Source organism: Rhinolophus ferrumequinum, chromosome 19 (genome assembly GCF_004115265.2).
Source record: "Rhinolophus ferrumequinum isolate MPI-CBG mRhiFer1 chromosome 19, mRhiFer1_v1.p, whole genome shotgun sequence".
Classification (NCBI taxonomy): domain Eukaryota; kingdom Metazoa; phylum Chordata; class Mammalia; order Chiroptera; family Rhinolophidae; genus Rhinolophus; species Rhinolophus ferrumequinum.
In genome coordinates this window covers 47496585-47772060 of record NC_046302.1, presented here as the reverse complement: position 1 = coordinate 47772060, position 275476 = coordinate 47496585, and the positions used below count along the sequence as shown (strand labels likewise).

General features: G+C 44.7%; 6 protein-coding genes and 1 non-coding gene across 24 annotated transcripts; 2 read left to right on the top strand and 5 right to left on the bottom strand.

The window, feature by feature from the left end:
* The first annotated feature begins 9378 nt into the window (after window positions 1-9378).
* RAX (retina and anterior neural fold homeobox) lies at window positions 9379-13535 on the top strand. Its single transcript, XM_033135650.1, has 3 exons — window positions 9379-9655; window positions 9964-10208; window positions 13047-13535. Exons 1-3 carry the CDS (start codon window positions 9379-9381, stop codon window positions 13533-13535), a joined length of 1011 nt encoding a protein of 336 aa, XP_032991541.1.
* A 3067-nt stretch (window positions 13536-16602) lies between these two features.
* On the bottom strand, window positions 16603-16982 carry LOC117011836 (NADH dehydrogenase [ubiquinone] 1 beta subcomplex subunit 3-like). Its single transcript, XM_033087555.1, has one exon. It carries the CDS (start codon window positions 16957-16959, stop codon window positions 16669-16671), a length of 291 nt encoding a protein of 96 aa, XP_032943446.1. The 5' UTR covers window positions 16960-16982; the 3' UTR covers window positions 16603-16668.
* A 4222-nt stretch (window positions 16983-21204) lies between these two features.
* TRNAI-GAU (transfer RNA isoleucine (anticodon GAU)) lies at window positions 21205-21278 on the top strand. Its single transcript has one exon. It is a non-coding gene; the product is annotated as a tRNA-Ile (tRNA).
* A 6899-nt stretch (window positions 21279-28177) lies between these two features.
* Window positions 28178-46331, bottom strand: GRP (gastrin releasing peptide). The gene is given in 4 exon segments (XM_033087185.1): window positions 28178-28183; window positions 40402-40464; window positions 40466-40623; window positions 45783-46331. Coding segments are annotated over 4 exon segments (624 nt in total). The 5' UTR covers window positions 46180-46331.
* A 35420-nt stretch (window positions 46332-81751) lies between these two features.
* Window positions 81752-95133, bottom strand: SEC11C (SEC11 homolog C, signal peptidase complex subunit). The gene is made up of 6 exons (XM_033087871.1): window positions 94949-95133; window positions 89767-89876; window positions 86846-86995; window positions 84648-84767; window positions 82567-82624; window positions 81752-81952 (listed from the first exon to the last, which is right to left on the bottom strand). Exons 1-6 carry the CDS (start codon window positions 95033-95035, stop codon window positions 81899-81901), a joined length of 579 nt encoding a protein of 192 aa, XP_032943762.1. The 5' UTR covers window positions 95036-95133; the 3' UTR covers window positions 81752-81898.
* Window positions 95134-118411: 23278 nt separating this feature from the next.
* LOC117011989 (O-acyltransferase like protein) lies at window positions 118412-173176 on the bottom strand. Its single transcript, XM_033087912.1, has 16 exons — window positions 173017-173176; window positions 171435-171549; window positions 160052-160191; window positions 158558-158636; window positions 150101-150242; window positions 148872-149098; window positions 144718-144897; window positions 144162-144264; window positions 139165-139266; window positions 133945-134110; window positions 132050-132129; window positions 126007-126120; window positions 124366-124498; window positions 122116-122302; window positions 119623-119765; window positions 118412-119329 (listed from the first exon to the last, which is right to left on the bottom strand). Exons 1-16 carry the CDS (start codon window positions 173059-173061, stop codon window positions 119195-119197), a joined length of 2091 nt encoding a protein of 696 aa, XP_032943803.1. The 5' UTR covers window positions 173062-173176; the 3' UTR covers window positions 118412-119194.
* Window positions 173177-178743: 5567 nt separating this feature from the next.
* On the bottom strand, window positions 178744-275164 carry ZNF532 (zinc finger protein 532). Of its 18 annotated transcripts, none has more exons than XM_033087896.1 (13): window positions 273878-274081; window positions 273110-273255; window positions 272663-272873; window positions 272255-272336; window positions 272060-272170; window positions 229316-231678; window positions 216686-216867; window positions 212212-212388; window positions 206231-206393; window positions 202313-202594; window positions 184339-184451; window positions 182146-182293; window positions 178744-180531 (listed from the first exon to the last, which is right to left on the bottom strand). In XM_033087896.1, exons 6-13 carry the CDS (start codon window positions 231659-231661, stop codon window positions 180037-180039), a joined length of 3906 nt encoding a protein of 1301 aa, XP_032943787.1. In that variant the 5' UTR covers window positions 231662-231678; window positions 272060-272170; window positions 272255-272336; window positions 272663-272873; window positions 273110-273255; window positions 273878-274081; the 3' UTR covers window positions 178744-180036. The 18 variants fall into 18 exon arrangements, with proteins under 18 accessions (XP_032943787.1, XP_032943801.1, XP_032943789.1 ...); XM_033087910.1 differs by having other exon boundaries at window positions 272060-272128; XM_033087898.1 differs by having other exon boundaries at window positions 272663-272858.
* Window positions 275165-275476: the final 312 nt, after the last annotated feature.

Below are 275476 nucleotides of genomic sequence, written 5' to 3'. Positions count from 1 at the left end.
CAGTAGCAGGGATGTGGTAAAAGAGGAGAACAGACTTTATCAGCCGTTTGCCTTGTTGAACACCATTCCAGAGGTCACGTGAAGAATGGACTTGAGGGGGGTGACACCAGAAGCAGGGGCAACTGACAAAGTCATCGCTGTTTTTGCATTCAGCGTATTTCCTCATGTCTGAACGTGGTGATAGCAGTGAGAACAAAAGGAGTGGACGAATAGAGCACTGAGAAGTTAAACCAGTCTCTGTGTTGTGTCTCCCTCCCACCTCCTCTCCCCGGTTTCTGGCTCATCCTCTTCCGCCCTTCTTGCCCCCTCTCCCTAGCTCTCTCCTCCTTTTTCCTCTCTGGTCCCACCCCATCCCCATCCTCCAGACTAACTTCCAATAAATCATGCTGTCATTCCGTGCCCCAGACTTCCAGGCTGTACACAGATTTCTTTCTCCTAACATTTGCTCTCTTTCAAAGGGAATTACCCCAAAGACTTAGAACATTTACTTCTGAAACACTTTGTTTAACCAAAGCCAAGCAAACCAAAACAAGATTCTGGTTTTTCGATGAATGTTCATAGGCTAAATAATTCTCAAAGACAAATTTTTATCAAGAAGAACTGCTCTATTGGAAGAAAGGGAACTAAAACCAAAAAATCAGGGGTTAACCTAGTCCATACCCAGAGCTCCTGAATGTGCTGTATAAGGAGTTTCATATTATGAAAATATGTAAATAAAACAAATTATTAGGGGTCCAAAACCATCCATCTCCAGAACTTTTGCATCTTCCCCAACTAAAACTCTGTGATCCATTGAATGCTAACTCCCATTTCCTCTTTTCCCCGGCCTGGTCACCACCATTCTACTTTCAGTCGCCATGAATGTGAGTATTCTAAGAACTTCATAAGAGTGGATCATAGAATACTTGTCCTTTCATGACTGGCTTATGTCCCTTACCATGATATCCTCCAGGTTCATATCTGTTGTAGCATATATGTGTCATAATTTCCGTCCTTTTTATGGCTGAATAATATTTCACTGGCTGTAGATACTACGTTTTATTATCCATTCATCTGTGCATGGACACTTGGGTTGCTTCCACCTTTTAACTATTGTGAATGATGCCACTATGAGCTACTATTCTAGTCCCTGCTTCCAATTTTTTCCAGTGAAATTAGGTAGAATTCCACCCAGAAGTGGAATTGCTGGATCATCCTTACGTTTTTATCTACGTTAGAAATATCCGTTTGGGGAGCTACAAAAATGATGTTTGGGGAATGTTATACAATTTCATATCATACAAATTAAACTCCGATTCAGAAATCTTGGAAGTTTTTTTGCCTTTTACAAAACCTTTTATTATGGACAAATTTCAAAACCTTACCAAAAGTAGAAATACAAGTATAACAAATCCACATGTACCCAAGTTTAGCTTCTTTGCCCTAAAGTGCTGCTATCCTTAGAAAACTATACTACATTGTTACAACTTCATCTATAAACTGATGGAATCATTCTTAGGTGGCATCTAATTCCTGGAGCTATAGGAAGATAGCAAAAATGTACTAAGCAGTGCTTGCTGGTTTTCTTAAGTAATTTCAGAAGCCATTCAAAGATTTCCTAGTTGTATTTCCTTAAAGCTCATTCCTTTAACTTACAATGCACAGACCCTGAAGTAAAGTGCAGTAAGCTGCTGGCATTTGAGTGAAGGTACTTCTGGGGAGCATCTTGAAAAACACTACTGAAAGCATCTGGTGGTTAAAAGAGGCCAATTAGATTGGTCAAGACATAGAAGATAGGCATTTTTAGGGCTTGAGGAGTCAAAGGAGAAAGTACAATAAAAATTGACAAACAAATGTCCATAAAACTGCCATCAACTGTAAAAGGAAACTACAGCTATTAGTCTGCAGTAGAGTGGCAGGATCCACTTTGGAAAAAGAGTGGCATTTTCCAAAATGATGCACCCCGCTCAGGGAGAAGCCAGGGCAGGGAGGGCTCTGAGCACTCCAGCAGGGGCATTGCCTGGGGCCCCAACTTCTCATTTGATGAACACTCACAGCAAAGGCCGTGGGGGAAACCCCAGCCAGCGCTGATGCTAACAAAGCTGGAGTGGATGGAACTGGCTTTTGAAAGTGATCGAATGAAATGACAGAAAGGATCATGTGAACATTTGGGGGAGGGTATTTCAGACAACGGGAATAGTCCGTGCAAAGTCGTGAGGCAGGAAGGGGCTTGGGGGATTTTGAGAAGAGAGACAAAGGCCAATGTGGCCGTAGCTTAGTGAGCAAGTTGGGGCAGACAGGAGATTGGCCAGAAGTGTTCAATGAGGATATCTGAGAAATGGGGAAGGGGAAGTCTTATAGAGCAGCGCACAGAGTTCGGATCTTATCTTAAGTGTGTGGACAGAGTGCCAGAGAGCTGTTTCCAGGCTCTCGGCCTCACGTGGAAAGGTGATGGCTCGGTTATTACATGTCCACCAGCCATAATCAGATGGCCATTAGTTGTAACTAGTTGGCCATCAGCTGTAACTTGTTAGCCATTAGCCACTAATATAACTGCCATGGCTACACTGGCAAGCGGGGTTGGTTTGTTGGTTGGCAGAAAAGTGGATGGCAGATTGCGGCTCCTGTGGCTCCTGCTTCCTGTGTCTCCAACCCAGCCACCAGCGAGAATATAATAGTATGACTCCCCTATCTATAGCTCCATGGGTGTTCCTTTTTGGCCTCACCATATCCTGCGTTCTGGTGTGGCAGGACCAGAGGCCCTGCATGCCATTAATTAACAGTAAGCGTTTGCGGGGCTTTGGCATGATCTGATTTATATTTTCGAAAGAGTATCTGGCTGCTGAGTGGAAAGTGGGGAGTAGGGAGCTTAGATAGCAGGAAGGAGACCAGTTAGGAGGCTAATTCAGTAATCTGCCCAAGCAAAATAAACGGTGGCCTACCATGTGGTACAGAAATAGTCCAGAAATAGAGCCAAAAAGGCTTATTGAATGTGGGTGGTGTGGGAAAAAAAGTGTTTTAGTAACATTGACCTCATAGCATACTGTGACAATGAAATGAGAATTGACTCCCTGATAACTGTCCTTTCCAAAAAAAAGAAAAAGAAAAAGAAAAAAAAGAGGGGAGAAGCATCCTGAAGATGGCCAAACTCTGGGTGGGGGATGGGCCGAGGTTGTTGCAAAATGGGCCTCCTCGCATTTGCCTTCTTAGCCTCTAAGAGGATTCATGGGTTGCAGGACCTTCATCCCCCAAGATAACTGTCTCTTGTGCTTCCCCTAGACACTCTGAATTCAATTAGTGTAATTAGAAAACAAGTAAAGAGGAATTACCGTAATGTAGCTTTGCTCCTAGCAACTCAAAAAAAGCCCATTTCTTTGGCAGGCATCCAAGCGTCCCTCTTTCATTTACGTATTCTAAGATAATGATGTCAATGTTCCATTTTTTTGGCAAAAACGTAAACATCACTAATCTAACAGATCATATGTTAGTTTTAATAATACTTTCTGATTTCTTCATTCTTTAAAGAAGTAGGAGCCCTGGTATGCTAATAAGTATTTTAAAACCATTAATGGGGAGAGGTGGGAGAATGCCCTAATTTTTCATGTTTGTTCATTTCTGTGCTGGAAATACTCCCACTATGGCTGATTTCAAGCTACGAAAGTCACTGAACTCAGAGCTGGAAAGAGGTCCTAACCATCGGCTCTCACAGCCAGTAAGAGCTGATCGCAGCACATCAGTTGGTAGGAATATCAGTTGTTTGCCAAAATGCCCTGCAAATATATTGCCAAGAGATTTGTTTTCTTTTACGTAGAGGCTACTTGGATTGAACGCAACTGCAAAAGCAAGCTCAGGACTACGGTAATGGAGTTGGTAAATGATTGGGCGGGTCTTGCAAGAGTAACTCCATTGTGTTTGGATGACAAACACATTTCTCTGGTTTCTTACACAGACTTACTCTAAGTACAAGCATGAGACATCCAAGTGTAGGATCCAGAGAGCTCAGCACAGCAGTGCCAAAGCCACAGCCGCCTGACAGAGAGTCAGGGAGTCCAAGCCCTGTCACAGACGTTCTGTCTCGTCTAGGGCAAATCCCTTAACTTCTCTGGGTCTTCATTTCCACATCTACAAAGGAAAGGAGGAGGCTAGAAGTGAGAGAGCAGGCAAGATAATCACCAAGATGCCCGCTTCTACATCTTAAACATATGATCCTCTGAAATAACGGAAAACTAAATCGGAGACCAGTTTTATGTTGTTCCCAAAAATATGATAATTGGGAAACAGTGAGAATGCCAAAGGAGAAGAGACCTCTTGCTAATTACTGGATGGTCTGCAGAGAGCTGTGGCCCCTGTTCTCACACAAAGGGAAGTCTTTCAAACAGGGTATTACTGGGAAACACAACAGCTCCCAACTGCCCTCGGTTTCATCTTGTGATCAGATGAAATGTCTGTTCCCACATGCCATCCGTGAGAGCTCTCAGTTCAGCCAGAAATGCCTCTATAGTCCCATCTCTTCACTGATTTATGTATTTTAGCCACATTATGAGATGGGGTTATTATTTGCTGCAATATCCTTATATCAACACTTACTTCTATTTAGTATGAAAATACTAGAGAATATTCAGATTGTCATATGGACTCACAAACTGGTGTATAGGAAGTGTGTTTATCATTTGTGCCAGTTTTATAAATGTGGTCAAGGATATTCATTATTAGTTGTCTATTTGTAAAAATGGTGTCTTTGATAAGTATCTCAAGAACATTTTCCTGATATACCTTCTGTGATGCTTTAAGTAGGAAAATATTTAATCAATGAGGAAGATTTGGTAGTGAGAGATGAACAAGCAAAATGGGCTCAATGTCAGTATTTAAGAGGGAGTTTAGCTATTGGGTTTTTTTCTTTTGCAGCCATTGCCAGTAACTTGCATATCTTGCCCATGGCGTACAATATACAGTATAGTATAGGGGAGAATTCATAACATCAAAGGCAGATACAATAGAGGCTTTAAAACATATTATTTACAAACCACTGCGAGTGAATTGGAACCCTGGGCACAGAGAGAGAATTCCCTAAACTTTATAAGACAGGCTTGGGAAATTGAATGGTTTACTTAATTTATTTTTTAAGCATATCTGTCATCATTATAATTGACCAAATAAATTATAGACTGCTCATCATACTTTTTCACTCCCACATCACTCAACATCTAAACCATATTATTCCTGTATCCTTTGACTCCCAAATGTTCTTTCTTTATATCCTAGTTCTCTGAAAGCCACAGGAGAACTAACAGTGCAGATCACACCACATTGGGAGGTAGAAACACAGTGTTTAGATGGATGCATTCCTGAAAAAACACCTAGGTTCAAGTCTTGGCTCCACCTGAAAACAGCTGTGCAACTTGTGACAAATGACTTGACCTCTCTGTGTCTCAGATTCCTTATTTGAGTGCAGATAATAACTGTCTACATCATAAAGTTATTGTGAGGACCACTTAGGTAATTTATGTAAAGCACTGGAAAGAGTGCTCGCTGGTATAGAGTTAGTATTGTATAAATAACAACGACTATTGTTTTTAACTCTAGACAATGGAATTTCTTGAACTTGTGTGTGTGTGTGTGTGTGTTTGTGTGTGTGATATGATTATATGAGTTGTGTTTTATTTCGGCTAAAACTAAAGTGAAGTTGCCTTTTTCTGAAAAATATGGATCAGCTAGTGGGGGGGTGGTGGGATGTGCTCTGAGACAGGTGGAGTTATTCTAGGATTAAACTGCATCTACTGAGAGGATGGTCTACATGCAGCCAAGTTGCTTTCCACGTAGGCGCTTACGCAGACATTTTTCGCCCAAGCCTAAAACATCGCTTCAAGGGGAAATTCCGAGAGGCTGCGGTCGAATGGCATGGGCTCACTCTGTGAACATGCCCCCTGCCCACCCAGTGCACAGGGAACTCGTTCTATAGACGCGCGTCTCTCTCAGGAGCGCGGAGGGTGAAGCAGAGCACCTACAATAGTCCAGAAATGGGACCTCCTGCGTACATCCAAGAGAAAAAGGGCCACTGTATGCTACAACTTCACATAAGTGCTGCTTACGTTTAGATGTTGGTTTGATAGGATTAAGCAGTCCCTACCCTCTTTCTCCTCCAAATCTCCCTCCCAACTTCAGTTGGCGTTCTGAACTGCCCTTCCCACAGCACACAGAGCCTCCCTAAGAGACCCCTCAGGTCCCAATCGCCCCACTCTCCTCACTTCTGAAAAAGTTTCTCCGTGTCATGCCAGGTTTAAAGGGGCTTTAGCTGTGTCTCAGTTCAGCCTGCTTGGTGGGGGGGGGGGCACTGAGAGGGAGGAGTTTACTTTGATCCACCTAATGAATTAATGAATTAAACAGAGGTGGAGTTCAGAAGCCAGGCTCCTTACTTTTGCTGAAGCTGGGCTGATTAGGAGCTGGCGTAACTGCTGGAAAATTGCTGCTTCTTGCTGAAAGAATTAGGGACATGGCCGAGTCCATTCATCTGCCCTAATCGAGTTCTTGGGAAATACACATGTAGATTAGCCACTAACAATGACCCCCGCTGATTGCTTGGAGTACCCTCCACGGTGTCCACAATAGTATTGACTAGCTCTTTATGTCGCGCACAAAGGAAGCCCCAACCTCCCCTTGTCTTGCTTTGCCCTGTTTCCCCCATCGTCCCTCGCCAGTGGCTGTTGAAGTCTTTTCTGCTTTTCTCCAGAGACTCTGAAATAAACAGTAAATAAAAGCTAACCTCACCTGGACCGATTAGGGTGAGCTGGGCAGTTCCAGAGGGAATTAACTTTGGAAAACAAGGCCATACGCCCCTTAGCGTGTGGGCAGGAGCTTAAGAATACGCTGCCCATCTTTGTTTAGCGGTGATTATAGAAATCAACTTAATATTGGGGAAGTTTACATAAAAAGCATTCTCAGTCAGAGGGAAACAACAAACACCCATTAACTATCCCGAAAGCTGCCCTCTAGTCAGCAAGTCATGGGCACCCCAGCCACCTGGTCTACGTAACTGTTACGTGGGACCTTGTGGGTTGCCCCCAGGCTGATTTCCAGGCAATACTTTTGACAGCCTCAAAAACCTGAGCAAAGCCTGGGGGCAAGCTTCTTCAGCTGGACTGGGGGCAACCTCCCCAGTGTTTGTTTGTTCAGTCCTCCCGGGCAGACTCAAAGGCCTCTCTCTACAGACTCTGACTTCATTTCTTTCTACCTCAGCCTCTTAGGTGCAGGGTTCAGTCTCTGGGAAGAATGCAGGCTAAGGTGTGCTTTCTTTTCAAAACATCGCCCTCAACAATAATGACAGATGAGCTGAAGCCGGAAACACCTGGACAAGGAGTTCTAGTCCAGGCCCTTCCACTTAATAGCTGTATCACTTTGAGCCTCAGTGTCCTCTTCTGTAAGATGGGGACAAATATATTTGTGCTGCTCACCTCACAGGGTTGTGGGGATCAGATGATAGGAAGAATGTGAAAGGATTCTGAAAATTATAACGTGTCTGTGAACACTGTAAATCACATACTGATTTTCATTAATTTAGCTTTTTCTTAAAATTAAAAATAATTTAACTTGAACCAGTAGCTCAGTTTCCATCTGCTGCAAACTCACACACTTGCTATTTTAATTTATCTTTTTATGGTTGTATTAAAATTAGAGTAATTTGTCTAATGGCCTCCCACCTACGTGCCCATCACAGAGAATTAACCATTTAAAAATCCTTAGCATAGTCACATGTCCTTTTTAATGTCCTTCTAACATCAATTTAAAGGTGGAGGATCCAAAGCTACGTGTTTTTCTCTTGTTTTCTTCCTTTGTCTTGTCTCCCAGGCTGGATCTTAAGCCCTTCAAGGCCAGTGGCCCTGGCCTTCCCTTTCTTTTGTGAGGCTGACACGGCCCACATCAGAGCTGGGTCCTCAGAAAGGACGCAATAAACGCTTGTCTGAATTCAAGGAGAAATAAACAAACGGAATGGAAATCAAGGAGCCTGCTGCAAAGATTTTGAGAAACTCTAGGTCCTTTCCTAAAGATGCTAGGTTTTTCAGGAAGCATTTCAGTTCAGCAAAGGCCGGCGCCTGGCATCAGATCTGAGAAGTGGCAGGGGTCACAGAACTGTTCACAGCACTGGGGGATGTGGAAAAAACACTTGCCGGTAGAAATCATCTTTCCACTTGGCCTGTGAGTCACTCTGGGCCACGGAAGCCTCGAGGGGCCCCCAAAGGGGAAAGAAATGCAAGCTCATTACACCTGTAACCCCCGGAGAAGTTCCAGGCCCTCCGTCCCTCCCCAGTCTGACTGAGGTTGGGTCATCTCAGCCTGCAGGATTGTTTGGTTGGGTGGGGGTGGGACGGGGGAGGATCCCTCAGGACACAGTGGGTCTCCCACCGGGCCTCAGCCGGGTAGCGTGTCCGATTCGGGGCGTCCCAGCCTCCTGCTGGGCAGTCGGGCACTTGAGGTCACCGGACCTGCGGTTACAGATGGCCCCCTACCTCCTGGGGGCGGACGCTGGAGTGAGGGAGCCTGCCCGCGCTCCAGTTGGAGGGAACAGCGAAGAATAATTAAAACAGACATAGACAAACCAAATAAAGCCAAAGTCCGGGGGCTTCGGACTACGGAGCCCAAAGAAGAGGTTAAAAAAAAAAAAAGGACAGAGGGGAAAATTCAAACTGGGAAGAAGCGTAGACTGACTGCCAACGCCGAAGAGCCAAGAAGCCGTCCCAAGGGTCTCCCGGGGCGCTTAGCCCTGCGGAGGAAGCAATCCGAAGAGTGAGTCTGGGGTGGGGGCACATGGAGGGGAAGATGAACCCAAGGAGGGGGGCAAGTCCGAGGGGCGTTGGTGAGACAAAAGGCGGCAGCCCAGTTGAGGCAGGACTAGGGGGCGGGGACCACGGACACGGATCCCCAGGCCTGTCAAACGCCCCACCGCCGGTCCCCGGTGTGTTTGGAGTGTTTGGAGCGGATCTAAAGTGGGAGGTGGAATGTTCGGAGTTCTGCCCCTGCCCGGGGTAGCGGGGAGAGGACCCTGAGGCTGGACCAGGGAAAGACCCGCCCAACTGCGGGGGGAGGGATCGAGGGGATGAGGCTGGGTCCGGGGCCAGAGGGGAGGAGCCGGGCTGAGCCGGCTCTCAGGCTTTAGCACCCGGAGCCCGTATTCCGGGGAGTCGGAACGTCCGACTCCTACAGGGACCCAGGCAGCCGCGGGCGGAGAGCTCGCCCAAATCCAGCGCTCGCAGCCGGAGCCAGCGTCACCCTTCGAGCGTGACCTTGGGTCGGAACCCCTCGGGTTGGACGTCCGCACCGGAAAGCGACTTCGAACCTCTTTTCTTTCTCCAAAGCAGGCGGCGCTACAGAGAGCGCGGGCCGCGCCTCCAGCCTCCCCCGCCCCCCATGCACCTGCCGGGCTGCGCCCCCGCCATGGCCGACGCCAGCTTCTCGCTCGCTGGCCACCTGCTCCGAAGTCCCGGTGGGAGCACCTCGCGGCTGCACAGCATCGAAGCCATCCTGGGATTTAACAAGGACGACGGGATCCTTGGCTCCTTCCAGGCGGAGCCGGGCGCTCGGGGCGCGAAGGAGCGGGATAGGAGGCCCGGCGCGCGGGCCACCTGCTCCAAGGCGCCCGGGGGAGGCGCCGAGCCCGCCCCGGCACCCGCTCCAGAGTACCAAGGTGAGTGCGCACCCCCGGCTGCTGCGAGGCCCGACAGAGCCCAAACTTAGGCGCTCTGCAAGAGGATAGAGCCCCTTCCGTAACTTTTATCAAGGCACCTGGGCGCGGAGTTGGGCTCTGTGTGTATAGCAGAAGGTTCCAACTTGGATTCAGAGAAAGCTTAGGTGGCCCTCGCAGCCCTCACCCCGACCTCCCGACCCATCTCCGAGCCCACATCCGGCTGCCAGTGTCCTGGGGTGGGCGGGATGTTTCCAGCTATAGTTCGGGGCGTATCTCTGACCTGACCATCCGGGACCCCGTTGTCCCAGCCCCTCGTCCCTACTGCCCCAAGGAGCCGGGGGAGACGCGGCCGAGCCCTGGGCCCGCCGCCGGCGGCGATGCGAAGCTATCCGAGGAGGATCAGCCCAAGAAGAAACACCGACGGAACCGGACGACCTTCACCACGTACCAGCTGCACGAGCTGGAGCGCGCGTTCGAGAAGTCCCACTACCCCGATGTGTACAGCCGCGAGGAATTGGCTGGCAAGGTCAACCTACCCGAGGTCCGGGTCCAGGTAAAGCGCCCAGATCGGTCCTGGGAGAGTCCTAGGCCCAAGCTGCAGCCAAAGCTCTCTTGAATCCTCGGGCGTCCACGCATTTACGATGGCACTTTACCCGTTGGCCTTCCTCGACTTGGCTGGCCCAGAGTCCCAAGGAAGTGGCACAGATCTCCCATGTGCCGCCCCCCTCTGCACCCCGCACCGCGCTTCGGAAATTCTGTTCCATTTGTAGTATCATCTCCCCTTTGGGATCCCCCTCTGCTGAGCGAAAGGGAGAAGTGGGAATGGCTGGCAAGGTGAAGAGGCGACAGACAGCTCCTTACACACGGTCAGGATGGGGGTGGGTAGAGAGGGAATGTAGGCAGCAGTTGAGGGTACACGGATTGGGGCTCCAAATGCCACCCTAGTCACTAACTGCGTGCGCTGGGTTTAAAAAGAAAACCCTGTCTTTTTGCGAGGGGCCTGGCACCTGGCAGTTGAAACTGGGTGGATTTGTTTAAGACGCTGACTTTTGTTTCTCCGGTGTACATCCAAGCCAACTTCGGGCTGCTGCAGAGGCCTTTTCTTTTTGTTGTAAAGGGTTTTTCGCTTTAATTAAAGCTGAATTATCTTTAATCCCTGATCATTAAAATATTTGAAAGCCTTAAATATTTGCTAGTCATCTGTGAAAAATCTGGGAGGATTTCCAAATTGGGAGAGTTTACAGAGTCCCGAATGGGAGTCGTTGGGAACAAATTTCACTGCATCTGAAAGGCAGTGGAACTAAGATGGGATTTTTGTGTCTGATTTCCAGGAAGTGAGATACTCAAATGTTTGGGGGCCTTTAGCCTTGCCTTAAAAGTCAAAGGGGACAAGCTCTTGCCTTTGTGTCTTCTGCTTAGTTTGAGGGTTTTAAGTAAAGAGTAAATATCACCGTTTTAAAATATAGTTCACTAATGTGACCCAAGATTAACTGGCAAAGACACTTCAATTTCTCCAAATTCAGGACAGTAAAGCTGCAATGATTTCATTGAAGGGGTGGACATACTAGCACTTGCTTTCCAGGGAGGGAGGCTGGGGTAGGAAGAGAAAAAGCATCCAAGTGAAAGGTGATGAAGAAAGAGGACAGTCCAAGGCTTCCAGGGCCCCTGCAGAATACAGACACAGCCTACTCAGGGGCTGGCTTCGTACCTGATGACACCTCTGTCCCGCCTTCCTTCCTTCCTCTTTACTTGTTCAGGGATTCGGGCTTCTCCTCTAAGTTGTGAGCTTCTTGAGAACAGTGTTGTGAATTCTCTGTGACCACAGGGCCAGCACAGTGCCCAGCACATGGCCGGTTCCTAACACGTGGCTGTGACGTAATCAGATGACGGAGAGCTGGGTAAGGTCTCCGACTGTGTTGAGGGCAGCAGCCTCAGAGCCGACTAGCCCAGTCTTTAGCCCCCCACACCCCCTACACACACACATTCTGGATACTAGATCCAAAGACTAGAGCTGATATTTTGGAGGATGGAGTGAGACTTGCAGAGAAATGGAGGAGGTAGGGGTGAGAGCGCTCACAAAGGCCAGTGTTTCTCTTTCTCTGTTATCAGCAAATACCTAATGTTTCTGAGGAAATCGGGGCCTCACATAGGTAGACGGGAAGAGGGCAGGGGAACTTACATTTTTGTTCTTTCTCTACCTCCCCCCACCCCAAATCCCAATCTTACACACACTTGCCCTGCTGGGCTCAGCTGCTGGATGGCTCTTTTCTCAGCAATCCTAGGAGGTCACCCCACCCTTATTTACTCAAAACTACTTTCTCCCTTCTGAAGTCACAACTATTCTCCTATTTCCCTTCATAAATGTAACACTGAAGCCACCAATTGGGCCAAAGTTCTTTCCGGATTCTCTACTAAACTAGACCAATTCTTTCTGTTCTGTTCCCAAGGGTGGTAGCCGGGTGGTGGAAACCTAATTAGACCCTTTCTTGTACTTTTACCAAATCAATCATGGAAGTTTCATCGTTAGAGACCAGACTTCCCTCTGGCATGGACTTTCTATATGTAAAGAAAGAAAAACTTGAACTCATTGAGTTCATCTTAGGATAATGTCAGAACTAACTCCATAAAGTAAAGGTAAGTATAACAAACTCGAACGACTGTAACCATTGAGCACTAATTATAAGAAACATCAGAAATCCTAAACGGATATCAGTTAAATAAACACGAAAATCTTATTAAAGCTGCAATTCAAGTATGCTTGGGATAAAACAAACCCAGTTTTTTTCTATTAGTTATCATAACCAGAAGTTGGTGGGAATAGCTGTATTTTAACATCCAATGTTGCCAGTTACAGTATTTAAGAGGATTTGTTTGTATATGTGCATAATCAAGACAAAAGGTATGTAAAACACAGAAAGTTTGAGACAAAAGCATGGCCCCTGAGAGCTGTACCACCCGAGGAGGAAGCAGTCTAAACTCATGTGTCAGGATGGGCAGCTAGCCAGCCGGTCACAGAAATTCGGTGAGATCTAGTTTTGGAAGTCCTACGGTCTGATTCCAGGGTTAACTTCGCTTTTTTTCTAAGCACCTGCTCCGTGCCAAGAGCTGGAAACAGACAGAACCACAGCTATGGGTGAAATAAACGGGGACATGGGTGGGAACGCCATAGAACAAGATGGGACAAAGAGCCCTAGAGGAAACAAGAGAGGAGGACGGGAGACAAAAAAAAAAAAAAAAAAAAAAAAAACGGGACGGGAAAGAAAGGATAATGCGAGTGGGAAGCGGGAGTGGAAGAAGCAGGTGAGAAATAGTTGAACCCAGTTTTACTTAGGGATGGGGGAGTCGAGCTGGGTGGACCGCAGCCCGACGGCCACTGCGCTGCCTTCCGCAGGTGTGGTTCCAGAACCGTCGGGCCAAGTGGCGGCGGCAGGAGAAGCTAGAGGTGTCGTCCATGAAGCTGCAGGACTCGCCCCTGCTCTCCTTCAGCCGCTCCCCGCCCTCCGCGGCTCTGGCGCCCCTCGGGGCGGGCCCCGGCAGTGGTGGCGGGCCAGTCGGGGGCGCCCTGCCGCTGGAGTCGTGGCTCGGGCCGCCGTTGCCCGGCGGAGGCGCCACTGCGCTGCAGAGCTTGCCCGGCTTCGGGCCGCCAGCGCAGAACCTGCCCGCCAGCTACACACCGCCGCCGCCCTTCCTGAACTCGCCCCCGCTGGGCGCCGGCCTGCAGCCTCTCGTGCAGCCGCCGCCAGCCTACCCGTGCGGGCCGGGCTTCGGGGACAAATTCGCGCTGGACGAGGCGGACCCGCGGAACAGCAGCATCGCGGCGCTGCGCCTGAAGGCCAAGGAGCACATCCAGGCCATCGGGAAGCCGTGGCAGGCCCTCTAGGGCCACCGGAGACCAAATCGAGCCAGACAGCGGTCCTGGGAAACAACCTCGAGCCGCACACACGCATCCCTTCTCTCTGGGTCCCCCCTCCCCCACCCCACTTGGCCACTCCTTCCAATGCCGCCTGAAGCTGCAGCCAGGCTTGGGTCTTGGACACACGTCTGTTCCTGACTTACTCGGGAGGACTGACCCTCAGGCCTGCTGAGACCTTCTGGCCACCCCCACACCCTCACAGACCCTCAGCCCTGCTGCTGGAGGGGGAGAGGCGGCCCGGCCTCACCCGCGACGCAGCTACCTACCCCGGAGAGTGCCAGAGCTTCCAGGTTCAAGCGACCCAAAGCCCCCGGCCTTGGCCGCTCCTAGACGGGGTGGCAACCCCAGATAAAGACAGCTGGGAGTGAGGGGCGGCAGAGAAATAGTTTGAAGCACTGTTTGAATTAGTTTCAAAGTATTTGGGAGGAGAATTAAAGATTTACTTGTTTTGGTTTGACTCTGGTTAAGCGCGCTCGGAACTGCGGTGGCCGGGAGGAAGGTGTGTGTGTGTTTGAATGGGGGGCGGGAGCGGCTGCGCTGTGGGGCCAGGTGGGTCTGGGAAAGCACAGAACTGCGCAGAGCTGGGGATCCCTCCTTCGAATCCTCCTAGGGGCGCTCTGCTGCAGCGGACGCAGTGACCCCATTGCCCACGCGCGGAGCCCTCCACCAGAAGAGCCCCTTCCTTGGCGCGTGCGGGCCGTGTAAGTGTGTGGGGTTCGGGGTGTTTGAGCCCTAAGGCTCAGATGCCTGTGCGTTCTCAGTCCCTCAATATCCCAAATATCCCAAAGTAGCAGCTGCGGCTGCTACTTTGAAGGATTGACCCCAATAGGAAGCGTATATACCACCTTCCCCAGAGGAAACGTACTGAAGCCCCTGGCCACCTCGCCTGCCTCTGTCCAGTCTGCCACAGCCCAAGAAGGCCCCTCTCAGATCACTGTCCAGGTCACCAACTCGGTGCTCGACCCTGCTACCCAAGGTCGATGACATTAGTCCTCCGAAGACTGGCGCAGAGCGACTTTTCCTTTTCTGAGCCCCGCGCCTCTCTCTCGCCTCCCCAACTCGCTCCTCACCCCCCACACCCAGCGGTTCAGGTTAACTCACGATGGGTTAACTGCGATTCTCAGGGAAAGAGTCCTGGCGCGCTCTGCGCCACGACCCGGAGGGCACATCCTCGAGGATGCCTCGTGAACAGTATCTGCAGTTCTCTGGCGCCGGCTCGGGGGCCGGGAAGAAATCCAGAGGTCTCCTCCGGCTTCAGAATCTCCCAAGGTTCTCATGGAGTCCGCGGTGAAGGAGATCCTGGGACTCCCTGGAGGCTGGGCGGCGACGGGCATAACCAGGATTCCCGCCGCGCGGGTCCTCGCTAAGCGTGCTCCCGGGAAGACGCCGCCAGAGCCTGAGCATCAACTGGCTATGTTGTGGGTGGTCAGCACGTTGGTGAACCCCCAACCCCCTTTCCTCGTCTTAATACACCCTACTTCCCTGGGCGGTGGGAAAGGTGGAATCATCCATCACCTGTAAGGGTTTTGTGTAAACTGTCAATGACCAGCAGACAGGTGAGGCCATATGCGTTGTGATCCACTTCTCTGATGCCGCAGAACCCCAAGCGCTGGGGTAAGAGGGAGAGTAATCATAGGATCCAGGCCTTGCCATGAGGACCCTCAGAAGCGACTGGCAATTAACCAGGGCTGTGTGCCCTAGACCCACATCTGGTGCTTGGCGCATAGTAGGCTGGTCAGTAAGCATTTATTTAATCGGTTATTTTCCCCAAGGGGTAGGGAGTAATACCTGCGCTTTCCCTCACAAGGATGTTCCTTGGGAAAATGGATGGAGTGCCCCAAATGAGGTCAGCGTAGGTAAACTCAGGCTGAATATGTAAGTTTCTTTCAGTTTGGCCTGTCTTCTCTTTCATCCTTTAACATCCTTTATAGTATAAAGGTTATACTAGGAATGACTTATTCAGAGAACTCCCAACTCGCTAGTGGGCTGTGCGGGAGTACCACACTTGTTCTGCGCCCCTCCTTACACAGGCCTGGGCACCTCTCACTCCGCCCACCCCATCTTCAGCATCTTCTTCGCTTCCCTTAGATCATGTCCACCAGTACTCATTTCCGTCTCCTCTCTCTGCCTTTTTTTCCTTTCTATTCTTTTTATTTTTCCCATCTGCAGCTTTCCATCACGTCTCTCTCCTCTTTTATTATTTAGTTTAGTCTGAGAATGAGTGGTCTAAACCAACTCTTTAGGCACCGACAGGGTTAGCCATATCTGGATTTCAGGGACAAGTCCCTGGGGGGAAAATGATCAAAATACTAAGAGCAAATGACCACTGAAATTTTACTGTGTGCCAGCACGCTTCTAAGCAGCTTACATCTATTGACTCATTTAAGCCTCACAACGACCATACCAGGAAGATACAATTAGCCCCATTTTGTAAAGGCGGAAAGTGAGGCGCAGAGAGGTTGCCCCACTTAACACCCTTGTAAGTGTTGGAGCTGGAATAAATCAGAAGTTCCGGCCAGTTCACCATCATAGTACCTGCCCAGTAAACATTTGCTGAATTCGTGCTTCTTGTTTCACTTCCCAAGAATAGCTCCTTAGGCCCACAGGGGAATTGAGATCCTGTACGGTGGGTGGTAGCTGGGAGTGCTTTCCTGAGCTTCCTGAAGAAGGCTGGACGACACATGAGCCCCCGCTATCCCTCCCCCCAGCTCTAAGGGCCGGCGATTTGTGCTGCCTAAAAGGGTGCAGGTGAGGCGGGAAGCCCGTTCTTACCTCAGAATGGAAGTGAGAATGGCTTGTGTTAAAGAGCTTTAGAACCCCAGACGAACCTGAAACACGTGGGGCCCCTACTCCAGCTCACCGGACTACAGAAAGCACTTTGCAGAGGCGGTGGCCAAGGTGGGGCACCGGCTTCCAAAATTAGACTCTGCTGGCTCTAATTTAGGGGCAGACACACGCCTTTCTGGGACTCCCAGGGAAAGGCCTCCCCCAGGACGCCCGCCTCACTTGGGAAATGGTTCTTTTTTTTTTTTTTACAGTGAAGAAATCTTATCTTTATAAGAGAATGAAGAAGCCACTAAGATACTTCCAGGTATTATATTCAGTGATGCTTCTTGTCTTCATTCTTGGACTCCAGGTAATATTCAGCCCCTACAGCTATCACAAATGCAGCAAATCCCCATTTGAATCCTTTTAGTATTGCACCAACAAAGGAAACATTGTTTGCAAAGCCACCCATGTATCTCCAAGCTTCATTGCGGCCCCATGGATCCCTTAGCCCTCGTGCAGCCAACTTCTCTTGGACAATTTCTAATGGTGTCCCTTCTATCTTCCATTGTTTATAATCTGGAAGTTCCATTTGACTGTGACCATGTCCATGTTCATGGGCCATGTCTGACAGCAATCTGACCTCTGAGGACATTCAATATTGAATCCCGGGAAATGGTTCTTGAGTCTTCTATAATGAGTCAGTCAACGAAAAAAAATCCAGCCTAAGAGAAAGCCTATAAGAATTTATTTGAGCCAAACTGCCAACAGTTGCCTGGAAGCAAAGTCTCAACGGATTGAGAAAATGTTCCGGAAAATGGCCGTCTTGCAACAGACAGGCTCACTTAAGGTGAAGCTTGACCTTTGTCAAGGAAGCTACAGGCCAAGGATGTGACTTCCCGCCATGGCCCACGTTAGTTAGGAATTTTTATGTTCACGCCATCCTATGTGGTTATTTTCAGTCTCCGGAACTTGTCAGGTTTAAAATGTGGCCCCTTTTCTGTCCTCAAGTCTGAGGGTCCACTGGAGCCCAACAAGAACCAGCTGGAAGTGATCTTATGGGGTTCTAGAAGGAAAGACACTGCTGTTTCCAGCACAGCGACCTAGACGGAGGCAGGCCTCGATTCAAGCCGGCTTGGATCCAGTACATCAAAGACAGAAGCTTGGGGACCTCTTCCCCAGAAGACCAGGTCCGCTCTGGCCAGCCGAGGGAGGGAAGCACAACCGCCCCTTTTCGGCTCCAGGGAACGGGTTTGGGAGCTGCCTGTCGCCGGGCGCTAGGATACGTCGGACCTGACAGCTCTGAGAGGGGGCGGAGTCTGGCGGGACCCGGGGTCTGGCCTGCGGACTGTCGCTTGCGCCACCTAGACCCTCCGCCGACCCAGTGATCCCCAGCCTGCGCGGAGCGGGCCACCCCCTGCTCCCCCGCCGCGGTGGGGACGCTTCAGTTTTCGCGTTTTTCCCTTAATGGAGGAGTCTCTTTCTGCCCACGAGAGTGACGAGTCCTCGATGTGCGCCACAGCTCCCGGCCTCTGGTAGCGATTTTTCTCTCCCGCAGGGACGCCGGGGACGGAGGGCTCCGCTTCTCCCGATCGCCTGTCTTTTGAGCCTTGGGACCCGCGGGGCCCTCCTCACTCGGTGTCCTAGGGCCCCGCGCTGCGGCCCCAGGGCGGTCCAGGTTGTTCCTCCCTCGTGGGTTTCCTGCTCGTGGAACCCGGTTCTGTCCCGCTGAGGGTCGGAGCTCTCACGTCCGCTACACCGGAGGGTAAGGCGCAGTGGGAGGCATGGGAGAGCCCTCTTGGGAGCGGCAGGCTTCCGCCAGAGGCCGGCGACGGAACTGGGGCGGCCTCGCTGCGTTTACTGGTTTTAAACGTGTAGTTTATATTTTGGGGAGATGGGACATGTGGAACCGGGGAAGCCGATCCCTGCCCGTCCCCCACCCCCGCCCCAGTTAATCTAGAATCCCGCGAAGGGAGGAGGGGAATCGCGGTCCTTCCTCCTTCCGCCAAATTCCTCGATTAACCGAGAGTCTTTGCAGAGACCTCCGAGAGCCCGCGTGAGAGAAGCGGGGGCAGCGGGGACTCCGCTTCCCCAGAGCCGTGTCCCTCCCGCGGGCGGTGTAGGTAGGGTGTCGGGGTGCTGGCCCAGGCACCCCTGCGACTTTAGCATTTGATGTGCAGTCTTTGCCACGCCCCCCCACCCCCACCCCCAACACACCTCCAGCCCCAGTCCTGGCCCCGGCCCCAGGAAGCCTCCGGGAAAAGACCTTCAGGGAAAATATAATAATGTGAATGAGAAGTTGGCACTTCCTTTCCGCTCAGGAAGCGCGAGCGCGGCTCCGGCCCGAGGGCTCCGCCTGCCTGCTCTGTGCCAACGTCGTCCACTTAATTGGGAACTAGCTCTAATAGCCTGGTCTCAGCTTGTTAACTGTACAATAGCGGCAGTTAATGACTCATTAGTGCTTAATTCCTTAACTGTGCCTTAATTGCTCACTGTAAAAGCCCTTTCGTAAAACTGGATTAAATCATCTAGATCCTTGGACGCGTCTCACAGCCGTGGAAGACGCCGGGACGGCCAGGTCCCGCCTCTCCTCCCTCCCCCCCACCCCAGTCTCCCATCTTCCGCGAGTTGGCTTCTTACCCGGAGGGGCCGCGGCGGCCCTCAGCCTGGACATCGGACACTCTGTGGTCCGGTGGTGGCGGTGGCAGTGCCTGGTCCCGTGGCCTTTAACAGGGCTAGATTTCCAAGATCCCTCCTCCCTCGTCACTTCATCATAGATGCCTGAAATCTAACACTTCATTTTAGAAGCTGCTTTCCTCTGCTCTGTGCTTGGCATAAGCATGTGTGTTCAGATTAGTGGGTTCTGACTGAGTTGTATAGAAACACAAGGCTGCCTTCCTGTCGAAAGTTGTCTAATGAAGGTTCTTTCCAGTCCTAACAGTGGCTGGGTTCTACAGTCTCCCCATTTGTACTTTAAAAAAAAAAAAGTAGCCCTTAGTTTTTTTTACCTTCTTAATTTTCTTGGGCTCTTTATCCTTGCAAGGCGTAGTGGATGTGTAATGCTGGGTAGATGTGAGTCTGCATGGTGAAGGAGCGTGGCCTAAGCAGAGGAAATAACGATATAACTGTACATGTTTTCAAATGCCTACTGCTTTTCTCCACCTCGTCCCCTAGGCCACCCCAAATATGTGTGTTCAAAACAAAATGTATTAGCCTTTACTGTATGTCCTAAAACCGCCTGAAACCTCTCCTCCCTCTCTGCATTCATATCCACCCAGTGGATATGATGGGAATCATTCTTGACCCCTTGAGGCCAGTTATTTTCTAATTTCCTTTCTACCTTGTTCTTCAGCCACATATCTTCCCAGTTGTAGCGGATCACTTGGCTGCCCAGAACAAAGACATCTCCCAGCCTCCCTTTCAGTCAGATATGATTAAATAATGACCAATGTCATGGAAGGGGGGTACTTTTAGGAAGTAAGTTCTTAAAAGACACCAGCATGCCCTGCTCTTATTCCCTTTCCTGCAGCCCATCGGCTATAAGGCAAGTAGGATGCTGGCGCTGGGTTACCCACCTTGGACCATGTCATGAAACCATGTGTTGAGTATGTTGAGTAACAGGATAGAAGGGCCATATATGTACGTGGCAAGTCCCTGACACTGGATCACCGTATGAGCTCTGGACTGCAGCCTGGGCTCTGCATTTTAAGTCTAATTTTTTATTATTATTATTGGGGAAGGGGAACAGGACTTTATTGGGGAACACTGTGTACTTCCAGGACTTTTTTTTCCAAGTCAAGTTGTTGTCCTTTCAGTCTTTGCTGTGGAGGGTGCTGTTCAGCTTCAAGTTGTTGTCCTTTCAGTCTTAGTTGTGGGGGACTTAGCTCGGCTCCAGGTCCAGTTGCCGTTGCTAGTTGCAGGGGGCGCAGCCCACCATCCCTTGCGGGACTCGAGGAATCGAACTGGCAACCTTGTGGTTGAGAGCCCACTGGCCCATGTGGGAATCCAACCGGCAGCCTTCGGAGTTAGGAGCACGGAGCTCTAACCGCCTGAGCCACCGGGCCGGCCCCTAAGTCTAATTTTTTGGTCACTGTCAGCCAATCCTAAACCTGATTCAATCCTAATCCTGTCCTTTCCTTCAGCTTCTATATGTAGTTAATTTCTTAGCCCCATCAAGTCTATTTTAGAATGTCTTTTAACGTCACCTATCCCTGTTCTGCTGGTTCTCTAGTTCAAGGCTCAATCATCTCTCACCCATGCTGCACGGGACCTCCATGGCATACAGGGCTTCCCATATGCCACTTACCACACTAGGTCCCATTTTATGGTTATTTCTTCATTTACTGAGTTCTCTCGATTGGTCTCTCTCTCTCTCTCTCTCTCTCTCTCTCTCTCTCTCTCTCTCTCTCTCCTTCTCCCCCTCCCCCAAGCATTGAAGCTATAGATACAGCTTCCATATTGGTCTCCTTGTCCCTTAATCCTTTCCATCTATCCTTCTCACTGCAGCCACAATTAGGTGCCTCAAACAATTTCTCTGCTGAAAACAATTCCTTATGGCCTATGGGACAAAAGCCAAACTCCTGATGTGTACAGCATCTGAGGCTCTTCTGAATCTGACCCCAGCCCATCTTTGCAGGCTTGTCTCTGGCACTCCCCATCACCCTTCTTTCCCTTCTCACCCTCTGTTCCAGTGACACCAGAGTACTCTGCATTTCGCTGGTCCACCATATGCCTTTTCACTCTGTGGCTTTGAGTATGAATGTTCCTTCTGCCTGGGAGGACTTTCTACCCTCCCTCTTCAGGACCTGGCCCAGGTACCACTGCCCTCTGGCCTGCATTCCTGCAGTAATAAGTTCCTTGTTCTAGGTGTGGCCGGTTAGCTCAGTTGGTTAGAGCGTGGTGCTGATAACACCAAGGTTGCCGGTTCGATCCCCGCATGGGCCACTGTGAGCTGCGCCCTCCTTAAAAAAAAGAGGTAAGTTCTTTGTTCTTCTCCCCCCACCCCCCCATTGCTCCCAAACTCTTTGTTGGTGTCAATTTACAGTTATTCCAGCATTTAACCCCTAGTGTTGTCTCTGGCCCCCTGTGAGACTGTGGCATCCTTGAAGTTGTCTGATTCTTCTCTGTGTATTCAACCTCTGAGCCAATGAAAGCATCCAGTAACTGATACTCAATAACTAAGACAAGGGCTGATTCCCAGAGAAAGCAGTGCCTTCTATCAAAGCTCATATCAAAGAAACCTGCCCTAGCCTACAAGTCACAGAAGACTTCCCTGAGGAAGTGGCACTCAAAATAAGTCCGGAAGGGAACACAGAAGTTAGCCAGGCCAGAATTGAGAGGTGGGGGGAAGTCTCTGAATATGCAAATGAGGAGGCAGCAGGGCCTGTTTGAGGCTCTGAAACAAGGCTGGTCTGGCAGAGGTCAAAGGCACCTTGGAGAGTAAGGGTCTGTACGTGGCTACAAACAATTATAGGAGGCAGGTTCTGCATCCAACCAAGACTCATAGGAAGGGATTCCCCAATATAGAAAGGGTGTCCGGCCAAAAACTAATTAGTGACAGGTAGTGACATGATCATCTCAAATAAATCATCCTGTCGGCCGTATGGAGAAGAGTTTGGAAGGAGGTAATAAAGAAGAAGGCTATTGCAGTAATTGAAGAGAAAGATCATGGAAGCTCGACTTCATGAGGTGGCAAGGAGGCCAGGTTTCAGGTTGAACAAGGAGATTTTGAGTTCAGTCTCAATCAAATGAATTTGTGTGGAGATAGTGGGTCAACAATTCCAAGTACTGGTTTGGAGCTCCGAAAAAAAGATCTAGCTGATATATGAGTTCTGGGACCAGTGTACAGATAATAAAGCCATGGGCATAGATGAGATTGCCCAGAAAGAGAGAGTGTAGAATGAGAAGCGAAGACCTATGTCAGAGCCTTGAGAAACTCCAGCATTTAGTTGAAATGTTGGAGAAGACGGAGGAGTGATAGAAGGAAAACCAAAGAAGTGTGGGGGTGAGGGAGCTGAGGAAAGAGAGTTTCAAAAAGGAGGAATGTGCAACAAAAACGTTATTTGAAAAACGTAAAAATTAGGCAGTGATGACACAGTAAGGTATAATTCTTGCTTCCTACAGGGGGATGGGATGCAGCCATTTTAGGAACACGGCCAGTGTGTCCTGCTGCCTGGAAGGTAATCACAGTGGTGGCCAACCCCCCACTGGACACTTCTCCAACACTGGGGGGTCGGGGCAGGTGTTGCCCAGACTTTGCCAGTTGTTATATTTGTAATGACCTTATTCCTGTTCTTCCCCCTAAACTTTCCCCCGTCTGTCGTCTGCACTCATTCAACACATAGGAAGAAAGTGAACTAACACAACAGTCCTAGAAGTGGTAACCGATGATCTGAAATCCATTCAGCATAAACTTTTTAGTTCTTTACACATGTGCTCCAACTTACCTTTCTCCATCACTCAAACTCTCTGCACACGCCCTCTGCTGTTGCCAAACTCAACTTTCCATCGAACTTGCCCTAAGCGTTCCTATCTCTATGTCTTTACCCAAGCTCTTCCTTCTACCTGGAAGGAAGAGTATTCTACCTGTATTCTACCTCACAGAGAATACTTTAAGATGAATGGAAATGAAGGTGCAACTTCCCAGAACTTATGGGATGCAGTTAAAGCAGTGTTTAGAGGGAATTTTATAGCTATAAATGCCTATGTTTAAAAAAAAGAAAGCTTTCAAGTCAAAAACCTAAATTTCCACCTTAAGACATTAGAAAAAGAGCAAACTAAACCAGAAGTGAGCCAAGGAAATAGTATAGAGTGGAAATTAATGAAATAGAGAATAGAAAAATAGAGAAAAATCACATGAAAAAATATTTGATATAATTAGTCATCAAAAAAATGAAAAACAAGACCACAACAAGGTACTGCTTCACACACATTAGAATGGCTAGAATCAAAAAGTCAGTAGCAAGAAGTGTTGGGGAGAGTGTGGAGAAATCAGAACCTTAACACACTGCTGGTGAAAATGTAAAATGGTGCAGCCGTTTCAGAAAGCAAACCTGGCCGTTCTTCAAATGATTAACTACATAGTTAATATATGACTTATCAATTGTGGCCAAGAGAAACGAAAACATGTCCATCCAGAAACTTGGACATGAATGTTTATAGCAGCTTTCTCCATAAGAGCCCAAAGGTGGGAATAACCCAAATGTCCATCAACAGATGAATTAACCAACAAAGTGTGGTTCAGACACATGATGGACTGTTACCCATAAAAAGGGATGAAGTGCTGATACACGCTACAACTGTGAGTGGCCCTTGAAAACATGTGAAGTGAAAGAAAGCCACATACCACATAAATAGAAATTCATACGCAAGTTCAGAATAAGGAAATCCATGAAGACAGGAAATAGATTCATGTTTGCTTCGTGCTGAGGGACAGGGGCTTGGAGACATAGAGGGTAATAGATACAGTCCATGGGATTTCCTCCTGAGGTGATGGAAGTGCTCCCAAATTGACAGTGATGATGGATGGATGGCTGCACACAGCTCTAACTATACCAAAAGCTATTGAATCATGTACTTTACAAGTGGGGGAATTGCATAGTATGTGAATTATGTCTCAATAAAGCTGTTAAAAAATGGATCTTCCCACAAGCTCTTGCTGCTTCCATCCATTTCAGGTACTCACATTGGAATACTTTTCCCAGTTACCATTTTCATTATGCCGGGTGAGCCTTTTCAGAGTAATAATAATGCAGAGATTCAGCTAACATACACTGTGTGCCTACTGTCCTAGGCACAGGGGTAAATCCATCCACACACTTTTTCTGCACTTTCAAATCTCAACTCCTTTTACTGCCTTCAAGGCTCACCTGCATGACTGTCTCACCTATTTCCTTTCCCTTTGGCCACCTCAGTGATAGAGACCCTGTGCTCTAAACAACTGACCTTGACAGCATCTTGCTCTCCCTAATTCCCCCTCTATACTCTTGCTCAAGGTGGACACCACCTTTTTATCCAAAACGAGAGACCAACCTAAAATGCCAGCTCTCCTGGAAAAGAGAACCAATCAAATCGCTTAAGTTCACGCTGTGATGTCAAAGCCTGGCTGGAGAACATTTTCTGCCAGTGACAGTTCAGTGAAGTTCAGGGGATGGGGTGGGAGGTTCCTGTGAGGAGCAAGTATGGAAAGAGGCCTCAGGCAGAGGGAAGCTGGGCTGACCTGCTGTTTGCCCAGGACCAGGCCCCCTGCAATGCTGGGCTTGCTCCTGCCATTTCACTTACTTGGGTACATGTTAATGTCACCTGTCTAGGTTGCATTTCTCTTCTCCTTGAAGCTTTCTATCCCTCCTTCAAAGCTCATCTCCTCTCAGAATCTCTCACGGTTTTACCTGCCAGCTGTTTTCTTACTTTCCCCAGATCAGTCTGTGAATCCTGCCTTAGTCCCTCCTCCCATCTCCTGCTTTTTTATAGAGCAAACAAGCCGTCAGTAACTGTGACTGCCTGATAGTTGACCCGAACTCTGCTCAAGGCTCAAGGTTTAGCCTGCAAGATTCTGTATTCAAGCTCAAACAGCAGCTCCTTCTGTCTTTTCTATGCTTTATGTTGTTTCATTTTGGGTAAGGGACACTCCTTTCAGATTACTATCATGGAGAGATGATTGAATTCCTTGTCAGGAGATCACAGGAACCTCGGTTCTGCCGCTGACTTGATATGTGGCCTGAGGCAAGGCAGCCTCATTCTGGCTGAAGTTTTTCGCCTGTAAAATCAAGGAGCTGGACCAGAGGACCTCTACCGTCCTCCCAGCTGCAAAATTCTGTTCCAGCCAATGAACATATTCAATAACTTGGGTGAGGCTGCCACCTAATGGCTAACTCGGGAACTTCACCTGCCGATTGTGCCCTGGAAGTTTCCTAATAGAACGCCTGCTCCCCAGAAACGCTAGCAGTGGGTGAATGAGAAGCGCCTTTCCTCAGTCGAGTAATGCCCTCCTTTCTGAGTCCTCCCAAGTCCAGGGGCTTTACGCTGCCCCTTGGGTGAATCCTTTTCCACTCAGATTCACCCCCAGGCCAGGTCAACCCAACCACAGGGATTCTTAAATCATTAAAGCCACCCTAAGAGAAACCAGGGGGCCAAGAAAGCTTGTGTGTTCATGTTCTCATGCGCCTCCATAATTCAGGTTAGGAAGGAATTGGTTCTAAACTCTGTACAAGAATCAACGTGTGATTGACTTAACCTCTTAAACCTTTCATAAAGAAACATTTGTATTTTAGTAAAATGAGCCCTAACGTAGGGCAATTCTTAATTCAAATTTAATTAATTAAAAATTATACTAAGGGTAGAATTCTAGATGCCTGGGCAGTAAAAATATTTGACACATGGTGTCCTCTTCCTGGTATCCTTCAAATCACAGGACACAAGTAATAAGTTTATGCCTACCATTTAGACATTATATACTATCGGATTGCTACTCAGGTTAGTCTCTAATACCTGGTATTTATACCAAGGTATTAATGACTTAAATATCTTAATATAACACCCATCTAGAAGTATTTACATTTGAAAAGTAAATTTCTGAGGCTATAATGACCAACCCAAAGGATAACCCTTGAACGTTAGAATGTAGGTGTGTAAGAAATCTGGTAGGGAGGTACTTTGAGGCAGGGTAACCTTTGTAGCCACCCTTCAATTCACACATGAGAGAGTGAGATGCTGGCGCTATTTAAGGCTCGTGGGCAGGAAATGATATTGAGAACTGATCTATTCATTCACTTGCTCCCTAGACCAGACATTAACTGTCCAGGAAGGGAATTATCTTTTAGATGCTGGGGTATTTGTAGGAGACTTTACTACACTACAGTATTGTAAACTAGAAGTTGCCTTGGGATTAAAACAATGGGTTTTTCCCGTGTATAAACCACGTACCCCTGATCTTGTTCTTAAGTTATCTAACTCAAGCTACTAATCTGTACAATTTGCATAATGTCTGTCTTAAGGGTTGCTCTGAAATGCTAAGCAAGATCATCTATTTGGAATTTCCAGGCATGACTTCTGTTCCAGCTACAGTGGTATGCGCTCCCCATGTTGTTGGAGAAGTCAAAGGCACATCTTCCTATTCTCTTTTTTGAAGCATCCCATAGGATAGGTCAAGTACAAACATAATTTTATGAGACTGCACCTTCTCATTTCCTCTCTTCTCTTCCTGTACATTATGCAAAAAAAACAAAACCCTCAAATGCCAATGCCCGTGAAACTAGAAGAATACTATGTCTTGAAATGAACAAAAAATATGTAAGTGCTGCCCAAAATACCTGAGATTGTCATGGAAGCTGTGTAGAGCAACTGAATATCTCTAGGAGACTCAAGAAAAGATTTTGACTCCAGATGGACTTTCCTTATGAATAGAGGGTATGGACAAGTACTTTTGAACAAGCAGGAATTCAGAGAATATTGTTCCTTCTTCAAAGCCCTTCTTACAATAACTATTAAGTATGGATTTGGGCTAATGAAGAGATAACTAAGGACACCACAGCAAAAGAACTGTGGATGAACATGAATATTACACGCAATTTACAGAACAGAGATGAAGCAAATGTGATACTTAGTGTCACAAAACAGAAAGCAAACGGGATCTGTACTGACAATATTGAAATGATGCAGCCAACAGCAAGAAAATGAGAGAATGAAGGGAAAAGATCGGAACTAGAGTAAATTTTCTAATTGATTTACATAGCTCGAAGTCAACTAATGTCACTTAAAACATAAATAAAAGAAGTATAAGTATACTTAATGGTACAAAGCTAAATATAAAAAAGCTGGTATTGAATATACAGCTGATAGTCAATATTATTGACTGATATTGAATAACAAGGTAAAGAGAAGAAAAAAGAGGAAACATTATTATTCAGAGTAGGAAATGACTAGAGACAGCCTACAGAAATACCTATAGAAATAGATATCTGAAGATTCTATCATATAGGTATAATTTTTGAAGGTAGCCATTAAAACAAAAATACAAACGGTCCTAAATCTCTGAAAACTATGTACACACAGGGGAAACAAACAAATAAAAGATCCCACAGTGAGAGACTTTCAGAAACAAATCTGGAAAGTTTTAAAAAAAACCTAGGGCTTGAGCGCAGACAACTTGTTTCAAATGTTTTTCCCCAGCAGCTATTGTTAAAGCGTTAGGCATTAAATACCCTTGTTTGTCTTAATTTATAAGTGAAATAAAAATAATTGGTTAGAGATAAAAGAGGGAGAAAAAGGTCAAAATGAGTGAGAGAGAACCCTACACAGGTTGAGATAATACCTAAGACTGTGACCTCACCAGACTATGCAGGTATTCTTTGTATTTTGTAATGTTCACTCGGGTAAATGCTTTTTCACTGTTAACAAATGTATATCTTGCATATGAAAAAAAAAGGGGGGGATTTATAATGCTAAAGAGAGAAATTCACACACACACACAAAAAGAAGATTTTTAAACATCCTGGTTGAGGTCTCCTAGAAACTATTAGGTTGGTGCAAAAGTAATTGCAGTTTAAAATGAAAAATAATTTCAAAAACTGCAATTACTTTGGCACCAACCTAATAAATCCATAAGTCACCTCAGCAACCATGTCTCTGCCACGAATTTCCTTTCCTTGATTAACCTCTGGAAACCCCGGGCTTACCTAGCAGTGCCAGAAATGAGGAGTTACTCTGGTGATGCACCCAGGCCACCGCGGGAATCTTAGTGTCGCATGAATTGCCAGTTTGCCTGTAACACATTTCTTTATGTTTAAAGTAATAAATTGCTTCTTGTTGGAATGGCAGGTGGCTGGGATGGCCTGTTTTGCTTTTGGTCAAGCCTAAGCGGAGAAAGTCAGCCCACAGGGTTTAGAGGAGAGGGAATACATCAGTCATGAATCCCAGCCCTTCAGCAAGCAGGCAAGAGTTAGGAGGGATGCCCTCCACCACCCTACCAGGGTCGAGATTGGACACAGATATTTATTGGTGTCTTTAAAATACGACAAAGAGGTTCTCCCGTCACATGACTCTCTCTGTCTTCCTCCTCCTAACGTTTCACCTATCTAAATCATATGGACTCTCTTGGAATCTTCATGTAAGTTCAGTCTCTCCATGTCATTATCCAGAGAACAGCGGAAACTTCTACTCGTGACATTGAAATCTCTAAGTCCTGATCGGTTGGTTCTATGAGAACTGTGCCTTCGGACATCTCACACACACATCAAGTGCCACAAAACCAGATGAAGCAGAGCAGAGGGAGATCTAACTGGGGTTTGGCCACGCAGACCACCGGCGCTCAGCAAGGTTCTCCTTAGGACAGGCTCTTTGGTTGGTGTCAAGAGACAGTGAGAGCTTTCGCAAATGGGTCTCTGGGAACAGGTGGTCTGATGTGTGCTAGATTCTATTCTAGCCCTGTTCACTTATTAAGAATGGCTCCCCAGGAGCTTTTCAGAGTGAATGGCACTGCCTAGCAATTTCGCCTCTTCTTTAACAGGCTTCCTTCCTTAGTCCAGTGACCAGCCGGGGAAGGAGTGAATCTTTAAAATCAGCCAGAAGAGCAAATATGATGTGGCCAACACCCTTCTAAAAAACATTGCACACACAGCAAGAGAATCACAAGCATGAGCAGGAATTTAAATAATATTGTCCAACAAACCGTGGAGTAATCCCCGTCCCCCGGACATATATAAGAAACTGGCATCATCAGCTCAATGCTTAGAGGGAGGAGGCAGGTGATGTGAACAAATAAAGCAGGCAGGGACAGTTCTCTAGGGAGTGGTGGGGGCTGTGGCAAAGTGGACGATTTGAACCAGGCACTGGTTGTCTTCACGGAAAAGCAGACCCAGGTGCAGGTCTTCTAATTTTGCAAAAGCTTGCAACCTACATTTGTATGTGAAATCCCTTGATTACATCTCTGGCTAATTCTAATTTTCTAAGATACTGCCCAGGCAAACAACACATTTACAGGTGACATCTGACCAGCAGATTGCCTGTTCCTGATTACTAAGATAAATGGCTTTTCACGTTATTCACTTTTCTCCCTCCACTCCTAGGAGTTAAGTGGGAAGAAAGAACTACAAACTGGTCTGGGCTTTTTTTTTTTTTAATCCGAGTTCATCCCCCAGCCTGTCCATTTAGGCTGTCTCTAGCTGAGGCATCTTGGGAAATGGCCAGGCAGAGGACAGCACAATTTGAAGCTCTCCATTTCCTTTTCATTTCTGTTTATTTCAGCAGTGGAGTCAGAGGAGCAATTATGTTGTTACAGTAACGGCCACTAGTTTTGCAAGGTAGAGAAAGGAGTCAAGGAGGAGAGATGCCCAAACAAGACAGGAGCGGCCTGCCGACCAAATCACAGCATCAGTGCTCGAGCAAGAGAAACAGACAAGTTAAGCACTCATGGTCTTAAAGCTATCGAAAGGACTTGCTGAGTATCTGAGAATGCAATAAAACCCAGTGTGTTTATACTTAACAGCAGTGACTAATTTTTGAAATTGCTATGTTGATACATCCAGAGTTGTGTGAAGTCACAAGAAATGACTTTCATGTGTGTCGCAGATGCTGTTGGATGTCCGTTCCAAATGAATTCCACACTCCTGCCTAACTGAGAGAGCTTTGATTTTGTTTAGATTTCTGCCCCTCTTCCCACATGACTCATTGGTAAATCCTAACTGGGTGAGGTCACAGTGGTCTGACTCCCTTTCGTTAGTGATAGGGCTAGGGAAAGCCTGGTCATTGAAGGGTGAGGGATTCAGAGGCTTCTGGAAAAGAAGTTATCACTAGTAATAAAGTGAAGCCTCATAAGAAATGACCTCTCTTCTTCCTTTGAATGTTATCGTGTCTGGATGTGACATCTGGAACTCCAGGAGCCATCTTGAGGTCATGAGAGAAATCGGCGTAAGGACAAATCTGAACCAATGGTGGCAGAATGGGAAGACGGAAAGGCCCTCATACTTGAAGATATATATTTGAGTCACTGATTTAAATTGAACTAAACAACCCTGAATCCCACTGCCCTCTGGATTGCTTATATATGAGACAGTACAATTTTTAAATCTTCTATGCCGATTTGAGTTGAAGGTTTTTCTGTTACGAACAGCTAAAGGTAGCCTAACTGATACAATGTTCATCCCTGAAGGTCTACAAAATAGTCTCTTTTCTATCCGAATAATGACATTTCAGTCAACTATGGACCACCTATACGACAGTGGTCACATGAGATTACAATGGAGCTGAAAAATTCCTATCACCTAGTGACGTTCTAGCTGTCATAAGGTCAAAGCACAATGCATTACTCATGTGTTGGTGGTGATACTGGTGTTCACAAACCTACTGCACCATCAGTTGTAGCAAAGCACAGCACATGTAATTATGTAGAGTACATAATACTTGATAGTGATAAACGACTGCATTACTGGTTTAAGTATTTACTGTATTATACCTTTTATCGTTATTTTACAGGGTACTCTTTCTGCTTATAAAAACAGTTTGCTGTAAAACAGTATGCTGGGTTACACTGGCAGCTACCTCATACATCTCGTGCTTACCTCGTGTCTTGATTGCATCATTTTCTCTTCTGCTTGATTTAATCGTGTGTTTTTTTTTACAGGCATGTACTGCATAGGTTTGTAGCCTGGGATCAGTAGGCTATACCCTGGAGCCTAGGAGAGGGTGGTAGGCTATCCTCTCTAGGCTTGTGTAAATATACTCTATGGTATTTCTACACTGATGAAATTGTTTAATGACGAGTTTCTCAGAATGTATCCCCGTCATCATTAAGCAGCACAAGACTATTTAGAAAGTATCATATCTTGTGTTTACTTTTAGAAATTAAAAGTAAACATCCGATCCACAAAACATGATCTCTATTGCAGTCCCTTGTTTTCAAATATGAAGAGTAAGCGAGGTCATGAAGAAAGCATACTGTCTGTAAACCGTGGTTTTCTGGCTCTCAACAGTCAAAAGAGATATGGGGCAGAGAAACTCGTATTAAACATGAGACCTGTTGTCTAGGAGTCTTCCAGTCATGTCAGGCTTAAGACCCACTAGTTCCAGCTTCGTTCTTTCCCAGATTCAATCTTGTAATAGCTGGCATGGCAAACATTGCCTACTCAACATCCATCTGCTCCTTTTCCTTATTAAGAAAAGCATGTTTTATTTTGGGGGGGGAGGGGGAGATGTTGAGGAAGGGGGATGTTGACCAATGTCCCCAGCCGAAAAGCTCCATTTCTCAGCCTCCTTCGCTGCTAGAACTGGTCATGTGACACAGTTCTGACTCAAGAAAAAGGCTAAGGATTTCTGAGAAAGTTTTGCTTTCATGATATAGGTAGGCCCCATCCTTTTCTGTTTGCTTTTCTTTTTCCTCGATGAAGTTGGGGTGGGCTGGCTGTGGCAGCCATCCTATTTAAGAAAATCATAAAGATCTTGGCTCTGAATCCTTAGATCACCACACTGGCTCTGGACTGCTAGCTCCTAGACTTCTTATGATATGAGGGAAAACTAAATCTCTACCTTCTCTAAGGCTCAGACATTTTGTTTTGTTTTATTTTGCTTTGTTACATGTATCTGAGTGCAATCCCTAATCAATACAGATACAATTTAGAAGTGGCCCATTTCCCCAAAGGAGCGGGTCTGGGTTATCTACCATCAATATAACTCAATAGAGGAAATCCCATATTTGGAAATATTTTATATTTAAAAATACACATTAAAAAACTCTTAGGACCAAGTAAGTTAGGAGGCAAATGAGGATTTGTTTTAAAACATGAATGATATAATAATCATGCTCAAAGTGCAATTTTACAAGATGAGCTAAAAAAATCTGGACAGCACTCTTTGGAAAAACATAAAAGAGGTAGAAAGATCATGGCTTTTAGCTGGATTATATTGAAGAAGCAATAAATATCCTTGTTCCCATTTTAGAAATGAAGAAACTAAGGAACCAAGAGAGATGAATCAACACTTATACAACACATGCTCTGAAAGAATCAAAATCCAGCTAATTGATAAAAAAGAGCAAAGCCTTTAAGATGAAGAAGAAAAGACCCAAGAAAAAATCACCTGTCGTTGCTCATCTGGCATATACACATTTCTTCTCATGTGGATGTAGGCTCTGTTTTAACAGTTTGACAATAAAATAAAATCAGGACTAGGACCTTCTCCCTTCAGGTGATTCACAAATCCTGGCAGCAAGTTAATCTTTGTGACTCCATGGAGAATACTGGTCTTTTCAAGGAAAGAGCAAAGATGGAGGAGGCTGGTATGGAGAGATGGGCTCTTTTAAGCAATTCTGTATTGTTACGCCTGAAGTGAACCCATGAAGCCTCAGTTTCCTTGCCTGTGCTCACTCCACCCCCACCCATGATAGTAATTTTTATTCCTTGTCTGATTTCACCAAGTATTTGCTAAAAGTTTAATGATGGCAAGAACAAAACAACAAGTTCAAATATCAGGGAATGTGTGTTTTGTGCTCTAACACCACAACCCTTGCAGAAGTGTAAAAGAGTGGTATCTGCTCCTCCAAGGAACAAGAGCACAGCCTGACCCAGAGAGGAGAGGACACCCCTGGGGGCCTCTGGAGGCAGAGCTGGGAGAGAGCTACCGGCGGGGGAAACCAGGGCAGGCAGGGCTTGATTACAGTGTCCAAGTGGAAGGACTAAAACCCCTCATTGTCTTCCTGGAGACTCCCTCAATCCACCCATGGTGAGATCTACCTCTTTTATCAATCAGCCTACATGTTATACAAAGTATGTGGGTCAAATAGAGTGGAAGGAAAACAAGGGGGGGAAATAGAGAGGTGTTTCTGTGGGTCTAATGAAGGAGGTGACTGATTGAAAGACATAAAGCAAAAAAAAAATGTATCAATAAAAATAATAGCATAATAGCATAATAAAAATAAAGCAAAAAAAAAAAACAAAAACAAAAACAAAAACGACATAAAGCCCCAAGAGGGGAAACTAGGGGCATTTTCAGTACTCTCGGTGACCATGGTCCTTCTGCTCTGGGCATAGAAATAGCTCATCCTTGTGGGTCCCTTGAAATGCTATTTCACAGAGTCTGATTAAAGGAGCCTGTGGCTGAGAAAATGAATAATGAGAATCCCACATTTTACTTCGATTACTCCCTACGCATTTGAGCTGGGTAAAAAAATACTCTGTGGTGATCAACTATCCCCAGTAGGAGCAGAAAGGGGGGATTGTGGGGCGGGAAATTGTACTGCACCTGCTTGAAATGCCTGCTTGGGGTGTTACCGAACCTCTCTGATCATACGCAAAGACTGCCAAATTACCCAGAGCCATCCGCCCTGCAGCACTTAAAAAAATAAAAAATAAAAAAGACTGTGGTTTTAAAAGAACAAATTGAAGGCAATTATTGCTTTCTTCCTTTTAGATTCTTCCTCCTGATTATCCTAGCCCATGTGCTATAAGAACACACCTGGCTCCTGCTTTCCCAGAATCCCAAGCTGGAGGTTGATTGTTCTCTAGAATAGGACCATTCCTATTCTAGAGAGAAATCAACAAGGAAATCAACAAAGAAATTCTTTTGAGGGCAAAACGGGGAGGGGACAGATGTTATTTGTGGTTGACCACATCTTTAGAACACCCTCTCTTCTTTTCAATAGGGTTCCACAATTTTAGTCCCATGTTACCAAAGTAGGATCTTAAAAACTACGTTTCCCAGCTTTCCTCACAGCTAGATACGGGCATGTGATTTAGATCCCACCAATCAGACACAGACATTCAAATGGATTTAAAAGTAAGCCAACGACAGAAGAGGCTTTTGGAGGACATGCTGTGGGCATAAGTAGTGGTGAGGCCTTGGAAAACAGTGCCAACTCAGGCAGTTGTGTGGAATGCTTTAGGGGTAGCAGTGCATGCATTTGCCATCTCGTCAACCTGATCAGAGGCCTGGCTTTGAGCATTGAACCTGCAACTTTAGCCTTGAGACCATTTCTCTGGTCTTTCCTCTCATAAAGTCTTCCTTTCCTACTCAATCCAAGGTGGATCTTGTTTTCTACAGCTGAAAATGACCTGACCCAATGGGCATACACAGATATGCAATGGGACTCCACTTGCAAACAAGGGTTCAAGAAAGCTATTAAATAAAGGGATTCTGATCTTGACATGGCTTGGTACTGAGGAGACTTGCAAAGTTCAGGAGGTTTCAGTGAGCTGTTCTGGTCTCTCAAGCAAAACTCATGGAGCAAAAAATGATTGCAGCTAAAACACAGGATCACATCTACTCTCATGAGACAACTCAACAAGTGACAGTCTAGATGGGGTTATTCTAGGAGCATTGCTTTTCTGTCCCTGCTAGAAATGCCACCATCATGAGTGTCCTATTGGAGGGCAAATCCTTCAGAAAAGGCTTACTTTGTCATTGTTAGCTGCGTGGCAGACTTTAGCAGACACAGTTCAGGATTGAGTTCTTGGGAAAGAGGCTCAGGAGGGTCCCAAGAAGCGGAAGGTGGTAAAACACTGAAACATTTCATATATTTCTCCAGGTCTGGCTCTGTGTCAGTTGTGAATCCACATGGTTTTGAAAGAAATTAGAAAGAACACATCACATCTTATGTGATTCTTTGGCAATGAAAACAAGAGCAAGGTGAATCTCTTTTTCAAATGTGATTTCCCTAAATGAAGGAAATCGAAGCATATGGCAAGAAGCTTTAAAATCTGTTAAGGTGTGAATGTCATGATAAAAATGGAACTAGTGAGTGCTACGAACTACCAGGCCAGGTTCTCTGAAAATGGAAGGGAATCTTGAATTCATTGTCTCCTTTTGCCATGGACCTGACTAAATCTGGCTGTGGAAATGACTTTTCCTCCAAGACCGGAAATGAAATTTTGAAGAAACGGTGCTATTTAAATATACTGAAAGGGAGACTTAAAATTAGGTAATGTAGAAACTGTTAAATTCTGCAGAAAAATCTGGTGACTTTGGATCCATCTACTAGGTGACCTTGGGCAAGTCAATTGACCTCTCTAACCCTCTGTTTCCTCATTTAAGTGAGAATGTTTATTCTCAGCTCATCAAACTGTTCTGAGGAGAATACCAATTACATAGGCAAAATATCTGCTCATGGTTAGGGCTGAAGAAATGGGAACTATTAAATGATAAATAAGGCCTCCACTTTCAACATAGTGCATCTAATGATAATGATAGAGAGTGTATGAGCTTCTAGTATTAACCTCTAGAAAGGCTATAAGTCACTACAAGGGTTCAGTAAGTGGCCTGCCTTCAGAGGGGAGAACTAAAAATTCAGCCTGCCTTCCTCAATGAGCACACAAGTTCATTATCAAGCTATTTGTTAATCTCTGCCACACTGTCCTCCCATTTGGAATTGAAATAAGAGAACTATCTGCCCTGGACAATGTGTTTAAGCTTTTATTGTGAACGATAGCAGGTTGGGGACTGGAATGTAATTGACAAATAGCCTAGATGTGAAGAGCATCATTTGGAAGACTCTTAACGGACAATTATCCACAGCAAACAAGTTCAAAGCAGATGATGCTGCTTGAAAATCATGAATTTAGTCAAGGTTGAAAGGTACAAGAATAGTGAAGTATTTTGCACAAACGAAATCTTGTTGATGATCCCGTTGAATTGATGCCCTTGGAATGCAGTCTCTTAAGGGTTTTGTTTTGCTTCTTTGAGAAAGGCTGTCATTGTCATTGTCCGTTCAGCTGGGGGTTCCTTCCTTCACTTGAGAAGCTGGAACAGAGAGATCAGCAACTTAGTAGGAATTAAACAAATGCAGTAAAGTCCAGTATTTGAAGTAAATCCATTCCCCAGAAATCATCAGCATCACAAAATAAGGCAAATTGTTAGAAAGGCAAATTCCTAGGTCACCTAGACCTACTGAGTTGGAAACTCTGGGGTTGGGGTCCACGATCTGTGCTTTCACAATTCCTCCAGGTAAATCTGACTCGGCATGTTAATGCTTGAGAACCATAGATGTCCCAGAGAGAGAGAAATGAACTTCCTCTTTTTGGGGAGCCACTACATTTTGGGGTCTTTTTGTTATATTAGCTTAATTTGTATCCTGATATGGCTCAGTGGTATTTTGACTGTTAGAAATTAAATGCATTTTTCTTCAGACTTGTCACTAAAGTAGCAGCTGGGTAGAGGGACTCTTAGGGGACGTGAAATCTTAATTCTTACTTGGCTTGTTTTGTCAATGCCTCGTTACATAAGTCAAAGCTAGCTTGCGAATTACACAATTACACATCATCAACCCATGACTGTAAATGGCAGTAGTGTGGACAATTTGGAAGAGAAGCTAAGTTGGGTTTGTGCCAGTCCTAAATTTATTGTGCCTTGCTTTGTTGTACCTTCTGTTCAAGTTAAGATGGAAGAAAGGAGAAGTAGCTATGATTTAAAAATACTTCTTTGTTCCCATAGAGCACCTTTTACCTGCTGAGGTAAGAAAACACTTTTGATCCAGACTAGAGCTTATGACTCTTCCCAAGATTCTCTGGCTTTTCAGGTCCCCCAACATCCAGACCAGCCATGTGTTCCTAATAAAGGAATTACTGATCTTCTCAGGCCAGTTTTTACCTGCTCTGTGGCACAATTGTTTGGACCAGGTGCTAATGAAGCCATGGCCTGGAATTCAATTCACTTCCCACACAGGCCAATTAGCTTCGCTTTTCTCCATGAGCCCAGGCTGCACGATGAAGGGTCACCGGTCTTCCTGAAGAGGCCACCATGCACCTTTGTTTAGAGCTGGAGGTCATAAAAGGGGCCAGCTGAGGATGTGGGGAAGGATCCATAGAAGTCCCCATTGGCTCCAAATATTGAATCCAAGCATTTTGGCTCAAGGGAGTGGAAGTAAAGCTACAAGGAAGGGAAGAATTGTAATCCTAGGAAGATCAAGGACCTGGAGGTAAAGTGGGGGAGAAGGTGTATGGGGTGGGTGGCGACTTTCCTCTGCTCCTTCACAGAAACTGTCAGGGTAGTCAGAGGAGTTTTATTCTCGACTGTGTGTTGCTTTTCCTGCATTTGGAGCTTCCTTCAGAGCATTCAGGATATTAGGAAGTAAAACATTTCTATTCCCCGTACTGATGTGATGGGACAGTGGAAACAGTCCCTTAAAAGGAAGGGAAAACTTGCCCGTTTCCTTCCGTTCTGTTACACCCTCAGCAGTGCCTTCCCCAGGTCCTTTTCCTCACGTCCACCACATAAGAGAAAAGACCTAAGACTGCGAAGAACAATGGACTGCGTCCAAATTACACAAGGAACCCAAAGGCCAACTGCAGCCTTTATGGCAGCGCGGGACAATCCACAACCACATCCAGGATTATGGGTTAGGCCTTGGAGCTGACCCGAACACTGTTTTGTGTTATAGAAACCACAAGGCCAAAGTTCCATTAATTTTTGTATGAAGGGTACAGTTAAAAGAAAGACTAAGGTTAACCTCGGAAATGATTGGCTATAATTGCTGATAAAGTTCTGGAGCTTGTTTGCCATGATATTGTAGTCTAGATTCCGTACACATTTACACAGATCTTTTCTGAATTAAGTCAATATCTTTGTCTTCGAAACATCAGCATTTCTAACTACAGCTCTGGGAGAGTTGGCAACAGGACTTGATGTCTTATTACTAAAGTGGGAGAGGAGAGCATATGTGGACAGTTTTTAATTTTAAGAAACGTCCTTCAGCCTCTGAAAACTCCTGCTGCTAATTCTGGCAATGCCTAGCTAAGTTATTAAACTTCTTTCTAACATTGAGAGATATATGGGTTTCTAACAGACCTATTCCCGTGGTACGACCTCTTTGTGAATAAGACAACTGTGAGATGTTTTCAATTTTCATAACAACCTACTTTCATCGAGGCAGAATTTCCAAAGCAAGGGGAGTATTAAGCTGTTTTGGTCTATGCAAATACAAAACTAACTGTTGAATTTGTTTTTCATGTTCCCAGGAAATATATTCAAAAGAATGGTACCAATGTGTGCAATAGCTAATTATTCAACTTAAGGTGGAATGAAACAGGAGTGCTTTCTAAACTTCTGAAAAGAAGAACAAGGCATAAAAAAGATACAGTAGACAAACAAGACCTGATTACAAAAAGGTGACTGTCTTTTCAGGTCACATTACATACTGATAAAGATTGTCCCCCTTATACCATTGCCCTCAGAGACCTTTTTAGAACTATTCTTCTGCAACTGCCTCCAAGCTTACAGAATATTCTTCTAAATATAGTGGGGAAATTTTGATCCTTGAAGAAGGAGTTGAATTCTTCAAAACATTCTGAGCTATGCAGAGCCAGGTTTTGAGGGAAAAAGCAACTCAACGTAGGATATTGCTCTTTAGTTCAAAAGTGAGGCACTATAGATTAACACAACGATTGTGTGTGTGCCGGGGGTGGGTATTTTATGAACGAGCTATGAGGCTAAGTCCGTACGTAAAATTACGTCAAATTATTTTAGAGGGCTTTGGGGCAGTGATTGGGGTCACTCTTCAGACAAATAGGAGACACTGCTTTTTGATCTCCACCCACAGAAAGTCCCACAGGCATTTGACCAAGAAAGGGCCTGGCCAGCGGGGGGCTGAGAAGGCAGTCCCAAATTCCTGGAGCCCCCAGAACCACATGATCCACCAACAAAACAGTGCTGGTCGTATAACACCTGTGACACCTATCACAGGTGTGAACAAGAGAATCTCACTCAGCGTTCGTACAGAATTGGTACTCATTTCTGTACTGGTTGGTTTAATGCAGATTTTTCTTTTTTTTTTGAATAAGGGCTTTTAGAAACATTCTCTCTAGGTGCTTAATGCAACAAATGAACTTGTAGTTTGTGTTTAGCCTAGAAAATGTACAGTGGACCAAAGGGCAGTGAAACACAAAACCTCCCTCCAGAAAAGCCTCCGAGGTCTGTGAAGGGGTCACCAATCAACAAGTTAAACACCATGAACTAGTGAAGGAGCCAGCTTCCCAAGCTCTGCGAGTGGCAAGCAGTATAATTTATTATCAGAAACAGTGAGAAGCGCGGGTGCTACTGCATCTTCGTCCTTCATATTGAAAGTCACTGTGGACCGTTCCCCAGATGTCTCCCATGGCAGCAGACTGTCCAAGGCACACAGCACAGGCTCGTGTCCTGGCTTCACCAGTGAAAAGCTACGTGACCATCTCAGTTTCCTCTAAAATGGAGGGCATGATAGAATCTTCCAGAATCTTCCTCCTAAGACTGCTGTGGGCATTAAAGGTAGTAAACTGCTTCTCCGAACACTTGGATTATGGTAGACACTCAATAAAACTAGCTATTATTATTATTTCTAGTATTGCAGTTATTTTCGCCTTTTAGCATAAATTTCATGAAAACTTCTTAAAAGTTAATGAGAATCTCTTCATTTTCAGTTGCCTCGTTTTCTTCCCATACATTTTATTCTCTCCTTTATCTCATTGACTGTCTTTGTATTGAAACAATGCCAGTTTGGTGGAATTATTTTTCCCTATCCTCCATAAAATCATACATAGGACAAATCAGTTGCCCTGAGATATGTTTGCTAAGTTCTGAAATTTTAGGATGAAACCTGAACGAAGTAACCATGGAACAAAAATGAAGAAGTACTGTTTGCATAAAAGGGCACAAACGAGAATGCAGTCTTCTCAAAACCTCTGTGAAGAGGCCGTTCCCCAAGTGTTCAGCAAAAATAAACGTATCTGTAAACGTATCACAGGGATTTACTCAAATCATCCATGGCCCTACTATCAAAATATTCTGGTAGGACCTGGCAAATTTTTCAAAATCCCATCAATGCACAATCGCTAAGAAAACCCCTAAATTGGAGGTTTGAATCAACACCATTTTGATGCGCTAAGAGCAAAAATAAGCTATTATGTTGAAAAGAACAAAGCATGGGATTGTCTACTCAGTTCCTCGGCATGTATTGGTGTCAGCAGAATGTGATCGCTGTGAAGGCTTGTCGTAAAACAATTTTATTCTCCCCTGTAGGACCTTCCCCTCCTTCCAACTCTCCCCAAACACCTCCCACCCCATCCCACCCCTACTTCTCCAGTAGGTCCCTTAGACATACTTTGTGTCTTGAACCTACCTCTTTCACGTCGCTGCTAATCTTGGAATCCCACGTAGACTGGCGAATACGCAGGGGCTCCTCGTGGAGATGACTGATGGCTTTTCCCCTTTGCTTCTATGAGACTTAGCAAATACCTCGCAGCTTCTTCCCACAAAATGTACTCTGGCACCTGCTGCTTCAGGCTCCCTCCTTTGTAAACATATGGGGTCTCTCCTGTGCTCTTTTTCCCCATTAAGTGCCCTGTAAACAAAAGGGGGAGATGGTAGAAGAGGGAAAAGGGGATCAACTATATAGTGATGGAAGGAGAACTGACTCTGGATGGTGACCACACAGTGCAATATATAGATGATGTATTACAGAAACGAACACTTGAAACCTATGTAATTTTACTAACCAATGTCACCCCAATAAATTTAATAAAAATTAAAAACAAAAACAGAATGTCACAAATTTAACCCACAGGAATGAATGAATGAGAAATTTGAATGGACCCCAATTCTCTTTGTGCTGCTTCCTTCTAAATGAAGGCTAAATCGCATTTTACTTAGGAGTTAGTTCGTAAATGACTGGCAGATTTTGCTCTGTGTTCAAAATGTGCAATAAGCTGAACAACTTCACACCTGCAACTCAGAAGTCCTGGATTTGGTCCAGCCTCTCTGCTAACTAGCTAGGTGACCTCTGCCATGTCATTTAGCTTCTCCAATTTTCAATTTCTCAGCTATAAAATGAACAGGTTGGACTAGATGAAATCTAAGGGAACTTCCATATCTAAAATTCTATCGCCGATTCTGTGTGCACCGAATTCCATTCCCACCTGAATGGTGGCGTCTAAAACATCCTCCCCAGCCAATTTTAAATTGCTGCTGAAAAGAAAAGTCTCGATGCTTTTCTTTGTATTATTAAAAAAAAGAAGAAGAAGAAGAAGAAGAAGAAGAAGAAAGGTGTTGGTTACCTCTTATCGGTGATAGAAATGTACCAAAGGAATTTTTCATTTAAACTTTCTTAGAATTTTAGCCAAGATTGAATCTAGGAAGCGTCACCTAGAAATTACAGTTTGCTAAGTACGTAAGGAAAAACCAGTTGAAAACAAGTTCTGACCAACACTGCATAGCCCCATAAATGCAGAATTTTTCTCTTGGATGTCTCAAATGCTCAGTGAAAGTCATTAGTGACTCCAGGGATGTGCACCTGCCGTGTGAAAAAATCAAAGTTGCTGTGCAGGAGCACAAACCACTGCAACCGTGGAAACTCATATGTGCAAGTGGGGATAGCCGTAGGCTCAAAAGGAGGTGTGGAGCCCAAGGTCTGCATTTTTAACTGGAGCCTATTCCTTAAATATGCTCACATTATCTTTCTTCCTTTCTTCATTTGATTTTTTCCCATCTCTCTATAATGGTTTTTATCGCATTTTCAAATTTCTAATATTAATAATACTATGGTTCTTTTGACTTAAAGTTTCCAAGCAAAGAGCTCTTTGTGGCTCCAATGTTGACTGGCATGAGGGGATGGTCCACAGACCTCAGTCACTGAAAAGAGAAAGAGGCCCCTTCCCGGCAGCTCCATCCACCGAGAGAAGCCCTCACCGTGACGTCATTGCTGGCCTGTGTGTTGCAATGTACAGTTTACAGGATGTTGAAATGCAGATTATTTCATTTGATCCACCCTGTAGTGAGTCTGATGAACATGCGACTTGCCAAAGGTCACCCACACATAAGCAAACAGTCTAGGATTCAAATCAGCTCACAGTCCAGACTCGAGGATATTACACTGCGGGGAAGTCTTTGAACTTCCTAAGACGACAAGGCCGTTAGAAATCATTCTCAGGTCTGGAAATAAGATAAGGTCCACAAAAGGCTTTCTAATATTTTGAAAAATAGGAATCCTATATCAGTATATCATGACGAATTATGTGACTCAGAAAATTAATTCTGTGAGTATTGGGGAGCCTTAAAATGAGGTTTTACTGCTTTGCAGTGTGAGCACTTTTTCAAGTCGCTTATGACACTTCAGAAAATTTCGAGACCCTATTGAGGACTGTCCCATCTGAAGGGTTGGCATCCTGAAGGATTGGCTCCTCACTGGCTGCTTGGTCGACTTGGTCCCCAGATATCCACCACAAGTACATAACCTGGCATTTAGTCGTAACCGTGATTGCGTTGCACAACTTCCCGGGCAGTAGCAAGGCATTTGGCTTTATTTCCATGGAGGAAATTGAATCATGGTGATGGAAAATCAGGACTAGAACCTGAAGTTCCCAGAACCTTGGTCACTCTTGCCTTCCACCGTTGCCTATCATCTCGTTAGGATGCTGGAAAGGAGAAAGGTATCATTGCTAATGAAGCAGAGAGGCAATGGAGACGTGTTCAAATAAGAGCTTCGTTTTTGTCACGCCTGAATAATTTTGTGGACTTTTCTAAAATGGGAGGATGAAGTAGTCCTTCATTCTGTGATTGATTTAACACAGACCCTTGCGATATTTTCCTGAATTTTTCATCTTTGCATATTTGGTGGGTGGGTAGTGTTCTGACTCCCCTCCCTAGATCCAACGACTGGTTATTAAGAAAAGTGTACCATTTGTAACATCCCAGGGAAGCACACATTCCCTGGGTCCTGTTTCACTTTTGAGCTGGCAACTGTCAACCAAATAATCATCTCCATGGCAACATGGATGATACACCCACTTCCATCTTTTCTCCCGTCATCTTTTGTTATCTGTCCAGATCATAATAATGGAGATCTCAGCATAGACAAAAGACAGGCACTCAAAAAAAAATAAAACTGTGCCCAGAGGGGAGGGAAAAAGGTTTTGTGCTTTTAATCACTGAAAAAAATACCACTAACATGGCAGATTTGAAACATAAATGAATTTTCTGGAACTCAAAACTTGGAGATTACCCTAACTTAGGAAAATACCCATTAAGACCTACAGTGTTGAGTTCTTGTACGAGTTAGTTTTTCTAAACAGATACTTAAACCATATTTCACAATTTCTGGGGCAGCATACAATGTAAAGACATTCTGTAGCTGAACACTGGTGTTTCAGAATTCAAGGGCACGCTTCACGTCAAAGTTAGAGCTGCCACCAGTGTTAGTGTTGACCTATATTTTCGTCACACAAACAAAACATTTCTAAGAACATCAAGCCAGATAAGAACTTGTTAAGTTTTCAACTTGTTAACTGGTATTCCATTGGCACACCATGCTTCTCTAAACTGGAAGAAACAATTCAATAACAAACCTGCAAATTGGTGCTGACAGCTTCCTCCTGGAGAGCATTATGTGGCTTTAGTTTGATATAATTAAAACGAAACTGCATGTTTTCAGTGACTAAGGATGACAGGCATTTACTTCGGACACTGTAAAGCTAAATTTAAAATCTAACAGTGTTATTCATGCTTGGGAATGTTCACATTCCCACAGAAGGCACGTCTGCCCAAAGCAAACTTTTGCTCAACCACAACGTCATTTTAGAACCAAATGTGATTTTCTCCTTTTCTCTTCTTCCTTTGTCTTTCCTCAACTCTGCACAGCCAGCCAAGGGAGAAAAAGGAAAAAGTGTGTTTGAGAGCAAATAAAAAAATGTAAGGTTGCTGCTGGTCTGTATGCTTTTGAGGTGGGAAAGCCCAAGCAACACCAGGAAGGGTGATTAAATGCCAGACACCCTGACTACCTGGGGACAGATGTGCTCTGGAACTGCAGCACTCAGGGTTGGCTTGCACAGGAAATAACATGGCCCTACCTTCCCAGTGAACTCTCTTCTCCTTTTGGCCTGCAAGAGTCACCTAAGAATAAGCCTTCTTAGTACAAAAGTATGGATGAGCAAAAAGAGGTTAGGAATCTCGAAGTTTCATTTCATCTTCCCACTCCACCGGCCTGTAGCTGGACTGGACGAGAACTAGCCACTAGTTCTAAGCTCCCAGAAGCCCTTTTAAGTGTCAATTCTATGTTTGGCTTTTTTAACATCTTCTAGGTATCCTTCTTTCCAGAGTGAGTTTTGTTGTGTTGTGTTTTGTTTTTAATCTTTACCCAGCCCAACCTCTCCTCTCCATACCAGACTCCTGGGTTCTTCCTGTCTCTCAGAGATCACAAATATTTCATTCCTGAGGCTACAAGACTTGGCAAAGACTCTTTCAGCGATAATGAAAACTACTCTGTTGCAACCAGGAGCTCTCAAATTCTCTGACAGAAGCATACACCACACAGAGATGCTGAGGACCTGACAGTTGCAGCCTCACCCCTTCCCATGAATCCATCCTCATCTTCACAGCCAGAATCTGCCTTTCGGCTGATAACTGAATTAGCAAGTATCTTCCTAACACATTCTCCCCTACTCCTATATAGATGACTAAGGAAATGAAACACACACACCACCACCACCACCACTACTACCACCCTTAAATATCTAGGGATCCACCAGCTCCCCAGGAAATGTTGGGGTTGCTGTAGTTGGTTTTATGGGGAGGTTTCTGAGGAAATTGGACACTTTGCATTAGCCAGAGACTATGCTTTGGGTGGCCTAGAGCCTTGGGGTGCTGTTGGGTGAGCGTGAGGCTTCGGACAGCTACTTGCTTCGCAGTTGCAGGGCCGAGAGCCAGGTGGAACGACCTTCCAAGTCTGTGCCTGGAAAGCAGGACTTGTTGGCAGAAGGAAAAGGAAAGGAGCTAGGGGAGAGGGCGAGGTCGTAGGTCTAGAGAGGTAGAGAAAAGCGGGGCTCAGGGGACAAAGAGCCCAGGGTCAGCGTGGGAAGCAGGTGCGATTCCCAGGACTCCAAGCCTGCTAGATGGAAAGAGGGAGGGTTGGACAGAAGGGCAGAGAAAAAAACGATCGCTGCAAAGGCAGGATGAGTGAGAAAATTCAGGAGAGCCGCACACAGAGGTGGGATTCAGGCACTGCTCACTGAACAGATTTGAAATCCAGAGCGGGCGCGCCGGTCCCGGGTCCCCCAACCTGTGGCTTTGCCCGACGCAAAGGCGCAGCCCGAGTTCACGCAGGTCGGAATCGCGGATGCCGGGCTGGATGGACGCGCTCGGGGACCCGGCTTCCCACCGTTGTTCACCGACAGAACAGTGCCGGATCAAAGGAGGGGTTGGAAAGGTGCGGAGGGAAGGTGATCTCCTTTGCTTAGGGTCGGGTGTTTTGGAAAGCTGCGCGCCGGCTCGGATACACTGCGGAAGAGTGAAGAGAGCGGGAAAGGACCAAGGGACCAGCCCGCAGCTGCCGAGGCGCTGACAGCTTTCCAGGATGGGGAAGGGTGGGGTCGAGTTTTGGGAGAACGGGCTTGTTTGGGTAGAAAGGTCAGAGCAAAGCCAGCCCCCATAGCCGGGCCCCAGAAACGCGGAGAGACCGGCCCCCTGCGACTGGCTGGTCCCGCCGAGGACTGGTGCACGCCGGACACTCACCCACCGCCCAGTGGTTGCCACGCGGGTACATCTTGGCCAGCGCGATCTCTCTGGCCTCCGGCACCGGGGCGGCCGGCCCCCGAGGCGCCTGGCAGAGGATCAGCGCCAGCAGAACGAGCGGCAGCTCGCGGCCGCGCATGGTCCGGGAGCCAAGCCCTTGCAGCGCGCGGCGAGGCTGGGAGGGGGGTGCTGTCTCCCCGACGAGTGACCGCACGACCAGGACCTTGGAGGAGCTCCGCCGCCGCCGCCCGCGCCACTGCCGCCGTCCCCGCCAGGCCCGGATTTTATAAGAAAGCCCAGGCGGGGTGGGGCGGGCGGCTCCTCCACAGCAGCCCGAGCGCTCTGACGTTTCCCTATAGCGAGCCGGGCCGCCGGGACAGCCGGTCCCGAAAATCATCCATCTTCCTGCCGAGTGCTGAAAAGGCTGAGTACTCAGTACGTGGGGCCTCGCCCTTCCCCGCGTCGGCCCGTCCTTCTTCCCCACACTGGGTTCATTCTTCCTCTCCTCGACGCCTTCGCTCCCACACAACTCACAGGACTCCCTCTCACCTCCCCGCAGCGCCTCCCGCACTCACTGTCTCCCGATCCTGCAAGGAGTAGCGACTCCGCAGCCCTGTTCTAGGGGTGGAGGGGCGCAGAAGGACTCTTTTAGGGTCCACTTTGCTGGAGGGGGTTGGAACCACGATTGCAAGGGACTTCTGATTCTCAGAGCTTTTCCCCAGGGACCGTCCCCTCCTCGCTATCCCAGACCACAGGCTTCCGTCTTGCAGACCCCCCCCCCCTTCTCACCATCACCATCAGCAACGCCCTCACCCCAGCGAGTTTTCAGAGGCGCCCCTGCCCATGTGCATGGTGCGATGGAGGACGGAGCAGCAAGGATATGTTTTGTGAACAGAGCTAACAATCATTTTACGAGACACCTGGCTCGTTTCACAAGCATATTGCTTCCATATGAAGCTTTGACGTTCATTTCTCTAGGCTGCGTGTCTACCAGAAAGCTCAAACTGTCCCTAACCTGCCATTCACACACCTCTAGAGTCGCCCAACTTTCCCTCTGCTCCTCCTATTCTCAGATGTGAAGAACGGTCACAGACCTAACACCCTGGGTTCTCAATGTCGTGGATAAGAAGGGGACTGCCCCGGTAGCGATGCCACAATAACAGAAGCCGGTGGGATGGTGTGACCGGCCTTTCAGCTGCCAGAGCTGGGGTGTATTTGTGTGTTCCCTGCAGGCTTATTCCTCCTCACGTGCTGGTGAATTGTCTCGCTGGTGGGTCCCTGGTATTGCATGTCAGCACTGATGTTGACACTAATGAAATTGAAATAGTCCATTTTTCTCTGTATACCTGATCAATACATTTATGCCATGATTCCATGAGCACATCGCATGACTGAGTATGCTTGGGCTTGGAAGAATATTTCCATGCATGTGTCCGGCTATAAGGTAAAAGGAAAAAAAAAAAGCTAATTTCGAGATCACTGTTAGTAGCCAAGGAAATGCAGTAATACTATCCTGAGGGAATGATCCAAGTGAAAATGAAGAGGAAAAAGTGCACAAATGGCCCAGACTCCATCCTCCTGGGATGACAAATGAACAACTAAGCTAAGAAACACTCAGGTCTAAATGCCTTCTACAACCCTGTGTCTTTGGAGGAGCATTCGACCTTCTCTCTCCAGATTAAGTTGTAGAAAAATACCCTTTCCCCTTACTTTCATCATGATTATTTTATAGAGTCAATAACATGGTTATAACTGTGCATAGTGCCAGGTGGGTACTGGACTAGTCAGGGGGATCACTTCATAAATTATGTAAATGTCTAACCACTACGCTGTACACCTGAAACTAATATAAAACAACACTGAATGTCAACTGTAATTGAGAAATGAATTTATTTTTAAAAGATTATTTTAGAATCCTTAAATGAAGTTTCTCCCCCATGAGACTGAGGAAAAACTACCGTACATGAAAATCGCTGTACAGTTCTACGGAAAATCCAACTCTTCTGTGAATTCAGGCAACCCAGTTTCTTTGGCAGGCCAGGAGGCACCTGGGTCCCTCCATTCACCGTAGCTCTTGCTCTAAACACTCCAGCCCACAGGCTGTCTTCACCCAGACTCCAGCGTGGCCCTGTGACTTGCTTGGGCATCCCATAAAGGCAGTGACACTGCCCTCTTGCTCAGGACTGCATCCACAGTACCTGGCTCAGTTCTAGGCACAGAGAAGGACTCGAGAGATCGGAATGGATGCATCGTACTGCAGGCACAGGAGCTGAGTCCAGTCCCCTAACCAGACAAGACAACGAATTGTTACCAGTTTGAGAAAGAAACCATTGTATGTGTGATTCAGCCAGTATTGAATGAGCCCCAAAAGACCCTGGCTGGACAGCCTCTCACATCACTTTTACAATGTTCAGCACAGCCCCACTGAGTTAGGGGAAAGCTAAACTGCCACGAGAAAGAAATCTCACAGCACAATGCCACATTCAAAGGAGAGGTCTGTTTCTCTTTTTTCTTATAGTCCAGGGCAAGTGTTCTAGGATGGCAGGCAGCTCTGTTCCATTCATATATTCAGGAACCTGTGTTCACTCCTGTTCATACTTGTGCCTCTACTATTCCCTAGGGCGCTGCTCCTCAAAGGGCTGTTCCTTTAGGAGGCAGGGAGCTTGCCCCAGCGTGTAACTCAATGCACTGCTTCCTTCATCGAGACCTCCTGACCAAGGAAAAAAATGTCAGCTAAACTAAACAACATGTTTAGTGATTTGCATTCTGGCACAAACCTTTATCGTGTTGTGGATGATGAATAACAAAAGAATCTTGCCAACAGGATGGTGTTCATTCACCTTTGGTGTTGCCTCCCTGTGTGCGATTTCCAAGGCCACATCCTCTGTGCTCCTCTCTCCACTTCAAGGTGGCATTTTCCAGAAAATTCCAAGGCTATTTTTCCCAGTGGGCTCTCTAATACACGGGGCATGAAATATATGTGTGTATATGTATATATATTGTGTGTGTATATATATTGTGTGTATGTGTGTGTGTGTGTGTGTATATATATATATATATATATATATATATATTAGATTCATAAAGAATTCGGGTGTCAGTCTATATCTTAATGATGTGTCTCTTCCACAGAGCATGGCTCTGTCATGTGATTTTAAGGGTATTTCCCCAAAGTCTTGGAAGGTCTCGTCTAACCAGGCTCATTTGTGTGCTGGGAAGAGAGACCACATAAGCTAACTTGGGCAAAGTGGGATTTGTTGTGAAAACACAATGGGAATTTCAGGAAATTCAAAGACAGGACTGTGTGGTTCATCTGAGTCTCATAGAAGGTGGGACTGGCCCCAAGGCCCCCAGAGCCCCTCCTGAGAAGTATTTCCTCCTCTGAATATCTGGTCCGTTCTTTGCTATATGGGCTGACTTCCTTGCCCACCACTGAGTTTCCACTCCCACACAACTTCGGCCATCATGTGGCCACTACACCCACCCTACCACCCTCCATAAGGGGCCAACTTTTCACATTCCTGTCTTCTGCCTCTGCTGGAAACTGCCTCCATGTCTCAGTGTCCTAATTCCTGATTTCCAAGAGAGAAACTTGATGGACCCCGTTCATTATTGTGATCGAGTCACACAGGTTGGAGGTGCCCCAACAGCTTTATAATGAGTAAGTCCAGAATGTCCCATCAACTCTTGTCAGGGGCTAGGGACACATGGTGATGGATGTGGCATGTCCCCTTCACAGGGCACTGGACAGGGCAGTGTTCCCCGAAAAGGAGGAATGGGCAGGACGGGCACTCAAATGTCTCATGCACAATGGTCTTTCTCCCCAGATCCTCAGGCACACATTGTCTTGTATCTGATACTCCATGATTTGTGCCGTTTCTGTTTCGCTCAGTAATTCCCAGACATTTCATCACAAAAACCATTTTTTTTTTATACTTTCTCCCATGGAGTCCAGGTTTTAATGGGCTTTTTACTATGAAACAGGCCGTACTGTTTAGATTTCCCATTTTCATTCATCAAAGACATAAGGAGCCATCTATTGGCGTTTCTGATCAGGTTGAAATAACCGGTATTACCACAGAGAGTCAAGGTACATAATTCCAGCTTAAATCAATGCCAACAGTGCATCTTAGTTCATCTTTTCAGGCTTCATCAAGAGTAAATGTATGTTTGTAGAGGGGCTTTTTGGAATATGGAAGACAGCTCATGCATATCTATCATTTCTCTAAGAGGGTTCCAGGGTGGGCGTCTTTGCCTAAGGTTAAGGAGTTGTTTTTGCCGTAACTGATTTTTTATATGTTGGTGCCTGTGAAGCTTTGAGGGCAGGTCTTGCTGCAGTGAGATGCCGCAGGTCCAGGCCAGAGCAAAGGAAGCAGGCTGAGAAGGAAAATGGCAGGGAAGCGGAAGGCAGTGGTGTCCTGCCCACACGTGGGTCCTAATTCTGCCTCTACCACGAGGACCTACTGTGTGACCTCAGACTGGTCACTTAGCATCTGCATCTCAGTTTCTCCATCTATAAATTGAGTTCGTAATACCTCCCTCCCTAGAGTGGTAAGAGAATTAAATGAGGTCATGTGTATCTACTGACTGGCAGCTACTTATATATTTTAATTACTAAAATAGAGAGCTATAATTAGGGCGCGCTAACTTCTGTCTTAGATTGTGAGTTTCAAGATGGCATGATTTCCTTGTTCAGTGCCTAACCCAATGCCATGTGCTATGGAGATCCCCTGGGGGGATAATCATGCCACTTAGCACAACCTGCCACTTAGCACCATCGTGTACCCGGCGTGGTGTGTGGTGGTACCTGCATTCACTCATGTAATCTTCACAACGGTCCTGCGAAGATGTTATTCGTCCCATTTTATACAGGAGGAAACGGGGGCTCAGAAAGGTTAGATAACTTAGCCGACGCCCAGATGGTAATAGGCAGAGCCTAGAGGTGACCTCAGATCCATCTGAATCTCAAGCTCCAAGTGAGGTAAATCGGATGAAAATGAATTTCTTTGTAGTTCCAGGACTTTTCTCGGGTTTGGTACACCACCCAGAAGGCATTACAAAGTATATTAAAAATAATTTTAGAAGCGATATCAGGGATAATTTTAGAGGCCTTTGGGTGAAACCTCACTGTGGATCCCTCTGCTTGTGTTCAGCTCTTCTCTCCCCACTCCCACCTCACCCTAACCCGCCTCTAGATTGGTGCAATCACCTTCCAACTTCTATGTGTAAGTAGGCGGAAGTGGTGGGAACATATACATTTGCTTTTTGGAGAATAACAGGCTCATAGTTTTGGCTACAGGAGGGATGGCCAGAGTCCCAAAATATAGCCCACAATGTCTGAAACTGAAAACATATTTCTGAGATCTGTGTACTGGAATATCCTAGTGCATGATCCTACTTGAAATCTGGATATTCCTGGCATTTCACTGATTAACTTCCATGGTCCTCTGAATGACTAGACAGATTGGAGGGGGCGATTACCGAAGACTCCAGCCTTACAGTTTATTTTCTCCAGGGCTTCTCAACCTCAGCACGATTTATATTTTGTGCTGGATAATTCTGTGTTGTGGGGACTGTCCTGGGCATCTTAAGATGTTTAGCAGCATCTCTGGCCTCTACCCAATAGATGCTAATAGCACCCCCCACCCCGGTCATGACAACCCAAATGTCTGCAGACGTTGCTAATATCCCCGTGGTGGGAGGGAATCTACCACAGTTGAGAACCAACTGCTCATCCTCCTTAATTCTTCCTTGCCTGGTGCTCCTTGAGCTCACACTTGAATATCTCCAATGCCGGAGACCTCACTCATTCTCATCTTCAGAGAACACTGATATTGGAAAACTCTTCCTTAGAGTGAATCTAAATGTGTCTCTTAGCTTCCTCCCATCACATGGTCCTATGCGGCCCTGCCTGGCCCTTCTGACATGCCCTCAGGTGTTTACAGACAGCATCATGCCTGCCCTGATTCTTCTCTACACCAGATATTCCTGTGCGGTCAACACTTCTCAAATGCAATGATTGCTCCTCCCCGACCCATTCTGATGGATCTGAACATCCTACAGGGTGACTCCGTCCTCTTTAAAGTTGAGAGAGTAAGAGACAGGGGTGCTGAGGCTAACCACAAAGAAATCACTTCCTTGGATCACTTCCAGAGGGAGCTGAGCTTTGCTCAAGGGATCTGATGAAAAAAGGGCACTGTTTTCTACAACTTTCCACAGGTATATACCTATGTCACTTGGCCTCCTGGGGGAAATAAAAGCCAATGTACTAGCAGCTGCCTGCTGCAGGTCAACCTTGTCTGGGAAGCTGGGAGGCTTCAGATGTCATCCCCACCCCTCAGATAGCCTACAGGTGGGCACTGAGGCAGCAAGAGGGCCAGAGCAAAGTAGGTGATGGGGCTGGCATGGTTCTGAGCCTGAGAAAGTCTGGCTCCTTCTTCTAAGGACATACCCACAGAGTCTGTGCTCTTTACCACCCCAACCCCCTTTTCTTGGGATATTTGTAAGGACAAAAAAATTAAAAAGACCATGAATGTGAAACCACTGTATAGACACTATGTGAAGAGCTGACAGCACGAATGGGAAAAGCATGACGATCTCCAAATCGTCACACACACACCCCACCCCCACCCCAGCAGCCAGCTGTCTTCTGCTGGCCACAGTCTCTCAACTCAAGCCAGGCAAATATGCAACCGTGTTTAGTAGTGAGTTCCTATGAAAAAATTATTCAGAAAAATCTCTAAAATGCCATTAGTTTAATGGGGTTTGAGTTATCAAATCAAGATACATCTATCCATCTTTCTTGTGCTCCTTCTTGATGGCGCCTAGCATTGTAGCACCCAGGTTTTTCAGTGGGTTATATTACATTACGGCGAAAATGAGGGTGTCTGGTGGGTCAAGTACACACACGGAGCCTCCCAGCACAGCCTCACGGGAATGTTGGCCCCTGCAAAGGGATGGCTTTCCAGAACCCTTTCCTACAGATTTGTAATTTACATTCCATTCGAAACACTCTGCTGAAAATGAGTAATAGGAATAGGCACGTCTTAGCTCCCCACTAGCTCACGTGTTAGCCAGAACATGTCAGCTGCTCAGACCAAGGCACTGCAGAGATCAGGTTGCTTGGTTGAAGGGAAGAGAGATGGAGGCCATTTTGGATGTGTTTACTTGCTTACCCAATACCCACTTCCTCCTTCTTCCTTGCTAACTGCAGGTCCAGCCTCAGGCAATGGATCACGGCTGCTTCAACTCAATCATAACAATCCTGTTTCCTACTTTCCTGTCTCTCTCCAAGCAGGAGTGGCCACGTGACCTGTTTTGGCCAATGGAACCTAAGTGGAAGTCAGCTTGTGGTGGCTTCTGGGAATGCTTTCGACTTCACGATAAAAGGAACAGATATGGATAGCACTGCCCTTCCACCTTCTTCCTGCCTTGAATGCAGACATTCTGCCCAGCTCTAGCAGCCATCTTGCAACCAGGAAAGCTAGGCCTAGAAATACACAGAGACATCAGCCCCCAACATTGCTGAAATGGCAAATTGTCACTGGTATCCATCCACCTCTGTCTTCTTGTTACATGTGACAAATAAACGCTTATTTGTTTAAGCCACTGTTAATAAGGTTTCTCTTAGAGCCACATAAATCTCCAAATAAATATAAGGAGGTTCTGAAAGAGAGGTAGGAGCATATTGAAGACAAATGTCATGTTTCTTTGATGAGAGCCAACAAATAGAGTTTGTTTACAAATAGAATTCACCACTTCTCTCACATTTGCTAAGAATCTTCTAGGTTTTCTCACAAATTTCCCTATTGTAGTTTGTTCCCCAAGGAATATGGGTTGATATCCTTTCTCTGCCATTTACTGTGTGACCTTGGACAAAACACTTAACTTCTCTGTGCCTCAGTTTCCTCATTTGTAAAAAGTAGAAAATAATACCTGGTTGTGAGAATTTTTTTTAAATAGCTAAAAAAAAAACACTTAAGCATTTTAAAGTGTTATTATTATTATTATGATTATTATTATGATTGTTATTATTCTGTTCTTCAATATACATGTTTGTGTCCGAGTAACAAATACATGTTCACCAGCCTTTGTTACAAATTTTTTTAAGCTAAACAAAGTTTTTATAACAGAGTCTGGGTGATCTGTAGGAACTCAGTAGGTGATGACGATGATGGTGATGATGATAAAATGATGGTTTGCAAAGCACTGAATCACCTTGTGCTTCAGTGCCACACTAGGATATTAAATTTACCAGAATTCCATTTCCCTCTAGCAAAACTCTACACCCCTGACCCTAACTGGCATTTCAAGGGCATCAGGTTCTTATCTGCTACTTCCCACTCCCCTGCTGTAAAACCTCCTTAAAACACAGGATGCTAAGTTATTAAGCCAACCTTTCAAGGTGGGTTGAAAGAAAACCAAGTTTCCCTTTAGCTTCTCTGCAACCACCCTGACCTCCCTCGGGGTGGATGGTTATTGGATTACTCAGACCTTCAAGTATAATCAAACCCAACCATGTATAATAGTTTCCCTTTCCTCATTAAATTCCATCTTATTTAGCTCTAAGGTTCTCAAATGTCTAGGTCCTTTGGTAATTTTAACTTTAATTTATCTTCTCTATTTGCCATTTCTCACTCATTTTGCATTTTCTGCAAATTTAATCTAAGTCAAATTTACTTTCCCCTCTGGGTTGTTAATGAGGACTGTATATTGGATGATATGGTTTCCTGTACTGAGCCCTATGGGATCCGTCTTCATTCTTATTCACATTCAGATCTAATTTAAGATGCCACTAATTATTACTCATACGGACCATTTGTCAACAAAACCCAAAACTACGTAGCTGTCAAATCTTCCAGACTCTACTTCTTTAATTGCTCTATGAATTGCTTGGGTCATAGGTTTCACATCAAATAAATGTTTAAATGATTTCCACTGAATTCCCCTGTGAGAGTTCAAATCTGTAATTGTGTTCAAAAACGGCTGTGCCGGTATTAGGGAGAATAATTTGAGGCTTTTGAGTCTGCCTGGCTTGTTGCTCATTAGATTCTCTTTCACCATATGCGGACAGATCAATTTTCTTATTAAATTTCTTAAATTCTTACCTGGAAGGGCAGGCAGACCATAAGAACATTCATTTCCTGAGCCATCAAGTTGATGAATGTTCCTCTGCTTCTGGAGTTTGGAACCATCTCAGATCCCAAGAATTCCAGTTCTCTCCACAGTGTGTGCAATGGCTTTCAGTACCCCCCGAAAGCCTGAAGCGTCCTTCACTTCTGTTTGAGCCCTGGGGTTTAATTACTTCTTAGCTAGTTAGTAGCCAGTCATTACATTATCTTCTAACCCAGTGGTTCTCAACCTTGGCCAGTTTTGCCCCCAACTCCTGCCTCCCATTCCCCCACCCCCCACTCCCCACCTCCAGCCCCAGGATTTTTGGCAATGCCTAGAGACGTTTTGGTTGTCACAACTCTGAGCAGAGACTGGGGAGAAGGGGAGGGGCAGTGCTACAGGCTCCACTGGGGAGAGGCCTGGAATATGGCAAATCATCTTATAATGCACAGGACTGTCCCCCACAGCAAAGCGTTTTATGGCCCCAAATGTAAATAGTGCTGAGGTTGAGAAACCTTGTAAAATCTAAGCTACTCTCAAAGCTGGCCCCTCCTCCGCCATAACCACCACCAAGAAGGAGGGAGTGGTTAACCTTGTTGAGGAGTAAAGAGACCTGCTCCCCTCTGGCTAGTCATTTACCTCTCTGGACTGCAGTACCCTCATCATGAAGTTTGGGCGGGGGAGGGGACGGAAATAGAGACTGTATATTTCTAAATCGCATTTCAGTTTCCTCCCTTCCTCCCTTCCTCCCTTCCTCCCTCTCTCCCACCATCCCTCCCACCCTCCTTACCTCTCTTCCTTTCTTCCTTTTTTTTCCCTAGACTCCCTCCCTGCCATCTTCCTTCTTTCAACAAATATTTACTGGGTGCCAACCATCAGCCAACACTTTCATAGATGCTGTAGATACAGACGTTAACAAAACAGTTGAAATTCCTACCTATAGGAAGCTGATGTTCTAGCTGGGGAGTAAAACAATACTCAAAAGACACTTCAGAGCAGGCCCGGTGGCTCAGGCGGTTGGAGCTCCGTGCTCCTAACTCCAAAGGCTGCCGGTTCGACTTCCACATGGGCCAGTGGGCTCTCAACCACAAGGTTGCCAGTTCAATTCCTGGAGTCCCACAAGGGATGGTGGGCAGCGCCCCCTGCAACTAAGATTGAACACAGCACCTTGAGCTGAGCTGCCACTGAGCTCCTGGATGGCTCAGTTGGTTGGAGTGCGTCCTCTCAACCACAAGGTTGCTGGTTCAACTCCCACAAGGGATGGTGGGCTGCACCCCCTGCAACTAGCAACGGCAACTGGACCTGGAGCTGAGCTGCTCCCCCCACAACTAAGACTGAAAGGACAATAACTTGATTTGGAAAAAAGTCCTGGAAAGACACACTGTTCCCCAATAAAGTCCTGTTCCCCTTCCCCAATAAAATCTTAAAAAAAAAAAAAAAAGACACCTCAGAGACCACTAGACACTATGAAGAAAAGAAGGCAGACTTCTGTGATTTGAACGATGACTACCTACTTCAGGAGCCAGATGCCTAGTTTTGAAGGAATAAGGCTGAATGTTTTACCACAGTGATGTGTGTTGTTGTTATTATTTTATAAGGACATTTTTTATTACATATGCTAAGACACAGCTACTTTCCATGGAGAAGAAACTTTCCAGGACAAACAATGAATTTAAGCTGTACTTCATTTGTATAGCTACCAAGGCCCTACAAAAGCTTATGGAAATAGAAACAGGGGAATTCGACACCTGGGCTTGCTACTTATGAGCTGTTGACTTCGAGCAAATTTCTTCACATTTCCAAGGTTTAGATTCCAAGAAAATAATGATGCCTATCTCATAAAGTTGCTGTAAGGATTTAATGAGATGCTGTTTATTTTTTTTTATTATTTTAAGGAGGGTACAGCCCACAGTGGCCTATGCGGGATTGAACCGGCAACCTTGGTGTTATCAGCACCATGCTCTAAACAACTGAGATAACTGTCCACCCCTGAGATGCTGTTTATTGAGAGCTTAGTATATGTCCCAGTACTTTGCAAAGCTCTCAATAAAGGCCTTAGTATAATGTTCACACGGGTGAAAACCTTTCACACATTTCAGTTGTCTTACATGTTGAGCCACCACTACCCTCTCCTTCCTTTGGTGTTTATTGGGAAGGAGAAATGTAGTGAATACCACAGGGTTAATGCCAAGGCCTCCCTCTTCTATGGTCATGGCTGTCCCCTGGACCAAGTGCCCCCTCACCAGTGGTGTCAAAGAGAAACAGAGGTGGACAGCTCGTAAAAGTGGCAAGACAGATTTTATTTAGACTACTGCAGTAGGGAGAGAGACTACAGTATAGAACTGAGCTCAACTTTACTGAAATAAAAGGCAGGAGACTTTTAAAACATTGTGTTGTGCCAAAGGAAAAATACTGAAGAACATAGGGGGCGCAGAGGTCACTGTGATTAGGCCATCTGTGTTTGCTAATTGGTACTTATCTGGAGAAGGAAACTTCTCGGATCTTTAGGACAGAAGGTAGTTTTGCAAACTGGAGCAAGGCACCCACCAAGTTAGGCTCCTACACTCACACAAGACTGGGAGAAGTGGGAGTTATCTTCTTCGATGTTTGCATTTCATAGAGCTGGTTCCCAGGTCCTTGAGGAGACATTTCTGTATGGTAGAAGATTTACACCTCAAAGGGGCAGAGAAAAGATTTATAATTGTGAGTTTTCTGAAGTAACTGCTCTAAGCAAAGGGATGTCAGGGACCTCGAGTCAGGGTTTAGCTGAAACAAACTAAATTCTTTGGACAGTGTTGAGCTTTCTTAGATGGGCATTTTAACGGGGCTGAGTTCATCCTAGGGACATGATCTTGGGCTGATAGGAACCATGCTGAAGGTGGTCAAGCCTTTTAGTATGGGGTTGCTGGACAGAGTCATTTGTGCAAAGAATTTTGTGCTTTTCAGCTGGCACGGCTTTCCTGTGGACTAAGGTATCCTCTCTGGGGAGGAGAGTCTCAGAATACCTTAGGGCCCCATTGGACTGATAAATATCTTCACTCTTCCTTAATCCTTAGTCAACTAAGGGTGTGTCAAGAGTTGTTACCTGTTAATAAATGGCTTCTAGTTCAGAGAGTACAGTTTGATTTTTTTAAGTCTGTTTAAACATTCTTGCAAAAAATAAGTAAAATCGTCTGGAAGTGAATACGGTAAAAATTAAAGTTCTCTTTTCCTCCACGTCCAGCTCCCCAGAGTTGATCATTACTAGTCGTTTGTTTGATATTTTGTCTGAAAGCCTATCATGTGTCTGTGAGGTAATTACTCTATTATTCCCGTATTACAGATGAGGAAAACAAGGCCTCCTTCAGTGCCTATTGTGACCACCTGGTAACAAGTGGAGTGAGGATTTGAGCCCAGGGAGTCTGACTGCAGGGTGTATGCTCTTATCCACGATGGCTTGTGTCAATGCTTTCATTTTTCTCTTTTTTCTCTAGGATCACATTCTATTCTGAAGCTTGCTTTATTCACTAAGGATGTTTTCCTGGCACTACACATAAATCTACCTTCTTCTTTTGAAAGAACGTTACCCATTTGTGTGAAGCTATCATTTATTTGACCTGTTCCTAATTGGTGGTTATTTAAGTGATTACCCACGGCTTGCTATTGCAAATAACGTGGTGATAAGTAACCTTGTGATCACTGGGCATGATCTTTAAACACTTTCTGTCTCTGTATGGTATAGTCCTAAAAATGGATTTGCTGTATCTGAACACGTACAAGTTTGGAATTTTCTGGTCATTTCCAAATTGCCCAGAGGACATCTTTAAAATAGTGCTGTGTCACTGGGACCTGGTGCTGCCTCAGTTAATTCATTTTTGCCGGAAATATTTGGCCTTTCACCATGTATGGATTTCTCATGTAAAAGAGTCGGTTGTTGACTGTCAGTAAACTAGAGTGTTGGCTCCAGCGTGCTTGGGGAGGCTCTCAGGAGTGCCTTTTTATATTGATTTTGAATTTAAGTTAGCTGTTAATCCTTATGATTTTGAATTTAAGTTAGCTGTTAATCCTTATGAAAGGAGTGGGGTTATAAACCTGGCTTCAGCTTGGCCAGAGGGGATCCCAATCACCTTCCACAATTTCTGAATACAAGCACAAATTTAATCACAACTCAAACTCTAACTCTCCCTTGGGGTTGTTTTATTCTTTTTCTGAGGCTTAAATATCCTAATAAACAAAGTTGAACTAACTATAGAGTTGGTCATGAGGAAATTCTTTCATTCAGGCCAAAAACCATGACCTCGGTTATTAGATGGCCATCCGCTGTAGCTGGGTGGCCATCAGCTGTTACCGGTCAGACATTAGCCACTAACATAACCTCCGTAGCGACACTAGGGTTGGTTGGTGGGTTGGTTGGCAGGGAAGCAGATGGCAGATTGCAGATCTTCCGGCTCCTGCTTCTTGTGTTTCCAACCAGCTTCCAGAGAGAATATAGTGGTATGACTCCCCTATCGATGGCTCCGTGGGTGTTACTTTTTGGCCTCACCATGTCCTGCGTTCTTGTGTGGGGAGCGGGAGCTGAGACCCCACATGACACCCCGCATAACAAAGGCCCTTTCCATTCACTCTGGTTATACAGACCCTGCTCTTCAAGGGTTTAGCCCCAGGTGCCACTTCTGCAGGCAGACTCTGTCCCAGCCGCAAGGCACATGCTTCCAATGCACAACTAGTGCATAGACCTTCCCAGTGTAACCTGTCCCATCATCTCACTGCTGGTACTTAATCCCCACACCCAGACAGCAGATGGCTCGAGGACAGAGACTAAATCTCAACCTGGAATATATTTAATCAGCCACCGACCTGGGAATGAGGTCCCTTTAGGTAAGTCAAACATCCAAGGAAATTAACCGCGCTGCACGTCCATGCTATGCAGAGGCTCATGGGAACCGGAAGTGCCTCTGGGCGGGTCGTGGACCTGGGCATCTCTTTGACTTCTGTGGGGAACCTTGGCTGTCTTTGCTCCTTTCCCTTCTTTTCCCATTTCTTCTTCTTCCCCCCTTTAAGCTCCTCAGTGTCCTCTGAGTTATCTTTTCTTGTTCTCTTATATAAATAGAAATTCTCTCATGTGTCAGTGAGTGAAGCTTTTACACTCATTTGCATGGGTGGACTCATAAAGGCTGCTATTTGTTGACGGTTTACAAACATAACTGCACACGAACAAAACAAACAAACAAACAAACAAAAAACTCATTGGGGGCCGGCCCAGTGGCTCAGGCAGTTGGAGCTCCGTGCTCCTAACTCTGAAGGCTGCCGGTTCGATTCCCACATGGGCCAGTGGGCTCTCAACCACAGGGTTGCGGGTTCAACTCCTCGAGTCCCGCAAGGGATGGTGAGCAGCACCCCCTGCAACTAAGATTAAACACAGCACCTTGAGCTGAGCTGCCTCCCGGATGGCTCAGTTGGTTGGAGTGCATCCTCTTAACCACAAGGTTGCCGGTTGGACTCCTGCGAAGGATGTTGGGCTGCGCCACCTGCAACTAGCAACGGCAACTGGACCCGGCGCTGAGCTGCGCCCTCCACAACTAAGACTGAAAGGACAACAACTTGAAGCTGAACAGCACCCTCCACAACTAATATTGAAAGGACAAGAACTTGACTTGGAAAAAAGTCCTGGAAGAACACACTGTTTCCCAATAAAGTCCTGTTCCCCTTCCCCAATAAAATCTTAAAAAAAAAAAAAAAAAAAAAACTCATTGGCTTCTTTAATCCCTACAAGGACCCTATCAGGAAGGTGCAAATTGTAGTCCCCCACCTACAGATTAAAAAGATAAGGCTCAGAGCGCAATGGAAATCACCTCAAAGCAAATGGTAGAGCTGGGATGGACCCCGGGACTCATCAAAATCTGGAGCCTGTACTTCTGACCTCCGCCTGGGGTTGCCTCTCGGTGGGACCTGCTGAGTTTTAGGCCATATCTCAAATTATGGTATACAATTATTTCTCTTTGCTATGGACATTTTAGGCATTGACCAAAAGAGAAATTATATTTTTGTAGGGAAGGAGAGGAGGACACAGAGACAGCCCTGACATTGTTTTTGGCTAAGCTTTAGGGGCTGCCTCAAAATGCCATATGTAGCCACACCCTCTTTACAGACAGGCCCCTGACCCACCAGGAAGCCTGTCTGTAACTGACAACCTCTTATTCTGAGGTTATGGGGAAGCAGGTGTCCTTTGTCATAATCCGTCTCAGCACCTGGGACCCCCATGCCACCCCCCACTCCCTAACCACTGCCCCACCCCCCATTCAAACTCTCCTGGCAGCTGGTTCAAAAATCAGGCCTGTCTCTTCTATCTGCATCCAAGATCCTGGGTACCAAATGTGCACGCGTACGTGTGTGTATGTGTGTTCCTCCACATTTAATGATTATTCCTGTAGTTCCTAGTATACGAGCTCAAACACACTGCCCGCCTCACACCCTCTCTCCCCACCGTCTTGTTTCTACCTTTGCCTGGATATTTATCAAAGGGCAGCCTGCCCTGGCAGCACAGTGTGCTCATCGGCTGTAGAACCACAGCATTTCTCTGGGGTCCCCACAGCAACACGAGGAAAGGAGAGCACAGGAATCGAGTGGGAGCCAGTAAATACCACCTAGCAGCGAATTGACTACCAGAGCAGGGAAAAGCAGGTCTCCGTTTGCTCCTGGCTACATGAACATAAAATTTTCACACAGACAGCTGTGAAGTCCACAGAGAAGCTGGAACAAGCCAGCAAAACACATGTATTTATCTCACTTAACCCGCTACAAGCACTGCAAGTTGTCATCCTGTCCCGGACACAGGCTGGCCAAGCTCGTTAGTCTCTGCTCTGTTATTTTTAAGGCTGCATCCGCGAGAGCCCTTCCTCTGGCTGGCGTCTCCAGGGGGTCGGTTTCTGGGTATTGATTACCAGCCTTGCAGCTGAATACCTTCATTTCTTTCCTGTCTATAAACACCATCTGTTTGGGGAAAAAACGGTAACAGGAAAAGGAGAGTCTGAAGCAATTAGAGAAAGGCAAACCGTGTCTGTGTGTGTGTGTGTGTGTGTGTGTGTGTGTGTGTGTGTGTGTGTGTAGGGGGATCTACTTCAGTTAAGAGAAAGCTCCAAAGGAGGCAGTTGGGATGGGGTTTTTTCGAAGCTACTTGAGTTCCGCTAATGAGGCAATGGTGGGGAGAAGCAATGGCATCGAATTACCTTCAGTGTGACCTTGAGCACAGTCTGTAATCAATTAGGAGAATGATTTTATATCAGGGAGACATGGGGGATGGTTCCCTGCGAGTCTCATTCCTCCCAAACCCATCAACCCCCCCTGCTGCATAGAGGGTACATATGTCCGCTGGGGGCTGCTATCACACTGCTCCGCGCACACACACAGTTGTTCCAGGCCGGGCGCAGTGTGGCGGCTGAACGAACGTACATTGATTTCCCTCCTCTGCCATCATATTTCTTCAGGACACTGTGTTTGGAACGCACACCCTGGGGCTCATTCCTCAGCGTGATGCTTTCCCCGGTGTCATCCACTCCATGAGGAGAGCCAACAGGTGCTTGTCAATGGTGCCAGTTACCCGAGTCTAATGGGAGTAGCGACTACATCACATGACACAGTGATAGTTCAAAACACTCTCCCAGGCTGGAGCTTGGGATGGAGTCCATCAGGACAGAGGAAAGAGGGAGTTTTACAAGGATCAATGTAAAATCAACTGCACAAAGAGAGCCTATGACATCACAGCAGGTTTTGTAAAACAAACAGATTTGGGGGACTACTTATTAACAATCTGCATACAGCTATAGTGTCCAATGGCTGCTAAAGAAGCTAAGGCCATTTTAGGCTGTGTATGAACGATTCTGGTACTTAAATCCCAATTAACTGGGTGGGGTGAGCGACCAGTTCTAAATGCTGATGAGAGTTTGGACCCCAGAGAAGCATCTTGGCACAATGAAAAGGACTGATGTTGAATGTGAAGATATGGGTTTGCATCCCAATTCTTCTGCTTAAGGGTTGTTGATTTCTTTGGGCCATCATCTTACAGAACTTTGGTTTCCTGATCTGTAGTATGTGAGTTCTAATGCCTTTCTTGCCTACTCAAAGGGTTGGAGAGAGACTCAAACAAGCGAAAATATTACAAAGGAGGGCAACCAGATGGTTCAGTTGGTTAGAGCGCAAGCTCTTAACAACAGGGTTGCCAATTCTATTCCCACATGGTCCAGTGAGCTGCACCCTCCACAACTAGATTGAAGACAATGAGCTGCAGCTGAGCTTCCGGTGGAACGGCTGGATGGCTCAGTTGGTTACAGTGTGAGCTCTCAACAACAAGGTTGCCGGTTCAATTCCTACATGGGATGGTGGGCTGTGTCCCCTGCAACTAAAATTGAAAACAGCCACTGGACTTGGAGCTGAGCTGCACCCTCCACAACTAGATTGAAGGACAACTACTTGTCTTGGAGCTGATGGGCCCTGGAAAAAAAACAGTTCCCCAATATTCCCCAATTAAAAAAAAAAAAAAACTAAAGGAAAAGAAAATATTAGAAAGGGCTATTAGAAGTCATGATGTCATGTCTAATTCTCAGTAGCACATCTTAGGAGGCACACGTTTGAGCATGTAGTAAATAGGACAAGGTGAGGCAGGCTTCAGTGTCCTGTGAGGACCACGCATCTCACAAACGGCACGGAGGAGCAGAAAGACCGGGGGTTAGTCACACTTGACTAGCTTCACTGCTTTATTAACCTTATCACTTCATCGAAGTTATTTAAATTCCCTGAGTGTCAGAATCCCTATCTGTGATGTGGATAATCACAGGGAATTTGGAGATTATGTAAAACCCTGGATATAAAGCACTGGCGTATGTATTTAACAGGTAATCCAGAATGGCCAGATTCTCTCCATTCTGAAGGAATTCAGGCTGTGTTACCAGGAGGAGGGAAGTCTGAAGAGGCACCAGATTGTTGTTTTCAAATATTTGAAGGGTTGTCATGTGGAAATGAGTAAACTTTTTATGTGTTGCTTTGGAAGCTAAAAGCAGTGGGTGAGAGTCCCAAGGATTTCTGTTCGAGAGGATGTGAGCACTTTCCATGCTGTTCCACAGAACACCCTGCTTCACGAAGGAGTAAGCACCTGTCACCATGAGGAATAAAAGCAAAGCCCGATTCACTACCTGTCAGAGGCATTGTAAAAGGCCTCCCTGCCACGGAAGAGAGGGTGAGCAGTCGTTCCCTTTCCGCCTTAAAATCTTACGATCCATAACATTATGTTCCTTTAATTTCCTCATGTATGTTTTCACTCCTAGAGATAAAACATCTCAAAGCAATCCCTTAGAGGGTTACAAACAGCTCCTTTGCTGTCCATGTGGCTTTAGAAAATAAACTCCCTCAGCTCTTCCTACAAATGGCCGGAGCAATTTGGGGATGTTCTTCTGCTCCATTGTCTATAGTAAGGATAGCAACCTTGATGTCTCAACAGAAAAGCTAAAGCCCAGACAGGTTAAGTAAAGTGCCAACGGCCAACGTCAGATTCCGCCATTGAGAATTTGGAGTAAACTTAACCTTGGCCACAGTGTGACCTGGGCAAAAGTATTTTTCAGTATCCTCACCCTCAATATTTTAATTTACTTTTTTAAACATATAGAAAAATGCCAAATAATATAATATGTACTTCACGTATATACCAGGCTGGTTTAACAAGTTCTTTAATTATATATACATTTTTTATGACTCAGCCTCCGTGTCACATGACGTTATTTCCATCGTAACCCATGGGCCAAGGTAGTCCCATGTCCCATGTGAATGCTGACCAAAGGGCAGAAGGGGCTCTTCACGTAGTCAGAAAGACAGAATGGCAGGCTCTGAGGATAGCAGTCTCTTTTTCCGACGCTACCCCAGTGCTTCCTCCACAGGCCCATGAACAAAGTGGCTGTGGTGGTAGGTCCGGAGGCTAAGCAGAAGCTCAAGGACATGGACTCGCCTTTGCCAGAGCTGATCCGGCCAATGCTACTAGTGAGTGCTTCATCTTCTAAAAGCAGAGACTCACACTGAGTCCTCAGTAGGTCACTGTTGAGTACCCTGGACCTCTTCTATCGTGGAGTGGGCTGGGATTGGTCTAACTCCAACAAGTAAGTCTTCTGGCTATGGATTTGCCTTCTCTGCCTGTGGTGTTTCTGTCAGCACCACCATGTGTGAACTCCCAGGATGTCTTATTCACTGTAATGGAACAGCATGGCCTCTCACCAAGGAACACAGTTCACAGCAAAGGAAATGCACCAGTGGGCTCATGCCTGTGGAACCAATTAGCCTTGCTACATAGCCTATAGCTTAGAGATGGCTGGTCTGATTGAAAGCTGAGGTGTTTTATTGAAAGTTAAGTTGCAGCACCCAGTGGAACACAACACCCAGAAAGTATGGTGTGCTAGCTTACAGATTTAGTACAGGCTTTGATTCAGAGACCAGTATATGGCTCCATTTCTTCCCCAACCTGAACATTGGGTCCATTCCAGTAATCAAAGAATGGCAGTGGGAGTGGCTTCTGTCACCTAATAACCCATTCTCTTTTTCTATACTCTGGAAAGGTTTGTATGAAATTATGTTTCTGAACATTAGGTAAAATGCACTTGCAAAACCTATCTGGGTCTTGAAGAGGAGGAAAACTTTTGTCTGGTGATTTAATTTCTTAAATGATTTTTGGTGTGTATTTAGGTCTTTTGTTTAACCTTGTCAATTTTGGTAATTTGTGTTTTTCTAGGAAATTATTATTTTTCTCTATATGCTGTAGTTCACCCTTATCCTCAGGGGATACATTCCAAGACAGCGCCCTGCCCCAGTGGATGCCTGAAACTGCATATAGTACCGAACCCTATGTGTTTCCTATATGTATATACTTAGGATAAAGTGTAATTTATTGATTAGGCATAGTAAGAGATGAACAATAACTAATAATAAAATAGAACAATTATAACAATAAACTGTAATAAAAGTCATGGGAATGTGGACTCTCTCTCTCAAAATACTGGATTATACAGAACTCATCCTCCTTATTGAGATGCTGTAAGATGATAAAATGTGATGAGATGAAGTGAGGTGAATGACAGAGGCATTGTGATGTAGTGATACATTACTATGGACCTCCTGATGATACTTCAGCAAAAGGATCGTCTGTTTTGCGTGATCCTGGATCTTTGAGCCATCACTATGTTGATGGTTGGATATCAGGAGCAGACGATGTTGATGGTTGGGGAAATATAATGTTTTTGAAGCATGGTTGACTGTGGGTAACTGAAATTGTGGGAAACAAGACCACGGATAAGTGGGGACTGTTATAGAAACATTTTTGGCATAAAATTATCCATGGTATTCACTGATAATTCATAAAATCTCTATTGCATCTGTTTTTAGTCCTCATATTGTTTAGTTTTGTTTCAATATTCTACTTTATTATTTCATTTAGTCTTGCCAGAGGTTGTTTATTTAATTTTTTTAAAAGAATTGTCTGTGATTTTGTTGACCTGTCTACTATTTCTTTGTTTTCTATTTTATTAATTTTTTTCTCTTGATTGTATTATTGAGTTTCTTCTGTTCTTTGGGTTTTCTCTGCTATCCTTTTTCTAGATTCTTAAATTAAAAATTCATTTGTTTTTCATCTTCTTTATTTTTTTTAAATATATTTCATTTTTTTATTTTATTTTATTGGGGAATATTGGGGGACAGTGTGTTTCTCCAGTGCCCATCAGCTCCAAGTCATTGTCCTTCAATCTAGTTGTGGAGGGCACAGCTCAGCTCCAAGTCCATTCACTATTTTCAATCTTTAGTTGCAGGGGGCACAGCCCACCATCCCATGTGGGAATTGAACTGGCAACCTTGTTGTTGAGAGCTCGGGCTCTAACAAACTGAGCCATCCCGCCTCCCTTCTTTATTTTCTTAATGTGAGTATAAGGCTATAAGTTCACCTTCAAGTATCATAATGTGTGGTTCTATTACTGACATCAGTTCTAATTATCTTGTCACTTCCATCACGAAATTATCTTTAACACCTTAGGAGTGCATGCTTTAGTTTCCAAGTATGTTAAAAGTTTTAACTGACTTTTCATTTAATTGCTTTTAATAATAGAAAATTGCCTGAAAATTACATCCTAATATGTGATCCTTTTCTTAATGTTCCATATGTTCTTTAAAGGGGGTACATGTTATCTATTTTTATTGGGTGCAGACCTCTATGTCTGTATCTATGTCAAATTTTTTATCATGTTGAATAAACATTACATAGACTGTCCAATTATTCTTTACTTAATCTAGCAGTTCCTAATAGAGGTATGTTAAAATCTTCCCCTCTAGCTGTAGTTTAGTTGATTTCTGATTCTTTTAGTTTTTCCTTTATATATTTCAGGGTTTTATGTTGAGTTCATACACGATTATGCTTATTGTAGCTTGTGGATTATTTTGTAGCATGTTTCTTTATCCTTAGTAACTCTATTTTTTTAAATTAAATTCTATTGTATCTGTCATTAAATTGTAAAAGGTTCAGTAGGTTAATATGTACCTTCAATATCATTTCCCAAACTTTTTAACCTTTCGTTGTTCTAAAAATGTTCTGGATTTGGTTTGTTGTTGTTCATTTGTTTTCATCCAATTTGATGGTCTCTGTCCTTTAATCGATAGGTTGATTCAATTATATTTATTGTGATTACTGCTAATATGTTTGAACTTATTTCCACCATCTGGTTTCTCTTCATCAGCTTTTTACTGATATTAGGGATGTTACAGAGCCAGTCACAAAATCTGGCAGCAGTTCAGCTCAGGTCCTAGTTGGAAGGATGTGTCTACGTCCCCCTAACTTCCTTCCTAGGCAAGCAGCTTTGAAAAACCAGAAACCTTGTCAACTGTTGCTACCTTTTATTTTTCACATGGGGGAAGCCTCACCCCAGCTGTGCTTTTAGGCTGAGACCATGGTCCCATTTCCCTACATACAGCACTCTTAAATCCCTGTGGTCCCCTAGGAACTCTACCTCAGCCCAGCGTTGCCTACTGGTGGCCCAGAGCCCTGCAGGCCAGCACCTGCTCGTGTCTGGTGCAGAGGTGGTGGTAACAAGGAGCAAAGTCTTCAGAGCATGATCAGTGCCACCAAAGTCCAACCATCTTCCCCCATTTTGACAGACTGTCCCTCAGACACTCAGCTAGTGTTGCAACAGCTGAAGTGCAAGTAGCACTTCATACCAGCTCTTCCCTTTCTTCCTTCTCATGTATCATTCTCCTGGAACTCTGATCTTCTCTGTGCAAAAGTGAACTGGACTTCCCTAATTCTACCCACACTGCAGCTGTGAAAACTTATACTTAGGGAAGGAGCAGTCACAAGTGTGACTTTATGTCTGTAGTTGGCTCTGGATTCCCTGATGGAGGGAACCAGGCTTAAGGCCCAGCTCCAATGTCAATGAGACAGAATCTCTGACGTCACCATTGTAATGCTCCACAAATGTCTGAGTTGTCATTTTACTTTATTTCATTTATTTATTGTATTTATGTGTTTCATGTCAGCTACTTAACTATGTCATGGTTAACAACATTTGTGTTTGTCTGAGACTGGAAAATTAAAGGATTACATTCCATTCCTTAATTAATGTCTTATTCAGACGTTTTGACCAAGATATTCACATGTCTCAAGCAAGAGGTTTGGCGTTTATAAAAGTCATTGCTACCCCTCAGCAAGTGAAAATGGATTTAAATTCCCTCATAGAGGTTTCATTTACACATATTACAGGGACCAGGATCAGATCCTATTGAGTACTGACCTTTAATTAATTCACGAGGTCACACGAAAACCATCTAAAGGCCCTTTGCACTTGATAATAAAAATAGGACATGATGGATGGATTTATTTTTAATGCATAATAATAATATTTATTACTGTTGTACTCATACTCGATCTTTAGCTATAATGGATTGTCATCAAGTATGTATGTCACAGACGTCATCCCCTGGAGGAGGATACAGGCGAAGGTTTGCATCCACCATAGACAGCTGGAAGCCACAGGCTGGCAAGCGTTAGATAGTAACCTCAGTATTCTTTACCCTCCACATTTTTGCCCACCAGAACTTTTAATAAATAAGCACTAAATATATTGATTTGTGTTTCACCTCCCTTCACTTTTCTTCTTGTGCCTACACCAGCCAGAAGCAGGCAGCAGAAAAATTCAAATGTTTGGGCCATTTACAGACTAAATGTGCTACTTATCTTTTTACAGGATGCAAAAATGAAGATGGAGCCAGTGTTTCTGAAGGGCAATAATATAAGGAAATTAAAAGTGCAGGAGTCTGACCTGTCGTAGTCAAAGAATTCTGAAACAGCCGATTGAAACCTAACACACTTTGCAAATTCCAAGGGACAAAGGCTACTGACTTTTATGCAGGCTTTAAATATGGTTTTCCAATCTACAGTTTACTACCAAGCTCTGGCCTCTGATGCTTTTTATTAGTGTTCCAGTTTTCTCCTGGTACAGCAACTCCACTCCATCATTCTTAATATTTCTGCTTTACATGAGGCTGTCAGTAGTAATTTCCTTGTGGTTAGAGATGCAAATAGCCTCAGCCAAGGTCCCAGGGCCTGCCTAACTCCCCTGCCAGGGAACAGGCTTAATGAGGAGCTGCTGGGAAAATGACAAGAGCCTGAAAACTCAGCAGCTAAGAAAGGTAGTGTTTGGGGAAGAAATGAAATCGAAGAAATCCTCCTAGTGGTAGCTATCACAGACATGTTTGCAACATGGGGCCCTGATTAATATTTCCTGTTAAATATCCTGTGTCCTGACGCTGGCGCTTTGGAAATACTGAATGGAATATTCAAACACATTATTTTATTCACATTCATCCAACAAATGTACTCATATTTATCGAACACCCACTCTCAGCTCGAGACTCATTGCTTCCTATGATGGCTCCTGGGGCTCTAAGGAAACAGAGTAGGAACTGGCACATGGGGGAAGCACCATTGACAGCAGGTGATTCCTGTATAAGCAGGTCAGCGTGAGACAGATGGTAACCTTAAATGGCACTGTGAAGGCATGGACAGCAGAGGAACGATCCTTCCGAATTGCCTGGAGGTCGAGGTTGCTTTTCTGTGGCTAAGACTCACAGCTCTGTTACCTGGCCGGGAGACGACACACCTTCTCACTGGGCTCTCGTCTCAGTGTAATGTCCAGCCTTGTCTGAGCCAAATCAGTATGCCAGTCACATCCTACTTCAATCAAGGAGCCCAGGTCTGCCTCACTTCTGGTTCTCTCACCTATGAAGCCACCAGATGGTCCAAATTTAAGCTCCAGAAACTTCCGAGGAAGGGGTGGCGAAAAGTAGCCCTCTAGGGCCTTGCTATTCCAAGTGGGTCCACCGATCAGCACCACCTGGGAAGCGGTGAGAAACGCAGACACTCAGACCCCACCCCCAGCCTCCTGAGTCAGAAGCTGCGTTTTCTCAAGATTCCCAGGTGAGTCCTACGCACTGATGTCGGGGCACTTATATGAACGGGGAGCAAACTGCCAGCCTCCCGCCCCTCCGCACCTTCTTCATACATCCCTCCCACAAAGTACCCTGCTCAGAGATTGCACTGCTATCGGCAGAGAAGGATTAGGTGAGACTACCCTGAGGAGATGAGTGAAGAAGGAGGCTCTCAGGGAAAGACCGGTGGGTAGATCAGCTTCTGGAAATTCTGGCAACTGAGGGATGCAGGGATCTCTTGCCCTGGAAATATTCTCCAGTAGATAAAGCATAATGGACGCTCTTCTCCCACGCAGGGAGGAGAAAGATGTTCTCATGTCATGAGGCGCAGGCCTGGCTGCCCATTAGAGTCACCTGGGAGCTTTACGAAAATGCCATGTGCAATCCGACCCGCAGCCTCGCTTTCAGTGGTGTGGGATGGAGCCCTGAAATCCTGGTTATTCAAAGTGCCCAGGTGACTCTAATAGGTGGCCAGGGCCGAAAACCACTGATGATAGGGAACTTAGAAATTAAATATAGAACATTACATTACAAAACACTGGGCCTACTCTCGTTGTTTTCTTCCCATTGCTGGCCCCTGTTCTCTCCTCTCTAACTTCCCCCTTGGCAAACGCTAGAAATAGAGAGAGATGGAGGGAGGGAGAATAGTGGCTACAAAGTAAAATGGGAGCTTGAATAGTTTAGGTCCTAGCAGCAGACATCATGTCACATCTCCCAGGGGCTGGAGACCTGGCTGCAAGGGAGAGGCATTTCTGATGGGAAAACCCATCACAGCCCTCCCAATGCCAGCGGGGAGTGCCAACTTAGAGCCACGAAGAAATACAGGTGCTGTAGGAGCTCCACTCTTGCACAACTTGTTATTTATCTTTTTATCTTCGGTTACTTGATTTTCAAAATTCCTCTTAAACCCCTTAATCTCCATTTTACATTTTACTTGTCAGAGTCCCCCTCTGGGATTCTCATGTGTAAGTTCCTATCTATCAGTTGCCTGAATGATACAAATCTGTTATTTCGATTTTTTTTTTCTATTTAACCAATTTGGACTGAGCATTTAAACTAGGCAATCCATCAAATACCACTTACTTACACACATGGGGGGTGTGTGTGGTGCTGGCAGGGTGGGTGGGCAGCAGCATTTGCGTAAGTCAGTTTCCAATGGACGTAGGAGGCAGAGGTGTGGGCGGGCCTGTGCTACTGCGCCAGGCTCTGCAGAAACTCAGATAACTGGACACAATCCCAGTTTAATCAACACAAATGTGTGATTCAATAGATTTGGGGAATTCACACTCCTTCACACCCCGGATTTTTCTACCTCAGCTATCAAGGTATCTGTAATGACCTCAATTGTATGCTGCTCCTGTGGATACTGAAGGCCTGGAGCTTTTTCACAAGTTCACCACTAAATTGTAAATACTCCTGAGAGGTAGAGTTAAGCCCCTACTAGTTACTACCTTTTTGCGTATTAGTTTAGGAACTATGCCCTCAAGGCATGAGACTCAAGATAGGCAACATGGGTCCCAAAGGACCTGAGAGGACCGAAGAGCATTGAGGAGTGGAGGGGCCACGCATTTTGTTTTTGTTTTTGTTAAGGTCTGAATCTGTATAAAACGTGAGTCTCCAGCCTGGGGAGTCCTCTGCCCAGCTGAGAGCTGTAAGGAGAAACTTTGTCTTGGGTTTCCTTCATTCCCCTACAGCCCCAGCCAAGTGCTGGGACATAGAGGACAAATAAATGAATGGTCAGGAATAAAAGGACAATGACACATTGGACAGATGCCGAACAAGACCAGTGAGAGGCACAGCCTTCGACTGACCTGGTGACCCCTACTGCTGGGTGTGGGCCCCTTCTCGAGTAAGAAAACCATTGAGAGGCTCCCTGCCACTGACCACCCCTTCTTTCCACTTAGCACCCAGGCTTGTTGGGACTGGTTATTGAGACTTGAGACTTTGTGACCATACAGCTACATTATCAGGACTGAGAACTGAGGCCACCGGTTCTGAGAGCAACATGACTGTCTCCGGAAATCCTTCTGACGTCTGGGAAGAGAAGGGGTAGGGGCAGCTCGGAGCCAGAGGTAGGCATCTTGCAGACCCTGCTACTTACTCAGAACTGATAGAAGGAACCAGCGTTGTTGCAAGAGGCCTCAGACCTGCCCTGGAAAAGAGGCAGCAAGAACAACAAAGCAGGTCTGACACCCAGGATCCAGGCCAAGAAGAAGCTGAATTTGGCAGACCAAACTCACAAACCCAGGACCTAGCTAGCAATCGCCAAGTTTCTATAGGGGGAATCAAACCGAACTCTGCAGTCACACAAGGCCCAGGACTTGTCTTCCTTCAACAGGGTAACCACCCGGGATCCTGCAGGTGCTGTTTTCAAGGACCTGCAGATGGTTCCGAGGCAAAGCTGGGTTCACACTGATGCCACCCGCTAATAGATGGGAGACCAATAACTTAAAGCATCAACAAGATGTTTGTAAAACTGAAATCGCTCTGGCATGGCCGTCAGATGAAAGCACAGTTTTCAGAGAAATGGCATCGATGAGCTTTAAGCAAAGGAAATCTTTTACATTGATCAGAGGGAGGAGACAGGGGAGCTATCATTGTGAGTTTCACCGGGGCCCAGGCTGGCTGCTTATATCCCTGCTGGGGAAGAACTCTCATGCTTGTGGTGAAGCTGGCAAGAGCAGGCCTGACGTGCGTGAGGGTGTGAGAAGGAGGGAAAGGACCCGGCTGGAATCCTGAGGACCAGGCCTGCCGGCTGCGCTCGCCTCAGACCCAGAGGTCACAAGAGGTCACAAGAGGGCAGCCTGAGTTGTCCCCGAGGCTGGCAGTCAAGAGCATTTTCCTGGAGCTCCTGAACTGCGGGGAAGCCTGTAAGAGAGTTGCGAGGGAGCTGCCCTGGCCTTATTTCCTGGGAGCCTCTCCGTGCTGCAAGGCTTGTGCCCAGGTCGCTGGCCCAGCGTCCAAAGGGCCTCTAGGCTCTGCGACCCTGAAGTCATTCTGAGCCCCTTACTGGAGGGGGAAGGGTCCCCCAGAATGTCCAGCAAAGTGATGCCAACTTACTGAAGTCCATCTCGTCCTCAGGCCTGTCCACTCTCCATCTGAGCAAACAGGCAGATTTTGCATGGTTAGTGGGTCCCTGCATGCCTGATGTGACAACTTGGAGCCCACTGGGTAGTGACGGAGCATGGCAGCAAAGCTCGGGGCTACCCTCAGGGGACACAAAAAAGACTCTGATGGGTTCTCTGTCCTTAACAGCTGATAGCTCATCTAGAGAAAGACAGCCACTGAAAAGGAAATCAGATACACTGCCCAGAGTTCAAAAGCCAATAGAACGAAAAGCAGTACCCGTCTTTTGTAACTATCCTTGATTCTCTAAAATGTATTTATAAAAATCATCTCATTGTATCCCTGTACCCCTATTATGTGGAAGAACAGGGGTGTGTGTGTGTGTGTGTGTGTGTTCATCAGAACCTATGCCTCTGTGTCTTCCTATGGCTCTCTCTAGGCCTGGTCAATCCCATGTAATGTAATCCATCTGGAATTTCTGCCTTTGGAGAAGCAGAGACAGAAGAACGTGGCCAAGTCAGCCACATCTAGCGTCCAGAGAGGCTAAGGCTGCCATGCCTCGGGCAGCATCTATCGTCCAGGGTCACGTTGAGTGATGAGGGCGCCAGCGTCCTATCAGCCAAGGAGGAGGGCCCTGTATACTCACAGGTCTCTTCTGTGGCAGGACTTTTATTCTGAGGTTCTGGAAATGTAACCTCCCTTTGTTCCTCTACTTGCTGAGCCTGGGTCTCCAGCTTCCCTGGTAATTTTATGAGCCACCGAACAATCTTCTAGAGATTTGTTTTTCCAGTGGAATGAGAATCAGTTGCTCTTATTTGCAGCTGAGACTGGACATATACGAAGTTCGGACCAATTAAGTTCACGAACTTTCCACCTTCGTATATTGTATAACATTTGATTAGCTAAAAAAAAAAAAATCAGGTGGCAATAAAACTAGAATTTAAAAAATAATATCTCCTTCTGGCCAAAATAGGACAAGATTTATCCTCCCACTTTAAGCAACTGGGACATTGGACAAAACAAAGGGAACAATGGTGTGTCGTCCACACACTGGATGACAGGCAACGTAAGCCTGTGGTCCCAGAGAGAAGGGGGACGAAGTGAGCCCTCGCGTTGCCAGCATATTGACTGCACACAGTTTCCAGGCCACGGGGAACATTTTTCCGTGAGAACCAAATTATTCCACTTAGTTTCTTAATAGCCAAGATGACTCGTGAGGACTTCTAAGGCAGCAGCTCCCTCACTCCTGGCAGCCAGAGGACCCGTAACAAGCAAGTACTTTGAACACTGGAACTTTCTATGTACATGTAAGGAAGCTGTTTTATGGGTTTTTCCTCAGTTTTTAAATGTTTCACTGTGGTTTATTCACTTAGCCATTAAAAATCAGAAAGCATAAAACACTTCAAGTATAAAAATGTGAAAAATGATCTTTCAATGCTGTTTTCCACTTTTGTGTCCCATGTTGAGCTGAAAAGGCATCTGGCCCATGTACAAGGCATGAAGTGGGACCATGAGGCACAGCTTTGCAAGCACAGGGATCAACATATCCCCTCCTAAGGATGATTTGTTAAGCCTGAGAGTGAATCAGAAGGCTTCTTGTGGTTCTTTAATCCACTAACAAGATCCAATCGACTGATCCCAGGGCTACCAGGTAGGAGCTCTAAATGGCAGCCTGATTCTGTTATGAGCTGTTTTTTCCTTTGTGAGAAGTCAAAGTCAATCTCTCTGCCTTTAAATCCATTGATCTCATCAAGAGCTCTTGACACTGATAACCAGGAGGGAAGGGGAATGTATACTGAGGCACAACAGATAAAGCGGACGCTGTGGAGGCCATCAAGTGTGTCAGCGCAAAATAGGGAAATAACAAGGAGGCGCTCAGTGACTCTCCGGGGAGGAGCAGGCTCAGCTGTTTCTATACCAATACGCCAGCCAAGGAAGGTAGACAAAAATCAATCTGAGATTTTAAAGAAGGCAGGAATTCTCCCTCAGAGATGGGCTTGAGGAATAAAACTTCCAAAGGAATACAGCAGTGGAAGGTTGGGTTTTTTTCCAAACCCAAATACCTAGTGAAATTCCTGCAGTATGGATATTGACAAACTGATCCTGAATTTTACGTGGCGAGGCAAAACAAGACCCAGAATAGCCAACTCGATACTGAAGGAGGAGAACACAGTTGGAGGATTGACACTACCCGACCTCGAGACTTACTATAAAGCTACAGTAATCAAGACATGTGGTGTTGGTGAAAGAATAGACAAATGGATCCATGAAACAGAATAGAGAGCCCGGAAATAGACCCCCAGACATATAATCAACAGACCATTGACAAAGGAGCAAAGGCAACATAATGGAGCTGGAACAACTGGACATCCACATGCAAGAAAAGGAATCTAGACACAGACCTTACACCCTCTATAAAAATTAACTCAAACTGGATCATAGATGCAAATGTAAAACGCAACACTATAAAAGTCCTAGAAGATGCCATAGGAGAAAAATCTAGATGACTTTGAGTATGTCTTTGTAGATACAACACCAAAGGCACAATCCATGAAAGAAATAATTGATAAGCTGGACTCCATTAAAATTAAAAACTTCTGCTCAGTGAAAGACAATGTCAAGAGAATTGAACAAGCCACAGAAAGGAAGAAAATATTTACAAAGAATACATCTGATAAAGAACTGTTACTCAGAATAAAAAAAAAGAAAAAAAAAAAACTCTTAAAACCCAGTAAAAAAAAACATAACCCGATTTAAAAATGGGCCAAAGACGTTAACAGACCCCTCACCAGAGAAGATATACAGATGGCAAATAAGGATGCGAAGAGGTGTTCCATATCCTGTCATCAGGGAAACGCAAATTAAAATAACAATGAGACACCACGACGCGCCTATCAGGATGGCCAAAATCTGGAACACTGACAACACCAAATGCTGACAAAGGTGTGGAGCAATAGGAACTCCCACTCGTTGTGGGTGGGGTCGCAAAATGGTGCGGCCACTCTGGAGGACAGTTTGGCAGTTGCTTACAAAGCTAACTCTACTGTTACCATGTGATCCTTAGTATTTACCCAAATGAATTGAAAATATGTCCACACAAAAACCTGTATAGGGATGTTTACAGCAGCTTTACTCATTACCAAAACTTGGAAGCAACCAAGATATTCTTCAGTGGTTGAATGGTTAAATAAACCTATTTATTAATAACATGGAATATTATCCAGTGCTCAGAAGAAATGAGCTATCGAGAGAAAATATATGGAGGGAACTTCGAGGCGTATTACTAAGTGAAAGAAGCCAGTCTGAAAAGGCTACATACTGTGTGATTCCCACTATATGACATCCTGGAAAAAGCAAAACTGTAGAGACAGTGAAAAACATCAGCGGTTGCCAGGTGCGGGGGTGGGAGGGATGAGCAGGCAGAGAAGGATTTTTAGGGCAGTGAAACTCTGTGGGATACTCCAGTGTGAATACCTGTCATTACACACGTGTCAAAACTCATCACATGTGCCATACCAAGAATGAACCGTGATGTAAACCGTGAACTGGAGTGATGATGAGGTGTTAATGGAGGTTTATAAGTTGTAACAAATGTGTTGCTGTGCTGCAGGATGTGGCCAGTGGGGGAGGTGGTGCATTTGTGGGGACAGAGAGTGTGGGGGAACTTCTGGTCCTTTACACTCAATTTTGCTGTGAACCTAAAAACTAAAGTCTATTAAAAAAACAAAATCCCTGCCATATGGCAAAAGCTAACCACCTGTGGGGAAACCACTCACCTGACAAGAGGCATGGGGTGGACAGTATTGCAGTGCTGAGGGAAAGGGAGAGGAAGCCCAGAGAAAACCTTACAACAAGAGGCTTCACCACAGAGAGCATGTCGAGGATGCTTCCCAGGCCCATACTGGCACAGGACTGGTGCAGAGGCAAGGTCAAGTGGAAAGGGGGCTCCGACATCATCTCACAGCTTCATGTGGCTAAAAGCACAGGCTCCAGGGGAGCAATGCCTGTCATAGACATGCCTGCAACAACGTAGGGAAGCAAACTTTAAAATTCAGAGAAAATAGAGGTATAATTTCATGGCCAAAGATTATAGGGAAGAATGGCCAAGAGGCTTGGGAGGCTTGGAAAATATTAATAAATATATTCTAAATGTTCAAACTCAAGTGAACGTGAGGAAGAAAGGGTAAAGCTCTATTTGATTAAAACCAAGCATCTGATAAATTCTTGACCTGCCCTGACACTAATTCTGGAGATAAGGAAACTGAGTCTGCGTTCGTTATAGACGACACATCTGGTAAGTAAAGGCAGGGACATTCCAAGATCCTCTGTCCACTGCATGTCACGCCACCCCCTGCCTCTCACTGGAAACCAAGGGAAACTGCTGAACCCAAAGAATGAGGGTGGATGGATCTCTGCCTGGAGTTTCAGGATGAGACAAAACTCAGTGCCCAGTGCGCTGGGCCAAAGACGACCACTGATAAGAGATGTTCGCATCAGTTGGGTGTGGGAAGTGGTGGTGACAGGGTGGCAATCAGATACGGCGTGTTTCTGGTTTTTTTCCTATCGTACAATCTGAACATGATTTCATGAGAATGAGAAGGAAGATGGGAACAATCAAGTATCCTAATCACATTTACTCAACTAATTTGTATAGATGTTTCTCAGGATTCTCCACCCCGGCTGCATGTGAGTCACCCAGGGCGTTTTTTGGAAATGCAGCTGCCCAGGCTTGCTGCTCCCAATTTAAAGGTTCTCAGACCTTTTGCTGACTCGAAACAGGCAGACTTCCTTCAGTTCACAATAATGCTTCATCTGCCCAGCCTTGCTGGGGACAGTGGCAAGCCCAAAGTGTTTGTAGAGGGATCGTTTGGATGCCACAGTCTGGCCGGGGTATGTGTGCACACGCGTGCCCTCACACACATACTCAAAGCTGTGTTTGTCTAGTGTTGGCATAAGACTGACATGTTCATTGTCAAACGGAAAGGGCCTAAGGCTTGTGGGTTGGGAAATAGAGGTTCTACCACTAAGCTCTTTTAAAAACCTGAAGCTTATCCCCACAGTACAAACTCCCTCATTTTTGATGGAAAACAAAATCAATCTCAAACACAGTACAACAAACACCATTCGACCTCTTTGTAAGTGTCCTCTCATAATACCTCAAGGCCTTTGTCAGCTAAAACGTGGGCTGCCCCGACACCAGGTGGCTTCTTGAAACCCTTGCACTGTTCTTACACTTTGTCTTTCCCTTCTCAGTGGGTGTGACTTGTTTGGCCAGTGTCCACCAAACACCTTCCACTTTGATGCCTCTAATCTCTTGTGAAGTGGAAAAGCAGCTGCCCAACCATGTGAGAAATGAGCGTCACAGCAGCACGTGAAAGCTCCCAGCAAGAGGTTCTACCTGACGAATAAACTACAGGTGACATGGGCGCTGCAGGGTTGATTTTGTCTGCTCCGATGCAGGCCTGATTCTTGTTGGTGTGTTCCAGAAATTGAGGCTGCAACGGAGACCCCCGGATGAAAGAACTTCGATCCAGCATTAACTCCCATCACTTCTATTTTATAAGGACCCATAGCATCGAAGAGGCCAAACGAGGGCGTGCTTTCTAACTAGCCACAGTTGAATGGCTCTGGCTAGCATTCTTAGGTGTCTTTGCAAAGTTTATTTCAGAATGTTGGGCACGTCCAAAAAATTACCGGAAAGCTTAGTCACGTTAAGAGCTTCTTAGAAGCTTATATTAACCAACTACAGAACCCCAGGAAGATGATAAAATAATCAAGTTTTGGCCCAACATTTTTAAATTCCATTTTTAGTTAAGGGAAGAAAAATCTATTTTTCTTAAGAAAAGAGTTTATTAAAGGGCACAAGAGAATAATGTTTTTAGAAAGCATGCTATACATTTTTTTCTTTTCACTTTGCTGATTTCAACAGGACGAGGGCCATTATTGTTGCAATAGCCTATTTCAGTAGAGATAAAGGATTACAGGGCAAGCTGCCCCCCGCAGATCGCTCCTGCTGGTCCCTAGCAAGTCAGGAGCTCATTCAGACAGTAACTGCACAGGTGTAAGGAGGCACAGGTTTACACTGAAAAGGAGAACACGCAACAACGGGTAACGCTTATGGCGTGTGTACTGCGTCCATGCCCAAGCTCATTCTATGAATTATTTACTTATTACTCAGGACAACCAGGGAGGTAGATGCTGTTCTTATCCTCCATTTGAGGCCGAGGGAGTTAAGTAACATGCTCGAGGCCCATCGGTGGTTAAGTGACTTTTAGGGATTCTAAAACCTGAGATCAGAATTGGACAGACCTAAAAGCATGGGGTAGATTTCAAAGCTCTGACTGAAAGGGTGTCACCATCACATTGTTCAGTGAAAAGAGGACATGTCTGTAAAACTGTATGTGGGGACAGAGCCAGGAGTGCAGTTTCTAGGCTCTCGGCCTCATGTGGAAAAGTGCTCACTCGGGTAGTAAATGGCCGTCAACTGTGATTGGATGGCCATCAGCTGTGGCTGGTTGGCTGTCAGCTGTAACCAGTGAGCCATTGGCCACTAATATAACTGCTGTGGCTACGCTAGCAGGAAATGGGGGCTAGCAAGGAGATGGTGGCTGAGCCTGCAAGCGGCAGATTGCAGTTAGCACCCCGGCGGAATGTGGGTTGTGGATTGCAGAGAAGTAGATGGCAGGTTGCGGACAGTGTGGCTCCTGCTTCCTGTGTCTCCAACCCAGCCGCCAGCAAGAATATAGTGGTATGACTCCCCTACCTATGGCTCCGTGCGTGTTCCTTTTTGGTATCACCATATCGTGCGTTCTTGTGTGGGGAGCCGGAGCTGAGACCCCGCATGACACCCTGGATGACACTGTATATTTGAAATCACTGGCCTCCTGTCTATCCCACTATCGCTTTGCTACGTACAGTGTGGTCCAGGCACCAGCAGAACAGGCGGCTCCGGCATTCCCTGGGCAAGCCAGGAATGCAGAATCTCAGGCCCCACCCCGGACATCCGAGTCAGACCCCTCCCCCCGCCCCCCCCAGGGTGTTCTGCAGGCTCAGGAACACTGGAGAACAACATTGCCTTGGACGGGGCCTCGCATTTGCTGGAACGCTCTCCCCAAGATTTACATGCCTCCTTCCCTCTTTCTCTTAACTCTCCTTAATGTCACCCCACCACCCAGGTCTTCCCTGACTTCCCCATGAAAAGCCCTCTCTCAGCTCACCCTGTTTTATCTTTCCTCATAGCGACTGTCACTCCTGGAACGTCTGTTCCTCCCACAGGGCTACAGACTCCATCTGGGGTGGGACTCTGTATCCCCAGCACCTAAGACAGTGGCTGGGATATAAGTGCCTGATACATATTTGAACAGGGGCAGACGGGTGGCTCAGTTGAGTGCGAGCTCTGGGCAACGGGGCTGCCGGTTCGATTCCCACATGGGCCAGCGAGCTGCGCCCTCCGCAACTAGAATGAAGTCAATGAGCTGCTGCTGAGCTCCCAGGCGGCCGGATGGCTCAGTTGGTTGGAGCGCGTCCTCTCAACCACAAGGTTGCTGGTTCGACTCCCGCAAGGGATGGTGGGCTGCGCCCCCTGCAACTAACAACGGCGAGTGGACCTGGAGCTGAGCTGCGCCCTCCACAACTAAGACTGAAAGGACAACTTGACTTGGATGGAGTTGATGAGTCCCGGAAAAAATATACTACTGTTCCCCAACAAAAAAACGTCCTGGAAATACACACTGTTCCCCAATAAAGTCTGTTCCCCTTCCCCAATAAAATCTTAAATATATATTTGAATGAAGAACTACTTTATATGCAGGACTCCAAGTGATGCAAATATCTAACACCTAAACTAAACTAAAATGTGGAGATCCCTGGAAAACTGAGGAAACAGACATGCCCCCTTTACCCGTCTGTACTTTTTGCAACTTTTCAAGAGTGTGCAGTTTTTATACCTTATTAATCACTCTTCAAATAATTTATCCAACCATCTCAAGATATATCAAACCACAGAAACAAAGTGGATTACACCCTTCCTTCTAAAAAGTTTTAGGCTTTATTAATTATCAGTTTACTTTAATAAATAAGAAACCATCTCCTTTCAAGGGCCTGTTTGTTTCCCCCAGAAATGCTACTACTATGCAAAGAATTTTGTTTTTGAAACTCAAGACATCACAACTACAGCACGTGGACAATACGTTCTCCCCCACAAATGGCCTGCCTGATTCTTGAAGTGGTGCAGACCCTCATCCTCGGTTTAGAATGACCATGAGTGGCAGATGGATTGAGCAGATTCAAATCAGAGCCCACAAAAGAAAATCATCTTTACTGATGAATCATTTATTTGGACAAGACACAAACATCTCCGCATTGTTTCCCTTTATACAGAAAGTAGAACATTTCAAATATATTAGTTTTTCTCTTTTTCAATAGAATTCATTTCAATCTGGTCCCAGGAACTGCTTCTCATTTTAGGATTCACGTTTTAGTAACACATATGCACCCATTACAGCTAAAAGAGCATACTGTAAAGAAAACACAATGGAAAATTACTGTGAGGTCTACAAATAAATTTGGTTTGTAAATGTGTTCAGATAAGTCTGTTCAATACTAGACTGAGGACAGAATCAAAAAATGACATCTTCCCATGCCTTGTTCTCCAAATTAGCTGTTCAATGCCACATTGTGGTTAAAAACCCAAAAACATATCGATGGACTAAGGATCAAAACCCAATAAAGACAGCTAACGCACCGCTCATTCCTGCGGAAGTTTCCTATTGTTTCTCAAGGGTTTTTAAAAAATAGATACCGTTTTTATTCAAGTCGAGAGCATATAAGCATTACTAAGTTTATTGTACTACTTTTTTTTTTGTATGTTTACAGACTTCTATGATAAGAAACAAATGTATAGGTACCATTTTAGAAGACGCTATGAACATAAAAGACAAAAGTAGCTATTTCAAATAATTGATTTCAATGACAATAATTAAAACAATTATGTTAATTTGCGTAGTTAACTACAAATAGTCTGCAGAAAAAAGAACTAGCAAAACATTTTGAACAAACTGTATCTTTATAGCTATACATGTAAAAGCTCCAATATGTTTTCAAAAATACAGACACACACACAAATTCCTACCTTGAATTTTGGATAGTCATTCATTATTATGGTCACCATACCAACATATGGTAAAAACCTAAATTGTGGGATAAAAAGCCAGGTATATAAAAATTGTCTGTAATATAACAACTTTTGAAAACACTACAAATCAGCTTTAGGAAGCAAATCTGCCTTGAGACTACCACTGATTGGGACTTTGAAAGCAATATTCACTCCTCTCTTAAAAGGCTTCCTTAGTGAAAAGCATCAGCGCTAACAGCCAGGACAATTTTTAAAGCAGACACACGACTTCCTAGAGATGCTACTTGTCTTCACTTGCTGTATTCCCCATAACAGAATTAAAGTCAGTAGCTGAGCCACTTGTACAAATGGAATGGGCAGCTTTTATCAACCTAAGTTCTTCATTTTTCAGCAGAGAAGTAAGATGCAGATAGCTTCTCTAAAGACTGCTGTTAGAGAAGCATTTAAAGTACACGGATAATCCGTGTGTAACGGACAGAATCATCATTATTTTCATTCCACTGGGCTTCTCAGATGTCACAGACAAGTGTACTGGGCGGTGAATACAAATGTGAAATCCATAACTCACACCCATATGATTACAATCCCAGAGAGAAAAGGTTTAGAGCAGTCTAGCCGACAATTACACTGGCAAAATTAATGTCAATTTGTAATCAGCTTGACCCAGTCTCCATCATCTCACCTTTAGTCTCCTCCAGTCTTATTTAAATCAGTAGCTTCACCCTCCCGCTTATACAAAGCCTATCACCAGAGTGATAGGCTTTGTATAAGGGACCCGACCAGCTGAAGTTCTCTCTCATCTTCCCATAGATAATCAAGTGAAAATACAACAGAGTAGAAATTGTTAAAAGGTGAGCAGAGGGAGAAAAAGGGTAGAAAGAGGCTTTAAACCACAATCTGAATAAAGCTGAATCTTAGCAAATGGTAACCAGTATTCTCCAGCCTTACACAGCTGGTGGGATTTACGTAAGATAAAAAAGACATTTCTAACGAGGGTTAAACATAAAGAGTCACCAAAAGAGGGGAAGAATCACTTTTTTTTGGTTTTCTAATTAGAGGATATACTCTCTGCTTTGTCAATCAGAAACAGAACTCACTGCTGGAACAATTATGCAAAGGCAAATATTAAAAGATTTATCAGAGGACTGTTTTTAATAGTGAAAAACAGGAAATCATTTAAATATCCACCAAAAGAGGATTAGTTAAATAAGCCATGATTCTCAGGGGCACAGCATGTAGCCATTTAAAAAGAGTTAGAGATAGATTTGACACAGAAAGCTATTTCCAACTTCCTGTTGGGTAAAACTAAATTAAATTCTATGTAAAATCATATATTTTATATACATACATACATCTGTATAGGTACAGGGAATGTCTAGAATATTTACCAAAGTGTTAACAGTGGGTTAGCTCTGAGAGAATTTCTTGTAATTGTTATTTAAAATCCACAAATAACTAATCTCTAGGTGAGGGTTTATTTCAAAAATAGAATTAATGGGGGGTGGGGGATGAGGGTGAGGGGGATCAAATGTACGGTGATGGAAGGGGAGCTGACTCTGGGTGGTGAACACACAGTGTGATTTATGGATGATGTGATACAGAATTGCACAACTGAAATCTATGTAATTCTACTAACAATTGTCACCCCCAATAAATTAAAAATAAATTAAAAAAAAAAAAAAAAACAACAACAACAACAAAAAAAAATAGAATTAAGCTGATGATAATATACTTACACTCAGTTTTGGATGTTAGGTCCTTAGTTAATTCTAAGTTTTGTTCAGTCATCACAGTATAAACTAAAAGTAGTTATAACTCACCTGACACATAACACAGAGGGTGCCAGAAAAAAAAGAAATGTATACCATTTAAAGAAAGGAAAAAACTGTATTAAAATTATAATAACCAATATATACTGATAACAAAAGATGAATACAAGTCATGTATATACATTTTTTTGGCACCCCCAGTATTTGTAGTGAATGACTGATTCTAGTATCCTATACATTTAGTTTCTTTGTTTCTAAATTTTTTTCTAGTTTCTAAATCTTCTATATGGCTTAAAACTTAATCCTTACCCTCTGGCTCTCCCCACCACGTCCTTCTTTTCGAGCCAGTTCTGGCCTTCTTTGTACAAGCCTCTGTCATCAACTTCATTATTATCTCCTTTAGTCAGAAATTTGATGTCTCCATTATCTCTGGAAAGCAAAATAATGTACTTTCAAAAACTATTTTCAGCACAGCATCATTAGAAAAATATTAGTTTACCCAAGCAACATCTTTAAAGCCAGATACGGGCATCTAGAAAAGCAGTCAAAGAGACCCTGATCTATCTTGGTCTAAGAGGACTGCTTACAAAAGCACAAAATCTAATCACAATTTTATAGACTTAAATTCTAAAACACTCAAGTTACCTTGACAACCAAAAAACAGAGCAAAGCACAAGGGCACCAGTAAAGCAATGATTAGCTTCCAGCGACTGTTTTCACTCTTTCTTAGTCCTCATGGACCAACTTGTTAACATGGATTATTTTCCTCTTCACTCTAGACATGAACGTGGTCCCAGATCACACCGATTTGAGCACAAAGTAAGTCAAATATATGTGTGCTCTTACGTCTCTTCAAATTCACTTTTCCTTGCTAATTACAGAATGTGTTAATGCATTATTTCCTTCACCACTGAACCAAGTGGTGTAAAATCTGGTTTCAAAGAAACGGGAATCATAAATGGCATAAAACCAATATGTTAAAGAGATACGCAGGATTCATTTTAAACATTCTAAACTGGTGTTTACATAGTCTTGACACTAGAAACACAGTATTATAGCATCATAAAGCTGTAAAGAGGGTCTTCTCTCAATAAGACAAATGAAAACATGCACCATTATAATCTGGTAAAAGCTTAAAAGTCCACAAAGAATTGAAATTACACCAAAAGGAGCAAGCTGATTTGCAGCCATCGTTATTAGAGAAATCAAGAGATAAAAATTCGGGCAGTCTCTCTCACAATTCATGCAAATCACAGCAAGTCACCATTATTCCCTCAGTTTTGAACAATTTATCATCTTTAGAAATTATTTTTAAGCCAGGTGAGAGGATTGTCACATTATGACGGAGCGTACTTCTTCATCAGTAAGTTAACAAGTAGATGTCAAGTAACAACAGTGCAGTACCATGTAGTAACACAAACTGAAACTGGGTCAATTCTAACGCTTGGAGTGAAATGAATATTTTAAGTATCAACATCTTTGGGGAACACTGGAAGCAGTGAATGAAATGAGAATCTAAATACCGAAATGTACAAAATAGTTACCACACACACACAGGATGAGAAATGCTCCATTAAAAACACAAATACACAAGGGGATCAAATATATGGTGATGGAAAGAGAACTGACTCTGGGTGGTGAACACACAATGCGATATATAGACGATGCAATACAGAATTGTACACCTGAAATCTATGTAACTTTCTAACAACTGTCATCCCAATAAACATTAATTAATTAATTAATTAAATAATACAAATACACATACCTAAATTTAATGCCGTAACTCATGCAGGAGAAAATGCTACACTAAGCTGCATAAAGGTACATGAATAACCGAGTATATAAAATATAACATTTTCACTAATTATGTGACTGTATTCTCTCGTGGGAACTCAATATATTTGAGCTAGAAGTAATTGTTTCTGGTTCTCAAAAGGTGTCATAATAAGTCATCACTGGCATTTAAAGGAAAGGAAAGGCCATTTGTGTGGGGGCGGGGAATTAATGCCGGATATATAATGACTGATTCATGGGCTGAAGTGGGGAAAGGAATTTTTATTCATCCAGGGCCAGCATTACTGTCGAGAATGCCAGTTGGCCCAAAGTGACATAAAGAAACAGGTAGCTTTCTGCATTTCAGAAAATAATTCTCCGTACCAAAATCATTCTCAGTTACAATGGGATTTTATTTCCTTTGGGTCTCCTTCAAATAACGAATATGCTACAACGCAGTCCACCTTATACTGGGCATCAATGTAAATTTTTCAAGTTCTTTAATGAACATCAGTTCATTCAGTTCTCACAACCACCCTGCGGGTGATTACGGGGAAAGCACGATCATTCCCCGCTCACAGCCTGAGTTAAGTAGCAGGTCAGAGTCACCCAGCTACTCGAGAGCAGAACTAGGAACATAATTCAGTACTTCTTCCACTTTCTACTCAACCATTAAAACAGTCTATCAAAAACTTACAAAATACCACCAAAGAGAAGTAAAGCCTCTTTACTTTTCATGAACTTTGATCACTCGGTGAACTATAGGAATGTCTCGTCCTTCGACCTTAAACACGACGATTTCACCGGCTCTAATGGGGTCGTCCCGGAAATTTGTTAGGAACAGAAGGTCGCCCCTGTGAAAGGCCGGCTCCATGCTGCCACTGGAAAGAAACACAACATCACATCCAATTACTCTCAGGTCACAAGGGGAACATTCCAATTCATAAAGTATGTAATAATAGACATCTGAGTTAACAGTTCAACCTTCATCAACAGTCCAGTAGATCTATAAGCTATAAAGCAAGCCACAGTGTTTCCATGTGACTGTGCCAGGTGATAACAAGTGAGAAAGGAGACGATTTCTTAGATTTACATCTGAGAAGGGCACTAGGAGGCCTGCCTGCAGTTTGCAGTCAGCAGAAAAAGAACCCAGAAGAATGTGAAGTAAAAGCTGCCGATGTTTAGCCTTAAACAAGTCCTACATCTGCAAACACACTACTATTTTCATTCAGACTCTGCTAGCTGGTTAATACTCGAGGGGAATTCTTCCGTTTTACGGTGTATCCCCAGCACCTAGGACACGGACGTCCTGGCTCAAGGAGTGAGGAACAAACAAATGAGCACGCGAGGTGGGTGAGCTATCCGACCGCCAGGCCGTGGTGTGGGGCAAAATTCCAAACCAAGTCTTTTGACTCCTGCAGCAGCATCCTTTCAACCATATTCCACAGAATGCCCGATTCTAACCAATGTTGACCCTTTTCCATGTGGAGGTGAGTAAACAAGCCCACATGACACCAGGTGAAGCCCAGGCCAAAAACCTTGTCATCTAGTGGAAGCTGAAATTATCAAAACAGAATTTGTTTTACATATGCGCATGCTTTGCTTTAATGCATGAGAAAATAAATAAGTCCTAGAAATAGGGTGATATAGGGGCTGTGCAGCCAATGAGCGAGTCTGTGGAGAGCAAGACGGGGGAGAATGAGCCAGATGAGTGAAAACATGGGGAGCCTTAGAGGAAAACGTGGGTTCGCAGTGGAAGCAGCTCAGTACCTCGGCCCCCACCCCGCCGCCCTCCCAGCCCTGGCACATCTTAAACCTGTCAGCACACATGGAATGCAGCAAGGAAAAATGCAGCGCAGGGTGGCCTGTCACTAAGTCCCCGCTGATGTGTTTATTTTTAAATGAAACCAGTGACACTGAGGATGGTAATAGATCTAGCATTCAGAAAAGGTGGAAAGGGCTAGAAATATAAAAGATTAAGAGGGTAAGAAAGAGAAAACACCTGAGTAAAACTACATTTGGGGTTTTCTAACCCCCGACATGGAAGTTTATTTTATCTTCTTCTGAAAATAAAACATAGCTGCTTCAGGATTTTGTTTTCTTTTGAAGAATAATAGCTAAAATGCTGAAGGTAATATCTTCATCTATTGCTTCATCTTTACTCTTTCAACAAAATTCCTGAAGACACACAATGGGAAGATGTTTCTAGAAAGCCATCTCAGTCTGCGATAACAAGCCTTGCAGCTAGAAAACCCTCCTGGCCGAGTAGAGGCAGGAAGAGCACACCGGCATCCGGCATCAAGAGTTATTACCGTGTCCCAGCAGTTCCTTGAAATGTCTCACTAATATCAACTTACACTTGCTTTCCTCATGGGCCAGAGATTCCCCCAAGGTCACACATTTCTCATGATGTCACCTCTTTATATTGATAAACCAAATTGCTTTAGAATTGTAAAGGATGCTTTTAAAAAGTCCCTACAGCCTGTACTTTCCCAATAATTCTGCGTCAGTGTGTCTGCATGATTTAAGGAGAGCCAGAACACCTCAAATCTAGTCTTGGCGCTGCCAAAAGTGGTTGTGACATCCAGAAGACGTGGCCTCTCTGGGCCTTGGGTTCCCTATCCGTTAAATGGGAGGGCCATTGAAATTTGAGGTTTTTAAAATTCTTATATTTTTAAAAAGCCTTAAAATGCATCCTTCCCATGAAATCCTACCAGGAAGTATACTAGATGGTACCTAAAAGTGGAGCTGTTGTAACTGAAGCAAGGCTAAGGTGTCTGGAATCCATGTCTCGGTCTCCTTCGGCCTCCCAACCTCCCACCCAGCCCCCAGGCCGGGCACGCCTGGAGCACCGTGTGAACCCCAGTGGATCAGGCGCCCCAGGCTCTCCTCAAGCTCCTAAATTGATGAAAGAGCTGCATCTCTAGACGTGGGCCCCTGGCCAGCCACACAAGGGCAGCCTGGTGAGGCAGGGCCATGGCTGACGCCCATGACCGGGCACCGGGGCCCAGGGCAGGGAAGGGCACTGACCCTGCCCAACTCTATAGCCCACTGTGACACCTGTAAAACAGAGGGCTCCGTCCCCAACCCACAGTAAGAATCAGTCAGCTAAGACACAGGGGCAGTTCCACTTGGATGACTTTATGGCTATTTGAAGTTAACTAAAGTATCAACCTTTCTAGAAGAAACAGTCTGTACTTTAAGAGTGACCGTCTGGAAGAGGAAACAGCCACCTACAAAAGCAAAGCAGAAGTAGATGGAAAAACTACCAAACACTCTGCTAACCACTGGGGAAAACCAAGTCACAGTTTTAAATTACCTCTGTTTAAAAGTCCATTTGTACACAAAGAATGTATTAATGCCCTATTATTAAACTGTCATTTTACGAGGATTCAAACGTGAAAATACAAAAGCAAATATATTACCCTGCAGTATCAGCATCAACATGATACAAGCTCTGAAATGTCTGTTGGAAAAGAAGGTTTTTCAACAAAAGCCAGAAAAAGCGAAACAGTCTCCAAACACCTATCGATAAAGAAGACTCTTGCGAGTTGGTCCAGTTAAAACCCTGAGTCTTGGCTATCACGCAGGCTTTCACCAGGGCGCCGCTGCTCCTGGTCCCGGCAGCAGTGTGACAGCCTGAGGGACTCACCTGAGCACCACCACGATGGGGCTCTCGCTGCCAGTGAGGACGATCAAGCCTTTCCAGATCATGAGCGCAGAAGACACGATCATGGCAAAGTTTAAAACCTGGTAATAGAGCTGGAACGAAAAGGGCCAAACCAAAGATGAAAACCAGTGGCACAATATGAACGAGGCCTAAGCAGGCGTGCTTGTTTAAAAAAAAAAAAAAAAAAAAAAAGCTGTGATGACACGAAGTTAATTCACACACTACAAACTAGGCAGTATTTCAACTTTCGTCCATGGAGTGAGCCTTCCCGATACACGTCTGCATCTCTCCTTCAATGAGAGAAAAGGGAGAAAAACCACAGCCTTTAGTGGGATCTGCTTTGTCAAAGGCTTGCTGAGACTCCGCTTTCCTCCCGGGATTTCAGCACCTGCTGCCCTGAAGGGCCCGCCACGCAAGTCCTACCGCTAGGGCTTCAGGTCTAGTGAGGGGCGCACGCCCGACCTGAGCGCCGGGCACACGCCGTGTGGGCACCTCGGACTACTCCTCAGCCACTCGGCCGGAGCCACCCACACGAGGCTTCAGAGTCCCTCGGCACTTAGCAAGGAGGCAGCTCTGCATCTGCAAGTACGTTGTAAACGTCAACAAATTGAAAGTCAACTTTCAATACCCGGATGTGCAGATTTCCCATAAACGGAAGGCCACACCAGTCAGCCTCTAATGCTAAGCTCACCTTGCCCCACCTTAGACCACTGAGTGAAGACGCAGGGGATTTGTCTTCGACCCTCCCTGTATCACCTGCTGCCTGCCCAACCTGCCAACCCCAAGGACTCAGGGCAAAAGCAACCCCGGCCCCCGTTACCACACCCCACCCAGCTGCAGCTGAACTGTCGGCTCAGGTGTCTACCGACCTCCGAGACGCTACAGGGACACAAGCCGCTGTGCCTAGTACTGCTCCAGGGCGAGCCGCTCCGGGCAGCTGCCCTTACTGTCCGCAGGCGGCTCCTCACCCCGGGACCTGCCTCAACCTTCCTCACCACCCCTCCGCCACTGCCCTGGGATCTGCAGAGCCCTGCGGATGGCCCAGCAGCACCAGGGCGGCTCAATTCCTGGACCTCCTCATCTGCAACGACTTCTCCCTCCAGCTGACCCATCTTCTCTCAGCAACAGACCTGCAACTGAAAGCGCTTGATCCCCAGGTCCCTCATCCCATTATCGCCCTGTACCTGACCAGGTCCGCCGCTCCTCTGGCCTAGGTGCTCACCTACACGCAGGACCCCGTTCTTTCCCGAGCTCCACCTTCACTTGGTCTCTGCATCCTCAGCACACTGTCTCCCCAAGCACAGTACCCACCTTCTCCACTAGGCCTGGCAGCCCTTCCTCCACAACCTTCCAGGAGTATAACCTCACCCCTGTAGGGAATAAAGTTCCAGACCCCCACCTGGGAGAGGGAGACCATTGAGGGGGTGGGGAGGACAGCGAGGGGTCTGTTTCTCAGCTTCTGTCGAATTTGTTTTAGCCTCACCTCCCCTTCACCCCCAGTTCCAGAGAGAAGGGTTCTTTCTGCCAATACTTGGGTCTTTGAGGATTCTGCAGCATAAATGAGAAGAGTTATTCCTCAGTTTCCTACACTGCTGCTTTAGGATTTCAGCTTTTTCTGGCTGTCGGTTACCACTCTTTCATCTGTTTTCTAGCGTCTACTTTTTTATTGATCTCATTTCCTTTCCTAGTTTCCTATCTTGGAGCAAAACAGAGGTAAAAGCTTAAAGCTATTCATTTTCTAGAGCAGAAATACAAGTGGTGAATAAATATTGAACGTGTTCAAACCAAATCCTGCTCTACCCTCCTGGCCCCACTTTTTCTGCCTGGCGAACGTAAAGGGTTCTTTTGTTTGTGCGTTTTAATGCTAACGGGCAGTGCTTGGCAAGGGCGCACTGTTGTGGGGATGCAAGTCACCACAATCATTCCGATAGCAATTTCGTATCCAGAGGTTCCTGTGGGGCCAGTAATCCTAGGAATTCAGTCTAAAATAAAGGCAGAGAGGGAATGATGGCCCAAAGATATTTATCACAGTCTTATTTCTAATAACAGGGTAAAGGAAATAAAATGAGCAACAACGGAGAAATGATTCAGTAAATAGTGGCAAATTTCTGTACTATTTAAAACAATGTTTAAAGACTTTTAATGACATGACAATTTGACAGGATATCATAAGGCCGTTAAGATAACCATTTCGAAATGTGACACAACATGAAAACATATTCTGTTATGATTCTAGGGTAGGAAAAGCAGAGCTCAAAACTGTCTCTTGCTAATATTGTATCTATGTGAAATTATGTAATTTGACGTAATTAGGAAGGATATGACTGAAAGTGGGGACATAAAAAGGCAATTACAATAACTGAAGATATTTTGATGTAATGAAAGACAAGAGGTAAATAAATGTGATTCAAAGTTAAAGTTACACACCATTTTTCAAAAACTCTGGCTAGTATGAATTTCATAATAGCAAATTATGAAACTATCCTTACATTCCCAAGAGAGCAAAAAAGGAAACTGGAAGGCCAGGCAGATATAAATTGTTGGGCTACAATACGCTACACCGTTGCTTCTAAAATAAGTCACATCAGTCTAAAGCAAAAGCTGTCCTCTAGGGTTCACTCAAAAACTTCTCCACCTGTTCTGCCTGACTTAAAGATTTGATAAAACAAGTCGTTTCATTATGAATTACAGATCTGATTAGGAAAGCCCCAAGCCACAGTTTTAAACAGATTTTCATGTTTAGGGAAGTTTTCAAACCAGCAGGCTACATACACACTGATAAAGGAACATTATAAAATCTTGACATTTACCCAACAATGACTGAGTACTAAGAATATATTTTCCAGTATGATTTTCTATGCTTGAAAAACTCATTGAGAGGAAGTAAAATGAATTCGTCAGAAAAACTTCCTTTGAGCAAGACATCTATTACCTAAAGAAATGGCCATTTAAACAAAACCCCGACAATCGAGTGAACTGCAAAACCAAAGATCACACTTCCAACACCGTACCATTAAAGGAACCTACTACTGTGAGTCCAGGATTAAAATCCTGGAATCTAGACACATAATTTTGATTAACTACTGACAAGCCTACTGGGATCTGAAAAACAGACCATTATGTTTTACTGGTGCCTTTTGTTGTTGTTCATCTTTGCCCACCGACTTTGTATGCTTGGCCCTTAATAACCCCGCAGAGTTTAGAAGAAGGCCCACACTTAGTCTGTGTCAACCAAAGATGAAATAGCCAATGTCTGAGGGTTTTAAACAAACATTTGAGACCAGATCATTCTGGCTGACAGCATGTCAGCAGAAATGCCAGTGGCTGTATCTCTTTCTCTCCTCCTCACTGCAGAAACAAAGAGCCCTTGTGTTTGCATGTGGCTTTGGCCTTAATTAATAGTAAGCAGGGGAAGCAGAGAAAGGAGGTCCCACTTCCAGGATTGGTGGAGCGTGTATGCCTGACAAGGTGTCCCAGGATGCTATTTTGGAGGAAAAAGGAAAAAGAAACAAGTAAAAGAACAAAGCTTTAAAAACAAACAAACAAACAAAAAAGCATACCAGGAGACAGCAGATTTGAGATTCTGAATTTTAATTAGAAGACTAGCAAAACATCGGCAAAGCAACAGCTACCATGGGGCTTACCATGGAAAGTGGGAATGCACAGCTCTTTCAAAAGGCAAAGAAAGGGGTTTAGAAATTGGTAATTCATCAGAAGGCCCTCCTGACAGTCTGCAGGTTTAACCGTCAGTAAACCAGGACCCTAAGTCTAGATGTTTCAATAAAGCTCGATTTCCTGGATGATTTTCTTGGGGACAGTTTCAGTGCTCAGGGCATTTGCTGTTGGTTTTTCGAGTGTGATAATCACTGCCACAACTCAATCCCACAGACATTTCCAGGAGCTCATCAGCTATGCAAACCTAGAAACGACCAGATTCTAAACACAGTTCACGAAATGCAAGTCTCCAAACTCTCCCATATTACTGCACTAGTCTGAAATTCTACTTAGAAAACACACACACAAACACACACACACACACACACCAAACCATATGCCCAAAGGAATAAGTTGTGCCCTGCCAAGGGCGTCACCCACTCCTCAATATAAGTGGGATAAATGAAATAGGATGTCATCAAAATAATGAGAGTTAATACCATTTTCAAAGACAATCAAAACTTCCCACTAGGAAGGCTGCACTTAGCCTACTTTATTAGTAGTATCGATAGAAGTATTAGGATCCCTTAGCATTGTCTATCTAGAAACTTAATCAATCACATTTTTCCTGGAGGAGAGGGCTTCCTTTCCAGCCCCTACTCACTCTTGCCTTATATAGAAGAGAAAAAACCCAAAGACAGTGACCCGAGCCAATTGCTGGCTAAGGAGAAAGCAAGAAGGAAGTTTTCCTCTGGGGCCACAGAGGGGAAATCAACCCCAGCTGCCCACAGACCCCACTCTAACTACCTCCTATAGTCAAGGTGCAGCAGACGACGGAATCTGGGAAAGAAGTTATACCTGAAACTAATAGAATATTGTAAGTCAATTACACTTCAATAAATAAATAAATAAATAAAAAGTTAGACAAGACTTCTGGAAATCCCTTCTGGGACACTGCTTCAGTCCGCGATAACTGAGAACCGCCACTGAGCTCTCTAGGCACAAGGAGTTTTATTTAGTCCCGACGCGTGGTCGGGAAAACACTTCCAGGATGGGAAGAAACGGCTCTGGGAGGCACCGCTGTACAGTCCCGGGGGCAGAAAGTCCTTTCCTTGCGCCTGCCTTTCTGCCCCTTCCATCTGCAGGCAGCCTTCCTTTGGGCGTCAGGTCTCAGGAGCCCCACAGAGAAATCTGTTCCCTCCTCCACCGGGTGGCCATTCAAATACGTGCAGACAGCTGTCACGCACGGCCGAGTCATCGCTCCTCGCTTTCTCAACATCTGACATCCATAGGACAAGATATCTATTTTCTTCCCCTTCCTAGCCACCTTCCCCTAACTGGGCTCTTGTCAGTGCAAGAAGACGCACACACGTGCCCACACGTGGGTCTGTGCGGATTTGAACCCAGGGCCTATAAGAGCCCCGAGCGAGTGTCGCGGGGCGCTGTCCTTGCCGGAGCCCTACCTGGGATGCCCAACCCCGGGCGCGCCCCCCACGCGGCCCTCCGTTACCTGGCGCTTGTTCATCTTCCTCAGGTCCCCGAAGATGTCCAAGCCCGACGCGGGGAGATGCGTCCCCACGGCACCCGCGCGCACCATAATGGGGTCTTGGGACCAAGGGGGCCCGCCGGCTCGGGTGTTACAGACAGATGCGGAGCACCCGCCGGGCCCCCGCCCACCAGCCCCGCGTCCTAGCGGGCCACGTGACCGGTGACTCGCTCAGGCGTCTGGGAATGGTAGTCCCACGAGTCTCGGCCACCAGTGTACCTGAAAGGAACCGAGAGGAACAAAACTACCACTCCCAGGATGCCGCGGGGCGACAGCCTCGTCCAGTGAAGACCCAGGGCTCCTAAGGAGGGCAGCGACGAGGCTCAGGAGCCTTGTCCGACCTTTACGAGGGAACCTGGGGGAGCGGGTGATCCTGCATGTCGCAGGGGTAACTCGGGAAAGTGACTACTCAAGAGGAACGGAATTCCCCAAGACTCTGGTCAGGCGCCAAGAGGACACCTAAAAGCTCCCTCGCATTCACCTAGCCGTGTATCTCGGCCATTGGATGACAGCACCAGGGAGGCTGGGCTTCTACACTGGCGGTGGGTTGTGTTGAATTGGGAAGGAGCCTAACGATGGGCATGGCAGATGGGCGGGGCTTAGAAAAGGCGGGACTTTTGAAACTGCGGGGTTGCAGCTCTGCAAGAGTAGTAGGATTTGAATGTAAGGGAGCGAGAGGATACAAAGATGTATCCTCTTGATCATAATTGTGTCACAACAGATATTAATTGAATGAATAAATACATAATTTAATACACGAGGAAACAGAGGCCCAGAAATATTAAATTACATGGTCAAGGTGAAGGGGCAGAGTCTGGAACAGAACTGAAATTTTAAAATTTATAATTCTGTATTACTACAGCCCTGATCCTAGATTATCTGTAGTTAATTCACTCACTCATTTATGTATTATTTATTTCATTCATTTATTCACAAATCTTTTTGGAGCACCTACAATGCACCTGGCCCTGTTCTAGGCACTTGAGAAACATCAGTGAACAAAAAAAGCAAAGATCATTTCCCTCATAAAGCTTACATTCTAGCAGAGGGAGACATAATAAGTAAATCATACAGTACCTAGAGGGGGTGGTGCTATGGAAATAAGAAAAGGCAGATAAGATAGATAAGGAGCTCTGGGGGAAGGGAGCAGTTTGCAATTTTAAATATCCCAGAAGCTGACTTACCATGAAGCTAATGAAAGATAAGCTTTGAGATGCTTCACTTGCAAAGGCTCCTTCCAAAGCCTTGAAGAAAAATGGTCATAATGGTTTTGTAAATTTTTCAAAAGCAAGATATTTGAGTTGTTATCAGTGGAGTCCTGCTTTTTTGCATTCCAACGTCCCCTCCATTGTACTTCCGCTCATGTTGGAGAGACAAGGAGCATTTTGAGGATACAGCGAAGGAGAATTTGAGTTGGGGATATATTTAGTTTGGGTTTAGTGGCTTATTTAAACCCAAATATTGGGTTTAAATATGTATGTGGTTCATGGTCATTTCGTGCCATCTGGTGTAGGGATGGCTTCTAGGAATACTGCCACCACCTGTGCCATCACCCCTGACATCACTACAGGAGGCTGCAATAGAGTGGTATCCTCATAGGAGGGTGTCCTACCGCACGTGGCCTTGGAAGTATGGGGGTAATAAAGGAGAAACAGGTTTTAAATGTAGAGAGCCAGAAGCTAGTCTGTAACATTCTTCCAAACAGCAGATGTGTAAAATCCTAAGTGGAAGATTCAGTTCTCATCAGTCCATCAGAAACATACAGTGATAGTTAAAATTAGTACTAACGAGTTGCTTGAACTAAGTGGTAGAAGTGAAGATGTTTAGGTGTGCTCAGATGGTGGACATATTGCGAAAGTAGAGTCCTCGGGATTTTTTGAAAGATGGATATAGAGTGTGAGAGAAGAGAAGAAGGGGAGGCTGACTCCAGGGTTTTTAGCCTGAGGCACCGGAAGGACAGAGTTGCCTTCAGCTGAGACCAGGAAAGCTATGGGTGGAGCAGGTTTGTGGAAGAAGAATTCACATCGCTGTGACCAACAAACCTGGGGCCCAGGTTTTACCAGCCCTGTATCCACATCATTGGGACTTTGCCTCCACGCTCCTGCTTACGCTGAGCACTGTGTAAGGACGAAGGCAGAAAGACACTGGGTGGAAATCTCTGCATACTGTCCAATCTGGGACAAGTTGATGAACTGCCAGGAACCCTGTTCCTCATCTGAAAATTAAAAACTACATTGGTTACAGCCAGTGTGGAAGATACTTCGGCAGTTTCTTACAAAACGAAGCATACTCTTACCATACAATCCAATAATTATGCTCCTTGGTATTTACCCAGGGGTGTTCAAAACTTATGTCCACACAAAACCTGCACACGGATGTTTATAACAGGTTTTTTTCATAATTGCCAAAACTTGGAAGCAACCAAAATGTCCTTCAGTAGGCAAATGAATAAACAAACTATGGTACCACCAGACAATGGGATATTATTCAGTGTTAGAAAGAAATGAGCTCTCAAGACATGAAAAATATGAAGGAATCTTAAATGTATATTAAATGTTCTTGGACATATAATTAGAAGTAAAAGAAGCCAACTTGAAAGGCAATACTGTATGATTCCAACTATATGACAGTCTGGGAAAGACAAAACTATAGAGACAGTAAACAGGTTAGTGGTTGCCAGGGGTTAGGAGAGAAGAATGTATATAGGTGGGGCACAGAGGATTTTTAGGCCAATGAAACTACTCTGTGTGATGCTATCATGGTGGATACATGTCATTATATATTTTTCAAAACGTATACGATCTACAATACCAAGAGTGAACCCTAATGTAAACTATGAGTGACAATAATGTGTCGATATAGGTTCATCAGTTGTAAAAACATACCATTCTGGTGGGGGATATCGGTAATAAGAAGGCTGTGCCTTGGGGACAGAGGATATAGGGGAATCTTTACTGTCCACTCAATTTTGCTGTGAACCTAAAACTGCTCTTAAAAAATTGAAGATGATTTTAAATTAAGAACAACGATATTGGTAGTATGTGACCTGTTTGTTAGAACAATCACAAATAGACTGTGCCCACAAGTCAAAGGGGCTCCTTAAAATGGTCAGGGAGTAGATGAAGTCTTAGCCCAAGTCTGACCCACAGGGGACCAGTTGGTGTACAGACCTACCTGTGCTCGTTTCCTCCGTTCTTGGACATATAATTAGAATAGAGATACTTGTCACTCTCAGAATCCCCACATTCTCTCTCTCATCCATAAGTAGGGGCCATGATGGTAGGAAGAGCTTAGTAGAAGCCCATACAATGCCCCCTCCCTGCCAAGATGATGAACCAGATGCAATAATGCATCCCTGGGGGAATGACAGGGAAATAACTTTTCAGTATCACACAGTTAGCTAAACCTGGAGGTGGCAAAAAACTTAAATTATTGGACTAGGCCTTAAGGAATAAATTTTAAATAATGGTCAGATATATAAATCTTGTCAACCCAAAGTGAAGTGGAGAATTTAGGCAACTCTAGATGTAACACTGTTGCAAGAATCCCACATTTCACACAAAAACATCTGTGTGTTTTAGTTGTGGGTGGTTTTGGAGCATGAATCGTCCAGCTATTGGACAATTTCTCTATTTAGAATCATACATCTAATTCTTCAAAGGGATCCAGAATTCTTCTGGGTCAAATTTCTACCCAGGGCTGGCATCTCCTCTGAAAGACTGAAATAAAAACTCTATTGAAACGTTGAACAACTCCTAAATTCTCTAGCAAAAATAGAGTAGAGGACAGCCACTTATGAAAAAGTATGCTCAACACTGTTTAAGTTGTGCTTCCTTAATACCAGTCCCTTAAAAACAGGAAAAGAGGCTCATTTGGTGAAGAAGAAAAAGCAGAAGCCACGACACCCAACCTGCCATTGCCCAACCTCACACCCCTGGCCACAGGGCAGGGTCCACACTCAGCATCCACAAGTTCCCTCACATGACAGCTGTGATCTTGGAGGTCCCTCGTGGACCAGTTCCTGATGCTGCTGGGCCCTGTTTCGTCTGTTTGACTTGTTCTTACAAAAGAAGTCATTCAAGTCAAGTGAGGTCTTAAAGGCCGACCAAGCGCCCCAAGGGTCTCCAGGCCCACCCTTGACAGGGGCTCAGCCTCTCTCTGTCTCTGGTCTCAGCTCCTCATTTCTCCATCTCCAGCAACGCTGTGAGGGCAAATACAGGCTTAGCTCCTATTGGCCTGTCTCCTCCAAAGTCCTAGGAAAAGGAGCAGGGTTCAGTTCCTATTGGCTCTATTGCCACTATCCGGGGAGAACCAGTTTAGCTAGTATCAGAAATCAAGCATTCCTCTGCCCGGTTCTTGATCATTATACAGTGGCCTTTGATTTGTTGTGTATCTTAAATCAAAACACAGTGTTGCTTTATTTCTCCGTCTTCCATGGAGAAATGAGCATTTTAATTTTCTGTATGAAATCTCCTAAACATACACCCTCTCTTTACAATTCCCAGACACCATCACTCCCCTCTCGAAATCAGAAGTAGAACCTGAAGAAATCTCCCAAACAACGGACTCTCTTATTTATTGATTTATTTGCTTCATTGAGCACTAGGAATCCAGAGGTGCATAAGACCCAGTTCTTAGATCCAGTTGAAGCTGTAAATGTGCAGACATGATGACCATACAGCCTGACAGGTGAACTAGAGAGGCCATAGGGAAAGGAATGCACTCTGGTTTAGAAACCCCTCAGCACACTGGGTAGCCCTTGTGGCGGGGGTGAGGCACGGCTACAGAAGCAACACCAGCCAAGATTGTTTGCATGTTTAGTTTGTATCCATTAAGTGTTTATTTTATTATCAATTTCATTCTTACAAAACTCTGGTTTTTGTAAGAATGGAAAACAAGTCTAAGCGATCATGAGTGACTTGTCCAACGTCACAGAGCTAAGCGATGACAGAGTCACAACTTGAATCCAGCTCTGCCAAATCCAAACTCACACTCCCATTCGTTCTCTGTACCGCCCAGTCTCTCCACGGTTCTTTCCTGCCCTTTGAAGACCCCGGGACTGCGTGAGCAGACACAGTGCCAGGGAGGAGTTTCAAATTTTGGTTTCCAAGTTCAAGTTACTGTCTACAGATGGCTGGCGTTGGAAGCCAACAGCAGCCCAAGTCACAAGCGCTGCAGAGACTCGGGGAGCCTGGTCTACTTGTGCTTGATGGAGAGAGGCAGGACTCATCGTCCAGCGGAGCACAAACAGCAAGACATCTGATGGAGGACTTGGAATTTGGTCGTAGTGAGAACACTGGAGTTTGTCTGGCTGGTAGGAATGAATTGTGTCATCTCAGGTCTGAGTCAGCAGCACCTGGTTAATGGTGCCAGACACCAGCGTTCTGAGTCATTCTCCGCCTGCTCTGCCTTTGCATCTGTGGAAGGATCTGTCTCAGAACTGCACTCTTACCCGAGCTGTCATTATCAGAGGGTGGAAATTTGGGCTGCCTCTACCTCCTCCTCAATTTGTCTCCCACTCTTCTGCCTAAGTGCTCATGTCAAAATAAGCCATCTCTCCAACTACCACCCTCTTCTATCTTGGCTGACTCTTCAGATTACCTCCCTTTGCCTTACCGTTGTTACAACCAGCCATGAGGACTTTTATGCTAAGTATCAGGAATAGTAAGAAAGGCGGGGGAGGAAGAGGAGAAGAGGGAAGGAGGGAAGAAGGGAAGGAAGGAAGGAGGGAGGGAGGGAGGAAGGAAGACGACCAAAGGTGCTCATTGTGATTTATATCCCATGTCAGGAGACAGTCAAGAGATTTTTTAAATGTGGCTTCTAAATTTAACTAATGCTCTATTAAAAAAAAAAAAAGCTAGAGGGACGTTTTATTACATTTGCTACACAGTGTGGCTCAACATTTTCTTCAAGAGTTTGAGAGACACGGGAAGGAATCCCCTACGGTGCTGTGTACCTTGGGACAAGACTCGGGAGGTGTGGGCCGTCCTCCTAGCTGTGTTCCCACACAGCAGTGTCACTGTGAACCACGCATCTTTCTCCTTGGACCTCAGTTTCCTCATCTGTAGAAACAAAGTTATGGCCTCGAATGTTCTGTGGCAAGTATAATTTTCACAGTCATGGCCTCTGAGAGCAAAAATGTGACTGTATTTTCCTATAATTTAGAAAAGTTATATTAAAACCCCCTTCTGCCTGGTTTGCAGCAACTTAATATAGTCACTTCCAGTTTTAAAACTGGGTCAATTCGAGATTATTTAAAAACTGTCTCATACCCTCTCCCTTTCCTCCGCAGATGGCAACTGAGTTAAGGGAGGCATATCCTGACTTTCACGGGCCACGTTTGCATCTGCTTCTCCGTCTTGATCAGTCTCACTCTTGTTCTAGCATCCTGGGAAAGGTAGCCTCTCCTATCTGTCTTTAGATGGGACTCCTGCCCTGCCGAATTGTTGGCTTCTGTCCTCATGCGCTCACTGAAGTGTCTGAGGTCTGTCACAGCCTCAGGCCTGCATATCCACATGTATCACTAGTGGTCTGACCTCAAGCCCCACACTTCTGTGGGTCTACCAGGCTCTTGGTCATTTCTTGGCTAACTTCCTGAGTGTTTCTGACGCCCAGGTGAGTTTTAGCACTGTCACTCAGCATAATTTGGCCATAAGACTCTCCACCCATCTCTGTTCCCTTACCCTATACTGTTGTGACTCGGGGACAGTGGCAAGGCAGTCAGAAGTCCAGATGATGCACTTCTACTCTGGAATGACCAATTCTTGAAAAGAGCACATTTCTTTATACCTGGCAATACCTTCAGGACTCAGCTGGCAGGGGGTGGACCCAAAGATGGAATCTCTACTGATTGTCCTCTAACTGTCCTCTCCATACTCTAGCTTAGAGTTTTGAAGGGGGTTCCAAGGAAACATGATTGTACTAGATAGCGTCCCCCTTCACGTTTTTTATGGTTTTACATCTGAATGGCACCTGTGATCTTAGAAGTCAACTACTCACCTTAGTCTCAGACTCTGAAGTGACCCCTTATCCTCCAAAGTGGTAATTCACATTTGGCTGTCTGTGCTGGCGCAAGGGGTACAAAGGTAGAGATTAAAAAGTAAGACACTGAGAGGTGGGGCAAAGCTGTTAGTAATACATTTGACAATTCTTAGACCCTGCTAAATGTGAATTCTGAGTTTAAAATTAGGGGGTTGCTCTTCTTAAAAAACTCATTGAAATGCATATATTTATTGTATCCTTACTACTTGCATTGTTCAAGGACCCGGGAATGCAAAACTGCACAAAACGGATAAGGTTCTTGCTTGCGTAGTATTTTATTCTAGCAGGGAGAGAGACAATAATCTCGTAAACAAATAAATAATTAGGATACCTTTAGACATCTATAATGTTATAGATGAGGAGGAACCAGCCATACCATCTAAATCTTGGGAAGATTTAGAATCTGAATTCCTGTTTGCCTCTGTGGCAGGCCAGCTTGGGGTCCTCAGACCCTACGGCAGGTCCTGGGAGATAGTGCAGGGTAGTGTAGACCTAGTCCAGAGTACCCACGTGGTAGAAGAGAGAGCTGAGAGCAAGCAAGCTCTCAGTGCCAGGGCCAACATCCAAGCACAGGATGTGCTCATGTCAAAATAAGCCATCTCTCCAACTACCACCCTCTTCTATCTTGGCTGACTCTTCAGATTACCTCCCTTTGCCTTACCGTTGTTACAACCAGCCATGAGGACTTTTATGCTAAATATCAGCAATGGTAAGAAATGGGGGGAGGAAGAGGAGGAGAGGGAGGCAGGCAGGAGGGCTTGGGAAGAGCCAGGAGCAGGTTGGCTCACCATGTGCAGGAGCAGACGGAGAGTGAGCCCTGACCACGTTTGAGGTCCATGTTCCAGAGGTTCCAGGCATGACCTTATTCCTGTCCTGGGTTCCACGAGACCCCTGGTATCTTTATAATAAAGTCCCCTTTTGGTGTAAGCCGAATAAAACTAGGTTTCCGTCACTGGCTCCCAACCAAGTCTTAAGCAGCACAGAACATTTTTACGGTTGTATAGGTAGCCTCGGATGGAAGTGGTGGGAACGGAAAGAAGGTGGTGGTTTCAATAACAAGGAAACGAGGGGCTATAAATATTCTTCTGTTCATACATCCCTGTCCCTTCTCCGCACAGAGGTTCCCTGCGGCCCGTGGTAAGAAGCACCGCAGGCTGCTGCCTGAGGATGCGCTCAAGTGCCAATTTACTCAGAGGCTGGTGAATTGGTCACAGAACAGATGCTATGTGGAATGTAACTTAACTTCATTAGCAATTTTGCATTTGCAAAAATATGTCTTTGCCAGAAGTGCCAGCACATCAGGGTTCTGTGTTTGTTCAAATTGAACAAGATCCCAGGGAGCCCTGGAGAAGTTCACAGACCACCTGGCAGATTGTCCGCCCAATTCCCCGCAGTGGGGAGGGAACACAGTGAGCCCCACAAAGCTGAGGCTCCCTGGGAGCCCCCAAGCCACTCCCCGTCCACCCTGAGCTGCCCATGGCTCTGCTACAGCGATGGCTTTTCACCGATGAGTGACAGCCCAGGGTGCTCAGTAAGCCTCCCTAGCTCCCATACCTTCCGGGACCTCGCACTGCTCATTCCCCCTTCCTCCCCGGAACCCACCCTTCTCCTTCCTTCCCCAGCCTTCCTCCCACGCTCAGAGCCGTGAGATAAACGGGAAGTGCAAATGATGGGAAAGCAAAGAAGCATTCACTTTGCAAGGCCCTAGTCAGCAAAATATAGTGAACATGTAGGTGCTTAAAAAGTCAACTGGAAGGACTGCCATTGGGATCAATAGGGCAGACTAGATATTCAGAAAGAGCTTTTTCAATACAGTACACTGATTTTTTTTTTTTTTTAAATTTAAAGCACAGTTGAACTGTCAGGAAAGTAAAGGAATTCCTCAGAGAGCAAAAATGACAATACAGTTTGAACTCAGAGGGCAAGCAATACTGTTGCTGGTAATTGTTGATCCCTGGCAGTCTAGAGCCTGAGTTTTAATGAGCCACGTACACAGGGGATAGGAATACCCGAATACACTTTCCCAGATGTTTCAAACACACAATCTCATTCAAATACACAGTGAGCACATGGCAAAGTTTTATGGAACTCATTAATGAGAAAACCAGCAGCAGAATGACAAGGCCAGTTTCAGGGAAGATACAAGAAATTCAGATAGTTAGATAGATAGATAGAATGTTGGCTTAACGTTTCTGAATAATATTTTTTAAATGGCTTAATATCCGACAGGGCAAAAAGAAAATCATAATTCTTGGAAATACCTCCTTTACTAACAAAAATCATTGGCATCTCATCAGCAATTATTTTCTACAATCTATCATCTATCTTTCTAGATTGTAAGGTTTCTGGGCCCTAATCAGTAGAAAATAGTAAAAAGGACAGAGTTGCATTCCCCTATCTAGAGAGTCACGGGACCTTTGAGAAGCTTGTTAGAGAGTCCCCTAAAACGACAATGAAGTTAGGCCCTGGTGGGTTTCTCACACCGGACAAAGTGTCATGGATTCTCAAATACATCTTAAGTTGTGTGTCCTGCCATTGACAAGGAATGAGGTAGAAGTCATCAGAAAACCCTCTCCTATTCTAACATAGTAACCTCGCCCGTAGACTCTGCCCTGCGTCTAGTGACTGTCATGGGGCAGCTCTCACAGGCGAGCTGTGACACATATGCTCCCAGTGTTTGAGGAACATATCTTCCTTGGTGCTGTTCATCAGTTGAACTTTATTTTAATGTGCAAAATAATGTATTTCCCATCACTTTATTTACCTTGATGGCTGGAAGCCTTTGTACTCATACAGCCTTCAGGCTATCTGTCTGACAAATAAAGCAAATAAAGCAACCCAGGCTAGGTCTGTTTGTTTCCAAGAAGCCTGCTGAAGTGCTGTTAGCAGAAGTGTGTGTCTGAATCAGAGGATGGGGTTTCATCGGGGCCAACCCTTGCAAACAGCAAAGTCCAGCTTGTGCAAAGCAGGGATGAAATCGTGTTTGCAGTTACTCGTTTGTCCAGAAACTCTGTGGATGCGTCTGGGGGCGCTTCATTTAGAAGACACTCCCCCCATGCCTGCTGCACTTCTTGGCATCTGTCATCAACCTTGGCAGCCACTGTTTATCTTTTCCCTGCCTCTTCTCATCGTCTGTGCCAGGAAAACAGAAGGTACGGAAAGCAAAGCCTTGAGGGTCAATTAATCCAGCACGGCCTCTCCTCATTCCCAGGGGTTCCCCTGAAACACCCAGAAATATGTTCCTGAATGTGTTGTTGAGGCCTCCGCGCGCCCTGCCTGGCAGCAGGCTGGTGGCACGCCTTGGCCTTACAGCCTGACGCAGGGACAGTGGAGTTGGCCTGAATTTGCTGCCTGGCTCCACCCCACGGCCAGTGTATGTCTGCAAGGGCGACCCTACCCGAGTACCACCAACAGGAGGCTGACCCAGCAGACACGTATTGTCTCACGGTGCTGGAGGCTGGAAACCTGAGATCAAAGTGTCGCAAGGGCTGGCTCCTTCTGAGGCCCAGGACGGAGAATGTTCTGTGCCTCCCCCTGAGCTCCTGGAGGTTTGCTGGCAACCTTTTGGGTTCTGGGCCTTCCGCTGCATCACCCTCACCTCTGCCTCCATCTTCACACAGCATTCTCCCAATGTGTGTCCAAATGTCCCCTTTTGTATAAGGACACCAGTCCTATTGGATTAGGGGCCCACCCTACCCTAATATGTCGTCATCTTAACTAATTACACCTTCAAAGACCCTATGTGCAAATAAAGTGACATTCTGAGGTTCTGGGGTTAGGACCCCAACATATGAATTTGGGTAACCTGGACAAGTCTTTCAACCTCTTAGGTCCTCAGCTTCTTATCTCTAAAATTAGAATATGCTCACCTCATGGGGACCTGCGAGGAGTGAGTCTAACACAATTCCTGGTACACAAAAGACATTTGAGATTTCTTCAAATAATCCCAGGACTCCAAGCGTCTTACCCTATGGCAGCTAGATCAATTCGCCTTTAGTGGTTTTGTTACAGGGTTCCACTTCTGTTTAGAGAAAAAGTTCTGCTTTAAAAAACAAAAAAAAGCTGATGTCAAGAAACACAGCACAGAATACTGCAAAGTGTCCTACACTAAGATAAAAAGAACAGGGCCCAATCTCACCCTGGTCAGGTGCTAACCAGCAGAGAGTCCCGAACTTCCGCGTGCTCAGACGAGACGCTGGATAACTACCAGCAAGCCAGACAACTTATGGACAAGCCCTCTGTGAAATGTATACTGTGAGAAAGAATGTAATGTGCCACACTCTGCAATCAGAAATATGAGAGGGATTCATTCCATGTTCCCACAGTTCTGTCCTATTTGTCAACTCCCTGTTTTATTGATCCCAACAGTCGTCGCCGCCACGGTTTTATGCTGATTTACAGGAGAGGAGTAGACCTAAGATGGCTGTGTCACTCATTATACCTCGCACTACCAAGAAATCAATATCAGTGTTTCAGGAAAGATCGAAAGTCTTCAGAGTCTGCCCCACTCCCATAAACTAAGCCAAGTTCTGGGGCCTGCTATTCAATTCAGTCTTAAGTATCAGGAAGCATGAGAACAGAAGACTAAGCAAAAGAGAGGGAACAATGTCAAGTGAACTCAGGATTCCCAAACCCAAGGCTTTGGGACATGTTGCTCAGAAGTGGGTTGTGGGGCTTGGTGGCCTATTAGATTCGTGGCCCCCAATGATTCAAGATTTTCCCACCCAAAGCATCCATGTAACTCCAAAGAACCTCCAGGGAGAAGAATCCCAGTGCTAACACTGTTTCACTAAATTATTTTGCTTGGACAAAGCCAACTCGGTCATATAAATCAGATACCTTTTTATTGGTGTCCAATGTGAGGCACGATACACAGGGCCTAGGGAAGAGGGAGCCAAGGCAGAGCCCGTCTTCAGGAGCCCAGTGCATGGTCGGGAATCAGAGGCACACGCTCGTACAGGAGATCAGCAGGCGGATCAGAAGCCAAGTTTCCAATACCACCTTCAGACTCCACCCGATTTCAGCAGATGTCTCTCTACCCATCTCACCCAGATTCACCACATCTGGTTTCCTACTTACATCCACTCCAGCCTCAGCTGCCTCTTGCCTTGGGTTTTTCTCAGACTTGGGATTCTGCCATTTCTTTGGCTCAAATTTCACCAGTGATTGTTGACATTTCCTTCCTGACCGAGGCCCGTCCCCATCTGGTTTACGCTCCTTCACTCTGTCCACCATGTCTGACCGTAGCTCTGGTGCTTGTCCCTAGCTTCAATATTCCTGGTCAGTATACAGATTCTAGAAAGACCCTTTCCTGAGTAACAGCAGTAAAGCAGCTTAACAACCAGGACTCCATGGGAATGAGGGGGTTTGAGGCAAACCAGGCAGAAAGTGGAGACAGAACCTAGAGAAGAACATGGACATTGGAGAGGAATGGAGGTCAGTCAGGGATCCTGCAGGAGGCCAGCCAGACTTCTCTGAGGATTCAGGAGAAATAGGTCAAGAAGCTGGCAAGAAGCTTGGCTATAGCCCCAATGTGATATCGTGCGTGCTGTTGTTGAATAGACAAATGACCCCAGAAGTGGAAAATAAGAAGGCCTTGACCCTAAGGTGAACATTTAGTCCATCAGAGGAACTTTATAGAACTTTCTCACAGGGAATGGTCAAGACAATGGAGAGAGGAGGTGGGTAGCCCCCCTGGACATGAAGACAGGGCAAAGGTAGGGATGAGGCAGGTTGTGGACATCGGCCTTCACCTTGGTCCCCTCCATTCCTTAGCGCTGAGCGAGGCCACATGAGTGCTGTTGGAAGCAGCTTTGTGTACCCAAGTCTTCACAGGGCCACTCAGCCATTCCCAGGATCCCAGCCACTTTCATGCCATCTCTCTTTGTCCCCACCACACACAGCTCTTTGATTGGCTCTTTAGGGCACCACCAGAAAACATCAGCAATAAACGCTGTTCAAAAGAGTCCCTGTGACATGATGGGCAGGACCAGCAAAGGGAAATATCATTGCCCCCAAGAAACAGGTCCGACATCGACCTCACAACTGAAAACACAAAATGAGGAATCGCTTGTCCTGTACACACTGTCCTTCTAGTCTCCAAGCTGTGTGTCCAGGCTGAGTCCCATTTGGCCTTTGTAGTTGGGCCACCTGTATCAGCTGTCCCTTCGTGGCCCTCTAGTTGTTCCATCCCACAGGCCTGCCTGGCGCTGGTCAGCTGTAGCCGCACCACAGCTTAGAGGACCATCCAAACAACAGAGCGCGTCAGAAACCTGCATACAACACAGGAGAGGCTGTGGGAGCAAACAAGAAAGACTCCTTTTGGCAGGGCCCTGCTGCAACCTGCCCCTTAGTAGACCTGAGGCTGAGAAGTGGAGACTGGGCCCTAACGTGCAGGGAGAAGAGCAAAGGGCCTTCCTTCTGTGTCACTGAGCAGACAGTGGAGCCGGAGTGAGGGCGGGGGAAGCAAAGTCACACCACCACCGCTGCTTCTACTGCCTTTTTCAAAGTGCATTGCAAAAATAATAGACTTCATGGATGAAATGCACTCAACTCCCGTGCCAAGGCTGGCTGTGTCAGCTCGCAGAGTGCAGGGAACAGTGTTCTTGAGGGGCAATTTCGCATCTTCAGGTCTTCAATGGCAGCGATCTTCTGAACAGCGAAGAGCAGATTCACTAGTCCTCTTTAACGGTTTCTTTCCCACACTTCCTCTTTCACGGTGGAAAATATTGTCTCAGAGAGCCTCTGGAAATGCCGTATTAGAAACGTAAAGTTTTGAAAGGTGTTATGTGTTGAATCATGTCCTTTGCTTTCCTGCAAATTCCTATGTTGAAGCCCTTACCCCGTACCTCAGAGCACGAACTTATTTGGAAAGAAGGTCCTTACAAAAATAATCAGTTAAGATGACGTCATACTGGAGTTGGGTGGGCCTCCAGTCTAATAGGACTGGTGTCTTTATGAAAAGGGGACACTTGCCCACAGATATACACACAGGAAGGAGGCCATGTGAAGATGGACGCAGAGGTCAGGGTGGCGCAGCAGAAACCATGGAACACCAGAGATGACCAGCACACGTCCAGGATCCAGAGGAAACACATGCAACAGATTCTCCTTCAGAGTCCGCAGAAGGACCCAACCCTGCCGACACCTTGATCACCTTGGACTTCTAGCCTCCAGAACGGTGAGAGAATAAATATCTACTGTTTAAGACCCCATTTGTGGCACTTTGTTGCAGCAGCCCTAGGAAGCTAATACAATGGATGAAAGGTAAAGGACAAGTTGAAGAAAACTTTCCAGTGCCATTTAATGGATTAGATAGATTCTGGGTGTCGAGAGGGGCTGAAGAGCATGGAATTCAAGGGAGAAAAATATTTCACCTGCCAAAAATGTATTCTCTCACTGGAGAAACCAGATACGCATTCAGGGGTCAAGGCTTAGGGCCTTAACCAAATTCCCACTCTCACGTCCTTTTTTAAAAATGGCATCATGAACGTGGCGATCTCAAGTCTCGCAGTACTGGTTCCTTGTTCTTTCCTACATGTGGGCTAAATTACCTGGCCCAAGAACCAATGGTCCCAGAAACAGCCTGGCAGGCGTTCCTCGTTGCCATTCTCCTCAGAGGCGTCTGCAGAGAAGGGAGAGTTCAAGTGCATTTAGATGTCTAGTGATATCTGATCACCCCCAGGTAACCCACTGGTCACTAGCACTGAGCCTTCTCTGTGGAGCACCAAGTAAAGGATTAGGCCACAGAAGGGAGAGCCCCATAGAGCTCGCTGCAGGCGGCGGGAGAGAGCATGATGTTCCTATAGCCACGCGGCAGGCCTCAAGTGGAATGAAGCTGCCCAATGGGCCATAGACTCTGTTCTGTCATTGCAGAGCTTCCTCGAGCATCTTTGTTCTCAGAGCCTGTAATTTACTGCCCTCCGGACTGCCCTCTATTCTTTGTTTGAGCGCTGATCAAGAGCAAAAGGCCCAGGGATCAGTGGGCTACGGTTCAAACCCTTCTCTGTCAGTTACTAGCTGTGTGACCTTGGGCAAGTTAGTTAACCTCTCTGCATCGCATTTTCCTCAACTATATTATGGAAATAATAGCAGTGGCTTTGGGTTGGGTTAAGTAAAATACTCCATCTAAAGGGATTCACACACCTTCAGGTACGTGGTAGGTCCTCAATCCACATTAACTCCTTAACAGGCTCGTTTCCACACCTGATAAAAATGTGGCCATGCTCCCCTCCCTTCTGGAAAACGTCCCCCATGGTGCTTAAACAAGTCCATTCCCGTATTCACAGCAGCAGGTAAAAGTCCTTCTTTTAGACCAGAGCAGATCACGTTCGAAGTTGATCATTAGGTACTGACTACACTCACGTCTCCTAGTGGGAGGAACGGAGACCGCATTTCCCTCTCCCGACGTCTAAGGCACAGGCACAGGTCCCTGCAGATGTACAGGTTAGAGAAGGCGGTAGCTTGTTCCTCTCCACGAGCAGAGAGAGGTCTGTACACATTCACAAGACGTAACAGTCAGCAAGCTGGACGACCAGAACGACTGGAAACTGTATTCTCTCAGAGCTATTTTGCATCTGAATTGGGGAGGAGGAGAGTAACTGAAAACAGATCGAATCAGTGTTCCTGAAGCCTGAATTCATAGGCAGCCAGCACACCTCTGCCCCCACGGCCAGACTCCGCCTGGATTATACGGAGCAAACATATCTGCCTCTCCTTGTTGAGTCAGAAAATGGTAAGTACTTCCATTAGCATATGCATTAAAGAAATAGACGTGGAGCTCTTGTAAACTCTATTAAAAGACTTTTTTTTTAATATATCAACTTTCTTTGTCTGATATGCATGCCATTATTGAAGTTTTCTGTCTTTTTTACATGAAGCCATTAGGCATCTTTTTTCAAATACCACAGAGAAAACAGTTTCAGTCATCTTTTTCCCCCTTTGGGTAGTAGAATTGTGAGACGTTTTCTTTTTTCCTTGGTTCATTTCTTTCCCTTTAGCTTCCATTAGTCTCTCCAAGTTTTCTGAATTGAGAATGTGTGTTGCTTCTTTTAAAGGACTTTTGGGCAGCCGTTTTAGATTCGCAGGAATATTGAGCAAAGATACAGAGGTTTCCTGCCTCAGATACATGGCCCTGCTTCCGTGCATGTATAGTCTCCCCATTATCCTGCACCAGAGGTGTATGCATGTCACTTGATAAACCTACATCTACACATCATTATCACTGAAAGCCCACAGTTCACGCTACAGTTCACTCGTGGTGGTGTGCATGCGACAGGTTTGGACAAAAGTATAACGACATGTATCCACCATGACAGTATCACATGGAGTAGTTTTAGTGATCAAAAAAATTCTCTGTATTGGTATTGTGTTTTTAGTGTCAAATTCTACTGGTTCATTGCTGCTATATTGGAAAACTATTGTTGTATATTAACCTTGTATCCTGCAACCCTGCTACTACCACTGATTAGTTCCAGTGTTGCTTTTAAAATCCATTTGTGACAGTTGCTTGAGATTGGTCTTTTGAGATGGAGACAATTAGGTCCACGTTCTCCTACCTTTCTGATAATTAAGGTAAAGAGAGCCCCGGCGTTAATGTGACTGCTAGGAAGTGCCAAGAAGAGCTGGTTCTAGAACCTCGCAGGTGAAGGGGAGGTGAAGATAGAAAAGAAAGAAGAGTGTGAAGTGGTGGAGGGAGGACAGAAGAGGGGGAAGTTGTATTCATCAGGAGTACACAAGGTTGCTCTAGCAGAGACTCAACAGTAGACTCTTCTAAGGAACAAAGCAGTTTCTGTCACTCACATGTGACTGGTTGCAGCCTTCTCTATCTCTTACAGCATTGTCAAGGCTGGGTCCCTGCCATGGCAGTTCCAGGCTGCAGGAAGAAGGAAGAGCGTCCCAGGTGGTGGCACTTCTGCCCATCTTCTATTGGTGGGAGCTTGGTCACCTGGCTATACCTGCAAGCGAGGCTGGGAAATGACATCAGGCTGGGCAAACGTGTGCCTAGCTACTAAGTGTCTGCTGTTATGAACAAAAGAGAAAATGGTTGTTGGTGGACAAATAGCAGTCTCTCTTACAAAAAAGGAAAAGGTGACAGGATGGGGGCAGGGGCAGTGGTTAGAGAGCAAGACAGAAATGAGAATGGAGACAAAGAGAGAATTATAAGTGGAAGAAGAACCTCTAGTAGTCGAGCGAAAGCCCTGGGGTTAGATTCTGAGCAGTCCCTGCAGCATCGCAGCACAGCGCTGGTTGTTATTTTGGGGTTCGGGGCGGGGGTGTCTGTGGCCTCAGTGGGAGAGGAGGCCCTATTTTATTGAACCAGCCTTGCCAGCCTGCACTTCAGGTCCATCGTGTGGCTTCTGCTTGCGAATTTCTGTTTCAGACTTTTAAAACTGTTTTTCTTTTGCTCCCTCTGATTTGACCACATTGGTTAAATCATTTCGCCAGACAACTTGGACAGAAACAGTAACTGGACAGGAAGGAGGGCAAGGGCTGTCCCCTACTGACCTGAAAACACACGGCACATATCCTTCCCTGTATACAGTAGTTTAACTTTTTCAAAAGGTTCTTACAGATGTTGTCTCATATCCTTCTTATGACAAAACTGCAAGGCAGGAAGAGCCACTGTCAATACTCAGTAGTGGTGAGGGCCCAGCCGCTGGGGTCTCATGCCCGACTGGAATTCCAGCTCTGCCACTGATGAGCTGCTTGAGGAACTCACTCAACTCTGAGCCTCTGTCGTGCGGGGTGGCCTGCGGGGTCTCTGCTCCCGCTCCCCACATAAGAACGCAGGATGTGGTGAGGCCAAAAAGGAACACCCACGGAGCCATAGGTAGGGGAGTCATACCACTATAGTCTCACTGAAGGCTGGATTCACACGACGTGCGACCTGCTGTCCGCTTTTCTGACAACCGACCGGCAACTCTCCTCAACTCGACTCCCTAGTGCAGCCGCGGCAGTTATATTAGTGGCCAATGGCTCAAGGGTTACAGCTTGACCAACTAGCCACAGCTGACGGCCATCTACTACCCGAGCCAGCCCCTTCCCACGTGAGGCCGAGAGCCTGGAAACTGCTCTCTGGGGCTCTGTCCCCACAGCCTCATTTCTGAGCTCAACAACGAAATGGGGATATTGATTGTATTGACTTCAAAAAGTTGTTTAGTACCTATCTCAAAGGGTTGCTGTAAGGATTAAATGAGATAATCCTGTCTGCTCATGGTAAGCACTTTACAGATGGGGAAACTGAGGCTCAAGTCTAGTGGCTTGTTGAACGATTCAAAAACTGGGTCTTCTAACTTCCCATTTTATCCCTCCAGCCATAGATTTTGTGGGCTCAAATAAGACAGGCAAGTGGCTCGCTGGATGATATGAAAGTTAATTTAAGATTATGAAACAGCACAAACGATGTAGATTAGAGAAGGAAATTCAAGGAGTGTCGATGGCTGTAACACAGAAAAGAGCCCAGAGGGGAATGAGAGAAAAGGAACAGAGATGGACAGAAGGGCTGTCGGCGGTACGAAGGCCCTGAACTTCTCATTTTCCAGAAAAGGAAACTGAGGACTGAGGAAGTCACATGCAACTGCAGCAGCTGGAGCAGCAGACATCTGGAAGGACTCACTTTATGTTGGAGAACGTTCTCATTCTTGGGAGAGCTGCCGACGAGCCGTCTGCATCTGCTGCAGCCTCCCGGGCTCACCGTGATCTGTTCAGGAAGAATTCCAGAATCTTGCCACTGGATGCACACAGCTGCGGTCTGACTGGCACAGCCAGCTGAGGGAGGAAAGCACACATCACAATCTGTTCTCCTCTCTTTTGTTTTACTTTTATCCCTCTAGGAACGGGAGACAGATGACCTTTCAGTAATCTGAAATCCCAATAAAAAGAACCTGTCTCTGAAAAGTACACAGTGTTTGGGAAGGCTTTAGTATGCAGTAGACTTGAAAGATTTTCACAGCCTTCCTGTGTGCTGTGGAGACAGTGATGGGAGTAAGATTAGCTGGATAGAAGGTCACTACTACAAGAGTTGTTTTTAGCTAAATAAATTTGACAGAGCAGGGTGGAAAGCTCTAGATAGATAACAAGTTGCTGCTAATACCCTGGAGAAGGTGCAACTAGGGTTTTCTTAACACACACAGCAGGGGAGGAGACGCTCTTGCACTCTACGCTTGCTTGAATATTTTTTTTCTTCTCAGTTTTTATTCTTTTTTTCTATATTCTTGCTCTCATGTCCTCTGTAATTCGCTGCGAGTTCCACCTGGCTTTGCATCCATGAACATTTCCACTTACATACTGCGTTGGTGCTTCTCAAACTTGACCCAGCATCCAAATTATCTGCAGGGCCTGTTGAAACATTGATTGTCGGCCCCGCCCTCAGGGTTTCTGATGCAGGAGGGTCTGGATTGGAAACAGAATTTGCATTTCTAACCAGTTCCCCAGTGCTACTGCTGCTGGTGGCGGTGGTCTCGGGACCACATTGCTCGGGAGAAAGACTTGCTTAGAGAAACCTCCCTGGGCTCTGCCTTGGCCCGTGCCGCCAAACCACCCACTCTGCGCTTCTGTCTCACTGTAGTTCAAGGGAGAGCTTATCATCAATGTTTCAACACTCTATTCAATACTCACAGGGAAACCCATGAAGCTTCCAGGACAGACTGTGGAAGTCAGTCTGAGAGCCGAGCAATGCCGGAGGGCACCACGTCCTGAGCATCTCCTCCTGAAGTGGTCCCAGGAGGCACTCGGACCTCTCCTCACCCCCAGAGGGGATGCGGATTCCATGTTTGTGCTTAGGTATGCGGTACCTCTGGGCCGGCCCCACAGTCAGTCTTGCTTAGAAGTCCTGCAATCCCCACAGCAGCCTGGAGCTGAGCAGCTCTCCGAGCTGTCCTCTGACCCAGGAATCGAAAGAGATCTCTGTCACCCAGGATGGAGGTCCTGCATAGTCCCTTAGCTTGGGGTGGGGGTGAGGGTGGGGAGGGAAGGGCATATCTGGGCATTTGCCTGCTGCATTGGGTGTTAAAATCCAAGAACTATGAACTCATGCCTGACAAGCAATCCTCATCTTAACAATTGAAAAATAAATGAAGCAATTTTCATTTGAAGTTCCTCAGAAAGAAGGCAGTGGAAATCACTGCAAAGACGTTAAGTTGTTTTCAGTTGGCAATAAAAAATAGATTAGAAATGTATTTTCAAAAGGATTAAGTGGAAACTTATTCTGGTTCTCAGGACATTATAAATTCCTTAGTAGGCTGGCCATTTAAGAGAAAACCATGAGATGGGAGTCGGGGGATTATCACTGTGTGAGGGATGTAAATGATAAATGTCTACCTATTACATTGTTTTGTACACCTGAAACTAATTTAAAAAAAACAAAGGAGGAAACCATGAATACACCTTGACTCTTCTAATCACAGTTCAACAAATCTTTCTCCTAGGAAGCTTCTGGAGCATTTCTACAAGGCAAGTGGGGCCCTGCACTGGTCTCTGAGGTGCTGCCCTCTTGTGGTCGCCTGAACACATGCGACTAAAGCTTTCTAGGTCTGCAAATCAAAGGGAGCAGAGCCTAGGAACTGATTTCTCTCACTAATGGGGGAAAGATGACGGAAGTTTGCCACAACACAGACATTTCCACAGGTCTGAAACCACTGCTATGGCTGTTGCTTCATAAATGTTCTGTGCACAGAGGAGGTAAGAGAAATCAAGGCAGGTAATACTGATTTTTCTAAATTTTCTTAAGAGGAAATTTGGAAAGAAAAGGAACAGGTTTGTGAATATGAATATGTATATATGCATATATGTATATATGCATACATATACCTATAATCCTTCTATGTGTATAAGAACGTGTATGCAGATGGAGAGAAAAAAAGGTGTTTCTTTGGTCCTCTGTCCCGTCCCGTATAGACGAGTGGATGAACGGGTTCTGGTCCTGACTCCATGATGACTGGTGTGTGAATCTGGACAGGTCACAGCCTTTCAGGGCCTCAGCTGCATCACTGTAAAAGGATGTCACTGAACAGATAATCTCTAAAGTCCCTGCCTGTTCCAAATTCTGACTCTACTTAAAACAAAGCAACATAGAAGAGAAGCCCCCGCTCTTGCTCATTTCGCATGCCTAAGCTGACAAACCTTTCCACACCATTTTGCTTTTCTTCCTTCTTGCTTCTGTTTGCAAATTTTCTAACAAGGAACTTCTATGCTGTCGTTTTGGCTTATTTACATGCTACCCTCTTTGTGCGCCCATGGGGATTTTCAATATTATATAGTAAAAGTTTCATTTTTCCTTGTGAATCTCAGTCATGGGTCCCGCTCCGTACCAGCGCCCACAGACTCCTAGTGCATCCAAGGGAGACGGACCTTAGAGCGAGGAAACCCTGCAGGAGCAGTTTCTATAAAAACATGCTGCACTGCGTCGAAGCCTGAATGAGAAAGCACAGATGGCACAAATGGGGACAGAGGGGACTTCTCTGCTTTTGGCATCTGTGGAGACTGTTTCTGCTCCGAATGGACATGGTGGCCTGGACTCCGGGCCAGCCCAGCCCACATTCTGCCCAGAGAAGCCACGGGAGAAGGCTGCACACTTGGGAGGGTAGAGTGGGGACGTTGGCGTGTGTAGGAGACGCTGGTCCCCGCCAGAAGCCCTGGTGGCAGGGCAGGCTTGGGCTGAGGACAGCCAGCTCCGGAAAAATGGAACTAGCAGAGTCCAGGTGTTCACAAGACAAGTGAGATATCTCTGGACTCTCCGAAAAACCAGTCAGGAGGAATTGAAGGAGGGATAGCATTCCTTTAGATCCGCTGGGGGTGGTTCTCTACCGTTGACGGGACCTGTTTTTATCCACAGGTTGGTATGTGAAAAGGGAACGTGGATTTCAGAATTCAGGAAGACTCAGAGGCGGCACCCTCCACCGATGCTTACTCTACTCTGACCCTGTGGCCTCTAGAAATTTGTTTGACTTCCTTATTATATAAGTCTCAAAAGTACACAAAAATAGAGAGAATAGTAAAATGAGGTTCCGTGTACTTGAAAAATCATTATTACATGGCCAATCTTGTTTTGTCTATCCCTCATCCTCCCAATATTATTTTGAGGTAGGTATCAGATTTTACATCATTTTGTCCATAAATATTTCAGTATGCATCTAACAGATAAGGACTCTTTAAAAACAACAACAACCACAATACCATTACACATTTAAAAAAATCAGTAAGTCCTTAACATCATCTAATACCCTGGCAGTGGTTAAATTTCCAATTGTGTCTCATAAATGTTACGTGCTATTTTACAGTTTGTTTCAGGATCCAAATAAGGTCCACACAGTCTATAAATCTTCAACTTCTAGGGAATTTTGGACTGAAACAAAAGCCAGAACAAATTGGACTTCCCTGTCCCCACTTTACGTTTTATGAAATTGCAATAGTAAAGAGGGTGTTTTTTTCCTTATAAAAAATTTTCAAAGGTTGTTAGAAATTGGGAAGCTATTTCCAAGGCCCCGGGTTTCTAGCCTCATAACTAGAAGCACTTGGCAATTTGAGCGTTCAGCAATGTTGGCAGGAGTGTCAGCTCCCGCTGGGGTCCAGCTGGATTGCAGAGTTCCTCCTGTAAAGGCCAGTAGCCCTGAAGATCTCCTGTGAGGCCTCATTAAGGCAGAGGGTTCAGGTGCCGAACCAGCCACCAGGGGGCTCGCGAGGAACTCGAGAACTTCGGAGTTACCCAAAAAAAAAACGCCAACTTGGTGGGTTTTATTACAAACTGAACAGGCCAGGGTGAGACGTGTCTCCTCACTCAGCTTAGATTTTGCCAACAGGAGAGACCTCAGGGAGATGTGGCCGGTTCCTGAAGACTAGCTGGAAAAGGACATTAGCTGTCAATTGCCGGTCAAAGGGACTGAGGTTTGCAGCCCTCCCCACCCTAAGTGGCCTTCCTCACAGATCCCCTGGAGGGCCAAGCGAGCATACACAGATGGGGAAACTCCTTGTAGCCTCACGACTGTGAGGAAATCCTTCCATTAGTAAGTACACAGAGCACACTGTTACAAGCAATATTAGATACATGTGAGTAGAGATGGTTAACACACTAAGGCAGGAACCTAGACCTCCAGATTCTCCATCTGGCCTTATGACTCTCTCTGGGTCTCATTGCTGGAAACTGAGGGGGTCAAGATAGAAACCACTTGCTCTAAGGTCTCTTCCTTCTCCAATGGGACTTTTTGTTGAGGGTCTTTATTCGTTTGCTAGGGCTGCAGTAACAAAGAAAGAACCACAAACTGCTGGTTTCAGACAACAGAAATGTATCACCTCACGATTCCAAGGGCCAGGAGTCCTAGACCAAGGTGTCAGCAGGGCCGTGCTCTCGTGAGGGCTCCAGGGGACAATCCTTCCTGGCTTCTTCTGGCTTCTGGGGTTTGCCCGCCATCCTGGGTGCTCCATCTTCCCTCTGTGTGCCTTCACATGTTCTCCCTTCTGTGCATATCTGTCACTGTGTCCAGATTTCCCCTTTTTATAAGGACATGAGACGTATTGGATTAGGGCCACACACACACACCCATGGCCTCATTTTAATTTGATCACCTCTGTAAAGACCCTCTCTCCAAATAAGGACACATCCTAAAGCGCTAGGAGGATTAGGACTTCGTATCTTTTGGGGGAGATACAACATAACCCATAACGGGGACCACGTTGTAGAAAAGATAATGTTTAGATGGTTGGTAACAACAAAGCCATAATTGCACACGCTAGTGAGTTATACCACCCTGAGTGTTCAAGACAAAGTTACGAGTCTACAAAGGTATTATAATAACATAAATACATTATGGTGAGGAAAACTACATACTGTAATTTTAATAAGGAAAGTCAGCATTTTAACCCAAATTACATTAAATTTACTACATTTGATGTTTTCCTGTGATCATTGATATAGAAAATAAATACAGAAGCAGATCAAAAATATCCTGAATTTTTTTTTTGCTAAAAAGTACATCAGAGGGTGATATTATGCTACTAAAAAGATTACCCTAGAACTCTTTTATATATTAAACAAGGAAACTTACATATTGTAGACATTCACAGAATCAGAATCACACCCCTTTTCAGGAACACAAGCATTCATTACATAAATGAGGCCACCCCTACGTCTGTCCGTCACCACCAATAAAGGGCCATCCATTCTTTTGGGTTTTACTAGAATGTTCCTGGCCCTGCAGGCATTGATCCCAGAAGGCACCGCTTCAGTTCCTGACATGGTTTCTCAATGAAGAGTGTGAGGCCCAGCCCAGCGATGAAGGTCAGCAAACAGTGTCCGGAGAAGAGATAGAACTGGAGAGAAAGAGGGGTACAGTGAACACAATCTTACTACAAGAGTCCTATTGTGTTTGGATATTAAATTGTATCTTCCTGGCTGCATGAGTGGAGCTGTAGACAAACAGTCCTAACACATTAAAGATACAACAAAGATGTAATCCCGTGCTGAAGTAAAAACAAAGAACAATAGGCCCCCAAGAACAACAACAACAGACCCAGGCTTCTCACAAAGCCAACAGGTAGCTTTGTTGCTGCAGAAGAGAACTGAGCGGGATGCTACGCTGAGCTGAGAGCTGGGGCTGACTCACCATGTTGGTGTCGGTGTAGTGAATAAGCGTTTCCTGAAGTCCATTGTAGAGGATGATGAGGGTAGGATGCACCAAGTAGCAAGCATAACTGATGCCGGCCAGGAAAGTCCACATACCGCAAGAAAGCAGCCGGTTTACCAAACCTGGAGGGAACGGTACCCATTCACGGAGGCACAGGTTCCCCTCTCTGGGCCCGTGCAGATACCCGGTCACCACCGCTCCCTCTGGGTTCCGCACCTAAGTCTGTGAACTTCTTGCAAGAAGGCCTTTATTCATTATAATTATTAAGAGAATATACCAAAAAAAAAACAAAATTAAAGCCAACTTCCCATTGCAGGAATAAGAAAAACTGAGATGCTAATATTGAGTTTACAGTCAGTTTACTTCCTTAATGTGGTTTTAACCCCTGAGCACCAAACAGTCCACATATAAAACAAGGTGCCAAGTCCTCTCACTCCCCCAGGTTCTGATCCAAGGCGCACCCTCGCGAGCTGCTGGGCCTTGAGCCGAGGCGGTTACCATCGCCAAAGTTACCATCTTCATCTGTTATTGAGCCGCTTGCATTTGATCAACTTCTACGCGTCTTTCAGGGCAAAGATTCCATAACTTGACATGGTTCTAGGAATGTGCTATCCCATATAATAGCCACTAGCTTGTGGCCATTTCCTTTAAATTGATTACAATTAAATGCAGTCAGAAGTCCCTCTCTGCATAGGACTTACTGCTATCTGTACTGGGTTGAACAGTGAGTGGTCTCTCAAAACATATGTCCGCCTGGAGCTTCAGAATGTGGCCTCATTTGGAATAAGGGTTTTTGCAGATGTAATTAAGATGAGATCATTTTGGATTAGGGTGAGCCCTAAATCCAAAGACGGGCATCCTTATAAGTGACAGAAAAGGAGACACAGACGCAGAGGAGAGACGAGGAAGGAGGCCACGTGAAGAAGGAGGCAGAGACTGGAGTGACGCACCTACCTATGAGCCAAAGAGCGCCAGGGGGTGCCGACGGCCATCGGGAGCTAGGAGACAATGGGGCAGATTTCCCCAGAGCTTCCAGAAGGACCCTGTCAACACCTGAATTTTGGATTTTGGATTTCTAGCCTCCAGAACGGTGAGCAAATCAATTTCTGTTGTTTTAAGCCACGAAAGAAGAGAAAACTTCTGCATCTCTTTTGCACCAGACTCGTCTCACGCACCTGGCAGTGTAGCACTGTTGGCTCAGTGGCTCAGGACAAAAGTTCTGCCACCACCCCAGACTCCTTTCTTTGTCTCGAACCCCACAGAGTGCTGTCAATCTCTCTTAGAAACATATCTCGAAGCTGACCATTTCTCACCACCTCTCTGTTAACACCCCCAATGAATCCTACATGTTCTCCTCCACAGACAGTTACAGTAACTTCTTAATGGATCTGTTGGTCTCTCTGCTCTCATTCGTGCAACATCCAGATTAATCTTTTTAAATCACAAATCACATTATGTCACATGGCGTTTAGAATAAAATCCAAATTCTTCCCCACGGCCTCTGAGGTCCTGCAGGACCTGTCTGCTACCGTCCTCTCTGTCCTCCTTCCCATCTCTCTGTCCCCTTGACCCTTGATCCCTATCTCACTGGTCTTCTTGTGATTTCTCCCACTTGCTCCGCTCATTCCAGTCTGCAAACCTCTGCCTTAGCATCTCCCTCTGCCTGGAATGCTTTTGTACCACATATTTGCAAATGCGCCCCTATTCCAGTTACCCTCCAATTCCTGCTTTAGTTTTAGACACTGTGTTTATCTGCATCTGAAATTATAATATAAGTGTATTTACTTTATGTAGCTCTGGATTCATTTCCTATGGCTGCTCTAATAAATTGCATAAGCACGGTGGCTTAAAACAACAGAAATGTATTCTCTCATCAATCTGGGAAGCAGAAGTCCCAAATCAGTGTCATGGCCAAAATCAAGGTGTTGCCAGAGTCATATTCCCTCTGCAGGCTCCAGGAGAGAACCTATTCCTTATTTCTTCCAGCTTCTGGTAATTTCCAGCATTCCTTGGTTTGCAGCCACATCACTCCAACCAATGGCAGCATTTTCAAATCTCTCTGCTCCTTCTTTATATCCTGTCTCCTGCGTGTGTGGTCAAATCTCCCTCTTATAAGGATACATGAGATTGCGTTTAAGGTCCACTCGAATAATCCAAGATAATCTCTCCATCTCAAGATCCTTGAGTTAATCACATCTAGGCTCCAGCGATTAGGACCTTATATCTTTGGGGACCGTTATTCAGCCTAGTGGAGTCTCCCGGTCTCTCCGCTTTCCCAACCCCTCTGAATAATCAAATATTTGAGAAGGCAACTGTCTCACAGAAATGCAGAACATGGGCTTTGGGCTTTGTGCTCGGTCTGTAGGACAAATTGATGTTTTTGAGTCACTCATCAAGTCAAAGCCCTCTGTGTACATTGTTTCCACATGAATTACCTTTAAAGGGACCGTGTGAGCCACACGGGCATCATACCTCCATAGCCTTCCTGACATGCAAACACGACCCAGCCGACCGCCGCTGCCCACAGGGTCCGGTGGAGGGCCTGGTAGAGAGCAGCGGCAGCTGAGGGGGTGACAGAGGTGTCATCCACTGTGTAGGCCAGAGCGACCACTGCAAACATGATTGACAGGGAGCAAATCCACCCCAGCAGAGCCTGTGCCTATGGGGAAAGGAAAGATGCCATTCATAGCGCATTTGGACCATTGTGTATTTACTCCCTGTTACACCAACTTCCTTTTTGTATGTTATCACTGTCCCTTTAGGTGTCTATTTGTAAACCTCAATCAGTGCCCAAATTTGACTAAAACGGAAGGTTCAGATTGGTGGTTACAAGTGGTTAGGGTTGCGGCAGTGTAGGGGAGGGCGGGGTGTGGGATTATAAAGGGGTAGAACCGGGAGATCTTGTGGTGACAGAGAAGTTCTTTGCCTCGACTGCGGTAGTCGTTACACAAATGTACACATGTGACAAAATTTCACAAAACTATACACACACACATAAATGAGTGTACATAAAACTGGCAGGTCTACGATCAATGTCAATTTCTTGGTTGTCAAGGGTGATGAGACTTCCTGGGCTATTTTTGCTACTTGCCTGTGAATCTTGAATCATTTTTCAATGAAAGTGAAAAGAAAAAAGATAATGTGCTAACCCATGCCCACCACTGCTAATCTCTCATTCTGTCCCTAAGCCAAAGGTTTCTTGATTGGTTCTGCCCCCACCACGAATGTGTGGGCTGTTAGCACACAGCCCCTACCTGGCCCACACCCTAATCACTGGGGACATAAAATGGCAGAAGGAGATGGAGAGGTTTTCAGTTCAAAGAATAGCCCCATGAGTTAAATTCTATTCCTGGGCTCAGTGCCATATCTTAGATCTCACGTCACCTTATCTGACCTTTTCAGACCCAGATCTATCTTCTAAGGAGGTTTTCCCCTTTGCTTGCACCCGTTTTCTCCCTAGGCACCCACGTAACCTGGGCTATCCTGAAGCACCTCTTTAATGGCACTCCACTGTAATTTACAACTGAATTGTGCATTTCAGGGTAATATCATAACTCTGACCTATTGGAGAAGTCACGCAGGCCCTGTATAGCTTTTCCTTCCCATTAAGCCCTATTTCCTGTGCCTGCCATGAGTACCACAAGATTTTCCAAGGACCACAGCCTTCGCTGGAATGTCTAGGTGAGGTACCCACAAGACCTAGGCAAACAAAGGTGGGGCCCAGCACAGGGAATTTGGGGCCGGCATTGTACCCTAATCGTGCAAGGGAATTCCTGGTCCTTCTTCCACTGAGAAGTAAATGATCATTCTTCCATTCATTTATGGAATGCCTGCAGAGAATCAGGATTTCAGAACCAAGTGCTGGGGAATCAGAGGTGGGTAACGCATGTCCCGCCCGCAGGTCTTGTGGTATGGATCAGTGGAAGCCACTGAAAAGGTTTTGCACAGCTCAAGACCAAGGCCAATGTCGCATTTAAAATAGCTTGCCCAAGGATGGATTTGAGATCAACAAGGCTGGAGGCAAGAAAATTAATAAAGAAGTCCAGACAAGAAAGAAATGAGAAGAGCTTCAACAAGGTCCGTTAGAGAGGCTAAGAGAAGATGGCAGGAGAAGCACTCAGCAGGGCTGGTGGCTGGTTGGACAGGGCGGAGTGGGCAACCAGGAGGAGAAATCCAAGAGGAACCCAGGTTTCCAGCTTGAGTGACAACAATGTGGTTGACTGGTGAACCAGAATGACTTCTCTCAATGGAGCCAGGGAAGGAACTGTGTGCTCAAGGCCCACCCCAGAAGGCACAGTAATAACTGCTCTCCCTATAGACACCTTACATCCTGATTCTCAGATGGAACCATTAAATCTGACCAAGAATCCTGGCCATCGAAACCAAAGAGCATGTGCTATGAAAAGTAATCTCATTGCCACTGTAATCTCATTGAGTGTGTTTCCCCATATGGGCGGTTTCCCTGGATGTGTACCGAGGCACTGTTGGATGGGACCCCACTGGGTTGCAGGTCTGGTGCTTTCTGAGGGAACTCAATGAGGGTAGGAGAGTCAGGCTCTGGCAAGGAGATAAGGTCCCTCGTATTCTCTAGCACCAAGACATCGCGAGCACACCAAAGCACAATGAAGTGCTCCTGCCGTGGCTTTGTAAGAGCCTGGCCAGATGGGTCACCCCCATCACAAACAGACTTGGCCCTTCCAGTGAGGCAGGGGGAAACCTTACCTTGGTTTTGAGAATGTTTGCCTGGTGGTTTTGGTGCATGAAAATGCTCAGAAAGAGGCCCACAAGGAACGGCCCGAATCGGCAGTAGGGCTTAGTGTAGTACTCCAAGAAATACAATGCAGTCGCATTCTCACTAAAAACACAGGAAATAAGACAAAAGGTTATGTTTGGTCTGGACATGGAAAAGGGTGTCTCTCAGATGCCCACTGAGGCAATCAGAAAATCCAAAGGAAATTGAGGGTACATTTGTTCATTTCCTCAGTAACGATCCACAAACAGTGACCTCATGATCCTGCTGTAGGCTAAAATTTGGAATTTCAGCCCCTCCACCCTCGATCCCAAGGAAATAGGATGGCTGCGTTCATTGTCAGTAGTTGTTTCTGGTGGCTGGTCTGTCAGGCTGACTCTAAAAATATGGTTCTTAGAAGTGAAACTCTTCTGAAAGAAGTGAATCTCTTCCTGGAAGCTTGTACAAAATTCAGTTGCCTGAACCACACCCCTGGAAAGTATGGTTCTTTTGGGCTGAGATGGTGCTTTCTGGGAGAATCAGTGGGATTTAAAAGTCCCCCAAGGGGACTCTCATATGCATCCAGAGTTGAGAACCACTGGGCGAGACAGAAGTGAGTCATGTGGCCATGTCCACAGAGGCCAATAACACCATGGGAGGGCCAATAACACGATGCCCCCCAGGTCAGAAGGCCTAGGGTGCGTGCATGCATTCATTCATTCATTCATTCATTCCACTCACAAATACACGCTGAGCACTTAGGGACCAGGCATGGTTCTGGGCTGTTTTTCATTGGGAGGTCAGCGGAGGCTGCTCTAAGGTGATGTTTGCACAGACACCTGTAGGAAGTGAAGGAGCAAGCCCTGCCCACATCTAGATTCTAGAGGAAAAGCATTCTAGTGTGAGGGAGCAGCAAATGCAAAGGCTCGGAGGAGGGAGCAACCTTGGCGTGTGGAAGTGAGGAAGCCAAGGTGTCTGGGACAGAATCGGCCAATGAGGAGAGAGATGGATGAGGTCACACAGGGAGCAATGGATCGCCACTGGAGGAATTTGAGCAGATGACTGACAAGGTCTAATTTTTCATTTGCATCACTCTGAATGCTGCATTGAGAACAGATTAACAGGTAATGTGGAAGATTTTCCTGTATAATTATACACAACATGTTTTAAAGGAAGAATTGTTATACATACCTCCTTGGGGAGGCAAAATAGCCTAGTGGGTAAGGTCCTAGGTTCAACTGACACCTTTGCCACTTACTAGCCTTGTGACCTTAAAGGAATAACCCCAACTTCCTCAAGTTTCAAATCTCTCCATCCAACAATAGAGCCTTCCAGCAGCAGTTTGCCACTGGAAGAAAAACACAATACAGCCACGTGGGGGCGCTCCTTTCCTCCGAGAAGCATTTCAGTGGCGAAAAGACCCCTCTAGTACAAGTTGGAAGGTTCAGAAGTTTCCAAACAAAAGGGCAATCAACTTTCCCATCCAGGCCAAACATTTCCCTCCCAGTTTTTCCACAAGCCTATGAGCACAGTGCAAACCGCCGGGCATTCCTGCAGCAGCCCTCCCTGGGAGGTCCTAGCCATTCTCAGGGCAGGCACGGGACAGAGCCCGGCAGCCTGGGAACCGCAGTTACCTGGCTTCTGACGGATCTGGCACGGGAAGGTCATGAGCCACTGTGAGCAGAGCAGTGGCAGTGAACGATGCCAAGAACAGCACAGCCCCGAGGAGAACAACGACATGTTTACTTCTGCAAAGAAGAGAGGACATTGAAAGGAGTGCCCTTCAGTTTCCTTCACTGCAAAATTTGTGGACGTGAAAGACTTGAAACCTTGGCAATCAGAGGTGCACCCTGCTAGGCTTGCCTTTGAGAGAGGCTGATATGGGGGCAGCTGTGGCTGAGTGGAGTGAGAGTGAGAGCCGGGCTGGAACTGGAGAACCTGAGTTAGTCTTTAGCCTTGACCTTGGGCAGGACCTTGAACTTGAGTTTCCTGTCTAGAAAGGAATAGTAAAGGCACCCTTACCTTCCTCTATGTGGCTCAAAATGAGACCATGCTTGGGAATGTCTCTTGTCACCTATGAAGCATCAAACGGACATAGGGACACAGTGGTGGTTGATTTAGGAAAGAAATGAACTATGAGAGGCAGGATGGAACGCTGGGTGCACAGGTACCCACGCCAGGCACAAAGGCAGGGGATCTGGGGATTTCCGCCACCCCCCACCGGGATGCAGGCTCTGAGACAAACACCTGGGTGCAAGTAGTTCTTCGTGTGAGGGTGGAAATGAGGGATAGGGTAGTGAAACAGAGAAGCAGGGAAAGTCAATGCAAGGAAGAGTTATCCAAGTGGCTAATGCTCAATTCTTCCAGAATGTTCTGCAGAGCCCTATGAAATGCACCTGAAAATTGCCCTGGGGGATGAAAGAGGGAAGCATTTTCCTACTGTCTTCTATCCCCCGTGGGTCAAGGGTGACCCCACACAAATTAATTCCTCCATACTTTGGGATTGTGCATGTGTAAATTCCTGAAGGAGTCCCAGCTATAGTATGTAGGAGGTTCTGGGGCAGGAAATGAGATTTAGGAACACAGGCTCAGAGTGAAGCACTGTCTGGTTGTACCTACTCAGAATTGTAGGGCTTGGGACCTAGAGGATATGCAGTGGTGTAGGAGAAATGTCAAACACACGTGCAAGACCTTCCAGGCACAACTCTGCCTGGATGATGCTTTTGCTAATCCTATTCCACTTGAACTTGCCAAGGTTCTTCATGAAGAAGGGATGAGATACCATTCAGTTATCACCATAGTGATACAGGGAGCAAATGATTTTCATCCAGAGTGCCATTTCTAGGTTAGTGTTGATGCGTGGAACGGAGGAGTCTTAGCTCAAAGGTGCTGTGATTGATTAGTAATGTCTGCCGTGAGTATGGGCGGGGCTGGGATGGTAACAATGCTGACTATTCACTGTGACTTTTGCCAGACCTTCTGGCTCTGTCCTTGAATTACTGACATTTTGTGATTGTGTCCTCTGAAGGAAACAAGCCTACCTTTTATCCCTCCCTCCATGTAAAAGCTAAATGTAGTTGCAGAGTCACAAGTCTGGGTAGTACTGGCTTTTAGCTGAAGGATTGAAATCTGCCTTCTATTACAGCCTCTGGGAAAGATGCTGACATTGGAGTCAGGGCCTCTCAGTCACAAGGACATTCAAGTAGGTTCCTGCCAGGTGTCAACTGGGGAGGTACTAAGAACTGATTGTCCTGTGAGTGGTAAACCATCCAGTCAAGCCATCTAAGAAAAACTCACATTCACCCAAATAAATATTTGTTTAACTCCCTGGGGAACTTGAGCCCAATGCAGGGCACCTGTCTCACGAGTCAGACAAGTCTCCCCTAGCTGACTCAACTAACAAAGCTGCCTCACAGAGACTGTTATGGGCTGCATTGTGCCTCCCCAAATTCTAGCCTCTAGCACCTCAGAATATGACTTTGTTTGGAGGTAGGTTCTTTAGAGAGCTAAGTAAGGTGAAATGAGGTCATACGGATGGGCCCTAATCCAATGTGACCAGTGCCCTTCCAAGAGGAGGAGGTTAGAACACAGCCACGTACAGAGGGCAGACCACATGAAGACACAAGGAGAAGACCGCCATCTATAAGCCAAGGAGAAAAGCCTCAGAGGAAACGAACCCTGCCTATACCTTGATCTCTCACTTGTAACTTCCAAAACTGTGAGAAAATAAATTCCTATTGTTTCAGCTACCCAATCTGTGGTACTTTGTCATGGCAGCCGAGCAAACTGATACACAGAGGTACCAAAACAACCAGACAGGCAGATAGCGACACATGCCCCACCTTCCCTCCTGTTACTCCTTTGTCCTCCTGAGCCCGAGTCGCTGAGCAGGACCTTTGGCCACAACACCCATGGCCTGGTGCTAAGGTGTTCCCTTGGCCAATTCAGATCAGCGGTTGTATCTTCTGGCTCTTGGAGGAAACTGCCCCCAAGTTTCCTTGAGAAAGGCCCAGAACTTCAAGCACTGATCACCAACCCCATTCTCTCAATAATGTTGGTCCCTCAGAAAGGCCCATTTGGGGGCCACCATCTAAGAGGAGGAAGGAAGAGCAGAGTGTCTCCCTCTGGTCTGAGAAGATTCTGGGCTGCCTCGAAGGCCTCTGTCTGCCTCCCAGCATCCTTGCCAGGATTTCCCTCGCTTTTCCTTCACTAACTAGTCGGACCGGCAGTCAGAGCGTCCTACTGCAAATGCCACCTCTGAGGAAGCGTGCAGAGACTTGCCCTTTCTCCTCTTTGCAGGGCTGCCGAGCCTGCTGATGTTTTGCCCCTGCAGGCACTTGCGGCAGTCTCCAGAGCCCTCCGAGGGGCTGTAGCCTATGACAGACTGTGACAGCCCCAGAGAACTGGCCAGACCTGGCTCTGCTGGGCCCAGCTGCTCCCCCTTCCCTAAGGGAGCTCTTAGGGTTTGACTTTCTTGCTAGAGGGAGAGTCCACTCAAGTAGAGAGCCCTGGTGGGCCTGAGCTGTTTGTTTGGTTTTTTTTACCTTTATTCCCATAATAAATAGCAATGTGATCATAAGATCTTATTTTCATAGTGGATCTCATATGCTTTTATCAGTTCTATTATGCTATCAAAATTGCCTCCCCCTGCACCCCTAGAGGATGCTTTGGTTGGGGAAATGGGTAGTGGAGAACCTGGGCCTCACCCCTCCCTCCCTCTGTAATATACGTATAGGGACAGACACCCAACCCTCCGGGGACTGGGTACTTGATCGTGGTCTCCTGGTCTCCCCACCCCCTTCAGAGGAGAAGGGACTGAGAAGTGGTGAAGCCGGAAATATGTGAGAAGGGGTCAGGCTGAGCCAAAGAAGAATGCAAAACCTCCAATCCAGCAAGCCTTCATTAAAGTCTGTCCCACACCGACATCTACCACAAAGGGTGGTGAGAGAGGAAATCAAGGAGGGGAGTGGCTGTGCAGATGAGGGAACCCTCTGTGGACTAGGGATGATACAGAGAAGACAATAAGATGGCCAAAGTTGACCAGGTCCCACTGAGCAGACACCCAGCAGGTTCGCCAGCCAACCTCCTCCCAGCACCTGCAGAGACTGGGAACGGCGAGGGACGGCCACTGCTTAGGGATGGTAGCTGCAGACAATGGCTGTGGGGACAGAGCCAGGAGTGCAGTTTCCAGGCTCTCGGCCTCACGTGGAAAGGTGCTGGCTCAGGTAGTAAATGGCCATCAACTGTGATTGGATGACCATCAGCTGTGGCTAGTTGGCCGTCAGCTGTAACCAGTGAGCCATTGGCCACTAATATAACTGCCGTGGCTACGCTAGCAGCAAATGGGGGCTAGCAAGAAGATGGTGGCTGGGCTAGCAAGAGCGGGTTGCAGTTAGCAAGTGGGGTTGGTTGGTTGGCAGAGAAGCAGACAGCAGGTTGCACATCGTGTGGCTCCTGCTTCCTGTGTCTCCAACCCAGCCGCCAGCGAGACTATAGTGGTATGACTCCCCTACCTATGGCTCCGTGGGTGTTCCTTTTTGGCCTCACCATGTCCTGCGTTCTTATGTGGGGAGCAGGACCAGAGGCCCCGCAGGCTGCCCCACACGACAAATGGCGCAGTGAGCAGGGTCCCCTGCACAACAATGACAATTACATGGAATCTCAAAGCACAGGTGACTGAGATCACATGTGGATGCACAACACAAACAAGCAAGCACTGAGCTGGTTCCCACACGTGTGACCTCGCTTTGTCCTCCAACCCTGATGTGAAGTGTTTTCACCTCCATTTCACAGATATGAAAAATGACAGTAAGAGGCCAATGACTTACCCCGGGTCCCACAGCTAGTCATTTACCTGTCATTATTTGAACCCACGTCTTCTGACTCAAACTCACTATACCAGCAAAGCACCTCTTAGTGGTTAGCTCTGGAACAATATTTTTAAGGGCCAGCTGAAAAATCTTTTACATTTCAATTAGAAGGCTTTGTGTGTTTAAGATATGGATGTAAAGAAGCAGATTTGCCTTTTTAAGTGTTCAATTCTTAAATTAAATTAAAATGAGGATGCATTTTCCTTGCCCAGGAGCTTGAATGTTTGCACGTGGCCTGAATGGGCGCCATCACAGGGCAGCCTGAGATTTAAACGTGTGCCTTACACAGGGCATAAAATGTAACCACGAAACAGAGCTGGTCAACACGTATTTGTAACACAGCTCTGCCCCCTAATAATCAAACACAAGTTGGATGTGAAACATGAGTGTTTCTTTTTATGTATCAAAATAACAAAGTTTGCATTTTGTTTTGTTTTACTATTAATATTCCATATTGGCAATGATGTAATTAGATGGCCAGAGAACTGAGTATTGATAGATACAACATTTAAGGGAAGTAATTTGTTATTATGCTTCAAGATCCCAAAAGACATTTATGCCTTTTGACCCCGTGGTTCTTCTTAAGGGTATTTCTAAAGAACCATTGGGGATGGAGATATACGGTTACCATGAAAATGTTTATCAGACTATTATGTATAAAGGCACAAAATTGGAAATAATCCAAGTATTTAACACAGGGGAAGGTGTAAGTAAACTATAGTTCATTCATGGAATGGAATGTTATGCAGATATTAAAATTGTTTACTTTAAAAATAAAGTCATATAGGGAATACTTATTCTATAAAACTATTAAAAGAAAGATACTAAGTGTATTTTGCAGAATCCTTTCACATATAAAAAACTATGCAGAAAAAAGATCAGAAGGATGGATACACACCAAAATATCGACAAGAAATTCTCCTCTCCTCGAGGGAGGAAATGGTTCTAGGGTGACTCTGTCCCCTCTGTTCATCCCAATGTTTTTTTAATGCTTTTTTTTCCAGTGTTCTTAAATTGAACACATATGTTAACAAATGAGAAGAATAAATCTTTTAAAATATGGCATGGATAATCCACAAACTATAAGTCTCTCCATGAATTATTGAGGCCTTTGAGTTTCTCTAAAACTAACAAAAATTCAGGTGTTCAGTGGGGAACAGCAGGTATGCTGATGTATGACTTGGGACACTGTAAATTATTTCACTGTTCCCAGAGAGCAATCTCACGATACGTATGTAACAAGCACCACAAAATTGTTCCTGCCCTTTGACCTACTAACTCCACTCGCGTGTGTGTCCCCAAGGAAATAACTAAGAGAAAAAGTAGTGTATTCAAAGACATTCACTGTAGTGCCATTTATAATCTTGAAAAATTGGAAACAATCTAGATGCCCAACCATAAAAATAGTATACAAATCCTACACCTGGCAAGTGTGCTGGTCCTGTCAATATGTGGAAATGTTTATGAGAACAGTTAAATGGGAAAAGCTGAGCACGAGATGTTACGTACGCACTGATTACAACTCCATAAAAACAATGACTGAAGTGTGTGGGACAAAGATTAGAGGAGAACGTGGCAGAAGATAAACAGTGGAGGAGTCCACGTTCCAAACTCTTCTGAAAACGTCATATCCTAAAATTTAAGAGCTGCTCTGCCCAGAACTGGAACACTGTCTCCCATCCAGGTACTACCCAGTCCCACCCTGAGATCTGGCATGTTTAGGGTTGGACAGCCACACACAGGAGCACCGTCTAAGGAGTGTGAGAGACAGGCCACGTGGGGAGAAAACCTGCCCACTGAGACTCACTTTCCATGGACCAAGAGGATCGCTGGTGTTGTGAGATGGAACTGAAAGTCATTCGCAAGGTACCACGTCCAGCCGTTGCACTGAAAAGAGAGGAAAAGTTACTTCTCTCCATCGTGTCCCAGCTCTGCCTCACACTGTCCTCCCTGTCTGGTCCAGAGAAGGAATTCAGGAGGCGGGGGGATTTCCATGGGAAGAGAAAGGAATTTTGAGTTGCAGCTACTTCATAGCCCTCATTTCATCTATTATAGTCTTAAAATCCTTTCACCAGCCTCGATGGTAGGTGCCATCTTACAAAATGGAAATTCAGACAAGTTTTTTCTCTTGTTTTAAAAAATAATAATAGCTAATCTCCTAGGACAGTTGTGGGAGCTAAACTTTATCTTGTTACCCGAATGTAAGGAACAACTGTCATTACGGTGTGGCTGGGGTCAGAAGGGTCACTGCTCTCTCTTCCTTACCTTGCCCGCCCTCCCCACCCCCACTCTTGGTGGAGAGAGGGTTTCCATTTAGAACAGAGGCCTGGCTCCAGACAAGTTACGTGGGAAATCCGGAGTTCCCACGCATGATTGACATGAGATCGGCTGGTCAAAGCCACATCATTGTTCAACAGGCTGTCCATGTTTGTGTGAAATGAGGCAGTTACCTGTATTTCCTCTTCACTGTGAGGAAATTCCTGGGGGCAATTCTTTTTTTTTTTTAATTAAGGTTGATTGGGGTGACAATTGTTAGTAAAGTTACATAGGTTTCAGGTGTACAATTCTGTAATTCGTCATCTATATATCACATTGTGTGTTCACCACCCAGAGTCAGTTCTCCTTCCATCACCATATAGTTGATCTCCTGGGGGCAATTCTGTCCAGTGCTTCAGTGATAAAAGGCACCTTGGTCTCCCCTCCTTCCCCTTTCATCCAAGCGAGACCAGATTTATCCAACAGAAGTGACAGCTTTTGTTGTCCCAGTTAGAGACAAGTTCCATGATGGGGAAATTGGCGAGTGCCCACGGCTTGACGGCCTTCACACCTCTGCTTCCGAGGATTTCAGGGGGGCTTTACCTCAGAGCGACGACTAGATCATGTCCTGGCCACTGGTTCCCACACAGAGTCCAAGCCAGTACATCTGGGCCAACAGCCCAGACTATCCCCCGTGGGCCCTGGCACAGACGTGGGCCCACCTGGAGGCAGTTATACGGTGACATACGCCCTGTCGAAGCTGCTGGCACTTGGGAAGAAGGGAAGGCAGCCTTCTAGTTAGTAAGTGGTTATGCGCGGCAATTAGCCACACTTTAGTGATTCTCTTTTCAGCTGTACTTCAAAGCATATGCAAAATCAGTGACGTGATTTAATTACAGCTATTTCACTTTCATTTGCTTTGCTCCAAGTTCATTGTGAGGAAATTGGGGCTTTAGGGAAGCCACGACCAATATATACAGATGTGTTGCTCTGTCAGATCTGGCTCGCAATTGAAACAGAATTCATTACGGTGAGCGTGTGGTGCAATGTTCCATCCCATTACGGGCTCTCTGTGTGGAGGTGAAGAAGTGTCTTTTCCCTGGGGAGTGACATGGACTGGGGCGGGAACCGTGATGGAGCAGGTCAGCTGCCTCCAGGACACTCATGTAGGTGGTTGGCCCCTCCATGCCCACTACCTGCTTCCTCCCTCTGCTTTTCACAGTTACTGCGTCTGCCAAGACTGGTGCAGTATCCCCTGCCCCGTCACAGGAGGCTAGTCTCCCTGCCCACAGCCCACCTTCCTGCAGCAGCACCGTCACTCCAGAGCATATGCCAGAAGAAAGGGGACCAGACTTGGATTTGCCCTTGAAAAGTTCACCGAACCATGTGAAGTGAGATACCACCTTCGGGTGACTCACCTTCCACAGCCAACAACTTGGGACTCACCGAATTCCGGACCGACAGAAAATTATTCAGCAGCAGCAAATTCGTCCACCACGCTTGCCGGCAATTGTCCAGGTGGAACTTGGGCACTTCCCAGACGGGTCCCCAGGGAGCAAGGGAGAACAATGCAACCAACAAGCACACAGAATACATGTGAAGAGGCTGCAACCTGGCAGGAAAGAGCCAGGTGGAGGAAGGTGACTCCACAGGCGTTCCATTCAGTCCCGCAGGTGGGCACACAGAGAGGGGATAAAAGGCTCCACGACAGATGGGGTTGGCGATTACCTCCCACCCACACCTCAAACATTCATGGAGCAAAATCTTTTCTCAAGCACCTATCATGAGCTGGCTCAGGTGCTGCAGATGGAAAAATACTGTCCGCCCCTGAGCAAGTCATACAGGTTGGTCACTGCGCTGGGCGATTTTGGGGTTATTTCTAAACCTCAAAATACTCCTGTCAGGCAACTATTACCTCTGTTTTCCTGATGAGGAAATTCTAGCTCACAGAAGTTTGGGTGACTTGCCCAAAGTGGCCCAACCATCCAGCAGTACGGAGACCTGACTCCAGGTCACCTCCCTGGATGGAGACATCTGTCTCCCTCCACCTATTTCTCTCTCCCTTTTTTGCTTTATTCTTTCCTTCCTTCCCTCACACCCGACCTCCTTCCAGGCAGGATTGGAAGCAGCCACAAAGACGATGAGTAAGGCACAAGATGTCTAGACCAGCGCTCTTCAGTAGAAATATAATTCGAGCCACATCTGCCACCTAGTTTTCTAGTAGCCACATTTTTAAAAGTCAAAAGAAACAGATGTAATTCATTTTAACATACTTCAGCCCAATAAATCCATAACGTGATTAACAGGAAACCAATATAAAAAATTATTGAGCTACTTTACATACCTTTTCCTCTTACTAAGTCTTTAAGAACCCGGTGTGTGTGTTACACTTGCAGCACATCTAATGGGCCACCTACCGGACAGCCGGGTCTAGAGTTTTAACGTGAGGTTGTGGCAGGGAGGTGCCTGGATCTGGGTGGGCTGCATTTAAAAATTCAGGGGCAGAGCACGTGGGCCAGCAGCACCCCCATCATCTTTGTGGGAGTCAGGGCCTGGGCTGAGGTGTAACAGATGGGAAGGGAGGGACCGCGGGAGCCCCTCCCCCCAGCAAGTTATGGGTCTGCACTCAGCCTCTGATCTGCACTCAGCACGCAGACCTGCTGGCTTCCTGTCCTTCCCACAATGATAACATCCTTCAAAGGGAGTGTCTGGAGGGCTGGAGGGAGGTAGGCATTCAGGGATCAGAGCTGGATTTGCCGATCACAGTCAGAGCAAACGGGTACCAGACTGGGCCAAGGTGCAACATCCCAGATCAGCTCAGGCAACAGCCACGGAGCCCTCCCTGGGTGCTGGGTCCTGTCTGATTAGCCATCTGACCACAGTGCCCTGCAGCTGCTCACACAGGACCCCCCTTCCCACCGTCTGTCTCCTCCCCCTCCCTGGGGAGAGTAAGTGAGCCCCCTGCTCCCCTCAGAAGCAGAGCTCAAGTCAGATGGCCTCAGGAGGGGGCATGCTATACCCACACCCCTCCCAGGGTGCTGGTTAGAATGCAGCTGTGGGGGTGGGGCAGAGGCTCTGGGTGGACCCCCCCTCGAGGGGTGAGGCTGTGGGGGAAAAAACGAGAACCGTGAATTCCGGTTTTGTCTAAATTTTTTACACTGAGAAAATCATACCTCTTCTCTCTTTCCTCTTCTATGAAAAGAGGAGATGATGACTTCTTAGATTCTTTTAAGGAGGAGGAGGCTTTCTGCCTCCTAAGATTGTTTGGAGAATTAAATGGGATCAATATGAAAACAGTTTGAAACATTGAAAGCATCGTATAAATGTACACATGCTTCATTTTTGTCCGAGCTCCCAGAGGATTTAAAGTCAAAGTGGGTTTTCAAAGACTAAAATGTACAATAGCAGCCATTGTTGTAGAGGTTTGAAGAGCAGGCGTTCTCATACCTGCTGGATGGGAAGGTAAATCCGAAAATGTCCATCAGATTGTTAGATGCACCAACCATCAATTGCACTCGTAGGAATTTATCCTGCAAGCATGCTCATACATTTGCACAAATATGTATATACATTGTATCATTGTTTAAAATAGCAAAGAAAAAAACACACAAAACAAAACATGGAAATTACCTCCATCCCATTAATGGGACAGGTTAAACACATGATGGTCCACCACACAATCCTATCCCAGGCACCCTTTAAAATCAGTGAGCTGGGTCCTTGCATGCAAATAGAGAAATACGCCAATACTGAGTCATTAAGTGAAAAAAGCTATGTGCAAATTAGTGTATATAGTATAGCATATAGTATAGTCCTATTCATGGAAAAGAAAAACATAGTGCATATAAATACATGGAAAGTCTCTGCAAGAATTCATAAGTAACTGTTAACAAAGGTGCCCTGTGGGGAGTGAAACTGGAAGGGGGTCCCTTAATTTCAGTACATAATCGTCTGTTATACTTAGACATTTTTATCAACAACCTATTTTTAAAAAAACAACGTTTAAAAATGTGGCTCCTAGTTGGAATAATCACACAGTTGTGATTATTCCCATGAGATAATGTCTCATTTCCAATGAGATAATACTGTACCCACATACCCCTAGAAGCTGGGGTTTTGCATTTTCTTATAACTTGCAATAGCTCCCAATTGGTCTCCTGTCTCCTGTCCTGCATCCAGAGTGAGTCTTGTAAAATATAAATCTGACCATGCAACTGCCCTACTGGAACCGTCCAAAGGCTTCTCCGCTCAGAGTGAAATGGAAAGACCTTCAGGCAGCCCACAGACCCTATAGGGCCTGGGCCATCCTCCCATTCCACCCCACTTCTCCGACCTCATCCTCTCTGTTCTCCACTCCAGCACCTTTGGGCTCTGCGGTTCTACAAATACACCAACCATGCTCTGCCCTCAGGACCATTGCATTTGGTCCCCCCCTGAATGGACCCTTCTTCCCTCACAGCATTTTCTTTGCTTAGAACATTCCTTCCTCTCCTTCCAGGTTCTGGACTAATGTCACCGCCCCTGATTACCCTTCCAGAAGAAGACCCCGTCTTGCTTCCTTCTCCAAATTCTCACTTTGTGGCACGGATCATCACTGACCTATTATAAATTTATGTGCATATTGCAACTGAATGGTGCATGTTTATTTGTTTATTGTCTAGCTCTCTTCACTAGAATGTAATCCCCATGCCAGAAGGCACTTGCATGGCTTATTAACTGCTGAGTCCTCAGGGCTTAGCGCAGTGCCTGACACATAGTGGGCCCTCGATAAAAACAGAAAGAGGGTGTGAACAAATGATTTGACTTTCACTCCTCTTGGAGGCAAGTAGCCAAGTAATAAATCATAACTGAGTAATAACTGAATTTTGCCGGCATGGATGAGAAGGATTAAATGGCCGATAGCATGGCTGCTTTTTCACTGGGTTCACCTTAAAGGGGGGGAGTTCATACTGTGGGTTGGTGACATTTCCCTCCATTTTTCAACAGTTTTGTCCTGGGTTGGACTCATTCTTTTCCTCATCCCATCTGGCACTCTTCCAGAGCTCCCTATCTCAAGAACGCCACCTCCATCTGCCATGTTTCTCGGGCCAGAAAATCCAAGTGTCCTTGACTTGTCCTCTTTCATTCCCATTGCCAATCACCTGCCCGAATCCTTCTCTCCTGCGCAGACATCGCAGGAATGTACGCCCTGGCGCCCTTGCCTCCATCTTCCCCATAAGTCCTCGCCACCCACTCGCCCCCTGTGCTCTCTCGGCCCCACCAAAGCTTTATCTGCCTGGTGAAACACTTCTTGTACCTCAGTCCCCAGCTCCAGGACTTTTCCTCTGAAGCAAATATCCCAGAAAGAATCCACCATGTCACTGGATCCCACCCCCCAACCCCTAACTAATCCATCTTAGCCTTTATCACTATTAACCCTTGGCCTGAATGCCAGTTCCTCTCCTCTAGAAGAACCCAGGGCACCACAGGCTACTTAACCTAGTGCCACGTACCAAAATATATGGACAGAAGAAGCATTCTGTCCTTCCCAGAACAAGGACTAGATTTAACAGAGTTTGGAAGAAACCACATGGCCCTGGTGAAAATACATCAGTAAAGGTCTGTTCCTTAGCTTGTACTCATTCTTAACCTATTTACAGGAAAATTGTAAAAGGATGTAAACGATTGTAATAACGATAGCTTACACTTAGGGAAGGCTTATTATGTTCATGCACTTTTCTCAGTTCTTCACATATATTATCTCATTTAATCCTCATGAGTCTAATTAAGTGATACCACGATTATCCCCATATTTGAGAAGAGAAAATTCAGGCACAGAAAGGCTGAGGCACTTGCTCAAAGTCACATAGCTGGTAAGGGATTGAGCCAGAACGCAAGTCGAGCTGACAAACTACAGAGCCAGATCATACCCACTCCATTTTATTAGCCCCAAAGACTGTCCCAACACTCCGCTTCCTGTTTTATAACAGTACAGTGTAACAAGAGGGGCACAGACCATGAGTGATGAGAGACGGGCTCGAGTTTGGCAATGAAACGGGATTTAGAAAATATATAAGGGGAGGGATTGGGTCACATGAGTTGAAGGTCTTTTTCTTCCTAAACTTCAACGGTCGTATGACATGCCTGCCCTTCTGCTCTCCCACTGATTCCACATTCTGGCCCAATTGTCATCCTTCTGCTCCAACTACCGACACATTTGTAAAGATCATCATCCTGCCTCCCTCTCAGCAGAACGACCACTGTGCCAAGTGCCCACATTCCCCTCTCCTGGTCGTATCTTATTTTATTTTTACTATTACCATTCGTACTCTTAGGTACAGGCTCCCAGTATTAACAACTTACAGGAGACATACCAATTCTCCTGTCGAATATATTCCATGAAAATTGACCGTGTTTATTGAAATCTGCTGCCCATCAGCCTGGGCATAAGGATGTTTTTGCTGGTTTAATATCGTTCAAATTCTATTAGGACAAATACCATGAAAACTGGTATCTTCCACTGGCCAAAGCCATTAAACCAGCAAAAACCAACTGTATTTAAAAAAGAAAACTATTCCTCTCAGCTTATGTTTCTTTGAAAATTCTGCCAAAAGAGGGTTAGAAACTAAAAAATAATAAGTTATTACGCTGCAATCATGAATTGAGAAATTATACACATATGCCTACCTCGTAAGGCGAGTGAAATAGTATCTGAGTATGACCTTAGCAGTTAATCCTTTTTCTGAAGTCTGTTGCATCTTTAACAATGACCTTGCACTTAACCAGCCACTGAAAGAGAGAGAATAGTCACAGGAATTACTTATCAGTGACACAGTTCACTGGTTCATTAATTTCGCTGTCTCTATCAAGATAGAATAAGTTACGCTGCAGTAACAAAACACCTCCAAGTCTTAAAACAACCACCATTTTCTTCTTGCTCATGCTACATGCCCACGGCCATTTGCTTTGGGGTCAGCAACTTCCTCCCTATGGACCCAGGCCAATGGAGCAGCCATTATGTCAAAGTTCACCAGTGATCGTGGCAGAGAACAAGATTGTCCTGGAGGGCCTCAAACCAGCAGTAACATGTCGTAGTCCAGAAGAGACATGTTTAAAGCTCTCAGCTTGATGATAATACCAGGTACCACTCTTTGGTCCGACCTAGTGACGAGTGATGAGACCTACCAACCCTAGTGGGTTCAGGAAGTACAATGTTACCAACCGCCTGGAGGGAGGAGAGCCAGAAATATTTGGTGAACACTAATGTCTGCCACCTTGGTCTGTGGCAATAACAACGTCGAGACCTTTCATTTCTGCAGCACCAAGTCACGTTCAAGTACTACCACTAATGGGGGTTGTTTTTGCTTCTTGAGCCATACCAAACTACGTTGCAATACATGTTTGTTGAGCGACTAATCAAATAGATGAATAAACAGCCTATTAGGTGAAACAGCCTATTAGTACCAATCCTGCGACTCAAAGACTGTTAACACAGGTTCCCAAGAGCCCAGTTAGAACTGTTAACCAACATATCCTGATGACAAATTCATTACTCAGAACGTTCAGCTAAAGAAATTGAGGCTATGCCTTTGAGTTATAACTTGATGGTGAGCAACTTTGTGAGTGAGTTTCCCAACCTTTTGATGTTTATACCAAGGACCCTTGTGGGTATTTCCCTAAGGAAGAAATGTATTTCCTGTTGCAAAAGGCCGTGAGAATTGGGCAGGAGTTGGAAGGGACCAGGGAAGATTGGAGAATGCCTTTATGCTCTGCCAGCTAGATGTCCCTTTGAAATGAAGCAAATAGGAGTCGCTATAACAGAAAGAAAATTTACAGTCTTCTAAGAAACAACACTGAGATGAGGGAGTAGGACAGCCAGTTCGGGTTCGGGAAAGAATATATCAGGGGCCTGAGCAAGCCTTTCTTTTCAATGTGACTGGCTCGCCCCCTGGCCCTCCCCTGGCCAGCCTGTTGCTAAGCAAGGCCTGGGTCTCGCTCTGGGTGCAGGCATGCACCGTCCCAGCCTTTACGCTCATGAAAGCTGGACAAAGGGAAAGGCTGGCAGGAAAACAAGAGCTGAGCAAGAGAACCCATTCCAGGAGGCTAAGGAGAGCCAGAGCCCTAAACAGACAGGGAAAGAATAACATCCTGCAGTAGAGACCTCGGAGGTCACCCTGAAAGGTAGACAAGGACGCTAAACCGTCACTAGCCAGCTATTCTTAACAAGAATCCGAAAGCTTTGGTTTTCTTATGTAAACCCATCAGTGGCCCGGTGGTGAAGATATGGTTTCAGCAAGAGGCAAACATTCTTTTTCACTTGTGATGCTAACTTTCCTAGTTGGGGGGGACTGGGGTAAGTTATTTCATCTCCAAACATCAACTTCCTCATTGGTACAAATGGACATGATACTGCTTCCGGCTTTATAGGTTTATTGTGAAAATTGTATGGGATACAAGATTTTAAGCTCTTAACATAATGACAATACTAGGTATCGCTACTGGTAATGTTTCCATCGTTCAAACAAAAAGTTTATTTTAAAGACTATGTGCCCTTTCTAAAGTAATACAATGAAAATTGGATGAAGGGGGAAAAATAGTTATGGAGACTGGCAATGAGAAATAAAGGCAAGTAGGGACTAAGGAAAGCAAGGCTAATTCAGGGGTTTAGGGTGGGGCCCGAGAATCTGCATTTCTAACAGTCTTCCAGATCATGCTGGTCCCCTGCCAGGGAGCAGGGACCAGACTCTCAGAAGCACTGGCAAAGGCACGGCCCTCTCCAGGCCCCAGGCCAAGCCTGGCAGGAGGTATTTACAATAAAGCGGGCATACATTTGTAGTTTTCTCAGACATTTGGAATTTCAGTAGCCTGGGTCTGTGTCTGGCTATCTCGGGACCGACCCAATGGCTTCTCACGTTCCCACTGATGGCCCAGGATGAGCAGTGGCCCCTCGTGCCCTGCATTCTTCCCTCCTGGGTCTAATTCCCCAGACTGAGTTTTGGCTTTGCTTCCAGCCATCCTGACCTGTCCTTGCCAGCCTCCCTCCCACGGCTTGGAGCTCAGCCAAGCAGTGCAGCGAGCATATGCTGTCTTTTTTGCCTTGTACTTACTAGTCCCCTTTGCAGGGAACAGAGGTCTGGTGTTTGCTGGGCTGTGGCCGGACCTCCTGACCCTCCAGGGCTGTCCCCGGTCTCCTGCAGTTGGGCTTCACCTGCCTGGCCAGACCCCGCTATGCCCTCTTGGAAAGTCAGGTGCCCAGTGGTCCCATATCTCTGCTGGGTTTGCTGCCAATGGTGGACTCTGATCCTTGCCTGTCTGAGCTACTCTCCATAATCACCTTAGCCACCTCCTAGCATGAGCTGTTGCCCTGGTGGACAGGCCTCAGCTCATTCTGTACCCTACTTTTTCTCTATTAGCCCCAAGAAATGATCATACTAGAGTCTTAAGATAAAACAATTAATAAACCATTTCAACAACTATTTACTGAGCAGTATGTATGCCTAACACCGCTTTTGGCTGTGGTGACAGCAATACACAAAACAGAAAAGATCCTACCTTATATTCTGTGGGGGGCAGGGTGGGGAGGGAGAGAGAAGGAGAAGGAGGAAGGAAAGGAAGGAAAGAAGGAAGGAAAGAAGGAAGGAAGGAAGAAAGGAAGGAAGGAAAGAAGGAAGGAAGGAAGGAAGGAAGGAAGGAAGGAAGGAAGGAAGGAAGGAAGGAAGGAAGGGGCAGCTATAATAGAGAAAGAGAAAACACAAATCAGGAAAAATGCAGGAGAGGGCTGGGTGGGTCTGTTTTAAATAGGGGGACATGAACAGCCGTGCTGTGAAGGTCTTCTCACTTCTTCCCTCCATTTCAGCCACCACCACCCAGTCCAAGCTTTATCATTTCTCACCTGAAATACAACAAATGTCCCCTGACTGATCTCCCTGCTTCCGGCTCTGCCCTTCTTAAATCTATTATTAACACGGGAGCCAGAGCGATCGTTTTAAAATGTTGGATCATATCACTTCCCAAATTAAAGCAATCTAGTGACTTCCCATAGCTTTGCTGCAAGGTCCTCCATGACTGACCCCCACGACCTCTCCTGCCTTCATCTCCCCACCCCCTCCCTCCCCCACCTGCACTAGGCTTCAGCCTCTTTCTGCTCCTTTATGGAGGCTCACTCTCTCCCGCCTTAACCCTTTTGTACTAGTTGCTACCTCTGCCTGAAACTGTCTTGTCTGGGGTTTTCCCATGTCCGGCTGGCTTCTTCTTGCCATCATTCAGTTCTCACATCTAATAGCCACACATCAAACAAGCCTTCTCCAACCTAGTCGAAACAGGTATATGTTCTCTCTCCTCCTTCTATTTCTTTCTTGATACTTATTACTATCAGATTGTTTCTTGTTTACTTATCTGTTTATTGCCGGTTTCACATGCATGGGTGCACACATGTACACACACACACACACACACACACACACGGAAGCACCATGGGATCCTTGTTTGTTTTATCCTCTGATGTATCCTCAAGGCCTAGAATAACGCCTGGCAAACAGACAATGAGTCGTGGTTGGATGGATGAATGCTTCGCATCTGATGAAAGAAGCTGCCGTCTACCATCACCACCTCCCTGTGAGGGAAGGCGTATTTAACCCAGAAGAGGGGAAGGCAGGTCCACCCCGTGGCTAAGACGTGGACTCCGGAGTCAGACCGCCGGGGTTTGCACCACAGGTTCACCAGCTCCATGCCCCTCAATCTCAGTGTCCCCCTCTTCAAAATGGAGCTTTTATGGTCTAGCCCCACAATGGAATATCACTCAGCCATAAAAAGGAACGAAGCACTGAGCCATGCTACAACATAGATGGACCTCAAAACCATCATGCTAAATGAACAAAGGCGGGCACAAAAGGCCACATATTATACAATCTTTTCATGTTAAATATCCAGAACAGGTAAATCCATAGATACTGTAAATCCACAGATTTCCAGGAACTGGGTGGAGGCAGGGCTGGGGAATAACTTCTTAACGGGAATGAGGTTTCCTTTGGAGGGGATGAAAATGTTTTGAAACTAGATAGAAATGGTGGTTGCACAACATGGCGAATGTACTAAATGCCACTGAACTATTCACTTTAAGTGCTAATTTTATATTATGTGAATTTCGTCCCAACGAAAACAATGGGGATTTTGACAACAGTCCCTATGGAATTGGGACATCACGAGGGTTAAATGGGGTGATGATGTAAAGTATGTAACACAGGGCCTAATGTTTACCAAACAACTCGGACATTTTACCTCGGGGTAGTCTATTTAAATAAATATAGCTTTATGAAACATCACACCGTTTTCTTTTCTTTTTTTCACATTTCACTGTAATGAGAACTGGAAACTTTATCATGGATTCACATCAGTACATAGACCAGAATTTAAGAATCACTGGCATAAACAATTTTGAGAAATAAACTCACTTTTTGTAAAAGGCCCATTTTTAGACAGCCATCTTAACTCATTTAATAAACTGAAAATGCCAAGGAGAGGGAGCTGTGATAACAGCTGACCAGGGATGGACAGGAGCCAACGCCAGGTGCGAAATGGGGCGCCATTCAGTTTTTCTCACTGAAGTGAGAACAGCAACACATAACGTACACACATCCCCAAACAAACAGCCATAAGCACAATAGCAGGAAAAAACACCATATTACCTGATCAGGAAAAATGTGTCAACCCCGAGATAGAATGGGCCGCTCCGAGAATACAGGTACAGTGGGTTTTTCAGCACTCTGGTTTTCCATTCAAGCACATTATCTGTAACCAACATAAAAAGCAGTGTCCATGGGTATAACAGAAAAAAATCGTGTGATCTCTCTTTTCAGAATAAGCCACTGGGAGAAAGCTAAGAAACATTGATTGAATACTAGTGCACAATATTTATGTCTGCTTGCCTGGTTTTGCAGCTAAAAAAATAATGTTAGTTTCTGGCTGCATGAATCCCCATGAGAGGAACCCAGCTCTTCGGACTATGAAAATACAACACTCAGGCATCACTATTTACCTGGTAACCAGGTACCTGATTTATACCTCAGAAGAGGTAAAGCTGCCACTGGACACTGGCCTGGGAAACTCACTGATGGGAGCTCACGGCTATGTCTCTAAAACAGAAGGAAGGCTGCTCAGGTGGAACGCGGCAGCCTCCCATCCGATGGCCCAAATGACCCCCTCTTCCTTGACTGCTCACAAAGGCTCATCAGTTCTCGGTACCCAAAGACAGCCATGCAGTCATCTGACTCGTGTGCCCAGACATGATCCAGAGGAGACTCAGGACTCGGACGCCATTCAGCGCAGAGCATGTGCCTCCTGGCATCGTGGTCGTCCAGATGGCCGGCACATTCTTCTGCCAAGAAAAGCATTTCAGGGCACGGTCCGCGGCTCCAAGAAATCCTGGGCGAGAGCAAATGTGTTAGTGCCCACCCTGAAAGCCAGACCAGCCCCACGCTGCCCCACAAACAAGAGCCAGGACGCACTGGAGATCTTGGCTGTCACCGGACGCTCCCTCGCTGTGACTCTGGACTGCTCAACTCAGTTTCCCATCGTCCCCTCTTGCCCTAGATGTGGACCTTTGGACTTGGTCTCCCTGCCCGTGAAACCTGACTTTCCCTAACAGACTCAATTTGAGGTTGGTGCCCACACTGCCTCCTATAGAATACACTGTCTCACTCAGGTGCCCAAATGCCAATGCTTGACCACAGTCCCATGTTACAGAGGGTGGAGGAGAAGAGAGCTCACACAGCGTTAGGAAGCCACAGGGAGCCAGCATGTTACTTGAAATGGCATCCTAGTACTCTCCCAAGAATGGACCCCTCGCAAATAACATCCCTACCTGTCAGGGTACCAGTATGAGAACAGAAGGTCAGGTGGCCCAGTGGCTAATGGTGTGACTTATAGTTAGATACTCCTGCCTCGGAGTCTGGCTGCCCCTTATGAGCTCTGTGACCTCTGGCAAGTGAATTAACTTCTCTGTGCCTGTTTCCACACCTGCAAAATGGGAATCAAAGCAGACCTCATACGCACAGGATTATCATGAAGAACAAATGAGATAATGTCACAGCTGTTATGCTCGCTATCTGAGGCCCTCTTGCTTTCAGAATGGGTAATCCTTTATACTTAATTTATTCCCTTTTTTAAAAAACTTAATTTAACTCATTCCGAGAGCCAACTGAGGGGCTGGAATTGCGAAACGAGAGCCTCCAAACTCAAGAGACTGCCTTGAAGAGACTCATATTTTCTCCTGGACATAGCTTTGTGCCTTAAACAGTGGGCACCAGAAGTCCTTGCAGAATTAAAACTCATTCACAAGCAAGAGCTGGCTTATAACCGAGCCCTGGAAATCTAAATCAATTTCTTAAATGGAAGAATGTGATTACCTAATATTTTGAGGTTTCAGTCGTAACGATGACTTTTCCGCCGGAGTCTTTCTCGGTGTGTCTGTCTGGAGGCACGCAGCTCAGCCTCTCATGTAGAGGCATTTCCACTCACCAAGAATTGGCAGGGCCACAGCACAGTCAGCAGTCCCCCTCCTCGTATCACCTGGCCCCCCACAGCCCCCTGAGGAGCCACAGGCTGCAATGGAGAGACACTGGGCCTGGGCCCCGCTGAGCTGCACCAAGGTTCTTCCCCTCCCTGAGCCTGTTGCCTCACTTTCAAATTCAGCACACTTTTTTGTCAGCGTTCTTGGGAGGATTCGACAATGTTTGTCAAACCTCTAGCCCAATGCAAATTGGCAAGTACATCCTGAATACATTTTGCTATCGTTATTCATTTTTCCTGTCTAAATTCCACTTGTGAGGCAACTTAACTAGCAGCAGCTTATAAAATCTTCTGAAAAGAACTGGTGTAAAGGAAAGGCAGTCTCTCTGAGCACCATTTCACCATCTCACTCATGTGTAAATGTTAAGTATTATAAAGCACAGGAACGCGGGGAGGAATGGATGAAATGATGCACGGGGTCAGTGGTTCTCAAAGTGGGGGTCCCTGGACCAGCAGTTTCAGCATCACCTGGGACCTTTTTAGAAACAGACAGTCCCAGGCCCTACCCCAGACTTACTCAGTCAGAACCTTTGGGGGTGACAAACCCTGCAGGAGATGCTGATACTCACCAGAGTTTGAGACCCGCTGGCCGTGACAGAACTTTAAACACCCTTGCGGTGACTTTGGACTCTCTGCGTTATTATCACGTAAGCAATGGACCCCAGAGCAAGAGCCCTGACCTCCAGGGGCTGAAATCCATCGCTATTTACTTCACGGCAACATCCTCAAACATTCGCTCACATTTTTTTCATCTAAATAGTAAAGGACAGGCTCCTGTTACAGGAAACCACTCTCAGCAAAGGCAGTGATTATTTGGAGGATAAAGAACCAGGACTTTCCAGAATACCCAACCTGGCTCTAAACCGCTGGAAGACTTCGTGGTCTTAGGTTGACTCGACTTGCTGGTGAGTGTAAAAGTGGAAAGAAGAAAATGCTGAACAGAGGGGGTCTCTCCACCTTGAGTTTTAGTTCTAGACATTCAGAAATGTGTTATTTTCCTCTGGTGGTATACGAAAAAAATTGCTACAGCCACAGAACAAGGAAACCCCCCATTTTGAGGTCATGGTTAAATGTAAGTTGCTGAAAAAGCTAACATAACCTTAGATCATAGAGCATTTCATTTTGGGTAAAGAACCTAAAGATTCAGTGGCCGAGTCTTGACACCACACCAGGTGTGTCTGCACTACATCTTGTGATTTGGCCTTAAAATGCAGGGCCCTGTGGGTCAGCCTCCTACTGGTGATCAGCAATGGTGGATTTTGTTAACTGTAGGCTCACCCTCCACCTGGCAATTAGAAGCAGCCCCCTGGAACCCAGCGGACCTCAGTGTGGTCAGTGTAGCAAGAGGTCATGGCCCCTACTCTTCCCCCATCTCCTGGCTTAACTGAAGAGAATGAGGAAAAGAACAACAAATTAGGAGGAGGTAAGTACATTATCTCATTTAATTCCTTCCACAAAACCCAGCGTATGCCCCCATTTTACACCTGTGGAAACTGAGGTACCCAAAGGTCAAAACCTGATGAAGAGCAGAGTTAGAAACCAAGGCAGGTGTGATTGGGGATTGCTAAGCTTGTGTTCTTTCTGCCTCGCGCACCACAGAACCTTCTACAGGGCAGCCAGGGAGCAGAGAGGGAGAATTCTTGAACCTCATCATGTGAGAAACAATTGAGGGGTTCTGAGATTTGGGGGAGGCCATCATAATTGTCCTCAAAATCTGATGGGGCTGCAATAGAAACAAGAGAGCAAGTAGATTTATTTTCTGAGGCCCCAGAGGGTAAAAGCAGGGCCCACGGGTAGAAATTACAGGGCAGCAGGGACTGACCATGGAAGCCTGACCATGAACCCTTCCCATCGTGGTGGGTGAAAGGGAACGAAACCAGCTTCTAATCCAGGAAGGACACTGCACGGGACCTCTAAGCCTTCAGCTCTTCTGTTATATCATCTTGATACGCACATATTTTTTGTTGTTTGGGGTTTTTGTTGGTGTTGCTGCTGTTACTGTTTTTGCCCGAAGATACAAACAGAATCTGATAAAAGCGTTACTATGCCTTCCACACTGGATGGATTCCCTAAAGCCCCTTTGTCACATACTCATACTCTTCTTGCGTTGAAATTTTGTCTTATTTTTATCCCCCTAGTTGGAGTAAAGGAAGGACCTAAAGGGACTCTCCCAAAAATTCTTTCATATGTTCTAAAGATATTTGCATGACAAGGCTATTCTTGTTTTAGGGAGTGTGTGTGCGCGCACGTTCTCTTTGCCTTGCCATATGGGTAAGTGGAAATGAAGGTAATACTGTTGATTTTTAACGAAAGCATAACACAGCGTGACTCACCGCCACCCAGCCTCTCACTGCACTCTGCCAGGTCATCTTTTTCTGGCTCAGATACACGCTGCCATGTTCTCATCAGCTATGTTGCATATTCATTGCCCTGCTTTGGTTTCTACAAATCATCTACCTTAGCGACGCCAGGAAGTTTCTATGCGGCATCTGTGTAGCTGAGACACTGAAAATAGACATTGTGATGGAATGGTTCTTTAGAGGGTTCCTATAGTAAAACCCAAGCTCTGCTGTGACCTAGTCTTTGAGTAGCACAAAAACACACTGGATGATTGTACCCAAGAAACACAGCAGCGTTTTTAGTGACCTCGCCTTAACACACTGATGGTAAACAAAGACTAAATTGTGAAGAGCAGAGACCCAGCCTCCACGCTGGCATTTCGAAGCCACTGGGCATTCACTAGACTCCAGCATGGAAGGAATTATTTTCCAATTTCATACTCATCAAAATCACCTCTCATGAGTGTCTTAGTTGATTAAAATGCCTACTTTTTCCTCTGCCCGGGGTTCCTGACAATGAGAGATGGGCCAGGCAACGCATCCATCGGATTCTGTGGCTTTGTTCACTCCTCTCCAGCTCTCTCAAAGGCAGACTCCCGTAAAGAGCCGAAGGTGTCTCGTGTGCAGGGGACGCCCTGTGGTCCGACCCCCACCCCCTGGCCGCCACGTACAGAGTTCCAGCCAGAGGAAGAACGAGGCCGAGGAGGGTGAGGAAGCTGCAGGGAAAAGACACACAGGTGTGGCCAAGGTCCTGCACACCAAACCCTCAGTCAGACACAGAGGACACAGTCTCACAGAAACAAAACCACTGAACTCCTACTAGAATATAGGTAAATCGTTAACCCTTTTAAGCGTTGGAAGTACCTTTCTGAGAATACACAACTGAAAGAAATTACAAAGTAAAAGATTCATGGATTTCACTGAACTCATTATAATTGTAAAACAGTAATCATAAAGAAAGAAACAAAAAAGAAAGCAAAACACTCAGGAAGATACTTGCAGCTGATATGGGTAAGGATTCACGTCCTTTTTCTATATAATGAACTTTAAAAATCCTTAAGAACCCAACAAATACACACATGGAAAGGGGAGTGAAGAGTATGCATAGCAGATAAACGAACAGAAAAAAAAAAACCTGCATTACCAATTTTTAAAAATGTGAATTAAACCAATTTATATGTCTATCAAATTGGTACTGGTTTTTATAAAGGTAGCTTTGGATGTTGGTAACAGGGTGACAAAACAGATGTGGACGTCTCCTACTGGGGCAGTTTAAATGAGGTTTTTCAGGAAAGCACTTTATCAAAGGATTTGCACTCAGGACCAGCACTTCTATTAGTTTTTCCTAAGGAACAATGCAAGCTGCAAACAAGAAGTAACAGGCAAGTCTGCTGCTGAGGTGTTTGTGGGAGAAGCAACGCCTCGAATAAGAGAAATTAACCTTCAGTGGGCACATGACAGGAAGAGGAATATTTCGGGACAGGATACATCTCTCAGTGACCCTGAAACCCAGTTATGTCTGGGTGTGGCCAACCTCCCTCTTGAACACCTGCGAATTTTCTTGTTTAAGGGAAACGGTGATCTCTCTGCACACAGGCAGCACGGGCCAGACATCATTCACTGACTAAAAGTTAAATGGCTAAGTGTAGTTGGTGAGTAGAAGTTGATAAAACAGACTTGACATATATGCCAACCAGTACGGAGACGCCAGTACTCACAGACACACGGCAACAAACGTGTCGACGTGGAACCTTCCAGTAGCACAGGTGGCCACACTCCCACCAGACGAAGAGGAAGAATTCATTGTAAAGAGAGAAAGAGGAGGAGCCAAAAATGAAGCATCTCTGAATCTTAAAATATCTACCAAGAAACAAACAAAAAAAAAAGGATTGTATTAATAATACTTTACTTGGCAATAAATACTTTATACTTTTCCAAGAGCTTTCATATCTGTTATTTCAAAACACAACTTTGACATCAAAAAGGGCAGCTGGGTTTTAATATATCTGATTTTATGGGGAAAATAGGGCACGAAGATGCTGAAACTCACGGAACTAGAAACTTTTAGCACAGCTGGAGGTGGACCACGGGTCTCCTGAACTCTCACCCTTCCCAGACTCTCGCTTCCTTTCCCAACACACAGCACTGGGAATGACAGTCCTAAAAAGGCAACATTGCCAGCTCAGATCTATTTGCGAACAGGTCCCCACAGAGAGACAAAAGAAACATGGGCTGGAACAATATGATGAAAGCCCACGAGCTAGGGAAAGGTGCTGTCTGAAACAACGTAAGACACAGCTAATCAGCCACCGCAAGAAAGAGTTTATAAGGATATTAGTGGTAAGACGAGGGTGGTGGTCTCAGATTATAACCCATCTCAGAATTACCTGGAAGGCCTGGTGAATGGATTCTTCCTGCCTCTCCTCCCTGCAAGCTTCTGATCCCGTAGGTCCAGGATGGGACCCGAGAACCTGCCTTTCTAACAAGTTCCCAGGTGTTTGTACTGCTAATCAGAGTGCATACTTTGAGGACCACAGGACCAGGGGACTTCCAAATCCTCTGCAAAGTAGGGGGCCACCGCACGGTTTGACAAAATAGCAATGCCAATTATAAGTAACAAAATACACTGCTGTTTATTAAGTGCCCACTAGATATGAAACACATTTTTTTTTAATTATTATTATTTTTTTTATTAAATTTATTGGGGTGACAATTGTTAGTAAAATTACATAGATTTCAGGTGTGCAATTCTGTATCACATCATCTATAAATTACATTATGTGTTCACCATCCAGAGTCAGTTCTCCTTCCATCACCGTATACTTGAGAAACACATTTTGGTCCTTATTTCTAATCAATCCATCAACAACTGTGCGAGTAGCTATTAGTCACCTTATTTTACAGACAAGAAAAATTCTCCTTGGATAAGATCATGAACTGAAGCATAGCGGTTAAGAATAAAGGTTCTGCAGTTTGGGACCCTGCATCCACCCCTTACTATATGACCATGGGCAAGTTACTGCTTCACTCCGTGCCTCAGTTTCCGCCTTGGTAAATGGAGAGAATAGTACCTACCTCCTAGGGTTGTTGTGAGAACTAAATGAAGCAATGAGTATAACACATTTAGAAAGTGCCTGGCATGTAGTAAGAGCTCAATAAATGTTGGTTATCTTTTGTCTTTATTATTATTGCTGCTAAGTGGCAGGGCCAGAACTCAGACCGGGGGTCGGGGTGAAGGGTATGAACTTGAAGGATGTGGTCTTCTTATTTCCTCATCCTACCTCATCTCACCACACCACATTGCCTAGACTTACATTCAGGAGGCTTGGGCTTGAGCCAGCTTGCTGTGTGACCCTGGGCAAGTCACTTCACCTCGCTGGGTCTCATTTCCTCATCTGCATAATAAGAAAGGGTGGTCTGGACACAATGTATTCTAATGTCCATTCCACCTCCAACACCCACTGCTCCCATGAGTGTGACCAAAGGGTTTCTGAAATGTCCAAATAGGCCACTAGAAGATCAACAAAACGTGATTAAGGGTAAGGACAAGGACAAAGAGTTGTCCGTGTGTCCTCAGCACTGGCCGAGAGTGAGGTCGCTCCATCCAAGGGGTCCCCACAGGGGACATGGCAGCAGAATTCCTCATTCTCCAGTTCCACTTGCTCTGAACTGACGCTCCCCAAGCTACTTCCTGGTAGTATCTGAATTTCCCAAATAAACTCTTCCACTGAAAAAGAAGTGTACTGACCAGCAGACATGGCTGTTCCCCTTGGAAGTTCTATTTCTAACTTTTAAGGAATCAGCTGGCATTTTATCTTGTTAATCAACCACTCATTTAGAGCGTCTGGGCATGTGAATCAGGCCCCCAGCCTGATGACTCTGGATAAACTGAGAAAATCAACTTCCTGGGCCAATGGAGCAAAGCTCTGTCCCTGTGGGAACCTCCTGCAGACAACGTGCGAGGCCACAGCAGCCAGAACCTTCCTTTGTCATCTTTAACTGCACAGCACATCTCGAGGACACAGAGAATCAAAAACCAAGATGTGAAAACTCTGTAGCTTACCTACACATTTTTTTTAGATTGAATTTAGGGCCTACAATGCAACAAAATGTAGAAGACAACAGAATTAGGAATAAAAAGAATAGATATACCTCTGGGCTTCTGATTACATTTCCTTCAACTTCCATTGTTTTTTAAAATGTACTTTTTGTTAGATCCGAACCCTCACTTCCCACAAAGCACAGGCTTAACCGCAGCCCCAGAAAAATGAGCTCCCATCATCTCCAATGATGGTATTTCTACATCTAAATCATAGAGAAGCGGCCTCACAGGCCCCAGAGCCGATCAAAGCAAGTTGCAGAGCTGGCCTCACGTCCGTTGTCCCCGGAATCTCCTCCGGCATAGTCAGCAGTCTGCCTGAGGATGAGCCCTGAAGTGCTGAGCAACGGTGTCCAGACCCCAAAGGACACAGGAGGCCAGGTCCTCGCTGCTGGGCGGGCAACCTGGATGGCGACGACTCCTCTGGCCACAGGTTAACACTGCCTCCTACCCCACGGATGGTCCGGGCTGGACCCTCACAAAGTGCCGTTCCTGCCTCTGCCCTGCTCCATCACCGCACACACTCTGGAGTGTGGCCGTGACTGTTACACCTCTAAGCAGCTCCAGCCCAGCCAAGAAGCCAGAACAACGCTGGGAGAGAGAGAAAGAGAGAGAGAAAGAGAGAGAAAGAGTGAGAGCGGGCGAGCTGGGGAGGTCCGAGAAAGGGTGAACCTGATTCCACTGAAGGCAGCAGCCGCCTTGGCCTTCAGACACTAAGGCCCATTCTTCACATTTCCCCCGGGGCAGGAATACTTGGCTCGTCCACAGAATCTCAGCCCCAACACCCCAGCTCCCGGCCCACCTCGTCTCTCTTCGCACGCTCTGTTCTTGCAGCACCAAGCCCTTCCGCGCAGGAATGTGGACAACCTATGCTCCACCCCTTCACCCCCAACCCTGCAGTCACTCCCTAGAGGGGGCTGGGCGCCAGCTGGGCAGGCAAGTCTGGGGTCCTAGACACCCAGAATGTGAACTGGAAGGGAAGGGGCAGGCTCCAGGTGGGCATGTCCTCTTGGCCCTACAGGCGCCCCCTGATGGGGAGGACACCCAGAGGAAAGCCGGGGGCGGGGTCCCTAAGGTTGGGCGCCCAGGACAGGACCCGTCTTGCCCAGGTGTGAGAGCCACACTGCAGACATCTCTTCCCCTTCCTCCAAAGCATCCACCCTCCTCTCATGTGGATCACAAGACTCTGGAGATTCTCAGGGTAAGGTCAGGAGGAGAAGAAAATGAGAAGAGAATTGAGCCCTACAGGTCCCAAAATCAAATTCAAAGGGACTTTGAAAAGAGACTGGTATGGATGGAATTTGGTCCCCCCAAAATTCACCTGTTAAAGCCCTGAGACCCCCACCAGTACTTCAGAGTGTGGCTGTATGTGGAGGTAGAGCCTTGAGACCAGTGATTAAGTTAAAATGAGGCCCCTGAAGTGTGCCCTAATGCAAGCCAACTGGCATCCTTCTGCAAAGAGGAAATTTGGAACCAGACGTGTGAGCACAGGGAGGAAGGACCATGTAAAGACACAGTAAGAAGGCGCCATCTGTGAGCCAAGGGCAGAGGCCTCATGACAGACCAACCCTGTCAGCATCTTCATCTTGGGTCTCCAAAGATGTGAGAAATAACGTTTCTTTTGTTTGAGCTCCGCAGGCTGCGGGATTTCATTAAGGCAGCCCTGGAAAATAAACACGGGGGCCCACCAAATCGCTGTGCTCAGTGAGGCAGCTATTGGACTGGGAACCAGGCCAAGACTCTTAGGAACGAGGCTCCCCGTGGACGGTTGGGTTTGCTGGACTTGGCCACCTGCTGACCCAAGTCAGTGTGCTCAGGTCCCAGCAGCACCGAGGAAAAGCACTCAGGCCTGGCTCTGAATCCTGCCATGGGAAATAAAACCCACTGGCGGCCCACGCACATTCAGTCACCCTTCAGTGTCTACACTGTGCCAGATTCCGGGTCTACACAGGAAAGGATGAAACTTTTATTTGAAGCTTTTGTTTGGTCTGTCTCCCACCTCATCATGTCCCTCCCACCTCTTCACTCACACAGGCCAACTCAAGTTCTTGTTACAAACTCCACCTTTCAACCTCTCCAGTGCGTTTCTCTTTCCCCTGCACCCCAAAGCTCTTCTACATGTCTGCCCGCCCCCAGCACTCAGTGTGAGACTGAGCATTTATTTCCTGAGGGTTTCCCAACAGCTTTGGGCACACACACTTTTCTTACTCTCTGAATTCTGGGTTTCCCAAAATGAGGAACTCCCAACTGTGTTGACGGTCCCCGGTGCACACACGTGATGTCTCACACAAGGGCCAGATATAAAAATGTTGTCTGAATTAAACGGAGAACAGAAAATGGTATCCTGTGAAATGTTTTGGATTCCTGTTGCGTCCTTAATGCAAAGGCACTTCCATTAAGTGGGTGATTCAAGGAGTTATTATTAGAATAGCTCCACTTTCTCAATCAGCACACAGGGAAGCCAAGAGAGATTGTCGTGGGGAAAGAAGTCAACCGGTGAAGTTCTAACACCATTGTTCTACAATGGGGACCTCATCATTCTAATTCTAATCCCCAAAGCAAGATGAAATTAGCCTAATAGAGAGAGCATAGGAAAGAGGGCAGTTTACAGCATATTGTAAGGGACTGTGAAACATTGATTGTACGCAGCTCAGTACCCAGTGCTTTGGGCCACTGCAAATGGAGCCACTGTAATCACCCTGTGATGTTCTAAAATTTCCATCAGGACAGGAGACAGACTGAGAGGGTCCCTAAGAACGGAAACACGCAGCCCTTCAAAGTTGAGTCTACATAAAGTTTGCTAACTCGATGTTAATAGACCCTTAAACCAAGCCCCTTCTTTTTCAGATCTGGCTGTCCCTGTGACCAGAGAAGGTCCTTTGCCTCACGATTAAACTTCAGTCAGATTTGTCTAATGTTTATCAAGCATGTTCTAAGTCCAGAAACTTGGACTAAGTCACTACCCTTTCACCTTCCTTCCTGTTGTGTTCAAGGGACCTCAGATAATCTAGCCAAACTAGGAAACTAGGTATTAGGTAGTTTTCTGTGTTGAACTGTGTCCCCTCCAAAAGGTTCAAACCTTAACCCCCAGAACTATGAATGTGAACTTATTTGGTTGGAAACAGGGTCTTTGCAGATATAATCAACTTAAGCGGAGGTCATACTAGGTTAGAGTGGACCCTAAATCCAGTATGATTTTTGTCCTTACGCAACGTGGGAAATTTGGATACAGAGAGACACACAGAACAGAACACCACATAATGACAGAGGTAGAGAGATTAGAGTGATGCATCTTTAACCACCCAGGTTATCGTACTTTGTTACAGGATCCTGAAGGGGAGGAGAACACGTCACCCCAAACTGCCCAAAGAAATGAGATGGGAGCCTTGCTCAGAAAAAGAGCTATTACCAGAGATAACTTTTATCTGAATGACCTACCTGTATGACAAGGCAAACATCGAAGTGGCAATACCTGCTCTTCTTAGTGCCCTCTGAATTATTCTCCTCTCCTTTGAAGCCCCAGACCCCTATCTCATTCTTTACTTCAGGATGGCATATAAACCTCAACTGCCTGACTTGCCCTTGAGTTTCACATTTTTATGGGGCAAGGATATGTACAAAATTAAAAATTTGCTTTTTCTCCTGTTAATCTGTCTTCGGTCAATTTAATTATTCGATCAGCCAAAGAACCTAGAAGGGTAAAAGGAACATTTTTTCCTCCCCGACAATCACTAGGAAATGGAACACAGTAAGTGACACTGGAATATGCAGATATGAATTGTTCGGGCCTATAACTGGGTTTGTAAACATCACACCCAAATTTTATCTAGAATCGCAACACTCTGGTGCTAATGTATTTTCATTCTCAAGTCTGTTGGTTGACATTTTTGTAACACCCTATGGCACCTACACCGTGCAGCTTTTGGCAATATGTTCTGCCCGCCCAGAATCTTTTCCTCTCTCTCTCTGCAACCCTGGGCTCACTTCTTCTTGGCTTCGCTGCTGCAGTGCCCACGTGCTGGCTCCCTGCCCCCCTGCTCTAGATGAGTCAAATCATCTTCCTCCTGTGATTGCAGATCTGGTTGCCCCCATGTCTCTAGAGGAAATATTGACAACTCCATCAAAAAGCTTTTAAGGAATAGCTGACAAATCCTTTCCAGATGGGGACCTTTTTCACCCCTGGGCAAAGACGCTCCCATTTCTATCTGCTGCCTCTGTGCAGATGCTAGAGAAATGCCGTGGCAGTGATGACTAAATTCCACAAATATATCTACCAAGTCAGCTCTGCTTACCCTACCCAGGGCCCTTCCTTTTTCCAGTTCCTCAGAGAATCATCAACATGTCTTTGCAAAAGAGAACAAATTGGTAGTTGCCTATGGGAGGGGAGTTGGGGGGAATGTGTGGTGAAAAAGGGAAAGGGATTAAGAAGTACAAATTTCCAGTTATTAAAATAGTCATGGAGAGGTAAAGTATAGCATAGTGGACTATAGTCAATAATATTGTAATAACAATGTATGGCGTCAGATGGATACTAACTAGGCTTATGGAGTGATCGCAATTACTTTTCCATCAACCTAATATATAAAGGTCTAATCACTATGTTATACACCTGAAACTAATATAATATTATATGTCAATTGTAATTGAAAAATAAATAAAAAATATATCTTTGTATTGATAGTAGTTTCTGACCTTCCATTTTATTCTAACGTCAACTCTGACTAACAAGCTTAGCCTTACGTAAAACTAGGCTAAACTGAGAAAACTCTTAAATAATAATGAGCATTAACTCAGACTTAGGGAGTCATTTATTCACTTGAAATGCTAATTTAATAAGAACTCTGCAAATTTATTTTTGTTGCTAGGATAATTGTGACTTATCCAACAAGAATTGAAATTGGAATTTGATTTATAACAATCGGTTTTCTTTTTAACAGCACATAATATGTTTGGCTAGATACATGGATCACATATGGGAAGCTGTAGGGATAATCAGAAATTCGGAGGACAGCTTGCGGTTATTGAAAACTAATTGCAATATCAATATTTAAAAGAGGACGCTTAATAATGTGTGTGATAGTGTGATACGATAAGAAATATATATATATTTGGTCTTCATCCCCAGTTCCTGGTACAGCGGTCCTAAAACCCTTGGAATTTTCTGAGCGCTGGGGGTGGGAAGAGCTTCTGTTGTTATTCATAATGAGCCCCTTTCATCATACTTGACGTTATGCTAATAAGGTCACTCTAGGAGGTTGGGGGCTGGTTGCCAGAAGGACCAGCCATGTCATTGAAGGGTTGGAAGTTTCAGCCCCATCCCTGACCTGTGGGGAGAGAAGCCGGTTGGGGACTGAATGATCACCAATCGCCAGTGATTTAATCAACTATGCCTACATAATAGGACATGAATTCTCTGTGTCCCTTTCCACACACTTTGCCCTTCCATTTGGTTGTTACTGAGTTTTGTTCTTTATAATAAGCCATTAATAGTGAGTAAAGTGTTTCCCTGAGTTCTGTCCTGTTATAGCAAATTATCGAACCTGAGAAGGGCGCCCTGGGAACGAACCCCTGATTTGTAACCAAATCAGACAGAACTGTGGGTAACCTTGGGACCCACTATTTCTGACTGGCGTCTGAAGTAGGGGACAGTCTTGTGGGACTGAGCCCTTCATCTGTGAGGTCAGCACAACCTCCAGGTAGTTAGTGTTAGAACTGCATAAATTGCAAGGAAAACCCAAACTGCCACATCCCCCCCAAACTCCATTAGTTTCCCCCGACTCCATTCACCTCAGTTATTGGTTTTATCAGGATTTACCAATCCTGAGAGAATGGCCTTTCTTGGCTCCAGGGAAGTGGGATTTTTCAAATTTTATGCCAAGACGATCCAATATATGGTGATGGAAAGAGAAGTGACTCTGGGTGGTGAGCACACAATGTGATATGCAGATGATGTATTACAGAATTGTACACCTGAAATCTATGTAACTTTACTAACCATTGTCACCCCAATAAACTTTAATTTTAAAAAAAAAATTTATGCCGAGACAACATTCACTGGGTTTTGTTATGGACTTACCCAGCTGAGACATGACAGTCACATCCTCTTCAGCACAAGAATTGGGGACGCACACGCCCACACTGTAGTCAGCGCCATCCTGGGAAACAATGCCACAACATTCCAGATGTCAGTGTCCATGGAATATGTGCATGATCATTTCTAAGTAAGCCTGCTGCTGCCCGTGAAGTAAGCACATCAGAAAGGGACGAGAAAGGTATTAAAAAAAGAAAAGTTGGCTGAATTCTTTGGAGATGGCTTTTCCATAACAGAGTAGTTCAAGTGAATTCACAGAGTGTCAGATGCACCCAGATTTAAATAAAAATATGTTCCAAGGCTTAATGTAGCTGATTATTTAAAAAGCAGCCACCCACACTGATTATTTTTACATAATCAGCTACATAGTCTGCCCAAGTGTCTCTCTCTCCAGTAGTAAGACTTAACGCTGCTACAATTTTCAACAAAATTGCCAACTTGTCATTTCTTCATAGCAGGACACGATGTATCAAGCAAAGATTTTATTAATAAATCAGCCAATAACAACAATGCCTGTCCCAATAAAGCCAAGATCAAATTATAAATAAAAATTCCCAGGATGTTTCTAAACATACAACTTCCACGACTGTGTAGGCCTGACCTTTTGCTCTGATATCAAAACCGTTAATCTGCTTTGAAAACAGGATATGACATTTGTACGCACTGAATCAACCCTCAAGCAATCATCATCATAACTCTCAGCTGGACGAAAGGAGCTGGGTGATAATCTTCCTATCTCCAGTGGTGAACCATTAGAAGACCCGTTTATGGCATTACTATCAGAGAGCTTGGATTTCTTATTGTTATTTTATGCTATTGTTATTACCCAACCAGTGATGTGTTTTCTTTTAGTGTTGTGTGAAATGCATAAAGTCTTATCTTTATATTTAATAGCAGGCTGTGCTGTTCCTAGCTCACCACCCCTACCCGCGCCCCCCACCCAAACTACCATGGCGATAAAAGAATTAACATGCTTTGAAGATACTGAGCCCTGGGACCTCAGTCAATTGATTCTGTGATGTATTCGTAAAAGTCCCAGCCTATCTGCTAAGATAACCTCAAATTCATTTTGGAGCTCTGTTTCTGGAAAAGGATTATAGGTAATGGGAAGTCCACCCTCCCTTTGGTTGGTATTCCAAAAATTGATAGTGAGTCAGGAGTTAATGCCCAGGAACACCGGCTGGGATTTGACCTTGGATTCCCCACTAAGGTCGTACAGCTGTCTTTCCCCATATAACATGGCAGGAGGAACCTCGGAAGGCCTGTGTGTTTTGTGGACAACTGTCTCCGGTAACATCCCAGCCTCAGAACATGCAAGCAACTTTCTGCCATTTGTTTAAAATTTAGTTTTAAACCTTTGCAAAACATCATAATAGTTTTCTTTTTTAATTTAAGAACAGCAATTGGTGGAGTTGCAATGGTTCCACATCAGGACGTTCACTTGTCCTTATAAAGCATGTGCGCAGATCCCGCACTCACCTGCAGGATGTGAATCTTGCAGTACTGCCCTTGGAAGTTCCCCGAGGGAATGTGGGTAGAGAGGCACTCACTGTAAGATCCCAGCCTGTCCACGTTTCCATGGAGAATATTGCTCCCAAGTTTCCCGACAGAGTCGTACACTGAATGTCAAAGCAAATGAAGTGGGCAAAGTTAGCTTACGTGTGTCACTTTCCAATGAATTTATAGGCACTTATTTCCATCACTTACACCTATCAGACTTAAATGACTGAAAAAAGGAGACAGATATATTCAGATGCCACCATGAGCCTACATTTTGCCTCTGCAGTCCCTCTCATCATTGAGGTAGGACAATGACGTATGCTCTCGTGTTGGTTACATGGTCTGTTCCTGAAAAAGATGAATTGTTTGAATTCTTTGAAATAATAAATGCTTCTGAGGAGTTAACCCTTGGTAGTTTTTCTCCAATCCCCCACCCCCTTCATACAGCCAAGAGAAAACACTTGTGTCTTTAAAATTCTTTTATCCAACCTTGTGGAATCTCATTTTGGAGAGAGTTAAATTTTTTCGTATTTTTTTTTATCTTAGGAGGAGAAGGGCGCAGTAATCAAGTTGCACAGTTAACGGCATTCTCAGCACTTGGTCCTGCAAAGCTTTCGGTTGGTTTGTGCTTGTGTATGTCCTTCTTTCCTTCATTTCAAATAATTCATTTTCTTTCATCTTGCTCCATCTCTCCCTCGCTCTTTGCCTCCCCCAAAGTCCCTCCTCCCCTACATGTTTGATGTGTATCCTCTCATTTGTCAGCGTTCTTGTGTTGTGTAACTGTATTTTTAATTTATATAAATGACTTTGTGCCTCTGATCTCCTGCTTCTACATATGTCCCTCACTGCTACCTTCGTACTGTTTCTGGTGTTACGGTGCTTATCTAGTCAGAGCTTCAGACTGCGGTATAATCATTCATCACCATCTTAGACTTAGCCATTCCCCCCAGGTGATGAACACATAGATGGCCTCCAACCCAGAGAAACTCACGGAGACGAACTCCTCATACGCGTCCCCGTATAGACCTACATGAGGATTTAACTACGTATATAGTCCTGTGAGTGGGACTGCAGGATCATAAGGTACAAAATACCACGTAAATCCCACCAGACTGCATTCCAGAGGGACTGCCCCCACCTGTGCTCCCCAGGGATGCCGCGTCCTATCTCTTCTTTGCATTGTCACGCTATCTCATGTTTGGTAGTTAATAGATACAAAATGATACCCAATTGTTGTTTTAATGTTTGTTTCTCTAATTACATATAAGCCAGTATATTTTTTTCAGTCAGCCATTTAAAGTTTTCTGTAAAGTACCTGTTTGTATCTTTGGCCCATTTTTTTAACGGGTTTTCTTTTTCTGATTTGCAAGAGCTCCTTATTCTACTGTATATTGGTCCTTGTCTACCTGAGTCATTGAAATATTTACCCTTTGTTATCTGTCAGTTCTTTATCGATGGTGTCCTCCACTGGACAGAAATCCATTCTTCTGAGCCTGCGATTTTTGATCTAGTCTTTGAACAATCTTTGTTCTAGTCAAGACTGGCTACATAACTTGCAGGGCTCATGCAAAATGAAAATACAGGCTCTCTTATTTAAAAATTATTAATGATTTCAAGATGGTGACAGCAAATCACACTTAAAGCAAACCTGGGGCTCTTCCAAGTGTGGGCCCCTATCTGACTACAAAGGTCACAAGCCCATGAAGTCAGTCGTGGCTCTAAAACCAGAACCATATGGTTTTCATTATTATGGATGTATAATATATTGAGTATTCTGCCTTTAGTCCTTTTTTTCTTCTTCAAAGTTGAGCTAGTTAGTTGTGGACCATTAATCATTCATACAAATTTCAGAAAATTTGCAGAAATTTCAGAACATTTTGGAAAAAGTTTGTTGAGCTCCTCAAAGCATCGAACTAGAATACTGATCGATATTGCTTCAAATTTATAAATCATATGATGGGACATTGACATAATTTTTGTATGAAGCCATCATTGGCTATCACACAACGTCAATCTTCTTTGGTGTCCTTACTGACAATTTTGTATTTTTCCTTGGTACTCTTAAAACACATTACATAGACAATTCCTAGGTAGTTTCCTTGGTGTTTTATTTTTAATTATATTTTCCAATTGATGGCTGCTGATGTGGAAAAATATTGTTGATTTTTGTACTTTGCTCTGGTACCTGGCGAATTTACTCAACTTTCTTAGGGGTTCTGCACTCTTATTCTTCCTCTGTGATCTTTATACTACGTTTTTTTCCCTTTTTTGTCCTCTCTTTACAGAAGGTGACAGGGTCGCTGGACACTGTTCCCGCTCTACCCTCCCCCTTCACTGTGACATGATGTCACCCCTCTCCCAGGACTAGTGTGGAGTAAGTCAAAGCCCAAGCAAAGCTCAGCTTTTATTCATCAGACGGTGGTCCCCTGAGAGGCTGTTGAATGGCCACCACCGTGGACACTGTCTGGGCCTGACTGGTTCAGAGCGTAGCACATCTCTGACCGTCTTCTCTAACCTGGGAGCTGCCCCATAGCTCACTGAGAAACTCTGCTGCTTGCTGAAGCTTGCCACAATTGGTGTCTGTGGTTTAACCAAAGACTCCTTCCAAATAGACATCCCCAGGGTCCCAACCATTCAACATCTCAGAATCCGACCCAGGGAAACACAGGATCACCCACTGCAAGATGCTGTGGCAGTGATGCTTGTAAACGCAAAAAATTGGACACAAACGATTAAGTTGAACCACATGAAAATTCCATTTTATGGGACAGAAATAGTTTAACGTCGGTGATTTCAAATAGGTCAACCTCTATCAGGAAAAGGTTCAATGCGCTATGGTACTTTCATGTTTTATAATGCTATGCAACAACTAAAATGAGCTAGAACTGTATTTGCTGCTGAGGGAAATATCCCAAGACATATTATTATGTGGGGGCGGGGGGAAAGCAAGTTTAAGAACAATAATTTTTCAATGTTATAAAACAATATCTTTCTAGTAGATAGAGATGCACAAAAATGCAAGGAGAAAGTTCTGGAAAGTTCTAGGAGACACACCCATTGATAACAGCCGTTATCCAGGAAGGGGACTGACAAATGAATGAGGGAAACAAAAAAGACGAGCTTTGTATTGCTTCAATCCCTTTACAGTGAGAATAGATTCATATATTATTTAGTAAATATAATACAGTAGTCCCCCTTTATCTATGAGGTTTGTGTTACAAGAGCCCCCCAGGGGATGTCTGAACCATGAATAGTACCAAAACCTATATATACTGTTTTTTCCTTTGCATGCATACCAATGATAAAGTTTAATTCATAAATTAGGTGCAGCAAGAGATTAACAATAATAATAATAAAATAGAACAATTATAACACTGTAATAAAAGTTATGTGAATGTGGTCTCTCTCTCACAATACCTTATTATGCTGTACTCACCTTTGCACTTACAGGAAGCACTTCACAGCCTCTCTGTGGCATCACTGCTCCTGAGCTTTGGGGCCATTATTCAGTAAAATGAGGGTGACACGTACACAGGCACTGAGGTCCCGGGAGAGGAGATATGGTAACCAGGATGGCTACTAAGTGACTACCAAGTGGGGAGGGTCCACAGCGTGGAGACGCCGAGCAAAGGGATGATTCACATCCTGGGGCCCCGTAAGATTTCATCACACTACACAGAATGGCCCGAAATTGAAAACTTATGAGTTGTTTATTTCTGGAGTTTGCCATTTCCTATTTTCGAATCGAGGTTGGCCACAGGTAACTAAAACCACATCAAGTGAGACTGAGGTTAAGGAAGGACTACTGTAGATAAACAACAAGACATATAAACAACTGGACTACAGCCATCGCACTCGTTTACACATTGTCCATGCGGCTTTCCCAGTATAGGCAGACCTCAGAGATGCCACAGGTCGATTCCAGACCATCGCAATCCAGCGAGTAGCACAATAAAGAGAGTCTTTCTTGCTGGTGGAAGGCCTTGCCTGCAATTTGTAAAAACGCAGCATCTGTGAAGCGCACTAAAACGAAGCACAAGAAAATGAGGTGTGCCTGTATGGGATTGAGTAGTTTCCACAGAGTCTGTATGGCACACAAAACAAAATATTTACTATCTGGTCCTTTAGAGGAAAAGTTTGCAGACCTCTTATCTAGAGCTGTGACTCTCAACCCTGGGCAGACATTAGCATCATCCAGGGCATTTTAAAAAAATTCTAATACCCAGGCTCCACCCTCACAAAAGGTCGCTTCACTGGTCAGGGGTGGGGCTTGTTAATTGTTTTTCAAAATTTCCCAGGTGATCCCATGTGCAGCCACGATTGAGTGCTCTGATCTTTAGAATTAATTCCAGACTCCTGAGCATGGTTTCAAAGGCCCTTTGTGACCTGACTTGCCTCTCCAGTCTTACCCTCCCAGACCTGTACCCATTTCCTCTGCTCCATCATACCAGGTCTGCACTTGTCTGTCTTTCTGCCTGGAATGTTCCTCCTTCCCATCTGCCTGGCAAATGCTGAATCATCCTTTGATTTTTGGCTGAAGGATAGTCTCCCCCAGGAAACACTGCAAACTCTTGCTTCGTGTATCACATCAAAAGGCACAAATCGTTCACCTGTCTGTCTCCCAGGTGAGGGAGGGACTGCGTCTTCATTAATGGATATCTCAGAGGAGGAGCTCAATAAACATTTGCTGAATTGAAATAAACTTTGAAAAAGTTTTCTTCACATGCCCCAAATCCAGCTCCACAAATGTATTTAGAGGTCCTCTCTGTGTCGAGAAAAAAACCACAACTACTTTAAAAACTGATGTGTTTCTTAGAAATAGACTCAATGATGTCCAAATTCCCTTCTCCATCACTACCTGACTATCCCAGATTCTGTAGCCTGAAGTTGAAGGACCTGGAACTATAAGAGCTGAAGGAGATAGAAACAAGAGAGGTGTCAATACTGAACTTATCTTCACCCTTAGGTAAAACCCTGAAGAATGAATGCAGGGGGATACCCAATTCTTCACTAGAGAGATTAAATTCTAATTTCTAATTGGCGTTTTGGTTTGTAAACTGGTTTTTTTGGATTGGATTTATGGTCTTCTCGCTGAGGTTATTTCCTATGCTACGCAAATTTTCTATTGCATTAGCTTCCTTTCTGATCATGATCTCAAATGGACAAGTTGCCCTTTTCCTGCTTTGCCCTTAATTGGTTTCTGTCAAGAACCTGAGATGCCTGGCCATGGGCACCATCCAAATCAAGATCTATTGTGATTGTCACGGGAGGGAGGGAGAGAAAACACTAATGATTAATTCCACCTGCTACTTCCAATCACATGGCAGTTGTTCCAAGTTTTCATCACCAAAAGATTAAAAACAACTCGTTTCAATTCTGCTGTGCTAATTGGCAGACGAATTTTCTTTCTCACATATGGCAATGATATATGGATAGTAAAATGCGGTGTTGATTAATATTTGGGTTTGAGTGGAGGAGAGCAAAACCTTGATGAATGGCCTTACATTTTAAAATACGGATGCGTACATACCATGAGGTTGAAGGCAGCTGAGCTTCCAGAATGCTAAGCCGTAAACAAATCCTAAAAGTAATGACCATCTTCAGCATTAACAGCAAATATTTATTAAGCACCTACCAGATCACTGTGTTATACTGGAGATTTTTAAAAATTAGAATCGAATAGTCCTTTCCCTGTAAAGGACATACACATAAAGTGTTAACCCTCTGTTGCCGGAGATCCCCTCGTTGGTAAGAAAGCCACAGGAATGTGCTATCAATTTGCTGTCCAAGCTCCTGAAGCACACTCTTTGCAAACACCTCCTGGAAGTCCCCCTTATGTTTGGTCAACGATTAATCTTGAACTTGGAGAATCAGAATAGCATGTGTATTAGTTTCCTGTGACTGCTATAACAAAGTTCCACAAACCTGGTGGCTTAACACCACAGAAATTCATTTTCTCTCAGTTCTGGAGGACAGAAGTCCAAAACTGGTTAGCACTGGGTTAAAACCAAGGTGTCAGCAGGGCTGGACTCCTTCTAGAGACTCCAGGGGAGAATCCATTCTTTGCCAAGCTGCTCGCGTACCTTGGAACGTAGCCACGTCACTTCCATCTCTGCTTCTGTGGTCACGTCACCTGTTCTGTGTGTCTGGGTCAAGTCTCCGTCTGCCTTGCTTTCCTAAGGGTCACGTGACTGCATTTAGGGCTCACCTGGGTAATCCAAGATACTCCCCCCATCTCAAAACCTTTCACTTAATTACCTCTGCAAAGATCTTGTTTGCATACAAGGTAACCACATTCACAGGTCCCAGGAATTAGAATGTGGATATGTTTGGGGGGCCATGGTTCAGCCTCCCTCAGCATGGATATCGGAAATCCAGTTAGCCCAGAAATGTCAGTGGAGTGCCTTGTCACCCTTTCTCTATATGAGATTTTCTTCGTCTTAGCATCTTTTCTGTCCCGAGCTCCAGCAACATGGGAGGGGCTGGCCATGAGGAAAATGTCCTGCAGACTGACAGGTGGATGGGAAAAGAGGCAATGTTCTGAGAAGTCACATCAGGTAGATAGTCCTCCACTGATGACCAGAGAACAAAGTCTGGGCCGGGGCCAGTGACCGGCTAGCCCAGTGAGTGTCTACCTATGGACTGCTTCCTATGTAACACGGGTATAAATCACGGGCCTCGGCTTCCAGCAGAGAAGCTGCAACTCACAGACAGGAGACATGAAATCATCACTCCAGAGGATAAACAATGAAGCTCAGGGGAGTCAGTCATCAGAGTGGGAAGTTCAGCAACCTGGCCACCAGGATGGGCTGAGAGGCTTGGCGTGGGGCCTAGGGAGCCGTGCCTGAAGGGTTAATAAAGTTTTATAGCAAAAGTAGTGCCTGGGGAGGATTTCAAGGATGTTATGAGCGTCCAGGAAATAGGAAATGAAAAGCCCTGCAGGCTGCTTGGGAACCAAGGGCCTCCACCCCCTCGTTCTGTCCCTGAGGAATAAAGTGAAAAAAATAAAAATAAAAATGCAGAAATCATGTGAAACCATGGGGCCTCAATATGGTGAGCATGGTTTTAATTCCATATAAATAAATAGCCTCCCCCGCAAGGCCTCTGCTGCAGACAGTATTACAAATGGGTCTGACTGGACTTGAAGAAATGGCCATGGGTGGGTCTGGTACATCTCAGGAAAAATGAGTTCAAAGGGCTGAGACTGATTGTTTTGTTTTTTTGTTTTCATCTCAGAAAATAAATGCATGCTGCTTTATTCTAGAGGGTGTGTTTGAGAGGCCATTGGCTCTATTTGTTTCCTGGGGCTGTCTTAACATACTTCCACAAACCGGGTGGCTTAAAACAACAGAAATGTATTGACCCACAGTTCTGGAGACCAGAAGTCCAAAATCAAGAAGTCAGCAGGACTGGTTCCTCCTGGAAGCTCTGGAGGGAGAATCTGGTCCATGCTTCTTTCCTAACTTCTGCTGGTAGCTGACAATCCTGGTTTTCCTTGACTGAAAGGTGCATCATTCCAATCTGTGTCTGTCATTATATGGCATTCTTTCCCTTTTACAAGGACACCATTCATTGGATTAGGGCACTCCCTAATCCGACATGACCTCATCTTCATTTGACACGTCTGCAAAGACCTTATTTCCAAAAAAGGTCACACCCATGGGTACCAGGGGTTAGGGATTCAATATATCTGTTTGGAAGACACAGTTCAACGCACAACACTCCCCTCGTGGGTATTCTACGATGCTACTCTTAATAATTAGCTTGTGAGGCATGGTTGCAGAAGCTCTGGGCCTGGAGAGAAGCAGCAGCTGCGGGCTCCGGGAAGGTACGACAAGTCTATGGAGAGATTCCCTAAATGGTCAGAGTGCAGTGGGTCACGGCCAAAGACCTGTGAAAATAAAGACCAACCGGATGCCTCATAGAACCAAAGAAATGCCATGTGGCTTCAGTATCTTCTTTCAATAGAATTTCTATTTTATGTTCTGCTCATCCACTCTTTAAATTATATACATATATAACAAGTGCCTACATAAAAGGGCATAAACCACAAGTCTTAGCTTGTAGGAGCCCTTCTCGAGGGAAAAGATGGATAAGACAAGATATTCAGAAGGAGAGACATGAAATCATTTTTCCAGAACACACATGATAAGGCTAAAAGGAGTACACATGGGAATTTTTTAAAAAACTGCTGCAGGTTTTCAGTTTGAGAAACACGGTCTCTCCATTTCACAGCCAAGGAAACTTGATTCGCAAAGTGAACATGGCTTGGGTGAGACCAACCATACAGCTGGTTACTGGCCTCACCAGGATGAGAGCACACGCAGGTCAAGACTGCCAGCCTAGCACCAGCTCTGTGGCTCAGCAGCACCAAGGCTCTAAAATGTGATTGGTTTACAAGAAAAGTAGGATGAGGAAAGGAACGAAATGCCTGGGAGCAGGTGGAGGGCGCCAGGTAGAGGGAGAAAGGGGAGGAGAGCCAAGACTGATTCTCATTGAGGAGGGACTTCCTGGAGAGGGGACTGTCTCAGAATTAGAAACAGTTGAATTTTAAAGAGGAAGGCAGGTAAGACCATAGTGGTCAAGGAGAAAGGAAATTGAGAAAAAATGATTCATCGGGAGGGAATATGCCAGAAATCTTTTACAGTGCCCTTTTCGTCTGTGGTAAGAGATTGAATGTAGATTTCTGTGGATTATGGAGTTTCCAAACAAAACTGGAAGCAGTGGGGCCAGACTACTGGCCTGAGGACTTCAGCAGTGAGAACGGGGTCAAAAATCAGACAATGACCCAAGAGGACGGCAAAATCAAAGCACGCAAAAATGATGGCTATTGTTCCCTTTAAGATGTTGCATATGTGTCTGTTAGAAAGCAAATGGAGAAGGATGGTGGAAAGGGAGCAACGGAACCTCATTCTGGAGTTATATTACTATCCTCTTCTTTCCTATAACATTTACAACCTTCAGTCCATCCTTCTCACTGCCAGATTGAGACTCTGTGTCAGGCTCCGGAATAGTCTCTCTCCTGTTCCAGAACAGCAATGACTCCTGTTTCTTTCTGCAAGACCAAACATCTCTGCCTGAATTTCAAGGACCTTCTCTCTCTACCTTATTCCTTAGACACCCCCGACCTCCCCCCCCCCCCAAATTATCAGAGATCCTGCTAACTATCATCTCTGTGCTTTGGATGGGGGATAGGATTTGAAAACATTATTATGAACATTTAATATATTAAAAGGGCATAAAGAAGAAAATATGAAAATACCTATGTTCCCATTGCCCGGCTTAAAAAACAAAACTTGACCCATCATTTGAAACCTGATGTGTCCTGAGCTGCATCTCCACCCTAACCAGCCCCACTCCAAGGCAACTTCTAACTGAATTTAGAGATTACCCCTCTCAGGCATCCCTTCTATTACTTGGAAGGTAAACATGGCTCCCTAAGCAATAAAGCACCTTAATTTGCATTTTGAAAAAACTTTATATACTGTATATATTATCCTACAACTTTCTTGATGTATTTCTGAGTAGTGCCTCCATATTAATACATGTAGCTATGCTTCACTCCTTTTTGCTGGTGCTTTTTTTTCCCCCCTTGTTTCTCTCATGGCTTATTTTAGGCAATGATTGAAAGTACAGGCTTGGGAATCAGATGACCTGGGCTCAAATGCTATCTCTGCCACTTATTTCAGGCAAAATACTTTACATCTCTGTGGCTCCATTTTCTCATTTATGAAATGGGGATGATAAAAACACCCTCCCCACAGGGAGCTAAAGGAGACAACTCCCAAACAGGGCTGGGAAAAGGTGCCTGCCATGAGAAAGTCCTCTCTAAATATTGACTCTTATTATTTTTCCATCCACATGACTGTCAGGAAAACCATTCTGAGAACGAAGGTCAGAACCATGCACTGAACTCAGAAATCTCAGGCCAAATGTCAAAGCAAGCATGCCCAGTGTTTTCTGGTGCATCAGAATGAAACCCAGTTAAAACGACAAGAGACAGTAGCCTCCATCTATTAAATGAAGCAATTGTCATCTATCCCATTTATGTAAATCATTCAATTCTTTTTGGGACCATTCATCTTGGGAAATTTTTTTTTAAATAAAAAAATAAAATATTAACAGTTTTAAAATAAATAAATAGATAGATAAATAAATAAATAAATAAATAAATAAATATAATTTTTAAAAATATTTTTCAATTTTCAGGCATAACTAGAGGAAGTTTTAAGGCAAATAAAGTGTTAAAAAAGCTGTAACTAATGATGATAATATGTGCCACCACCTCATCATCAAGAATCTGAGCCAGTCATTGTACCTTCTGGGTTTTCTTGGCTGGCTTAGTTGGCCTGGGGTTGTCAGAATGCTTCCTGTCAATATCATCAAGTGTTGCAGCAAAACAAAATCTAATCCAACATGGCACCTGAAAATGGCTACTGAATGAGTCGTATTTATCTTTCCCACCATATCATTAAATATCAAAACATCTAATCCAGTGCAGAATGGCAACTGCTTCAAACCATGTGCTATTTTGAATTACCCAATATGAGACCAAAACTTTTGTTTATCTTTATGATGTATGTTATGCTCCTGAATGAACACAAAATAAATGTGTTCAAAACGGAAACGGAGATTGCTATGACAGTTTTTCTGGCTTTGGAAAAAGTGAGTTTTTACATTTTTCCTTGTTAGTGGTTTCTTTCCATCAGCATCAACAAGGAATCATTCACCCAGAGAAGTTACCCCACTGAAAATGAATCTGGTTTCCTGCTCCTTTCTAGCAGGACGGTATGTGTCCCGTTAGTTGTGAGAATAATGCTGGAAAACGAATGAAAAATAAATACAGTGACCTGACATCCATCTATATCACATACTAGGAGGTACGGTGACTTCTTCCAGCCTGAACCAGTCCACTCAGCAACATGCCTCAGAATTTACTATCAAACATATAGTAGGCATAATTTATTCCCTGAATAATGAAGCAATTTATTCTGAAAAGCAGACTAAGTGTCTAGAAAAAGAAATAACGTAAGCTAAGTCATACGAAGTGAAATGTTAGCAGCAGCGTCCTACAAGAATCAGCAGCCTCATACAATTTATAAATCATACTCATCTTATTAAGAGGTTGGTCCTCATGCGATTCCTTCTGGCTAGAACTGATATCACTTCCTCTCCTGCCTTCCCCAAGAAAAATTCCTCCTCCCTTATTGATTCCTGGAGCAATTTGCAAATTGAGGCTCATCTTGTCCTCTCTAATTAGTTCTGTGTTTTCAGTTCTCCAGAGGGTTTTCTAGAATGCTCCAGGACGAACCTCAGACTGCCCTGTATTCACCTACCCAACAGGCCAGGGGAACCAACTTACTTCTTAGAGCGTATTCTTTGGGCTCCACTGAATTCAGATCAGAAAGGAATTCATCAGTGTCTTGCATGCACTTGAGAGAAATGTTTCTTGCAGGAAAAACAAAACATAATTGAAACTGAAAAGAAAGCAGACAAAATAGTACAGTGAGAACCATCATTGTCGCTTAACTTGTCAGGAAAACACTCCTTTCTTAGACCAAGAGGCTTATATTTATGAAACACTAGTCTATAACATGTTGGGGGGAAATGTGACATTGCTTGCTCCTTAATATGCAGAGACAAGCTGTGTCTCCTCAGCCACCTGCAAAGCGGCCGAGATAAACAAACCATGGAAACCGATTTACACACAACTTGTTATTGTGGAGTAAAATCTTGCTGTGGATGTGGGGGCCGCTGACCACCTGGCTTCCTTTAGTTATGCAGATTAACATGGATAACACTAGATTCTCTCGAGTTAGCCGGTCTTGCGTACATCTCAGCGTTTCAAAAATATACCGTGGATGATAAGTGGCAATGTTGGGTTTTTCCCCAGAATGATTATGAATCCCACCTATAAAGCATGGGGATAAGTGATACGTAAAGAAGGGCTTCTCCGTGATCATCTGGATATTTCATACATCTGTCCATGTTTGCCGGACTTGAGAGCGACATAGGCGTGGGAGTGATAAACTCCCCCACGGAAGGAACCATGTTGCAATGGGACAAATAAGGACACACGTCATCTCATGGGGCTTAGAACACACATCCCAGGAAGGAAATGATGCTGACAGAAGACCACGGGCACTGTGTTCGTCTACTTTAAGAAAACATAAAACGTGTGGGTCTGGATTTCTCAGCGTATAAATATTTTCTTTCCAGAAAGGCTTTCTTTAAATAGCAACCTCCCTAACTACATTTAAAACGAGATGCAAACCTTGTTCAAACCGGGAACAAGTCCGCTCTTGTGGGTGGCTGGGACTCAGCTGGCCTTCCTGTGTCGCCCTGGCTGTACGGTGGCCTCTAGCACCCCAGTCTTTTGTCTGCGTCTGTGGGGGTTGCTGTAACAAAATACCACAGCCCGGGTGGCTTAGAAACAACAGAAATTTATGTCTCACACTTCCGGATGCTGCAAGTCTAAGATCAAGGCTCCAGCATGGCTCTGATGCGGGCCCTCTTCTGGGTGATTAAACAAAAAAAATCTCTAAAACCTCGATGTATTTCCAAGTCAGTTGTGAACATAGTGTCATCATTGAAAATATGAAAATGCTTTTAGAATTCAGTGTTAAACACTCCATCTTTTGTCAACTGGGAGAAAAAAAAATATCATGAGCAGAACACACCCCCACGTTTCAATAGCTAGGAATCAAAACCCCTCAGATGCTTTTTAAATACCACCTAAACAAAAAGGAAAAAAGATCGTCTTACTTTTGGGAACCTAATAGCTCAAGACCCTTCTAATGTTTGTCCCCAGTCGTAAGAAACAAAATTATGACTACTCAAGTTCAAGGAGACTCAGTTGTTTTACAAAGACATTTGAAGTACCTGTTTTATGCGAGGCAAGGTGCGAGGCGTAAAAATAGAACATGAAAATAAAGAAGGCCTACCTTTCCTGAAAGCAGGCCTTTATCATCTCCCGAGGCAGCAGCCATCAGCTTACTGATGCTGTTATCAACGGCACAGTTATTTTAGTCAAGTAACTAGCTCTGTGGAAAAGGAAAGAGCACTGGGCCGCTCATCGTTCGGCAATGAATTTGAGAAAACAAGGATTTGTCTTTGCTGACAAGAAAAAGGATCAACCTGACAGGAAAATTGTAACTAATAGCTGCTCCTCTCAGGCTGCAGGATGAATGACGCCCCAGGCAGCGAGAGGAAATGGCCACCTCCGATTAGAAAGCAGGCTGAGTTCATGGAACGGCTCAGGACATTGATCCAGAGGATGGCAGACCATTAGCAAATCACCATACAATGTCAGGAGTGATAAGTGCCGGGAAGAAACATCGTGCAGGGTGAAGAAATGGAGAGTGATGGAGTAGGTGTGTGCTGTTGGTGGGAGCAGACACATTGCGGCAAGGTGATCCAGAAAGGCTCTCTGGGCAGGTGACTTCTGAGCCAACCTGAAAGAAGTGAAAAGGCCTGTGTGGGAATCACAACAGAGGGAAGAGCAAGGGCCAGGCCCTGTGAAGGGAATGTGAATAGTGTATTAAAGGAACAGTCAGGAAGAAATGGTAGAGGAGGTTGGGGTGGTGACAGGATGTAGGAAACGGAAGGTCCACCGGGGTGTCTGTTATTGAAAGGTATACACTTCCGTTTATCTTGGTAAGTCTTTTCAAAAATAGCTAATAGTGTCATGTTTGGATGGTGTCTTATTCAGAGGCAAGCAAGAGTCTAAGCTTTGAAACGTCCCGCCTTGGTGTCGGCATTCCCAGGGTCCAAGACGGCTCAGCTGTTCCCTGAAGGCGGACTGATTCCCCAGCGGGCAGAGAAGGTGAGGAATGTCCACATTCCTCCCTCCCACATCTTGGGCCTTCCCTTTCCCTGACCAACAAGTGCGATTCACAAGGTAACTCTCCATCTGCCGTCTCCACGGTCATTGCAAAGCGCGCCACCAGAATGAATGCATTTAATCTGTCCTTCCTTCTTTGTATCGGCTGCTGGAGAGTCAAAGCAGGAGCCCTGTGTGGCCAAGTATTGGTCATCCCCTGCCCGCGGGTAGACTGCCAGGGGTCAGGGAGAGTGACCTTCGGCTTCCGGAGCAGGAGGCAAGATTCAACTCTTGCCGAGGGTCATACAGGGGCAGAGTCCCAAACCGTGGAAGGGAGTCAGATGCTGAACTGACAAAATCAAGAGAAACATCCATTACCCCTACTTAGAGATGTATCTTCTACCCTTTCCGAGAGAGGGTCCTCCTCGGACACACGCAGCAACACTTCTCCTGAGTCGTCAGCATCACACCGTCCTCTCCAATCAGATCTATGCCTCCTTGTTCTGTTTCATCACATACATGGTGTTTCTTCTCCAGGAACAACCGAGCTCAATTAAATTTGACTAGACCTAAAGGTCAGAAAATCACCCGTGAGCTAAACTCACACTTTCTGGAACTGAGCTGGAGGTGTGACAAGGTGGGCTCTGTAGAGCTCCTCTAGATTAAAATGTAGTCTTGCAAAGGACTGTTAGAGAAACAGACCTGTCGCGGTCGTGTAATTTACAATTGTAAGTAGAAGAAAAGCTCCAGGATAAGCAGCTTGCAATAATAATAGCAAAGCAAAGGGTGAATAATCAGTTCCTTTAAATGGTGCAAGACATTATAAATCGTGCAGCTCGAAGTCAGAACCAACCTCACAGACTGAATTTAGAAACTAGCAAAGAATATCTTCTGGGAAACGCTATTCTGTTTCCTTGAGTAAAATTAGCTACTAGGGGAAGGGTATCATTCCAGGATAAACCTGGTGAGGTAATTAGAAAGAAAAGGTAAATACGGAATGCTGAGGACCCTGCTCCAGCTCACAGCCTGCCTAGAGGGGATAAGATGCATGTTGACAACACCAGTACAGAGCAGGCACTTGTGAAAGGGCACGCTCGGTGTCTGTCATCGTTACAGTGTCTCCCACCAGGTACCCCAGACACATCACACATCCCTCCGTCCTGCTCTGTGCCCCACTTGCTGACTGTTTCTGGGGTTTCCTTGTCCTCTAGCTTTTACTTGGCTTTGGCCAGTGGGAGGTGCGGTGGAAACTTTCGAGTGTGACGAGACAGCTTTCCTGTAATTTTCCTCCCACACTCCCGCATCACTGTGGCTCTGGCTCTTATGGAACAGGAGAGGTCCCTGTTCCACAGCTCCAGCTCTGCCCCTGCTCGGCAGGCCTGGGGGTGACAGGGCCTCCTCATCACTGCCAGTGCCTCGGTGTCTCAACCTCTCTTGCTCCAGACCACAGCTCTGTATGTAGTCCCCTCCTTCATTTCTTTAAACCTTTCCTAGTATGGTATTTATGTCCTGCTAAGACTCTAATTCATACAGGATCTAAGGCTGGGCAGCCCCAGATCTGACTTTTCCAATAAAGGCAGCAAATATGAACGAGCAAACTCCCAGAAAAACATAGGCTACAATGATGAGAGTTCCATCATTCAATGAATTGAGCCTTTACTAAAATGTTCACCAAAATCTACTGGGATAGTAGGCAGGGGAACAGGATGTGACAGGAGAATGTTGTCTCTCATAGGAAGATTGGCAGTAGCCACGTCTCCAATGTGGACCGAGGCTGGGCTATCCAGAATAAGTGGTTTGGGGGGAGTGATGACTACAGAATAACTGGCTAGTGCAGAAGCTTCTAGTAGCTGGAAGAGTGGCTCTTTGCAGAGACCTAAATTCACACTGCCATATCCCAAAGGTTTATGGGTAAGTCTGGAAGGATGTGAGAGTCATAATTTCAAAAGGAAACTCGAAGTAAACAAGAAGGTTCGTGTGCATTTAAGTAAAGAATGAACTGTGCACAAGTAGGAGCCCAGTCTCTAAGGTAACTAAATCTAGGTTCCTTATTTAGAAGATGTATGCTTTAAAATTAAGTTACAATCTGGAACCCTTACAGTATGTGTGTGTGTGTGTGTGTGTGTGTGTGTGTGTGTGTGTGTGTGAGACTAAATGGCATCGATACATTCCACATTTGGCACACCCCTCTCTTTTCAGACCTTTCTTTGGGATGAATGGTTCTTTTAAGTCCTATTTTATTTCATGAAGTTCTCCAAACATATCTTCCTCTTTTCTCCTTCCAAGCAGGCATTTAAAAAAGTGCTCACAGCATGATGAATATGTTAATATGAAATAATAATATCTTAATCTTTGCCAAAGTTTTCAAGAGGAAATTTCCCTGTTGGTCAAAGATCCTGGGGCTGGAACTCACGAGACCGCTGGCCCTGGGGAGAAGTGTCCACCAAGCTTCGGATGGGACAGTCAGTTGTTCTTTAGAATCCTGACTGAAGTAGGAGTGGGGAACTAGCAAATAATGCCTCTGGGAGGACGAAGTGGCTGATGCCACGGACTCAAAGCCTGTGTTTTCCTGTTTCTCATTTTTGTAAGTTTTTATCACCTTGCTGGCATTCTTCGTTTCGTGTCACTATTACTCAATTATTGATGACATAGAATCATCTAACCACAATCATCTAATCACAAAAACGTCTTATATGTATAAATCTAAAGCGCAAGCTTCTCCATAACTAGCTCTTTGACTTCCTGTTTCTATTTAATTAATGTAAACCTTGGGGGGGGGAAGTCTGTTTTAAGAAATCATCTAGGTTTGAACTTCCATCAGACTTACCCTCTCTCTGTGTCCCGCAGCATGAAGTCCTCCTGACACTACTTCTGAGATGCTACCTACACCTGCAGCCTCTTTCCACGCCTCCTCCCCACACCCTCAGCCGGGCCCTCACACCCACGTGTGTCAGCACCACAGCTACACTGATCTCAACTTTTCTCCTGATGGTCACTTATGCTGTTCGAGTATTTTCAGGCTTCTGCCTTGTGGGCACACAGTAGGATCGCACTTCCGGCCTCCTTGTAATTAGGCGGCCATGTGACTGGTTTTCACCAATGAGTTGTGAGAAGTGACGTCTGCTACTTCCGGGCCACAGCATTTAACTGCCCTTTCCCTCTGTCACAGTAACCAGCGGCTCTTCTGACAGTCGGAGGAGGGGACAAGGAGACTGGAAACGTCTCCAGTCAACCCACAACGGACACCAAATGGGAGCAAGAAATAAGTCCTGTTGTTAAAGGCCGCGAAGATTTAGGATTGTAACCACAGCATAACTTAATGTATCCCAATTGACACATGTTCCCACCATCCATCCTAAACCCTGTCACCCAATCTGGTGACGTCACTCTCCTGTCCAAAGAAATTTCTACCAGAGTACAAACGCCTTAGTTCACCATTCAAGGCTATTTGCAAATTGACCTGAGCCTACCCTGTCGGTCTCAGAACCACTTCCTCACCGACCAGAGGGAAGGGGCTCTCTAAGGATTCAGGGAACGTGCCCATTTTCTGCCTTTGGTCTGACTACGTCCTGTTCCTCAGAGGCCCACACGACAACCACACCCAGCGTCTACGACTAATGAAGAACGAATGGGTTGACGTCACAAGGCGTAATGTGGATTTCTGTTCAGCATTCACACTTGACCGAAGAAGCACTGGAACCTTTTGTTAGTGGCCAAGAATTTTCCACAATGGCCCTTCCCAGTTCTATTCCCTCTTTCTGGAACTCCTATTAAACTCGTTAGATGTTCTCATTTTGTCCTTCTTGACTTCTAATCTCTTTCACATATTTCACCTGTCTCTCTGCTGTGTTCCAGGTGAGTGCTTCATGATCAGTCTTCTAGTTCCCCGATTCTCTCTTCGGTGGAACCACCCAGCTTTCCTCCCACGACTACGGCATCATGGGCTGTTTTTCTGCTCTGGGTTTCAGTTTATTTTTCATTTTGTACCTCTAGCTCTTTCTAAAAACTTTCTTGGAGGCTCAACTAAGCACTGAATAGATGCTAATTTCATATTACCGAGCATTTCTGGGTTATTTTAAGAGTAGACAGACTTCCAGGTTACCTTATAAAAGCCATCGTGCCACAAACAAAAATTCTAGTATCGTGTTTTGCACATACTTTTTATTTGTTGAATAAGTGAATATTTGTCAATATGTACATAAACACATAGAGCGAGCGCTAGATTTAGAGCAAGAATATCTGGGTTCTCATACGCAAAGCCACTTACCAGCTATGAGGGCTTAGGCAAAGAATTTAATCTGAGCTCAGCTTCCTCAACTGTAAAACTAGGCCAGTAAGACCTGTGCAGCCCCCCACACAGGTTTATTGCAAGGTTCAAATGCAGAAACATGTGAAAGTGCGATGAATACAAGTTAGAGCAATACAAGAATAAATATAACAAGTAACAGCAATTGAATGTCAAGTTGAGGAATACTGGAATCATACCCTTGGCTCACACCGATGTCCTGATGGAGTCAACAAGAAGTGACAAAACAGCTGATTGCTAACGAGAACAAATGTGCCATTCTTCTGAGTGGGAAGAATTCTGCGGTATCCTGTAGCCTGTCCCTGCAATTAATCACTTCCTAAACTTCACGAGGATGTCACAGTCCCACCGTCAATAACTCTCTCACAGAAGCACAAGGGCCAAATGTCCCACGTTTATTTACACGTGAAATGTGTTTAATACAGTTATGATGGATGTAGTGCATAACACCTGACAGCAGCAAGACCTTTTGAGGAACCGAACGTTGACTACAGTATACCATGCAAGTATCTATATATACACAAAAGAATTTTTCTTTAAAAAAAAAAAAAAAGGTACAAAACATGTTTAGGGATAAATACAAGATATAAAATGCCAAAGAAAACACAAAACAAAAACCAAAAAAATAGAACTCTCCCAGAGAACTATAAATGGAAGGGACATTTCAATTAACTACCGCTAGTAAATATACTTATGGAAACGACCGAACTAACCCCAGGTGGCTCAGTGCTGAATCTAACGGCCAGTCGCCATGCACAGGCTGCTGCATTGATAAGTTGGTGGGTGAAGTTGTGCATCTCAACTCTAAGTACCCGAACGTTTGGCAGTAGCACCCAGAACAAGAAACGCCAACTCTTTAGACAGCAAAGGGTTAAGTCAACTGTGATTTTTGTCTTCCTGTCAAGAGCCAGAGAAATACTTGTATCTTTAGTTGTTGTTTTTATAATAGTTAATAAATTACACGACAAAAGCTTTGACTATATAAATCTATTGGTCTAACCACATATTTGTAACTTTTACAGTAGTCCAGCCCTTTCGTTAACGTTATCTCCTTGTGCTCTTCAAGCCAGCCTTGCAAATTGGACCAGAAAACAACCAGCCCACACTTTTACCATTAGAATACCTTTCTCCCCCATTCTAACATGGAGTTAAGGAACTCCGCGTTCCTTCCTGGATTTCTGGCCTAAGTTTTTATTCACCACCTGCAAGGCTGCTTTAAACACCGGCTGGCACGGCCTGGGACAGATGCCATCCGGTGCCGGAGTGCAGGTGTCTGCAGGGCACGGCCCGGATTCAGAGCAGGCACATTGAGGGTGGTGCTAAGACACTTAAAAGTCCCTAGTGTTTGGAGACCCACAATCACCTACAAGTTATGTAGTGAATCCTAAAAATTAAAAACACTAAAAAAGGCATTACCTTTAGCCTGTAATTAGTTAACCCTTTTAAATCCATAACATACAAAATGGTTTATTTGAATTCAAGGAACTGCCCCTGTTACTAAGAACTCTGTTTTAAAGAAACAATACAAAAAGAAAACTTGTAACCCAAAAAAAGAGAAACAAACTCAAAACATTTGCTACTAAATACTGATACAAACATGTAACAAAGAGTATAAAAAGTTATTCCTTTAAATATATACAAACTCTTTTAAACTCAAATACTGCTTTCATACTTATCGAGGATATACACGACGAGGTGAAGAAGGAACGCTGCAAGGGAATATATTGCAACAGCCTAGAGAGTACTGGTAACTCTATTATACTGCAAACTTTTTGTAACAAAACTGTCTTTCGGACTCCAATGTGGACGGGGATTTTCCTGATGGAAGGTGTGTGGCTATTTCTCAGCTGAACTCACTCTTTTGGATTTAATGAAGGCCATGCCGTGTGTCCGCATGTGAGCGTTTAAGGCAGCTTCAGTTTCGAACGTTTTTGCGCACACTTTGCACTTTCTGTCGGACGCCGCGCCGTCGGACGACTCGTCCTCGTGGCTGGGCTTGTTCTCCTGCTGGTTCTCCTCCCCCGCCCCGTTCTGCTTGGACACTGGCTGAGGCTCCTTCAGCTTGTGCACGATGAAGAGGTGCCTGGACAGGGACACATGCGACGTGTAGCACAGGCCACACTCACGGCACTGGTAGGAGGAGCCGTCCGATTTGTGTTGAGGGATGTGTTCGTGGAACTGCAGCAGGTTTTCGGTGGTGAAGCCGCACACGGCACATTTGTGAACCTTAAAAACATTTATCTTTAGCTTTTTCAGTGGTTGAGTAATTGCTCCCCTGGGAGGTCTGAACTCTAAAACTGGTTCTTCCAACTTCCGCTTGGGACTGGGAACCTTTGAGGAAAAAACACACGATTGAAAGCCGTTCTGCTCTATGAGTGATACATAACCAGCTCTCTCGGACTCTTAAAGCTGCCGGGAAAACGTGTACTGTGAGCTTCGGGATTTGGGTTTTTCTGACAGCAGCGTGTCTGCCACCCCACCCGAGGCTCACGCCTTTCATCCACTCCACAAATACGACTGAGTTCCTGTGTCAGCAGGCATCCACTCTGGCCCACGGGCCCAGCAATGGACAAACAAGTCCCTGCCTTCATGGAACACAGGTGCCACTGGTGCGTGACAGGCAGCAACCAAGGAGGCAATCTATAGTGCACCACACACAGCAGGACAAAGCAGGGAGGGAGAGGAGATGAGAAGACGAGGGGCGGTGGGGTTGTCTGGTTACATATCGTGTCACCTAACAGTGCCATCTGAACACAGGCCGGTGGCAGGACATGAGCCAGCGCCCACATGGAAGGAAGGGCCCAGAAACAGGAGCTATGGATACAAAGGCCTGAGCTAGGGCCTGTGTGCTTGGAGGGCAGCAGAAAGGCCAGTAGGGCTGGAGCAGGGCAACCGGCTGAGTGCGTAGATGAAGCCAGTGGTGGGTGAACTGGAAAGCACTTTGCAGGAGAGAAAATGCCAGGAGTTTTGCCTTTTCTGTGACTAAGATGGAGAGCCGCTGGAAGACCCAGCTGGTGCAGTAACTGCCCTTGCCTGCCTAGGTACTCACCTTCATCTTACTCCTTCCCCCACGGACCAGGCCTTCCTACTTCCTTTCCAACCCACATCAAACCCCCTCATTTTTCACTGTCCAAAAATCCAAGCCTAAGGGACACTCCCCCCTTCCTGCTCTGTGGTCCACCTTTCCTGCCCTGTTCCTAGGGCACCTCTCCTACACCTGGACCTGAAGCTGCGTCTTCACCTGTATTCTCTCATTCCCACTCCCTTCCCACCCCATCACTTAAGGGAAAGAATTACAATCTAATGGGACACTAGTCTGACTTAGATTCTGACTGGTTGCTCAACGATTAACGCCTTGAAAGCACACATGGGCTTTACCAGGTACTTTCCAGACGTAGCCCGTGCCAGACTGCAGGATCTCTTAAGTGTCTGCTGAACCGCTGCTTTGCTCTAAGAGCACTCGGCACACACATGCCTTGTACACAGGTTAACAGATAGTGTTACCCGATCCAAGTTCACTATCCACTGAGGTAAGAATAAGGTACAAACTGGTCATTTTATCTTTTATCATTAAAAGAGAAGCTAAAAGGAACCATGCTTTTTATTAGGACCCTATCACAACCAATACGTTGCCAGTGAAAAAGGATCTAGCTTTATATATTCCTTCTGGCTAAGAGGCAATTTCTGTGAGTCAACCTCACATTTTTAAATGTATTGATGTAAGTACATCCCTAAAGCTAGTTCTGGAAGGACATAGGAGAAACTTAATAGGAGCAAGAGGAAAGGCCAGAAGGGTATAGAGGGGGATTACCTGTTATTTTATACCTGTATACATAGTCTGAATTTTTTAAATTGCGTAACTGTAGGAAAGTTTAAAGCAATGAATGGAAAAAAGCACGTCAGCGGCACGACTTCACTGTAAAGGGCACCTCTGTAATGTCTGACCTTGGTGTCTTCTTTTAGTTCCACTTCCTCCTCGTTGGCGGCTTCTGTCATTTCTTTCAAGTCAGGATCCTTAATGCCGTGCATGAGCTGGATGTGTTTCTCCAGCATCAACCGCTTCGTAAAGGTCCGCCTGGAGTCTGGGCAGTGCCTGTGGAGAAAAGACAAGGAGATAACCTACTTGCTGAAAAGTCCCTCACGTGGAGGGATACACTCGCTGCCGAAAGACCTTCACTGGCAAGCAGTGTGCTCAGAGGGGTCGAGATGATGGGTACATCCCAACGGTCCCAAGCGAAATGGCTATTTTGTTACGAATCACAGTGTCCACTGTGTGCAAAAACAATTTTGCAGCTTTTGTAAAACATTTTCCATCCATTTTTATGTCTTTATAGGCCCGGCCACATTTGGTTCAGATGGAATACTTATTTTCTAAGTTTGGTTAAAGTATCACTTAATTGGTAACTCTAGGAGGCTTTAATTTTAAAATGGAGAATGTTCCATTTCAGAAGTTTTCTTTACATTGACTCAGAGTGTTCCCTCAGAATTGACGTCACAAGAGACACTTTACTATGAAGAGCGTGTCCCCCTGACTCCTCCCTGATGAGGTTAATTATTCCTCTGCCATCACAGAGAGAGGACAGAGCGTCTCGCCCGGTCAAATCCCTCCTCAAGGCACAAATGCCACGTGGATGTCTAGGATCCTAGCAATCAAATAATGTGCCCACTCAAAGATTCAAATGTAGACAACTGTGAACAGACACCCCAAATAGGTCGATTTCTTTAAGTTTTCATTTTATCTTGTGTGGGGGGGTGGACCCAAACCTATAGATTATGAATGTCGTTTTTCTTTGGAAGATATGCATTTACTGTTTTCTTAATAAATTACAGGACAAAAACATTTAAAAAAAAAAAAGGGTAATGACCGTGACAACTATGGATGCCGTTGACAAGCCAAACATCAAAACTACCGCTGCAGGGAAGGGGATGAAATGCCCCTCCTGGTCTTAGGCAGACCAAACTGGCTGCCTCCGAAAAGGCTTCCGAGGAGTTTAGAATGACAGGCCCCAAACCCCGATGGGTCCGTGGCAGAGACCCTCAGGGGCAGGGGTGGGGGCCAGCTCCAACACCAAGGAACACAGGGAAGGAGCCGGACAGTCCTAGCATTTTACGCCTGACAGTGAGCGACTTCACGGGAAATAAACAAAGCCTGTCATTTCAAAGATTTTGCCACGCTTGCTTCTCATCTTCTCCCCAGCCCAGGCCTTCCTTTTAAATTCTCCGATTCTTTCCATCTCAACACATCGACTTTATTTACAATGTCTTCATCTCACCCAAATCATTTTCAGCTTAATTTCACTGAAGGAGAGTCTACGCCCGTTTTCCTACCCAAGGAACTTTCCCTAACTAACCAAGAGGCAGCAAAGCCCCACTGATCTGACAGCCGACCTTCCCGAGGGGCCAGCGCCGTGTGCTACAAACGCCCCACACTGGCTCCGCGGCGTGCGTGAGCTTTAGTCCTCTTTCAGGAGAAATGCCGTAAAGTAAGTAACCGTTACATCCACTCACGTTAGGCATATTCTCGTTGAGTGGGTGACAAAAGGCTTTTCACTAATAACAAGTTCTGATCTTCACGTACAAAGAAGCTTATGACCATCCTGAGTGGGACGGTCCACTCGGCGTGTTGGCCCATGGGTCCCACGCATTTGGTCTCCTAGCCAAGCGTGGTGCCGAGAGAAGGCTGCCCTGTGTGAAGTGCAGCCATGCGACAAACAGCCCAGCCGAGGACGACCCAGGACCGGGCGTATCAGCGTCTGCTCCGAAGCACGGAGTGAATCAACCAGACAAATCCGCTTGCCCACGCTGGCAAAACACTGTGCACACAGAGAGCAAAGAGCCGCTGATTCAATCGTGGGCCTGCCAATTCTCCCAATCCTCACTCACAAAAGATATACCTCCGGATAGCAGGTAAGAGCACAGGGGATGCGGGAAGCTGCTCCTTTCTGGTTTGCTATTTTTAAGTGTCACAACCCAATCAAGAAGCAGTTTGTCAAAACAACAGAATATAATTAAGAAACGAAATCTACACACTGTGGAACAGAGCATGGGGAATGGAAAACGGTAAAATACGAAAAAACCTTGGTCAAGTGGCAGCTTACTCCTTTCACTGTGCTCCCCACAGCAGAAAGCGTAACTTACGAGCAGGTATACACTTTCCTGATGCCTTTGTGTTTGATCCGATTGTGACGGCACAGGCTGTGGGACGAGCTGAAAGATTTGTCACACTGGCGGCAAGGGTGTTTCTTCATTTGCTTTATGAGGAGAAGAGAAAGACAGTCACTTAAGAGAACAAAACCAGAAAAATGCTTTAAAAATTCAGAAAACTTTCCTAAGAGTTTAAATCCGCATACTTGTTCAGCGATACAGTAGCAAAAGTAGAAGATTACTTTTAAAGCTGAAATGAAAAGGGAGGGCAGGAAGGGGAGAGCCACGGAGAGCCGATGTCTAGCGGATGGGATAAACTTTACCATAAAGTAAAACAATTGCATTTTTTCCCTCAAAAACACTTAATTTTGATCCAACACAAACACACAGATATTTAAAGTTAAGAGAAAACATGACATAAATTTTCTTTGCAAAAGATATGATGTTATTTTGAAGAAGCACATATGAAAACATAATTCTTCAGTAAATGCCACATAAAGTCATTACTTAATTTGTTATATCCAGAAAGAATATGTCACCTTATCCAATGTACCATTTTAAACTAAATCTCTAGCTAATTTTAAACATCTTAATTTCCCCCGCTTAATGATTAAGTAATTATACCTTACATAAGGGGAGAGTTTTCCAGAAGGCCTTTTGTTTTAAATAATACCATTTCGTTATCTCAAGAACACAAGTGTGAAACCACTTTATGGAGACTGCCTGTTGATATATAGTGTATGTGTAGGGGGCAGGGAATCAGAGAGCAAGAGAAAGCTATCAAGAGATATAAAAATCAAAGTTCAAGTTTCCCACTTTGGCTACGACATAATTATGTTATGTTAACATATTCCCACATGGAACAGTTGAAGTAAAATCAGTGGCTTAACTTGAAAACAAATTCTCAGGGTATAACATGCATTGCAGTCTGCAATAAAATAATATATCACAATGAAATTAAATCAAGAAAGGACTCTCAGTCTCAGGAATGGAACAAAATTTGGCTCAATCCTCATTAAAAATAATTCTGAGTGGGAATAAGTCCTCATGGGAGTTAAGTTCTTTCAAATAACATTACTATTTTTGGCAATAAGAGATAAGCAATTGTGAGCTACGTGATAAAGAAATGATAAATGTATTTTTATACCCCTTATACATTAATCCCGACAACATGTTCTGTTCAAACTGGTAAGTGATTCTATTTAAGCGGCTGAGGGTTTGGCTCCAGAATCTCAGAGATGGGCTGGCGCCTTGTCTCCACCAGTCATGAGCTGTGAGACCTAGGGAATGTGTCTCAACCTGCATAAACATCCACTCCCCAACTGTGAAGTGGGGGTCACACTAGTGCCTTCCTCAGAGGGTGGGGCTGCGGGGGGCATTAAAGGGGCAACAGAGCACTTGGGAGACACAGAAATTCTCAACAAATGTTCTACTATTAATAATAGTAAAGTTACATATCCAAGTTTCATTTTAAAAGAATGGAAAATATTGTCTACTAAATAAAGCAAATCAGTCTGGCAGGTGTTTAAAAGGGTCTTGAACCCAGACAGAGGCAATGGAGGACGTTTCTTCTCCACGTTAAAGATGAAAGTCGGCCCACTGCTTTTGTTTTCCTAAGTGTAAAATGTCGGGGGCGGGGGTGGTCAAGAGGGGGAAGAACAAAGCAAATAAGCAGCTGGTGCCTCTGAGACGAGCTCTCCCTTCTCCCAAAGGTATCCCTTCATAAAAATTTGTGATCACACAAACAGATCATTAGTAAATCCCTAGCCTGTTGGATTAGGAGTAAGTTGGCAGCTTCCTCCTGAGAAGGAACAGGAGGTTACATTTAGAACAGAGCTTTAAGTAAAGAACAGTTAACAATTTCTACTGTTCCGACAAAGGTATCTAAATATCTACTAATATCTAATTCCTTTTGAATTTTGTACATACAAACTGGACAATGTTAAGCTCACCTGGAAGAGTGGAAACACTGAAAGTCTTTGTGAAATATGACAGTTGTAGCAAAGAATCCTTAAGGCTGTAGAGAACTGAAATCTCTGTTTCTACCCTTACAACAGGCAAGAGGCCTCAGAGAAATGCAACCCGCATTTTCTATTTAGGTGCAGGGTTTAATATTCCATTTCTTGTTATGGTGTAGTTACATTAATAGCAAGCCAAAATTTGAATAGCGAAATTTTAATAAAGAAATCCTCAGTAGATAATAAATGAAGAGCAGCTTAGCTGAATCAATAATTACTATTTTCAAAAAGAGTTGACAACGTGTGAGATAGGAATCTTTTCAATGTCTTTATGAAAAAATGCAGAAATGAACTATGTAAGCCCAAAACAATGGAGCAGGGTGTGAAAATCACCAGTGACAAGAAAATTACAGGTTTAAACTCCAGTTTCCAAATCAAACTTGTCGTGTTCACAGTACCTAATAAAAACAAATTACTTTCTTCTTTGTTAAAATTTAAATAACTTATTAAAAGGTGCTTTACCCAATTTATTTCATAACTATATCTTCTGTGCTCACTTCGGCAGTACATATACTAAAAACTGTATCTTCAATATTGTAATAGCTCACACTGCTACTTTATGACACAGACAGCATTTTTTATCAAACAAAAATGGAAAAAAAAATATTAAGAAAGTGTCAAGTCTGTCACGGTCTGCTTTCAAAACTTCTAAGGACATTTACTTCCTCTGGCTCCAATGTAGTGTAAGCTGATCCTGAGGGACCATGGCCTTGACTGGATTTTCTATAGTCAACCAGAATCGGAAAAGAAACATGTTTTCCCACTCAATTACTAGTTGTTTCGTTTGTTTTTAAATAGAACTCTTTGAAGAAATAGGGAACCAGCCCTAAGCTGACAGGGTCTGAAAATGTTTGTAAAACTTTAAAGCAGTAAAATACCTAATACACACTTGGGTACACCTCTTAAACTTCCTCCCTAATCTCCTATTTTTGACTCTTTAATCTTCACAGACTTTAGGACAGAAAGCATTAGCTCCTCTTAGCAAATTCCTTTGCTCTGAGTGCCCTGGCCCGGGACTCAAGGTCTGAGCTCAGGGATTTAAAATGCCTTTGAAATCCATTGTTTTCGGATGGCACTTGGTGAACGCCACTGGCTCTGTCAGAATCAGACATTTCTCATTCTGATAACTAGTCCCTTCTTGTCTCTCAGCTTGAAGGCCTTTCTGTGCCAGGTGACTCTGAGGAAGTTATGGGAAGGAGAGTCACATCTTTACAAATCCCTCTGGCTAGACATCCTCTGTCACCTTTCCCTGGATTCCTGCCTCCACGAGGCATTGCCTTGCACCCACACACAAAAAGCCTCCTTAATGACCGTCACACATCCGCACGTCCACAGATTTCAGATTAAAGAGAGCTGAATTACTCCCAAACCATGCTGACACACACTCTTCAGCTATCATAACATTTTTTTATGAAAAAGGAAAAAAACAAACCAACTATGTAATTCAAATGTATCGCAGCAGCCATGCCTCAGAATTTAACTCCTACACTCTGGATCCTTCCACGTGGGAATCTATTCTACAGATCTTCCCGTACAGGGTACAGTCAGTTCTGCTACCACACGACAAAACATATAAATAACTCGTGCTATAAATCACTGCACTGTGCCAAGTGAGAACATAACAGCTACAGGGCTTCAATCAGAAAGTAAGCGAGGGGCATGACACTCAAAACATGTCAGTGGCACATTTCATGCAACAGCAGCATGGTTTGATACATGTTAAGTGGTTAAGAAATACATAGGTACTGCAAAAACAAGAAAGGCACTTTACCTTGAAAAAGACCTGCAGTTTGCTTGTGGAAGTGGGCGTCAGAGGGTTGTGGTCTGTTGAGGTTTTGTGAGGTGGTGGAAGGAGGGCCGGAGGGAAGTTGTGACACCAGGTGTGGACCGTGTGACAACACAAGGGGAGGGGAGGTTGCAGGTGGACGCCTGAGGGGTGTGCACGCGTTTTATTTATTCCTACGCAACTCCACCCCATGGTTTTCTGTGCTCACCTAGTGTTTCTCAGGGGTGAAATCACACAGGAGCACACTCAGAATTCTCGTTCTGCCCTGATGTATCAACTGCACGGGAACAAGTTTGTGTTTTCCGCACAAGCGTTGTCACAGCACTGACAGTATATACAAGGTTATTCACTGCAGCACTGTGGATAGTGGGGGAAAAATTGGGGTCCATCAAAGGAGAGTTGGCTAAATACATTCCATGTATCACACACAACATTCGTATCACGTGGCTGCAGAAAAGAATGGGAGGGCTCAACGCACTGAAAGGAAAAGGACTGTCACTTGTATGGAGAAGGAACTGAAGAAAATTATGTTGACAAACTGTGTTCTGCATTAGAAACAGTGAAAATGAGAACATGTGATCAGACTCATAAAGAGAAACTTCACGATGCACAAGAAACTTTGTGATTACAGGTAGCAAGGGGAAGAATAAGGCTTTTCACTGTACCCCTTTAGATTGTTTGGATTTTTGAAACGCGAACACAGCACATAAAAAAAATCTTTTCTTGCCCCACCCAAAAAATTTAAGTCAGGTTCAATGAGATAATTTACAAAATATCAATTCACTCTTTTTAATGTATAGTTCTCAGTTTTGACAAATGGATAGAGTTGAGTAACTGCAACTACAATCAAGATAGATTAGGTTGGTGCAAAATTAATTGTTGTTTTTGCCAATTATTGTTAACCGTTTAAATAGCAACTACTTTTGCACTTAACAGAACCGTTCCTCCACATGTGCCCCCCCCCCCAGGGCCAAACTGCCTCGCGCCCCTTTATAGTCAGCCCCCTTTCCTACACCCAGCTCTTGGTGACCCCTGATCTGTTTTCTATCCTTTAGTTTTGCTTTTCTGCTTGTCCTATAAATGGAACCATAGAGTATAGCACGTAGTTTTTTGAGTCTGGCTTCTTTCACTGGACATAACATTTGCCACTCATCTGTGCTGTTCAGTGCTATCAGTCGTCCATTCCTTTCACTGTGGACTCTTCCATCGCATGGATGCACTCCAGTTTGTTTACCCATTGTTGAGGTGAAGGACATCTACATTGTTTCCAGTGTGCAGGAATCATGAATTAAAACCGCTGTAAACATGCAAGTGCAGGTTCTGATGTGAACATGTGATCTTATTTCTCTTGGGTAAACACCTGGGATGGGATTACTGAGTCATGTGGTAAATCAAATAGGAAACTGTCCAAGTGTTTTCCAGATTGGCTGCGCTTTGCTTTCCACCAGCAGCAATGAACGCGTAAGAGCTCCAACTGCTGTGCAAGCTTCCCAACATCTGGTGTTGCCACTTCATTTCATTGTACCATTCTAGAGGATGGCCAGTGGTGGTGGGTGTTTCACTGTGGTTCTAATTTGCATTTCTCTAATGACTCATAGTATTAAGGGAAAAAAATGTTCAATTAACAGATTAAATTTCAATTACTTACCTAACTGTACCTCTTCCTCCAAAGAAAAAATCCTGAATTCTACAAGTTCTGGAGTTTTTTATTTTTATTTCATAGTGAATTTCACTCCCTTGTAATCTCACTGAAAACAGAAGCTGTGAGTCCTCATCTCTATATCCCTGGCCTTTAGCATACAGAAAATACTCATAACCACTTATCATGTGAAGGCATGAATGGAGGAAAGAATAACTGAATACACAATTATCTACTGGAAGAATATGAGCAAGTAATCGGAGAGTAACAAATTTAGGATAAAGTGCTGGACACAGAGCACTGCTTGCTCTGTTTGTGGAAAATGGGTGAGCTGTGAGCATGTTAAAATACTGATAAGAAAGAGCCTGTAGAAAATGAAGACATTGAGGACAAAGGCAAGAGATGAGCGCTGCACAGGGAGGGGTCCAGACAGAAGGAAGAACAAGGGTCCCCACACGGCCAGAGATTAGGCCATCCACAGACAGGTGTAATGCCTACTACGGTCAGCGGTGGGTGGGTGGGTGGGTGGGTGAGGAAGGGAGCCGCAAACTGAAGGAATTCCTGCCCGGCAGCCTCCGTTTTCAGTGAAGTGTATATGGTGCTTCTAGAGACTGCCGCCTTCGTTTCCTTTCTCTTATTGTTTCTGATTATCAAAATAACAAATGCTCATTGCGAAATAAAAGTGAGAATAAGGATAGCTTCTCATCTCACCAACTGAAGTAACCATTGTCAATTTCCAGTTATGTATCCTTCCCATTTCTTTTCTGAATACATGTACTTATGTACATTGATAAGAGTGAACCTACATTATACATATTATTTTGCAACCTGATTTTTTTTCACTTGTAAAACACACACAGCGACTCGTACTTTGATGTTTCTGCATTCTCCTGAATGCATGCGCAGTATTCTACTGTATAAATGGACCATAATTTAACTATCTTCTATTAATGATTTAGGTTGTTTCAATTTTTTACTAATTACAGATAAAAATTTCTGTGGTCAACCAGTTACCTTCTTTGTATAAATTTCTGAAAGTAGTCTTTGTAGTTTAGAAGCTACAAAAAGGTTAAGGCTCTTTGAAGCTTCTTGCAAAACTGTCCTCAAGAAGGACACCCCTGGTGTAAGTCAGCACTCATTCATTCACCAAGTGTCTCAACACCAGTCACCAACTTACCAAGGCGATAGGTAAAATACTATATTGCACTTTATTTTGTTTTTCTTCAGTGCATAGTGATACTGGACATCTATCTATATACATCCTGGAGCCACTGTATTTCCCTAGTGAGCTAGCTGCCCAATCGTATCCTTCCTGCAGTTTTCTATGGAGTGAAGGCAAGGGAAATGGCGGGTGAGGGGGTCAGACAGCAGACCGCGTGGACCATGGTGAGGGTTTTGGGTTGCCCTTGAGTGTCAGGGGAGGACGCTGAAGGGTTCGGGCAGGGTCTGGCTGCCAAGCGTGGAAGCAGGGAACCAGAGCAGAGGCTGTCCGCAATGATCCAGGGGAGACATCACGTACCCTGGGCTTGGAAAGTAAAGGTGACGATGATACATGGTTGGATTTCGTGTATATCTCAAAGGTAGAGGTAGGAGTATTTGGCTGAATGTGGGTGACAAAGGAGAGAAAAAGAAGGGTCAAGGTTTCATTCCAAATTCCCGGGCCTGGGCACCTGGTGGAACAGTTACCAGTTACTAACTGGAAAAGCAGGAGAGAAGCAGGTTTAAGAAAGGAGGGGACTCTAAAGTTACATTTTGGATACATTAAATTTGAGACGCCCATTGGCTATCTAAGCAGAGATGCTAAATAGGTGGTTAGATGCAAGCCTGGAACTCAGGGGAGAGCTCCGGGCCAAAGCTCTAAATCTGGGAGTCATTAGGATCCAGATGGCTTTTAAAACCATGGGTTTTGACAAGAACTTGGTGAGAGTAATGGCCACATGAACATTTATAAGCTAGAAAGATGAGAAAGACAGAGAAGAGCTGTCATTGAGGCTGGATGGGAACCAAGAGAAAAGAGTGTTCTGGAGGCCTAGTGTTTCAAGAGTTACCTGGCAGACAACTGCTTCAGACAGGTCACATTAGATGACGCCCGAGGAAGCCAAGACCTCGGGGCTTGGTGACAGGGATGTCACTGAGAGCTCAAGTGCTTTGGGTGCCGTGGTGACACAAACGCCTAAATGGGAGGAGAGGTGTGGCGAGTACAGGACAGAAAACCAGGGCAAGGAGATTTGTTGTAAAGAGAGACAAAGAAAGAAAGGCAGCAGAGGCGTGGGGGCACGAAGGCTGTTTTGTTTTGATATGGTCAGAGGCAGCAGGGCATGCTTCATGAGTTCTGAGAATGATGGAGAAAAGCGGAAGATGCAGGAGAGAGGGGACAAGTGGCTGTGACATCCTTTAGTGGTCAAAAAGGGGGCTACGTGGAGTGCACAGATGGAGGGCTGTCCTTACGCAGAGCACAGGGCCACCCTTTGTAACAACGGGAGGGGGAGCTGGGGACCTAACACAGGCAGAGTAGGTGCCTTCAGACGCACAAGGGGTTCCATTGGGCTGTCTCTCCCTACATGCAAGGCAGAACACAGACTTGCCGGTTTTCGAGACTGTCCACAATCCAGTTCTCAAGCCATCATTTTGATTACATCTCCTAGGGCTTTACAAAGTTTCCATTCAAAGCTACTCACGCTCACATCTGCTGAAGACAGTGACACCTTTCCTCCTTGCCCTTCTGAGACAGCCTTCCCTCTTCTGGAGATTCATTCAAACCCTTTCCACCCCTCTGGCCAGCTCACCTCAGCTCCTTGGGGCGCACACCTGACCTCTCCAGCCACCATCCTCTCCTTCTCTCACCCATGTCCCACGCAGTTACCAGAGCAAACCACTGGAACCGCATCTCCATGTCACGTGACTGCCTAAAAGCCAACTGTTGTTCTCAGAAGCTTCAGGAAGTAAGGCCTTTGGACTTGCCTACCTCAGCGGTCCAACCTCCCTTCACAGCCTTTCGAGCACATTGCCCTCCATAACTACGTGTTGGCGTAGCTTGTGATGCTGGTTTGTACCACATCCATACTCTTCTTGCTGCTCTGTACACAGGGCGCATTTCTCTGAAGCAACCTCTCCAAATACCTCTTTGGGGAGTATTTCTTCTGTGAAGGCTTCCCTGGCATCTCCCAACCCATGCGGATTCCCCACGAAACTGTGATACTCAAACCTCCGCTTCCTTGTATTTTAGATAGAAATCCAATTCCTGTCTCCCACGTACCACACACAATTTTAATTTCACTCTATCCTCCTCCAACCTCTTTAAAGGCTGGACTATATTTTATGGCTTACTCTTATTTACAGGCCTCAATAAGAGCTGAGCTGCAATCCGAACCAAAAGCACCTTTCACTTAGTACTTAATTATACACCCCTGTGTGATTCCTCCAAGACTCTTGGTTTACACCCAAACTCATACTAGTTTTGGCTTTTCAAATATTTACGCTTTTTTCCCTACCCAATTGTAAGCATCTGCAGGGCAAGAATTACTTTTACACTTTATTTGTACTTCTCCATAGCAAATGCTATGCAATTTGGTAAATGTTTATAGAGTAAAAGAAAGATACATACAAAAGAATAAACATGGTTAAAAGTTAAACATTCCCAAAGTATGAATGACTGGGCTGCTCTAAATTGTTTCATAATTGCACTTCCTATAATATCCAAGTACCCAGACAAACCAAAGACTTAAAAATAGTGTAGACTGATACCATGAACAGGTTTTAAAAAAGCAAGTTTTTCTAAAGGACAGAAATGTGCTAAATTTACCTATAAACTATAGCTCAACAAAGTTGATTTAAAAAGGAAGAAATTCACTAAAGAAATATGTAACATCATTAGCATACCTATTAAATAAAGAAAAGGCCTAATTTTCACTCTGAGAATTCTTGAAACTTTTCACTAGGATAAATACAAAAGAACACTTCATAGGTATTCTAGTTGCTTTATCTGGATAAAGTTAGTATGTATGTGCTCTCGAAACTGGAAAGCTTTCACTCCCTGTATATAAATATCACCTACAGTTATAGATGGTAAATCATAAGAAAAAATACTTGCATAATCAAACCACCTGTGCTCCCTTAGAAAATGGCCTTTTACACAGGCAAGTAGCCTTCCCCTGAAGTTTGGAATTCTGTGGATTGTAAACTCCAAAGTTCTTAGTGAGACAATTCAACACCTAAGACGTTAGTGAGATTTTCCAGTTCCTGTCTCACTATATCCAAGAGTATACAAGTAAGTGGGCATTTAGACGACCATAGAATAAGAAACTTAACTTACACACGTGCGAAAGCACCAAGAAAAATAATTTTTGAGTACTAAGCGATCCAAGTTTACAAATTAGAACTAAGTGTTTGGGGGAAATATTTAAACACAGAGAATAAATTTAGACCACAGGTTGGCAGACTTTTTCTGTAAAGGGCCAGATGGTAAATATTTTACACTTTGCAGACCAATGAAGCTCTGTTGCAACTATTCCACCTTGTAGTTCAAAAGCAGCCATAGACGGTGATACATAAATGAATGGGTGTGGCTGTGTCCCAACAAATTATTTACAAACACAGGTGGTGGGTTGTGAGCCATAGTTTGTTTCTCCTAATGTAGACCATTGTCTCACATTCCATAGAAAACAGAACCAAATCTCATTCAAAACCGAACCTATTTAACAAAATAGGTAGTCAATCTAGGTAAAAAAACAAGTCCTAACTCTAAAGTAAGGAGAATGAGTTCTTTTTCATATGTCGTGCTCAGAACATGTCCGAGTACCACCAATGCGGTTGTACTGTGGTACTGAGACGACGACTCTGAAATGAACTGTGCGCTTCAGGATGGGTATATGCTTATCGCTATGCTCGTTTAAAACAACAGCATAACAAAACCAGTCTCCTAACTTTATGGCAAAAGACTATTAGGTTTGCTGATGACACTGTACAATTGAAAAAGTAAGCCAGAACTGTAAAACATGCACAGTAACAAAAGGCCAAACCCAGAGCAGACGGGAAAGAAACATGTCCCACCACAGTTTCTGTGCTCAGAGCTGCGTCAGACACTGGGCAACGGGACAAGCAAAGTGCTGAAAAAGCCTGGCTTTCTAATAAGTCTGCCCAAATTACAGCAGTGCAACTCATAAATGCTTGCCAGGGTGTCATGGGGTCACCACGGGCACATGTCAGCCTGGGACCTCTGCATGGACCCCCACTAACTAGTGATGACATGCAGCAGAAGTTTGGGGGTCCTGCTACAGGCCCTGAACAGACCCCAAACCTCTTCTGTCCTGCCATCCGCTCCACTCAAGGCCCTCACATGTGAAATCCTGACTGTTACTCTCTCTCCTTCACAAGGAAAACAGAATTGACAGGTGCTGCATGCTGCCATGTTTCACTGAATCTAAGACACTCAGGAATCACAGACCACAAGAGTATGAAAAAAAAAATCTTTGCTGCTAAATTCTCCTTGGTTGGGTTCAGTTTTGCTCCTCTTCTACTTATAAGGGTTTGTCTTATCTTCTAAGCCTTCTCGGTTCCTAAAATATATGCCTATAAGTGGTGACACATTATTTCTCTATGATTTCTGTTCTTAACCTAATTCTCATGGAGGGACCACTGGAAGGAATATATAGAATGTTTTTCTTCCAGTGCGACTTTTACTACAATCTTTTTGTCCTTTTTCATTAAAAAGCAATCTGAAAGAGGTCACTGGGAAAGATTTTTTTCCCTATGATCACTATTTTATGAAAAGGCAAATATTCCAACAGAACAAAAAAATTAAAATATACTGTCTGCAGAGCTAAGTAGATTCTTTCTAATACTATTTCCACAAATCAAGACAAAAGAAACTAGTCATTTTAAAGATAATCACTGCTTGTATCAGATAATCTGTAAGAAATCAGTTAATAACTTTAAAAAGTAAATAAGCAAGCACGAATATAAAAAGGCTCCCATTAACACTGACTGATGACAGTTATTTTCTTGTTTGTGCTAGTCCTACATGATATATGAATTCTCCAGCTGTCTAAATAAACCGTAGTAATGAGGTACTGCTGGTCGGTATAATCCACCATCAGATCTGAAGGAGAACTCGTGATACCACGGAGAGCCCCCCGTCTGTGAGAACGACCCCTCACACGGCTATTGAAAGGCTCTTCCATGTTTCTTGCCTGGGTCTTGGTCCCCGTTTTACAATTACGTGGCTTTGAGTGGGTCTGAAGAACAGCAACGACTCCGGGCATTGCCTCTTTCTTTCCTGAACAACCCTCCCAACTCATGTTTGACTTGTGGCACCACGTGTAGCTCCTACTGGGCACTGACGTGCACGTGCTGAGTCAACGACTTAGACACGTCCTCCTTGCTCCAGTGTCACCCGAGGCTCTGGCTCTTCTCCTGCCAAACAAAAGTTTATTCCTACTCATAACCTGGGGTGACGGCTTAAATACGCACACCCTGACCTTGAGGCAGAAGGGAGGATTCTGGGTTCTGAAAAACGGCCTGCAGTCCTTCTGGGTGTGAAGTTTTCCCATCGACACTGAGAGGGGACTCAGGGCCTCTCAGTTACCTTCCAGTGCTGTGGATTTTACGGTTCCTTCTTAAGTCAACCACGGCCAGAATGGCCTCTTATTTCCTTAGATGTCGCCACGTGGGGCATGTAATATTATTTTCTGGTGGTTTTGGACTTCAAGGTAATATCCACTTACAGACACAATCACGTGCTACATACTTAAATTCTAAAACTCTAGTCTGCCAGTTGGATTTAGGAACGTAGTTTCCTAAAGAAATTACAAATTACTGTGGCATTCCTGGGCAAGCACATAAAAACCTACCCACGTAACACAGCAGAACCACAAGGCTGGGCCGACATTCTAAGCCGGACAAGATTTCAGCACCCATTCAAAGAAGAAACCTAATCCCACAGCAACCTGGGTCCTTCGAGTCATAAAGAAGCTACTCTCTGCCCTCCTCCCTCGGCCCCATGGGATCCACACCTACACTCTACCTGCCAGGGATGCCGGAGCAGGGCAAACACCTGGGGCACAGCAAAGGACTGGGATTTGACAGGTGACAAGGGGCGGGGATACGGGGGACGTAATTCCAGGTCTGGGGCAGGGAACAGAGCTAGAGGCCAAGGCTGTGCCACAGGGGAAGCTTTTGGTGCTGAGCAGCATGAAGAGATGGCAAAATCAGACCTCAAACAAGCTCAGAGGAGGAGGAGGAGGACCAGAAGCTAGGCTCACAGAGCAGGGGGACAGAGAAGGGAAACTGCTCATCTGTGACAGTGAGCGAGGTCAGTCCCTGGCTGCGGGCGATGTTTTTAGTAAGAATGTTCTTACGCCAGCAAACCTCAGTACATTCATCCAAAGCAGGAGACGGGGGCCAAGTCTCGTATTTGTCCTGTCCTGTCTGGCGACAGCACCAGCCTAGCATTAGGGAGCCTCTACCTCCGGAGCCTCTATACCACATGAGAGATAAACAGGAAGAGCCCAGGGAGGAAACGTCTTCCTCGGTCTCCAAAGAAACGGCAGCCCTGGCAGCGAAGCACTGCCAACACCCACATGTCTACAAACATGTTAGTTACCCTGGTGGCAGTGCGCTGCCAGCTCTACCCCGTTATTGCTTACTCGTCTTGCAGGGGACCGACTTGCCAGAGAAGACTACCACAGGAGCTGTACTTCACGTGCAGTGCCAACCTGGTACTGTCGTGCCAGCACGGGATGTGCTAACGAGTCTGCATGGATCCACTCCCTTTCAGCCGGTCATTCTGGCCAAAGGCTCCCACCTGCCAGGCAGCTGGGCACAAGCGCAGGAGGAATCTCTGGTTACAAAAAGGAATGAGCATAACCGGCCACACTGATGGTCTGAAGCAGCCTAGCTAACCAGCACTTTGGTCAATTCATTGCACGTTAGGACTGAGAGCTGCTGCTCTAGGAGAACTCCGGGAGTCGGCAGGGAACTCGCGCGTGCGTGTCTCCAGAGTCCCGAAACTCTCTTTCTGCAGGAACAGCCTGTGTACAATCCAGCCAGCCCCCAAACACATCCCAGGCAGTGGCTACGACATACCAGGCACTCCTAAGCATCCCCGGATTCTGCAGGAAGATTTACGCGACACATTAATGACACCAAAGCAATGCATTCCAGTGAGGCATTAGGTCCCAAGAGAAGAATACACGCCGAGGACACACAGCACTCTTCCAAAAGTACACACACGTTCATTCATGTGATGATGTCATAAACAACTTTAGCCAAGACTGAACGCCTAAAGTGACGATGGGTGGAAAGTCATGTATTTGCTAACTGTTCCAAATCTGTATGGAAAGATTTAATGAGACTAAAATTAAGCCAATTTTGAAATGCCAAGCTTTTCTGCTCTGCAAGGATTAGCCGCTCAGCATAGCACTGGAGCAGTCTGGACTAAATCCTACGTCTGCCATTTACAAGCTGCAGAACCTGGGGCAATAAATTACTGACCCTTTCCTAAGCTTCCTTTCCTCGTCTGTGACATGGGATCAGTAGTAGCATCCACCTTATGAGCCTGTTTCGAGAATAAATGAGGGAACCAATAGTGCATGCCCCGTGGCACACCCTCCGTCAGTGCTACGCACCGTGTCACTGGCTCTGTCACCACCTACCAGTTCAGCACAAGTTCCCAAAATCATCCACCGTGTACGGTTCCACTTCACTGGCTCAGAACGTTTACGTACTGTCATAACACACAGTGGTATTTCACTGGGTAATCCTGCAAAATTAGATCTTTCCAATAACTCCTAGCCTGTTAAAGGTACACAACTCTCCTCTCCTGAGACATTTAGCCAAATATAATTAATTCTCCAGCCCCTCATGTGTGTAGCATGTTTCATGTTTGTATCTCGTCGTAACCCCAAAAGGACTGGAGGCTGCTCATCACCTCACATGCAGGTCCTTCTGGGTCCCTACCACACAGGACACTGCCGTCACGCACGCGTAGGTTACTCCCACTTTAAAGAAGAGGCAGTTACGTATAAAAGGGGTTCGATGTCTTCCAACTCAGCACCCATTCGTGATCCATTAATTCAAGAAACATTCATCAACTTCCTATGAGAAGCCCCGAAAGACTTCCTGGGTGAGAACTGAAGAGAGGAAGAAAGCATCAAGGGTCTGACGGGAGAGGCACCCTGCACACAGCGGTAAGTACATATAAGGGAAGGACATGCTGCCACGGAAAAGGCAGGAAGGGGCCCCGGTACATCTGAGGGAGGGACCAAGGAAGGCTTTCCATATGAAGTGACGTCCAAGCTGAGAGCTGACAGGACTAAGGGGAGTTAGTTCCCTGGGAGGTGCGGTGGCTGGAGCTAATGTGTATCACCTGACCTGTGTATCACCCGAGCCAAGTGAACGTGCAGTGGTCAAAGCACTTGCGGTCGCTGAGTTTGTCTCGTGTGCACTCTGAGGGATACGGCTGGAGGAAGGGTAGCTCAGAGGAGACCCAGGAAGCCACTGGATGACACTGAGGACGATGGGGACATAACCCTGCACAACTGGAACAACTGGAACCGCACTTTAAATACCTCTTTCTGGCCACAGTGAGGAGAGGAATCTGGGCAAGAATGGATAGTTGCCTGAATGAAGATAAATGCATGGACGAAAGGGTATTTCAATGGATTGGGGAGACAGCTGGGTAGAAGGTAGGAATCACCAACTCCCATTGGACACCAAGCTGTGACTGCAGAAGCTTGGAGGTGGAGGGCTGGGTGGGTTCCTTGCGGGGCAGACTTAAAGCTTCTGTGAATTACCCAAGAAGCCGAAACACTTGATAAGCTGTAGGATTTCGGGGCCCAGAATGCAGGCAAGAAACCACAGCTAGAGGCAGAGATTTGGAAGTTATCTGTGTATTTACATGAGAAGTGAGATGTGGGTGTAACTGAAATTCTCCAGAGAGAGACAGTTAAATGTTTCCAGGACAGAAACTCAATGGGTGTTGGCAACCATGAGAAAACCCAGGACAGTGTATAGCGTTCAACTTAGGGTGGGAAATGCTTTTAGGAAGAACTGTCCATCAGCCGAAATACCGCAGTGGGGTCACTCAAGGAAAAGTCCAACAAAAGTGTCCACTGGACCCAACAGCAAGGTCACAAGTGACGTGGGTCTGGTGACAAAGGAGGTCAGCTGGGGAGTTAATGCGAGCGCTCAAGCGCACACAGCGAGATGCGGGCTTCGCTGTCCAAAGGGAAGAGAAAACAGAGCGTCAGAGATGTGAAGTTTGGGGCTTAAATGCAAGAGAGGTGACGTGAGGATTCTGGCAGGAGGGAAGAAGAGAAGGATGGGAACAGACACAAATGTGTCCGCGGGTGGGCTGTGTGGACGTGGAGGGTTCCAGTCCGGTTCAGCACGGCAGAACTCAGGCCTTGGTTTCTGACTCACGTTCCGCATTCTTTTCATTTCACCAGCTTATAAAGACATTGCTTTCCTTCCCTCTCCCACCTCCCTTTGGTTCTCTTGGGAGGCTGAGTGAATAGAATTGAAACCGTAATCTAATCTGATGTGCCTCGTTCCAAAAGAGAAGGGTCTCCGTGTCTTCAAAGCTAATCCTAAAATCCTACTAAGCCCAGCATTTACTCAGTGATGAATGGCTGCGCCTAACGTAAGTATACACACCGTGCACAGCACGCCTGCACTCACGTCCAGCTCAGGGCGGGCTCCCTGCTTCAGTCCAAAGCAAATAGTTTAAGTACGTGTAAGTGTTAAATTTGATCTTATATTCTAGATCCAGTAATTGTCAGATGTGCAAGATAAAGATAGTTTAGGGAAAAGTAAACAAAGGAACAGAAAGAATTCAGAAATGTCCCAAGACGGTTACAAAAAGCTCAAATGTATAAGAAATGAATGGATTGATCTGCGAGATAATTAAGGTGTGTTCCTGTTTTAACCTTTGTGAAATCCAGATTGGGTGCCAAGAAAAGACTTCTCCTAGAATCACCACCTCAGACTCTGAAAGAACTCCTGGCCGTGTATTTACACAGTCGGTTTAATCAAGCATTGACCCTCCAGAACTACCCCGTATTTACAACGAGCACTGCAAGAGGCTAAGGCCTATTTGGGGAGCCTGAAGCCGAAAGGATTAAATCAGCAATGGGCCACGAAGGCCATGTACATTCCAGACGTCAATAATTTCTATATGGAGAGATACTGAATTAAGTACAGTTAGACCAAATATAACAAAAACAGCGTTTTACAATTAGTGATCATTGTGATTGATGTTCAAAGGCAAGTTTATACCACTTAGACGGTAGCAAGGTAAAACATGTCAGTTTCACGAGTATTTCAAACTAGTAGTATAAATAAATTAGATTAGAAAGTAATGCTTAAAGCACTTAACGTAACAAACTCTTCAAGGACCTAGTATATACTAATTACAATCCAATTCCTAGGCACTATTCCCATAGGTTCCCCCGGGATAACCATTTGGTCTTATTGGCTTACGTTCAAGTCATAAAATGGCTCCTTTCAAAGTGTAATGTCTCTGAAACCCCTAATCAATCTTAGTATCACTAAAAGTAGGACAACCTGGCATTATGTGCCTCAGGATGTGATACAAAAAGAATACGGAACGTATGACATAGTCTTACCTAAAAACGTTCAACCTCAGTCTAACCAAATTTCTAGGAATTTTTGGATAAAGAGAAACAAGTTAAACAGTGTCACAAGGAAACCATTATGTAAATCCAGAAATTCAGGGAACAATCCACAGGACGTATAATCCAGTTTTTCCAACAACTCAATAGCACATTAAAAAATAAAATAAAGTTGTCATAGAATAAGAGAGATTTAAGTTATAAAACAACCAGATGTAATGCAGACTCTTTCTAGATCCTGACCAAGACAAACCTATTTTGAGATGATCATAATACTTAAAAATAATCTTGCTAGTTATATTAGTGTAATAATGGGCATTTTTAAAAATTCCTTATTAGTTGGAGATGTGTACGTATTATTTTTAAAAGAATATGCATATTGCAACTCAGAAATTCCAGTGATTTTGAGTTAAAAAAGCTCCTAGAAGGTCCTTTTTCCCACTACCAAACTCATGAACTGCTCACGTAAGTCATAAAAATGCTACTAGCAGTTTTCAAAACATCACTTTCTTCTTCCCCTGCTTTCTTCCCTACTTGTCATAGGGCTAAAGAGGTCATTTTAATGTTTTTAACTTTGTTTACCTGTGTTCTCAGTTTCCTCACGGGTGTGGTAGATAACTCACTGCCAGCCTTGGGATGAGCAAGTAAAGGCAATTATTAGCAAAATCACAGAACAGGATCGGCAGGACTTGGGGATGCCCATTTTATACGTAAAGAAACTGAGGGTCAGAGACACTGAGTGATGTCTGAGGTCACCCTACTAATTACTGAAGGAACCAAGTCCAAAACCCAAGTCTTGGAGGTCTGTCAGTCCAGTGCTTCCTTCCCCTAAGGGGACTGGGGTGGCGGTCACTCTTCCTTACTCTAAGGGGGCTGGGGTGGCAGTCATTCTTACCTTCCCATGCTCCTTTCTCACGTGGGAAATGTAAACATCTCTTTGCGTGAAAAGGCGGTCACATTCCCAACACGTCCACCCAGGACTGGCCACTTTCTTAGGTTCCACTGATTTCTTCACAGGAGATGGAGATTTCTTTTCCAATTTCTCTTTCCCATTCATGGATCTGGTGTCCTCTTTGTTTTGATTTGCTGAATTCTGAGTTGTAGGCTTAATGCTCAATGGCAAGTTTATACCCAAGTTTGGAGGCCCTTCAATACTTTTCAATGTTCCGTGCATAGACTACATTATAAAAAGAAATATCTATCACAAATCGCACTGCTAAAAGAAAGTACATGTGGGCTAATCTTAATACGTTAGACTTTAAATGCAATTTTATATTCATTCAGAAATATTTCTTAATATATCAAGAAGAAAACCTAAGCAAAATACATGCTTAAATAAAGAGATGAAAAAGTATTATTTGAGACTCATAGATACAGAGAACACACTAAGGGTTACCAGAGGGAGGGGGTTTGGGGAGCTGAGTGAAAAAGGTAAAGGGATTAAGAAGTACAAATTGGGTAGTTACAAAATAGTCATGGGGATGTAAAGTACAGCACAGGGAATATAGTCAGTAATATTGTAATAAATATGTATGGTGTCAGGTGAGTATTAGACTTATCGAGGGAATCACTTCATATAAATGTCTAACCACCATGTGGCACACCTGAAACTAATATAATAGTGAGTGTCAACTATAATTGAAAAAAAATTTTAAAGTATTATTTGTATGTCAATTATAATTTAAAAAAAGGAAATATTAACTTTTATGGTTGCTATTACACATGTACTTCTAGTTCCAAATTATTTTAAAAAACTTATTTGCTTGGGCCATTTTAAAATTGTTTAAAGAAAGCCTTCTGTACTGCATCCAAATTATTCCTGGCACTCTGTCCTTCCCCAGGGTACCACAGTGAGTCCTCTCTACAATAGACCGTTTCTGGGGAAGAACAATTTACTTTCCTATCTACCCAGAAACATTTCAATAGGCTAACGTATTGGTAGGTGCTCAAGACGCTTAGAATATCTGTAGCAGTTTGGATTTCTGCTGAGGTTTGGGGGCGGGGGTGGTTTTAATCTCCCTACACCCTGTGCTAACCCATCCCTTACAGACAGCGCCCAGACTTGTGAACTATACACAGTAGGTACTCAACAAGCCTTTTGAAACCGCTGAGCTATTTATTTTCATTAACCTCAATAGCTACCGTATCTTCAACTTCAATTCTCAGGATTTCAAATTCTATTGGGGTAAATTTAGTACACTTTGCTTCTAAATACCGGCTCGCTTTGTTTTGTTTTGTTTGTGTTCTAGAAGTGTGGAGTCAAAAAAAAGAAAAAGGAAAAGGAAAACATGTAGAAGCAAAAAAGTCTATGCCTCAATGTACAATTTATGTTTGAATAGGGCCTTCTCTGTTTGTCAGTATTCAGGCTTGCAGCTAGCCTCTGCGTTCCTGAGCCTACAGAAAGATATGACATGACACCCATTTTCCTAAGGTGCATGAGCACATCTAAGCCTCCTAGGTCAGAGAGACTCGCTTTGCAGAGACCCAGCTCCATGTTCCTTCTTGAGTGTTCGATTGAGAAGCTGTTCCTTCAGCGTACTCTCCACCATACTTTCTCAAGGTAAGGTCTTCTCTAAACAGTACCAAGTAGCCAACCTTCAATCCTGTATTACGCCAGAGGGGAATAAAGGGGTTCTATCATTTTCTCACGAGCAGAGGTTACAGGTCTACCCTATAAAAAGGCGCCTGAGCTCCATGTCCAACGTTCCTTTGCAAAGAGAAAATCTGGGGTGAGACATGATGTCTTGACAGCCAGAAAGTGGGCTCTCACTTCTTTTCCACCGTGCAGGGCACAGGCTTCTGTGTTAAATGGCCTTTCGCAAATCAGAAGCCACACTTTTACCATTTAACTTCCCCCTCCAAAAAAGACAAAAGCCAAAATCTTCTAATAAGCTTTCCCTAAGTTTCTACACAAATGTAATACATATTTACTAACTAAAAAGTAGAGGATAAAGTATTAAAGCATTCTTTTATAAGATAACCTTATTGTGTGAGAGAAATTACAGAAAAGCAGCGAAAGATTCTGCTGTGACGAGTGATGGAATGAGTGTTAAGGTGAGAATTTCTAACTTATTTTATTTTCCCATTGTTAAGTAAAAATAAGATTATTTATTAAAAACAAGTGGTTTTTAATAAATGAAACAGCTTCATTATGTTAGAGTGGATTTTCCCATAGCTCCAGTCACAATAAATAATTTGAATGACTGTAACTGGAAAGTTTACTTTATACATAAAGGGCAGCGTGGAGCAGAGGCGGCCCCTTTTCCTACTGTTTCCGTGACCATGGAGCCTCGTAAAGGGTCAGATGAATAAAAACAGTTCTTCCTTCCTGGTAGCCACAGGATTTTACTCCCCTTCAGTCTCTAGTTCTTGGAACCTTGTATATTCCTCCAAATTCAGCATCAACACCAGGAAGACCCTAACCACAAACTCTATACGACCCCATATCCAGACGTGAGGATGAGTTTCACAAAGCAAATACCTTAAAAGTCTCTTAAAAAAGCAACGCTTCTTTCCCCACTCCCCGTATATAGTAATGTTAAAATATTTGGGTCTAATTCCAACGTCCCTACATTTTTAGTAGCACTTTTTAGTTTTGCTTGGTCATTCATTAAATAAATATTTATTGTCAAGATAGTTAGTGTAATTTTAGTGAAAACCTTTAAAATACTCTAAGGGGATTTTATTGTACTTAAAGTAAGAATGAGGAAACACACCTCCCATGCACTTTCCTGACCTGATAATGCCACACTGCCACCACCGTGCCCTGGCCTCTATCGTGGAGACTCTCAGACACGTGGCGTCCTTTGCAGCAGGCGGTTACGCCACGTGAGCTCACACACACTCAACACAGGAAATATTAATACCAAGATTCACAGTCCATTCATTCAATGAAGGTGGACTAGGCTAATTCAGAGACTTAGTTTGCTATTTAAACTGACCACTTTGTGTGATGTATTTAAAAAAAGAGAAAAACTAAGAAAAAAAGATTGCGTTCATGATAATATTGGGTCTGTTGTTTCTCTTTTTAAAAAATGAAATCACTTTAATCTCTAGAGAGCGGATGGATATTATCTCCTCATCACACAGGAATAAAATTGCTTAAGCTATCACAGCGGACAGTTAAGAGGCTAGGACTAAGCTTCCTGAGTGAGCTTAAAAGGCTGTTGAGAGATGCATGTGCCCCCGTTGGGGGTTGGGAAGTGGGTTATCCAACTTGGACAGTTAGGCATTTCAGGAACTGAACAGCACCAGGTGCCAGACGCTGTGCTGTACCCTGGACATGTCACAGTCAATTTACATGCAACCTTGACAGAAAAACAAACAAACAAAAAAACACTGAAAGATCCAGGGGTATCAATTATAATGCAAACTGAATTAAAGTAATTTTTAAGGGAAAACTGTCATTTTTCTAAATATGCCAAATTTATACAAACTACACAATTTGTCAGAGTCCCTATCTATTTCTGATTCCTCTACAAAACCAAGTTCTCAAAGAAGTAAATTTCACAGTCATCCTTTCCACATGTAGAGAAAAAAGAACTCTCCATTATTCTTTTAAGGTCACTGCATGCATTTGTTACTTTGCGTTGACCTTTCATGGCACGCGATCAGGCCTCGGGGGTACCCAGCATCCCTCAGTCAAGTGAACCGAGGATGTCAGCATGCTGTAATTGCTCTTCGCCAGCGACTAGCACCCACCTCGTCCCCCCACAGCACCCATGCTGTCCTGTAACCTGCAGCTCAGCCTTGCTTTATCACCCACAAATGGATTCTGCAATTCATTCAAAGGACAGGAGAGATGTGCACACACCTTGATATGGTCCATCATGAGTTGCTTCTGTGCATATAAAAGAGAACAGTCTGGACACTTGAAAACAGACACCTTCTGGTTTTCGATGTGTTGGTCAAAGTGGCGATACAGCAGGGTTTGCAGGGTGAACACAGTGTCACACATGGAACACTTGTATATTATTCTACAACAGAGAAGCGCATGGAGTGTCAGCCAGCCCGCATCTCTCCAGACAAAGGAACTGCTACTTCTCATCTCACCTCAAGAATTCAGGAGACAGACGCAGTGGGAACACATAAACACAATAAAGACAACAAAACAGTGTAGCTTTGAAACAAATTTTTGAAGGCAACTGGGATTGCTCAGGTGCTGGTCGATCTTAACATCCTGGGTAAAGATGCATCCAACCAACCACACGTGCTTACAAGTCTAAAGTAATGACCATTTTGCGACTTACAGATCTACAACCGACACATTATGTTTATAAGGTCTTCACTCGTTAGTTACTTTAACACAAAGCAAACCGAGCAAAAGCACTCTTGATTCTTTTGGGTTTTGCTTTTTTCTTTTTCTTTTTCTTTTTTTTTTTGAGGTTCTTTTTTAACATCACACAAGAAACACAATTCAAGGGTGCTACTCTGACTTGAAAAAGATTTTGGTTAATGAACTAAGTAGGCCCATTCAGCTTCGGTAACTACACAAACTGTTACTTGTTCCAAGTTTTCTTTCAGCCTTAGTAGCAGTTTTGCACTTGAATGTCAACATGTGTTCTTAACACAGAAAGCCCTGCAGAAGAGAAAATCCATATTTCAACACCGGAATGTCCATCGTGCTTTCAATGGTTTAAAATACTCTCTGTCCTTGACAAACCCTTTCCGTACCTAACATTTACCACCAAGCAGCTTCCTTAAGCTAATTCTGCAGATCTGAACCCTCAGAACATAATCTTTTTCTATCCATCAGCACCTTCCACTGAAGCTCAGACAAGCGTCGTCTGGGGGAGTGAAAGTTCTTAGACGCCCTTCTACAACCTTCACCTCCAGTGAACTTGAAGGGTCACCTGTGAGCACATCTGCCCACAACGGGTCTCCCTTTCTTCAGTGACCGTTCCGGGTCGTCCCGGTTCTTAGGAGAGTCCCCAGAAGACCTGTGTGTCCTTAGCAGAAGGATGAGAATAGCAGAAGGAATCCTACAGAGCAGCTTAGGGAATTGGCAGAGAAACACTGACTGAAGAGGAAAGAGAAAATGGAAAAATGGAGGTTTCATCTGATATTTCTGCAGAAAAGCTAAAGAAAGGAATGACTCTTGACTCTACTTGTCTTTCCGCCTGGGGTCTTCTTAACAGAGCACTTCTCATGTACCTCCAAACCTCACCTCATTTCGCTGTCAAAAAATTACAGATTTCACTTTTTTTTTTTCATTCCACATATGATTTATAAATTTAATTGGATTGACACATGTTGTAACAAGGTTTTGACATGTTATTACTTTGGCACATAGCACAAGCACCCTTGATTGGGACGTGGGTGTTTTTTAAGATCTGACTAAGTTTTACAGGACTTCAGACAGCTCAACGGTGGTACGGTAATGATGTGTCATCATTAACTTTTCATTTACCAAATGAAAAGATAGTCATTTCCTTCCTGTTTGAAATAGCAAAGATTTGTAAATAGTCCAGTAATATAAATAATTAAATAAGAGCAACTATGTAACAAAAATCTGTTTAAATAATGTTGCAGACATATACCAAAGACGTGGAAAGACTTTCCTGAAAATTAAAACCATATGTAACAAGACGGTATGTATGAAGTGACCACAATTTTCAAAGGGCATAGAAAAAAAACAGAAGGCATATAACTGTCATCGTCTCCGCTGAATATACATATTCCTTTTATTATTTTGCTTGTCTATATTTCCTGATTTTTCTGTAATTAGCATACAGCAATCAGAAAATAAGGACAGCCTCCGGAAAAGATCTAAGATTTACTAGCTAGGCTAAGAATTTTCTCAGGATTCTAGTCTTACATTTTCAGCAATAACTATTTCACGAAAAATGGCATGGTTCATTTTATCCATGCTACATTCCTTTGGAGTAGGGTTTTGTTTATTTTGATTTGTTGCCTTAATATTATTAGCAAAGAAAGTGTAAAGCAGCAGAGAATCTCTTCACTTAGGCAATTTTCTGGGGAACAGGTTAATATAGTGGCATAACAGCAGAATTCCGCCCCACCAACAGCTAACAAGTATAAAGGGGAAATGGTGACTTTTATAGGGGAGAGGTCTGGCCGAAGTCTGACTGGATGATGGAAGTTAATGACATCACATTGCAAGTACAGGTAGCTACTGCGTGTCCCCGGTGTGACACGATGAGAAGATTCCAGCCAAAAGTGCATGTCCTGAGTCCAGCCACGACGAAGCAGTGACAGATGCAGGGAGGGTCATCCTCAGAATGAAAGGCCTGTATCGTCTGTTGAATGCCAAAGACATGCGGGGGAAAGGCTGAGCCAATTGTTCCAGATGGGAGACCACTGATGAGACAGGACAATTAAACGTACAACGGACTCCTGGATAGAATTCTGGGCCAGAAATTTTTAAAAAGACATTGTCTCAACCACTGGAGAAATTTTAATGGGCTCTATGGAATAGATGGGAATGTAATGGACACTGATTCATGACTGGGAGGCTAGATGGTAGTGAGATACATAAGTGTCCTTTATGGGAGCAGAGGCAGAACATACACAAATATTTATGTCATAATGCCCCGTGATTCCTAAATAGGAGAAAGCGAGATACAGAGAGAGAGAGTGAAATCATGGAGCAAAAGGAAATGCTGACAGCTGGGGAATCTGGGTGAAGGGAAGGCAAGAATTCTCTAGTACGTTCTTCCAATTTTTGTGGAGGATAGAAACTATTAAAAAAAAAGAAGAAGAAAGAAAGAAAACTGATGCTAATGTTAAAACAAAGCCCAAGTAAAGGTACTAGGAACCTCACAGACATAGGGACAGAATATGAAAATGGAGCAAACTCTCCAGCGACAATGGAAAACCACAGGGGGCTTGTGGGGCAGAGAAGTGAGACCAGTTTGTACGCAAAGTCTACGCGGGGCATAGTGAGGCGACAGTGAGAAATTCAGCGTGCTAGGTTCCCAGGCGTGTGGGAATCGCAAAGCCCAATGTTTGACTTAATCCTAGATGTAAGACCGAATGAATGAAAGGGTAACTAGACTGTAACAAAGGAGGGAAAGAAACTGGAGAAAGGGCAGGGAGGAAGGAAGCAAAGAAGAAACAGAAAGCTAAAACCAAATACCCATACTCAGGTCCAACTTACTGCAACCATAACTCTCCAGAACAGAGTGCTACACTTGACACGGATATGAAAACAAATGAATAAAGGATTCTAAGCTCTGAGATCCCAAATGTCTTCCTTCCATAACCACCGACGGGAGCTAACTAGGTGTAAATCACCGTCCTGGGCATCATCAATGCCCACACCTCCGTTAGGTGAGTTCACAGCACCGCCACTTCACAGATGGGACCCAGACTCAGAGATTAGAGCATGCGCCTGATGCCGTGTAAATCCCAGGGCCATGGTTCAAATTCAGCTTCGTCCACCTCCCAAGTCCTCTACCGTGCTGCTGCTGTAACTTTGCACCTCTTTTATTTCTTACGGACTTGTTCAAAACTCTGTCTCTTATACAAGTCTTAACTTTGGAGTTCTCATTTATCCACTTATACACATTTAGAAGTGACAAATAAAAGGAAGGCACAAAGCAGCAAAAGAAACTGCTATCATCCTGTTTCTCCGAAAATAAGACCTAGCCAGACAATCAGCTCTAATGCGTCTTTTGGAGCAAAAATTAACATAAAAAAAACATAAAAAAATTAACATTAAAAAATTAACAGACCCGGTATTATATCATATTAATTGTATTATATTATATTATAAGACCTGGTCTTGTATACTAGTAAAATAAGACCGGGTCTTATGTTAATTTTTGCTCCAAAAGACGCATTCATTAGAGCTGATTGTCCAGGTAGGTCTTATTTTCGGGGAAACACGGTAGGAGAGTTCAGTGCCTAAGGAGCCATTGGAGTGGGGGCTAGTGATTTATTTTGTGCTACCATAAACAGAACAGAGATGGGTTTAATGTCAAAAGGAAGTTTTTGGGTCAAATGTAGGCCAAAGGGCCTTCCGGCGTGGCCCAGGATGGAGGGTTTACAGGAGGCCGAGCAGGGAAAGGTGGCAGGGAAGAGTGCGCTCCAGGTGCAGGCATGACAACCAGGGCCCAAGGGGCAGCCCCTGGTGCTTTCGCCAGGCTGCAGGGGAGGCCTGGACTCCGCCAAGCACCAGCTGTCACCCTGAATCAGTGCTGTTGACTTAAGGATCACTGAGGAGGATATTTTGCTGCATTTCATTTGTAAATTTGTTTTAGTTTTTATAGTTTAAAATAGCAATCGATGCCCATCTTTAGGCTTGGTACTTGTTAAAGAACCATTGTAGTAAAAAACATGTTAAGAAAATACTGGAATAATGTTTTCCTACACATTATTAATAATTTTAGGAATGTTTGAGCTCCTTTTAAACATTTGCTGCCCCACATTTTCAGGTAACAACAATATTCCAGATTTCATACACATTTCAGTGAATAAACTTGTTTTTATATGAATAAAGACTCATATCAAAAACTATATTCATGGAGAGAAAAACCCTACGTTGGTGTCCGGAAGCCTCCCTACCACAAATATTGAAGACTGCTTAACGTCAGTCTTTGGAGTCAACACACCAGGTTCTCTCATTTGTAATTTGGATTTGTAAAATGGATTCTCTCATTTGTAATTTGTCTCATTTTGAGGATTTACAAAGACCAGAGTGAAGGTCCTACTAGAACAAAATTCCATTTTATCATAGTTTTTAGTAAACAGAGTCACTTCTATAGTGTTTAGTCAATAACAGGGCCCCACAATTACATGTTACAATAAAAGCCAGACAACATAATATGGCAAATCTTCTCCCTAATACTTCCTTGATTACGGAGTTATAGGCAAAAACACTCTAATAGATTTGAGGCTGCAAATCTAGCCTCACATGATATTCAAATTCCACGTTGCCTTAAATACGGGAAAAAACATGAATGTAACTACAAGCATCTACTGCAGTGCGGGTCCGCATACAGAATGTGGGGGGTGGGGTAACGTGGGAAGGGCCTAATGCTACATACAGAGCCCCTCCAAGCTCCAGATGGAGGGGCCGTGGGCTCGGCACTGCAGGCGTATCATCTCCTTTGACAAACCCTGATACAAACCCGTGGACATAAGCACTACCCTCCCTGGACAGGGGAGAAGACGGACTCTGAGACAGGGAGAGCGACAGTCCGGATTCACACAGCTGGGGGGTGGGCGGTAGGATTCGGACTCAGGGCCCCGACTCTCTCCTCTTTGCTGAGCAGCCTCCACTGCGGGCAAGCAGCCCATAACTGTCTGCCAAAGCACCGCTTCATTATTAAAGACACAAAAAGCTAAAAATGGGCAATATTAAGAGTGAGATTACGGCAAAAATGAAACCTACTTTTACTAGTCAAGGACATATACTGGCTAAGAAATTAAATTCCGTAACCAGTGTCTTAAGTTCACTTCACCTTATCCATGTCACTGCGAAAAGTGTCTCCTATAAGACTGCAGCTTTGGAAAAATGGAAAGATTGACAGTTTTTATAGTTTTCCTAGAACTTGTTAAAAATGTCTCCTTATGAATAAAATTGACAAATATTCACTTGTGTACTAAAAATTGAGGACAAAAGCATAAGGAACAAGCGACATTTTTGGACAAAGACTTCACCTGGAAAGAACGGAAAGGTTTGGGGAGCTCCGGGGTGTACCTCCTCGAGCCTCAGAAGCTGCCCAGTGGCGTCACCTGTCCTAGCATCAGTTCTAGTCCACTGAACTACTCCTTCCTCCAAATCGCTACGAAAGCAGTGGAGTAAAAGGCAAAAGCAGCACGACTTACTTTGGCTCTCCTATCTTGATGCCGGGATGCTGTGTGTAGGCGTGGGAGTGTGTGCTGGGGGCGGACTTAAACGCCATTGGACAAATAGGACACTTGTAGAAGACTTCACAGTGAGAACCTTGAATGTGCGACTTCAGTGCGGCCACATCAGAGTACACAACATTGCAATGCACACATCTGTTAGAAAAATAAACAGAGTGGTTAGCACGAGACCATTAACCGTGTGCGACGTGACTGTGTTAAAAACTGGGTACAATGAACACATTTTAATAGCCCTTTCAGGTTTCGCATAGCTTGTGGGAAATATGTGGGGTTTTCTTTTTCCTATTTAGAGATGGGAGAAGGAAGATGGTGAAGAAAAATAAAACTCAAATGGTCTAATTTTAAGCGTCTTTCAAGTTTCTAGGAACGGATGTCTAGACTCCAGACTGGTGAGAACAGAGGCTCGTGGGGCCATAGCTCGGCCAGGAACACAGGAAGACCCTGTGACTCCGACGTGTTGGATGCTGACACCAGCCCCTCTACCCAAATGGCGTTTCCAATGGAAGCAATCTTCACTAGCTAACCCTACGTGCCATCGATGGAGGGGCACAGGAAAAAGTGAGTACTGGCTCCAAAGCTATGGCCCACTTCCTGGTACACACTGGGGGGGTTAGTGCATCTGGAGATTATGGGGGCCCATTCGATAGAGAAGGTCAACCACCTGGATTGTTTGCCTCCTGGAAAACAAATTTAAGCACACTTGTATCTGTTTAAGAAATGACATGAATTATAAACTTGTGAAAAATCAACATCTCTAAATAAATTGCCTCTCTAGCTAACCTCTTCTTGACTTTCTAGTGATTTAATTAGCTCATTCCTTGTTCAAATCTAGTCCTACAGAAACAAATTTTACAACTCAGCTACACTTTTCACCAACCTCATCTTTCTTACACTAGGACTCTCAGCAATACTTATAGTGCATCCACTTGATGACCTAGTGGTCCTTTGTTCACACCTGAAAACTACAAAGGGTGCCAAAAAAACGTACACATATTTTAAGAAAGGAAAAAAACTGTATTAAAATTGTAATATTCGACATAAACCAATAACAAAAGATGAATACAAGTCATGTGCATACATTTTTTGGCACCCCTAATAATATTTGAGGGGAGTCGCTCTGTAGACTCTCAAGTTTATAGGGTTACACTTTTAATCGACCTGACAGATGTGTTTGTTTCTGGGTGTGAATGTGAGTTGACCTGGGGAAGGAAGGTGCAGAGAGGGCCTGCTTTCAGGAAGCAGTGCCCAGAGACTTTGGCCTTAACCTAAGGTACTTCTATTCTTAGAACCTCCCTTCTGAACCCATGGAGATGCTACCAAAATCACACAGGAGTGGCGTGCTCTGAATTATATGTGCGCTATACAGTGTGCCATGGTAACCTTTGCAAGCATTTTATAAAAATCGTTAATGCATTAGCATTTTAAATGACTTAAGGCCTAATGTTCAGCAGCATATACATTAAAAACATTACAAACAAAAGGAGAATAAGTAAGGAAAGCATCACTATTCTATCAACTTTTATTTTAGGCAATAAAGCCACCCCGACATATTGAAATTATTTTGGGTTAACTTGAACTTCTGTTGTCTTGAACTGGTTATTACTGATCCTCGCTGGGCCAGTTTCTCATTTGTAAAATGAGAAGATCATTTTTGAGTCCTTCCCAATCCTAGAAGCCTGTGATTCCTATGAAAGAGGAAGATTGCCCAAAACAAAAATAGATGCGTTACTAATGAAACAGAAGGGTCCTCTATACCTGAATGATAAGCAAAAGATTTTTTCCATCAAGGGTAGAAAGGTGGTGTTCAAAGGGCAAAAGACCAAGGAAGAGCAAAAAGGAACAAAGAGTTCATTCTCTGAAGTTGCCTGCATTGAGAGGAAGAGATCATCCTAAAGAGAATAAACTAGAAATTAAAGAATCTCTACAGCTGCTGAAGGAGGCAAGGTAAGGCTGCATCAATGGAGGCCAAGGGAAAAACCTCTTTAATGGAAGGAAAGAATTAAAAAGAACTAAGAAACGAGCGACTTGCAAAGTATCTGCATACACGTGGAAGAAAAGGTTCAAGGACAACAAGAGGCCAGCAGGGAACTTAAATAAGACAAAGAGAAGGCAGAGTTTGAAAGGGTCACACAGTATCCTAATGCTACTAAAAATCAGTCAGTTAATACCTGTTTAATCTCCCTCAAGTCCTTTGTGTTCTAGGTACCCAAGCAACCTTCTCTGTATTTTTTCATTTAAGAAAACGTGGACGGTATACAATCCTCTAATTCTACTTTCTAGGTGCAGATCCAATGGATTGAGAAGCAGGACAATTCAGATCAATACTTTACTTTTACCAAATCAACCAGAAGCTAGAAATGACCCACTGAATGTTTGGGAGATGCAATGTCATCAAGGAGAGAGAAAAAAGGAGGCACAGTGAATCAAGAAGAGACACAGAAGACTCGGGAGCCGTGTCAGAAGACTCATCTGCCTGAAAAAAAAGGGAGACAACATCTAGAGTCCCAAAAAGGAGAGGAAAACATACAAGGTGAGGGCCTGCTAAGCTTCTGTCAAATATTAGGTTGGACCATTATCTGAAACAGCGAGAAAAAAACTAAGGTCAAATTATTTTACATCATCAAAAGAGGTAACCATGAACTAAACTTCAGAAAATACAAACATAGTATTGTTACAGCTCTTATAAGCCTCATGTCCAGGGGGAAAAATCTATACTAAACGCAACAATTCTAGTAAAAATTCAAAACCCCAAATTTAAGCAACTCTGTGAATGGGGGGAACAAAAGGAAAAAGAAAAAGCAGGGGGTGGGCTTTTCCAAACGAGCTAAGTACTTTTGGCCTGCCAGCATAGCCTCTATTTTAATTTAGGAAAGATATCAGGGATAGCTAGAATTATAGAAGTCTTACTTCCTTTATTCCTGCCAGCCTAAGTCTCCTTTCCTTACAGTAGAAAAGTAAACTAAACATCGGAAGAAAGTCTGGCATCCGTTAAAAGAACATCATTCAGAACATGTTGTAGAACTGCTTTCCATCATTAAACAAAGAACCCAGTAATGACTGTTTCAAAACATGGGGAAAGAACCAAAACATAACTGTGTATAGATTTTGTATACGGAATCTAGAGCACCTTCAACGTGTAACTCCCACCCACCCTGCCCCCCCAGCACTTAACATGCATTTTGTGTCCCGTTTTTACTCTCCAACATTCCAGTGGAGATGGAGTCTAGCATCACACCAATTTTATAGACAGGGCACCATGGCACAGAGAGAATACATGAATTACCACATAATTGGTGGCAGAACTGGTACCAAAAACTCTGGTTTCTTAACTTCCAAACCAAAAGGTTTTCTAGTAGGGTAGACTCCAATCCACTAAACGTTGGTGCATCACAGGTTTGGAAGTATGAGATAAAAATGTGAAGTAAGTCTCTCTTAGTGTTAGAAAAATGGACAGAGCCACCTAGGAATTGGTGATGCCAGAACCTAAATTTAACTGAAATAAAACTGAAATAAAAACTTCATTTTTATAAAACATAACTGTATTACAACTTAAAAAAAATAATAATGTATATGAACAATCTAACATTAAAGATACCAGGCAACCAAACACTTAAGTTTAAGATAAACACACAATACAGTAATACCTCAATTAACAAAGATACTGTGTTATCAATGACGGATTTTCTTGGTGGGCCTTCACTGGGTCAAAATATAAAAGGCACAGGAATGCATTTCAGAAGGTCACAAAGGATCAAGTTCAAATACATCATCCTTCAGTATTAGCTGAACTAACGTTAGATTTGGCAGATGTTGTAAAAGACACATCTAAGCATCATAAGGGGGCAGTGAAAGAGATCCTTGTCGAGATGTGTGGAGATGGGGGAGAAGGCTGAACTCAGGTAAAGGAGAAGAAGGAATAAAGGAAGGTTAGCTGGCGGAGAAGGCTCTTCCACAAATAGCAATGTTAGGAAAGAAATACACCCAATCCTTCAACATGACAAAATAAAAATAGGGAACCACTGCACCCTTTCTGTTTTGATTAGAGGAGAGGAAGCATTAAGAGGTATAGAAATGCATGGGATGGTTACAGGGGTTAAAATGCAGAGAGCATGACAACAAAAGTATGCCCGAAAGGGTGCAGAAAGAAAAGGCTCTATCTGACAGTCAATCCAAGCCAGACCTTACCGCATGCACACTTGTGCCTGGAAGGATGGGCTCCATTTACCCTCAGCTTTGGGTGGGCCAGAGGGCCAAGACCACATTACAAAATTCAAACAGATCGACTCTACTACAAACGAGCTCAGCTGCCAGAGGATCTGTTAATCGAGGTATCACTGTACGACCCTGATCACCGTGTGCGCAGACCACTCCATACGCTGTGCAGTTATAAGTGACCGAGCTTTACTGGCACGGAAGTGAACAATATACTGACCGAAAACCAACTCTCCGCGTGTAGTGCAGACAGTTCTTGGTGACGTGGGTCTGGAAGTGCACCGACCTGCAGATGGCCCCACACTCGGGGCAGGTGTAGGGAGATTTGTGCTGATGGATTCTCTGGTGGGATGCATAGCTGCACTGGTTGGGAAGCAGCATCTGGCAGACAGTGCAAGTCTTCTAAATAAACCAAAGGGGGAGACAGGGTTGGTCCTACGAAGTAGTTTCCAATACGCCAAGAAGCGTGGTTACACCGCAACATCATTACACACCGGCCATCTCAAATACGGCGGTAACTGATTCTAAGCCCAGGGAAAAAGCAATCTGGAAAGTTACACGTTCCATGTAAAATTCCTTACCCTGTAAAATAAAAACCGTCTGTTCTAAGTCGTCAGGCTCATCCCAAAGTACGAGGTAAAGAGAATGTCGGCTTTAGGCAGAGTTCCGATTTTGTTAACTCTTACATTTTCTTTAGTGTGAAGAGGTATTCTTGCAAATTACGTAAGCAAATCAATGTTAATGTATAATTACAGGTTTATGGGCATCTATCTTGACAACAGTCACAGTTCCCACAACTCAAGACCTTTCTTCAAAATAATAAAAATTAATTAGAAGCTAACCCAATTTCTCTTTTTTTAAGTCACTTCGGTTATTTAAAATCTGAAATACAGGAATACAGAAGAATGGCCACAGCAATTAGTTGTTCTTTTTTGCGCATGAATTGATCTTAAAATGGATGAACTGGACATTATATGATCTATAATTAAAACCAATGAAGTCAAGTTCAGATATATAAATTTTAACCATTAAATGGAAACTTTAAGTAGAGGTTAAAATCTACTCACATATAAAACAGAGGCTGAAATCTTCTTTGGAAAATGCTTTACAGAGTTGACTAACCGGGAAAAACCGAAACACTATTTTTCATCCCTTTAGATGTAAGCACTAAAAATGGCATATTTTTAAAACAGAAAAACAGAAAACCTAAAGTAAATATAAACTGAGTACTTACTACTTCCATTCCAAAAATAAACCTAACATGGCACAGGATAAAATGTGTTTGAATACTATTTGGATATTTACACAAGTGTCTACTGTCTTCCAAAATGTACAATTTGTATTCAAGTCTGTTGAAGAAAGCCTAAAAACATAGACTCTAGGTAAGATTTAAAATGATCTTTTATATTGACAAAAGAATGATCACATTTTAAAAAGACTTTATTTTTGTAGCTTTTGAGTCAAGCCCCAAAATTAAGTTTTAAACTTCTGAGCAACTTACACTAAGAAAAATCAGAAACTCACTTGCAAATGCTTTCTTGGTTTTCTCCTGAAAGAACTAAAATACAAATTTTATCCCACAAAATGTTTATTATAATCACAAAAGAAGAACATTACAGGCAGCTTTAACGAGATTATTTAGCATCATTAAAAAATAGCATTCCTTTTCTAATAACAATATTCCAAAGGTTAAAACAAACCACAGCAAAGAAAACCAATCAACGGACTCATTAATTATAAGATCCTGTTGACATCTACCTTATCACAGGTAATCATTTATTTCTCTGAACTAAAGTTTTCTATCTACTCCCACCACAGGCAATGAATTATAAAGTCTGAATTTCCACAGGCATCTCAGAATGTCTTGCACTTACTTAGGAATAAAATCAATATATTCTATACTAAAGTCAAAACACGTTTTAGATAGATAACTGAACCCATTCCACCATAAGCCAAGTGATGTACCAACTACTTTAAATAAATACGTTCAAATACAACATCTCATTTAATTCTCATGATCATCTATGAAGTAGATGATATTATGTCCATTTTACAAATGGGGAAATGAAGTTTGGAGAAGTTAAGAGACTCACCATGGCCCCACAGCTATTAAGTGTAAGAACCAGGATTTGAACTGGGTTCTGACTACTTCCAAGGCCTGTGATGGAATGCTTGTGACAAGTGGCCTGGGGGTTACAAGGAGCGAACAAACAACTATACACAGGAGAACTGCTATTAGCAAACACACCTGAATACCAATGATAAGCATTATGTTAGGAATATAGGTGATGCCCCTCCCTCCACAGCTTCTCTTTTATCTGAAACAATCTGGTTATACTATTTTACAATAGTATACAGCAACAAAAAAACAGCAACAAAAATCGAAAATCTACAAAGGAAATGAAGTACGTGTTCCGTAAAAGCTGAAAAAAATTTTCACATTATCTCTCAAGATACGTTAACAAACATTGTTCACAATACACAGAGAACTCAACAATGAATTGCTTAAATACTCTTCCTATTGGACGTTTATGTTTATAACACACATATAACTATGTAAGTTGTTACGGATGTGTTGGTGGATGAAAAGGCTTTGTTTCTAGCAAGTGAACAACAAAATAAGTATCAAACTATTCAGTTAAAAATAGGTTTTATAAATTAAAGGTTCTTTACAACAGAAATTGCTGACTGCAGAAACTATGAAAATGTTTTAGAGTAACAGGGTCACCTAATTCCAACCTCTCTCATACCGGTTACTGGAGAGGGAAGAGTTCCCTTCCTGATGCACTGTGGGAAGAGGGCGATGGCCCCCTGGATCCCCTGGGGCTCTGTGAGTGCTGCGACAGCCATTCTAGCACTACCACCACCCCCCCAGCCCGACTAGCTATACGAATAGGTACTCAGCCATGTCCACTTTGACGCTCCTCGTACAAGGGGAAAGTGGGAGTCAGTATGGACGACAGCCCCAAACCAAGATGCTTTCATATTCGGCACTGACTAAAACAGGAGAATTCAGTCACTGGGGAATCCCGCTGGATACAGACCTTCTCTCCAGTTTATACATAGACATGCGTGTGTGTCCGTGCACATACACTGCATTTCCTCCCACGTCTCTGTTTACCTGCTTCCACTCCTCGCCTCCACTCCACTTTGAGAAAAACCATGCTGCCTGGGTTGTAGGCATCTTCCTCCTTGATGCTTGTGTGATAGCAACCGTTTTAAACGCGCAGGAGTACAGTGTGCCTAACTGTACTCTCTAGAGTTTTCGTCACTGGGCCTGTTTTAGAGAATACTGTTATCCCCGCTACCTGACACAGGGGTGATGCAAAGGAGTCCACCCTGTTAGCTTCTCTGGGGTCCTTTGCATTTGTGGCCATGACACACATTCTCTGAATTCGGGGGATGTATTAGAGCAGAGGAGCAGGCTAGGATGTTTGTGCTGTAAGAGAACGTGACTTTCTTTCCTTTTCTTTTATCAAAGGAACTACAATGTATTTTAAAACTAAGTCTCTATGAGCTGAGGCTATTTACAAGAGGAAAAAGCAATTTAATGTGATGGTACCTGCTTTCTGAAAAGAAAAAAGTATAATAAAACGCACTTAAAACGGTTTCATGTGTCTTCTGACATTTTACTTATACCATCCAAAAATGGATAAATGTTTTCAGTATTTAGGTAAGAAACAGCTCATTTCTATTTTGGGGCAGACTCATTTGCTCAGAGAACTGTTACTTTTTAAAGTAAGATACTATTTTTCAAAAGTCATGTAACAGAGAAGGCTATAGAAAAACAGCTGAAAAGTACATAATCACATTCCATACTTGACAACTAGTCACACTGTGCCTTCTCTAGCCAACCCTGGCACTGAAATCCATGGCTGACAAGACACGCAGGCTGGAGGGAAGGAGGACAGGGACACAGGAAGGCCCTATTAGGGGTTCAGAGATGTCTGAGTAACATGGAAAACAACTCTCTGTGTTTCAATTAATACTTCAGGGAGAAAAACAGCCTGGAAAAGGTACAAGGAAGGGGAAAGGTGAGAAAGGACAGAGATAAGTGAGTAAATACAGCATATGTTTATGCTTACATTTCAAAGAGATCAAAAGCCTGCAAGAGCCTGAAACGCTGGCTCTAAAGGCCAAAAAGCACTGTCAGCTTCACAGCCCAGATGCCAAGTACATTGTTTCTGCCTCATTAACAGCAGTTTCATAATTTTCTGTCCACGGTATAATCACCAAAAGTAACAATAATAAAGTATACCAGTTTGTTTTCTGGCTTTCATTTTCATACAATTACACAAGAGAACACAGTGAAAGCTTTTCATTTCAGATCTCACTTAAATGGAAATAACACAAAGCAAGAATTACAGCAGAAATGACTATATATACCTTTGCTCCCAAAGCTAGCTGGTTGTGGCGGTTTTGTCTTCAAATCATTCTGCTATACTAAAAACCCCTAATAAGACATCATAGTTAAATGAGCAAATTTTCAGAAAGCGGTATGGTTGACGTACATAATCTACTCAGATGATAATCACACTGGAGAATAAAGGTAAAGTAAGGGCTGACACTGAAACAGAAACTGGGACAGGACTAGTATGAACAAAATTAATAGCAAGCTCTTAGGAGAGCAGGACCAAAAACCAGAAGTCATGAGTCTTCAGATAATGAGGATATTTCCAGGGGGCGAGGGAACTGAGGTGGGTTCCATGGTTTCCAGCAGAAGCTGCCTGAGCAGAGTCTGTCTAGAAATGAGAGCTGGCTGGGCTGCTCACGGTAATTCAATACACTTGGCAAGTTGTGTTTTTGGTGTGTGTGTTTTTTAAGGAGCGTGCAGCTCCCAGTGGCCCATGCGGGGATCAAACCGGCAACCTTGGTGTTCTTAGCACCACGCTCTGACCACCTGAGCTAACCGGTCCCTCCTAGGTACGCTGTGCTAATAATGATGCCCGGAAAGTTCCTGCAACTAAACTGAATCAGTCATCTCTGACAATGAGGACCACTGACGGTAAGTCACCTTGAAGCTGAGATGGACGTAACCCAAGAGGCCGTTCTCACAGGATTCCTACAGTCCTGCAACTGTAAAATGCTATGCGCCTATATCGGAGGTTATCAGCATGACCAAGGGAAAAGAATAATGAACGAGCAATAAAGAAATCGTGTCCTGAGTCCTGGTTCTGTCACTAATTGGGCATTTGTTTCTTCAATTGTAAAACAAAAGGGCTGACCCACGGACCTATACCGGTCTCTGACTCTATGGCTGACAATAGACTTCTACAGGAAGAAAACTGATTTCACCAGTTAGAGGTCACAGCGTGCACACTTCCACACTTGGCTAAATGTAGTCATGGTTTGACGGGGAAGTGAAACAATGACATTCCAATACATTGAAGTATCAACTATTCAAGCTACAGTTAGTTGTCAGCTCTTAAAAACTTCATGGAGAGGATGCAAGCGTCTCTCGTTCTCTCACTCCTCCACCCACTCCTTTCCTCAATGGGCCCCAAAGCAGGGATAATCAATCAGGCAGGTCAGAATACAAACCCCCCAACCAGGGCAGACTGACTGGTGTCAAAAGTCAAGTGCCCGTGTGTTTCCTTTTTATTGCACCGCTTGGTGTGAGGCGGGAAAGGGAAATGCTCCCCCAAGAGGCTCCACCCTCCCGCCCTCTCTGCCAGCTGCCTGGTCTTCTGGGGGGCGGGGGGTAAACAGACGCAGGCAGGGTAGTGTAACCTGGGCCTAAGCACAGCCAGGGGGCCTGTCCCATAGGACAGCCCACAGTGTGACAGAATTCCACGACTTGGATTCGGGCCCGGGGAATGGAGGGCCAAGAGAGCCTGGAGCTACACCATATATCCCAACCCAGCTCTGAGCGGGAACCAGCACCAGAAGGCTTGCCAAGCAAAGGGCCAGTTAACAAGAAAGTGGCACTCTGACTCCCTCAGGTCATCGTTACTGTCGTATAGACTGTCCACAGGACATCTGTAAGAGGAGTGGTGACTGGTGAGGCAGAACCCAGTAAATGCCACTAAAACCTGACTTTATCCCATTACAAACTGGCAAAGTTAAAAAAGGCTAACCATGCACGATTGGGGATGGTGAAGGAGATCAGGCACGTACAGCCACAGCTGGTGTTCACAGAAAGAGATCCTCTGTTGTGTTCAAACAAGCACCCTTGGAAAACTCAGAAAAGGATCCAATCAAACCATAAACAGGAGTTAAAACATAAACGGGGAGAAAATGAAAGATAAAAAGTAAAGGGAGACAGTAACTGCACTAAACCAAAAAACGGTTGCTCTCAAGAGAAAGGCTGAGGTCTTCAGCAGCTGGACTCCACAGACGCGAAAGGAAGAACAGCTTCACCTTACTCCTGGCAGCTTGTAGAAGGGCTGAGAGAAAGCGTGTCTGCACTGGGCAGGAGAAATGCCTGCAACCCAGAGAAGAGAGAAGTCCCAGAGAGTGAAATGGGATGCTGTCCTCCCAGGAAACTTGTTCTACAAAGCAACTGAGCATCACAGGCTGAAGCCTCAGACAGAGCGGAACAATGAACGTGATTACGGAATCTCTCCTTGAAGACAGCATGGCTACTTTCAGACATTTACACAACAGAGTGAAACTTTCATTCCTAGGAAAATGGGCTACATGTACCTTTCCCTATTCCTTCCACTTAGCACAACTAAAACTCCTAGGCATTATACATAAAGCAAAAGAAAAAGCCTCCCAGCCTCTGAAAGGCTGGGAGAAGGCGGCAGGCTGACTAGGGATCTCAGGACCCAAGGAATGACACAGTGGTGAGTTCTCTGCGTTTCTTTTTGCCTCACATATACCAGATTTGAAGCTGAAGAAACTGGCCACCCAGAAATGTCAATGGATAGAGACGCTTCCCCAAAAAAATCCCCAATAAAAACCTGCTATCTTTAGCCAAAAGACCAGGAAAGAGGCAACCCAGCAAAAGAGAAAACTTTTAGACAATGACTGCTCTACTACTGTGTTTCCCCAAAAATAAGACCTAGCCGGACAATCAGCTCTAATGTGTCTTTTGGAGAAAAAAATTAATAAGAGACCCGGTCTTATTTTACTATAATATAAGACTGGGTCTTATATAATATAATAATATCGTATCATATCGTATAATATATATCATATAATATCATATAATAACACCCGGTCTTGTTTTACTATAATGTAAGACCAGGTCTTATATTAATTTTTGCTCCAAAAGACACATTAGAGCTGATGGTCCAGCTAGGTCTTATTTTCCAGGAAACATCGTACAACCAAACACCACAGAAAAACCTATAGCCCCACTCCCACTATGCCAAGCTTAGGTGAAGTCCAGACCTCTGCCCTCTTGAGGCTGTAATAAGGTACCCCAATAACCCCCGCCAGGATAGTGTCAGATGGCCAGCGGGAAAGTGAAACTTTTATCCCTATCAATTGATAATGAGTCCCTCTACCAGCCAAATGGGTGTTTAAAAATAATCCCAAAAGAAATCTCCAGGCCCAAATGGTTTTACTGGAGAATTCTACCAAATATTTAAAGAAAAACTAACACTAAATTATACATTCTCTCCCAAAATATAGAAGAGGAGGGTCTACTTCTCAATGTATTATATAAAGCCAATATTAACCTGTCCAAAACCAAGCAAAGACAATACACAAAATAAACCTATGTGAATATAGATGTAAAACTATAACAAAATACTAACAAATATAATTCATAATATATTAAAAAAAATTATACAGCCTGACCAAGAGGAATTCATTCTAGGGATGGAAGGCTAGTTCAATATCTGAAAATTTAATGTAGCCTACCTTCCCCCAAACCAAACAAACCCTAAATCCAATAAATGAGTTCAACAAAGTCATGGGGTATATGATAAATATACAAAAATTTATTGTATTTCTATATATCAGCAATGAACACGTGAACATTGAAAAATACAATACCATTTATAATAGAAGGAAGGAAGGAAGGAAGGAAGGAAGGAAGGAAGGAAGGAAGGAAGGAAGGAAGGAAACAAGGAAAAGCAGACGACTTACATGATGAAAACTACAAAATAATAAAAGAAATCTAAATAAATGGAGAGACATTCTCTGTTCACGGACATCAATTCTCCCCAAATTGACATATAGATTTAACATAATTCCTATCCAAAACCCCAGCTAGATTTTTGTAGATATAGTCAAGACTATTCTAAAATTTATATGGAAAGGTAAAAGAACTAGAATAGCTAAAAACAATTTTGAGAAAAAAGAATAAAGTTGGAAGAAATCAGTTCACCAGATCTCAAGACTTTATATAAATTACAATAGTCAAGGTTTTGTAATACTGGTGAAGGGATGACTGTGTAAATCAATGGAACAGAACACAGAACCCAGAAATAGCCACACACAAACATGCCCAACTGATATTTGACAAAGGTGCAAAGGCAAAGCAATGGAGGACACACTTTTGGATAAATGGAGCTGGAGAAAGAGGACCTGCATGGGTCAAAACAAATAAATAAACCTCAACCTAAGTATCATACCTTGTACAAAAATTAACCCAAAATGGATCATGGGCTTAAATGTAAAACACAAAACTACAAAACTTCTAGAAAAGAAAAAAAAAAGAAAATTTTAAGGACGTAGAACAAAGAGTTTTAAGACTTAACACCAAAAACACAAGTTATAAAAGAGAAAACTAATAAAATTGGACTTCATCAAAATTTTAAAAACTTTTGCTCTGCCAAAGACCTGGTTAAAAGATGAAAATATAAGCCACAGACTGTGAGAAAGGACTTACAAGCACATATCTAACGAAGGCTAGTACCTAGAATGTATCAAGAACACTTAAAACTCAACAATAAAAACAATCTAATTAGAAAATGAGCAAAAGACATGAAGAAACACTTCACCAAAAAGGATGCACAGATGGCAAATAAACACATGAAAAGATAGTCAACATCATTAGCTACTGGCGAACCGCAAATTAAAACCACAATGAGCGATTACTACTCACCTATCAGAATGACTAAACTGAAAGCTCACAAGGATGCAGAGAAATTGGATCACTCTTCCACTGCTCGTGGAATATAAAATGGTACAGACACTCTGGAAAAGAACTTCTTCAAAATGTAAATATGCAACTACCATAGGACCCAGCAACTGCACACCTGGGCATTTATCCCAGGTAAATAAAAACTTATGTTCACACAGAAACCTGTACACAAATGTTTATAGCAGCATTATTCATAACTGCCCTAAACTGGACACGCAGACATCCTTCAATGACTAAATGGTGAACCATCCTGTGAGCATACAACCATACGATGGACTACTACTCAACAATAAAAAGGAACAAACTATTGATACGTGACACAACCTAGATGAATCTCCAGGGAATTATGCTAACTGAAAAAAGCCAATCCCAAAAGGTTTTAAATGGTTATGGCTCCATTTACATAGCATTTCTGAAATGACAAAATTAGAGAAATGGAGAGCTTATTAGTGGTTGCCAGGATTAATTAAGAAGAGAGTACGGGGGCTCTAAAAAGGCAATATGAGAGATCCTCGTGGTTAAGGAAATACTCTGTATATTGACAAGAGCCATGTCAATATCCTGGTCACAATAACTGTTCTAGTTTTGTAAGATGTTACCATTGGGGGAAACGGGATAATGGGTACACAGGATCTCTCTACTATTTCTTACGACTCTAAAATGATCTCAAAATAAGAAGTTGCATTTAAAAATTTAAATGATTTGAGAAGACCCAGAAGATCAGCCACAGAACACTTCAGCATATTCAGGTAAAATTTAAAAATTATATTATAATTATAAGTAGACGATGGGCAGGAGGAAGGAAGAGAGGGACATCCCGGAGGCCAGGAAAGGAGGAAGGAGAGAGGACGGTTCCTACTGCCAGTTACATGGTACATCTTTTTCTCGGCCTGGTGAAGTCCAGAGCAGAGAGGCAAGGAGTGAGGGGTGGTGGCCCTGTTAGACTCGCTAGGGCCCCAAGGTCACACACGTTAACCTTCAGAATCCAGAGGCAGCAGGGCCAGTGCAGGAATCCACTCTGGGTGATTCTCAAACTAAGACTCCTGTGCAGACACAGGGACCCTGCCCTGGGGAACTCTCAGGAAAGCCAGAAGAGAAAACGGGCAGCTGCAGCCACAAGGCTTAAACTGCACTGCGTTCCCATTCTAGAAAGAACAGTCAAGGTGTGAATCATGAAGGGCGGTTAAAATGTGAGGTGCTCCGCTCTTTCTCAGTTCACCAACGAGCTACCAAGAAGGTGAAGGTCAAAGGAGAAATGGAAAGTAAGTTGGAAATACATGGATATGTTAGACAACAGGAGAAAGAAGGTGCTCAGGAAAGACAGGTACTGGAGGTGCCAGTAGTTCAACTTCTAAATTTTGTAAGAAGACGTTAAGTGTTTTAAGTGCCATTCTCTTAAAGAGAGGAAACAGTTTATACAGGTGGATTTCTTTTTCCCAACTGAATTTAAGTTCACAGATTTGAACTGGCCCACGTTCATGTGAATGGCAAACTGGAGACAGATGACATGTCTCTCTTCTCTCTGCTGCTCTTCCTGTCTTCAGCGCCACCTCCCACTGCCAGTTACCTGATGCCACACCCTGTGACAGCAATGGGCAAGGACCACCCCACCTTCCACTACATCTGAGGCTGCTACATCAGGACCCTACCAACACCCCAGACTGTGGAAGAGACAAGCGTGGGTTAAACTGAGTGTGAAGAAGAGGCAGCCATTCCACTGACAGCCGGCAGAGGCTGGGCTGCTGAGCGAGTGACCAGCTGCCGGCCGGGGCCTGCGCGAACCCTCTGGCCGAGTCGGAGAAGAACGGGAAATTGTGGAGGAAGATGTTCTGGACTAGGATTTCTAAGAGAAGGGGAAATGAGGAACAGGAAGAGTGTGGCAAGGCACACGTTTGTGTTGCCCACCCGGTGATGCCTGCATACGCAGGCCGCTGAAGCTCACTGAATAGGTGGACCGCGTGGATGCTTAGCGAGGAAACAGAACAGGCGCAGAATGCTTGGCCCTAGAGTTACTGTATATTCGTCCGCGACTCATTCCTTCGTATTCCAGGGGAAACAGGTGAGCTGCACTATACGCTTGTCCCAGTGAAACACTATAAGTCAAGGTGAAGCAACCACACGCACGCACAGGAAGAACTGCTCATCTCCTTCCCTGGGGAAAAGAATCCCCTACTTGCCCAGAGTTTGGCTGTAGGTTCTAAAGGTCAACAGAGAACAAAACCTAGGGGAGTACAGGGAAGAAGGAAAATTCCTACCTTTCTGTCCACGCCGGAGAAGGGAACCCAGAGAGCAGACATATCTGAGAGCAGCTCAAGATGCCGGACACTGACCAGCACACACGAGCAGGTGGGGCTGCGAGGACCCTCTGAAGCAAGGACACACGAAATCCCGGCAGACAGAACAGGGCAACAGAACACACCGAACTAAAGAAATGGGTTTGGGCTTTGTTCCTTTTAAGATGGAATGAACTACCCTTTCAATGAAGTGGTGACAAGATAACAGGGTACCCAGAGAGAGCCCAAGCATTCTTACTAGGACAACCTAGAAAAGTGCCATCAATCACTGCCTTTTTGTACTAGTTGGTCACTTCACTTTTTCTGACTGTTTGACTGTCAGAGCCCGTGAAACAGTTAACATCCAATGCTGCCAGAATGTTCTCAAAACTCTTTATTGCTTCCATTTCCACTAAACTGAAAACCCAGAGGAAAAAACAGTACTGAGGCATTCTTGATCGTCTGTTTCCCAAATTTAAAATCCTACAAAGAACTTATTTTAGTCGTTGCCCTGGGGATCTGACCACGGGACAGTACTAGATGTCTGGACCACAGCATACATCTCCTAACTGACAGATATTGGAGGCAAATGAAGGAAAGATCAGTTTACCATGGGGTGTTCAAAAGCAGACATTCGAGCCAGAGTATACTAACCCAAACTAGTGCCCCCTTCCAATTTCATAAGAGTTCTGGTGTGTATAATAATTCATATGGACTCTCTAGCTTGAATTTGTTTCATTCAACATGTCCAGTAACTTCCAAATGATGAGTATCATGTATTTATAAAACGCCTTTATCCATTAGCCAAAAATTGACCTTGTAGAGAGAAGCAACGATAGAGATGAAAGGCTGACTCGATGCCTATTGTGAAATGTATTTCACCTACATCAACCTACATTTCACTTTTTAAAAAAAGCTACAAAGGCAAAGGTATCCTATTTAAACCTTTGGAGATGGGTTTTCCATGTGTAGCTTAAATTCACTGCAGTGAAAAATATTACTGAATAAACTAGACCCGCACCTTAAGTAAACAGGCACAACGTAAAAGTGGGTGCCAATTAGGTGTGCTCAACTATGAAAGACAGTAATTATAAAAAAAAAAATGTCAAAATTGTCACCAATAACTGGGGAATACGGGTGATGCAGCCGGCCTTGAACACGTAATTCAATGGGGTGATACTAGATTAGCTAGATCTCAGACTTCCTACACCTATTCCCACAGTCCAACAATTTAAGAACTCCTTCACTTAAGAACTTAAGGTGCCATAACTCAACTAGTACATAGTTTCTGGCTAAAAGAATCAGCTTCCCTGAAAAATTTTTTAAATAAGATTCACATTGTTCTATGAAAATAATCCTTTCTCTCATGTACGTGCACGCACACACGCACGCGCACACTCACACGGACACACACACACACACACACACACACACACCCATTTAACTGAGCTCCCACCCCTAAAATCAAGGGCATCATATAGAGCGCTCATGTCTACAGATTCATCACCGAAACACCAAAATGTAAATGATACTCTACTTGTCCACTCGTATCTGCAGCCTGCTGGAAATGTGTAGCCAGCGATGTCTCGTCCTGGAAAACTTCATTACACTCCAAACATTTCAGACTATGCCTGCAGAGCTTGGATGGGTCTTCATCCAGAGGCATAGCTGGAATGATGGGTGTGCTCGAAGGGGCGGATATGACGGTCCCGGTTATACCAGACTGAATTTTTGTTACAGTGTGTGTGCCGGCCCCCACAGAGCTCGGGAGAGAGGAAGGTGCAGCAGAAGTATTGCTTGACGGAGAAACAATCATTTGATCTGCTGGGACTGGCTTTAGAATCAAGTGGGAGCACTGCATGACGACTCCCTTTTCCTTGTGCCCACGGGCATGGGAGAGGAGACTGCACTTGTTGTAGAAAACAAGGTTCTTTGTACAGTGGTTACACGTGACTTCGATGCGCACGCTGCGTCTGTCGTAGTGTTGAGTCAGGCTCTTCTCAAGAGCAAAGGAGTCGCCACACTCCAAGCACTTGTACCCGCGGGTGGGTAACGTGATGCCCGCGTTAGCAGGAGGACTGAGGTTGGGGATGTAAACTGGAACTGGGTTGACGCTACTCAGCACCTTGTTGAAAGCTTCCACCACAGAGCTCTGCAAGGAAGACACCACCTGGACCCGAGACACCTTTTTGGGTGGTTGTGAGGCTGCTGCATTGATTATTGCCTGCTTTATTTGCTGCTGAGGTTTGGTTAGCACTTGGCGGAGCTCAGAGGTGGCCTGGGCGCCCTGAGGCAGAAGGTTAAGGTTGGCGAGGTGCACAGTCTTTGGCACAAGTTTGGCATTGGCCAGGCTGGATGCCGGCACCACAACGGTTTGCTGCTGGATGGCATTGGCAGCTTTAATGATGGCGCTGCTGGCGCTCTGTACAGAGGCAGCAGAGATGACCGTGGCTTTCACCGTCGTGTTGTTAGCGAGCTTCAGATTAATGACTTGAGATCCCGCCGTCTTCACGGCAGACACTGGGAGGAAGGCAGTGGCCACAGGCTTGATAGTGACCTGCTTGGGGGTCAGCTCTGCAGGGGCCACTGCATTGGTGACAACCGCCGACTGCAGAGGCGCTCTGGGGGGAGAGGAAAGGACGGCAGCTGAAGTTGAAGATGACAGAAGCGACGTCACAGATGCCATCACAGGCCCTGTCTGCTCCGGAGGCTTTTTTCCAGAGTCAAGATCGACTTCTGGCAATACCCTTGTCACTGTTCTCTTTATTTCCCCAGATGACGTCTTAATGGTTTTTATGCGGACTTTGGGAATTGCTGGTGTCGATCCTGCAGGGGATGATGGAGATCCCTTGCTGCTGTTTTCACTTGAAATGCTCCTGGGGCTATCTGGCTGCTTTAGGGACGCTTTTTTCGTCCCATCAATGAGACTCTGGGATTCAGGAGACTTTTCAATGGCTCTAGGACTATCATTTGCTTCTTTTGGTAATGGAGAGGATTCCCGTGAATTGCTCACTGGCTCTTTACTGGAGTCTGAAGCAGCCTTTTTAGCACTAAGCGCTGCGATTGCAGCTATGCACGAAGAAAGCTTGGAGGATGGCTTTGACCTTGACGGTGCCACGCCGCCAAGGGTGGCGTCATTCTTCTCAGAGCTCAGCTTCCCGTCATAGACCCTGTTTTCAAGCACCTTTTCGGAGTTTTCCTTCAACTTATCCTCCACTTTTCTGACTTTAAAAGGTTCATAAACGCTCAGATTTATAGAATTTGTTTCTGTTTCTCTCTTAACAACTTTGTTTTTATCTATATTGCCTGACGTAGAGATTCCAGTTTTGCTTAAGTTTTCCCCTCCAAGTGCCTTTAGTTTATCATAGTCCTGCTGGGGAACCGACCCTGTCAACACATTTGATCTAAAACTTGAACGCACGTCCTCTTTATCAGGGGGGTCATCCACCTCTATCTTCTCATCGTCATCAAACTCTTCAGCACTTGAGATAGGGCTAAACTGGCTGAAAGTTGAGTCTTTTAAAGTCACCTCTGAGGTAGGCACATCTCCTTTCAAGGACTTCGATCCATCTTTACTGTAACTGTCAAGAGAGGACCCCGCGAGAAACCCATTGTGTAAGCCATTGCCCGTGGGGGTGTGGCCGTCTTTCTCTGCGCCCTCGGAGGAATCGATGTTCCGAACGTTCTTCACAATAACACTGACGCCAACGTCAGAAGAGGAGGGCGTGTGGGAGTCATCGTCGACATGAGCGTTCTGCTTGATGTGGCTGTCCTGCTCATCGTGTCCAGATTCAATAGCTGCTTTAGGATCCACCATATCTGGGATGTCAAACGCTGCCAGGAGGTCGTCAAAGTCTGGGGTCTTCATATCCCCCATGGTCATGAATTTGATCAGATGTTCTGTTAAACAAACAGAAAATAATTCCATCAGCAACTGCATTTTGTAACGATGGGATAAATATCCCTACAGGGCTTACACCAGCACCACGTGATGATTCCCAAGAAAGGGCAAGTTGGTAACTGCACAATTCATGTACCTACGAAATCCTGATTCAAAGTGAACAAACACCCTGACAATATGGGTAAAGCCTGGATAATTGTAGCTGCAAAGTAATTCCTCCAAAATGCTGTACAGCATTAGCAGTGTGGCAACTCTTGAAGAAGAATGAAGTTGATCGAAACTGTTCTAGCATGGAAAGCAGGTTTTGATGTAACAACTAGAAATGTGTCTTTTATCACTAGATTCATCACACTGTTTACACAAAAAGCTACCTTCAACATTTTGACTTGATGGCAAAAGTATCACTATTATAGTCACCATCAGATTTGCATGGGATATCAAACTAAAAGAAATATATTACAATCAAAAAACCAATTTCAGAGGCAGCCTGATAGCTCAGTTGGTTAGAGCACGAGCTCTGAACAACAGGGTTGCCGGTTTGATTCCCACATGAGCCAGTGAGCTGCGCCCTCCACAACTAGACTGAAGACAACGAGCTGCCCCTGAGCTTCCACAGGGGCGACCAGATGGCTCAGTTGGTTAGAGCGGGAGCTCTCAACAACAAGGTTGCCCGTTCAATTCCCACATGGGATGGTGGGCTGCGCCCCCTGCAACTAAAGATTGAAAACGGCAACAGGACTTGGAGATGAGCTGCGCCCTCCACAATGAGGTTGAAGGACAATGACTTGGAGCTGATGGGCCCTGGAGAAATACACTGTTCCCCAATATTCCCCAATAAAATTTATTTTTTTAAAAACCAATTACAGCTATCAATTCACCCACAGAAGAAGTAAGTATCCCGCCCACCACAGGATATTTACTGCTAATAAAGTTCCACCTGGGATTTTGAAAAATCCCTAAGGAGCTGATTCCAGTTTTTATTTAATCCTAATTTTCTCTATTATATTAAGGGAAAAAACACTCTCCTGGCAGAAAAGTATAGCATCCCTTCCTTCTCCTTCCCTAGTTCAGTGGTTTTAACACACAGCTGTTACCACTCATCCAACACAGTTGTACAAGTGGCTGTGGCAGCTGAGAAAGGCCCTTCCACAGAACTACTCTCATGTGTAACCCATATGGCCAACGACGGACAGCCCGGGAGAAGGAAGGCCCCCACTTTTGCCCCTGAGCTCGATGTGGGTTGATAACATTCTAGGAAGAAGTGTTCCCATTCATGTCGACAAAGCCCTGGGTGGTAGGAGGATGGAGACTTTCAGGGAAATGGACAGTCATACCCGGTAAAGATGAAGGATATAGCAATACCTGAAATGCTGGGGGTCTTTTAAAAGGCGCCCTTCACGGCACCTGCAGAGCACAAGCGATTGTAGGGTTCCGATAAAACTTCCACTGTAGGAGAGATATTTCTCCTCCCTCAACCCCCAGAGCACTCAATCTCATGGTTCTATTATTTTCTGGTATGTCCTATAGCATGTGCGCACTTGTCTCTTCTTACCTACTGACTGAAGCCGGGTAATGAATGTCCCACTCATCTTTACACCACACATGCCAGAAAACGAATACACTACGTGTTAGCGGCCAGAGCACTGGATTTATAACAGAAGAACAGCCTAGACACAGCTCTGTCACTCACTAGCTCTGAGACCCAAGGAAGTGAGGGCATTTCTGGGCCTGTTCCTTCCTGCTGCAGTGGAGGGAGGCAAGTGGCTAGGAAGACAAGGGAAGAAGGAAAAGGAAGAGGGAGAATGAAAAATAGGAAAGGGAAGAAGAACAGGAAACAATCAATGTCAGAAGGGAAGAGGATTACAGCTGATTTTAGGCAACTTCCAATGGAAAAATTAGTCTGATTTGTTGGTACATATTCCTAGACTCTTTCTCTTTAATATTTTCCATGTTGTTCCTCCTTTAAACTGGCTTTAGATCCCTAAGAAGTTGTCTTCCATATTTTACTGAAGTATTCAATAATTTGTTTTCTTGTACAATCTGTAAAAGATCCTGCACTCCTAATAAGAGAAATGATACACAGGTCAAGGTTGAACTTCTACTCAGGCGACAACATACATATCTGGGAAAACTCAAATAAACCACAAATCCATCATCAGCTGCTAAGACAGCCTTAGCATATTCACTCACTCTGGGACACGTCCAAACATGTCTAAGAATTTGGTTGGGAAAAACTACTGTTGAAGATGAAATAAACATTCATGGTTCAGTAAGAGCTGGAGAATAAATCACCTTCCATTCACATATGTCTCAGTTAATACAGATCTAAAGAAGTCCCACGTACTTTTCTCTAGGTGGTTTGCGTCACCTAGAGAAAACTTTCATGGCCACTGTTCTCTCAGATGGGTGGATGCAGGACCAGACAGGGAATAATGTATCGCCAGCATCAAACTACAGCCAAGACAAAAGGTACAGAGGAAACAAGACAGCAACACTTCCAAGCTCATACTGATGGGAAAATATCTATGAGAAGTCATACCCAGTGCGAAAGTTTGTGATGATGATTTTCTTTTTAAAATGAAATTGAACATTTAAACTGCAAAATATGAGGAATGAAAAATCCAACTGTCAGATGATAATACATCTATTTAAGAGTCCACTCACTTAATCCCTGAAGGTCACCACGTTTACTTGTAAGAATCACATTGCAGCTATAAATCAAATACTCACAATAAAACCACCATTAGCAAAGCATCCCTCTGGTCTATCTTTTCCAACCATGTTGATCCAAGTTTATAATCACTGTTTTTATACGAACTCAAGACATAGAAACATTAGCCACCCCCAAACCCCTACCAGAGCTGAAGGTGGTTTTTTAATGCCACCATTTATCCAAAGCTTGGACCCAGGCTCTGGAAGTCCCAGCGGTAGCTGGGCTCCTCCTAAGTCCCTCCATTCTTTGTTTACAGCTACACAGGATTCACGTCATTTGCTCTCTCCTTATGATTTGGGTGAGCAAACAGAACGTAAGAGACAGTTCAAATGTTCAGGTAGGCCCAGGATGCAACCACAAGAAACGATAGAAGGTCGCCACGTGAACCAAAACTTGTTGAGTGGTTGGCAGTTCATACCAGCAGTGAAACTGGCAGGTAATCTTTGCCTTTCTTTCTTTTAAATTATTTTTTTATTTTTCAATTACAGTTGACATATGGTATTAGTTTCAGGTGTACAACATAGGGACTAGACATTTATATAACTTGCGAGGTAATCACCCTGATAAATCTAGTCCCCATCTGACACCATACATAATTATTACAAAATTACTGTATATATTCCTTATGCTGTACTTTACATCCCCATGACTATTTTGTAACTACCAGTTTGTACATCTTAATGCTTTCCCCTTTTTCACCCATCTCCCCAAACCCTTTGTCACCTGGTAACCCTCAAAATGCTCTCTGCATCTATGGGTTTATTTCTGTTTTGTTTGTTCATTTATCCAATCTAGAGCGATTCCACACGTAAGGTGAAATCATACATTTGTCTTTCTCTGTCTGACTTACTCCACTCAGCACAATACCCTCTAGGTCCATCCATATTGTTGCAGATGTAAGATTTCATTCTTTTTTATGGCTGAATAATAATCCATTGTATTCTGTACCACTCTTCCTTATCCATTCATCTACTGATGGACACCCAGGTTGCCTCCATATCTTGGCAATTGTAAATAACGCCGCAATGAACATATGGATGCACATGCCCCTTCGAAGTAGTGTTTTGAGTTTCTTTGGATAAATTCCCCAAAATGGGATTACTGGGTCCTTCTTTGTCTTGTGTTACAGCCTTTGTTTTCAAGTCTATTTTGTCTGGTATTAAGTATTGCTAACGCATCATTTTTTTTTTCCATTTCCATTAAATATCTTTTTCCATCCCTTTACTTTCAGTCTGTGTCTTTTGATCTGAAGTGAGTCTCTTGTAGGCATCATATGTAAGGGTCTTATTTTCTTATCCATTCAACCAACCTTTGTCTTTTGATTGGAGCATTTAATCCATTTACATTTAAAGTAATTGTTGATAGGTATGTAGTTGTTACCTAATACATGATTCTTATTATCACCTCCTGTTTACACACAGCGGGGACCCCTGATTTATCAATGCAGGTTTGCCCCCCCACCCCCAGCAGCAGCAGCACCAGCACATCGTTCAGTCACTGGTAGTGTGATGCTGACCTCACTGCCCATATCTCCTCCTTTCTGCCCAAGTCAAGTCGAGTTAAGGTTCGGAAAACCCCAGAGAGAAGCCCCCAAGCCCGCAACCCCCTGAGACATCCCCCATGCAGAAGCAACTCTTTCTCTGTAGTAATCTAGCCACACACCCTGCTCTCGCATTCTCTATGTCACCTAACAGTTATGCTTTCTCCTGAGGGAAGAGTGAACCCGGGGGTGAAACGGGACATTCTGAAGAGGTTCAGAGTGAATTAGCAGTGGTTTTAAAAAACTATGAGTCAGCGTTCCTACTTCACCTGACGGAATCCGGACTCTAAGTCGAAAGTACACAAAGGGCATAAAAGCCTGAGTGCAGGTGGCCCAGTGACAGCATGTCGCATTTTCTGAAACCCAAGATCACTGTGCGGGTAGACTCACCTCTCCGGCGTTGTGTAATTAATGTCATAAACACCGCTCTCTGTAACTTCACACTTCTTTTTTGGTTTATAGAAATGGTTTTCATACCCACAATCACACTGTCCTATTACTCATTACCTTCCCACATTCTGCAACGCAAGAGTACATTTTCCACTGGGGAGGAAAAAAAATATTTAACTCCCACTTCATTCCTCAGTTATATCAAGTACAGAGAGAAATGATTATATTTGAAAATTTTCTTCATTGTTCACCCCAATTCCTAAGCACTACTCTTTTTAAAATAGATTCTTTTGCTTCAAAACATTACAAAAATAAATCTCAGTCTTCTCTCTTAAAAGATAACAAAAAGATCTCAAAATTTCAGCTTGCCTTAATAGCTTGATTTTCAAAGAGAATTAGCTTTAGTTATCGTAACTATGTCTTTCATTTCATTTATACTCTGTAAAATATGTCTTCTTTCAAAGGCACGAACAGACTTTTTAATTTAAAGATAAACCCCATTTGAATAACCTATAATTCACAAATAGCATTTGCGCTTAATGTAGAATGTTCTTTCACCCAAACACATTGAAAATATGAGGGTGGGAGTGGTGGGGGGAGAGAAACGTTAGGCCTGTTTATGGAAAAGGAAATTGAAAGAACTCAAGTGTGTCACATGATCACCTTATCCCCTCCTATGACACAGACAAATCATTTCCTTTCCTACCAAAGCTTCTTAAAATTACAGAAAGCTATTTCATCTTTGTTGGCAAGAGTCAAAAGTTATCAAGTCAAAAGAAAAACTTCAGAAAAACCTATTCACCCCGTGATCATACTTCTTATGCTTTGCAATTAAAAAAAAAAACAAAAAACTGTTCTTCAAGGAGCCGTTTCCAATTTCCAACTAGAGAATGACGGCACAAAAGGCTCAGACATTACTTAACCATGAACGTGAACTTAACCATAGAGGCTAACTTCAAATAGTCCCCAGAGAGACAGGCATAAACCCAGCCAGGGTTCTGCCTCCAGAATGAGCATGCAAAGGCCAATCTGAGCAGTGAAAACACACCAGCTTCCCCATTTAAATGGAGAAACTAACATTTTCTTTAATGAAAATCAATAAACTAAATCATAATAATCCTAAAGAAAAACAAATCAAAGTCTATTGACCACTTCGGCAGTGTTATACAAACTTTCCATAAAACAACGGTCATAGTACAAGATCTATTATTCTCCTTTGGGACTACATTTGTCATTATTTCCTAGCACTACCTGGCCACTGAAGCCCTTTTTAAAGAAATAATTCAACAGATTAATGGGTCTCATTCATGTCTCTATCCTTATCTTTCCTTCAAATATAAAATATTCTTATAGCAGGTTAATATGCAATGTTTCACATTTATTTTGTTCCTCACAAAAAAATGAACCTAGCACCCCCAGTTTTTAAATGTCTTCACAGAAATAAACAGGGATTGGTTTCTCTTGGCCTTCTACATTCAAATTCTTGTTTTTCCCATTATACTGGTATGCAGACCTTTGCTCTTCATCACCAAACTCTTTTTCATCTTTAGCATTTTCAGGGCTCTCCATCATTACATCTCTTCAACTACAAAAAGAAAGGATGGCAGGGGAGGGGTAAAGAGGAGAGGGGAAAAGGGAAAGAGGAAAGGGGCAAGAAAAGAAATCACATCTCTTTCTCCCCAACTGACCTTTTGCTTCTATCCCACTTCAATCTGAATTACTGATTGGGGAAAGACATTTCCTCACTTCAGTTCCATTCCAAATACTAAGCAGGTTCAAGTACGCAGACCTGCCTCATGCTTCTTCACTTTTCCTAAACCAGCTGGGAACAGATGTCAGTTACAAGGCGTTCTTTTTTTTTTTTTTAAATCTGATCAGCAACTGGAGAAGATGTGACAAACCTCTGCCTCAGCACTTCTCTCTAGGAAAGTGGGGCGGGGGGGTGGGGTACAATGAGGAGTCTGGGCCCCCAAAATGGCAGACACTTAGGTTTCAAAATAATAAATAATAATTATACAAACACATACATATACATCACATACATATGTGAGTGTCTGTATAGCTTAGAGGACAAATAAGCAATCAGAAATGGGACTACGGAAGGAATCTAAGAATTGCATGCCATTTGAAGGCCCATACAAGCCCCAAAATGCCACGGAAAGTGCTCATTTTATCTTTTGTCCTCCACACTAATTAGACCCTGAGTGAATCTTGACAATAAGCCAGAGCAGCTTGTAGGTCTAGAAGTTCCTTTCCAGCCACCGGGAAGAATCGTGACACACAGCACTCCCGACAGCCAGTTGAGAGGCCTAGCTGGCCCCACCCCATCTTCCAGTGGGGGGGGCGGGGGACAGGGGGACGGCGGGGGGAGTACCTGGATTCCACTCACTGCCTGCTGAGGACAGAAGGACTTCATTTGCTAAACAGCCAACCCCAGGATAACACACAGTGTGTGAAAAGGCAGTTCATACATAGGGTGAAATGAACAGAATGTACAATTTGTTAATTCTGTATGTGTTCACAAGAAATTAGTAAACACAACTGCTACAATCCAGAATAGATACTTACTAAATTTTGAGAGTATCTACTATCAATACACAGATACTTGGGCAAGGTAGTGTGCTTTCTTCTTCAGTTAATACCTAATAGTCCTGATTTAAATGTAAGTGATGTGAAAGTTCAAACTGCTTCTGGAAATATAAACAGTCACTGACTCAGGGCACAACCTTGGGAAACACAAGAATGAAACCAGCCCCAGCCCTTCCCTGAGGTTATTCTTCACTCTTGCCTCGAGGCCATATAAACAAGTGCCCCCACCACCACCCTCCTCCACCCATCATTCTCCCCCGCACTTCAGAAGCCAAGGGAACATGCCACCACGTAAGCAAACAGTCCCTACACACCTCAGCCTTTTGAGTACAATCAGCAATTCTTGGCTGACTTCTCACCTCATCCCCACCCCAGCTCCAAGCACTCAGAGGTCAAAACAGAAGCTCAGCCATAAAGAGCTCCTTCGCTTTCTCCTCTCAGGTTCTGTAGCTGCCAAGGAAACCTCCAGAGAAAGCTGAGCAAGTCTCTGCTCCACGTCCCAGGGTGGGGGTGGGGGTGGGGGTCCTCAGTGTCACTTGCCATAATCCTCTTTTCCTGATTAACTCCAGCCCTGCCAAGAGACAAAGGCTATTTCTAATCTTTTCCTCTTACCTACTTCCACGCCTCTGCCTTTTTCTCTCTGCAGTTGACCTCTAGATGACAGGCGTCAGGCAAGACCTCTCCCCACGCCCTTCCTTCCTACAGATCTTGCCTGATCCTGCACAACTGGCCTTTCTTTCCAAGCTGATCGCCTCCGTGAGCTTGTTGCCCTTTTCCTGAGATTTTGGTCACTCCTATCACCACTACCTGAAACTGAGGGTCCTTAAGACTGATTAAATTCACTTTTAAATCCTAACTCTAGAAATGATATCCTTCTCCCTATATATACCCCTCAGAGACCTAACCTTTCCCCTGGATGACCGGCAACCCGCAGGCAGCAGAAGACACTAGCCTGGACCTGACTAATGGTCACCTGGTCCGGACCTCGGGCAGCTAAAGATAACATCTTGACCTAAGTTATGTTTCAGCTCCTGAGTCCGAAGGTGGAATGACCCCCTGGCTACTTTCCCATGAGACCATCCAGACGGATGCCAGAGAAAAAGCTCAGAACTGTCCTCAACACCTGAAGAAATGATTCATTCGCCTTACCTCACTTCCGACCAATCAGCAACCAGCACCACTCCAGACTCCTAACCCCGTGTCTGTGACTTTACCCTATAGAATCTGTAACCCACACGCCACGGGGGAGGGCAGGCTTTTGAGCATTAGCTTCCCGTTCTCCTGGATGACGCCATTCATCATGAAAAAGCCAGTATTTCTCCAGTGCAGTTCTCGGGTTTAGGGTTTGGCCCTACCCGCGCCAGGTGGACGAACTCTTTCTAGAACATCCCGACTGGCATAGAGAGACCGCCCCCACCCTTAACCTTGGTGCTGTCTCCTCGACATGCTGCCTTCAGTCGAGTCCTCGATCACGTGTCTCTCCCGCCCTTGCCTGTCCCCTTTGCAATCCACTCTCCAAACCACACTGTAAGAAGGAGCTTTGGGAGGCGATGGAATTGTCCTTATCACAACTGTGGGGGTGGAAGCAACCAGAAATGAGGGAAGGCCCCAAACGGAACACCAACTGTAACAAAGAACCTTGCGATATTACAAGTGAGTGACATAACCACGCTGAAGAAAAGAACCACCCAAAGCGACTTTGGAAAACAAAATGTTTACTGTATACTGTGAGGCTACAGGGAACAAATAAAGTTTGTGATCTAGTTAGTAGTAGACCAATGACAATTCTTTAGTTTTGATAAGTGTCTTATAATCATGTCAGGAGGTTAGGGAAAATTGGGTAAAGGGAACATGGAAACTCTGTATTATTTCTGCCAACTTTTCTATGAGTTAAAATTATTTCAAACTAAAAAGTTAAATGAAGATGCTTGCTTCCATTTAATAGTGTATAGCTACTACACGAAATAAAGCCAGTGTCACAGGATACGCCTCATCCATTCCCAACCTTTGTTCCCTTCTGCCTATACTGTTACCTGTGACCTTTGTCTCTGCCAGGGTTCTTTCAGCAGAATTTCATTTTCCGGTCGTCCTTGCCTCTCGTGGACCCCAGAGCACTGCCAAGAGCGGACTTCTCCCCGGCTCACTGGCTCTTCCCCCTCTCCCCTTGTGGGTCCCTTTAGACTCTGACGTCGACCTTTGTTCCAAGGCAACCTCGGCAACTCCCTGGTCACAACAATCACATAGATTCATAGAACTCATATATTTCTACGTTCAGCCCTAATTCTACCTTAAGAGCCACCTTTCCAACTGCCAGTTATAGATTCCACTTGGCTCTCCCAGCTGGCTGTCAAACTTACCCAAAGACCCTATGTTCCCGCCCAACCTGTTGCTCCTCTAAGTCCCAGCTGTGTGACATCAGTGACACTCAACTTTCTCGAGGGAAGTATTAAAAACCTGCGGGCAGCCTGTCACACACTGTGCAACAGACACTAGTTCTGCAGGACTTACTAGGCTTTTCACAAACACCAGACATAAACACAGTAAATGCTGGATTTTTCTGCACTGAGCAGCTTGCTTTCAGACAGGCTAGCCTCTATTAAGCAACGAATATTATAAATCTCCGAAAAGAGGGATCCAATAGTTCCCAAATTTTGATCTAACCACAGGCCATTTTTTCCTGAGCCACGAATACAAACGCCAAAATGATTTCCACAAAGGCTATACCAAGTTTTGTTGTCGCCATTATACATTAGTTACTTTGACTGCATCCTGTCCACTGCCTTTATAAATATTTATTAGCTAACATCTAAGGTGGCAAAAGGATGACTTCTTTCATACAAATTTCTGTGCTATTGATTATTAGAAAGTTTAAACTGTTTCCCATATAGCTGGCTTGCTAGGTGTAAAAGAAATATTTATCCAGTGAATGATGAATGAATGGATGCATAGAGGGAGATGATGAATCTCCTATTTCTGCAGGTCTATGAAATAACTTACTGACCTACACTCTTGTCACTTAACTAATAAGCAAGAGCATACAAAACCCATCCATCCAGCTCCCCAAAATAAATGGACAGATCCTGGTGAAGAGAATGAGCTTTTAATGTCCCAGCTACGCAAACACAGACAATAGGTGGGAGGGCACAGCACCCCTTGCTGCAGTTCCAGACAGCGTCAACACTCCCTTTGCTCCCGGGCTTCCTTGTGTTGGAAAATTTTTCACCTAAAAACTGAGGATCACGGCATATACCCAAGCCCAGAAATAAGGGGAAAGAGGACTGACACTTAGGTAGTTAGAGGGAGACTTGTCATAATCAAACTCACCACACAGAAAGCACAGACAGCTTAAAAATTCAAACAAGGAGTAGCCAGTGGTCGGATCATTTCAAGGAAGATTCCAATTTTTTTCATCCCACAACCAGACCGAAGACCTACAACTCCAGCCAGGAGACCTACCCAGCCAAGCGGTCGGGACCATGTTCGGAAGAATAGTTTGTGATCATGAATTTCCTTGTCACTGAGTATCTGGATTTGAGCAAGGGAAGGAAAGAAGCTGAACAGCACTCTCGGGGGGGGGCGCTGGTCTTACCTTGTCCGTCACAGAACCCGTGGGCTGAGGAGTGAGCCTTGGTCGCCATCAGAGTCAGAGGCACAGATGACCCCCCAGGTTAGAACCAGAGAGGCAGGCGGAAGAGCTGCTCAGACCAGAGGCATCGTGGCACCATCCTCACCTGAACTCGCCTGACCTCTGCAGCCCCCAAACGACAACGGAATGACGCATGTGCACAGACACAGCACTTCACAGTGTGTAGCACTTTCCACAAGCAGCAGCAGCAGCGGCGGCAGCAGCCGCCTTGGCTGAAAGTCAGATCTGAGAGGACTCCAGCGTCCCCGTGCCCTGCCGAAGACAGAGCTCTCTCCTTCTACTTGGGGGGGACGGTCAGAGAAGGGGAGACCACAAAACCGTGCCTCCCCTGAATCCTCAGAACCCTTGCAAGTCAGTTTTCCCCAAGGGAGCCCCGAGAATATCAAACTCTAAGTTTTGAGTCCCAGCATTAATTAAAAAATCAGTCAGTAATTAACATGATATGGGAAACAATATATATAATAATATATGCCTCTAGCTGTTTTGAGACAGAGTAGAGGAGTGCTCAGCTCAGCTTATGGCTGACTCACACGTTAACAGCAAGAAAGTGGTCCTCAAATATAGGGTTTCCCACAAAAGACAAATACAGGGGTGATAGTACATCCTGAGGACTAGTTTATATTGTTCCAGTTGCCTACACTTCGATTACTCTCCTTCACTTAACCATCTCACTGCCCTTGGCACTCTCTCCAATCTAAGCTACACCTTAAACTGGGAATAATAAATGCAAATCTCTAGTTCCCTGATTTTAGTTCATCTGCTTCTTTTACCTTGATGAATCCAAATGCTCAAAATTTAGTACGTTTTTAACTATCTCCCTAAGGTTCACAAATCTGTAAAATTCTTGGAAACTGTAACAAAAGATCCAAATCACAGACCAAAGGTGTCATCGACCCAAATTCAATCTAACTTTCTGGCGGGATTCCTACGTAGCGCCAATACTCGGAAGTCAAACCACATAAAAAAGCAGCTTAATTCCCCATCCAAGGAAGAACAATTCTGTATTCAGCTAGTGTCTAAACACCTGACCGCTCTAAAAACCAAATCTGGGCAGTCTTGTGGAAAGAGCAGACAGGAAGAAGAAGAAGGTGAGGCATGAGAAAGGTGAACGCAGGACGGGTGTAGAGACCCAAGCTGCAAAGGCCAAAGAGTGAGGTACATGTCCAGCACCCAGGTCTTCACTTTGAGCACCGCTGTCCACTAAAAGGCACCGGGGCTCCTGGAGAAATGGCTGGTTCTGGGATTGGGCAGGAAAAACCCAAAATGAGCCTGGAGCACCTTGCGATGCCAGAAAAGAAGAAAGTGCTGCAAAACACAAAACACTGACAGGGGCAAGTCAAGGGGACAGAAAGGTCAAGAGAAAGAGCTCTCAACGGCCACAGCTGGTACAACTGAGCAGCAAATAAAGCAGCACTGGATTATAATCCAAAGTACGGAATACATGTCCACAAGTGCTTATTGATATAAACGACTGAAATGATTGACTAAGTGGGGAAGAGCAGGCCAGTCTGCACAGGATTCCAAGTAGCTTATGTAAGAGCCCCGCCCTTATGGAGGGAACGAGTAACTCCCACTCCTTGGTGACTTCCTCCCAAAGAGGACAGTATGGAAAGGGGAGAGAGAAGAGTGACTTTACAGTAGAGAAGCCTGACAGACACAACAGCAACCAGGTGAGCAAGGTCAACATCAACCGTGGTAAGTCCTATGGATGGTATGTTCCCTCGATGCGACGGTAGAACAGCAGGTTATCCCAGAAACATCTTACCCCAGCCTACCCAGGAGAAAAACATCCGACAAATCACAACTGAGGGACATTCAGGGACAAAATACCTGACCAGTATTCCTCAAAACTGACAAGGTCATAAAAAACAAGGGAAGTCTAAGAAACTGTCCCAGCCAAGAGAAGCCTCGGGAGACATGGACTAAATATGACAATACCCTGGGTGGCATCCTGGGACAGAAAAAGGCCATTAGGTGAAAACTGAGGACATCTAAGTAAACCATGGACTTAGGTTTTTTTAAAAAGTAAGACAGGTAATGAATAGCTAAGAGAGTGGAGGAGTATTAAAATGCAAAGAGGGGAGTTGAGACAAGCAGGTGGGTACTACAATCTCTTTACTTCCAAAGAATGTTCGCAAATGGCACTATAAACAAGAAATAATTCCTAAAATGTTTAAATAACAGCTCTGTATATGTGGAGATTCATTCTCCATTTTATCCTCTTCTCATTAAGCTGCCTTAAGGTCAGCCACTGACTAAAGCAAACGACTTAGCAACCTTTAAACCAAAGTTTCCTAGAAACAGAATATCCAAAAGTTTGCTTTCTGCATGCTTTCTGGAGTCACAACCTGACTGCCAGCGTCTTCAGCAACCACAGCCAGCCCCAGCCTATGGCCAGAGATGATACATGATTATGTGGTTTCTCTTTCTGCCCAACGGTAAGCAACAGGACGATTGCATTACTGATTGTTTAATATGTAAAACAACAGCCTCTAAAAATTAGGTCCATCCTAAAGATTTGGTTGTATGGGACACATGGAAGAAAATGAATCGCTAACCTCTCTCACCATCCTTCAGGTACCTCCTAACACGGCCAGTCCGTCCTTCCACGACAGCAATGTAACTGGGTTTTGCCATTCCAAAAATCAGCAGCCATACTGGAAACTACTGTTTCCCTGTATAATTTCCCAATCATACAAGTATTCTAAAATCCACATAACATCACAAAGCCAATGTAATCAATGGCCCACACACAGGAAAACAGAGCAAGACACACCATTTTACTTTTTTAAATTGTGGTAAAATACACATATAAAACTTACCATCTTAACTATACACATTTAATTTTTATATGAAAAGTATACAAAATAACAAAAGCAATAATGCTACCTAGTATTACCAAGTGAAGACATGCTAAGGAATAAAAAACAATTAGTTGAGCTGTCCCCAAATGTAGGCTGAAAATTTCTTTAAAATCTGTAAAGGGCAATTTGTAAATACACATATTATTCAAGATGTAGACTTCAGACTTCTGAATGAAAATATATACACACACACTAAACACCCACACGTCTTAACAACAGTCACTTGCTTCAGAGAGGTTCAAATCAAATTGTGTTTTTTCCTAAAATATCTAACTAAGGTGCCTGGGGAATATTTACAACCAGATATCCCACAATCATTTCAAACACCTTCAGCTGAAGTCGCCATCTACTCCTGTAAGAATGGACTCCCCTCTTTCTATCCTGTGATTCTCTCATCACTCAAAGTAAGACTTTCACCTGCAGCTCTTCTTTTACTAAGTCCTGTCCATTTTCCTTGGCAATGTATTTTATGTCTATCCTCTTTTAACCCCTGTCAGGCCTTTAGTTTTGGACCATGTCATCTTACACCTAGACAGATATTATACCCTGTTCTCCATTCCTCCATCCTCTCATTCAGAATTCCCACATTAACCTTTCTAAAACTCCATTTTAATCATATCTATCACTCTCTCCACTAAAAATCCTCGAATCACCTTTCAAATTAAGTCCAAGCTCTTTGGCCTGACACCAACTGGAATCCAGCCACTGTTTCTCTGCAGCCCACAAGTATTGTTTGCAGACGCACGTTTCTTCTTGGGCCATACCATTTCCTGACCTCGAATCACACACACACACCACCCGCCCCCACCGCCCCCTCCATCAGCCGAGTGTGAAGAACCCATTCCTCAGGTTCCTCTGAAGGGAGACGGGTGAAGAAGGGGCCAGGGATTGAGAAGTACAAATTGCCAGTTGTATAAAGTCACGGGGATGTCACGTACAGCATAGGGAACGTAGTCAATAATATTCTGATAATGACGTATGGTGTCAGATGGGGGTGCCAGACTTAGCCGGGTGATCATTTCGTAAATTATGTAAACGTCTGGTCACTATGTTGTACACCTGGAACATAACATTGTATGTCAACTATATTGGAAAATCAATTTAAAAAACAAAGTGAATTAACACCAAAAAAACAGAGTGACGTAGTTTTGAGGTGACGAGGGTCTGACTGAAGGAAAAGAGCATTCTTGGGTTATTTCCAGGGTGATGGTACCGGTTCCTTATTACACCTCATTTCTAAATGTACGGCCTTGTCCCTCACGTGGCTGAGGCTCCAGAGCTCCTCTAGGCACCAGGCATGGGTAGGGTCGCCTGGAGTTCACACATGGAAAGGAATGCAGCTTCCTCTTAAAGGGCAGCAAAATTTCAACTCACGAAACAAAATACCTCAATGTCTCCCTGACTGTCCTATGAGCCTTTCTCTTAATTTCAAAGACTCTGCCTCCCAGTGAAGCCTAACCAAGGACTGGCTGTACTCTCCAGCGCTCTTTGCCTAATCCCGGCCCTCCCCACCTCCTCACCATGTTCTCCCACGGACTGACAGCTACACATGGCCCAGGCTCACAGGCTGGACCCCACAGGCGGCTGAGCAGCAGCGTAAGCAGCCCCAATTCCCAAGCCAAAGGGAACTAGAGAAAAACAGGAATGGAGAGACAACTTGGAGAAAAGTCAAAGCAAACGTGGGCTAAGTCCTTATCATGCTGTCGTTGTTTACCCATAGCCATCTATTTCTCTAGAAAGGTGAGCAGCGGCCCTTTCTTCAGGGAAGAGGAAGGGAGGCAGCCCTGGAGGTGGGAAAGGAGAGGCCATAGGCCGGCTGGCTGCGAGGCAGGGGTGCGGAGCCAATACAGCATCCTAAAGGTCCAGAAGAGACAGGGGACAGGGCTCCCCAGCAGCAGCCCCAAGAGTGGTTAACGTCCATTCAGAACTGTCCCTAGGGCCATGCGAACTGTGACGCCATGCGAACTGTGCAGGTGTACTTGTCACCCTTTATAACAGGTGCTATTGTTTGTTTGTCTTCTTTCCCTGACTGCATCAGTCAGAGCCCCAAAGTCCACTTCAAAAATGCTCTCCAAAGAGCAGGTATTGACTAAATCGTAAACGCCTAAGAGTTAGAATTATGACGGAAAGCTACGTCTCCTTTCACACAGCACACAGCCTCCACTTCCTCAACTCCCAAGATCCCTGCGGGCCTGGAGTCAAAGGGAGACGTCCTAGCTCCCAAGCCAACTCCCCTGTACAACCACTCTTCAGACACCTGGAAATTGCTAGAAGCCAGGAGGTCATGAGGACCACTGATTTTTGGCTTGGCAATGATCAGTTCAGGTCGACCCAAGGCATTAAGCAAGGAAATGAGGGGGGAGGGTTGGAGGAAAATTCCCTTGTCTGCCAGAAGGTACTTTAACTTTAGTCAATCCTGAGAATACAGAAGTAGAGACACAGGCAGGACGTTTTTTAGTGTTTTACTATTTTATGGCAAAAACTTCCATGAAAGGACGCTGACTGACTTCATGAGCCTCTTTACCCCGTACCTCCTGAAATTCCACAAAGACAACATTAAAAGTACTTGTAAAAAGATAAAAATAGGCAAATATGTAGAGACAGAAAGATTTGTGGTTGCTTAGGGCTGGGGGGCTGGGAGAACTGAGATTGATGACTGAAAGTTATAGGGTTTCTTTCTAAGGTCATGAAAAGGTCCTAAAATTGGCAGTGGAGCTGATTATGCAACTCTGTGACTAGACTAAAAACCATGGAACTGTACGCTACAAATGGGGTGAAATGCTTCGTATGTGACTTTTATCTCAATAAGGTTATGAAAAAAAGTGCTATATGCCCAAAGGACAAGACAGTGAGAATGGATTCAATGCCATGTAAGTCACCAATAAAGCTTTGGGAAAAGGAAGAGTGGCAGCTAGCTCAGCAGAGTTGAGAAGTTCGTTACGTCCCAAGGTCTTGCAGGAGGCAGCCGCAGAGATGGAGGACGGTTAGTCCTAGCAAACTTCAAAGAAGCTCAGGCCTGTTAAAAGGAAGTGAGGTGGGGCTGGAAACACGGATGAATGGAAGTTAGTACACAAAGCCCTTGTGTGATCCCCTGACCCTCTGCAGCCTGGGACAGCTAGAGAAGAGCAAGAGGACGATTCTCTGGATTATCCAAGCCATGAGGCTTGGGGTTCAGAGCCCAACAGGGAGGTATGAAACAGAAAGCCTGCCCTTCCATTTGTTCCACCCCGAAGGCCACAAGCCAAGATTATTCCCCAGGCAGGAAAAGGGATGGGTCTCCTAAGAAAAGAACGCTCCAGATGCTGACTGTGGGATCCTTCAGTGAAGAACCCCGCTCCATGAATAATCCCAGAAAAGCCCCCCTCAACAGCTAGAGCTCACCTGTGCAGGCAGAGCTTCCAACCAGTTTTCCACAGCGTCATCCTGAAATAAGATTGCCAGACCTGTGGGAAAGCCTCCAACAAAGAGACCAAAATAAACCAGAAAATAAAACAACAGAGGACAGGGCTGCCGCAAAGAGCAGAAGAATATATATACATATAATTAGTGTCCTCAGAGAAAAAAGAACAGGAAGTTATGAAGAAGCACCCAAAGGACAAGAAGGAACTTTTAGAAATAAATATTAGTAATTCAAATGAAAGATAAAACAGGCTAAAAAAAATAATAAAGCCAAGGACATCCCCCATAAAGCAGCACTAGAAAAGAGATCCATACAATAGGAGTGAAACGGTATGAAAATTAAAAGTGCAATCCAGTTAGTCCAACATCTGACTAATTAGAATGTTTCAGAAAGGATATTATCAAAGAAAAATACAGGACTGTCTCGTAAGACTAAAGGAGCCAAATCTTGGATTGAAAGGGCCCTCACAGGGCTGCCAGATAAAACACAGGATGACACTTAAATTTGAATTTCAGGTAAACAATGATTAATCTTTTAGTGTAAGTCTGTGCCATTGTGTATCTGGGTATCTTGAATTTTTTGTTTGCTAAATCTGGCTACCCTCTACCTCTGACAGCCCAGCACATCAAATGAAAAAAGTCCACACCATAGCAGAATTATAGACCACCAAAAATGTAAGGAGTGCAGCAACCAACCAGGGCGCAGGCTCACTGTGCCCAGGCACTGCCTGAAGAGCTTTGCATGTGTTAACTCGTTAAATCACACAACAGCCAAAGGGACACTCGGTGCCTCTGCTTCCAGACAGAAGGAGCCTCCCCGAGCCTGGGATTTAGACAACCCATTTGTCTAGAGGACTAACGCGCAGTCGTTTTTTTTTTCTTTTCGATCTCACAAGGAAGTTTTGTTTAATTTTGGAAACTGGCTGAGTGAATGGGAATTACGGGAAAGAGACAGGAAGGGGGAAGGTGGTGTGTGTGTGCGGATCACAGCCTCTACCCCGGGGTGCCAGAGCTTCCCGATTCCCGCTGCACAGATGGTACAGGTTTGGGGAGGTGCTCACAAGTGCCTGGAAATCTTCAGAAAAGTTAGGTGTGGACGACGTTCAAGAAAATTTTCCATGATGGAGAATCCACCCATCTAGACTCCATGGGAACGCTGAGCTGCTCAGCCTGCAGCTGGGTTCGGTGGGTACAGGCCCAGCTTCCATCTGGACTGGGTTCCTGCTGTCACTCAATTCACAGGGTTGGTCCAAGGGTGAGAGAGTCTTCAGACTTTGGGTTTTAAGAGAGACGCCTGAGGGGGTGGCCGGACAGGTCAGTGCTTAGAGCGCAAGCTCTTAACAAGGTTGCCAGTTCGATTCCCACATGGGCCAGTGAATGGCGCCCTCCACAACAGCTTGAGCTTGGAGATGGGCCACCGGTGGGCGACGGGTTGGCTCCGTGGTTAGAGCGCGGTGCTCATAACACCAAGGTCGCCAGTTTTATTCCCATATGGACCAGTGAGTAGCAACAGCTTGAGCGTGGAGCTGGGTCGCCAGTGGGAGGCTGTTTTGCTCAGTGGTTAGAGCAAGGTGCTCATAACACCAAGGTCGCTGGTTGAAGTCCCACATGGGCCAGTGAGCTGCACCCTCCACGACTAGATTGCAAACAACAACTTGCCTTGGAGCTGAGCTGTGACCCCCACAACTAGATTGAAAAAACAACGACTTGACATCCTGGAAAACACACTGTTCCCCAATATCCACCAATAAAAATAAAAAAGAGAGGGGCGCCTAAGGGGTAGGCAAGGCCCTGAGTGGGAACAAGGTCCAGGACATAGATACAGCTTGATTTAAACCTTTTAAATATTTAGCCATATGGTATATACCTTTTAAATATTTAAATATTATCGTTTAAATATTTCATTATACCTTTTAAATATTTAGCCATCTGGTCTCCATTTGTACTCTTGCCCCCAAGCCCTGCAACATAAAGAGCAGGCCTGGGAACCGTCGCCATCGCCACCATCATCGTCATTATTTTATATGTTAGGGAGAGAAAGTTTAAGTATCTTGTTCAAGGACATATGGCAAGTAAATGGTGGAAGATGGAACAGAACTGACCTTCTGCCTCCACACCCCAGGCTCACAACCTCTATCAGAATAGACAGTCGGGAGGCAATAGCTCAGATGAAGAAGTCCAAATTTAGCAGAGTAAATATATTTCTTAGAAATATGAAAGTCAATCACAGAAGAACAGATCAAAGAGTTGAAATTAACTGCCTACAGGAATGAGGACTGGAAACTACTGTGTGTTTTTTTTTAATCTATGTACATGTATTACTTTAACAAAAAATTAAAATTGTTAAAAATAGATAAGTAACCATCTTAACTACACATCTATTTCCTCAATGTAAACAACTTAAAAATCACTCAGCTCCTCAAGCCTCATTTCTTCAAAAACGCGTAAAACACACTCATGGCTTTTCCTAATGCAAATGAAAATCTGTCACAGTAAGAAAAGAGTTCACTAATTGTAACCCTTAGGGCGTTACTGCATTTACTGTGGTCCAAAATTGTTTACAGTGAAATACAGCAAATCCCATTATTTGTCAAAAAAATGTTACATAACTGAAAACCCAGACACAGTCATTTCTTTATTGCAAAATTAGGTTTCGTGAATATTCAGAAGAACTTTTAAATGTATTTTTCTTTTTTAGGTCTCTTTTCCCCAACCTCAATGCATTTCGAAGACCCTTACTCAGTGAGAGTTAAAAATAAAAGGAAGAAAAAAACAGGATGGAGAAGAAAAACTTTCAGTATCAAACTACTTTTCAATTATCTCTATTCCAGAAAAGTACACAGCTTTTAAATAAAATTATTTAATTTAGAAACAGTTGAACTGTCCCATTAAACTTACCAAATCTAATAGCACACATAATGAAATGTTAATAAGAAGTCCCCCTTAGACCAGGACCAATATTAATGAGAAATTCCAACCCAGAGAGAATTTTTTGTGTTTCTGTTCAAAAGGGGTGGGGGGTACAGAAAGAAAAGGCTTGCAACCTAAGACTTGACCCCAGAACAAAACCACGGCCTCTGAAGAATGTAGTCCACACAGCCTTTGATGTCTCTAGCTAACGAGGCTGCCCATTTTCAGATGTAAGGTCACACAGGGATGGGACCTTGTCTCCCAACTTGTTCTTTTGCTGGTTTGTCTTCACATGCTCTACTCCTCAGCCTACTCTATCTTCTTCCCATTCAAAGCCTCCTGAAAACACCTCTCGGATTAATCTCCACTGGCTTCAACCTGTCCAATTTATCTCGGTCTTTTCCGCATTTATGTATTCTAATGTCTGGTACCCTTTCGCAACATCTTGAGGGAAATGGCTGGCAAGTATCAGCAGTGTTAGGAATCTTTAAGAACCAGCAGTCTGAGGGCTGGGGAACCCTGATTGTCTACTCATTTCTACGATTCAAATACTCCCACTACGATGCCTTTTGAGACAGGTTAGTTGGCGCTACGTGCCTTTTGGAAAATACCATGTTAAAAAATGATTCTACTCGTTTGCAGCCGACAAGGAGACACCAACCACCACACAGAGCAGAGGTGGCTGGGCATCCAGAAGATTCTTACTCCTCTGTAAGAGGCCACCAATACAGGCTAGGATTGGGGTGCTGTCAGCTAAGCAAACTGGGGCAGTCCAATTTGGGTCTATCTTTAGTGACAATTTACACAGAAAACCCAATGAGAGCCTCTGTCTGCTGGCCCCGTGCCACAGGGATGTGGGGAACGTCTGGGCACCATTTCTTTGGGCTTTTCCTGTGAGATGTTAATGTTTCTCCAAGTCCCACAATGCATCTCTCTCATGATTCCGATAGCCCCCAAAACCTTAATGAACATCAACTTATAAAAGATTCTTGGAAGGGCATAATTAACCTAGACAAAACTGCCAAAATAGCTAGAAAAAGTTGACAAGTTACTTCCGTTCATAAAACACCAAGGAGTACCTGACAATTGAGGAAGACTTCAAATCTACTGGAAATGAAGTGGGTAAGACGAAGATCAAAACTGCAGAAAAGGCAAATGATTAATTAATTCCTTAGGGAAGAATAAGGAGGTCGATAGTCTTAAAGCCTCGCAAATTAATACCCAGAACCAGCCATGGTTTGTTGGATTTGATAATAATATTATCTTCTCTTATTTTGTTTCCCTTTCTAAACAGAGGAAAGGCTTTCTGTGCTGAAAACCACATATTTATGCTTCTTTAACAAAAGTGCTGAGAATGATCAGACAAATGATGGGCTATGAGAACAAGAAAAATGACAGCAAAAGGTACTAGGCAAGACAGAGATGGGCTATGGAGCATCTCTTCTCTAAGTGGATGGGCTATGACGGATGTCTTCTCTAAGTTGAAACCAGAGGAAATGGTTCTTCTATCTCACTGCCAAAGACAGTAAATACAGGACAAGGAAAAAGCCACAATAAACCCAGTGGACATTTGGGGGGCTTTCCAGAAGGATCCGAATATTCTGGAACCACTCAGCTGATCCGTGGTTAAGTAAAAATGTGCCACCATTCTACGCCACACAATCACTGCTCTCTCTAGCTTACACACATGAGAAGCACAAGCCAAACCCGTTGCACATAAATAAAATATTAAAGCCAACCGTTTCACAGGTAAGCTAGGTCTGCGAACAGTTCTAATATATTAATATATTAAATAAAAATGCATACAGCTTCCGAATTCTAAAAGTTAACCACTAACTTACTCAATAATAGGAAGATTCAGTAACTCACAGAAACTTCTAATTATTTTTTTTTCTTGAAGTACAAATAAGAATTGCTGATTTGATAACCTGGAATAACCAACTTGCTCTCAGTTTATTGGCAAGCATGACTCAAGATTCTGTGTATGAGCACTACACAAATTATAGGTCAAGAACCCCATCATTTCATCCACCAGCAGCAGAATCTTGCATTCTTTTGTATGAATTCTGCTGCAGGAATGGCACCCCACCTCTTTGTCTATTTCACACCCCCATTCAGGGACCTTCTAGCCAGTACAACCAAAATCTCTGTGTGAACACTGCATACTCTATTAGAATCATTCTGAACTTGAATGCCCAGGTAGCACCTTTGAAAAGAGCTTTATTTATTCAACAGATTGTCATCTATTCAAAATACTCCTCTTTCATTCCTGGATTTTTAAAAGTTTCATTATAAGAGTAGTATATGCTCTTGGTCAATACTCTAAAACCTAGAAGCATAAGCAACAGAAAGAAAGTCAGTCTCCAGAAGGTCCACTCATCGGAGATAAGTTCTGATAACATTTGGGATATAGACTTCTAAATGCATATGTAAGCATACATACATATACACATGTATAATTTTAACATAATACTTTTTTACATTCAACAGTATATCACAGACATCTTTTTATGTCTATGCCTGTTTCCATCATGTCAGGCAGGTCAATTGTCCATGTTCACTGAACACATACATTTGTTCAAGAGTACCCTTCTCAATTTAGATTTTGATATTTTCCAAAGAAATTTTGCCAAAGCAAGAAACCACGAGACCTTTCTTCAAGAATTTTTGCAAAAATAAGAACACTTCAAAATATAACCTTTAAGACATAGTGTTGAGTTTCACCCATTTGCTTTAAAATTCTGAAGATATATTTTTAACTCATGTGATAAAATGAAAGATGAGGGAAACACACATTAAAATCCTTGACTCATGCTCTCGAATTATGACCCTTAAGTTTAACATGTCTCCAAGAACAACTTCTGTCATTCCACCCATCAAGAGACTACATATTCTTGATTTCATAGTAAACTAGGTTTGCCTATGGGTAAGTGGTTTACATTTATCCATATGCCTGATATTTCAGTATTCTTTTACTTTCATTTTCCTATGGGATCTTAGCCTGAAGGAAATCTTATCTAAACAATAAACTACTTCCCCCAATTCAAGGTGAGTGTGAACACAAAAGTTCATCAAGCTTCTGGAGAGAGGGCAACCGGCTTTAGGCTGGCACCTAATATCATACGGTAGGATGAAAAGGAAAACGGTGAACAAAACAAAAATGGTTAGTCAGAAAGACAGAATAAGGTAGCTAGTCAACTTTCTAAGGTACCGTTAGTCAAATTTGTTATAAATACTCAGTTTAAGTATAAAAAAAAAAGTCTTAAAATAAATGCAAAAACACAGACCAAAACCGAGTATAAGAAACTTTTTAACCCCACTTATAAAGCATAGTATGTTTTACCTGGTGATTTTTTTTTAATGTTTCTAGTATAAGGGTCCCAGATTCCTCCAAAAAAGAAGGAAGGAGCCATTTACTTACTAGAAGGGAGAGGTCTGAGGGGAGGAAGAGGATGGAAGGAGGGAAAGGAGGAGGGAACAGAGGGAGGGGACAGAGCATGCATACAATGCGACATTCACATTTGAAATAGTGGCTGACGAGCACACAGGTAGGACTTGATATATGACTCATATCGTACTTTTCATTACATTTTTAAATTTTTCAAAAAAGAGAGGAGGGGGGAGAGAAAAAAATTCTTTTAACAGTGCAATTCAGTCATGGGGATTTTAGCAAGCGGATACGCCATACAGATGAAGGCCAAAAAAATAACCAGAAGTCCTGAAGGAGGTAATAACCACCCTTCCAATTCAGGACAGGGAGGAAACGGGAGCCCTAGGTACAGCGACTGCCCTCTGGGTGGAAGGAAGGACAGCACAGGCTTGGATAAGACCAGACTGTGACAGTTAAGCCCTGACAGGGATCGCTACTTAATTTTACTTAGGATTCCTTAAGCACCTGCTCCACTTCAGGAACAATGTTCTTTGAAGTAGAATACACGAGTTAATGTGAGTGCTATTTCCGTAATAACTGGATTTTACAGAAAAATTAAGATATATGTGAAGAGGCAAGTAAAAGTAACATGAAGAACATGTTATATGGCTCAAGAAAGAACCTGATGGATTTAAGTAAGGTATACTCCTGAAAAAGCTCCCCTCTTTATGGTGGCAGCTAGCCAGAAACAGGGAGCCCACTGCAGAGCTTTTAACTCTTACATGTTATCTAAATGCCTGGGAAGAAGGAAAGAGAAAATATGGTCCAAAATATGCCGAAAATGAGAAAGAGCAGGAAAAGTTTTAATCATCTATTCTCATTTTTAAAAAGAAGAAACTCAAGATGAAAATACTTGATTACATATTTACTAAATTAGAAAATACATGATGTCGAGCCATGATAGGGTACGTTCAAAGTGGTCTTTTACTTTCACATGGAGCTGACCGATTTAATATTTGATTTTCATTTGCAGTCTGCTAAAATCACATGCAAGTTCCAAAATGCCCAGTTTTCACATTTTCCTCTATTAATGAACTAGCTAGTAGTTTTATCCTGAGTCTGCTTGTTCAATATTAAATATCCCATGAAGATTGTGTTTTATTATTCAAGTGACTAAATTCCTTTCAAATACATTAGGCTTTCATAACCTAGATCAGAGCGTAATTCCAGAAAGTTCTTTATGGAAGACAAAGTTCTCTCTGTCAAGGTTCTGATTTCTGGGAGTACAGGACATCCACAAAAGGCACTGAGAATAGTAGAGCAGTAAGAAATCATTTTTGAAAGCAAAACACTAACCTAACAAAAAGATCGTTTGTGGAGGGCTCCTTGAATTCCAAAGCCCCTGCTCAAAGGAAAATCAATTTGCATGCGATTTCGACTCCTCTGGCCCAGTGGGGCTCCCTGGGTGAAGCAGCTTTCACAAAGCTGGCCGCCTCAGTCACTTCCTCAGGAAGTGGGACTAACCACAGCTCACCCCAGCATTCAGAGAGCCACTTGGATTTGGAACAGGGCACTTTCACCACAGCTCACAATACAGACTAGCCCCGCAGGACACAGACACTTCTGTACCCGAGCTTGCGGGTTCTGCTTTGCTTTGTGGTTCTTGGTCGAGGCCCCAAAGGAAGGTGACAGGTCCCGCGTTGCTGCAGCAAACCAGCCGGTTTATCTCCGTCTTCTCTCACCAGACCACCTCACCCACCCATGAGACACAGGGTACTCGATTACCCTGTGACTAAACCTGCATCCAACATACCCAAATTAAGCAACTCCAGTCACTCCACATGACCAGTGTTTTCTTTTTCTTGCTCAGAGTCAAAAATAGAATTGTGCTGACTTGCTGTGTGTGCTAAGGTTCTTGAACAGTGGAGTATCTACTTACTGAATATACAAAGCTTCCAGAAATACCTGCCCCATGTTTTTCTTTCGAAAGCAGAATGTAAATTTAAAGGGCAGGACTGCCCTCAGGTTAGCATTTCAAAAGATGGCTCAGCTAAAACAATTAAACACAGAAGTTAGTTACTGAATACCAAACCTTTGCGCACAGATCTGAAGAGCGGGCTGGGTTCAGCCCAGAGCCTCCTCTGAGCACACGACTGTTATGGAATAAGCTGCCTACCCCAGTTATCTAGCTGTGTGCTCTGCCTAGGGGTGGCCTTCATTTCACCTCCAAGAATGCCTCTGGGAACCAGGTAATCTCCCTGGGCTGACCATCTTTGCAGATATCTAGTGTGTGACAGTAAAAGAGTGCTTAGGGCAGGGCTTGTCCAGACTTCCACTGAGTTTGCGAGCTAATAAAAGAAAACCTTCAGCTAAGGAGATTGCTGCAGGATTCTCTCTTTCCAACAGCACCCCCACAACTAATCAATCCTTCAAGTCCAGAAAGAAAACATCAGCTCTTTCCTTAGTTACTTCTAAAGAAAAAAAAGGGCAAGGATCCTATTTGCGGTATCTGGGCAACATGTCACACTGATCCTAGGGCACGGGGGCAAAGTTTTAAACCAAAACAACGAAATCTTCCAAAGTGAGGGCCAGCTGTATAAAAATGTTTGGTGAATTTATTTGTAATACAGCAAAACACTGGGAAACATGTGAATGTCCGTCAGTAGGGAAATAAATAAATCAATTATTATACACTCATTTTAAAATTGTAATAAAATACTCGTAACATAAAATTCACCATCTTGATCATCTTGACAGTTCAGGGGCGTTAAGTACTTTCACATTGCTCACGGCACAACTTTTTATGGACTACAGTGCAGTCCTTAAAAGTAAGGCAGAGCTATTATTATAGAAACTGACAGGGAGCAATCAGGATACACCATTAGTGAAAAGAAAACAAAAATCAGGTCATCAAAACAATATATACTACATTAAAATTTTTTTAAGTAAATTGCATTTTTATATGTCGAGATAGACAGATAGATGTAAAATTCATAGAAAGGCTTAGGATGCACATCAAACATTTTAATAAGGGGAAAATGTCCTTCAAAGTTCATCCACCTAAGTGTAGATGTGCATTTTCAAAATCTCGTATCTACAGGGAAATAGGTGGGAGGTGTATTTCCTATAAACTTAGAGATAGTCAAACTCATCAATCTTGGCAATTCGGGCAAAGGTACCCTTGTATGAGCTCTATTTCCCATTGGATATACATTCTTTTAACTCAAAGACCCTTGTACTAGCAACTTACTAATTCATCAATGAGAAATACTGAAAGGGTCTGGGCTAAACCTGTCACTGTTAATAAACTCCAGGAAAACTCATTAAAGCCTCTGCTTGAAGTGGATTATTCAAATAGCTTGGCGATGAGAAAGCAAGAAAAAAATGTCTAAATTCCTTCACTGTTGGATAGAAACTGTCTCTTTCGTTTTAATGGAGCATGTTTGGTGAATTCCAATATTTCTAAACTAAGAAAATCACTTACTTATCCATTAAAGTACTAAAAACAAAGGATTCCTGCTTCAGGAGGTAAACTCAAAGGCTTTAGAAGCATTCTTCTGACATTTTATAAATAGCACAGTTTTAGTAGCATCTCTACAATTCTAGCTTGAAGTATAGATTTTCTAAATTAGAAGTTATATTTTGAGTACAGAAAAGGGAACTTCAAAGTAATTTTCCTTTGTCACCTGAATAAGCCTTCTAAATATTTGCACATGAATCCTAAATCCTGCACAGAAGCCTTTGTACCTAAAATGCTCCAATCAAACCAGCAGCTCTATTTTTGATGTTTTCTAACCAATGTTACCAGTAATTTTTCTTTGTTTGAAATACTAAATTTAAAATATCTGCCAACATTTTTGTGACTTCCAGCATGAGAAAACATGGAAGAGAAAACGAATAGCTGAAGGTTCGTCTTTACTTCTCGTGGGGATTTTCCAGGTCAAGGATAGATGCTTGCTTGCTTGCTTCCCTGGGAGATCTTTCCTCTAGAATTGCACAACCTAAAATTTGGAAGATTGTTCTTGCTACAAGGCTTTAAGCCCGTGGTTCTCAACTGGGGCGATTTTGCCCCTCTGCCACCACTCCCACCCCACCAATGATACTTAGCAATGTCCAGAGACATTTTTGGCTGTCACAACTGGATGGGGCGTGAGGGATGCTATTGGCCTCTGGTGGGTTGGTAAAAACATAGAGGCCAGGGCTGCTGAACATCCTACAATGCACTGGACACCCCCACAACAAAGAATTAGCCAGCCCCAAATGTCAGCGGTGCTGAGGTTGAAAAATCCTGGTCTAAGTGAACAGACACTTCCCCTGCTCACCCTGTCCTCCTCGCATCGAGACCTAATCCTCCTAAAAACACAACAAACCTGCTTGCTCCCCTCAGTCATCCACACCCAGGCCTTCTCCTAGCGTGGAGATGGGGGCAAGAGGCTCCAGTTCAGCCCCGCCCCTTTCCTCTCCCACCTACTGAGGAAGGGTGTGGACAAACGGGCTCCCTGCACAGTTATCACAACTCGTTTTGTATTTCCAGAATGATGCCATCGCCAAAGCCCTAAACGTTCTCACCAGATACCAACTTCACTTAAAACATGTTTGGAATGATGAAATGTGTAGTCCTTTCACCTCTAAAATCTGACTGAGCATCACTGAAGGTATCATTCACAGAGTGCGTACTGGCTGCTGACTTTAGCAGGCACTCACTTAGGGGCGGCCGGTTAGCTCAGCTCAGCTCGTTAGGGCAGGCCGCTCTTAACAAGGTTGCCGGTTCGATCCCCACATGGGCCACTGTGAACTAGACTGAAACAGCTACTTGACTTTGAGTTGATGGGTCCTGGAACACACTTAAAAGAAAATTTAAAAGTTTAAAAGATAAAAAAATAAAAATAAACTCATTTAAAAGTTCTCTTCCTGGAGTAGATAGAAAACAGAAAAGCCCAGAGGAAGAGAATTAATGACATCATTTTGTCAATCACTCTGTTCCACTGAAAGGAGGAGAATGGAGGACGCTCTCTTTGTATTCCTCACAAGGTCCTCGCTCACATTTTATGAATTTCATCAGACGACCCACAGCTTGGACGTTCACCCAGAAATGCTCCTCCCATCACTAAACTTCCCACCAGAAAGGGAGAAGGAGGGATTCTACAGTCTAGGAATTTGGGAAATGCTGGGTGATACAGACACAGACACACACACACACACACACACACACACACACACACACTCACACACACACACACAGCTTTCTTTTCTCAAGGCTTCTCTGAGCTTGCAAGTGCTCGGAACTTCCAATGTGAACTTTCATTACGGGGATCCAGGCTGGGAGCAATACCCAAGCTTATATGAGGCTGGAAGCTTACAGGGTGAGACATCTTTGGGACACACTTGAAACAGGGTTTAAGAAAGTATTCTCAGCCCAGCCTGGTGGCTCAGGTGGTTGGAACGCCGTGCTCCTAACGCGGAGGTCGCCGGTTCGATTCCCACATGGGCCAGTGAGCTGCGCCCTCTACAGCTGAGATTGTGAACAACAGCTCTCCCTGGAGCTGAGCCCTTAAGCAGGTGGGGAGCTTGGTGTAAGCTGCCACAGGCTGCTGTGTGCTGCCATGGGCTACCGTGTGCTGCCAGGAGCAGCTGGTGGCCAGCCTGAGTGGCCAGCAACCATCGTGAGCAGCCGGCAGCTGGCGAGAGCTGCCGTGAGCTGCTGTGAGCAACTGACGACTGGCGACCGACCGTCTCAGCCGGGGGTTGAGGGGGGCAAGGCTCATAATACCAGCATGGGCCAGGGAGCTGTGTCCTACACAGCTAGAATGAGAAACAATGGTTTGAACTGGAGTGGGGGGGAAGGGAAAGGTGGAAGAAAGGGGGGGAAAAAAGAAAGTATTGGGAGATAGTATTAGGAAATAGGAGCGTCTTCTGGAGCGGAGTGTGACAGAGATGCTTCCTGCCCATTTTTCTAACCAACTCTGACTCCATGTGTTTCCTGGTAGTTCCTCCTCCCCGGGGGCGCCTCTGCATCAGTCCAAGGGAACACATCTCCAAATATGGAGGAAGAGCAATAAGAAAGTATTTCTAAAGGGGCTCTGCCTTAACTTTCATGTCATAAAAATGATTGCAAAACCCTCGTTTGGCTGGTTCTGTGAGTCCTGTCAAAATGAAGCTATTCGTGTTGTAAAATGCACATGCACACAAGTAGGCACGCATTTATAAGGTACAGGAAGAAAAATCAGAAAAGAGAGCAAGGTATCTCTTAACGTTTACCTACTTTCGGTAGCCATAGCCACATCAGTGTCATGGAGCAAGCAAGAAATACCTCCTGGATTGTGACAATAGGAGAAATACTGGCTGACCCAGCAGTGGCTTTGAACCTCAAAGATATTTGAGCTTGCCACCGATTAGCTATTGAAATGACACCTGTAAACCACAGCACACTGCAGTGGTTAAAAGCACGGGCTTTGGAGCAAGACAAACTCGAATGAGTCCTGGCTCTTCCCTTTAAAAGCTACAAGATTCCAAGCACGTTACTTCACTTCTTTAAACTTGTTTTCTCCAGTATGAAACAGAAAAAACATCTACCTCATGGAGTTACTATGAGGATTAAATAAAACAATCCAGGTAGGTGTTTACCACAGTACCTGGAATATCGTGAATACTTATTAGAGTAAGTTATTTTAACATCAAAACAAGGTCAGCAAGAGGATTCTAGCAGAGAGAGACCTAGAAGAAATGAAGCCACCACTCCCGATGCTCCCAAATAGGCGTGCCGACCAGGCAGAGACCATCAGAATGGCCAACAACCACACAGAATAATGAGCACCTTAAGCTGAAGTGCCCCCTGCGGGAAGGCAGGCCAGCAAGGCCTTCTAAGAAGCACAGGAGATGCAGAACAAATTTTTCCTATCCTCAACGACCTGAAATTAGAGCGCTGTGTAACCGAAGAAGTTACAGCTAAATTCGAAACTCCGACAGAGGTCAACAATACCCTAACGCTCAAGACTAGAGGAACAAACAAGTTTTTTCAGTCTATGAGTCGTCTACATTAAAACCATGGAAGCCTAATTAATTAATATTACTCAGCTGCTAAACTGTGTGTTTTATCTTTCCCAAAATTAACATTGGCCAGACGTGCATTTTGTCAAAAAGATACATCCCTACCTGAGGGGACTCAAACATACACACACACACACACACACACACACACACACACACACGGCATACCCCTACCCATGAGAGCCCTCAAACACATATTCATCCACCCATGAGACCATAAACATGAGGCATGAACAATGAATTCCTCCAGACATTTGGCCAAATGTCCTACCTCCAGTGTCTGAGTCCAATGCATTACTCAATCAGCATTTGCTATGCACTTATGGAACAAATACTGAAAGCTAAACATGTTTTTGTGATTTTTAGTAATTATAAAGTAGGGAAAAGATTCCATTTCTACACTCTAAAGCACTCATACAGTTTGGCTACTATATGGAAGAATGGTAAAAGGAACATACTTTGGGGTAAAAAAGACCCAGGTATGAATGCCAACTCCCACTGACTGGGGAGCCTCAAATTCCTCCGGCAGAAAGTAGGTTAAGACCACTCACTTGGGCCAGCCCGGTGGCTCAGGCAGTTGGAGCTCCATGCTCCTAACCCCGAAGGCTGCCAGTTCGATTCCCACATGGGCCAGTGCCAGATGGCTCAGTTGGTTGGAGCGCGGGCTCTCAACCACAAGGTTGCCGGTTCGACTCCCACAAGGGATGGCAGGTTGTGCCCCCTGCAACTAACAACTGGCAACTCGATCTGGAGCTGAGCTGCACCCTCCACAACGAAGACTGAAAGGACAACAACTTGATTTGGAAAAAGTCCTGGAAGTACACACTGTTCCCCAATAAAGTCCTGTTCCCCTACCCCCCCCCAAAAAAAACAAAAATACCCACTTGTCTGTCAGTCAGGGTTGTTGTGACACCTAACTACTCAGAAATCAAAAGTGGCTCTGAATAGACAGTTTCCTTAGCTGCACTTTCCCAGGGTGACCAAGTCACCCTTTAGCTAATCTTCCTTAAGACTCTGGTTTTTCATCATTTCCTGGCTCAACATCTCTGTCCTAGCCAGATAGCAATGCTCAGCGTCCTCTGCACATTTTCTTCTCATGACAAGTGTTTCCCTCCTTGGATCATCTTTCTCTTTCTGTCAAGCTCCATCCCTCTCCTTTTTCTCAATTCTATCCAAAATTCACCTTTCTTAGAACCTTTACTTAGACTCAGTCTTTCCTTTTTTATATTCTCCCCGCACCCCGCCCCACCATCCAAGTAAGCATGTCAGAAAATAGTGTAAAAATTAAGGACACACATTCACTCATTTATGGCGAAGCTATTTCCTGATAATAATGAATTAAGTACAGACTGCATTCCCAAAACAGTGTAGTCATAAAGCCAATTCTGTGCTCTAGGCTAGAACATATGAAAGATGGGACGAACCAAGGAAAACCCATCCCTACCACTGCAAAAACCAATAGTTGGTCAACAATGTCATTTTCATATATGAACAAGAGCACATTCTATGAAAAGGCCGCCCCCACCCTCTTTTCACTGCCTCCTTTTTGCCTACAGCTTGTTAAACTTAGCTAACAAACGTGTACATCATTTCTCATCGCCTTTGCTCATTCACTCAATGGTTTTGCTGATGTCTGAACAAAGACAGCTACCAGCTTTTGCTCTTACAATAACAGTCTCTAGAAAGCAATTATAAACTGAGGAATGCCCTGACTAGGCAGGCGAGAGCGCTACTCGAATTGGCCATTAGGATCCCTACTGCAGTAGCCCCCTCCCTCAGGGGATGTTTCACAAGCCCACCGAAAACTACTGCTAACACTAAGGGTTAGCAATAACCCTGCCCACCAAGCCACAGCTGATTAGACCAGGAGCGGTGAGATTTTTGGTCTTGAGAACTGGAAGTGGGACTCAGGAATACCGAGGAGAACACCTCCTAGCAGTTTAAATGGGCACATGGCAATGTAAGGACTGTGGGACAGCGATCTATGCCACGTGCACAGGAAAGAGAAGGCAGTTCCACCAAGGGATAGGCACAGATAACGGAGGACACGTGGCCGTGTGAAGAGCAGAGTGAACTGAGCGCAAGATGACATCAGTTCCCCGTTTCCAGTCCTCCTGGCATTCTAATACGCCATCAGTATAAAAATCTGTTAATGTGATATTTTACGTTCTTGTTTTTGTATGAGTCTTCGAAACCAGGTGTGTCTTTTATGCTTACGGCTCATCTCAGTTAGGACTGGCCAGATTGCAGGTGCTCAATAGCCCTCTGTGGCTGGTGCCCACCATACTGGACAGAACAGTTCTAGACACAAACTAATTAGTCCTAGGCCCCTTGTGTGCCTTCTCCACTCAATCGTCTATCACCATCCAATCCCAGGGGGCAAGACATGAATGCCTGGCCCTGTCGGCAAACATGGGAAGCAAAGTGCCAGGGGAAAGGGGCAGATCAGGGGCGTTAGCCAACCTGCCATATTTTCACAATCAAGTTGTTTTTAAAATTCTGATCAACCTAAACTGCACCAATAGACAGGAAATCTAGACTACAGCCACTCACTGATTGGGCTGATTTTTTCTAGAAACAAAGACCATTGAAATATAAGACCGTAACTACAAAATTCATCCAAAATTTTCCACCTACAAGTGAAAGTACAGCCAAGTGGGAATAAGTACGCTGCCCTCTTGCCTACATTTCACCGTTTTAACCAGATACAGCGCAGCTGTAACTGAAGACCTACAGGCCAAGGTAGGAGATACTCATTGTGTTTTCATGCCCCCCCACCCCCGCAAAAAAATCTACTTACAAATAAGATCAAAGGAAGCACAGGAGAAACCAACCTCCTCCAAGACAAGAAAAAAAGCATGTCAGGCAAAGACCCTTCCCAAAAACGGGACTGGGGAACACAGAATAGCTAAGATTTTAATTTTAGGAGGACTTATCACGTACCGGGCACTCTGCTAGTGTATGTAATCCTCATAACAACACTCAAGAAAAGTATGGCTTAGAATCTAAATAACTTGCTGAAGGTCCCACCGCTAGTCAGTGGCAGAACATAGTAGGTTTATATCGTTGAGGGCTAGGCAGAGGCAAGTGAAAATCTCCATGGCCTTACCCCCCAGATTTAACTAGAACACCAGGCATCATCAGTTCGCAAGCTACAAACCTCAAACTACCTCTCTCATTCTTGCTACATTAAATCAGCAAGTGTTACGGACCAGCTTATTAATGAGTACCTACCTGTGGGAGGCTTAATTTGAATAATTCATGTTTTCAGAGTCACATGACATTAACAATTTTAAATATGAGCTGATTTACATACCATCAAAACACACATGATAAATTTTTGGAAGGCAGAAATAAAGTAATGATGCAACAGTCTGAGACCAGGAGCCCGGAGCTGGGTTCCAGTTCCAAACCTGTTACGAACTACTGGATGACCCCCGCTTTCCCATCCACCCACTCCAATGTGGGCTCACCATCGAAAAGGAGGCGGTCACTAAAAAGATTTGAAATATTGCCACGGGGCTTTGAATTTTCTAACCTACTAAGTTTTTCAGCAATCTAATAATTCTTACCATTCAGATCCCTAGAAAGCATTTGTTCCTCACAGAAGAAAATGATCAAAATCAATACCCATTACTAGACTCATGAGTCAGCCTTTGGAAAGCAGGAGTTTATCTTCCAAAAAGAAAGGGCTGAGTGGAGGAGGAAACATTCAAGAATTACAACACCTTGATTTTATCTTTAGGCCGCTATGAATCCTTCAGGGTGCCTGGAATCTCTAATTATGTACAGTTGTAAGATCTAACTGAATAAAACAATAAAAGCCTACGTTTACAGGCCCTAAACATCATCGACCAGAGGCGCTGACTTGGTCAGCTCAAAAGGCCACTCTTGAGTTTGTCTAACAATTACTTATTTCAGTCTCCAGATTTAGATTACGTAGAAATTTGCTCTCCCCACCCCCATTCTAAAACAGAATTTAGAACTTTCTATCTGTAGAAGAGGATTCAAAGAACTCTTTAAACTGTGTGTGTTTATTGTTGGAACAAAAGACTTTTCTCAATACCACTTTAATTTACCTTGACTTTCTCATCCCTTTCAAAGAATAAATAAAACCAAAACATCTCTTTGTTCCTTCTCCCTTCCAATTTGTATCCTCATCCTAGTAAAAATGTCTTTTCAACACGCTATTTCTAGCCCTGTCTCTGGTGTACACACAGAGTCTCCTCTCTCCGCGATGACTGCAATCAGGAAGTGCTGGCTAATGACAAGGGCCCTCACCGTGACTCAAACTTCTCCATTACCCACCGTCTGGCTCCCCCAACTTGAACACCATCAGTGCTGTTTAGCGCTCACTTATCTGTACCCTCTCTCGGACGCCGCCCTCCTGCCCCACACCCCAAAACACTTCCCACCAGTTCCCCACATCCACCACCTGTGCTCCCCCAAGGCAGAATAGCCTCGTGGTGAGGCGCAGCCTTCAAATTCTGCCTCTGCTACCATTTATGAGCTGGCAGAGACTGGCTGGAATCTTTGCTGCCCCTCCTGCATCATGGAGATAAGAGTACACAGCTCATCTCACTGTTTCAGTATTAAATGATAGAACATATGCAAAAGCCCACCTGGAGGTGTTAGCTACTGATACTTGCTGACTTTTTGGAAATGTCTGGCCCTCCAACTTCCTGAAGAAGGCATCTTAAGTTCTTCAGGCGCCCTCCCCCCACTCCACCACGCCCCCTCCTAGGGCACTTCACTTAATGGTTTTTAATTTATAAACCATTATGATATGGAACCCCAACCTCAACCCTTCTGACACCTTTCGTTTATCATCTTCGTTCTATGCAAATTTCTCCCAATCTAGACCTCTAGCCCAAACAGATCTGGGAGACAAAGGACACCTCCACAGGCAACTCAATCTAAAGCTGAGCTGACTGTATCAGGACCCTGCCCCTCCACTTTCCAAATCTATTCTGCCTTCTGAATTCAGGATCTCAGAGACAGAAACAGCAGCCAGTCACCTCGGAGCCTCTACCCCTCCCCCCGCCATCATTCCCCATATCTCCTCAGGTACCAACCACATGCACAGCTGCCACGTGATGTACTCACCGCCCACCACTCCCTCCCCACCGCACACCTTGGATCAAGCCCGCTGCCTGTCTCCTGGTTGCTGCAGTGGCCCCACAGTTTGACCTCCCTGGCTCCAGCCTGCAAGGCCTGCATTCCATCCCCGAGTTACTGCCCCAGGGCCTTCGTCCTTAAAAGCAAGTATCTGCCGACACTGCCTATCCCTATCCGAGGAAGTCCCCTCTTGAACTACACAGAATAGCCGTCAGAAGTCTGGCCCTTCACTGCCTCCTGAGCTTCCTCTACTCTCCCACAGCCCACTGTCCCATCCCTGCTGGCGGCACCACGCTCCCTCAGTGCCCTTCCACACGCCGCTCCAGCGGACTCTCATGCTCTTCCCCCCAAGGCTTTGCCCGCCTTACGTAGTCTTACTGGTTTTTCACGGTTCAGCTTAGACGGCTCCTTCGCATTCCTGTCATAGCATCTGCAGGCTACTCCCCCCTACATTTTTCTCTGGATTCCTTTTCCTTCGGTACTCCCAGTGCTAATAAGCACAATATCCGGTGCTTAGGGAACACTCAGTAAGGATCTGGAAAGTGGATGAAATAATCCCCAATTTAACATCACTCCCCACTTCTTGGGCTCTCCTCCCTCTACATCACAACCCCGGGTCTCTTTGGTCTACTTGCTCTTCCCGATCCTGGATGCTACGTTATCCTCTAAAAAAGAAAAAAAAATCTGCTTCCAAAATCCTCCTGTTTCATCACCTTGATATTGCTTATGTATTTTCACTTCCTTAAAAGGCATACAAGCTGAATAGCAACTTCACATATTAAAATACCGTAACATAAAAAAAAGAAAACTAAGCTTTAAAAATAACTGATGATGGGGGATAAAAATTCAAAGCATATGGCATTTTGTTTCGGATTCTAATCCTGGTTACCTTGCTCCTACTTTCTAGTTTGCACACCGTGTTGGTATACCTATCACTCCGCATATAACCTGGCTCCTGATAGGTGTTCAATAAATTTTAAACCAAGCCACAGGGAGAAAAAAAAAAGAAAACACCACCCTTCTTTCAGCAGTCAATAAATCAGACAAATTATAGTTAAGTTGCTTACATGACTATGATTTCAACAAACATCTCTGGTACCACTTTCCAAAATTTTGATTCTATTATTGTTTGGTGTTTCTCCGAACCTGAAGACAAATGTAAAACTGAAACCGACAAATATTTTTGAAGCGATTAAAAATAACTGCTGTAGGAAATAAAGGAGAGTTTACCACTTGCTGTTTTTTGTTTCCACTTTTAGCTAATTCCAATTAGTTCTGGGTTATAAAGCATGTCATCCTGTTAGTGAGTGGCCTATTATCACGGTCATCTCTCATGTGTCGTCAGATAATGTTCACTACAATCTCTGACTTGGGAAGTCTGAACTGCAGCTGACAAGGCTAGATCTTTTTTGTGAGCTATGACGAGCTGAATTTATTTTCATTCAAACTTCTATTCGTACGTAGTTACTAGATGACGTCGCCACCCCACGCCTAAGTATTTACCCAAGAGACATAAAAAAGTATGTTCAGACAAAAACCTGTATGCCAATGTTTATAGCAGCTTTATTCACAATCACCAAAAACTGGAAAACACCCTCAAGCCCTTCAACTGGTGAATGGATAAAAAACTGTGGTACACCCATACAGTGGCCTACAACTTGGCCATAAAGAAGAACCACGTACAGATACACACGAAAAGATAGATGGATCTCAAACATAAGATTTTGCTATGTGAAAGAAGCCATTTGTATGACATTCTGGAAAAGGCCAAATACAAGGACAGAACAAATCAGCTGCCAGGGGCTTGGGCTACGGAGCTGAGTCTGACCTTAAAGGGACAGCAGGAGGAAGGTTTGCGGGGGCAATGGAACTATTCCTCAGTGGTGGCAGATACACAGTGCTGTACACGTGTCAAAACCCAGAAAACTGTACACCACAGAGTAAATTTTACTGTATATAAATTCAAAAGTTAAAATTTTTCAATTTAATTATGACTTGGTGGATTTCCTTAATGTTTACCACGGCTGCTGTTGTTTTGGTGTTACTGAATTGTATTGATTAGGAAGAGGTGTTAGAGGGATGCGGAGTGGGCAACCCCAGATCTTTTCCAGACACTGCCACGATTTTTCCTTGCAGTGGTAACCTTTGTGAGGTGCCACATCAGGACGCCTGCTCCAGCTGTGAACAGCCAGATGGAGTTCTGCTAAGGATATGGGGAAGATTATGCAAAATCAACAGAAGACAGACTGTACCCCCACAGCAATGCCCAAGAAAGCATTTCAAGGGAAGAAACAAAGGGGATGGGAGATAACAAATCCTAAAATTCTAACCCAGCCTAGTCAAAGAAAGGTATAAGCAGAAAATTCCATTTACTTGTTGGACGCCTCCTTCCTAGACGCTCCTTTAGAAGGGAGTCAAGGTGCGGGGCGGATCTCTTTGTGAAAAAAGAGATGACAAGAGTCCTCCGGAACCAGGAGGCTGAGAGTTCTAAAAGCCCCAGATCCAACTTCTCTAACATGGAAAAAATGATTCTAAGTAGGCAAATGACACAAACATGCAAAGGTTCAACAACCAGTGATACTTTCTTTCCAGTGTACCCTCTCTTCAGCCAACCCACACATTCCTCCTCCAAAGGGGAATGGTGCCTGAGAGACTGCCGCAGGCAATCCCAACGGGGGTGGGGGGGCCCTCCAGGCTCCAGCTGTAGCTGCCCCCCAAGGCAACAGTGACAGCCACACACAGGTCCCGGCCCCAAAAGTAGGTGCCCCCCCCCTTCCCTCCTGGCTCTTCCAGGAAAGAATGCTAATACTGTTACTTGTTCTCCACACTCACATTCACATTCCCAAGCCCAGAAACTCTGATCCCCTCCCAGGGGATCTGGGCCTGCCACATTGTTATACCTCAGCATGAGATCGCCACCTGAGACAGACCTCCATCCAAGATGAGCTCCCTGATTGCTGCCCTGGAGAACCAGCTCTCCAACCTCACACTGCATTTGCAGCTGGAAAGACTGGCCTAAATGCAAAACAAATGCTATTTTCCAGGAGCCTTCTGGGGGGAGGGGGAAGAACAAAGCTAAAACCCACAGTGAGAGTAAACCAGAACATTCTGTGACATGCAATGCCTTACAAAAAAGGGCTTTTAAACATATTATCCAGAAAGAGTCCTTGCAAAGGGTTAGCAGTCAAAATCAAATAAAAATCACTGACTTTCTAAAGACAGGAGTAAAGGACTAAATTATAAAACAGCTTATTGTATTAAGCTAATTAAGGTTTATCATATTAGCCATCTGAGTTTTAGTTGGCACCAAAAAGGCAGGAGCAGTACATCATACATCATGGACTGAGATTTGCTTTGCAAGCACATTTCTGCCCACACTCAGACACAGCACCTCTGGCAGTCCAAACCGATGTAGACTTGAAAACCAATTTTAGCAGTGATTCGTAAAAAATTTTGTTCCATCACGTAAGTTATTTCCTGGTATACCAGTCTGAGATTACATTTATCTCCATAAAATACTAAAATAGTCTGAGCTAGCCATGTACTCCTGTTTCCCTTTGCCTGTTTTCTCACACTGGATGCTCTGCAATCGTATGAAACCATTTTTAACAATCACAACCCTTGCATACTTGACACCCTCCACTGCAGATATTCTGGCCACCAACTGCCAGCACACAACCAATTCTAAGATCCTCAGAAAACACATTTCTGAAAAGGCTCTGTTCTGCTGACCGCAAAGAGGAACAAAATACCCTCTTCAAAGTAGGAGAGAAATTTATTTTCAATCATGTCTTCTATGGGCTCCTCTTGACTGTACTTTTTTTTTTTTTTTTTTTAAACCAAACCAGAAGACAGAACCAGTTCTATCTGTTGATGACATCATATTGGATGTGATTCTGGAGCTGCTGGTTTCCTGTTTGGGGAAGTGGAAGTTCTTTTCACAAGGAACCCCAAGGCAAAATGTTTAGTACTCCCCTGTAAGCTCTCACTGCCTTTGTTCTTCACTTGGCTACAGTCATGACTGCTTTCTTCTCGCCTTCCCTCTAAAACCCCTGCTTCTGGAGGGTGCATAAAAATGCCAGCTCAAATCTAACTGCAATCTCTTAAGGCATTAGACATTTTCTACCATCCACTGCTGTAAAGCTTTGAGTTAACAGCACCTTTTCACAGATGAAGCCAGACTACCAGCTTTCCTCCTGGTACTGCATTAGGACTTCACATTAAAATGTATGCCACAAATAATCCAATGGCAAACTCACTGTCAACAGCCCCCAAAATCAATAAAAGCCATTCCACCACTTGACTCGGAGTGAAAAACCTTTCAGGTTAACACAGAGAGCAAGGTAAAAGAAAGGTGATGAAGAACAAAAGGCAAATCTACCTTCAGACTTCTCCAGTCCCAAAAAGGGTGGCGAGGCTGCCTCGATTTGGCGAAGTCCTTCCTAGTCTGTAATCATCGGGAAAATGCTACATGTGTACTGCTTTAGTCTTATGCAAAACAGTGCATTCTCCACGAGGCCCTGATGCCTACCATCCTCTAAACTTGCTTCTTTCCAGGCCTGACTCTTCTAACTGACTAGACACATGCGATTTAATGAAGTCATTCTGATTTCAGCTGGCTAGCAACACCATCATACAGTCACTCTAACCCCATTAAACTTGGATAACATTACGAGTATTTCTTCTCCCCTCTGAACCCAGTATTATCTCCAGGGTACTAACCCATTGTCAGTCTGTGTCTGAATGGATCTTCAAATAAACACTAAAATTCATGCTCAAAATATCGTATCTCACCTTGTGAACCTTGACCTTTGGGAAAGACTTTGGACCAATGGTTCAGTAACTGTCACACGGTTGCATTCTCTGCAAACATGAAAGGGTTAAAAGCAGCCCCAGTCAACAGGCCTACAAGGAAAAAAAAGACAGCATGTATGCCTCACAGCATCACTGGAAAGCATTTATGCTCATTTCCTAGAACAATATTGTTACCTTTTGGCCTTCATAATAGTCAGAAGTATCCCCAACACCCTTTAGTAGCTTCTAAAAGGAAAAGCACAAAACAGAACATAGCCTGCAAGAGAAAAAAAAAAGCATGCAAAGTAGCATTCTCCAGCAACAAACAAACTACCATTACAAATCCATCAGTTCATTTTGGTTTGGTTTTGTTAAAAACACAGAGAAAGAGAGAGAGAGAGACTGCATAAACCAAGTGTCCCCACCCTAGCAAGTCACATTTTTTTTTTCCTTTAATAAGGGTCATAAATCTCAGCTCCTTGTCCATCCCTTAAGCAAAAGAAAAAGGCAGGAAAAGCCCAAGGAATCTCAGACCTTGCAAACCTGCACCTTTTTCCCCATCTTCTCTACACAGAATCTTTTAGGACTCCATTAGTCACGTACCAGTGCTGTGTGGTGTCTAAGTGTGCATTCACATACTGTGTTGGGATGGCACCTTCCTGCAAGCTCCTCTGCTTTTGGCTGCCATGAAGGGAGGAAGCTGCTATCCCACTGTAGAAGCTCAGTGACTGCATTGTGTTCAGGAGCTGATCTGCCTCAAACCAGTTTCAGCCGGTTCTGGTCACCCTACATAAAAAAGCTATGGCAACCCTCGCTGAGTTGCCAACAAGTCCCTGAAAATCATCAGCACAGGGGATCTCACTGGGGGTTGCTTTTCCCTTTTAGGTCTTCTTGAGGAGGGGAAGGTCATCACCCAGCACACAAGCACGCAGTCTTGGAAATGCCCACCTCACAAGCACCCCAGAGCCCCTCAGGGCCCAGCCCCCCGCCCCTCCACCCCAAAGCCCACCGCAGACACTGTTGCCCCCTCCTTCTCCTTCCCCCACTTACCTCCCACAACCTGGCTCAGATCTTTGTGTACGTGTGTGTCAGTGTGTGTTCTCTGTGTTGGTGGCTGACAAAGAGTCCCCAAGAAAGCAATCTATGTGTGTCTCCTCACACTGGATGCGTCGGCGGCAGGAGCCGGCCTCGGCCTCCTAGCAGAGTGGTGCTGGCTTGTTGACCAGGCTCCTCTCTGCCTGTCACCCCCACCCCACCCAGCCCCCTCCTCCCGTCCCTCTCCTCTCTCTCCCAGCCCTGTCACCACCACCAACAGCCCCCCCAGTCTCCTCCTCCTCCAACCTTCTCTTCTTTCAAGCACCTGGGGGGAGAAGTCCAAATCCCTTCACCTCGGGGCAGAAAACTAGAGATGCCTGGGGTGGGGGTGGGGGGCAAACGAAGGGGCAAAGAGGGGCACAGAGGCCTTTAAAAACCCTCGGTGCACAGCCAGCGCTGCAGGGGGGAGGAGGCGAGCTCCTGCGCTCACGTGGCCCCCCTCTCTGAACTCGTGGGGCCTAGCAAAACCGGCTCGTCCTCGGCCCCCCAAGGAAGCTGGCGGGGCGCGAAGGCCAGCTGTCCCCAAGGCCAGGGTGGGACAGGCCACTACAGTCAGGCGAAAGGGCCTGAGCCTCACGCGCTCACCCCAACCCGCAGGGGTGGGCACGAGGAGCCGCGCCCCGCCTCGCCCCGGAGCCCACCCGCGCCCCTTCCTACACTGCCCTGTGCCCCTCGCGCGCCCGGCCGCCCTCGCCGCCCCCCGCCCCCCGGGCGCACACCCACCCCCTTCCCGGGGTTGGCCTTTGCAGCGGTCAAGCCCGGGCGTCTGGGCCGCAGCTCGGATGACCTTTGTTCAGCGCGGCGCCGCCGGCTGCTGCTGCTGTGGCTGCTGCTGTCGTCGTAGCGGCGGCCGCGGCGGCTTCCATGTTACGGGCGTGTCATCTGCATTCCCGCTGCCGGGGTCTGTGTGTGTGCGTGTGCGGTGGAGCGGCCTCGCCGCCGCCGCCGCCGCCGCCCGGGCTCCCGGGCCGCCCCGCCGCCGCCGCGGCCTCGCCGTGCGCTCGGCCCGGGCCCCGCGCCTCCCCGGGCGCCGCGCTCTAGGCCGCGCCGCGGCGGCGGCGGGACGGCCCGCCACGCCGGGGCCTACAGCTGGGGGTGCGGGCCCGGGCGGCGGCGGCGGCTCGGGCCGAGCCGCGAGCGAACAAAAGGGAGCGCGGGAGAGGGGGAGGGGGCGGCCGGTGGGGGAAGGGAGGATTCGGGAGAGAGGAGCGAGAGCGCGAAGCCCCGCGGACGCCCGGCCGGTGCCGGCGCTGCGGAGGGAAGACGAGCCCCGCAGACCTGCCAAGTCTCGCCCATCTGGGGCTGCTGGATCGCAACTTCGCCCCGGAGAGCGGGGTGGTGGTGGTGAGGGGATGGAGGGAGGGCTGCTTGTTTTTTCAAACGACATTTCAGGCGCTCACCCAGTCCTTTCCATGGCCCCAAGCCGCAACTTACTCGAGTGGAAGGAAGCAAGGCCTCGCCAAAGATGGTTGAGAAAGACCGTGAGCCTCTCTACCCAGGATCTTGAAGCCAAGGTGGTGTTTTGTTATCCTCGTAATGGTGGCAAATAAGTAAGAAGAGAGCACGCTATCTTCAGATAAATTCAATCTGAAATTCTCCCTGGAGGTGAAAGAAGGGGCTCCCTTCGGTTTAGTTAGTGGTTTGGAGCCCTGTTCGCCTTAAACTGAGCCACAAAAGAATGGAAGACACCCCCTGGGGTGGGGAGAAAGCCCTGGTGTAAAAGACACACGTTTTGCTTTCAGAGAAAAAGCCACTGGGGCCAGATTGAAACATGGCATGTTCAGTTCATGTAGTCCTTTTTTTTTTTTTTTAATGGGGGGAATGATATGAGTAAACAAGATGTAATAGCTAGGTCTTTAAATTCAAGAAGGGAGGTGGTGTACAAATGTAACAAGCACATACTGTACATACAGCAGGTGGTCAAAGCCTACAGAACACAAAAAGATAACACATATACACCCGTAAAGACCACAAAGGTGTGTATAGTCGTTAACACATCTGAAAGGGAGACAATACTTTACCACCAGGTCAGGCATGCTATTTTTTCCAGCCCTGTGTCCTGGTTCCTACGTGATTCACAGACCTGCACTCAATTGAGAGATCCTTTAAAACGAGAGAGAAACCCCATGTCAAGCTAATTGTGCGTACCCTAGAAATAGGACAAAATAGAAAGATCTGAAAAAATGTCACCATAATCTCTTAAAAAGGCTCACTCCTTTTTGATCGGACCCTGAAGATACTACTATTACTCAAGTAGCTGTGAAAACTCCCAGCAGAGGAAACGTTCTTGTGTGGCCTATTTTAAATTAGATCAATTGATTA

Coding starts and splice junctions, on each gene's coding strand:
- RAX (XM_033135650.1), top strand. CDS start 9,379: ATGCACCTGCCGGGCTGCGCCCCCGCCATGGCCGACGCCAGCTTCTCG. Junction 9,656..9,963: donor ACCCGCTCCAGAGTACCAAG/GTGAGTGCGCAC, acceptor CCGTTGTCCCAG/CCCCTCGTCCCTACTGCCCC. Junction 10,209..13,046: donor TACCCGAGGTCCGGGTCCAG/GTAAAGCGCCCA, acceptor TGCCTTCCGCAG/GTGTGGTTCCAGAACCGTCG.
- LOC117011836 (XM_033087555.1), bottom strand. CDS start 16,959: ATGGCCCATGAACATGGACATGGTCACAGTCAAATGGAACTTCCAGAT.
- SEC11C (XM_033087871.1), bottom strand. CDS start 95,035: ATGGTGCGCGCGGGTGCCGTGGGGACGCATCTCCCCGCGTCGGGCTTG. Junction 84,768..86,845: donor GTGATCAAAGTTCATGAAAA/GTAAAGAGGCTT, acceptor TTTGCTTTCCAG/AGATAATGGAGACATCAAAT. Junction 82,625..84,647: donor GTGGTGGGGAGAGCCAGAGG/GTAAGGATTAAG, acceptor CCCACAATTTAG/GTTTTTACCATATGTTGGTA.
- LOC117011989 (XM_033087912.1), bottom strand. CDS start 173,061: ATGGCTGCTGCCTCGGGAGATGATAAAGGCCTGCTTTCAGGAAAG. Junction 149,099..150,100: donor ACGTTTGTTGCCGTGTGTCT/GTGAGTACTGGC, acceptor TTTTCCCTGCAG/CTTCCTCACCCTCCTCGGCC. Junction 132,130..133,944: donor TTCTGTCGGTCCGGAATTCG/GTGAGTCCCAAG, acceptor CTCTCTTTTCAG/TGCAACGGCTGGACGTGGTA.
- ZNF532 (XM_033087893.1), bottom strand. CDS start 274,020: ATGGAAGCCGCCGCGGCCGCCGCTACGACGACAGCAGCAGCCACAGCA. Junction 202,595..206,230: donor TCATGATGGACCATATCAAG/GTGTGTGCACAT, acceptor TTTATAATGTAG/TCTATGCACGGAACATTGAA. Junction 184,452..202,312: donor TGAGAAAGGAGCATGGGAAG/GTAAGAATGACT, acceptor CTCCTCATAAAG/CAAATGAAGAAACACCCTTG.